The sequence below is a fragment of the Megascapheus bottae genome, chromosome 1 (genome assembly GCF_031878675.1).
Source record: "Megascapheus bottae isolate mThoBot1 chromosome 1, mThoBot2.hap1, whole genome shotgun sequence".
Taxonomy (NCBI): domain Eukaryota; kingdom Metazoa; phylum Chordata; class Mammalia; order Rodentia; family Geomyidae; genus Megascapheus; species Megascapheus bottae.
Window position 1 is genome coordinate 27767477 of NC_143509.1, and position 275220 is coordinate 28042696.

Below are 275220 nucleotides of genomic sequence, written 5' to 3' on the forward strand. Positions count from 1 at the left end.
CACATGGAATCACCTGGAGGTGGGGGAGTGTGTCCGGACCTAAGATCTCTAGCCAGGATTGGGATCTATCCATTCCTTTCCTTCTTTCCCTCCTTACCTTCCCTCTTTCCTTCCCTGTCTCCCCCCTCCCCCACCTCCTTGTTGTATTTGGCAGTACTGGAGTTTGAATTCAAGGCCTTGCACCTATTAGGCAGGCATTCTGTCATTTGTCATGCCTCTAGCCTTTAAAAAATATACATATTAAAGGAGTTGACATTCAACAATGTCTCTTGATCAATGTCACTTTTTTTTTTTTTTTTTTTGCTTGCCAGTCCTGGGGCTTGAATTCAAGGGCCTGAGCATTGTCCTTGGGCTTTTTCCTCAAGGCTAGTGGTCTGCCATTTGAGCCACAGCACCACTTGCAGCTTTTTCTATGTATGTGGGTACTGAGGAATTGAACCCGGATCTTTGCGCACAATAAGCAAGTACTCTACCACTAGGCCAAACTTCTGGCCCAATGTTACCTCTTTTAATATCCTCACTCACATCCCTCCCCCTTACCTCACTTTTCTTAATTTTTAGGTTATGAAAAATATGGAACCCTTCATAAATTTTCATGTCATCCTTGTGCAGGGGTAGTCTTTTTGTTATTTGTTTTGCTTTTAGTTTCTTTTCTTTCTTTCTTTCTTTTTTTTTTGGCAGTCCTGGGGCTTGAACTCAGGATCTGAGCTTCTTTTGTTCAAGGCCAGCATTCTACCCACAGTGCCACTTCTGTTTTCATCTGTTTATGTGGAATTGAGGAATCCATCCCAGGGCTTCGTGCATGCTAGGCAAGCACACTCTATCACTAAGCCACATTCCCAGACCCCTGCTTTTCATTTCTTTTTGGATAAAACTCTCATGTCTTTGCCTAAGATCTATGTCTTTATTTAGTTGACGCTATAGGTGTGAACCCCCACACCCACTCGTTGGTTAAGATGGGATTTTTGTTATTGTTGTTTAAGCCAATCTCAAACTATGATCCTTCTCATCTCTACGTCCAGAGAGGCAGAGATGTGGGATTACAGATGTGGGCCAGCCCGAACTGACTCTGAAATCTTTCATCTTATCACGTGGGGCCTTCTCCTGACCTCCCTCGATTCTACACTCAGCCCAGGCCTTTCTGCAACTAATCCTAGATGCTATTTCCTTTTTTAACCTTGCCAGGCTTTGGCACCTTCACCAGCCCTCTGGGGTTCACGGAGACCCTGTCTTCGTTTGATAGAGAGCCCTTGCATGTACCTGGGGGCTCCTGAGCTCACCTGGGCTGTGGGGTTACCCTCCTCCGTCCCCGAGACCCTCCCTCCCCAGCCAGCTGAATCACTGTCCCACAGGTCCAAGTTCGTCCGCCTGGTCATTGTCACCACAGTGATCAGTTCCTTCCTGTCTTTGGTGAGGCCTGCGGTCAACGCGTACGCCCTCAACAGCATCGCCCTGCACATCCTCTACCTGGTGTACCAGGAATACAAGAAGTGAGCAGGGCTGGGGTGTGTGTGTCTGCGCGCGTGCGCGCGCTTGTGAGTGCGCACGCGCACACGGCGGGGGGAGGGGGGGAGGGAGGGGGAGGGGGTGGATGCTCCCTTCTCCCTGCTATTTCCCCTGCTGGCCTGACGGTGGGTTTCTAGAATGGCTGGTGCTCCCTGAGACCACACAGCAATGAGCTCAGGGCCAGATCCTGAACTTTTCTGTCTCACTGCAGCTTGGTCTATTGTGGATAGAACCCCTATCCACAAAAGTAGTGAAAATAACTCCCCTCCCCAAACTTCCATGCCAGCCACAGCAGCATAGCCAGACCCAATCTCAAGGGTAAGGGCTGTGGGATAGAGATGAGGGTTTTTTGTTTTGTTTTGCCAGTTGTGGGGCTTGAACTCAGGGCCTGAGCACTGTCCCTGGATTTTTTCTCAAGGCTAGAGCTCTACCTACTTCCAGCTTTTTCTATGAATGTGGTACTGAGGAATCAAACCTCGGTCTTTGTGCATGCTAGGCAAGCGCTCTACCACTAGGCCAAACTCCTGGCTGGTCCCTTCTCCCTTGGCCTTCCTTCCTTCCTTCCTTCCTTCCTTCCTTCCTTCCTTCCTTCCTTCCTGCCTGCCTGCCTTCCTTTCTTCTTCTTCTTCTTCTTCTTCTTCTTCTTCTTCTTCTTCTTCTTCTTCTTCTTCTTCTTCTTCTTCTCTTCTTCTTCTTCTTCTTCTTCTTCTTCTTCTTCTTCTTCTTCTTCTTCTTCTCTCTCTCTCTCTCTCTCTCTCTCTCTCTCTCTCTCTCTCTCTCTCTCTCTCTCTCTCTCTCTCTCCCTCTCTCTCTCTCTCCCTCTCCCCTCTCTCTTTCTCTGTCTCTCTCTTCTGTGCCACTCCTGGGTATTGAATTCAGGGTCTAGGCTCTGTCTCTGAACATTTTTTTTTTTGTTTGTCAGACCTGGGCTTGAGCTCAGAGCCTGAGCACAGTCCTTGGGCTTTCTCAAGGCTAGAGCTCTACCACTTGAGCCACAGCACCACTTCTGGCTTTTTTTCTATGTATGTGGTACCGAAGAATTGAACCCGGGTCTTCATGCATGCTAGGCAAGCACTCTACCATTAGGCTAAACTCCTGGTCTCTCTGAACTTTTTTGCTCAAGGCTAGCATTCTACACTTGAACCACAGCTCTGCCTCCAACTTTTTGGTGATTAATGGAGATAAAATTCCCATGCATTTTTTGTCTGGACTGACTTTGAACCATGATCCTCAGATCTCAGCCTCCTGACCTTCTGAGTAATTAGAGCTTCTGGGTCGTGGCTTTTTTTTTCCCCCCTTGCTAATGCTCTGAGCCTCTCTGTGCTCAAGGTTAGCATGTTACACTTGAGCCACAGTACCACTCTGGCTTTTTGTTTGTTTAGGTGTATGGAACTGAAGGGACCAGGGATTCTTTCGTGTTAGGCAAGCACTCTACCACTGAGCTACATTTCCAGCCAGCCTGGCCTGTGTGTGTGTGTGTGTGTGTGTGTGTGTGTGTGTGTGTGTGTGTGTGTTCTGGGGCTTGAATTCTGGGCCTGAGCTCTGTCTCTGAGCTCTTCTTGCTCAAGGCAAGGCTCTACCGCTTGAGCCAGTGCCACTTCTGCTTTTTCTGCCATTAATTGGACATAAGAACCTCATGAACTTTCCTATCCAGGCTGTTTTCAAACAGAGATCCTTTGATCTTAGCCTCCTGAGTGGCTAGGATTGCAAGCATGGGCTATTGGCACTTGATTCAAATGCCAGTAAGCACCAGTGCATTTGTGCCCTTTATCTCTTCTCTTTTCCTTTGAACCTATTCTCCTTGGGTGTTGGAATTTCCCATAAGCCCCTTGGGGTGCTGAAATCTGACCACCATCCTCTCCTCAGGACCAAAAACAAAGAACTAAGGCACGTGATTGAGATATGTGTGGTTTTATGGATCTTTGCCATGACCTGCTGGATCAGTGACCGTGCTCTTTGTAGCTTCTGGCAACGGATTCATTTCTCTTACCTCCACAGCATGTGGTAAGCACTTACCCCAGGAGGGGCTGGGGAACCCCAGCGTTAGAGAGGCTTCCATGCCAGAGCTTGGAGCAAGGTGTGGGTAAGGAGAGAGACCTAGATCCTGGGACATGATAGGTGTGTGGGGGGTGGGGGAAGTGACCTTGGCAAGACTGGAGGGGTCTAGGTGGTTTCTGGGGCATGTGGCACCTCACTGTGCTCTTCTCACCCCAACAGGCATTTGTTTATCAGCGCCACATTCCCCTATGGCCTGGTCATCCTGGTAATGGTAGATACACACTACGAGATGCCAGAGAAAACTATTAAACTGCGCTACTGGCCACGTGACACCTGGCCTGTGGGGGTTCCCTATGTGGAACTCCATGACAATGACAAAGGCTGCTGAACCCTGCTCGACTGTTCTCCTGGGTGGTGAGGACACTGCACAGGCCCAGAACTTCAACCCGAGGGAGCCTCGCAGTTCTGTACTGCCCCTTTTCCTTTTTCTTTCCCTTTTTCTTTTTGTTGGTCCACAATGGTGCTTGAACCATAATGGTGGTTGTTGTTCAAGCCTAGCTCTAATATTCGAGCCACAGGGACCACTTCCAGTTTTCTGGTACTTCATTGAGCTAAGAGTCTCCCAGACTTTCCTGCTTGGGCTGGCTTTGAACCACAATCCTCAGATCTCAGCCTCTTGTGTAGCTAGGATGACAGGTGTGAGCCACCACCAGTACCTGGCTAGCGACCCCTCCCCCCTTTTTTTTGGTGGGTCATAGGGCTTGATCTTTGGGCCTGGGCACTGTCCTTGAGCTCTTTAGCTCAAGGCTACTGCCCTACCCCTTGAGCCAAGCCCCACTTCCAGTTTTCCAGTGATTAACTGGAGATAAGAGCCTCATGTTCTTCAGTGCCTGGGCTGGCTTTGAACCTCAGTCCTCAGATCTCAGCCTCCTGAGTAGCTAGGAATACAGGTGTGAGCCATCGTGCCCAGCTCCCCCCTCCTTTTTCTAAGATCCTTGTGCTTCCCCAGAGGAAGGGACAGACTCTTGGTGACTCTGATGGCCTGGGTGATGACAGATTCCTTCGTGGCCTAGTCCTTTCTTCTCTCACTCTCTCCTGTGTCCACAGTCCCCATATCCTTGGCACAGGTTCTGGAGTGACCATGTTACCACTGTGAGCGGTCTGAAGCTGGGTCTATTTTCAGAGGCCCTGGGTCTGTCTTCAGACAATCCCCCAAGGACTTGGAAGGACATCCCAGGGGATAAACATGACATTGGGGGACCTCATCCCACACTCATACACATGTGGAGAGACCTGGCATGCTCCGCCCTGTGTGCCTGGGGACTGGGAAGAAACAAGTCACCCTCGTGGAGCCACTGAGAACCATGGAGGCCCACATGGGCATTCTGGGTGCTGTGGGGCACCGGGCGTCCAGAAGCATGGGGGTGGGGGGCTGGTTCAGACCCTCAGAGCAGTGGAGGGGGGAGGAAGTAGGGATGGCATTTATGTTGGTGAGAGTATGGGGTACACGCTTGGCAGACCTAAGTGTGAACTCTTGCTCAACCCTTTTCTATGTGCGTGATCATGCCAATGCTTCTGCTCCTTGTCTGAAAATAATCTTCACTGCTGTGAGTCTGTGTGAATAAACAAGCTGATGTGTGGGATATGCTGGCACAGAGCTGGGGAGACACCTGCCCACCCGTGGATAGTCCATCCCTCCACGGACTTACCCATGCATGACCCCATCATCCATCCATCCATCTATCCATCTATCCATCCAGCCATCCCTAGCCACTCATCCACCTGCCACCATGTGCCCAACCCATTCACCATTCATCCATCTATTCTTTGCCCATCCATTAATTTATCTATTTATTTATTTTTATTTTTATTTTTTTGCCAGTCCTGGGCTTGAGCTCAGGGCCTGAGCCCAGTCCTGAGCACTGTCCTTGGACTTTCTCAAGGCTGGAGCTCTACCACTTGAGCCTCAGAACCACTTCCAGCTTTTTTTCTATGTATGTGGTACCAAGGAATTGAACCCTGGTCTTTGTGCATGCTAGGCAAGCACTCTACCACTAGGCCAAACTCCTGGCCCTCATTTATCTATTTTTTTTTGTGGGGGTGATGTGGCTTGACATCGGTCTGGGCACTGTCCCTGAGCTCTTCAGCTCAAGGTTACTGCCCTACCCTTGAGCCAAGCTCCACTTCCCATTTTTCTTTCTTTCTTTTTTTTTTTTTTGCCAGTCCTGGGCTTGAGCTCAGGGCCTGAGCACTGTCCTTGGACTTTCTCAAGGCTAGAGCTCTACCACTTGAGCCTCAGCACCACTTCTGGCTTTTTTCTAGGTATGTGGTACTGAGGAATCAAACCCGGGTCTTCGTGCATGCTAGGCAAGCACTTTAACCACTAGGCCAAACTCCCGGCCCTACTTCCCATTTTTCTAGAGGTTAATTGGAGGTAAGAGTCTCAGGTCCTTTTGTGCCTGGGCTGGCTTTGAATCTTGATCCTCAGATCTCAACCTCCTGAGAAACCAGGATTACAGGTGTGAGCCACCACAGCCCAGCTTCATTTATCTATTTTTCTATGTTTTTCAAACCCTATTCAGTTGTCAATGTGTCCATCTATTCATTGAAGCATTCTCCCATTCATTCACTCAGTGATATATTTATTATTCATTCACTGTCCACTCAGCCACACCTCCATCCATCTATGTCTGTTTCCATATATCCACCCCATTAACCTCCATCCATCCATCCATCCATCCCTCACATTTGACTCTCCATTTCCTATAATAATGTATCCAAACAAATCATTCAACCAGTTTGCCATTCATCTATTTCCCACCATTAACCCATTCTTCCATATGTCCATCAACACATGGGGTGGGGGAGGGGGAATGAGGGCCTAGAGGAACACCTTTCAAATCCATGGAAGAACTGTCTCATGAAAAGAGAGAGTCTGGGGGCCAGGAGTGTGGCCTAGTGCTAGAGTGCTTGCCTAGCATGCACAAAGCCCTGGGTTTGATTCCTGGATACCACATAGAAAAAGCCAGAGGTGGCACTGTGGCTCAAGTGGCAGAGCACTAGCCCTCCGCAAAAGTGTCTAAAGACAGGGCCCAGATCCTGAGTTCAAGCACCACAACTGGAAAAGAAAAACAGAAGAGAGAGAGCTTAGGGTGGGAAGGTGGCTTAGTGGTAGAGTGCTTGCCTAGCCTGCATGAAGTCCTGGGTTTGATTCCTCAGCACTACATAAACAGAAAAAGGCAGACGTGGTAATGTGACTCAAATGGTAGAGTGCAAGCCTTGAGTAAAAGAAGCTGAGACAGTGCCCATGCCCTGAGTTCAAGCTACAGAACTGACAAAAGAGAGGAGAGAGAGGGAGAGGGAAGAGGAGTGGGAGTGAGGGGGAAAGAGAGAGAGGTGGGGAGAGCGAGAGACCGCCATCCATTCCAGGAGTCAAGGAGGGCATGGCAGGTCTGTGCTGAGCAGAAAGAATGGAAGTGTGATCCCAGGAATTGGAAGAACCTTGCCTCTGTGTGTAATGGAAAGAAAGCAAGATGATACCAGCCTCGAGCATGAAAGGTCAGAAGCAGTGCCCAGGCCTTGAGTTCAAGACCCATGACCCCCACAAAAAGCACAAAAAAAAAAAAACAAAACAAGAAACAACCTATCCTGTTGGTAAGCAAGACCAGTTACAATGATAGTAGGGTATCAATGTCAAGTAGTCCCTGTGGTGCAAACAACAAAGACCACTAGAGGGCAGTAGAGGCTTAACATCCCAGACACCCAGCTACAGCCCCAAGGCCAAAGCCTGGGCACACAGTAGTTACTATTGTAACTCTGGGAGCCTTAGCCTTTTATTTGCCTCTAGACTGTCTCAAGTTTATTGCTTGTAGCAATTGGAACAGCATGGTAAACAGATGCTCAATAGGACTCAGCAAGATTTAGTCTGCATTCTGCTGAATCTTCAAATGATCATTTCTAGTCTGGTTGTCCTGAAGCCTTGCTTCCATGGATGTGTTGAGACAGAAAACATCATGTCTCTCTCTTAAGAATTCATTAGGGCCAGAAGCATGGCCTAATGGTAGAGTGCTTGCCTAGCATGCATAAAGGCCTGGGTTTTATTTCTCGGTACCACATACACAGAAAAGCCGGAAGTGGTGCTGTGGCTTAAGTGGCAGAGCGCTAGCCTTGAGCAAAAATGGTTTAAGTGCCCAGGCCCTGAGTTCAAACCCCATGTCTGGCAAAAAAAATGTCATCAGTCATAGGCCCCAAACTGAGGCCATAAGTTGGGGTGGCCCTCCCCGGGAACCCTGCTTCCCCCCTCCCTTCCCCACAGTAGAGGCTCAGACAATGGGTGGTTAAGTTTGAAGCCAGCCTTGATTACATAGAGAAACATTATCTCAAAAAAAAAAAAAAAACATTGAAAACTGGGCACCAGTAGTTCAAGCCTGTAATCTTCGCTATTCAGGAGGTTGAGATCTGAGGATCCAGGGTTGAAGCCAGTCCAGACAGGAAATTCCACAAGTAGATCTATGGCTCAAGTGGTAGAGTGCTAGCCTTGATGTTCACACCCCAGGACCTGTACACACACAAACACACACACACAAATAATATAAATATTTTTATATATACATAAATAATACAAAAATGGCTGGAAGTGTGGTTTAAGTGGTAAAACGTCTCCCTAGCAAGCAGAAGAACCTGAATTTGAACTGCAAAACAAAACAAAACAAAAAAACCCATAAAACCTCCAAAGCTCAACCAAACCAAAACCAAAACAAACATAAAACCAAAATAGCCAGCTGGTGGCTCATGCCTATAATCCTAGCTACTCAAGAGGCTGAGATCTGAGGATCTTGGGTCCAAGCCAGGCCAGGCTTGAAAGTCCATGAGACTCTAATCTCCCATGAACCACCAGAAAACAGCAAGTGGTGCTGTGGCTCAAAGTAATAGAGCACTAGCCTTGAGCTGAGAAGCTTAGGGACAATGCCCAGGCCCAGAGTTCAAGCCCCACCACTAACCAAATAAAACAAAACAGAACAAAAAAGAGAGGGGAGAGAAGGTTGTCTTGGACCTATTCCTAATAAAACCAGAATCTTTGAAGGTGGATCCTAGGCCTGGTATGTGAGTGTGTGTGTGTGAGTGTGTGTGTTTGATCTCTAGTCCTAGGCATGTCCCTGAGCTGCTTTTGCTCAAGCCTAGCACTCTAACACTTGAGCTACAGCTCTAACTTCAGCTTTTAGCTTTTCCTGTGATTAATTGGAGATAAGAGCCTCAGAGAGTTTCTTGCCCTTGGTTGGCTTTAAACCAGTCTTCAGATCTCAGCCTCCTGATAGCTAGGATTACAGGCATGAGCCACCAGCACCTGGCTCAGGCATGATTTATTATTTTTATTTTTTGCCAGTCCTGGGGCTTGAGCACTGTCTTTGGACTTTCTACAGGCTAGCACGCCACCATTTGAGCCAAAGCACCACTTCTGGCTTTTTCTATGTATGTGGCACCAAAAAATCAAACCCAGGGCTTTGTGCATGTGAGGCAAGCACTCTTACCACTCGTCTATGCTCCCAGCTCCAGCCCTGGTTTATTTGGAAGCTTCTGTGAGATTTCTGTCTCCAGGTAAGGCTGGAAACTTATACTTACTCCAGACTCTTGGCTCAAGTTTGAGGTAATTTTCCTACCATTTGCCTTCCTTCCTTTCTTTCCTCTTCCTCTCTTCCCCCTTTCCTTCCTCCCTCCCTTCCTTCCTTCCTTCCTTCCTTCCTTCCTTCCTTCCTTCCTTCCTTCCTTCCTCTCTTCCTTCTTTCTTTCCTACGAGACCTGGGCATTAAACTCTGGGCTTGAGTACTATCCTTGGGCTTTCTCAAGGCTAGCACTCTATCACTAGAGCCACAGCATTACTTCTGGCTTTTTCTGTAAATGTGGTACCAAGGAATCGAATCCATGGTTTCAAGTGTGCTAGGCAGGCATTCTACCAGGAGGCCATGCTCCTGGGCCCTGCATTTCTTTAAAGTTTCTAGACAGAGGTTAAAATGATCAAACACCAAGCAGATAATTAGAAAGGAATCAGATAGACCACAAAAAGAGCTGGGCACTGACAACACACACGGCACACACTCATAATCTTAGCTACTTAAGAGGCAGAACTTGCCCAGTGCAGTGGCTCACGCTTGTCATCTTAGGTACTCAGGAGCCTGACATCTGAGGATCAAGGTTCAAACTCAGCCTGGGCACTAAAGTCTGTGAGACTCTTATCTCCAATTAAACACTAGAAAACCAGAAAGTGGTGCTGTGGCTCAAGGGGTAGGGAGGTAGCCTTGAGCTGAAGAGCTAAGGGACAGTGCCCAGGCCCCATGATGACAAGAAAAATAAAAATGAGGCAGAACTAACCCACCAGAAAAATGGACAAGATTCCACTTCCAAAATCATCAACAGGCCGGGCAGCCTGTAATCCTAGCCACTCAGAAGGCTGACATCTGAGGATCAAGGTTTAAAGCCAGTCCAGGCACAAAAAGACCTGGGACTCTTATCTCCAACTAACCTCTGGAAAAGGAGAAATGGGACTTGGCTCAAGGGTAGGGAGGTAGCCTTGAGCTAAAGAGCTCAGGGACAATGCCCAGGCCAAGTTCAAGCCCCATGACCCCCCCCCAACAAAAAACCCAGCAAAAAGTCAGGCTGGAGGAATGGTTCAAGTGGTAGAGAAATCAAGCTCAATGAGAGAATTTATCTTTTTTTTTTTTTTGCCAGTCCTGGGGCTTGAACTATCTGAGTTTAATTCCCAGTACCTCATACACACACACACACACACACACACACACACACACACACACATTCCACTATATATGTAGAATACATTTTTATCAATTCAACTCTTGCCCCAAGTAGGTACTTGGGAAAGTAACAGAATCTAACTGAAAGAAGCTTACCAAGCTGAGTGAGGAGAAAGGCTGGGCTCTTTAGACTCATCATGTAACATTGTAATCATTATAACATTGTATCTTTACAAAGGGGCACTTAACTAAAGGACACTTGCCAGCTGAGTGAAGAGGAGGATTGGATTCTTTGTACTCATCTTGTAACTGTGTCTTTGCAATATTGTATATTTGCAAAGTTGTATCTCTGCAACAATGTATCTTTGCAACTGTTGTATCTTTGCAACATTGTAAAGGAAAGGCCTTCCGGGCAAATTTCCTTCCCAAACAGGTTATACTGAGGACCCTGGCTTTCAAAAGGTTAGCCAGTCTCTCTGTCATCTTTCCAGACTGGTTAAACTGTTCATTGACAGCTTAAAAAAAATGTATTGTTCTCTTCAAGTAGTTATACCAAGGGTCTGAATTCAACATGCCAACTTATGTGTGGAATACATCTTGACCAATGTCACTTTCCTTTTAAAAAGTGTTTTTTGATTGATTTTTTTTTTAAAGCGGCCTTGAGGTTTGAACTCAGGGGCTTCTGCTTCCTTAGCTGGCACTGTGGCACTCGAGCCACACCTCCAGCCCATTGTGTGTGTGTGTGTGTGTGTGTGTGTGTGTGTGTGTGTGTGTGTGTGTGTGTGTGATTTTTGGTCGTTAATTGGAAATGGCTGTGGGGTTAGCTTCCAATGTCTATCCTCAGATCTCAGCCTCCCGAGCAGCTAGGATGACAGGCGTGGCGCCCATCCCCTTTATTAATTGCCTCAGTGGACAACTGAGACCCTTCCCTCCTTTTACCGTGGCCCGATTTCCAACTGGCATGAAGTGGCGCTCTCGTCCCGAGTGGTGCCCATGCACGGATTTCAGGACCCGGGTGTGGGGGGTACGGGGCTGCCTCACGCTGGCCCCGGTGCGGGAAAACCTGGCACTCCCGTTCTGGAGTGCATTCCATCACAATAGCAGCCACACGTGCGGAGCCCGAGCGGCCCCCGGGGCCCCGCTTCCCCGGAGGGTCCGGCCGGCCACGCTCCGCAATCCGCCCGGGGAGATGCTCCGCTCGGGCCGCAGCGCGCAGGCGCGGCGCGCCCGTCCCGCCCCCGCCCCCCTCCACGTGCGGCGCACACCTCGCGCTCCCCTCGGCGGGACTCGCCTCGCGCCTCCCTCCCTCCCTTCTCCCGCCCCTCCGCTCCCGGCCTTCCCATTGGCTGGAGGCTTCGTCCCTCCGACCGCAGCCAGGCAGGCCCCCTCCAGGCAGGAAGTCCCACCTTGCGAGCGGTGGATCGTGGCTCGGATTGGTCCGAGGGGCTGTCAGTTAGAGGCGGTGGGCCCAAGTAGTCGGCGGGGCCCCGCGGTCGGTGAGCGACCCGAACTGGCGGTGGTTTCCGGTTCCGCGGGGCTGGCGGGCGGGCGGGCAGCCGGGAGCAGCGGCGGAGACGGAGTCTGACAGACAATGAGGAGGGCGGCGGGGCGGCCCTGAGTGGCGTTGGCGGCGGCGGAGAGCGACGCGGGACCCGGGGGCGGGGCGGGACGCCAGCCATGGACAATCAGGTGAGGAGCGGCCGCGCTGCCGGGGCGCTGCCCGCCCGGCCCCCTCCCTCCTTCCCTCCGCCTTCCCGCCCGCCCGGCCCTCCTCGGTCCCGGCCCTCCTGGGTCCCGGCCTCCCCGCCCCGCTCCACTCCCGCCCGCCTCGCTTTGTGCGCGCCCGCCGCTCCCCAGGCCTTTATGTGGGGCAGGGGCGCCCCTCCCCCATCCGCGACCCGAGCGTCTTAGACCTCCGTGGGGACCCCAGCCTGACCCAGAGATCCTCCTCTTGGGATGACCCTCGGAACCCCTGGGCGATGCAGAGTCCCCTGGGGCCATCCTCGGATTCCCCCCCACTGCGACCCAGTGACCCTCCCTCCCCTGGAGACCCCAGTCCGGCCCGGGACCTTTTGAGATGCTCCTGTGGAGTTCCAGTCTGACACAGATCCTTGTGAGACTCCACTGGAGACCCTAGCTCTGCCCAGACTCCCTCTCCTCCCCACAGCTCTTCGGGATCCCAGCCTGGCCCCAGAGGCCACTTAGGCCCCCGTGGGACTCTCCAGATTTGACCTGGGTTTTCTTTCCCCTTTGGATCCACGGACAGGCCGTGACTTTTTTTCCCCCTCTGGGTCCTTGGCCCCGAGGTTTCCCAAACACCCTGAACCCTCCAGTCTGGGCTCCTGTTCCCACTTAAGCTTTAAGTTCTTCCAGAACCCTCCCACCATCCTTCCTGGAACCCAGGCCCCTGCTTAGGCCATCTTTCCCCGAGTTGCCAGCCTGCCCTGAGCCTATTCACCCTGCGATCCTGCACCTGCCGTGCTTGAACATCCCTTTCACCTCCCCTTCTGGTGGGATTCCCAACTTTCAGGATTCAGGCCTGTGTACTGTCCTTGCCCTCTTGGATTTGAGCTTGACTCCTCTATGTCTGTCCCATCCTGCCATTTCTGTCTTTGTCTTTTTTTGAGCCCTGATCATTTCTCCTTTGGACCCCAGGGCCCGAGGGACTTCTTTTAGTTTCAGACCCCATAGTGATCAGGAGGTAGAGTTAGCTTGTGCTCTGACCCGGTAATCCTGAAGCCTTCAGACCCCTACCATTGCCCTGGTCTTTGGCCATCTTTGCGATGAGCTTTCTGCCATTCATGCTCCTTTGACCTTAGCTGGCTTTGCTTTACTCCCACCCCCTATGGCACCCCCTTACCCTCAAGGTGTCCTATTCTATCTCAAGCACTCCCAGGTCTGACTTCATCTTCTAGACACTACCCTCTTCTTCCCCCTCATTTTCCCTTTCCCAGCATCTGAGAGTCTCAACTCTAACCTTGGGGGATTCCCCAACTCCCCAAACTCTCTTGTGGGCCCCTCCCACAGAAGGAGAAACTATTCTGGTGCCGGTCCTGTTGGTTCTTGTAAAAACCAATGCCTTCTGGCTCTGAATTTCCATCACCTAGCTAAGCTCCTTCTCTTCCTCACATGGGTATTGCTTCCCCCAACTCTGGTCACTTTTCCATCCTCCTCTGCTACCCTGGCTTCTGCAAGGCCAGTGTTGTGGGGCTGTGGGACTGGCAGCTGTAATCTCTGTTGTTAGCCAGGACAGGTTGGGGCGTCCCTGGCTGCTGGTGCCATGAAGGCTCCTCTGTCTGGTAAGATGCCATGTGGCTGTGTGGCTGGCCCAGCGTCATTGAGCCCCATGGCTGGAGCTTCTGGCACCTACTCACTGTGGCTTCCCTGTCTCCTTGGTGTGAGCAGAGGGGAAGGGGAATGGGGGTAGCACTTGGCTGGTCCACATGACTTGCTGCTAGCTGATATCTGTCAAAGCCAGCTCTGGCTGCTGTGATCCATGTTGTTAGCCCATCAAAATGTCCCTTCAGCGGACACCATCATGGGCATCCACCAGGGAACATGGAGTATGGCCCCTGTCCCGACTCCTATACCCAAAGAGATCATTGGCCATTCCCCCTTGTCATGTGCATCTAGGCCTGAAAATCTGGCAGGCTGTCACTTCTGTGAGTAGCTGGTGGGAAGGGGTAGCATTTTTCATCTGTGACAGAAAGAAAGAGAAGGGACTGCTCAGGTGACACTGACCCTGAACAGCTGGCTCTGTCTGCCTCCATCAGCACCTGTGACTGTTTTAAGTTTCAGTCAAGCAGTATATAAAATATTCAGTCTGTCAGTCACAGCAGCCACCTTTTCAGTGCTCCATATCTGAGCCCTGGTCTGGGGCTGTGCAGACAAGATATGTCCACCAGTGCAGACACTTCTACCCAGCAGCCCCAGCTGACGTCCCAGGAGGAGTGTTGGTGAGCAAAGTGTGTTCCAGAGGGAAGGATGTGCCCAACAGAGGCCTGACTACATGGGGACACTAGCAGCTCTGTCTCTTGCTAAAAAGACCCTTGGGGAAACAGGAGAATGGCCAGCTGTTTACACAAATAGGTGGGTTGACTTGGTGGCCCAGAGATGCTTTGAATCTGCCAGTCTTGGCCCCCTCAATTCCTCTTCCTTCACTCTCCTCAGGAATGTTGCAAGCGGTAAATTCCTCCTTATAGCAGGCCTGGCCTGGCTTCTTGGGTGCTGGCTGGGGGTTTTGCCTCTCTTTGTGCGTTCTCCTACCTCTGGGACTGAGGACCAGCCAAAAAACAGGGATTCCCATCTTCCTCAGCTCCCAACCTCCCCATGTTACCTTTTCTTCATGGCTAGGTTCTCTTTGACCCAACCCTAACCCAATGTCTGGATCTCCCTCTTTGCTATTCATACATTTGTGGCATTTTGGGGGATGAGTTGTGTGCAGGGGATTGAGACTTGAACTTGGGGCCTTGGGCTCTTGGTCATTTTTCAAGGCTGGCATTCTATCACTTGAGCCATGCCTCCAGTTCCCCTTTTAATTGCATGTCAGAGACTAATACTGTCCTGCCTGGATTGGTTCTGAACTGAGATCCTTCAATCTCAGCCTCCTGAGTAGCTAGGGAGTGCATGAGCCACCAGTGAGTGCATGTCCATATGTTTGGCCTGCACATGAGTGAGACCTTTAGTCACTTAGCACCTGTGTTTCTGGGAGGAGTGTGGTTTATCTCCAAGGCTGGGTGAGGAAAGGACCACAGAGTGGATGCTGGGAAGAAGATCAGGAAGCATCTGGGAGCCAGTTTCTGGGCACAGTGGGTACCCAGGGAACTGGGAAGGGTGTCAGCAGCTGGACAGTGCTGTCCTTAAGGACCAGGGAACTCGCTTCACAGTGGGCTGGGACTGGTCCTGCCTCAGAGGTGGGTGGCAGTGTGGCTGTGCAGGTGGAGTTGCACTTTCTTCTTCTCCCCTGCGCCCTGTTGGGACTGGAATACAGCCATGCTGGAGCTCTTCCCGGGGTATTTGCTGCTGGTGCTGGGGGTTGGGGCCATTTCACAGGAGTGCAAGTACAGGCCCAGGCCGGTCCTGGAAAGGCTTCTAGCCAGTTCACATTCTTTCTGTGGTATCTCTGCTTTTCCTTAGACTTTACATGGAAAAGTCTGATTTGTCCCCCTTCTATCATCTCTAAAAGCACTTCCTGGAAGGTGGATAGCTTTGTCCTACAGTTAAAGTACTGCAAAGCAGGAGAGGGCAGGGTCCCTGCTCCTCTTCCCATTTCTGTGCATCATCATCATCATCATCCCTATCCCCATCCCCCCTAATGCAAGGATTCACATTCTGCTAGTTCTGGATGAGTAAAAGTGGCCAAGGAATCAAGTCTCCTTGCAGGCAAGTTCCATGGTCCTGGTCACAGATGCCTTGATTGGGATTGTGTCTGGGGCTGGGGGTGTGACTCAGTGACAGCACTTGCTTGGCATGTTTAAGGTCCTGGGTTTGATCCTTAGCATGAAGACATGACATACACAAATACATAGAAAATGAGGGAACGGGAGACCCCAAAACTGTTCCCTTTGCTCCTGGGGTGACATGATGCCCCATTTAACTATATCGGTGGATAGCTCTGTGTGTGTGTGTACATGTGTACACTGCCCTAGGCATTTCCTAACAAGTGATGGTTAGGCTTCCCAGTAACTTGAAAACAAAGATTGTGAGAAAAGGAACGGAGGTGCCAGTGTCCGATGCTTAGTGATACCCACCTTCTGGGCAAGTAGCCTTCCACTAAGGGACTGGTGTTCTTCAGTTTCCCCTTCTTTCTGACCATTCCAAGTCAGCCACTGGCTGCCTGAGAGCCCCCAGCTGGGCCTAGAGAGGGAGAGTTCCGCAAAGCACATTTGTTTGGTCTGGTGTTGCCATCTCTCTGCAGGGCTGCCCAAGCCCCATTACCTTTTCCCATTACTGTGTATGGAGTTCACCAGCAGCAGCCAAGCATGGCCCAGTTAGACCTCAGGACCTGCTGAGGCTGGCGAGGGAGGGGACCCAGTGCTCCAGCCTCTAAGCGGGAGGGCATCCGAGCATTTACCACCCTAATCACAAGGCAGGGTGAGGGTGAGGTGAGAAGGCCTGGAGGAGAGGGCCTTTGGTAGAAAGGATCCCTACCAGAAAATGCAGGGAAATTTTACAAATTAATTGTCAAAGACCTGCCTCTAGGCTTGCGGTCCCAGCCGAGGGCCAGATTCAGGGCTGGATGACTGAACTGATCAGATGAGAAAAAAAGAGGGGAGAGGACAGGCGTCAGAGTTTTGTGAACAGCTTGAGTAGTAAGGATCTCTTCTGTTAGCCAGGTAAGGGCCATTTCCATCTGCACCCTGTTCTCTCCAGGGCAGGGGCCTGGGTGCCCACCCTCTAATATGTTTGCCTAGCTTGCTGGACGTAGGGCTCTGGCTGTGGTTCTAAGTGTCCTCTGGTAGCACAGAGGGCCTTATCTCAGGTCAGGTTCCCTGCTTAAGCTTAGCTGTCCCCACATGGCTCTTGTAGCTCTGGTGCTGCCCGGTCCATCAGATGGTCTTCTAGAAGTAAAATGATAAACATTTTCTGGGCCAGGACCAGAATGCCACCTTGCTTAGGGCTTTTGTTGAGGAGGTGGCAGTCACCACCTGTGGGGGTTCTGCAAAGGGGCCTCCAAGCAACAGGCAGCGTGGGACCTGAGGATCTGCTCTAGGTCCCCTCAAGTTGGGGGAGGGACAGCTACTGCCAAGCATTCATTCATCCTGGAGGCTCCCACTTAGGTTAGGGCCACTCTGTGCCCCCAGCAGCCAGGTGCTTCTCCCAGAGGATCGGCTGACTGGTTTGTTTCAAGCCATGGGTTCTGGTGGCTGTGGACAGAGTCCAGGTGGAGTAGAGGAAGGAGGGGCCGTATCCCAGGGCTCTGGAACAGGCTCAGCTGTGCTAGTAAATTCTGACATGACACGTAGAGCTGTTGGCCAGAGCTCAGCTATTGCTGGCCTCCAGTTAGTGTAGTTCCCTTTGGAGGGTCCCACAGTGTCTGTGTTCTTAGATGATTCTAGCATCTAGGGATGTGTGTAGGGGCAGGAGACTGGGCCTCAGAGCCTTGGCACTGGTGGCTGAGATTGTGGCACACCCTCAGCTGGGGGTGTTGTGGCTGCAGTTGGCGCCAGCCTCTGGGGCATAGATGTCTCAGGGCAGGCCATGGTGCTTTGGGCCAGCATGCTGGCTGGGGAGATCACCGCTCCCCCTGCCTTGGAACCTTCCTGTTTACTTTGGCCTCCCCAGCGCAGTTTTGGCACCAGCATTCTCCCCTCTCTGATGGAACTGTGGTCTTCTATTCTTTCACAATAACTGCTCTGCCGCCTGTGTGCCCAGGGTTGGAGCTCTTGTCATGAAAACTGCTGGAAAGCAGCTGGATTGGGTCAGAGGAGAGCCTCATGATGCAGGAATTAACTCCAAAGAAGCAGCTGTGGGGCTGAGCTCTGTCTGTGTTTTGGTGCTGTGTACCTGCTGTTCACCTGGAACCATCCCAGCCATTCTAGGATCATCTTCCAGTCTCCAAGTGTGAAAGCGGGTCAGAGAGACACACGGAGCCGTTCTAGCTCTTTAGGGATGATGTGAATACTGAGGCTCATTCTCCGTACACATCACTGTTCAAAGAGATGCTATGTTCCAGCTAATGATAATAATTCATGTATCCACAGGGTATTCCTCGCCTACTGTTTATTTTGCATGAGTGTGTGTGTGTGTATGTGTGTCCATTCAGAGGCTTGAACTCAGGGCCTAGGAGCTTTATTTGCTCAAGGCTGGTATTTTACAGCTCCACTTCTGGCTCTTTGGTGGAGTTAAGAGTCTCATAGATTTTTATTACCAGGGCTAGCTTTGAACCTTGATCCTCATATTTCAGCCTCCTGAGTAGTTAAGATTACAGGAGAGAGCCACCAGCACTTGGCCTGTTCTTTGTTTTTCGAGATCAAGTCTTGTTATATAGCCTTGGCATCCTGGATTTATGATCCTTCTGCCTCAGCTTCCTCCGTGTTGGGATTACAAGCATGCACCCAGCTTCATGTAGCTTTTGGTGGGAGTGGGGGGTTGGGGCAAGTATTTCTACTTGAATGTTTTCTTGTCATTGGGACATGTGAGCATTGACCTGTCCTCCCTCCCCACCATCCCTGGCAGAGCTGCCAGTCCTTCCACCTGGATCTTGGCATTTCTGGATCTTCTCCATCCTTGGATCTGGCCAAGTCCCCTCTTCCAGGCTCCGTTTACCTCTCTTCTAGGGCTCCCAAGCTGGAGCTCGTCACCTGTCCCCGTGACTCACAGATCTTTTCCTCAGAGATCCACAGGGGCTATCATTCTGAGCAAGAGCTCCATCAGCCCATTTCCTTTTTAAACTGATGAAAGCATGATGAAATTTATCATGAACCTTTTTTTTTTCTTTTTCTTTTTTGGCAGCCCTAGGGATTGAACTCAAGGTTTTGCACTTGCCAGGCAAGCATGTTACTACTTGAACCATGTCCCCATAACATGTTTGTGTTTATGGACGTGTGGACATGTGGATGTGTGTGTGTGTATGCGTATGTGTGTGCATGCATGTGTGCGTACATGCCTGTGCCAGTCTGGGGCTTGAACTCAGGGCCTGGGTGCTGTCCCTAAGCAATTTTTTTTTGCTTCAGTTTAGTGCTCTCCCACTTGAGCCATAGCTTCACTTCCAGCTTTATTGGTAGTAACTGGATAAGAATTTCATGGACTTTCCTGCCTGCCTAGTCTGGCACAAATATAAGTCACTGGTGCATAGCTTAAATTATATTTATTTATTTATTTATTTGCCAGTTCTGGGACTTGAACTCAGGGCCTGGGCACTGTCCTTGGACACTTTTTGCTCAGTGGTAGCACTCTGGCACCTGAGTCATAGCACCACTTCTGGCTTTTTTTGTGTATGTGGTACCAAGGAATCGAACTTAGGGCTTCATGCATGTTAGGTGAGCAATCTGCCACTAGGCTATGCTCACAGCCCAAATTATTTTTATTTTTGTTAGTCATGGGGCTTAAACTCAGGATCTGGATGCTGGCCCCAAGTTTTTTTCATCAAATCAAATGCTCTACCACTATGAGCCACAGCTTGGTTTTCTATTGGTCAATAAAAGTCTCACACTTTCCTGACTGGGTTTGAATGGAGATCCTCAGGTCTTAGCCTCTTGAGTAGGTAGGATTATATAAGTGTGAGTCACCAGTGCCTGGGTTAAATTAATTTTTATTTATTTATTCATTTTTTGATTGGTCTTAGGGCTTGAGCTCTGGGCCTAGGAGCTGTCCCTGAGCTAGTGGTAGAGGCTAGCCCTCTACCACTTGAGCCACAGCACCACTTCTGGTTTCCTGGCCATTTAATTGGAGAGAAGAGTCTCATAGACTCTTTCATGCTGGAGCTGGCTTTGAACTATGATCCTCAGATCTCAGCCTCCTGAGTAGGATTACAGGTGTGAGCCACCAGTGCCTGGCTTAAATTAATTTTTTTGTGTGTGTGTGTGTGAGTCCTGGGGATTGAATTCAGGGTCTGTCCTTGGGCTTTCTCAAGGCTAGAGTTCTACCACTTGAGCCACAGCATCATTTCCAGCTTGTTTCTATGTATGTGGTACCTAGGAATTTCTGAACCCAGGTCTTAGTGCATGCTAGGCAAGCACTCTACCATTAAGCCTCATTCCTAACCCCACATGTTTTTTTGTTTTATTTTGTTTTATTTTGCCAGTCCTGGGCTTAAGCTCAGGGCCTAAGCACTGTCCTTGGACCTTCTCAAGACTAGTGCTCTACCTGAGCCACAGCACCACTTCTGGCTTTTTTCTATGTATGTGGTACTGAGAAATTGAACCTGGGTCTTCGTGCATGGTAGGCAAGCACTCTACCACTAGGCCAAACTCCTGGCCCGCCCCACATGTTTTTAACTGACAAATAGAGCCTGTCTGTTTCTCTCACCTGTTTGGATGAGTGTCTGTAGTCCCAAGCTTCATCCTCTATTATTATTATTATTAGTAGTAGTAGTAGTAGTAGCAGTAGTAATAGCAGTAGTAGTATCATCATCATTATCTACCACTTGGCCCTTCCCGCTTGGAAAGTTCTCCACACCATTATGTGGTCCAGAGGTTTTCTGAAGAAGGTAACCCAGCATTTCCAATAGACAGGGAGCAGGGGTGTCTCCTTTCTCTCAGAGACTGCCGGGGCAGGGTAGGGGCCCAGCAGGCTCCAGTCCAGCAGCAGGTACCCAGGGAAGGGGTGCTGCAGCTTCCCCAGCTTCCATGACAGTGGAATCTTGGCCAGCAGAGTATAGCAGGCTGGGGCAATGGAAGATACAGGGCATGGGAACGGGGGGGGGGGGGGCTGAATGAGCTGGACAGAGGGCTTGAAGGTCCTGTGTTTTCTTAGTGTGCAGTTCAGACAAGCCAGCACCTTCCACATGTGTGCCTCTGTGGGCTGAGGACTCTCAAGTGTGACATTTACACATGGACTGCTAGGTGGTGGGTAGGTTTCCAGACTCCTGCAAGTGTATAGGGGCAGGGCAGGCTGAGAGGTGTGTTCTGGGGCTACGGGAAGGACTGGGAGGGGGGGAGGCAGGCAGACAGGGTGGGTGGAAGAGATTGGGAATGGAATAGTCTTGGAGAAAAAAGGAAGGTTGGAGGAGGGCTGGGCACTCTGGGGCAGAGGCTGGCAGCCAGGAGCACCTCGCTGCCTTCTTATCTCGGCACATAGCAGCAAATGCTCTCTTGGCCTCCACTCCTGGGGCACTGGTGTTTGCCGCTGGTGTCAGACTGTAGCTGCGGGAGTCTGGGGGAGGTCCCCTGAGGGTTTGTGTTCAGTGGCTGGGAACTGGCTGCTGCCGCTGAGTTTTGGGATGCAGTGTCAGACTGGTGCCTGATGGCTTGTGCTTGCTGTGCCTGCTGCTGGCTTTCTTGGGGGAGAGTGAGAGGATTCTGTACTCTGGTGTGTGAGAAAAAAGGTGTTTCAGGGGCTTCCCCAGGGAGGCAGGGTGGCAGTGGCTAGGGAGTGGTTGTGTGGAGTACCCAGACCTGGGCTTCAGCTGAGCTCTGTTCCCAACTGGTTGGGGAGCCTCAGTTTCTCTATGTATAGAATTGCAGTGTATGGTTGTATCCAGGGAGAGCCAGGTGGGACAGCTCTCCTCATCAGGGAACCTCAGGGGAGCAGGTAGCCAGCTGCCAGCAGCTTGTTCCTTTAGTGGTATGCAGAGAAGTTGGGGGAGGCTTCTGATGGGGGGGAGCATAGGGAGGAGGGTAAAGGCAGAGGTGCTACAAGGGTGCTACAGAGACAACGCTGAGCTAGGCACTAGAAGGGTGTGAGGTGGATGGAGTAGCTGCAGGCAGATCAGGGAGATTGGCCAAGGGCTTTGCATAGGGCTGGGGCCCAGAAGTGGCCCCAGTCCCCTCACTTTACTGGTCTGGAAGTACATGTCCCTCTGGGGACTTGGATATAACTTGGCTGGAAGTGCTCGCCGGGCGTGGGAGTGGGCCAGCCTGGCTGTGCCGTGCTTACACTGCCCTGCCTCTCTCTCCCCAGTGCACCGTCCAAGTCAAGTTAGAGCTGGGGCACCGTGCCCAGCTGCGCAAAAAGCCCACCACAGAGGGTTTTACCCACGACTGGATGGTGTTTGTCCGTGGCCCTGAACAATGTGAGATCCAGCACTTCGTGGAGAAGGTGATCTTCTGGCTGCATGACAGCTTCCCCAAGCCCAGGCGAGGTGAGTGGACCTGGGCTCACCCCTGAGATGGGAAGGCGGGTGCCGGGGAGTGAGCAGGGAAGGCCAGAGAGGATGGGGCAGCCACAGTGTCTTGTCCAGGTGACTCAAGTGATCACTGTGCTGTAATCAGAATTAACGAGGCGGGTGGAGACAGTACGGCAGCATCACTCATCCTGTCAACTATCTGTGGGTCCTCTTCTCACTGCACCCTTTCCCTGGGCTGTCACTCTTGCATGTGGGACCATTTGCTCCAGCAGTTGGTGGTCTTGGGCAACTTCTTGGGGCAGGACCTCCTCCTACCTCCAGAAAGACTTCCCCTGGGCATCTGAAGGCAATGGTGGTAATCTCCTGAGCTCCTTGGGGGCTGAGGCAGGGTCTGTTTTTTCACTGTTGAGTCCCAGGGCCACGTACATCACAGAGGTCCAGTATTCCTTTCTGTTCATTTATTCATTCATTTGCCATGCTAGTCATGAGCTCTAGCCTAAGCTCCCAGTAAATAATTTTCCCCTAGTCCTGGGGCTTGAACTTGGGGCCTGGGCACTGTCCCTGAGCTTCTTGGGCTCAAGGCTAGCACTCTACCCCTTGAACAACAGCACCACTTCTGGCTTTTTCTGTTACATAGTACTAAGGAATTGAATCCAGGGCTTCATATGTGCTAAACAAGCCCTCTACCACTAAGCCACATTCCCAGCCCAAGTAAACAATTCTTTTTTGCCAGTCCTGGGCTTGAGCTCAGGCCCTGAGCACTGTCCTTGGACTTTCTCAAGGCTAGAGCTCTACCACTTGAGCCTCAGCAGCACTTCCGGCTTTTTCTATGTATGTGGTACTGAGGAATCAAACCCAGGTCTTCGTGCATGCTAAGCAAGCACTCTACCACTAGGCCAAACTCTCGGCCCCTCTTTTTTAGTTCACATTAGTTATCCAGGAAAAGATTTCATTGTGATATTTCCATACATGTGTACAATATATTCTAGTCTTCTCCCTCTGCCCTTTCCTCCCTCCTAAAACAATTCAGCATGTTTTGTAGTTCATTTTTCTTTCTTTCTTTCCTTTCTTCCATCCATCTATCCTTGTTCCTTCCTTCTTTCTTTTTCCTTCTCCTTTTTTCTTTTTTTGCCAGTCCTAGGCTTGAATTCAGGGCTTGAGTGTCTTTTGCTCAGAGCCAGCACTCTACCACTGGAGCCACAGAGCCACTTCTGGCCTTTTCTGTTTTTGTTTTTGTTTTTTCTTTTTGTCAGTCATGGGGCTTGAACTCTGGGCCTGTGTACTGTCCCTGAGCTCTTCAGCTCAAAGCTAGTCCTGTGCTCCTTGAGCTACAGTACCACTTCCTGGTTTTCTGCTGGTGGTTAATTGGAGATGAGTCTTACAGACTTTCATGCCTAGACTGGCTTTGGACTGTGATTCTCAGATCTCAGCCTCCTGAGTATCTAGGATTACAGGTGTGAGCCACTGGCACCCAGCTTTTCTTTCTTTCTTTTTTTTTTTTTTTTTGGCCAGTCCTGGGCCTTTGAACTCAGGGCCTGAACACTCTCCTTGAGCTTTTTCAAGGAGAGTGTTCTGCCATTTGAACCACAGGACCACTTCCAGCTTTTTCTTTTTTTCTTTTTGTCAGTCCTGCGGCTTGAACTCAGGGCCTGAGCACTGTCCTTGGACACTTTTTGCTCAAGGCTAGCACTCTGCCACTTGAGCCACAGTACCACTTCGGCTTTTTCTGTGTATGTGGTTCTGTGGAAGCCAACCCAGGGCTTTATGCTTCCTAGGCAAACACACTCCCACTAGGCCATTCTTCTGGCCCACTTCTGTTGTTTTCTTTGTATGTATGTGGTACTGAGGAATCAAACCCAGGGCTTCATGCATGTTAGGCAAGCACCACTAGGCCACATTCTCAGCCCTTTTTCTGTTTATGTGGTACTGACAACTCAAACCCAGGGCTTCATGCACGCTCTAGGCAAGCACTCTACCACTATAATAGCCACATTCCTGGTCCCTGTAGTTCTTTTTTCAAACATGCAAACCATCTTCCCAGTACCCAGATCTGAGTCAGCGTTGATAAGATAAGGGATGCCTGTGTCGCTCACAAACACTTCTGCCATGACCTGGGGAATGACAGATGTCAAATTTGCCAGGAGAAAGTGGCACCTCCAAAGATTCCTTGTGTCAGTGACCATTTTTTGCTTGCTTGCTTGCTTGCTTTTTTTTGGGGGGGGGGCGCTAGTCCTGGGACTTGAAACCAGGGCCTGAGCACTGTCCTTGGTCTTTCTCAAAGCTGGACCTCTACCACTTGAACCACATGCTAGGCAAGCATTCTACTACTAGGCCAAATTCCTGGGCCTTTTTTTTTTTTTTTTTCTGTTTTGGGGCTTGAACTCTGGACCTGGGTGATATCCCTGAGCTCTTCAGCTCAAGGCTACTCCCTACCCCTTGAGCCACAGCTCTATTTCCAGTTTTCTAATAGTTAATTGGAGATGAATCTCACAGGCCTTAGTCCTGGCTTTGAACCACAATCCTCAGATCTCAGCCTCTTGAGTAATTAGGATTACAGGTGTGACCCACCACGCTCAGCCAAGCCCCGCCCCCCCTTCTCTCTCCCCACTTCTTTCCACTTCTTTCCTTCTTTCTTTTATCATTCCTGGAGCTTGAACTCAGGGCCTGAGTACTGTCCTTATGCTTTTTCCTCAAGGCTACCTGCGCTCTGTCACTTGAGCCACAGCATCACTTCTGGCTTTTCTATGTATGTAGTACTGAGGAATCAAACTCCGGTCTTTGTGCATGCTAGGCAAACACTCTACCACTAGGCCAAACTCCCATCACTCATCTCTATTCTTACAATCTTTGCCCTCAGTATTCAGCAGTTTCTCTCCTGTTCTCTCTCCCCCTTTTCCCATCCTTCCTTCACTCCTCCCCTCATCCCCTCCCTCTGTCACTGACCAGTACTGATACTCATAAAGCCAGCACACTTGCTGTCTTGGCAGCTCTGTCCCATGAGCCTCAAGCAACGATGTCTGTTTTCATCCTTGCCGGCAGGCATAGGGTCAGTGTGAATACACAGTACTCTTAGAGGAGCACTCTGGCGTCCAGTGCTGTTGTCACAGAGTAGAGGATGTCACAGTAGAAGCACATGACCGAGGTGGCCTGACAGGAAGGAACCAGGGGCAGTGAGGAGGCTGTTCCCTCAGTGTGCCTCTCTGCACTTCCGATCTTACCTTTGCTGCCTTGTCCCCATGGCAGAGGTGGCGGTCTGTCTGGTACTGTGCTGTAGCTTTGGTGCCTGGGAAGATGCTCTCACTACAAATTCTTTGTGAATGAAAGGGTCCTGAGTTCTGACTCCCTACTGAGGAAGCCTCTATCTCCTGGAGCCTTCTCTGTGGACCAGAGCTGTGCTTGACTGGGTCAAGTTAGTTGACCTAAAGCCAAGACTGCTCTGGGCGGGCTGGAAGGCTGGAAGCAGCGCTGACTTTGTGTAGTTGGCTGGCCAGCAGGCTGGCTGGCTGCCAGGGCTTCATTCTTCCTCTCTGTCCCACGGCCCAACTTTGGGCTATTCAAAGCAGACTAGTCAAGGTCAAATTGAGGTCAGATGGGCTGTCCTCCATCATTTTGTATGTGTATAAAATTCAGCCCTATTGTATTTTCCTTGTATTTGGGCTGGGATTCCTTGGTGTGGGTGGAGGAATTGAGAGTCTTGCTTCTCTGTAGTGTGAGGGCCTGAGCCACTGCTTCTTTTGCCCTGGTGTCCCGAGTGCTGATTACAACCACATGATACCGTGCACGTGCTGCTGGAGTTTGAACTCAGGGACATGCTCTTGCTACACAGTTGCTCCTAGCCTTTTTTTGCTTTTTAGGTTTTTTTTTTTGGGTGGGGGGTTAGTCACTGGGCTTGAACTTAGAACCTTAGACACTGGCCCTAAGCTTTTGTGCTCAATGCTAGCACTCTACCATTTGAATCACAGCACCACTTCCAGCTTTTCTATGCATGTGGTATCAAGGAATCAAACCCGTGCGTGCTAGGCAAGCACTCTACCACTAGTCCAAACTCCTTCCCCGGCTAGTTATTTTTTAAATGGGCTCTTGCATTTTTGCCTGGGGTCAATGTTGGACTGCAGTGCCCCTCCTGAGAGTGTCACCCACCTAGCTTGGCTGAGATCAGGGCCTCACTAACTTGCCAGGGCTGGCCTGGAGTTGTGACCCTCCAGATTTCAGTCTCCTGAGTAGCCAGAGTGATAGATGTGTAACCACTGTGCCTGGGCAGTGAGTTTTGAATGACCTTTGTTTCTCCTTTTGTTTGTGTTTTCATCCCGTCTTCATCATTTCTTCTGTGAGGTGTGTGCGTGTGTGTGCGTGCGTGCGTGCGCGTGTGTGTGTGTGTGTGTGTGTGTGTGTGTGTGTGTGTGTGTAATGAGGCTTGGACTCAGCCTGGTGCTGTCCCTGAGCTCTTCCACTCAAGGCTACCTCCTTACCCTTGAGCCCAGCCCCACTTCCTGTTTTCTTGAGATACGAGTCTCAGATCCTTTTATGCCCAGGCTGGCTTTGAACCTTGATCCTCAGATCTCAGCCTTCTGAGTAGCTAAGATTACTGGTGAGAGCTACCATGCCTGGCTTGAAGTATGTTTTTCTTCACCTTTTTAGTCCAATGTTTTCCCATCTTCCCTCTAATCATCCTGAGTCCTCTGGGACCCCCTCCCTAGCCATTGCCTGGGCCTTTTCTTCACTGTTCTCCACTGGGAAGGATTTATCTACTCCCCTTTGTTTTGCATTATTTCCTCCTTTACTAGAGTGATTTCTTCAGTGCCACCCCCAAGAGGTTAATTACTAAGGAAATTTCCCAAGGGGGTTGTGGGCAAGGCTGCACATGGGAAGATGCCATTATTCTCACTCATGGTGTGCAGTGCTTGGCTTGTGTATCATTTAGAACTTTGTTTTGGTTGCTCTTTTATGTGAGTCCTGGGACTGGGTACTGTCCCTGATCTTTTTTTTTTTTTTTGCTTAAGGCTAATGCTCTACACTAGAGCCACAGCTCCACTTTCAGCTTCTTTTTGGTAGTTAATTAGGGAAAAGCATCTCAGGGACTTTCTTGTCTGGCCTGAGATTATAGGCATGAGCCACCAGGGTCCAGTTCACCTGGAGCTTTGACAGTACCACTTCTGAGGCAGCAGCCTTGCCCAGTGGGTCCTGTGTCTCCAGGAGCATAGGGGGTGTTCCAGGGGCATTTGCCGCTTCTGGGGCTTTGGTTCCGCTGCTGTGTTTCCTGACTATCCTTCTAGCTCCTGTGTATCTGTTTTTTCTTCCCAGGGTACTTTGTTCCCTAACTTTCTCATGCTGCTGTCTGCCTGTGTGCAAATGTGAGCAGTTGTGTCTGGATGTAAAATGGGTGTAGGGAGAGAGGTTACTACATGAGCCCCACATGCCAGCTTCTGTCAGCCATCTGCTGGGTCATTTTTTCCCATCTCATGGTTGAACTGAAAAAGTCATAATCTTTAAAAGCGTATTCCTGGTTTATGTTTTTTGTGCCTGTACTGTGGCTTGATCTCAGATCCTTGAGCTCACTGAGCTTTCTTACCTACAGCTGGCACTTTGCCATTTGAGCACACCTCCAGTTTTTGTTTGTTTATTTGTTTGTTTGTTTCCCTGGTAGGTTGGGAATAAGTGTCTCAGATAGGTCTGCCTGGGCTGGTCTCTACCTAGGATCCTCAGTTATCAGCCTCTTGAGTAGGATTATATGTATGAGCTACCAATGCCCAACCTGTTTTTGTGGTTGTTGGTTCTGTCCCCATGGATCTGAGAGTCTTGATTTTCTGCTTTTTCTTTTGCCAGTACCGGGGCTTGTACTCTGGGCCTGGGCACTGTCCCTGAGCTCTTCAGCCCAAGGCTACTGCCCTACCCCTTGAGCCACAGCCCCACTTCCTGTTTTCTGGTGGGTAATTGGAGATAAGAGCCTCATGACTTTAGTGCCCAGGCTGGCTTTGAACCACGACCCTCAGATTTCATTCTTCTGAGTAGCTAGAATTATAGGTGTGAGCCACTGTGCCCATTCCTAAGCGTATTTGCTCAAGGGCTATTTCACTTGAGCCACAATACAGTACTGAGGAATCAAACTCAGGTCTTCATGCACTCTTACCACTAAGCCACACTAATAAGCTCCTTTTTTTTTTTTATGCACAGATTCACTCAGACTGATTTTGTGATTTTCTCCTCTTCAAGTTGAAGTCTTTCCTCTGTCCTCCACTGTCTTCCCAGAGGGAGCTTTCTTCCATTCTTCCTGCAGTATATGGGAGGGGTCTCAGTGACCCAGCACAGCCTCCAGTTAGTACAGAGGACCACTTCTTGTACTTTATGCTTTCTCTCCCTCCAGACAGCTACCTTCCTTTCTCAAGACATGGAGCCATCCAGCTTTCCCCACACTGGCTGGCGTGGGGTAGGTGGAGGCTGGAGCCTTGGGGTTGTTTCTTTAAGCACAGCCTTTTACAAGGTGATGATCAGTAAGCCTTTGAGCTCACCTTTTGTTCTGCATGGCTAGTGCCTGGCATAGGCATGAGGCTGTGCAGCCAGCACCACTATTCTGTTGGCGTCATCCAGCCCCTTGCCTGCCTTTTGGTCACTCCCGTGGTGTGACCTGCTCTGCCCTCAGGAGCTTCACCACCCAGGCCTGACCTCTGAGTTCCATTGCCCAGTGGACCTTGGTGCGGGTGGCCTGCTGGAGCTCGCTGGGCCCGGCCTCTCCCCCCTTAGCTCTCCACATCTGTTCTGTGGCTCGGCTCAGCTGTCCCTGCAGGTGGGCCTGTGGGCCTGTGTGCTTCTGGCCTTCCTGCTGCTCTGGAAGTCTGCCCATCCCTTAGCTATCCCTGGAGGGTTCCATGCTCTCCAGTCTTGGAGTGCCAGGCCTCGTGGGAAGAGCTGGAGAAACAGGTAGGCCCAATCTTGAGAGGGATAAGATAAGGGGTGACCGATTGGTTTGCAAAAATGACTGCACTCAGCAGAAGCAGGTGACCTGGAGGTCAGAGGTCAAAGAACCTGGGCCTGACCCTGCTGGGAGGTGGCACTTTTTTTTTTTTTTGTCCATCATGGGAGTTGAAATCTGGGCTTGGTCGCTGTGCCTGAGCTCTTTAGCTCAGGGCTAGAGCTCTAGCACTTAAGCTAAGTACCATCTCCAATTAACCACCATTTTCTGGTGGTTAATTGGAGATGTGTCTCATGGACTTTTGTGTTTGGACTGACTTTGAACCACTGTCCTCAGATCTCAGCGTCCAATAGCTAGGATGAACTACCAGTGCCCACCTCTGATGGAATCTTAATGGCCAGGTGGGGTGAGGTGGATATGGCTTGGGATGTGGATGCCACCCCAGGCTCTTGCCTTCCTAGCTCTACTCTGGGGACCACAGTGTGAGCAAGGGGCCGCCCCTCCTGCCTGCGCCACTCTGTTTTCCTCTATATAGGCTGAACTGTCTAGATGGGGGCCAGGAGGCATCCAGTCCTGTGCCAGGTTTTATTCACCAAGAGCAGTTGGCAGATGTCTTTGGCTGGTAGACTTGGGCCATGGTCAGGTAGCTGGAGAGATTGTGGCCACAGCCTGGACCACCTGACAGGGGCGTGGCCTGTAGTCCCTGCTGTGGCACTATAGGTTTTCTGTTAAATGCTTCTAAGAGGAGGCAAGTCTTATGTCCAGGTCTAAGAAAGACAGACTTGCAGCCAGTGGAGACGGAGAAGCAGGGATAGTGAGCAGGCTCTGAGGATACTAGGACTCTGAGGGAGAGTGCCAGATGGAGGGGGCTCTGAGGCTGCGCCTGTGGAAAAATGAGGTTTCTGGAGGTGGGGCACAGGGGATAGTCACTCTGGCCATTTCAGTCATCTGTTGAGCTGCCTAGGAGTGAGAAGTGGCCTAAGTGCCCAGCAAGATGCTGGAGAAGGCATCAGGCTGCGAACTGTGTTTCTCTGGCCTGCGGGATGCTGCCATGATAGTATGTACTTGGTGACAGATGAGCTCAGGATAGGAGTGAGGTGGCTGTAGGTCCTTGAGAGAGTGGACATCCTGGAATGCTGAGGATGTGCAGATCTTGGGGGTGCATTAGTCTGCTGGAGATGGCCACATCTGAGTTCCTCACCAACCCACAAGAGGCCTTCAAGGAGGGGAAGGGATGGCTGGGAGGGAGGCAGGCCTGCACTCCTTGGACTGTAATCCCTGCCATTGGCCCACGGTTGGCCCAAGGCAGGGCTCTTCCTCACTTCCCTCAGTAAGTCCAAGGAGCTAGAGCTGTCCTCTTGGGCCTCTGTGCCAGCCCTGCTGCTGTATGAGCAGTAGTATGGATGGTGGGCAGGTGGGTGATGTCACTGTGCCTCCCAGACAAATCCTGCTCTCTTGTGAGACTCCTGCAGGCTTATGCGTGGCAGGGTAGTGGCTGGAGCCAGTGATGCTGGTCCAGAGCTGGTCTTTGAGGGAAGGTGGTGGTCCAGGGGGAGGACAGTGAGAGAGAGGGTGGGGGAGAACCAGAGGGACATTCCTCCCCTAGTAGGAGGGACATCGCCTGGTCACTCCAGCCCAGCCCCCTTGCAAAGCTTCAGAGATGTAAAATACACAAGTCGATATCAGAGTCTCCTCACCCCTTTACAGAAGGCTTTAACAAATTGTGTTTTCTTATGTTCCAGTGAACTTTTGCAGCAGTTTCTGGACCCCCTGAAGAAGTACCTTCCTAAGAGGGACATTGTACAAGGGAAATATTCTCACTCCCTGACTTACCAGAGGGTAGCCCCTCTGTACATCACCTGTTTCATAACAACAAGACATTTCGAAGAGAGAATTGGCCTCTTAGCAATTGACATTCTGTTGGAGGAAACAAGGCAGGCACAGGAGGGCAAGTGCTATGTGATCTCAATTGTCAGTGAAATAGTCCATCTCAGAAGCAGGTGGGACAGTGGCTGGGTGGTGATGACACGAAGCAGTGGTGTGGGGTGACTGAGGTGTGGAGCTTGAGTGCAGCATGGTTGTTTCTGATGCTGGGTGTGCTTCCCGCAGACCCAGGAATCAAAGGGCGGGAGGAAACTGGGAGGTGCCAGACTTCAGTGCTAGTCCCTTAGCTCTGCACCTGTTCCAGAGTCTTGTAAGGTGTTCGGACCTTCTCGAGCAAGCAGGGAGCTTCCTTTCCCTGGTGGTTCCTGCTCTGGAGAGGGAGGGACAGGATCCAGCACCTGCTCTTTACTGCTTACATTTTTTTTCCCTTCTAAGCTGAGAACCATATTTTCATGGCATTTGCATAGTGACAGCAGACTTGCCAAAGTGTGTGGTTTATTTTGGATGAGATGATGGACATATTTTATGTGTACTTTACTCTTGTTCAGATTTCTGTTGTTGTTTTCTTAAGTGTTTGGGGTAGTACTGCTCTTTCATAGCAACATGGGCATGCGCTTGTTAGGTGCTAAAGTAGGAGCTGGGTAGAGAACGCTGGAACCCAGCTCCTGTGTCAGGTATGCCCAGCCATGCACAGAGCCAGGTGTTATGTGAAGGCTAGAGTCAGGTATACTGCGCAGCTGTAGCCTGTACCTATACTGGCTTGCCTGGTAGGCCGGCCGGGGCTCCAGCTTCCTTCCCACCCCTTCCTACTCTGCTCACTGAAGGCTCAGGTGGCAGCAGATCACTTTTCTCTTGCCATTCTCCCTGAGGATCTTGGCTCAGGGGAGGTGGGGCAGTGGGGGCAGGAAGCCTCATGGATGGTTTTCCCTTTCTTTTCAGTGTGCAAGGAACCCCCTTACAAAGTGGAGGAGTCGGGTTATGCTGGCTTCATCATGCCCATCGAGGTGCACTTCAGAAACAAGGTAGGACCCTGTATTAGCAGTGGGCAGTACATGGGACATGAGTTCTAGGCCAGCCGGGCCTGCATTGCCTCTAAAGATCAAGAACCCATCAGCCAATGAATCTGTCAGTAGAAGGTCAATGGAGCTACCTAAGAATGATGGACAAAGCTGTTTCCCAGGAATGCCGGCTGGGGATTGAGTTTCACCAGAAAGGCCAGGCTGGAAGCAGGCAGCAGCTCCTGACAGGCTGCACCAGGCCACAGCCCCTTCCCTACAAGCCAGCAGGATTCTGTCACTCCTGCCTATAATTGCAGCTATTCAGAAGGCTGAGATCTGAGGATCCATGATGGAAGCTAGCCTGGGCAGGAAACTCAGTGAGATTCTCATTTCCAATTTGCCACCAAAAAAAGCCAGAAGTAGTGCTGGTGATTCAAGTGGTGAAGTGTAAGCTTGCACTGAGAAAAGCTAAGGCACAGCACCCAGGACCTAAATTCAAGCCCTCCAGGTAGCACCAAAATAATGATTGACTGACTGAATGAATGGGTAAACATCTGTGTGTCCCAGGGCAGGCTCTGCTAGGACCCTGGACAGTTGTTGCTGCTGCTGTGTCAAGGACAGGCCCTGTCCTTGGACACTTTTGGCTCAAGGCTAATGCTGTGCCACTTGAGCCACAGTACCACCTCCTGGCTTTTTCTGAATATGTGGTACAGAGGAATTGAACCCAGGGCTTTGTGCATGTTAGGCAAGCACTCTACCACTAGGCTATGTTCCCAGCTCTCATTTTTTTTTGAGTGGAAGAATCAAATTTGGTGTGATAGAGGGAAGGAATTAAACACAGCAGCATAGTTAGCTGGGGGCAAGAGGATTCTTTTCCTCATATTGAAATGGTGTATGTATGCGTGTGGTAAAATGCCTGTCTAGCAAGCACCAGCCTGGAGTTCAAACCCCAGAAAGTTTTTTTGTTTTTCTTTTGTGAAGTATTAGAATTACAGATGTGTACCTCCTGGCTCAACATGTTTCTGTGATTGAGTTACTTGTGCCCGGTGGTATAACTGAAACCAGCAATTTGAGTGACATGGGCTTTTCTGCTTTTCTGCATGCTGAGAACTGGAGAGTTCGGTTATTCTGACTTGTGTAATACAGTGCAGACCACTGTCACCCTGTGAGGTGACACAATAGTAAAGTCTTCTCCTGAGTCTACTTTCTGGCATCTCTTAAATGGCCTATAGTTAAAAAGTGTTCCTGCTCATGGGTGTCCCGGAGTGGCTTATCTGGAGATCTCCCTTGGGTCCTGGTGCCACCTTCCTTGCTGGAAAGAGACCTTTGTTTATATTCAGCCCTGTCCTAGATGCAGCAGGAGCCATGCTGTTACATAAACTACACAGCCACAGGAACCTCGGAGATGCCCCCGCTTCCCCCGGAAGGGAGCCCAGTGGGGTCCCTAGCAGGCTTGCCAGGGGCTGCTCACAGACTCTTGGGCTTTCTGAGGTGTTTGTGAGTAGAGGCCCAGAGGCTTGGAGCACAGATAAGCTCATTTGCCCCATGTCCCTGCTCTTGTCCCTGTGGTCCTAACCCTCTAGAAGTGTGCACGTGGCCTCTGGAGCGCCCCTCGATGGGCGATGGCAAGGAAGTGGCAGCAGTCCTTCAGGGTGGGCAGGGCTCCGTGTGAGCCATCTGCTCAGTGCATGCTGGAGTTCTCAGTGGTGAGGGGCTGGGACTCCGAGGCTGCTTATTTCAGTTGACTTAGACTAAGTGCTTTTGAGACTCAAGCAGTGTGGGGTCCACGGGACCTGGAGGCTCTGGGTTTTTTTTTGTTGTTGTTCGTTTGTTTGTTTGTTTGGTCAGTTATGGGGCTTGAACTCTGGGCCTGGGTGTTGTCCCTGAGCTCTTTTGGTTTTCTGATGGTTAATTGAAGACAAGAGTCTCATGGACTTTAGTGCCTGGGCTGGCTTTGAACTGTGATCCTCAGAGCTCAGCCTCCTGAGTAGATAGGTTTATAGGTGTGGGCCACCATGCCCAGCTAGCTCTGGGGGCTTTTGAGGCCCCTGCCCAGGGCCCAGCATGCAGGCCAGATAGTGTACTGGGCAGGCAGTTACAGAGCCTTGCTCCTGGCCTTGGAGACCCTGCAGGGTGGAGGGGTCCTGATTCAGTCTTTTTTTTTTTTTTTTGGCCAGTCCTAGGCCTTGAACTCAGGGCCTTGCCACTGTCCTTGGGCTTTCTCAAGGCTAGAGCCACAGTACCATTTCTGGCTTTTTTCTATGTATGTGGCACCAAGGAATAGAACCCAGGTCCTCATGCATGCTAGGCAAGTACTCTACCACTAGGCCAAACTCCTGGGCCCTGATTCAGTCTTTTACCAGAGGTGGGGTGCTTGTTGCTTGGGCCTTGGCTGGACCTTGGCCCTTAGAGTGGGCAAGCCCAGTGTCACCACTTTGTGGTGAGCCACAAAGTGAGCCAAACAGAGCCTGTTCTGGGGGAGGGGAGCACTCTGTGGCCATGAGGGTCTCAGCTGCACCTGCCAGATAGACCTTCCTGCCTAGACTGGTCTTCAACTAAAATCCTCTTATCTCAGCCTCCTGAGATTATGAGTGTGAGCCATCAGTGTCTGGCTTTTTTGTCTTTTTGATTCTGAGGCTGTTGTTAGACTACTGTGTTCATGAACCCCTTGATACCATTGAGGGAGCAGTACAGTAGTGCAGAGCTGAGGTGGGCACTGATGCCCTTGTCCTGCTGTCTTCTGCCCTGTGGCATACCCCATACAGCAGTAGCATGAAACTCATGTCTGGATGTGGGAGATGATTTTAGAGTCTGGACACTTGGCCCCTGGAAGGATTCAGACTCCCTCCTTTCCTCCCTCCCTCCCTCCCTCCGTCCCTCCCTCCCTCTGATCTATGCCAGAGCTTGTAAGTGTCCTGGGGGTGTCATCCATGTTTACACACCTCTTGTTCAGACCTTACATCTCAGGGTGGCCAAGAAGCTGGTTGGTGTTCCGGGCCTCCTTTACTTTCCCTGGATAAACCCATACTGAGCTTGTGCATGACAAGCTGTCATCAGCACCCAGCAGTAGGGACGTCAGGCCCCTCCCACAGCAGCAGGACAGGGCAGGACACAGCGCCACTTCCTATCGTCACTTAGAGCAGGAATCTTGGGCAGCCAGCAGCACCAGTTTTGGACTAAGCAGGTGTCATTAGCCCACTAGCCACATCTGTGCCCTGCTCACCAAACGCATGTCCAGTTGAGGGCTATATGTCCCCATCCTGCCTCTGCCTCTGGGAGAGGGACTGAGCCATGAGCCTGTCCATGCTGGACTCACTTGTGCTGGGCTTCAGAAAAGCCCTCACCCCAGGGGTCTTTTCTCCACCCTTGTCCATTCTGGAGCCCCTGGGCCTTGTTTGAGGTGCTGGTCGCATGCTTGCCATTTGTATTGCCCCAGGGCACTCTGCTGCTGCCCACAGCATCCCTAGAATTGGCTTTAGGTCCAGTTTATCCAGGTACCACTAAACTTGTTTTAGGTATAGTTGTTTTTCTGAATCCTAGCTTGGGTTTTCTTTCAAGTCCTGTCAGAGACAGTAGAGCCAGTGTCTGATTGCAAGAAAGAGAGAATGGCTAAGTTCCCATGCCAGCTGCTTGCGTCTGTGGATCCCTGTTCAAGCTGTGTGGCTGGCAGGTTTCCTGCAGCCCTGTTTGACAGCTTTTCCAGGGCTGGGCTGGCTGATCCCTCCAGCTCTGTGCCCCGTTTGTTCTCCAGGATCTTCTTTATGGCTGTGGATTCTTCAGGGCTCTAGAGGGCCCTGCTCAGTGGCCCAGGTGAGCCCATCTGCCCATACAGGAGCAGTCCCTGGTAATGGTGGGATGTAGATGCCAGGCGCTGGGCAGAAGGCATGCACTTGGTAGCCTCCACCCAACCCCAAAGGAAGCTCTTAGGTGCAGTGGTCGGGACCACAGTGGCAGAGAGGCTGGGTTGGAATTCATAGACATACCTCTTGTTCCCACACTGCAGCAGATATGACCTAGAACCCTTGGCTCTTGAACTTGGCTTTTTACTCACTGCTAGGTAGAGTGTTCTGTGTACTTCTGGGTCCTTATGTAGAAGTTTAGTGTAAAACACAGCTGTTAGAGTGGCTAGTGAAAGCAGTGGTGAATGATCCGCATGCACTGGGCAGCCTGACCCGCAGCTGCTAGGGTTCCAGCACAGGAAAGAATGCTAAGTGGGTGGCAGGACATAGTCCTGCCTTGGGGTATACAGAGTGCTAGGTGTCATGCCAGAAGTGGCATTGATGCATTGGCTGTATTGCCCTCGGTGCACACTTGCTAGGGTAAGTGCTTTACTTTTCAGTTCCAGCTGCAGCCCTCATCCTGGTCATCTTTTTGTAAGCTTTAGTTTTTAGTTTCTTGGGGTTGAACCTGGGGCCTTGCACTTGCTAAGTAATTTTGGAATTGTAAAGTATGAGTGTTCCAACTCTGAGTTTTGTGAGGCGTTTGTTTCTCCAGTATGCTTTGGCTATTCTGGGATCCCTTATGTTTGTCTGGGTCCATTTTCTGGGCTCTCACAAAATGTCCAAGATGGGACATTATAAAGGAAGTTCTAGGGCCAATAGAGTGCCTAGCATGGCACAAAGCCCTGGGTTCAATTCCTTGGTACCATATATACAGGGGAAAAAAAGCTGTAAGTGGTGCTGTGGCTCAAGTGGTAGAGTGCTAGCCTTGAGAAAGCCCAAGGACAGTGCTCAAGCTTAGGCCCTGAGTTCAAGCACAGGACTGGCCAAAAAAAAAAAAAAAAGTACTGATTGCAGCCCAACCTTGCATCCCTGGAATGCAGTCCACTTGGTTGTGGGAGCTGACCTGTTTTGTTGCATTGGTACTTGCTTAGTAAGTATTTTATTGAGGAGTTCTCTGTTATTGTTGTGTCCTTGGGCCCCTTTGGGCTGCGTGGGGTACTGGCTTCGTGGGAGGTCTGGTAGCCCCTTCTTCCCTTTCTGTCTTGTGAGTCTATCGAATGCTAGGCCTCTCTTCAGTCTCATACTGAGTTGTGTTTGGCCTTGTCCCCTATGACCAGACCAAACTAGCTTCAGTGGGGTTTTGAGCATCATGTTCCTTTCCAGATTTGAGACATTGATTGTCTTGCTTCACTGCTCTGGTGAGGCCTCTGAGCCCAGGTCTTCCCCCATTCTCATGAACTGGGGTGTCCACTGTGGTTGTCACAGATGCCCTACTTTGGATTAAGAAAGTGTACTTCCTGGGACCAGGTGCGCGCCCTAGTGGTAGAGTGCCTGCCTAGCATGCATGAAGCCCTGGGTTCAATTTCGTGGAACCACATACACTTCTTATTGTAAAGGAGCAAAACCTGCCCAGGACATTTCCAGCACCAAATGCATAAGTTTCTGCACATTTCCAGCTGGCTCCAAGTGTCTCTGGATCTCTGTCTGTGCTGTCGTCTTAATGGCAGGTTTCATAGGCCCAGTGTGTTTTTCATGGCATGCCCTATGTGGAGACCATCATGTTCATGTTGGCCTTTTGCCTTCTTCCAGTGATTGCTGGCTGTGTTATTGATGGACATTTGCATTCCTGGTATACAGTCCATATGTGATCATTTGGGGGGCTGCTGGATTCATTTGCTAGTGTTTCATTGGTTTGCATCTTAGTTTTGTGGTGTCTTCCAACACTTGATTTGGTAATGTTGACATCATGAAGTGCCAGCACATGTCTCTGCTTCTTTCATCTCTGAGGCCCTGTTTTGTTTCTTTTCTTTTTTTTAAAATATTTTTTATTGTAATTAATAAAAGGATTACATGATATTTGCCAGATAGAAGGTGCATTAATTCACATACATTGAAACCCTTTCACATGTCTTGATCCCCATTATCCTCTCCCCCACCCTCACCCGTCATCTTGGTTTCCCCCCTTCCCTATCCAATTTCAAATAACCAAACACAAATATATCCAATATATCAGATAACAAAGTGAGATACTGTAACAATATGATATAACCAAGGGACAGCAAAAGAGATGAGAGGTAACGTAGTATATTAAGGACAACAATCATTCATTATAATGCTTTTGTTTTCTTGTGCTAGGTCCTGGGGCTTGAACTCAGAGCCAGTTCACAATCCCTGAGCATTTTGGCTCAAGGCTACTACTCTACTATCTCAGCCAAAGTTCTATTTCTGTGGCTTTTTGGTGGTTAATTAGGGATAAAAATCTCAAGCCACAAATGTGGCCTAGCGGTAGAGTGCCTGCCTAGCATGCACAAAGCCCTGGGTTTCAGTCCTCAGTACCACAAACACAGAAAAAGCTGGAAGCAGTGCTGTGGCTCAAGTGGTAGAGTGCCAGATTTGAGAAAGCTCAAGGACAGTGCCTAGGCCCTGAGTTCAAGCCCCAGGACTGGCAAGAACAGCAACAAAAAAAGATTTAAAAGAAATAGGCTTTCTTGCCTAGGGTGGCTTTGAACCATGAGCCTCAGATCTTAACCATCTCAAGAGCTAGGATCACAGGCATGAGCCGCCAGCACCCAGCTTTTTGGGGGAATTTTTGATGGTTGTCTCTTTTAGAGCTGCCAGGAATTTCTCTCTTTTGAGTAGTTTTGGTTATGTTTCTAGGCCTGTGCTATTTTCGGTAGCTAGCAAGGTATACCCTCTTAGACCTCTCATTATGTGAGGTTGGTAGTTCCCACTTGTATTTTGACTCTGGGTACTTCCTGTGAGGTTTTTTTTTCCTAAAGGTTGTTACAGACTTGTCCATGTAGCTGATCTCTTGGAAGAGGCAAATTGTGATTTAATCAAGTCAGCAGGTTTGTTCCATTTCACTTACTCTCTTACCTTGTGCAGGTGTCACATGTGTGGCCCAAGCTTTGCACATGGGCTTTTGTTTTCTTTGCCTCAGTGTTCTCTAATTTTTCTCGTCACTTCTTGTTTGGCCAAGTGGCTATTGAATTTCAGTGTATTCTTCAGGTGTTCTGCATCTCTTGTGGTTTTTCATGAGGTGTGGTTTTCTGTGGGTTCTAAGGGGACTGGTATCTGGGTATTTGATACCAAGGAATTGAACCCAGGTCTTCATGTGTGCTAGGCAAGCTCTCCACTACTAGGCCAAACTCCCCTTACTCCTCCCCCGCTTTTTTTTTTTTTTTAGCCAGGGTCTCAGTCTGTAGCCCAGGCTGGCCTAAAGCTCTAACCTGAGCCTTCAGAACGCTGGGCTCCCCCTGGCTACCATGCTGGCTCTTTCCAGTATGGTTCTTGCTGCTATACTGTGTACTGGCATAGTTGAGATCTTTCCATGGGCTTGTTTTCAAGTCACATATAACTTTAGTGAGGTGTCAAAGTGTGTTCTCCCCCCCTCTCTCGTTCTCTCTGTGTCATGGGACTTGAACTCTGGGCCTGGGCACTGTCCCTGAGCTCTTCAGCTCAAGGCTACCACCCTACCCATTGAGCCACAGCTCCACTTCTGGTTTTCTGGTGGTTAATTGGAGATAAGAGTCTCATGGACTTTAGTGCTAGGGCTGGCTTTGAATCTCAATCCTCAGATCTCAGCCTCCTGAGTAGCTAGGATTACAGGTGTGAGCCACCTTGCCCAGCTTTCTGTGTTGTTTTATGGCAATGCTGGGATTTGAGCTCAGGGCCTTATACTTGCTGGACAGGTGCTTTACCACTTACATTGTGCCACCAGCCCTTTTGCTTTGAGTGGTTGTGTTCTTTAAGTGAGGTCTCATACTTTTGTCCAGACTGCCTCGGGAGGAGCTAGCACCACAGGTGGACATCACCACACTGAAATTGTTTCCTTACTGTTGAATTTTGAGAGTTCTTTACATATTTTAGATACAAATCTTTGGTCTGATGTGTTGTTTTTTTTTCCCCCCTCTCTAAATCCTTTTTAGTCTTTCAAAATACATCTTTCTGAACAAGTTTTAAATTTAGTAGTTTATTTTTTCTTTCTTGTATGGATTGTGCTTTTGGAATTATATGTAAAACCTCTTTGCCAGTCAGGGGCTAGCGACTCACACCTATAATCCCTAGCTATTCAAGAGTTTGAGGGGCCATTCAGTTGCTTCTGTCTTACAGAAAGAGAGGCTTAGACTCATGGTGAGGGAAAAGGTAACAGAAAATTAAACCTTTTATTTATGAAAGTGGCTTTCAGAAAAGGAAAAAAAAATCAAAAGTCTTAACTAGAGGAGAAAAGATAGTTAAAATAGTATTATTTAATCTGGTCAGTATTTATAATGAATGGCGATTTTAATTAGTCGTAATATGTTTCTTGCAGTGTAAATCTCGAATGCTACTTAAATAAATCAGAATTCAGACTGCAAGCCCATTGGGCTTTCATTATTTCAATTTTTTTTGTTGTTTTTTTGTTTTTTGTTTTTGTTTATTTCCGCCAGGGCTTTGAGGAGCCAGGGTGTGGATAATTGGATTGATTTCAGTCTGGCCCTGTTTAGACCATCTGTGTCATCCTCCCCATAGAACCTGTATTTAACCACTTAAAGAATAGCGAAATAAATGCCCCTTGAAACCCCTAAAAAAAAAAAAAAAAAAAGTAGAGCGCTACCCTTGAGAAAGCTCGAGGACAGAGTCCAGGTCCTCAGTTCAAGCTCCAGAACTGGGGGGGTAGAGTGGGTTTGGGATCTGAGAATTGCAGTTTGGAGCAAATCTTGGCACAAAAATCTGAGAGAGTTGGGCTGGGAGTTTGGCCTAATGGGTAGAGTGCTTAACTAGCATGCACGTAGACTGGGGTTCAATTCCTTGGTTCCGCATACATAGAAAAAGCCGGAAGTGGTACTGTGGCTCAAGGGGTAGAGCTATAACTTTGAGAAAATCCCAAAGACAGTGCTCAGGCCCTGAGTTCCCAGGACTGGCAAAAAAAAACTGAGAAACTTATCTCCAGTGAGCCAGCAAAAAGCCAAAAATAAAGACAGGACTTGCCCGGGTGGCTCATGCCTGTAATCCTAGCTACTCTGGAGGCTGAGATCTGAGGATCAAGGATCAAAGCCAGCCTGGGCACACAAGGACCTGAGACTCTTATCTCCAATTAATCTCTGGAAAAGGGGAAGTGGGGCTTGGCTCAAGGGTAGGGAGATAGCCTTGAGCTAAAGAGCTCGGGGACAGCGTCCAGGCTGAGTGCAAGCCCCATGACCCCCCCCCCCAAAAAGACATGGCCCAAGTGATAGCACACCAGTCATGAGGCCTTGAGTTTAAATACTGACACCAAAAACCTCCCTGGAAACAAGAAAATTAAAACCCATTGCTAGTCCCTAGTTCCTTCTGGCTACCTCCTGGCAGCATATGCCAGAACCATGTGAAGAGACCAAGAGAACCACACGAGAGGGCAAAGTTGTGGGCCACCCTGCTTCATTTGCAGTGAGAGGAGGGTCTGCTTGTCTTGGCCCATTGCCGGGGTTTCCCTGCCCATAGTAACGTTAAGTCTAGGCTCTGAAGAGGACCTGAGTCCTGGCCCCATTTCTTGTGGGTTTCAAAGAGTATTGCCACACACCGCCATGGATGTGTGAACGTCAGTAGCAGATACCACTCTCTGAATCTCCAGACTGAACCTCTGGATGCCACCCCTGCCCTGGGGTTCTGGCAGGAAAGTCTTGGGAGAGTCTCCCTCAGGGGGAACAGAATGGGCCATGTGGAAGGACGGGCACCTTCTAGAAAAAGCAGCAGCTACATAAGGGCAGTCAGGGTGCCTGAACACACCACAAAGCCCCTGGAGTGGCTTGGGTACGCTCATCTCTAGTGACTGGTGGCTTCCTCCAAGTCCCCCATTCAGCTGCCCTTCTACGCCCTAGGTCCAGCTGTGTTTTGTGTCACCCTGCAGACCTGTCATATCATATACCAGATCAGTTAGCAGCTGCCAGACGGAATGTGCTTGACCCTGTCCCCGCTCTCACAGTGCCAGGGAGGGCAAGGCTTCTTCCTTTCTGCTATGACTCTCCTCGACAGCTGTGTCCTCTGCTTGTGGCACATTTGGGAGGAGAAGCACTGACCTGTGAACAACTTTACCTCGATGATTTTCAGCTCCCTAAGCAAGCCATCCATGCCCAGTGGGCCTGGACAGCCCAGTTTTTGTTTTAGTTTTATTCTGCCATGATTCTGGGGCTGCAGCCTGGGGCCCTGTGTGTGCCAGGCAGGTGCTTACCGCAGAGCTGCACCCCAGAAAAGGTTTTGAAAGTAAGTTGGGCAGCGCTACTTCAGAGCTGAGAACCCCTGGAGGAACTTCTCCACACCCTAGCCACCCAGCGTGGAGGTCATGGGCAGCTGCCCAGGGATTTGAACTGCCCCCCTCCCTCTCCGTCCTCTGGAAGCAGCTTGCAGCTCCACCCTGGGCCTGGCCAGCCAGCTCTTCTCTTGCCCGTGATTTGAACGGAGGATCACTGCTGTGGAAGCTACCTGCACCTTCTTGCAGGCTCCTGGGACTCTACAAGTTCAGGGGTGGGCACCCCTCAGTCAGCCCACTAAGTTCCCCAGGGGCAGCCATCCATCCAATGCCACCAAGCAAGAAGGACTTGGGTGGTTTACAGAGAGCCAGAACAGGAGGGGTGTGCAGCTGACAGGAGGTCAGAGAGGGCTGCTGAGGTACAAGGCCATGGGCGCACGTGCCTGCCCTTCCTAAGCATGTGCTCGTCCAGGAGGGCTTGTGTGTGTCTGTATCTGTGTCTGTCTGTCCCAGGGGGCAGGTCCAGTGGAGAAAGCTGGGGACTGGCCTGGAGCTGAAAACCCTCATCGTGTCCCCAGGTTTTCCAACCTGGCCATGGGCCTGGTGGTCAGTTCTCCAGTACCCCTGATGAACACATGGGAATTGACATGAAGTTGTCTACTCTGCTGCTCCAGAGTAGTGAGGCGCTGGGGGAAGCAGCTGCCACTGCTGACAGGCCCTGGCCCTGGCGCTGTGGTGAGTGCCACAGTCTCTGGTGTCACCCTGCAGTGTGGACTGGGGACTGGGCCACTCATCCTGGCTCTACTGGGCAGCCAGTCCACCAGGGTTGCAGAGAAGAACAGCCAACACCAAGCCATGTTGCCATCCTTGTCTTTGTGGAGTTGTGGAATCGTTGTCGAGCGTGGGGTACGTCCAGGCCTGGGCCTCAGAGTTGGCCCAGGTATGAAGAGAGGAACCCGGGACCAACTGGCTTGCTGTGCGGGGAGGTTAGCCACTGACTGCCCAGCTCTAGACTGATCCTGCATACTGGATGAGCTGCGCTGGCACTCACCTTCTCCCATTCACCTCTGAGCTGGGGGGAGCTGCGGCCAAGCCCCTGAGGGCCCAGGGCATCTGCCCCATCCCTTCCTGTCGCCGTCCAGGTCTTAGACAGATGAGAGCACACCCTTCCTCTGCTGCAGGGATGCCCTGGCTGCCATGATTCCCTTTGTCTGCTGCCATTTCCATGCATGGGGGGGGGGGATCTGCACCACCCCTGGTCTTGGCAGGGCCCTGCACAGCTGCAGCCAGGCCTTTCTGTCCTGTTCCCTTGCTCACTGAGGCTCAGAGGCGCTGCTGTGCCCTGGGTCATGCAAGTCAGCGGCAGAGCTGCTTCCTCACCAGGAGATCTCTGCCGTCAGATCACACACAGCTTTCCTCCATTCCTTCCAAGTTTCTCTTCTGATTACGATGTGCTGAGTGTGGGTTACAGGACTTGATCCTCTCCAGCCCTCTGCCTGGAGGCACTGACTGCCGCCTACTGCCTGCTGCCTGCTGCCTGGCTGCCTACAGGCTGGGCCTGGTCTTTTGGCACCACTATGGTCTGCCCGAACATCTGCTTCTGGCTGCTGGATGACACGGCAGCAACCCCCCCCCCCCCCCCGGCAGCAGTATCCAGGCATGTCACCCCCAGCCTGGCTTGCAGGACTTCAGAACTGTGTCCAGATTCCTTCCCGTGCTCTCCTAGTGGACATGCCCGTGTTCCTGAGCCACTGGGCCCTGCAGGTGCAGGGGGCTTTCGACACAGACCTGCCGTGTTTGGCTTTTTTTTTTTTTTCCCCTCCATGTGGCTTTGGCATATAAATGGCCAAAAGCCATCAAACCTCAGTTTCCTGTGCTGGCTCCTGCTGTGAGCAGTGACTGCGTTCTTGTGGTCAGGAAGGGGCGTTGTTCAAGCCCATGACACAGTGGGAAGCGAGGCACTTGCCAACACCCATGGGAACCCTGGAGAAGGGCACAGGCCCATGTTTACCAGGCGCCCAGCATCAGGACAGAGCAAGCCAGACAGAACAGGGTACAGATGGTGCTGTGTTTGATTCTCAGCTCTGAGGGGGGCTGGGACAGAGCCAAGCACATGTACTCAGTGTTGTTTTTTTAATCCAGAAAACTTAAAAATATGCTTAGAAGTAGGGCTAGGGGTGTGGCTCAGCTGGTAAAGGGCCAGCTGTGAACAAGCAAGCCAAGCCAAGTGTGAAACCCTGAGTTCAAGGGGACGGCAGAGCATTCAGCTCAGCTGCTCCTATGCTGCAACCCTGTCTCCTCTCACCAGCACAGTCCACACACTGCCAGACATCTTACTTTATACTTTGTAACTATCTTACCTCCTACTTTGTAGCTATTTCTTGCTATCTGCTCCAGGAAACCTCCTTAAGGACACTGTGCAGGATCCTCCCACCTAGAAACCACTTACCAACTTAGCTTTCCTCCCTTGCTCACAAGCACAAGCTTCAATTTCTCCTGACATTTTATCTTATGTCATTTGTTTGTTTGTTTGTTTGTTTATTCATGCCAGTCCTGGCTTGAGCTCAGGGCCTGAGCACTGTCCTTGGGCTTTCTCAAGGCTAGAGCTTTACCACTTGAATCATAGCACTACTTCCGGCTTTTTCTATGTATGTGGAACCAAGGAATCGAACCCCAGTCTTTTTTTTTTTTTTGGTGGGTCATAGGGCTTGAACTCAGCCTGGGCGCTGTCCTTGAGAGCCCTTCAGCTCAAGGCTACCGCACTACCCTTGAGCCAAACCTCACTTCCTGTTTTTAGAGGCCAACTGGAGGTAAGAGTTTCAGGTCCCTTTGTGCCCAGGCTGGCTTTGAACCTTGATAATCAGATCTCAGCCTCCTGAGTAGCTAGGATTACAGGTCTTTGTGCATGCTAGCCAAGCACTCTGCCACTAAGCCAAACTCCTGGCCCATGTCTTCTTTTGTGTGGGGGGGGAGGGGGGAAGAATTGAACCCGGAACATTACACTTGCTAGGCAAAAGCTTTGCCAATAGCTTATTGTAGGGAGCTACATTCCAGCCCCCTAACATCTTTATTTATTTGCTTGCCAGTCCTGGGGCTTAAACTCAGGGCATGGGCAACAGTCCCCTTTTTTTTTTTTTTTGGCCAGTCCTGGGCTTCGGCTCAGGGCCTGAGCACTGTCCCTGGATTTTCTCAAGGCTAGGGCTCTACTACTTGAGCCACAGCACCACTTCTGGCTTTTTGCTACATATGTGGTACCGAGGAATCGAACCCGGGTCTTCGTGCATGCTAGGCAAGCACTCCACCTCTAGGCCAAACTCCCGGCCCACAACTGTCCCTTTTGCTCACGGTTAACATTCTACCTACCATCTGAGCTACAGCACCACTTCCAGCCTTTTCTGGGTCTGTGGTCCTGAGGAATGGAACCCAGGGCTTCATGCATGTTAGACAAGCACTCAATACTAAACCACATTCTCAGCCCCCTGTGTCAGATTTTTTTTATTATTATTATTATTTTATTTTGTGTTCTGGGGATGGATCTGGGTCCTTGCATTGCGGTGTTACAGCCCCTGAAGGCATCCCTTACCCCACCCTTCAAGCCCTACATTTTGGTTTGTTGGCCATGGCACTTGAACTGGGGGCCTGGGTGCTGTTCTTGAGCTCTTTTGCTCAAGGCTAGTGCTCTGTCACTTTGAGCTACAGCTCCACTTCTGGTTTTCTGGTGGTCTGTTGGAGTCTCAGGGACTTTCTTGCCCAGGCTGGCTTTGAACTGTGATCTTCAGGTCTCAGCCTCCTGAGTAGTTAGGATTTACAAGTATAAGCCACCCATACCTAGCTTGTTTTTATATTGTTTTAATAATTTCAATCAGGACCATGTGGTGTTCTTGGATGTGTATCATGCCATCTCCCTGTCCTCCCTCCCTGTCCCCCTCCTTCCTGGGGCCTCCTTAGGGGAGCCCTGTCACTTTGTCCTGTCTGGATGATGCTGAAGACAACACGATAATCCTTTAGGCCATGATTGGGCTGGGAGTTTGGCCTAGTGGTTAAAGTGCTTGCCTACCATGCACGAAGACCCAGGTTCGATTCCTTGGTATCACATATATAGAAAAAAGCTGGAAGTGGTGCTGAGGCACAAGTGGTAGAGCTCTAGCCTTGAGAAAGCCCAAGGACAGTGCTCAGGCCCTGAGCTCAAGCCCAGGCCTGGCCAAAACAAAACAAAAAAAAGAAATATACTCCTTTAGGCCACAACCACATTATGGCTCTGAGAGCCTGGGGCCCGTGGAGGGACGTTTCTGGGTGGGTGGGGCAGGGGTGGCTAGGAGACCCTGGGGATTGAAGACATTCCATCCCTGAGGTGTTCCCTCCCCTGTTGCAGCAGTCTGGCCTCCTGGGGCCCAGTGAGGCTCCTCCTTAGCAAGGACTTGCCAGATCAGCCGGGCCCAGGCTGTACTGGAACTCAATCACCAGTTTGGCCAGTTCCCCAGGGTCTGAGGGATGCTGGCATGTGTCCAGGCCAGGGGGCTGGTCCCCAAGGAGCACCTCTGACGAGCTGTGACTCAAGTCATCCTAGCTGTAGGTGGTGCTGCCACCTGTGCCGCCCCACCCCAGTATTCCATGAGGAATACTGACGCTGGGTGTGGTGGCACAGGCCTGTCATCCCAGCCCACCTGGAGGAGACCCTGCTTGAAGAACTAAACGAAAGGCTGGGTGCCTGGTGTAAATAAAGAGCCAATTGACAAGCCAGAGGCCTTAGTGTCACCAGGTCTCCTCACTGTCCTTGCCCTCCCCAGATGGGCTTGTGTGCTTCCAGGGGGTCCTGCTCCACCTGTGCCCTCTCTGTGTGTGGAGAGGTCAAGACACTGCCCAGGTCAGGCTCTAGGCTTCACCTGACCTGGTCCTGGGCAGCATCCACCCTCCTCCTGCCCCTCCTCAGTCGTGGCCATGGCTGGAACCTACTGGAGCATGAGAGGGTGGGGGTCCTTCACCAGACAGGCGCAGCTCAGGGCCAAGCTGACCGCCGCCGGGGTGCTCACGGTCTAGCATGGTGCCCGCGACCCCCTTTTAATTCTATTTTCCTGTAGTTACTAAGTGACCCTAATTTACCACTAGTGATCCTTAGTCCCTTAATAAAGTCATTGTTTCCTTTTGTTTCTTTGTCTTGGAGTCAGGATGTCAGTGTGGTCTTAGAGCCCTTTTCATCTCTAGGTTGCCCCTCCCTTCCCTTCCTCTCTGTTCCTTCCCCTTCCCTCCTCTCTTCCTTTTCTCTTCATGGGCCTCCTGTCCTGCAGTTGCCCACAGAGCCACCCCCCCCCCCCGGGCCCTCTTCTGCGCTGCATTTTCCTGTGTGTCGGGAGCTCTGTCCCGAGAGTCGCTCTTCCCGTGCACAGGGAGGTGGGGTCTGTAATGCTGGCAAGTGCCCAGTCAGTGATGGCCAGCGGTACACCCTCCTCCTGCTCCAGGCTTCTCTGGCCCACGCCCACCTGCCCTGCCCTTCCTTCCTGGCCTGCCAACCAGGTCCCTCTCAAAGAGCTGAGGCCCCTCTCCACCCTCCTCCTGCAGACCTGGCCACGAGGAAGCCCTGGGTGCTCCTGACATGGACACTGTGTTCACCACCCCCCTGCTGTGCTCCTTGCTGGCTGCTGTCCCACCTTGGCTGGCGCCACCTCCGGGAGAGTCCTCTCCTTTCCTCCCGCTGAGCTCGCGTGTACACTCACGCTCTCCAGTCCTGAATCCCTCCACAGTGCCTTTGAACAGACTGGGATGTAGTTCACACACCTATTTCCCTCTCTAGTGTGCACATCCACACCCACACTGAGCTGCAGCCATCAGCTTTATCTCCAATACTTCCAACCATTCATTACCCCAGAAGGAAACCTGGTCCCCGTCCTCAGTCACTTCCTGTGTCCCCTCCCGGCATCCAGAGACCACTTCCTGTCCATGGTGCTGTTTGTGCTGGACAATCTGTGTGAAGAATCCTGCTGCATCCGACCTCTTACCTTCCCTGTGTTCTCACACCCTGCCATACAATGGTTGTGCAAATGGGCACATGTATACGTGTGTGCATGTGTGTGGTGGTCTTGGGATTCAGTTCCTCCCCTGGGGGGGCGCTCTACTCACTTGCCCCATCGAGTACCTGGTCCTACTCTGTGCCGGTGACTGGAATGGTCGCATGGCTTGTGGGTAGCACCAACATGGAGACCTGCCGCAGGCTCAGTGTCACCCAAGTGTAGGCCAGGCTCATACCACCTCTGAGGGGCCAGGTATCTGTGAACCTCAACTTGCCATTTGCCCATGCCATGGGGACTGACAAGGAAGCGGGCAGGCTCTGTACACTGTGGCAGGATGATGGTGGTGAGCATCTGGGCATTGTGACAAATGACATCTTGTAGGGACACCGCTGCGGGTAGTAAGTTCATGTGGACCTGGGGACAGGTGGAGGCAGGGGCAGGAGCAGCACGGCCCGGCCTCCGCCCACCTCCAGCGCTGATTTCCTTGTCTTTGCTCAAGGAGGAGCCCAGGAAGGTTTGCTTCACCTACGACCTGTTCCTGAACCTGGAGGGCAATCCGCCCGTGAACCATCTGCGCTGTGAGAAGCTCACCTTCAATAATCCCACCACCGAGTTCCGGTACAAGCTCCTGATGGCTGGCGGGGTGAGTGTGGCGCCAGCCGCAGGCTGGTGGCTGTGTACCCCGCCGCTCCGCGCATGGCAGGGAGTCTGGGCCCCATGCTCTGCATGGCCAGGCCCGGGCAGCCCCTAACTGTCTCGGCAGGGCTGCTGCTGGGCACTGGGCCACCTGGGAGGAGGCAGGGCTCCCCGAGCTGCCTGCTACTCCTGTCCTGCCTCGTGGCTGTCCTGTGCTGGCTGAGGTCACCGGGCATGCTGTGGCACCCACTGTACTGGGAGTTCAGCCAGGGTCACGCATGAAGTGTGGTCTGGGGTGTCCTGACTCAGGGTACAGTGCTGCAGTCATCTTTTAGCAGTTTTCTGTATTTCAATAAAAGTGCCACTCATGGCAGAGTTGAGGGTGGAGCCTCGTCCTGCGTGCTCACGCTCGTCCTGCGTGCTCACGCCTGCTGTGGGAATCTGTGGTGGCACTGGGCTCAGCCTCACATGAGAATGCCACGCTGGCTCTGTATTGCCCTGGAGTAGGATGGGGGACCTCCCACAGGGCTCCTCTGTTTCTGCTCTATGCCTTCTTTTTGTGGCCCCGGGTTATCCTCTCCGTCTCTGCCTGCAGGTGTTTGTGGGTACTCCCAAGGGCCTCATGGGCAGAGTCCTTTGGGGCACAGGGGGTGTCTCCAGGTCTTCCCAGTGCTTCTGGCTCTAGTGGGTGGCATCTTCTGTGCCCTAAAGATGAAGCGGCGTGGGCACCACCTCGTCCATGAACTGGGGTTGGGCAGGAGGGAAAGGAGGGGCCTGAAGGACTGTAGGGACAGGCTGGCCAGGAACGCCCCGCCTCCACCCCCACCTTCCCAGAAAGCGCACTGGGGATCCTTAGGAGCAGCCTGGTGCCTCTCCCAGGTGACTGGTAACTGTGTCCCCCCTGCTGGGAGAACTGGACGAGGGCACTGAGCTCTGGGCCCTCGGAGTCCCTCTTGGTTTCCTGAGGTCTCTTGGAGTTGTGGAACACGTGGCCCTCTAGAGCCGGCAGAGCGGGACTTCCCGCTGCTCTACGCCCATAGCTAGGTGCTGTCCTTCGTTGTGGGCGGGCGCCCGCCTTTCTATTAGACATAGGCAGCTTGCCTTGCTACAGCCTCTCCCTGCTTTGGGCATCTCTCCTAGCAAAAGGATGCCCTCTCTGGAAGGCTTGGGCTGGCTACTGAGGTTGCAGGGAGGTGAGTCAAAGCAGCAACTGCAGCAACTGGCCTACCTGCCCCAGCCCCCTCCCTGGGAGCCAGCCCGGTCCTTGGCTGGGCTTCTATCCTGCTCCATAAAGCCGAGTGGGTGCGTGGCGTCGGCAGCCCTGAGGCAGCACAGAGGCACTCGGGAGCTGATTTCAGGAACTGGCGTGAGCCAGGCGGGGCTCAGCCAGTGGCATGCCTCGGTGTTGTGGTCAAACAGGCTCCAGTGAGCAGGTCACAGCTAGGACAGCCCAGTATGACTGGTGACATCAGTGCTCTCAGATGAAAATTTAGGCTTGGTGGGGAATCCCGGGTGCTCGAGGTTATTCGTGGCCTGCTTCCGCTGAGTTAAGTCCTGTCCTGAGGAGCCGCAGTGCCTTTGCTTGTCTTGCTCTGTGTGAAGCCCTCTGCGCGCTGTGTGCCCGTGAACTACGATGCCCTGGAGACCTGGCCCCAGCCTGGTCCCTGCCCAGCAGGTGTTTCCATCTGCAGCCTTCTCTTCTCCCTCCACGGCTGCCCCTCCCCAGCAGAGCTCCTGCTGCTACGTCCTAGCCTTGGTCCTGGCCTCAGCCTTTGCTGCGCGTGCTCCATTCCAGTTGGCTTCAGCTGTCTGCAGGTGCAGGGATTCAGCCCCCCTTGGCATGTGGGACCCGCCGGCGTGGCCTTCTGTGGACTCTCAGCTGCTCCATCTGCCGCATGGCCACCTGCCACCCTGGCTGGCTGGATCCTGCTTTCCCCAGCTGTGCCTCGGCGCGCTCGGCCTGGGTGCTCAGCTGCTTTCTTGTGTTGCTCCACACGCTCCTCCGCGGGTCTTCCTGGCCTTCTTCCCCTCCGCTGGCCAGCGGCCATCCTAGGCCCAGCCATCCTGGGACCCCGGGCTTCTTCACTCTCAACCACCGAGCCCGCTTCAGTGCAGCACTTGGCACTCGGTCCACGGAGAAATACCTGCAATTTCTTTGAGGAACGGGGCTCTAGCTCCCCTCCTTCCCTTCCCCCAGGAAGCCAGCTCCAAGGCGTTTCTTGGCAGCCGCTCCTTGCTCGTTGATAACGTCTGTCTCTTCTTTATCACTAGGTGATGGTAATGCCCGAAGGAGCAGAAACGGTGTCCAGGCCCAGCCCCGACTACCCCATGTTACCCACAATTCCACTCTCTGCCTTCTCTGACCCCAAGAAGACCAAACCATCCCACGGCTCCAAGGTTAGTGAGCTGGAGGGCCAGTCACAAGGGGGCGCTGGCCCAGCTGCAGCGTCACGGGCAACGCCCGCCTCTGCTGACTGGGCCTCGTGCAGCTGGCCCTCGCCTCCCGCATCTGCTCTGGAGCACGCTGCTCGTCTTATTGCCACTGTCGCTTCCTTAGCATCGCAGGAGTAGGACATGGGACCCTGAGCTCTTCACCCCCTTCCTCTTGAGGCCAGGAGCCCCCAGGCGTTCCTTCTCAATCTCTGCTGCTGAGCCCACGCCATTGCACATCGCATTCTCATCGCCCACGTGGCCCACCATCTCGGCCTCCAGGGCCAGCGCCGGAGCCAGGCCACTTGTGGTTGGGGCAGGGTGTCGGGCTGAAGAAGACACGCTTTCTCATCTTCGCGGCCCTCCTGTGGCCTCTTGCTGGCTGTTGGTAGTGAGACAGCTCAGAGAGCCTGTGCCCCACTGCAGACCTTGCACGGGTCCACCTGCATCCATACACTCTTCTACTCTGGCCTGTGAGGTGCTATTGGTCTGAGCACCCCATAAGGATGGGCCGAGCTGTCAGCCAGCCCCCAGGCTTGCCCAGGAACGATGCCAGGGGAGCAGCCCATTGCCAGGCCAGTCTTTCGGGCTCTTTCCCTGTGACAGGCTTCATCAGGGCTCTTGGTGGACTTCCCTCCCAGCTCCCCTTGCTCTTTATGAAGAAGCATTTCTATTTGTTTGTTTTGTTGGTCACAGGGCTTGAACTCAGGGCCTAGGTGCTGTCCTTGGGCTCTTTCACTCAAGACTAGTGTTCTACCAGCCACAGCTCCACTTCTGGTTTTCTGGTGGTTCATTGAAGATAAAAGTCTCACAGACTTTCCTGCCCTGGCTGGCTTTGAATGTAGTCCCCACGTCTCAGCCTCCTGAGTAGCCAAGATAAGCATGAGTCACCAGCGCCCAGCTGTGTTTGTGTTTCTTATGTACGGGTGCCAGGAAGGTCACCTGAAGCCTCTTGGGTGCCTGGAGGGCTGTGTCTTCAGGCTGTTCCTCTTGTGTCTCAGATCTGCAGTTCCATGAGATATCTGCCATGCTCAGGAGGGTTGTAGGTCCCTTGGACCTGCCTTCTGCCTCTCAGTGAGGTCCCTGGCAGCATGGGGTCCTGTCCAGATGCTTCTCTGTGGACAGCCTTGCTGCAGAGCCAGGCCTATGAGCTGTCAGCGTCACCATGCCATCTGTGGACCTGAGCCCATATGCGGCCTCACAGCCTCTTGCTTGAATGCCAACTGCTTCCTGGCCAGGCCTGGGGAGCCAAGTGACCAGCCACATGCAGGGGCAGAGGGGTTCCCTGAGGCCTGGGCAGGAGAACCCACAGGCCTACAGCTCCTGCATCTATAGCAGATGCCGTAGCATCTACAGTCTGACAGCATGCCTGCCTGCTGGGGTGGGTTATGCTAGGCCCGCCTGTCAGCCTGAGCTAATACAGCACTTCACACTCACCAGCTTGCCTGAAGCTGCAGGTGTTAAGCTGGAAAAAATCTGTTCTTAACCCCCTCAGGCCATGGGTACCTTGAGAACGTGATGGCATGAACCCTACCTCTCCGAATTCTCTCTGAATCAGTGGATTGCAAAGAGCTCATAGTTCCAGGCCCCATGCAGAGGCCTCTCCTCTGGGCAGGGTGACGCCCCCCTCCCAAGGGCAACACGTGGGAGGCCAGTGCCCAGCTCTTGGGGCTTACTCTCCGTTTATCTGTGCAGCCTGGTGGGCCCATCCATTGCTCAAAGGGCCAGAGTGGCCTGTGGTAATCTCTGACCCCCTTCTCACTTGCTAGAGCATGGAGCCCCTCCTTGTGTCAGCACTGGGGACAGCCAGTGGGCACATGCCTGGCCCTTCTCTAGGGACACTGGCCTGACCTTTGACACCAAAGGTGGTATAAGAAGACAGCAGCCTGGGCAGCCTGAGAGCAGGCAGCTCTGGTGCTGGGGTCTCTGAGTCTGCCTCCTTCCATGGCGCTGTCTGTCAGTGCTGGCGGTGCCCCTGGCTCTGGCTGCTATAGTCTCTCCCAGAGAACTCTTGTCTGGCAAGCTTGGGGCCTGTGGGCTCCTGGCCAATGGAAGTATTCTCCAAGTGAGGGCTGGCACCCGGCAGTTTGCAGCAGAGCACCCATGGGTGTGTGGAGTGGCTGTGGGTTGTTGGTATGAGAGAAGGATGCCAGTCTGAAAGGAGCAGTGTGGGGCACCGGACAGTGCCAAGGCAGATGGTATAGGTAGAGGACCATGGACTCTGGACCATGCTGGCTGCTGTTACAACATGGGCCTCAGAGTTTCTGACCGAACCTCCCCAGGCTCCAGAACACCCCCTCCCTGCATCCAGAAGACACAGGTGCTGTCAGCTGGGGCCTTGCGCCTGGGAGACTGTCCCCAGGTCGGGACAGGGCCTCTCTCTGCCTATATTCCTCCTCCATTCCTCCACCCTCAGCCTTTCCTAGGCAGACACATGGACTGCCCAGCATGTTGTGAGAGAGCCTCTGGGCTCACGACTGCCCTCTGCACCCCCTCCCCCTGCCCCCGCCAGCCAGGGAGCTGTTGGCTCTGTATGAGAGCTCGGACTGCAGTAGCTGCTCACTTGCTCGCTTGATGGGACACATCTGGATGAGACAACCAGCTCTTCTGGGCTGTGCCTGGAGGCAGGGCCAGGGCGAGGCTGTGCGGCCAGGATGGGGAGGCCTGAAGGTCAGCAGGGTCCAGAGAAGAAGGCAGGCAGAGAACACTGAGGACTAGAGACAGAGACAGGTGAAGGGTACAGGCTGTGCCAGGCCCCCAGCCGAGGCAGCTGCATGCCTTGCTGGGGCGTCCCCTCGGCCCTGGCTCTCTCTCTGCCTGGCTCCATGTGCTCATGCACGCCTTGGGGCAGTCACCTCAGTCCTGCAGCTGCCCAGGACCTGTGGTCACTAGTTCAGAGGGACAGCTGCCTTCCTTATCCACTTGGTGAAGATTGTCTCTAGCCAACTGTCAGTCGGATGGATCACACTTTGCAGGGCCGGGGGTGGCAGAGCCAGGCAATCCTGAGCTGGTGGCCCTGAGCTGGTGGCCCCGAGCTGGCGGCTGACTGTCTTTCCCTCGCCCTCCCCGCCCTTGGCCCTGCAGGACGCCAACAAGGAGAGCAGCAAGGCCTCCAAGCCACACAAGGTGGCCAAGGAGCACCGAGAGAGGCCGCGCAAGGACTCGGAGAGCAAGAGCTCCTCCAAAGAGCCAGATCGTGAGCAGGCCAAGAGCTCCAAGGACGCAGCCCGCAAGCTGGGCGAGGGCCGGCTGCCCAAGGAGGAGAAGGCTGCACCACCCAAAGCCGCGTTCAAGGAGCCCAAGATGGCCCTGAAGGAGACCAAGCTGGAGAGCATGTCCCCCAAGGGGGCACCTCAGCCCACTGCCCTGCCCAAGGCCTCCAGCAAGCGGCCAGCCACCGCAGACTCACCGAAGCCCAGCGCCAAAAAGCAGAAGAGCAGCTCGAAGGGGTCACGGAGTGCCCCAAGCACCTCGCCGCGGGCTGCGTCCTCCTCCTTCCCAGACAAAAAGCCTGCCAAGGACAAGAGCAGCCGGGGGGAGAAGGTGAAGGCAGAGAGTGAGCCCCGAGAGCCCAGAAAAGCGCTGGAGGCAGAGGAGTCCAACTCTGAGGACGAGGCCTCCTTCAAGTCAGAGGTGAGTGCACCCTCACAGCTGGGGACCCAGGGCCGGGAGGGTAGGCCGCCAGGCAATGGAGGAAGGCCTTTCCCGTCTTAGCTGAGCTCCTGAAGCCAGGCCGGGTGAAATGCAGGAGGTGGGGCTGGCACCAGAGTGCAAGGCCAGGGATTTGGCCTAGTCTTCTGATGCCCATTTGTCATGTCGTCTACCACTGCACACTTTGCTGAGCCTGTTTCCTCACCCTCTGGTGAGGGAGGCCATTGGTAAAGAGTCCCTGCTTCTTGTATGTGTGTGCTGGTGCCATGGCTTGTACTAGGCTTGGAGGCTGAGTTCTTTCACTCTACCACTTGAGCCACAGTTCTGCTTCTGGCTTTTTGCTGGTTAGTTGAAGATTTAAAAAAAAAAGAAAAAATGTTGCAGACTTTCCTGCCTGGGTAGACTTTGAACTGGGATCCTCAGATCTCAGCCTCCTGGCAAGCTAGGCTTACAGGCATGAGCCACCAGTGCCTGGCTAAGGCCTTGCTTCTTACTGGTCAGGCAGCTGTGTCATTGTCAGCAGGGCACCTTCCCTGGCCCATACGTGGTCCCACAGAGCCACCTCTCTTAACTGGGTGGTGCCAGGCAGGTGCACCCTACTGTCACTGTCCGGGAACTTGCTGGTGATGACAGGTGCACCCACTTCCCAGGAAACTGGTGGGTTGACATCCAGCCAACCCATGCCTGCCACACAGCAGGACATGCAGTCGGTGAGCAGCCCACCCCGGCTCTGTACCTATCCTGCACCAGTGCAGCCAGGCGTCTCTGAAGATGCCCATGACCTAGAGCTGGGCCTCCTCTGAGGCCCCAGAGGGAGGCAGAGCTGGGCCCTCAGCTCCTCTGCCAGCTGCTTCTCACAAAGCAGTGGTGACTATCCGGGTGAATGGCCCTCAGGCAGAGCCGCCCCTGGAGGTCTCCCAGGTGGAGCAAGGTGCTTACCTCACTGCTGACTGCCCCCCGCCCTGGGAAGCTCCCAGCCCACCGTGGGGTATGTCCCCTGCTCTCAGGCACCTGGGTCTGGCAAGGCCAACTGGGTAGCTCCTCACGCCCCATGCCCCTGGAGACTCACCTGTCAGTAGCGCCCCATGGCCTAGAGGTTCTTTGGGCCTCTCCTTGGCACAGCATGTGCTGGTCGCAGCTCTGGGCAGGTGTGGCTGCCCTCATAACTCGAGAGCACCAGGCCAGGGAGAGGCGATGGCTATTTCCAGGTGTGTGGCTGGGACATGGCATGCGTGACAGCTGCGCCCAGTTTCTATACTGCCATCAGGGAACACCTGAGACATACGGGGGTGGATGTCCTGGTCCCAAGGAGGCCAGGATGCGGGTGTGGGCTTACTTCCTGGCTGACAAGCACCCCAGGTGTTCCCTGTGTACTGCATAGCTTCTGAATGAAAAATGGGAGCCCCCGGTGGCCAGCAGCAGCCAGGCTGGGCTCAGGCTTCCCCAGGCATGGGCTTCGATGATGCAGACTCCCCTGGAGGGTCCCAGCTGTGTGGTCGCTCTCTGGCCCCTCCAGCCTGGCCTGCACTGATGCTGCTGAGCCATTTTGCCCTCCTCGCAATCTCTGGGAGCTGCTTTGGTGTTTCCTTGGCCTTGGGGGTCCTCAGCCCATGGGTCCCATTCCCTGGCCACAGGTTTGGGAGCACACCTCTAGGCCTTTCCAGCAGACAGTATTGTAGGTTCCCATGTCTCCTGCTGCGAACTGCACAGAAGTGGCTGTGGGCTTTTCTGCGTTCACCTGGTGCAGGGCACACTGGGGAGGGGGCTTGCTTCTGGCCTTCCCTGCCTCTTGGGGTGTCCTGAGCCAAGCAAGAAGTAGGCCTTGCTGCTCCCAGCCAGCCACCCAGCAGCTCCATGCAGGCACTGCCTTGTCTTGTTGGGAGTGTGGCTAAGACTGATGCATTGCTCAGAGATGCCAAGTGCTCTTCTGGATGCATGGGGAAACTGAGGCTTGAAGGTGAGAGCTGCCCTGACCTGGGTAGCTAGATCATTTGGGAAGGAGGATGAACACTCTTTATTTACCACTGTCCCATAAAAAAAACTTAAAAGATGGGGGCGAGGCTGGGAGTTTGGCCTAGTTGGTAGAGTGCTTGTCTAGCATACATGAAGACCCAGGTTCAATACCTCGATACCATATACATTGAAAAAGCTGGAAGCAGTGCTGTGGCTCAAGTGGTAGAGCAATAGCCTTGAAAAAGCCCGAGGACAGTGCTCAGGCCCTGAGTTCAAGTCCCAGGATTGGCAAAAAAAAAAAAAAAAAGCTAGGTGCATGTAATCCTAGCTACTTAGGAGACTGAGATCTGAGGATTGTGATTCAAAGCTAGCTTGGGCACTAAAGTCTGTGAAACTCTTATCTCCAATTAACCACCAGAAAACCAGAAGTGACACTGTGGGTAGGGGTAGGGCAGTAGCCTTGAGCTGAAGAGCTCAGGGACAGCGCCTAGGCCCAGAGTTCAAGCCACATGACCCACAGGGGGAAAAAAAAAAAAGGATGGGGGTAGGGTATACAAAAGAAAGGACTCCACAGCTCATTGCTGGGTGTTGACACCTGCTGCTTCTCCTTGCTTGAGGAGAGGCTGGGCAGAGCCTAGAGAGTTTCTTTGCTCTACATATTCAAAATGAACCTTCAGGAGTCTGTGCAGACCTTGCCTGCTGTTTCCTTTGCCATCTACACCTTTGACTCCGAGGTGGCAGAAACCCAGGTCTGGGGCAGGTGCCACCCCTGTGGCCAGCCTAGATGGAGATGAGCCCTTCCCTTGCAGTCTCCCCTCCCCCACCGTGTGCTTATTTGAGCTTGCACTGCCCCCTGGTGGCACATGGCCTCAGGAAGAAGCCACACAGGTTGGCTCAGTGCCCACCCACTCCTGATAAGCCAGGTGGAATCCCACCCTGGTGAGATCTGAGGCTTTTGCAATTGTCCTTCAGCCCCAGGCTAGGGTATGGGTCTGAATAAGAAACAACCTCTGTGCCGACTTCCCTGCTGGGCCTCCCTGTGCCCTGGTTTGTGCCAGCTCCTGCTTCCTGGGGAAGGCTGGTCCTGTGCTCTTGCTGGGCAGTTGGGAAGCTCAGTGCACTTGCGCGCAAACCTGCCACATGCCGGGGTCAGCATCTTCACTGCCATCGCAACCGTGTGCCTGGCTCCTCGCCTGGCCGGAAAGATGACAGTCCCTTCCTCTTCCTCTCTTGCCTGCCCTGTCATGGGGTGAAGTCTGCCCAGTCGAGCCCGTCCAACTCCAGCTCCAGCTCAGACTCCAGCTCTGACTCGGATTTCGAGCCATCTCAGAACCACAGCCAAGGTGTGTAAGGAGAGGCGAGGCCGCTGCTGGGGTGGGAATGGCCCCCAGGGGCCACCAGGCCAGTGCGTCCAGTCACAGCCCACTCTGTGCCTGTAGGCTGAGAGCCTGAACCCAGGTGGCTGTGTTACAAGCCAGGCAGACCTTCACCAGGGTGCCAGTGTCACTTCTCCCCGGGAACCACGCCCCAGGCCCTGCACCTCCCCCAGGGCCAGGGCCTGTGCAGCCAGTGCTTGGCTTCTGTCCAAGGTGCCTGTGCTCTGTGGGCTGGGCCCAGAATGTTCTGTTCTGCCACCTGAGTGGCTGAGCATTTGGCTGGCATAAAAGCCAGGCCGTGCACCTGCTCAGCTGCCCTGTCCTGCAGGCCACCCAGGGGGCTTTGTAGAGACAGGGCATAGGTCCAGCTGGCTGTTCCAGCCCACCCTGGGAGCGAGCCTGGGGGCTGGGCAGCCTGCCGGACACAGCTCAAGAGCAGCAGGCAGACCCCTCAGCCACCCATCCCCCACGGCAAGAATCTTTTAGGGGGGCTGGGGTAGTGAGTATGTAGAGATCTGGCCTGGGGGAGGGGGTCCTCAAAACCCACTCAGCCTTGTGGCTGGTGAGGGAGGGAGGCCACTGAAGCGGCATCATGTGACCAAGGTAATTGAGGGCTTTGTGTCCCTCTGTTGCCTTGGCAACTAGAATATAAACCAAGATGCCGTCTGTAGGGGACTGGAACCGGGTGCCTCGGGAGAAAGACGAGGACGGTAGGCTGGGAGCAGCAGACGGAGGACAGAGGGGCCGAGTCGGCCCAAGGAGCAGGGCAGGCAGGACAGGGGGGCCTGAGATCCCCAGGTGGAGCCTCGATCCCCCACTCTGGCTCCGGCACCTTTCCCGGCAAGCACTGGGGTGGCTTCAGCTCTGGAGCCTCTGCTCTGTGATCCTTCGGCTTCCAAGATGGAGGGGCCCTGTTTGCTCCCTGCGGGTCAGGGACCTGCAACCTGCGAGGAGGGCCAGGAAGGTAGGGAGGGGTGGGAGAGCCAGAGAGCCCTTGGGAAGGGGAGGCCAAGGGCATGGGTGGATTGGGGGGTGTCAGTGCTCCTGGGGGCAGTGGGCCTGGAGGCCTGAGCCCCCTACCTTCCCCAGGGCCCCTGCGCTCCATGGTGGAAGACCTGCAGTCCGAGGAGTCAGACGAGGATGACTCTTCATCCGGAGAGGAGGCCCCCGTCAAGGCCAACCCAGGCCGGGACTCCAGGTGACTGCAGGGCTGGACGAGGGCCATGCCTCATGGGGTCAGGTCCCGGGCGGAATGCCTGAGCCCTGGGCAGCAGCCGTCTCCTGCCTGTCCCTGAGGGCGGCCCTCCCTGTGGCTTTCCTTCGGGCATGAGTGGCCATGTCCAGGGAGAAGGTGGAAACCTGAGGGCGTGGTACTGCCCTGGGCAGAACTGTTGTGGGATCTGCAGCCTTGCGGCGTGGGGAGCAGCAGGCCTTCCCTCTGAATGGGGCACCCCAGTGCACTTGGGGCCTGGCCCCGAGGCAGGCACCCCGCACCATGCTGAGGCAAGTGGGAGCTGGCGGCTGGGCCAGAGGAGCCTGCAGAGCGGGTCACGGGGCGCTTCATGGATGCCAGAGCCAGCCATGTGCTCACCCATGGAAAGCTGTGCCATGTGCCAGGCCTCCTTTGGCCTTGAGGAGGAGTGGGCGCAGTTGTGGGAGACTGCCCTGTTGTGGGATGGGCAGGGGTGACGTTGCACTGAGGACTGAGCAGAGGTTAGAGGCCTATAGGGAGCTGGCTTGCTGACTGAGGGGGCAGCACCTGGGTTGGGGGAGCCCCGTGCTCGGAGCTTTAGCATCCAGCGTCAGCCACACTGTGTTTGCTTCCTGCTCTGCAGCCGATGGCTTCTCTGTGGGAATTAGGCCTCACGTCCGCATCCCCAAGACCCCAGGCTCAGCCTGCGGGAGCACCAGAACCCCAGGACAATGCATGGCTTCTGCTAGTGACCTCGCTGTGTTAGAGGGGGGTGAGGAAGGGGGGGTTCTAGAGAGCAGGGAGGAGCTGCTCCTGTCCCCACCCCATCACCCCACCAGGGGACCATCCACCACTGCCGGCTCCCTCAAGTCCTGCTAGCTCTCATGGCCTCGCCACTGCCGCATGCACCCCTATTTGGGGGCTGTCCCTGAGACCTAAGTGCTGGTGTGACTGACGAGCCTGGCAGCTGTGAGCCTCACACAGCTCAAGCAGCAGAGCTGCGTTCACTGTGCGTGGGCCAGCAGGCGGGATTCCACACCTGAGTGCGTGGAGCCAGCCAGACTTGCGGCTGGGGGCCTGGGGTGCCGTGGGGCTTCTCCACCCCCACTGGCCACTGGACTCGCTGTCCTCTGCCGGCCTGGGGCTGAGCCAGTTGTCTGGAGCACGCGCAGGCCCAGCCACAGGCTCTGTGCGGCCTGACCCCACCCTGTCTGCACAGGCTGAGCTTCAGCGACAGCGAGAGCGACAACAGTGCCGACTCCTGCCTGCCGGGCCGGGAGCCCCCACCTCCCCAGAAGCCACCCCCGCCCCACAGCAAGGTGAGCCGTGCGGGCCTCGTGCAGACTCGGGAGGCCGGGAGCAAGCGTGTGGCCCAGGGAGGCCCGGCCACCCCGGAGAGGGCTGGGGAGCTGCTGGGTGCTGCAGAGGACATGCACAAGAGCTCAGAGCCACCTGGGGCCCCACAGGCACCAGGCCGGAGGAGCCCTGAGCCATGCGGCAAGCCGGAGAAGATCCTGAAGAAGGGGACCTACGACAAGGTACAGCGGGCGATGGCTGCGGGAGATCCATTGGTCCCCAGGCACTTCAGTGGGTGTCTGTCCTGTGCCATCATGGGCCACAGAAGGATGGGAGGTGGGCCTGGCCAGGGGCAGCCTGCTGACCCCTCTCCCCCGCCCCCCCAGGCCTACACGGATGAGTTGGTGGAGCTGCACCGGAGGCTGATGGCGCTGCGGGAGCGCAATGTGCTGCAGCAGGTACAGCGCATCCTGCGGTGGCAGGTTCCGGGGACACTGTGCCAGGCTGGGCTTGGGATGGGGGCCGGGGGAGACACGCTGCAGTAGGCATAGAGTAACAACGTGCTGTGTGAGTTTGGGGGGCCTGGCAGGTGCCCAGCTGAGGCCCAGCCCGGCCCTCCTGTCCACCTTGCAGATCGTGAACCTGATTGAGGAGACTGGGCACTTCAACGTCACCAACACCACCTTTGACTTCGACCTCTTCTCCCTGGACGAGACAACCGTGCGCAAGCTGCAGAGCTACCTGGAGGCCGTGGCCACATGACCCTGGCCCGGATGCCGGGCCCTGCCACCCGGGTCCCCAGAGGCCGCGTTCAGGCCCCACCTGCCTTCCTCTCCACTCACCTGCCTGCAGCACTGCCTTAGTGACCGCCACCCTTGGCCCTCACGGCCAGCTGCACTTTCTGGGGTGGTTCCCTTCCGACTGGCCCCCCATTTGCCAGGAGACCGGGAGTGCCCGGGTCAGATGGCCCGGGCCTGGGCCATGGCTCAGCTGTGCGCACCGTGGCCCGGGCCCTCCTTGAAAGGCGGTTTGTGTTGAAGGCAGCGTTGGGCCTGGTTCTGGGGAGGGGAGCTCACCCCGCCCTGGGCCCAGTCCCCCAGGCTGTCCCCTGCCCCCATGCCAGGCTATGTGGCGCCATGTCACTGCCCAGGCCTCCCTCAGCAGCCGGGGCATCTACCACCCAAACGGTTCACATGAGCCCCACGGCCCAGCGCCGTGGGACTCCAGGAGGCTTCGTCTGTCTCGGCCCGGCCAGCCTGGGCCCTCAGTGCCAGCCCCGTGCCACGCGCCTCCCACTGTACAGCTCTGTGTAGATGATTATATGTGTGCATCCGGGTCCCGAGCGGTTCCGTGTGCGTGTCTGTGGCCGGTGCCCGTGGGGGTGGGGGGCGTGGGCTTGTAGGTTAATGTGTCTGAGCTTGTGTGCTGGGCTCCTCCCTCAGCGTCCTCTTCCTTCCCTTCTGTTGATCAAGTCTTCAAACTCGGAAAAAAAATGAGCTTTTGCCAAATAAGATGGGATCGCTCGCGGCCAAGGCGGCGGGGGGAATTGGCTTGGCCCCGTCATGGCCACGGGCCCTGGTGGCCTCACCCTCCCCCGGCCTCGGCCTCCACCTCCACTGCTGCGGTCCTGACTGGCCTCCCAGAGACTTCACTCCCGTTCCCCCCAGACTGCCCAGGGCCAAGCCCCCCCCACCTTCCAGGGCACTGAGCCCTTATGCCGTTAGCTCCCCGGGGTGCCCCCGGCCCCTACTCAAGGCTCCTCAGCCCCTCCTGACTTCAGAGTCGTCTCAAGCGTTCACACTCTGCCCGAGGTGTTCCACAGAGGACCCCGCACCGCTCCGGGTAGGTAAGGAGGCCCCGCCCTGCCCTGCTGCCTGCAGGCCCCCCGCACTCCTGGGGACGTCCGCCTCCAAGGCGCCTCCGGGCCCCCAGCACTGCCTCAGCGCCAGCGCCCGGCCCGGCCCGGCCATCCTCCACAGCTGGCACTCCGCAAACTCCAAGACAGAGGACTGAAGAACTCAGCATCATGGCAGCTGTGGCTCCAAGGCCGCCGGGGCCCCGGGCGGGCCTGGGCCATGGAGCTGGTCTTCCTCTTCCCAGGATGGCCAGGGATGCGGGGCGACCTGGCCGCCCCACCACCCCCCCCAGGCCTCCGGAAGCACCGTGTCTTCTCCGTTACCTCCACCGCCCTGCGCGCCAAGCCGGGCCCTGCCACTCCCCGGGGACCGGCACTGCCTCTGCGGCGTGTGAAGCTGCCAGCTCCCAGCGCGACCCCGAGCCGTGGGCACGCACCATACGATGCCCACGCCCACTCAGGGCTGAGGAGGAGCTTGTGCGACGAGTCACAGGATTGTTTCCGTCCTGGATTTTAAACTTTTTTTTTTTGTTAAATTGTGAATTGATGGAGGAGTTTTATAGGGAAAACAAAGTGAAATAAAGTCCAATAAGAAAGCAAGCCTCTGTGTCCTTGGCTCCCAGCTCCAGCCCAGCCTCAAGCACGGACGAGAAGTGTCGCTGTGCTTGTGGGGACAGAAGCAGCTTCCATCCCTGTCCCCTCCCCAGCGCCCCTCCATGTCTCTTTCTAAGGTATTTCCCCAGGGGACTCACTCAGGGCTCTTCAGGTGAATCCTTGCCTACTCGCCCTGTGCCCTGCTTTTCCCTTGCAGAATGGGGCCCTTGGCACCATGGGCACGGGCCCGGGGACCGCAGTGGTCCCAGACACCATGCAGGGACGTCCCTTCCACCCCCACAATGAGCACATCTCCATTAGAAAAACAAGATTTTTGTGTTTTTTTTTTTTTTTTTTTTTTTTTTTTTGTCAGTCCTGGGCTTGAGCTCAGGGCCTGAGCACTGTCCTTGGACTTTCTCAAGGCTAGAGCTCTACCACTTGCGCCTCAGCACCACTTCCGGCTCTTTTTCTATGTATGTGGTAGCGAGGAATCGAACCCCAGTCTTCATGCATGCTAGGCAAGCACTTTAACCACTAGGCCACACTCCCGGCCCCAGTTTTTTTTTTTTAATTTTTAAAATTTTTACAATTCAAAGTCCTGTGGCTTGGCCTGGGCTGTGCCCGCTGCGGCCCCACTCTGGGGCTGGCTCCCTTCATAGACCCACAGGGAGAATGGAGGAGTCACCACTGCTTGGCCGGAGAATGAAGTACGGGGTTCCTTCCTGGCTGTTCACTACTCGTAGAGTTTCTGGATTTCCTCCCGGTACATTCTGGTCACAGCCGCCCTCTTCAACTTGGTGGTAACCCCTGTAACAGGAGCAAGACCGAGGAAGGCTGTTTCTGTGCTGATTCGGAGTCTCCAGCCCACTGCAGCCTGAAGTTTCAGGGTAGCCAGTGGGGTGAAGGTGGAGGAGACCCGGGCAGTCTTGGCATCCTAAGTGAGATGCAGGGGCTCAGAACACATGGGGCGAGCTGCACACTGGTGGCTCAACACCTGAGGATCAGGGTTCAAAGCCAGCCCAAGCAGGGAAACCCATGGGACCCCTCTCCAGCGGACCACCAAAAAGCCACAAGCTTTCAAGTGGTGGAACATTAGCCTGTGGAGGCCCTCGCCCTTCGGGTGCTCACCGAGCTCTCCCCCACACACGGAGAAGTCCGAGTCCAGGATGACCCACTTGAGCACCCTGTGGCTGGGGGAGGACGCCTTGGCATTGACGGCCTCCATCCGCACCCTGATGTAGTTGTCCACGAGGGGATCACGGCCGAACGACACGTCCGTCAGCCAGGTGGACTGGCTCTTCAGGCTCCGGCACAGAGCCACCACCTCGCTGGTCATTGCACTCCGCGGCTCCCCTGTCTCCCAGTTGATCTGGCACTGTGGGGGGAATGGAGTCAGGCCATTCGGGGTCACCACACCCCACACTGGCAGCTCAGGGGGCATATTCCCCTTGCCTGGACCCCAGCTTTCTCTCACACATATTTTATTTGTACCAGTGCTGAGATTTGAACTCAAGGCCTGACCACTGTCCCGAAGCTTTGGTGCTCAAGGCGCATGCTCTACCGCTTGAGCCAGTGCTCCACTGCTGTGATGGCTTTATGATGATTCATTGGAGAAAAGAGTGTCTGGACTTTTCCTTCCCCGGGCTAACATCCATAATCCTCAGATCTCAGCCTCCTGAGTTGCTGGAATTACAGGCGTGAACTATCGGGACTCCCCCCCATACATGTGAGAGAGCAGAGAGCCCCTTTCCTGGGAGGGGTAGGATGCCAGTAACGGGGTCCCTGTGTGGGGTGGCCTCTCAGCACCACCTCCGGGGTGCTGCTCTTGGAGAGGGGATCCCCTCCCCCCAGGGACCACATCCTTGGCACACACTCCTGCATGTGGCACTGTGGGAGCCAATGGCTTTCCCACACTTTCAGAAACCTTGGTCTGGATTAAAACACACACGCACACACACACACACACCTGTGACTGCACCTCCCAAAGCTGGGGGTCAGACCAGGCGCCAGTGGCTCACGCGTGTAATCCCAACAACTCAGGAGGCTGAGATCTGAGGAATCATGGATTGAAGTCAGCCAGGGAAAAAAAATGACCAGGAGACTTATCTCCAACCACCCCACATTCCAGAAGTGGCTCTGTAGTTCTTGATAGAGCACCAGGGACAATGTCTTGGCCCTGAATTCAAACCCCAGGACAGGCATCAAAACAAAAACAGAAGCCAGAAGCCCAGCACAGTGACTCACCCCTGTAATCCTAGCTACTCAGGTGGCTGATATCTGAGGATCAGTGTTCAAAGCCAGTCCTGGAACAAAAGGATCTGAGACTCTAACCTCCAATTAACCTCTAGAAAATGGGAAACAGAGCTTGGCTCAAGGGTAGGGTGGGAGCCTTGAGCTGAAGAGCTCAGGGACAGCGCCCAGGCAGAGTTCAAGCCCCATGACCTCCCCCCCAACCAAAAAAAAAAAAAAAACAGGCCAGGAGCGTGGCCTAGTGCTAGAGTGTTTGCCGAAAGACACGTAGGTTCCATTTTTTGGTACCACATACACAGAGAAAGCCAGAAGTGGTGTTGTGGTCCAAGTGGTAGAGCTCTAGCCTTGAGAAAGTCCAAGGACAGCGCTCAGGCCCTGAGCCCAAGCCCAGGACTGGCAAAACAAAAAAGCAAGCAAGCAAGAAACCAAGAAACCCAGAGCTGGAAGGTGGAGCTGGGGATCCAGTAGCCCCTCCTCGCTGGGCCTCTGCACCCTTATCTTGCAACAGCTCCCACGCCACCTGCCATGCAGGGACGTGGTGGGAGGTACCTTCAGCGTGAGGAGGGCGCCCAGGTGCGGGAAGTCCTGGCCCACCACCACTACGTAGTTGATGATGGGGATGTGGTTCTTCACCCGCTCCTCGATGGGGTTCGGGTTGATGACCTCTCCTGAGCTCAGTGTGATCATATCTGTATGCGGGAAGAGCAGGTGTTGGACTCCCCAAAACCTACAGAGTGCCGGGGAGGACTGTGTCCCAGAGCGGCCCAGACGTGCAGGGGCAGACCCCGGGGTTCACAAGACACCCCTGCAGCAGTGCAGTGCGTCGTGTATATAATCCCAGTTATGTGAGAGGCAGAAACCAAGAGGATTTGGTTCAAAAGGGCCAGCCTGGATGAGAAAAAGAGAGAGAGAGAGAGAGAGAGAGAGAGAGAGAGAGAGAGAGAGAAGGGTGGGGGCTGGGAATGTGGCCTAGTGGTTGAGTGCTTGCCTAGCATGCACGAAGTCCTGGGTTCCATTCCTCGGTACCACATACATAGAAAAAGCCAGAAGTGGTGCTGTGGCTCAAGTGGTAGAGTGCTAGCTTGAGCAAAAGAAGCTCAGGGGCAGTGCCTGGGCCCTCAGTTCAAACCCCAGGATGGGGGGGGGAATAAGCAAAATCTCCATCTCAATCAATAGGCTAGCTATGGTGGCATGCACCTGCTAGCCATGGAGTGGGGGGGGGAGGGGAGGGGGAGTCACCATGCCAGGCTGACTCTGGACAACACATAGGACTCAAGCTCAAAACGGCAGTGAGCCTGACTCAGCAGCAGAGCACCAGCCTGGCAAGTGCAATGTCTCTGAGTTCAAAATGCACCATGGAGCCCACCTGGCTCACGCCTTGTAACCCTAGATACTCAACAGGCTGAGATCTGAGGATTGTAGTTCAAAGCCAGGTCCAGGCAGGAGGACCTGGAGAGCTGTAGCCTTGAGCGGAAACCAAAGACTTGAACTCAGGCCCCCAGGTCAAACCCCAGTAGGAGCCACACATACACAAAACCAATCCAGGCAAAAAGATCAACAACAAGAACCCACTCCAGACTTTACACTTTCTGCCCAGCCCAGCTGCGTGGTCCTCACCCTTGCGGGAGCCCATGATGTAGAGGAAGTTGTCAGAATCCAGAAAGCCCAGGTCTCCTGTGTTCAGCCAGCCCTGGCCGTCCATCTTACGACGCGTTTGATCGTAGTCGTTGAGGTAGCCCATGAAGACATTCCGGCCCCACACGCAGACATTGCCGATTCCCTCCTCGTTTTCCTCCTCCACCTTTGTGCTGCTGTTCAAGAGCTCCTTCCCACAGCTGGGGGCGGCAGGGTGGGGGGTGGGGAGGTGTGCGAGACACATCCCCCACCAGAGACCCTCGGGCTTTCCCCCTAGACTGGCTTCGAACTGCAGTCCTCAGAGCTCAGCTGCCTGAGTAGCTAGGATGACAGGCACCAGTCACCAGTGCCCAGAACCAGCAGAAGGGACTGGGAGTTTGGCCTACCATGCATGAAGACCTGGGTTCGAGTCCCCGATACCACATACATAGAAAAGAAGTCAGAAGTGGTGCTGAAGCTCAAGTGGTAGAGACTAGCCCTGAGGAAAGCCCAAGGACAGTGCTCAGGCCCTGAGCTCAGTCTCTAGGACTGAATGACACTCCAGCATCTCTGTGGAGAAGTCTAAGTCCCTTCAGCCTTGCCAGGGAGGCGTTCTGGAAGGTGCCCTTTCTCCCCTGCCCAGCCTTCAAATGAGAACGCGGGCCCTAGCCCAACCAGGAGGCAGGCCGCCAAGCTCGGAAGCAGCTCTCAATCCCGTCCATAGAAACCCGCTGCTGTGCTAAGCTGCTCAGTCTTGGACAATTTTTATTTTGTGTGCCAGGCCTGGGGCTTGAACTCAGAACCTGTGAACTATCCCTGAGCTTTGTGCTCAAAGCTAGCATACTACCACTTAATCCACAGCTCCATTTCTGGCTACTTATTTATTGTGGGTGGTTCACTGGAGATAAGAGTCTCATGGACTTGACTGCCTGGGCTGGCTTCGAACCGCGATCCTCACATCCCAGCCTCCTGCGTAGCTAGGAAGACAAGTGTGAGCCATGTGCGCCCGACTCTTGTTACCTTTTCTACAGCATCAGAGACACGAGTGGGAGATAAATGCATGCAGGCGAGGCCGAATGATTTTGCCCACAGCAAATCCTGTCTGTCCATCCTCCCAGCCCGACCCACCTGAACAGCCGGAAGGCCTGGTGGCTGGAGACCGCGTGGACGCCCGTGCACTCGGGCATGCTGTAGACCTCAAAGATAGGGATGTTGAGGCTCAGGAAGAAATCCAGGGTGGCTCTGGGGAGCCCCAGGCCGACGTTGAAGAACTGCTGACAGTGGTGGAGGCCCAAGAACTTCCTGACTGGTTCGAAGATCAGTTTCTTGGCCACTTTGAAGCACAATGGGGGGTGGAGCTGCCTTGAAAAGCAGGCGAGAGCCACGTGAGGGTCTGGTGACCTGGCCACGGCCGCCTGCCCCGCCACCCCTCGGCCCCCCCATGGCTCACCCAAACATGCGTCTCTGGTTGGTTCTGAGCCCCAGCTTCATGGCCCAGGCGTTGACCTTCCTGCGGAACGGGCTGTACTCCAGCTGGCAGGTCTTCAGGTTGTCCAGAATTCGGTCCCAGATCCAGGGGACGCCATAGAAGGTGGTGGGCTTCACCTCTCGCAGCAGGTCAAACAGGAAGCCCTGAGGGACAGGGATAGGAACATGGGGCTAGTCGCTCTCCTGGTTGAGGCTCTGTTGAGTCCAGGACCCACCAAGAGCCTGAGGGAAGCAGAACTGGGGTCATGATAGTGGTGGCTGCTAAGTAGCGACTCCCACAGCTGAGCACAGCACTAGCTGGGGGCGTCGGGAGGCAGCGTCTACACCCTATGCCCGAACTCTGAGTGACGCACGGAGGAGACACCCCAGGGGTAAGGGAGCTAGAAGGAGGGAGGAAAATAAGGAGGGAGGGGCTGGCATGGTTGTGCCTATCTGTAAGCCCAGCTATTCCAAAGGTGGATGTAAGGAGGATCGCAGTTCAAAGCTGGCCCTGAGTAAAAGTGCAGAACTCAAGAGATGGGTGTCAGTGGCTCTCACCTGTCATCCCAGCTACTCGGGGGCTGGATTCTAAGGATGGGATTTGAAGCCAGTCTGGACAGGAAAGCCTGTGACATTCATGGTCAGAGTTGACCAGCAAAAAGGTGCTATGCTTGTTGACAAAGGCTTAATAACGGGAGCACTATTGGGGGTAGAGTGCTTGCCTCGCACGCGTGAAATCCTAAGTTTGATTTCTCAGGACCACAGAAACAGAAAAATCCAGAAGTGGTGCTGGGGCTCAAGTGGTAGAACACTAGCCTTGAACAAACACAGAGAGGCTCAGAGACAGTGTCCAGACCCTAGTTCAAGCCCCAGGATGAGCAATATATATATATATATATATATATGTATGTATTTCAATATAGTGATATAGTGCTATATATAAATATATATATAGCACTTATATATAGTAAATAAAATCTTCTTATAGTAAAATAAAATGTATCTTATTCACCTGTTTTGTGGCTGTTGTTATGGAGCTGTGTTTGCTTCTGTTTTATTTTGAGACAGGATCTCACCATGTTAGCCAGGCTAGCCTTGAACTTGAGATCCTCCTGCTTCAGCCTCCAGAGGGCTGGGGTTACTGGTGTGAATCACTACACCTGGCTATCTCATCTTAATCTTTTCTTTTCTTTTGTGCCAGTCCTGGGCTTGAGCTCAGGGCCTGAGTACTGTCCTTGGACTTTCTCAAGGCTAGAGCTCTACCACTTGAGCCTCAGCACCACTTCCAGCTTTTTTCTATATATGTGGAACCAAGGAATCAAACCTGGGCCTTCATGCATGCTAGGCAAGCACTCTACCACTAGGCCAAACTCCCGGCCCACCATCTTAACCATTTCTAAGGACATGGTGCAGGGGCATGGGGCACAGTCACATGGTCATCACCTTCAGAACTGCCCTTCTCCCTCAATTAAGCTCTCAGCATTGAACACAACTCTCCTCGCAGCCAAGCACCCCCACCCTAATTCTTGTTTCTGTGGCTCTGACAGCTCTAGGGAGGTCCTCCTGTGTCAGCTCTGTCACTGAGCACCCTGCCCTCAAGTTCTTCCATGTTGGAGCAGGTGACACAATCTCCTTCCTTTTTCCTGACCGAGTAATATTCCAGTGTGTGTGGCTGGGCCGCAGAGGTGCTTCAGTCTAGCTTCCTGCCTTTGCCACCTTGGCTCTCATGGGTGGTCTGCATGCCTCCCACCCTCTGTAATACTAGCCTTTACCTGCTCCATCCCCATGCACTTCACAAGTGGGGAAACTGAGGCCTAGAGACCAGAAAGGACCACAGGATCTGCAAGGGATAGGACACTAGAAGCGACCCTTCAAGCACTCACAGTACCAGGGGGTTGTGGAGATCCAGTCGCCTTCCCAGCTTCTGGCGGGGCAAAATAGAGCGCCCCGGCCACACAGATGGCTACCCACATGTCAAAGATCTGGGCGCTGATGGAGCTGAGCGGCAGGTAGCTCACCAGAATCTCCTGTTCCTCGGGGGGAGACTTGTAACCCAGGCTCTGCACGGTCGCCGCCGTGGTCCAGGTGATCTGAAAACCCAGGGACTGGTCACCTACCTCCCCAGCCCCTCCCCGGTCCCAGGGGCCCCTGGGGGGGGGGGGCTGGGTCCCCTCCCAGGAGCTCACGTTGTCATGGCTTAGCAGCATGGCTCTGGGCGGGCCCATGACAGCCAGGCTGTAGACCAAGGCGCAGCACTGGTTGGGTTTCTGGGAGTCAATGACCTTATCCAGCCTGTCCTCTGAGATCTGGTCGGCCAAGTCCAGAAACCCACGCCACTGTGGAAAGACCAGTGGTGGTGGTGAGCTTTGCGGGGGGGGGCACAGGAAGTCCCTGGAAGGGTTCACCCACACACACACACATACACACACACACTCCTGGCTGGGAACCATACCGAATACAGATTGGGCTGTGTGCTTTGCAGTTCCTCCTTGTACTGGATGATAGCCTTGAGGTTGGATAGGGAGTCCTGGATCTGCGACACACGGTGGATGGGAACGTCATCCCCTCATCCCTTCCCAGCCCTTTACTCCCCCCCCCCCCAAGGCCTATCTCTGAGGGTCCAAGCTGCGTTCCTCTTCATGGCTGTGTAATGTTGCAGTGTGTGGATGGAGTCTGCGTGGACTCAGCTGGGAACGTGGTCATTCCTATCTCTTCGCTCCTGGGCATCCTGGCTGTGAGTTTCTAATCTTCAACACTCATGTCTCTTGGGTTTGCACCCACAGGGGAAAGCAGGTCTTACTGAGAGCCAAGGACACCCACAAGCCCCAGAGGGGACTGTAGCACATGGTACCACATTGATAGAACTCTAGAGTTGGCAAACCTATAGAGACAAGGGGAAGGGGCCACTCAGGCTGAAGGATCAGGACGCTTTAGCTGGCGGCCCTGACACAATGCCTCTCATCCCAGCTACTAATGAGGCTGAACTGGGAGATCAGAGTTCCAGGATAGTCCCAGAAGGAAAAAGAAATCAAGGCACAGCTGGTGGGGTTGGCAGATGGGCAGAGTACCCACATCTGTCTCTGATTACCTACAGGACCTTGGGCAGATGGCAGCTGCCTTAGAGCCAAAGAAAACTCACCTTTAGAAAAGCAGGGAGGGGCAGGTGCGTGGCTCACATCTGTCATCCTAGCTACTCAGGAGGCTGAGAGCTGAGGATCAAGGTTCAAAGCCAGCCTGGGCACTAAAGACCAGGAGACTCTTATTTCCAATTAAACACTAGAAAACTGGAAGTGGGGCTGTGGCTCCAGGGGTAGGACGGGAGCCTTGAACTGAAGAGCTCAGGGACAGCGCCCAGGCCCAGAGTTCAAGCCCTATGACCGACCAAAATAAATAACTAAGGGTTGCAGAGCTTGGTGGGGCCGGGCCAGGCTGTGGGGGGCCAGGCAGGGGCCGGGTGAGAACAGTGGGCTCGGGGCACTCCCAGTCCCCTACACCTGCTTGATCTTCTGCAGCTGGTGGTCATTATCCACCACAAAGATGTCAATCTTTGAGTTCTCTGCGATCACTTGACAGACTTTGGAGGAGCTGGAAGGCACCATGGCCACAGAGATGCCCCTAGAAGAAAAAGGGGTACAGGTGGCACTGCTGCGGGGTTCTTGAGAGTCACTGGTAACCCACACTATGGTAACTCACTGATAATCCCAGTATGTTCTATCGAAAATTAAGGCTTAGGGGACACCCCCCTGCTTCCTTTAGGGCACCCCTCAGTGTTCTGGATGGATGCAGGGTGCGGTCAGTGCCGGCAGAATCTTAATCTTAAGGAATACAGAAGGGAGGGATGTTAGGGTTGGGTTTCACTGGCTATATATGAGTTGGCTGGGAGAATATTCTGGAACGAAATGCTGATCAATCCCACTAATCCCAGTCAGTCTACATTGGAGCAGGGGTCAGCTGGCTCCTTGGTCTGGAGCCTGGGAGCAGGACCGTGACTGTCACAGGGGCCCTCTTACCCCGCCAGGATGGCGCCGATGCTGGCAATGACCCACTCGGCAGAGTTGAAGCCCATGATACCCACGCCGTGGAAGCGGTGCAGGCCCAGCTGGGGGAGGACGACGCCATGGTGAGCCTCGGGCTCAGCTCCGCCATGCCACCCCACCAGCCCGACCTGGAGCCTATGGCCAAGGCCTGGGCCCGGGTCATGGCATGAACTGTGAGTTGTGGGGCTTGAACTCAGGGCCTGAGCACTGTCCTTGGGCTTCTTCCTCAAAGCTAGCCCTCTGCCACTTGAGCCACAGCACCACTTCTGGCTTTTTCTGTCTACATGGTAGTGAAGACTCGAACCTGGGACTTTGTGTGTGCTAGGCACGCACTCTACCACTAGGCCAAACTCCCGCCCCACCCCTCTCTGAGCTGTTTTCTGCTCAAAGCTAGCCCGCTACCACCTTGAGCCAAATGGCCACTTCTATTATTTTTTTTCTTCCAGTCTCATGCCTGTGATCCTAAGCCATTGTGGAGGCCGGGATCTGAGGATCACAGCTCAAAGCCAGCCACAGCAGGAAAGATGGTGAGACTCTTATTGCCTATCCACCAGAAAACCAGAAGTGGTGCTGTGGCTTAAAGTGGTAGAGTGTTAATCTTGAGTTAAAAAAAAAATTCAGGGACAGCGCCCAGCCCTAAGTTCAAGCCCTACAACCAAAGGGGGGGAAAAATATCTCATGGACTTTCCTTCCCAGGCTGGCTTTGAACTGCAATCCTCAGATCTCAGCCTCCTGAGTTGATGGGATGTATATGTGTATGTTTTACACATTTCATATATTACATATAAAACATTGTCTATGTAATATACAAAGCATATAAGAAACTATTTCATATGCATCCTATATATAAAGTATGTATCAGGCAACTGTAATGTGGTAGAGAAAAATAATTCTTGTAAGGGCAGAGTTGGGATTTGAACCCAGACCCACAGCTCCACTTCTAAATCTCAGGCTCTTAGACGGCTTCAGAGGGTTGGAAGTGTGGCTCAAGTGGTAGAACACCCGCTGAGGAAGCACTAGGCCCTGAGTTCAAACACCAGTATCGGAAATTAAAAATAAAAAGCCTGGCCTACTGGAAGAGTGCTTGCCTAGCGTGCACAAAGGCCTGGGCTCTGATTCCTCAGTTGCACATATATAGAAAAAGGCAGAAGCGGTGCTGTGGCCAAGTGGCAGAGCGCTAGCCTTGAGGAACAAGTATCCAAGGCCAGTGCCCAAGCCCTGAGTACAAGTACCAGGACTGGCAAAAATAAATAAATACACACACACACACACACACACACACACACACACACACACACACACACACACACACACACACACACACACACACACACACACACACACACACACACACACACACACACACTCTAAAAAGCCTTTAGAAACCTATCAGGCCAGGGAGAAAATAACACTGCGCGTGCGCAGAAAACAAGCCGGCGTGGGAAACCAGTGCGCGCGTGCGCAGAGGAAACAGAGGCGGGTCTGCGCAGGCGCAGTGCGGCCTGGGCGGGAGCCCGTCGGCGTGTTCGCGTCCCGTACCTGGAGGAAGGCCTTGGCGGCGCGCCGGCACTCCTCATAGTACTCGATGTAGGTGAACAGACGCCAGTGCTTCTTGTACTTGGAGCAGAGCGCAATGTGGTTGCCGAACCTAATGGCGGTGCCCAGGACCATGTCGTGCACGGTGATGGGGGACTGTTCCTCCTGCGAGGACTTGTTCATCCGCAGCCGCACCTCGCCGTCGCACTGCGTGGTCCAGAAGGCGCGGCCTGCGGGCGGGCAGGCGGGCGCGGGGTCACCGGGAGGGGGCACCGGGAGGGGCGCCACGGGGTGCGCAGGGCACAGCCTGGCGGCTGGGGTGGCCCGAGGGCTCGCTGGAGAGCCAGGCTGGTCCCTGGGGTTCTAGGGAACCATAGTGGGTATGGCGACCCGATCACAGATGACAACGCTGATGCCAACGCCGAGACAGAAGGACACCAGGACAGGTGGGCAGACCCGGTACCCGGAAAGGAGGCCGCACACCACTCACCCCCCCCACACACACCCCGCAGCCAGGCAGGCGGAAACACAGTCTCCCCAAGAATGCGCACATCTTAGGGTCTCCCCCCACCTCGGTTACCCTCACCTCTGACTCTCTTTTCTACATTGCTGGATTTGGACGATTTCAGGATCTTGGTCCAGTTTGTGCGGTGCTCCAAAAGCCTTTTGGTCCCCTGTGGGGTGGAGTCCTGGCTGTCCCCTTTGGACATCCCGCCTGACAGCAGGAACAGAAGGCTGAGGGGGGCGGGAGGATAGGGAGGACACAGAGGTGAGGACCCTCAGGACGGAGCAGGGTCATGAGGCCCTGTGGCTGGTGTGGGAAGACAAGGAGTGATCTAAGAAGGAACAGTGCTCCCAGGCCCTAAGTTCAAACCCCATGACAGACCAAAAAAAACAAAAAAGAAAATGGAACAAAACAAACTAGTAAGGAAAAGTGTTTTCTAGTACCTTCTATGGCCAGTTTGTTGCCAGAGGAGTGGGGGAATGGGGGTCTATACACATATATATGCCCTCAGGTCCAAACACACTTCACCCCTCTGTCTGACCAACTTTGTCACCCTCCCAGCTTTATCTGTAGGTGACTAGCAGTGTCCAGAATATTCCAGCCTTTGTGATATCACTGGATTCCGTGACCTAGCATGCCATGATGACAGTGTGACCCACTACCCACCACTGAGGATTGTGGTTCAAAGCCAGTCTGGGCATAAAAGTCCATGAGACTCTTCAATTAAACCTGTTTGTTTTTCCAGTCCTAGAGCTTGAGCTCAGGGGGCCTGGGCTCTGTCCCTGAGTCTCTTCCTGCTCAAAGTTAGTCCTCTACCACTTAAGCCACAGCACCACTTCTAGGTTTTTGAGTAGTTTATTGGAGGTAATAATCTATTGGTGACTTTTCTGCCCAGGCTGGTTTTGAACCTTTTTTTTTTTTTTTTTCCAGTCCTGGGCTTGAGCTCAGGGCCTGAGCACTGTCCTTGGACTTTCTCAAGGCTAGAGCTCTGCCACTTGAGCCTCAGCACCACTTCTGACTTTTTTCTATGTATGTGGTACCGAGGAATCGAACCCGGGTCTTCATGCATACTAGGCAAGCACTTTAACCACTAGGCCAAACTCCCGGCCCCTGGTTTTGAACCTTGATCCTCAGATCTCAGCCTCCTGAATAGCTAGGTTTACAGGTGTGAGCCACTGGCACCTGGCTAGGTGGAATTCTGAATATCCTCAAAATGTTATGTTTGCAGGTGGTGAGGTCATTGGGGACATGTTCTCCAGGGGCTGGCAAGATACAGCCTCTCTCTTGCATTTTTGTTTTTTGCCATTTGGGGAGCTTGAACTCAGGGCCTGAGCTCTATCCCTGTGCTTCTTTTGCTCAGTGTTCTACCACTTGAGCGACAGCACTACTTTTCTGTGTATGTGGTATTGAGGGATTGAACCCAGGAGTTCACGTATGCTAGGCAAGCACTCTACCACTTAGCCATATTCTCAGCTTCTCCTCTTGCATTTTGTCCCATGGCCTCTCTGGAATGAGCTGCTCCTGCTGTGATGCTGTGCCTTGCCAAGTAGGCCAGCTCCCATGGACTGAAACCAGAGCAAACCTTCCTCTTCCTCCCCCATCTCTCTGCCTGAGCACTGTCCATGGGCTTTCTCAAGTCTAGAACTTTACCACTTGAGCCACAGCACCACATCTGGCTCTTTCTATATATGTGGTACTGAGGAATGGAACCCTGGTCTTTATGCATGCTAGGCAAGCACTCTACCGCGAGGCGACACTCCTGGCCCACCATTCTTCTTTCTCTTCCTCCTGCTTCCTCTTCTTGTTCTTTTTTTTTTTTTTTTTTTTTTTGCCAGTCCTGGGCTTGAGCTCAGGGCCTGAGCACTGTCCTTGGACTTTCTCAAGGCTAGAGCTCTACCACTTGAGCCTCAGCACCATTTCCAGCTTTTTTCTATGTAGGTGGTATCAAGGAATCTAACCCAGATCTTTGTGCTTGCAAGGCAAGCACTCTACCACTAGGCAAAACTCCCAGTCCCTTCTTCTTTTATGTGGATCATGGGGCTTGTGTTAGGGCTGGGTGTTGTCCCAGAGCTCTTCAGCTCAAGGCTACCACCCCACCTTGAGCTAAGCCCCACTTCACATTTTCTAGAGATTAATTGGAGATGAGTCTCAGGTCCTTTTGTGCCATGGTTGGCCTTGAACCTTGATCCTCAACTATCAGCCTTCAGAGTAGCTAGGATTACAGGCATTAGCCACCACACCCGACCCACCTTTCCTCCTCCTCCTCTCCTCTTCTTTTTCTTCTTCTTCTTCTTCTTCTTCTTCTTCTTCTTCTTCTTCTTCTTCTTCCTCTTCCTCTTCCTCTTCCTCCTCTTCCTCTTCCTCTTCCTCTTCTTCTTTTTTTGCCAGTCCTGGGGCTTGAACTCAGGGTCTGAGGACTGTCCTTGGGTTTTTCTCAAGGCTAGCGCTCTACCACTTGAGCCGCAGCACCACTCCTGGCTTTTTTTTCTATGTATGTGGTACCATGGAATAGAACCTGGGTCTTTGTGCATGCTAGGCAAGCACTCTACCACTAGGCCAAACTCCCGGCCCCCACCTTTCTTCTTTTTAAAGTTGGTTGTCTCAGGGATTTTGTCATAGCAGTAGAGAATAACTCACCCTGACACTGCTTTGGCCAGATGCTCATCATGAATTTCTTGTATGACAGGGGAATAAAATCTCTCTTGTCCATGTTATTTTGTCATTTTATTTCTTGTCAGTCATGTGGCTTGTACTAAGGGCCTGGGCACTGCCCCTCAGCTTAGGGTTAGTGTTCTAACACTTTGAACCATAGCACCACTTCCAGTTTTCTGGTGGTGAATTAGAGAAGAGTCTTAGGGACTTTGCTGCCAGGGCTGGCTCTGAATGGATATCCTCCTCCGATCTCAGCCTCCTGAGTAGCTAGGATTACAGGCCTGAGCCACTGGTACCAGGGTATTTGTTTGTTTGCTAACCCTGGGTCTTGAACTCAGGACTAGGCACTGTCCCTGCGCTTCTTTTACTCAAGGCTAGAGGTCTACCACTTGAACCTCCAAGCCAATTTGAGCTTTTTTCTGTTTATGCAGTACTGAAGAATCCGACACATGCTAGGCAAGCATTCTACCACTAAGCCACATTCCCCACCCCTGCCCGGCTATTTTGTTATTTGAGACCTTGTTGCAACAGTGAAACTCAGTCCTAATAATGAAACTAAGCAAGACTCAGTCTTGTTCCCAATGACAGAGGATAGTGACAGCCCTTGGGCCCCTTTCAGGGCTCTTGGGTCTCAGTGGCCAAGATCTTTGCACGGCCAGCCTATGAGCTGGGAGCCGAGTTTTCCAGACTAAAACTCGTGTCACACAGCTGGGCAGAATTTGAACCCACCACTGACTCAGATTCCCCAGCCTGATCTTTGCCACCCCAGACACGGCAGAGTTTCACACCCCACTGAAAAATGGCAGAATATCAGAGATGCCTTATTGAAATTTATTGAAAAGGTTTCCAGGTTGCTTCTAGGCAGGGAAGTGAGTTTTGGGGTCTGGTTCTTCAAACTTGTGAAGGCCTTTTTCTTTCTAATGTCTCACGGGGTCTTCTGTGGAGGAGAGAACAAAAATCCACCATGGTGCACTGGCCTCACCCCCAGGGCCCCAACACAGAAATAGCTGAGAGAGGTCACCTGAGCACAACACCTTAACTCATAATGTCCTAGTGGCCACTTAAAAAGGGACCTGACAAGCAGAGGAAGGGGTGACATTGTCCAAAAGGAAACAGTGGTTCATGCCTGTAATCTTAGCCACTCAGGAGGATTGTGGTTGGAAGCCAGTCCAAGCTGGAAAGTCCCTGTGAGACTCTTTATCTCCAGTGAACCACCAGAAAGCTGGAAGAGGCTCAAATAATAGTGTGTTAGCCTTGAGGGAAAAAAAAGGCTCAGGGTCAGCACCTAGGCCCTGAGTTCAAGCCCTAGGACTGACAAAAAAAGAAAAGAAAGAACTAGACTTATTACCTGACATGGCACTATAAGCATCACCTTTATAGTAACAATAAAAAAATTAAAATAACTGAGAAAATCTGTCTTAACATTTTAGGTATTCCAGTATGTCCAAAATAGCATTGCAGCATGTAACCAGTGTTGTAAATCTGGGCATGGTGGTGCATGCCTGTAATCCTAGCTGACAGAGGGGGTGGGTGAGGAGGTGCAAGCTGACTTGCACCTCAGCAGAACCCTGTCTCCAACCCATCCCTTCCCCTCAGTTAACTTTTTTTCCTTGTGCCAGTCTTGGGGCTTGAGCTTACAACCTGGCACTGTCCCTGAACATTTTTTGTTGTTGTTGTTCAAAGCAGGCACTCTATCCCTTGAAGCCAAACCTCAACTTGTGGCTTTTTGCTGATTAATTGGACAGGAAGGCGAGTCTTTTGGTGTTTTCTAACTGGACTGGGCTTTGAACCACAGTCCTGTGGATCTTAGCCTCCAGAGTAGATGGAGTTATAGGTGTGTAAGCCACTGGCACCCAGCTTAAAAATTAATTTATTGTGCTGGGTGCAGTGGCTTACGCCTGTAATCCTAGATACTTAGGAGGCTCAGATCTGAGGATCACAGTTCAAAGCCAGCCCAGGCACTAAAGAACCAGAGACTCTTATTTCCAATTAACCACTAGAAAACCAGAAGTGGAGCTGGGGTTCAAGGGGTAGGGTGGTAGCCTTGAGCTGGAGAGCTCAGGGACAACACCCAGACCCAGAGTTCAAGCTTGAAAAAAAAATTATTGGGCCAGAAGTGTGGCCTAGTGGTAGAGTGCTTGCCTAGCATGCACAAAGACCTGGGTTTAATTCCTTGGTACCACATACTTAGAAAAAAGCCAGAAGTGGTGCTGTGGCTCAAGTGATAGAGCTCTAGCCTTGGAGAAAAATCCCAAGTACAGTGCTCAGGCCCTGAGCTCAAGCTCCAGGATTGGCAGAAAAAAAAAAGAAAAGAAAAGAAAACCAGAAGTGGAGCTTTGGCTCAAAGTAATAGACTGGGAGTCTTGAGCACAAAAGCTCAGGCCCTGAATTCAAGGCTCCTCCTCACCCCCAAGAAAACCAATCCACCTGAGCCCACTGCAGCCAGATGTGTGTGCATTCATGCATGCGTGGTGTGTGTGTGTGTGTGTGTGTGTGTGCATGTCCTGTGCCAGCTCTGCTGCCATGCACAGTGGCCCTCTGTCCTCTCTCCACCGAGCCTCACCTCCTCCAGGTGTCCTCGGGCATGTGTGCAGCAGCCTCAGCGGTACAGAGTGTCGATTTGCTGTTTGTATTTCTGGAGTATGAAATGTCTCCTCATTTTGGTCGTGGGACCTGTAGAGAATGAGAGAGAGTGGCCAGGTTGTGGGGAGATGCAGGACTCGTCCCCACTTGGGGTGTGTGTGTGTGTGTGTGTGTGTGTGTGTGTGTGTGTGGTGGTTGTGGGAATGGAACTCAGGGCATGGGCCCTGTCCCCAAGCTCTTTCACTCAAGGCTAGCACTCTATCCCTTTGACCCACTTCTGGTTTTCTGCTGATTCACTGGAGATAAGAGTCTCGTGAGCTTTCGTGCCTGGGCTAGCTTTGAACCACCATCCTCAGATGTCAGCCTCCTGAGATCTGGCTAGGAGTCTGGATCTTATTCACACCATGTGAGGTACCTGCTCTAGCAAGCAGAGTCTGAAGTGGCTCAGGAAGGGGGAGAGAGGGTTGACATGACAGGCCCTGTGTCTGGTCATTCAGATCTTCTGCCCCAGGGAAAGGACCCCAGTGCACCGCGCGTGATGGGCTGTGTGGCGCTCACCCAGCTCCCCGCCTTGGATGGAGAAATCCTTGTCCAGGATGAGCCACTTCTGAATCCTCTGGGCATGGGAGGTGGCCTCCTGGTTCACAGTGTTGATGCCCTCCTGGATGGCCTCGTAGACCAGTGGGTCATGCAGGGTCACAATGTCCTGCACCGTGGACGCCTGGCTGCCAATGCTCCGGCAGAATTGGATGGCATCCCTGCTCAGGTTGTCCAGGGGCTCCCCACTCTTCTGATCCATCTGACACTGCCCCCGGGGAAGGCCCATGTCACCCCCACAGCCTCCACAGCCAGCTGCACCCCTCCCCACACCTCTAGAAAGCCAGGGTGCCTGGAGATTGCAGGGAGGGGTTCACCTTGAGTGTCAGCAGCAAGCTCAGGAACTTAGCTCCGTCACCCACCAGCATGGCGTTGCTGATGATGGGAATCTTCTCTTTCACTAGGGTCTCGATGGGGATGGGGGGCACGTTCTCACCGCCAGCCGTGATGAGGATCTCTACAAGCACCCCAGGCTTGTCTGGGGCCTGCTGTGGGGTGCCATGACCCCCCATCCCTGCCCTATGTCACCCACAGCCATGCTCCCATGAAAGACCCCAGCAAGGGGCAGCTTTCCACTGAGATTCAGCACTGTGCACTCCCCCTCCCCCTGCCCCCCCAACCCAGCCTCTCCGTGTGTGGCTGGAACCACCAGGGAACCATCTTGATACCCTCTCTTGTCTCTTGTTGCATCTTCTACCCCTTGGTGCCCAAGTATCCCTAATTTGGGGCAAGCTTTAAAAGAGCCTCCTCACACAGGCCTGGGAATGGTAGAACCCTTGCCTAGCATGCATGAAGAAGCCCTGGGTTCGATTCCTCAGTACCCCATTCACAGAAAAAGCCAGAAGTGGTGCTGCTATGGCTCAGGTGGCAGAGTGCTAGCCTTGAGCAAAAGAAGCTCAGGGACAGTGCCCAGGCCCTCCCTGAGTTTAAGCCCCATGACAGGCAAAACAAACAAACAAAAAAACCCCCCCAGCCTCCCCAAGGCCCTCCCCCCTGCCAGGTGAACACTGGGTGCTGAAGAATCAAGGGGTGACTGCTTGCTGTGCCTGAAGCCTCAGGTTGAGTTGCACTATCTGGCGGGGGGGGGGGGGGCAGTGTCTGGGGATTCCGTGTATGCAGAGCCCGGCTCTGGAGACCCCTGGGGACCCCTGTACCTTTGATGCGGCCGGTGATGTACAGGAAGCCCTGGGCGTCGACGCGGCCCAGGTCCCCAGAGTGCAGCCAGCCCTCCTCATCGATGACCTCGGCCGTGGCCTCCTCACGCTCCAGGTAGCCCATGAACACGTGGCGGCCCCACACGCACACCTCCCCCACACCGTCCTTGTTGGGCTGGAGCAGCATGTTCTTGCACCCGCTCAGGATCTTGCCACAGCTGTCGGCAAAGCAGGGGACACTGAGGCCCAAGGGAGATGCCATCCACTCAGGCGTCCTTCCCAGGAGCCAGTGCTCAGTGCTCATCTATATCATGATTGTTGTTTGGTGCTGGTCCTGGGGCTTAAACTCAGAGCCTGGGCACTGTCCCTGAGCTCCTTTTGCTCAAGACTGGTGCTCTGCCACTTGAGCCATGGCACCACTTCTGGCTTTTTCGGTGATTAATTGGAGACCTGAGTTTCAACCTCTAGCCTTTGGCCTGGTGGTAGAATGCTTGCCTAGCACGCACGAAGACCCAGGTTCCATTCTTCAGTACCACATACATAGAAAAAAGCTGGACGTGATGCTGTGGCTCAAGTGGTAGAGCTCTGGCTTGAGAAAGTCCATAGGCCGTGCTCAGGTTCTGAATTCAAGCCCCAGGACTAGCAAAAAAAAAAGTTTCAACCTCCATCCTCAGATCTCAGCCTCCTGAGTTGCTAGGATGACAGGTGTGAGCCACCGTGCCCGGCCCACTTCTGGCTTTTACTTGGTATGCTTACTCATAGTTGGCACTGTCCTATTTAAGCAAATGCACTAGCCAGCCTTTTCACTCAAGGTTAGCACTCTACAATTAAGCCACACCTCCACTTCCCACTTTTTTTTTTTTTGGTGGCTCTTCAGAAATCAGTGTCATGGACTTTCCTTCCCAGGTTGGCTCTGAACTGTGATCCTCAGATCTCAGCCTCCTGAGTAGCTGGGATGACGGGGCGTGAGCCACTAGCACCACGCCTGGTCCAGTAATTTGTATCAGCAGCACATTGTGAATTGGGAAAGCAGGCAGTATAGGGAAAGAAAAAGTTAAAAAGCTTGGGTTGCTGGGCACTGGTGGCTCACATCTGTCATGCTAGCTACTCAAGAGTATGAGATCTATGGATCACAGTTCAAAGCCAACCCGGGCAGGAAAGTCCATTAGTAATATAGACAGACTGACACTGGCAGTGATGATTTTGTACTACATGGTTTTGTGAGATCTCATATAACAGGATGCTGTACACCCACGCAGGGAGGAGTTACCTCGCCCCACCCCCACTCCATCTCTGTCCATTCCTGGGCTCCCTCCCTGGGGGTCAGAGAGTGTCTGGAGAGCCAGCACTCCCCCAGGCTGGTACCTGAACACCTTGTAGTTGCTGCTGTTGGAGAAGGTGTGGGGCCCTGAGGTCTCACTCATGCCGTAGAACTCGCAGATGGGGATGTCCATGCTGAGGAAGAACTCGCAGGTCTCCTGGGTGAGGGGCGCTGCCCCGCTGACGAAGGAGTGGCAGCGGTCCAGGCCCAGGGAATGCTTGACTTTGCTGAACACCAGGGCCTTGGCCATGCGGTAGTTCACGGGGACATCCCGCTTCCTGCAAGTTGTGACAAATCCAGGGGAGATCCCAACTGCATCCCGTCCCAGGCAGAAAGGAGAGCAGGGACTCCCCTGCAATGGGGAAGGCCAGCCTTTCCCTCCCACCCCGCCCCCCTCCACCTACCCCAGCATCTTTTGAGTGTTGACCTTCAAACCAATCAGTTTCGCCCAAGCAAATGCCTTCTTCTTCAAGCCTGAGGACTTGGAGATGTTTTCTTTGATTGTGTCGTGTATCTTCTCCCAGATTCGGGGAACCCCCAGAAAGGCAGTCGGCTTGACCTCCTGCAAGGTGCTCACCAAGGTTCCCTGCAAGGAACAGAGCTGGAGATGGGCTAATCTCATCCCCCCCACTCCCACTGGAAGCCTCCTCTTTGCTGATTGGACCAGCCCTGGGGGAGGGTGGATCCCCAATCTAAGACAGCCAATCCACATTCTGTATTATCTCAGTAGGAATTTGATGGGGCAGGGTTTATTGACATTTTTTTTTTGTCAGTCCTGGGCCCTTGAACTCAGGGCCTGGGCACTGTCCTTGGGCTTTCTCAAGGCTTGAACTCTACCACTTGAGCCACAGCCTTTTCTATGTATTTGGTATAAGGAATTGAACCTGAGTCTTTGTGCATGCTAGGCAAGCACTAGGCTAAACTCCCAGCCCAACTATTGACATTTTTGGGGTGAGACAAAGGAATTTAACTGAATGAAAGATTGATGTATATAGAGAAGTACAAACAAGATTTTTTTTCTTTTTTTGGTATAGGATGGAAATGATTTATATGCTCAATGACTGGTGATTGACAAAAGAAATTGTCCAAACATGTGACTACTCAGGAGGCTGAGATCTGATGATTGTGGGGTTTGAAGCCCACCCGAACAGAAAAGCCCATGAGACTCTTGTCTCTAATTAGTCACAGGAAAAGCCAGAAGTGATAGAGTGCTAGTGCTGAGCACAGAAGCTTGAGGATAGCTTCCAGACCCTGAGTTCAAGCACCATTAAAAACAATTAAAATTAAAGGTGACACACCTTGATTTTAGCCATGTCAGGTCCATTTTGGGCTTAGGAAGTATCTATTGTGTTAACTCCCTTACATTTGCCAGGCACTGGTGGCTCACAAGTAATCCTAGCTATTAGAAGGCTGAGATTCGAGGACAGGTTCAAAACCAGCTCAGGCAGAAAAGTCCCCAAGAGATTGTTATCTCCAATTAACCACTCAAAAATCAGAAGTGGAGCTGTGGCTCCAAGTGGTAGAGTGCTAGCCTTGAGCAAAAGAAGCTCAAGGACAGTGTCCAGGCCTTGAGATCAAGCCCCATGACCAGCAAAAATAAAAAGTAAAATCTCCCTCACATTTGTGGCCACTCAATCAAAATGATAGCAAGTTCTACAGATGGTAGCTCTCAGGGGAGGGGACAGTGAAATTTCAGTTTTCTTGTTTTGTTAAATTTGCAAAGTCTAGACATAAATAAAATAGAAATTTCTTTCCCATAATTATTCTGGGGTTTTGTGGTGGTGGTATTGGTTTGTTTTGCTTTGTCAGTCATGGATTTGGCCTGGACGTTGCCTCTGAGCTCTTTAGTTCAAGGTTAGCACTCTACCACTTTGAGCCATCACTTCACTTCTGGTAGAAAAGACTCATGCAGACTTTCCTGCCAGGGTTGGCTTTGAATCAGATCTCAGCCTTCCGAGTAGCTAGGATTACAGGTGTGAGCCACCAGTACCAGCTAATGATTCTGAGAAAATTACCAAAGGACTACCAGCTAAATGGAAGGGATGACCCAGAAAAAGGACAAAGGCCCCTGAAAATCAGGAGTCAGCCCAGGAGACAGGGAAAGGAGTACAAATCTCTGGATGGTTGTTGTTGTTGTTGTTTTGTTTTTTTACCCAAATCCCCATGACCTAGTTTCATCTCTTTCAAGAAACTCTCTGACTTGGAAGTTATGTCATTCTCCCAGCCCCCCAATAGGGACCTGACCTTGTCACCCTATCTTTGAACCCAAAGGCCCAACCAAATTTCCTCAAGAAGGCACAACTCTGGTGCTGGATCTGTTTCAGAGCCTCTTGTGGGTATAAGAAGTTATAGCTCTGCTGAAGTTGAATTTGTTCTTAGCTTCTTGATTTTTTTTTACTACTTCTCTCACATCCTCACTGCTTGCAATATAGAGTCTCTTCTCTCCTCAATCAATTACAGAAGTTCTTATCTCAGGTTCATAACCATAAACAGTAGCTACTGCTTTATCAGAGTAAAACGGACATTTTGGAAACCGTGACATTTTGGCAAACATGTGACAGATTGATTGGAACAATTGGATAGATGAGCAAAAAGCAAAACAAAAACCAAAACCTCCAGGACTGCGCAGAAAACAGACACCTATGAACTCAATAAGACCAAAAAGTTGTGCCAGACAGAGTAATCATAGAATAAGCTATTTGTTTCAGTTAATAAGAGTGATTTACTTGGAGGAGATGGAAAAGGGAAAATGTTTTGTTTTGCCAGTCCTAGGGCTTGTTTTCAGGGGCTGAGCACTGCCCTTGGACTTTATTCTACCACTAGGCCAAACTCTCAGCCTGGAAAAGGGAAAATGTAACAGGCAATGTTTAAAAACCTGATACATTAAATAAAGGTGGTTTTACAAATTCCAAAGATTAGAAATGAAAACCAAGTGATTTCTCAATTATCTGAAAGATTTAGAAAGAATTATGTTGACTTGGTGGGGAGGGAGATAAGAGTGTCACAGATTTTCCTGCTTGAGCTGCCTCTGAACCATGATCAGATCTCAGCTTCCTGAGTAGCTAGATGACAGGTATGAAACACCAGCACCTGACACATCTTGGTTTCAATACCATTTCCATTCTAATTGTGTACTGTTCACTGTACAATGGCTAAAACTCTATGTTGGGATAAACCTAAAAACTACAGGGCCGGGAGTTTGGCCTAGTGGTAGAGTACATTTCTAATCCTAGCATGCATGAACACTCAGGTTCCATTCCTCAGTACCACACATAGAAAAAGCCAGAAGTGGTGCTATGGCTTAAGTGGTAGAGCTCTAGCTCAAGGACAGTGATCAGGCCCTGAGTTCAAGCCCCAGGACTGGCAAAAAATATATTAATGTAATAAAATAGAGAAACAGTAACGTGGTCAGCCATTCTCAATACCATTCAATGCGTGGAAGAGAACAGAGGTCTTTGGGTTTTCCAAACACCTGTCCACTGAATGCCAGTGGAGGAGCAGGCTTCACCCCCCGAGGCAGGGAAAGACTAGCTTGGGAGACAGAGTGGCCTGGGCCCTCCCCAGACTCACCTTGAGCGCATCTGGTTGAGCAAAGAAAGTGAGTGCCCCGATCTTGATGGGAATCCAAATGTCCATCATCTGGGCAGCAATGTGGCTGAGGGGCAGGTAGCTGACCACCATCTCCTGCTTCCCCGTCATCTCGTTGAGCCCCAAGTCCCTGACCATGGCCCCAGCCATCCATGTAATCTAGAACACAGCACAACACAAACAGCCTCGACCTTGCCCAATGACCTTTTGTGTTTGCTTGAACTCTGGGCCTGGGCACTGTCCCTGAGCTCTTCAGCTCAAGGCTACCACCCTATCCCTTGAGCCACAGCCCCACTTCCGGTTTTCTAGTGATTCATTGGAGATATGAATCTCATGTTCTTTAGTGCCCAGGCTGGCTTTGAACCTTGATCCTCAGATCTCAGCCTCCTGAGTAGCTAGATTGACAGGCATGAGCCACCATGCCTGGCTGTGTTTGCTTATTTTTGTGTTCCCTTAAATGCTTTGTCCTGGGACTTGAACTCAGGGCTTGGACACTGTACCTTAGCTTTTCCACTCAAGGCTAGCTCTCTACCACTTGAGCCACAGTTCCATTTCTGGTTTGTTTGATGGTTAATTGGAGACTTTCCTGCCCTGGCTGGCTTTGAACCTGCTCAGATCTGTCAAAGAGTTCCAGGCAAACACAGTGCCATTCTCTATAAGGGACTTGGTTCCCCTGTGGGTTTGAGTATCTGAAGGGAGTCCAGGGACGGGTCCACCGTGGACGCCACTGGAGGCATTTCTCCCCCACAGCATCCTTCATGGAGCACCAACTGGTGTGTAGTCTGGGCAAAAAAACCCTGCAAGACCCAGTTGGAATAATCAAAGCAAAAAGGGATGGGGGCGTGGCTCAAGTGTAAGGGGCTGGACACGAGGTAGGGGGAGTGGCTTGTGCTGATGCGCTTGACTGGAGTGGTGGGGCGTGGCTTGCATGCGAGGGGCGTGGCCCGAGCTCTGGGGGCGTGGCTCCGTGGGCCAGCACCTGCCTAGCAAGTGGGAAACCCGGAGTTCTAAATGTCAGTACTAAAAGGAAAAGCTGCTTTGCCCCTCTAGACTGAGAACACACTCGCTGTGCCCCTCACCGCGCCCCAGGAGATTATACTGTCCCTTTCATCTTCAGGGCCACCACCGGCCAGGAGATGCGTCACCCACCTCACAGAGCCAGGTTTAGATCCCCCCCTCAGGTCAACCCCCCCCTCCCCAAGCCCCACATTCAACCTTGACCCCCGCTGCTCCCTAAATTTAGCACCATCCACAAGTTCTGTGACCCTCCCCGCCCCACCGTGTGGTGGCTCACGTTGTCGTGGCTGAGCATCACGCCCTTGGGCTTGCCCGTGGTCCCCGAGGTGTAGATGAGCACAGCGCACTCATTGGCCCTCTGGCTCAAGATGATGCGGTCCAGCTGGAGGTCAGAAACGTTGTTGCCCAGATCCATGAAGTCACCCCACTGCGGGGGAGAGGGGAGGGCAGGAGATGGAGACCCGGCCTGCTGCCCAGTCCCCCAGCTCTCTATCTCTTAAAGACCAATTGGATGGGCTGACACTATGCCTGTCTCCCTCCCCCTCCTCCTTCCCTCCCTCCCCCCTCCCTCCTTCCCTCCCAATGCTGAAGCCAAAGGAGCTTATCAGCCTGGGGACCCAGTGATTAGATAAGGCTCTGCATATGTGACTTCAAGTAGACCAATCAGAATGAAGATGAAGCATTGAGTTGAGAATGCTGGGATCATGGTTCAAAGCCAGTTTGGGCAGGAAAGTCCATGAGATTCTTTTTATCTCCAATTAACCAGCAAAAAGCCAGAGGTGGAGCTGTGGCTCAAGTGGTAAAGTACCAATCTTGAGTGAAAAAAAGCTAAGGGACTGAGTTCAAGCTCCAGTACCCGCACACACAACACACAACACACACACACACACACACACACACACACACACACACACACACACACACACAGGAAAAAAGTGTGAGAGCAAAATAAAGGTCATAGTCCTTGACCTCCTGATTGCAACTCTGCCTGAAATCCACCCACTGAGCTGTAATGACATGAGTCATCATATTATCTTTTGCTTAAGTGTAAGTGTTATCTCTTTGGTAGACAGGGAAACTGAGGCTCAGGAGTGGACATATATATTGGTCCACATTCACACAGCAAGCAACCACAAGCCAGTGTGTGGCAAATGATGACAGGAAGGCAGAGCCTTGTGCTTTTACCACCATACAAGCTGGTGAATACTGCCACGTGCAGAAATTCCATGGCTTATGCCTGTGATTCGAGCTGCTTGAGAGGTAGGGACCAGGAGGATGGGAGTTTGAGATCAGATCAAGCAGAAAAGTTATAGAGAGACTCCATCTTAGAGAATGGCCAGGTGTGCTAGCACACGCCGGCCACCCAGGAGAAGCACAAATGGGAAGACTGAAGTCCAGGCTGGCCTACCTCAAAAATAACTAACACCAAAGGGGGCTGGAGGTGTGGTTCAAGTGATAGAGCACCTGTCTGGCAAGCAAGAAGCCTTGAATTCACTTTTCAGTACAGACAAATAAGAGGAGGGGAGGAGGAGGAGGAGGAGGAGGAGGAGGAGGAGGAGGAGGAGGAGGAGGAGGAGAAGGAGAAGGAGAAGGGGAAAAAGGAAGAGGAAGAGGAGGAGGAGGCAGGGAAGGAGGAGGAGGAAGAGGAGGGGGAAGAGGAGGAAGGGGAGGAGGAGGGGGAGGAAAAAGAAGGATTTTACCACTGATTCTCAACAAGGCCCTGGGAGTATGTAGTGATGTCACTTGCAGGAACTGCCCCCCCCCCCCCACCAACTGGCCAGCAGTATAAATCTCTGGCCAGGCACTCAGTCCTCATGTGCAGGAGTCCCCAGTGGATGGGGACATGGAAAGTCCTCTGTGGGCATGCCTGCACTTTCTCTGAGAGACATGCGAAGCCTCTGGCACTGGAGTGTCTCCTAGCAGCTTGCTATTGTGGCAGCCACAATTAGACAAGCTGGCTGCAGGTGGTGCTATCCTGACCTAGTTTTTTCCCACCTGTTGGGCCATACCTAGCACACACCCAGGAATTGTCTTATTCTACTCTTCTTATTCCCAGCTTCCATGCTGAGTTTCTTGGGCTTTTGCGTCTAATGAATGTGTATCTAAATGATTTTTTTTTTAACCAGTCCTGGGGCTTGAACTCAGGACCTGGACCCTGTCAACTTTCTCAAGACTAGCACGCTACTACTTGAGCCACAGCTACCTCCATTTTTTTTTCCTGTGTATGTGGCACTGGCCTGGGACGTGATTCTCTACCTCTGCCTCTGTGTACCTGGGATGATAAGGGTGAACAACTATTTTTGAGTTGTTAGTTGGCATGAGTCTCCTGAATTCTTCCTGCCCATGCTGGCCTCTGACTCTTAGCCACCTGATCTCTGCCTCCTGAAAGCTGGGATTGTGGACATGAGCTACTGGCATGTAACTTTTATTTATTTATTTATTTATTTATTTTTTTTTTTGCCAGTCCTGGGCTTGAGCTCAGGGTCTGAGCACTGTCCTTGGACTTTCTCAAGGCTAGAGCTCTACCACTTGAGCCTCAGCACCACTTCCGGCTTTTTTCTATGTATGTGGTACCGAGGAATCGAACCTGGGTCTTCATGCATGCTAGGCAAACACTTTAACCACTAGGCCAAACTCCCGGCCGCCAACTTTTATTTTTTGTCAGTCGTGGGACTTGAACTCTGGGCCTGGGTACTATCCCTGAGCTCTTCAGCTCAAGGCTACCACCCTACTCCTTGAGCCACAGCCCCATTTCCAGTTTTCTGGTGGTTAACTGGAGATAAGTCTCACCTGACTTTAGTGCCCAGGCTGGCTTTGAACGGAGATCCTCAGATCTCAGCCTCCTGAGTAGCTAGGATTACAGGCGTGAGCCATCGCACTGGCTTGGCATATAACTCAAACTAAAACTATAGGGTCTATCATGTATTGTAAATAAGTACTGTCCTATAAATTAGTGTCCTCAAACAGAATAATCCAGCCTCCCAGTGATACTGTGCAATCGTTGGAGACTTTTTAAATTAAAATGCTGGTCTTGGGGTTTGAACTCAGGGCCTAGGCACTGTCCCTGAGCCTATGTTCTCAAGGCTAGTGCTCTATCACTTCAGTCTGGCCAGAAGTGGTGCTGTGGCTCAAGTGGTAGAGCTCTAGCCTTGAGAAAGTCCAAGGACAGTGCTTGGGCCCTGAGTTCAAGCCCCAGGACTGGCAAAACAAACAAGCAGAGAAAAAAGAATCATCTCCCCCAGATGCAAAGCCAAGAAATCTCATAGTCAGGGTCCCTTCTAATGAAAGAAATTTCTAGGTGACTCACTCTTAGGAGAGTGAAAATGGGGTCTCTCCTGGGTCATGTCCAGTGCCTGCCAATATTCATTGGCAAATGTCTAGTCATTGTTCAGTAGGCACAGATTTCTAAGATATAACAACAAAAGCACCAATGGATGGGGGGGGGTGGAATCAATGCTAACTCTAACTACTAAGGAGGCTGAGATCCAGAGGATCATAAGTTGGAAGTTTGCAAGTTTCCATCTGCAACTAGCCAGCAAAAAGCAGAACTGGAGGCACAGTTCAAGTGGAAGAGCACCAGCAAGACCCTAACTTCAAATCCTGGCATTGGCACACACAAAACAATCGACAGAGTGAAGCAAAATCAAAACACTTCTCAGTTTTCCAAAGGTCATGAAGAAAAAAAAAAGACAAGGCAGAGAAGTGGGCATCCCTGCCCCCATCACCCCCGCTTACACAGTACAGGTTGTCATGGCTGGTCATGGGCTCTTTGTACTGGATAATTGCTTTCAGGGTCTCCAGTATGTTCTCTGGGATCTGAAAGACAGTGCTCTCTGGGTTTACCCGTCCTGCCTCCCCACCCCCCACCACCGTGGCAAGTCCAGCTTTTCTTTCACCATCTCAGCACTGCTCTGTCTGACGACACCACCAGTTTGGTGTGGGGGACCCCCCTGGGATTCTCCCTGGTGGCTCATATCAGCTCAGGGAGATAAAGGCAGCTTTTAGGCCACAAGGCAGTATTACCAGGGAAACTGGCCCTGTTCCTGGGGTACAGCCCACCACCCCACTTCACCATCATCAGCAGGGGGGGCCTTGTCCTGGCTGGGTGGCAGGCAGGCAAGGCCTCACCGAGAGGATTTTCTGTAACTGGAGGTCGTTCTCCACCAGCAGGACGTCCACCTTGGCGTGCGTGATGACGTACTGACAAGCTTCCGAAGAGTTGGTGGCATAAATGCCAACGCAGAGGCCCCTGGGGAAGAACACAGGCTCGTGTATGTGACTTAGTACCACCTGCCATAAACAGTGGGAGGGAGGGGGTGGGGTTTGTTTTGTCTCAAGGCCTCCTGTTGTGGTTTGAGCCTGTTTTTCTTTTTTATCTTTTCTTGATTAAGCTTGCCAGGGGTCTGTCACTTTTGTTGAATCTTTCAAAGAACTGACTTTTTGATTTATGAATAGTTGATCTTATTTTTATTTATCTTTTCTTTTCTTCTTATTATTTTTTTTCCAGTCCTGGGGCTTGAACTCAGGGCCTGATCACTCTCCTTGAACACTTTTTTTTTTTGGTCAGTCATGGGACTTGAACTCTGGGCCTGCGTCCTGTACCTGAGCACTTCACCTCACCCTACCCCTTGAGCTACAGCGCCATTTCCAGTTTTCTAGTGGTTAATTGGTGATAAGAGTCTCATGGACTTTATTGCCCAGGCTGGCTTTGAACGGGGATCCTCAGATTTAGGTTTCCTGAGTAGCTAGGATTACAGGGGTGGGCTACCGTGCACAGCTAAATAGTTTGTCTTTCTATTTCTAAGTTATAGGGTTTCTTTCTTTACACATTCTTGGTACCAGACTACTGGCAGCTTCCAGTTTGATAACTTTTGGCATTCATATTCTTGTTGGTGTCTTTCTTTTGTTCACAATATTCATGAACTCCTAATTTTGTCCATGTGGGGCTTGAACTCAGGCCTGGGTGCTGTCCCTGAGCTCTTTTGCTCAAGGCTAGTACCCTAACACTTTGAGTCAGAGCTCTTCTCCACTTCCAGTTTTCTCATGGTTCATTGGAGATAAATTCTGCCTGGGCTGGCTTTGAGCTGTGATCTTCAACTCTCAGCCTCCTGAGGAGCTGGGATTCCAGGCCTGCGCCATCAATGCCCAGCCTAATTTTTCACTTTTCCTCTCATGTTTTCTTGTTTTCTGTGTCTTGTGGATACCCCAAACTGTGAAGGGTACTCTGTGTTGGCTTTTCCTAGAAGTTTTAGAGTCTCGTGTCCGTGATTCAGTCAGTAGTCCATCTTAACTTGTTTTCTGAATATGGCATGAGGTAGGGATCAATATGGATTTGTTTTCCCCTAGGGGAGACACTGGTCCAAAAGCACTGGACTATTTCTGGTCTCTCGCTTGAGCTTGTTGTGATTTTACTACAAGAGGGAGTTATTACAGATTATCAGTGTGTGCTAGAGGGAAGAATTGTTGTGTGTGAACACATACTACCATCTAGATGCTGGCTCATTCTCGCTGAGTCTCCCTACGATCCTATGAGATGATCATTCTTGATTTCATAGGCGACAGGATAGCTGAGTGCCCAGGCTCTGAACCTAGGTGAGCTCTGATGTCCGAGCTCATGCTGCACCATGCTATGCCAGTGTTCATCCTGAACTTAACGCCCGCTTAACATTTGGGGGATGAGAGGGATGCATGCTCAGAAGAAATTTGGAAACCAGAAGACAGATAAGCCTTGACATCCACAGATCTCTCCCCTACTAGCCTTAAGCCAGTACTAGGGCTTGAATTCAGGATTTGGGCACTGTCCTTTAGCTTTCTTACTCAAGGCTGAGGCTTTACCACTTGAGCCACAGCTCCTCTTCCGGCTTTTGGTGGTTTATTGGTCTCATGGACTTTCCTGCCCAGACTGGCCTGGGATTTCAATCCTCAGATCATACCTCCTGCGTAGCTGGGATGATAGGCAGAAGCCTGGCTCATGTTATTTGCTCAGCTCCACCCTCTCTCCTACAGTTACTGCTACTACTGTTGTTGCTGTTATCATTTACCATCTGGGGTAGACAAACTTTAGTAGGTTCCATGGTATTCATTCAATCACTCACTACAGGAGTTTGAGAAAGCCATTAACCTCTTTCATTGTCTACATGTGCATGCATGTACACATGCACGCGCACACTCACACATCAGATATGCTCTAGTAGAGGCCAGGCACTGATGACTGGAGGAGAATGGAGGTCCAGGCTAGCCCTCCCATAAACAAGATTATATTCAAAGCAACCAACTGGGCTAGGGGTGTGGCCTAGAAGTAGAGTGCTTGCCTAGCATGCATGAAACTCTGGGTTCAATTCCTTGGTACCACATACACAGAAAAAACCAGAAATGGTGCTGTGGCTCAAGTGGTAGAATGCTACCTTTGAGAAAGCTCAAGGACAGTGCCCAGGCCCTGAGTTCGAGACCCAGGACTGATAAAAACAAACAAACAAACAACAACAAAAACTCACTGCCAGATGCCAATGGCTCATACCTGTCATCCTAGCTACTCGGGAAGCTGAGATCCAGTGGTCATGGTTCAAAGCCAGCCTAAGCAGGAAATCCATGACTCTTATCTCCAATGAACCACCAAGATGTTGGAAGTGCATCTGTAGCTCAAGTGGTAGAGTGCCAACTTTGAGCAAAAAAGCTCAGGGATAATGTCCCGGATTGGTTATATATATACATACACAAAAGTATCTATCTAGTCAAAAATCCCGGACTAAAGAAAGGTAGACACAAGGGTCAAGTGTGCCCCCTCCTGGCCAGCCTTGGCTACTGCACCTCAAGTGTCCAGTCCCTTTAACCACAGCTTGTCAAAGCAACGTAGTATCAAGTTTCTGTTGCAATATGGAGGGGAGGGAGTTGACCTAGCTGAAATTCTGTATATGTGTGTGTGCTGTGTTCCAGTCTTAGGGCATTGTCTCTGAGCTTTTGTGCTCAAGGATGGCACTTCACCACTTGAGTCATAGCTCCACTTTGGGATTTTTGTGTGTGTGTGTGTGTGTGTGTGTGTGTGTGTGTGTGTGTGTGTGTGTGTGTGTATGTTTTGATTGGCAATAAGAGTCTCACCAATTTTTCTGCCTGGGCTTGCTTCAACCATGATCCTCAGATCTCAGCCTCCTGAGTAGCTGGGATAACAGGTGTGAGCCACCTGTGCCCAGGCTGATTGAATATTTCAAAATTAGAATATAAATGGAATTTTAAAAGGTTACATTATGACATATGTATGCATACATTTCTGCCTCTACCTGTGTGCACATCTGTGGTTATTTCTTAGAAAGTGGATTAGGAGAAGGGCAAGGTGGGAGGTTGGGAGAGAAAGGGGAGAATGATGGAGGGATACAGGAACTGGGAGAGTAGCCAAAGTGATTGAGTGCTTGTCTAGCATACACAAAGCCCTGGGGTGGATTCCTTGGTACCGCATACACAGCAGCCGCTGTGGCTCAAGTTGCAGAGTGCTAGCTTTGAACAAAAAGTGTCCAACGACTGCCAAGGCCCTGAGTTCAAGCCAAGAAGGGATACAGACAAAGATACATTGTATTCATAAATTGATAAATTCAATTGAAACCCCTTTATACAGTAACTTAAAGATAAAAATTGAAAACATTAGCCAGGTACCAGTAACTCATACCCCTAATCCTAGCTACTCAGGAGGCTGAAATCTGAGGATCATGGTTCAAAGCCAGCATAGGCAGGAATATTCCTGAGAAACTTATCACCAATTAACCACCAGAAAACTGGAAGTGGTGCTGTGGCTCAGAATGGTAGAGAGTTAGCCTTGAGCTGAAGAGCTTACAGACAGCGCCCATGCCTAGAGTTCAAATCCCATGACAGACAAAAACAAAAATAAAATCTATTTTAAAGAAAATGGAGTCAGGCACGGGGGAGGGGGGGTTCACGCCTATAATCCTAGCTACTCAGGAGGTTGAGATCTGAGGATCAAGATTCAAAGCCAGACCAGGCACAAAAGGACCTGAGACTCTTTTTTTTTTTTTTTGCCAGTCCTGGGCTTGAGCTCAGGGCCTGAGCACTGTCCTTGGACTTTCTCAAGGCTAGAGCTCTACCACTTGAGCCTCAGCACCACTTCCGGCTTTTTTCTATGTATGTGGTACCGAGGAATCGAACGCGGGTCTTCAGGCATGCTAGGCAAGCACTTTAACCACTACGCCAAACTCCCGGTCCCGGACCTGAGACTCTTATTTCCAATTAACCTCTAGAAAATGGGAAGTGGGGCTTGGCTCAAGGGGAGGGCAGTAGCCTTGAGCTGAAGAGCTCAAGGACAGTGCCCAGGCCAAGTTCAAGCCACATGACCCACAAAAAAAAAAAAAAAAAAAGAAAGAAAGAAAGAAAGAAAAAGGATTAGGTACACAGGAAAAAATAAACTTCATTGTCTGCTTTTCTATCATGAATGTGTTATATTTGTGTTTGTCCTCTGGGCTGGCTCTGTCTTTTCCCCCCCTGTGTATGTGGTACTGAGGAACAGCCCATTCTAGGCAAGCGCTCTATCACAGAGCCACATTCCCAGACCTTGCTCTATCTTTAAGGGACCCTGGGCCAAGTCTGGGGATGTCATGGCTTGGATGGTCCTGACATGGGGTGAACAGGGATTCAGGGAGACTCCTCAGTCCCCTGTAGGATCCAGGACACTCACTGAGACCAGTCCTTTCAATTCCCATGGACTTTCTTCCCTTTCATGCCTGAGTGATATTCAAGTGCGAGAGTAGACCACATTTTGTTTTATTGCCAAGAGGAAGAGTCCCTAAAGGGAACAAAACAACTTTTTTTCTTTTTTCTTTTCCTTCTTCCTTCCTTCCTTCCATCATTATTCTTCTTCTTCTTCTTCTTCTTCTTCTTCTTCTTCTTCTTCTTCTTCTTGGTCAATTTATCATGGGGCTTGAACTCTGGTCCTAGGTTCTGTCCCTAAGCTCTTCAGTTCAAGGCTAGCCTTCTACTGAGCCACAATGCCACTTCTGGTTTTCTGGTGGTTAATTGGAGTCTCACCAACTTTTGTGAGCTGGCTTTCTCAGTCTCCTGAGAAGCTATGATTACAGGCATGAGCCACCAGCACTTAGCTCCTTCTTTCCTTCCTTCTCCTCCTCCTCTTTCTTTTCCTTGCTTGTACTGTGGCTTAAACTCAGGACCTAGTTCAGGCTTTGACTTTCTTGCTCACAGTTGGTGCTGTGCCATCAGTGCCATGCCCCCCAGTCCAGCTTTTTGCTGTTGGAGATAAGACTCTCTCAGACATTCCTGCTTCAGCTGGCTTTATATCTCTATCCTCTAGATCTCAGCCTCCTAAACAGCTAGGATTATGCGTATCACTGACTTTTGGCTGCTGTTTTTTAATTTGAGGGTCCATTTTCAGGCCTGAACCTTCATGGTGACGTGACACAGAACATGCAACCTCAAAGCAGTGAGGATAAGAAAATCTACCCCAATCCCTGTCGTTGTTTGGTTTGGGGTGCAGGCACGGTTTCCCGAGCCTCAGTTTCCTCATCGGTGAGCAGCATGGCCATTCCCTGCTCAGAGCTCTTAGAGGACGGGGCGCACGCAACTCGATGTTTAGCACACAAGGTAGTCTCTGTGACCATTATTTCAGAGCCCTGCAGCAGAACTAAAGCCACATCCACTGTAGACCACCACGGTAAAACAGAACAGAACGCTCTGCCCGGACCCACAATCGGAAGCAAGGACGGCAGACACTGGCCTGGAGACCCCAGAGCTGCATCTGAAATCCCTGCTGTGTCTGCGGACGGCCCAGCCCAGCCCAGCCCAGCCCAGCCGGCTGCTCTCAGCAGCTCCTCTCCCACAGTGCACCTCGTCCCCCACAGTGCACCTCGTCGCCCAAGCCCAGGGCAGAGGCTCATCCCCCACAATGCATCTCGTCCCCCACAGTGCACCTCGTCTCCCACAGTGCACCTCGACCTCACCCGACTTACCCTGCCATGATGGCCCCCAGGGCCGCCGTGAACCATTCGGCCGAGTTGAAACCCAGGATGCCGACGCCGTGGAAGCGCTCCAAGCCCAGCTGGAGGGGACAGAAGAGGACAGCCATGAAGGAGCCGCCCCAGGTGTGTCACCTGTCTTTTCCATCTCATCCTTAGCATGGGACACGACTGACTGGAAACGTGGGTCCACTGGGGCCGAGCAGCTTTGAACCTAAAACCTAGAGGATCGCTTGTCACTGCGGGTGCTCGTCTGTCTCCTCTACATGACACTCGTCTCCAGTTAACCACCCTAAAGCCAGACGTGGAGCTGTGGCTCACGTGGTGAAACTCAGGGATGGGTGCCGGTGGCTCGTGTCTAGAATCCTAGCTAGGATGACCTATCATCTGAGGACCACGGTTCAAAAGCTGGCCCCGGAGAAAAGTCCTCAAGACTCTTACCTCAAGTCTCTCTGAGACTCACTCAAAGTGGGGGAGCGCTAAGCTTGAGCAAAAGGAGCTCAGGGACAACGCCCAGGCCCTGAGTTCAAGACCCATCACACACACACACACACACACACACACACACACACGACAAAGGTTGCTTCCTCCCTGGAGAGTAATTGGATAACTGATGACTGAAGATTAGAGGGAAAATATTTACCAAATAACATTTGTGCCTTGTGGGTTTTGTACTAGACATGTATATGTTTGTGTGTGTGTGTGTGTGTGTGTGTATACACATGTGTAGGTATGACTTATCCTGGATGGTGATATATACACATGCCTACCTTGATCAAGGCTTTGGCGGCCTTCCGGCAGGCTTCATAATACTGATTGAAATTCAGAGTGTCCCAGTTTTTGCTATTTTTTGTTGCCAGGGCCGGATAAGTACCAAAGCGGTCGACTGACTCTTGAAATAGTGCGGGAATGGTCACTGGCATCTCGTGGCCTGGCCCGTGTTTTGACAGCCTGAGAAGGACGGATCCATCGCGGTGGGTGGTCCACAGTTTAGAGGTACCTGCTAGGGATCCCATGGAACAGGGGCATGGGGTTTTAGTTAGTCAGTTGGGGTCTTTTGGGTCTTAAGGTAAAGAGTGCTGAATCATTGCCATAATGCTCTTGAACAAAGGGATCTTTGTTACCCAGCAGTATCTGGCTATTACACAGAGATACTTATGTAAAGACAACCCCAAGAGGCAGACATAGGGTGATATCTGATGCACGGTCAACACTAGTCCACTCAGACTTCTACTTTTTATTTTTTCATGATCCCTTCCAACAACTTATTCTGAGACCTTGCAAGCATGTAAGAAAGTTGAAGGGTGGTTGCGATGGCTCACACCTGTAATCCCAGTTACCAGCATGGGAGAGATGGGGAGAATCACAGTTTCAGGTCAACCGAGGCAAAACTCAGTGTGGCTCCCACTCCCTTCTCTGACACTAAGTTGAGCTTGGTGGTGGTGAGCACCTCCACTTCCGTCCACAGGGAGTTGGAGATTGGGAGGATCCTGGTTTGAGGGCACCTGGCCAGTTACTGTGAGGTGGGTTGTTACAAAATGAGGCTCTGCCCATGTGGTTTGCAAGTGCCCTCTTGTCACTGGTCACCCACGTTAAACTTCTAGAACCTTTTTCTTTGTTTGGGGGGGGTTGTTTTAAATCATTTAGCTGCTGGGCACCGGTGGCTTAGGCCTGTCATCCTAGCTACTCAGGAGGCTGAGATCTGAGGATCGTGAGCAGGAAGGGCCGTGACACTCTTATCTCCAATTAATCACCAGAAAGCTGGAAGTGGTGCTGTGGCTCAAGTGGTAGAGCACTGCTAACCTTGAGCTGAAGAGCTCAGGACAGTACCCAGGCCCAGAGTTCAAGCCCCATGACTTTTTCTTTTCTTTTCTTTTCTTTTCTTTTTGTGGGTCATGGGGCTTGAACTCAGCCTAGGCACTGCCCCTGAGCTCTTCAGCTCAAGGCTATTGCCCTACCCCTGGGCCTGGGTGTTGTCCTTGAGCTCTTCAACTCAAGCCTACTGCTATACCCTTGAGCCAAGTCCTACTTTCTGTTTTCTAGAGGTTAATTGGAGTCTTAGGTCCTTTTGTGCCAGGGCTGGCTTTGAACTTTGATCCTTAGATATCAGCCTCCTGAGTAACTGGGATTACAGGCCTGAGCCACCACGCCCAGCTTGATAGCCACACTTTCATATTGGGACATTAGAGCGTTGTTGTTTATGCATGCAAAAGAAATTTTTATATAAATACCACTTATGCAAATAAGGGAGTATATGCCAATTGATCTCATATGCAAATAAGGCATTCAGAGAGCTCCAACAAGGTCTGGGCAGGGAAGTTGTTGGATCCTTTTGAGAAATATGTGCTTCTCGCTCCTTTATGTTGTGGGCCACACATACCTTGAGCTAAATTCATGTCCATTTTGAGGGTCTGGGGCTGCTGTTCTTGAGTTCCTGGTGCCTCTGTCCTTCCAGGTTTGTAAGGATCACTCTTCATTATTCTGCAAGGTAGAAGAGCAGGGAACTTAACAAGACAGAGAAACTGCCATCCATTGGTCGTGTATGTGATCCATTAGTCATGTCTATCCTGGGCCTAGGAGAAAGGGATATGATATGTATGCCAGATAGAGAGAGCTGGGAGCATAGGGGGCATTTACCTCTGAAATGGTTAGACTATGTGGACTAGGTCATGTAGGAAAAACATTTTGAAGCCTCTGAAGAGGGATGGTATTCCCACAGGGCTGCTTTTATTCAGCCTGTCAATTTATCCTGAAGACAGGAAATCTCTTGGTATTCTTTTTTTTTTTTTTTGCCAGTCCTGGGCTTGAGCTCAGGGCCTGAGCACTGTCCTTGGACTTTCTCAAGGCTAGAGCTCTACCACTTGAGCCTCAGTACCACTTCTGGCTTTTTTCTATGTATGTGGTACCGAGGAATCGAACCCGGGTCTTCATGCATGCTAGGCAAGCACTTTAACCACTAGGCCAAACTCCCGGTCCCATCTCTTGGTATTCTTTTTTTTTTTTTTTTTGGCCCCTTTCTCTTTCTGGCCCCGCTCGCTCCGGCCCTGCTCGCTCCGGCCTGGCCCTGCTCCTGGCTTGCTCTGGCCCCGCTCGCTCCGGCCCGGCCAGCTCTCGCTAGTTCCTGGCTCTGCTCGCTCCGGCCCCTTCTCGCTCTGGCCCCGCTCGCTCCGGCCTCGCTGGCTCTGGCTCGGCTCGCTCCCGCACGCTCCGGTCCTGCCTTTTTTGGGGGGGCTTTTTTTGTTCACTTCAGCTCAGCTCGCTTCTTTCGCTCTCTGTCGCCGTCGCAGTCTCGTCTCTGCCACTTTTCCGGTTTGGTTGTGTCTCGTCTCTGCCACTTCCGGCTTGGTTGTGTATGTGGGATACCGAGGAATCGAACCCGGGTCTTTGTGCATGCTAGTCAAGCACTTTAACCGCTAGGCCAAACTCCCGGCCCCTCTTGGTATTCTTAAAGGACATAGTTCCAAGGCCTGCTCTACACAGGAAGCTCTTCACATGGCCACGCCCCTTCCTTACACCAGATGATTTAGTGTTTAGACATGACCTATGTACATCCTGCCACATAGTTTCTTTCTTTACTAATTTTGAGCCTTCCTGGGATTTTGAACTCAGTGACTTGCACACTACCACTTAGATTGCATTTCCAGTCCTTTTGTTGTTGTTGTTTTTATTTTTCAGGTGAGATCTTCTGCTTCTGCCCAGGGCTGGTCCTGGAATGCAAAACTTCCTATCTCCACCTTCTGACTAGCTGGGATTACAGAAATTAGCCACTATGCCTGCTTTACCCCTGTCATCATAGCTACTTGCAAGGCTGAGATCAAGAGGATTATGGTTTGAGGCCAAGCTGGGCAGCAAAATATGACAGACCCCCATCTCCAGTTAACCAGCGCCAACCCAGTCAGCAGTAGACAGTAACAGACAAAGTAACAACTGTAATATAAATGGCATCGTGGGCCAGGTGCCCTGTGGCTCACGCCTGTAATCCTACTACTCAGGTGGCTGAGATCTGAGGATCATAGTTCAAAGCCAGCCTGGGCAGGAAAGTTCGTGAGTCTCTATCTCCAATGAACCAGAAAGTAGAGCTGTGGTTTAGAGTGGTAGAGTGCTAAACATGAGCGAAAGAGCTCAGGAACAGCCCCCAGGACCTGGATTCAAGTCCCACAACAAAAAAGGAAAAAAAAATGTCACAGCTGCTCTCCCCTAAGTGCCACACCTGGGTCTGAGAGAGTCTCACGCACCTGTTTTCCTGGTGGGCACAGGGACACTACAGTGTGCCAGCCTTCACAGGGCACGGCTCTGGCCATCCTGGCATGGCTTCAGGGGCTGAGACATGTGGCCACTAAGGTGTTTCTCCTGCAAAGATGACATACAGGTAACTGGCTAGAAGCCCTCGTCACCTTTCTGGTGACAAGGGAGGCCAGAAAGGGGAGCCCGTTCCCTCCACAAACCCTCCCCAAGCAACCTTCTGGAACCTTCTGGAACCTTGCCCTTGTGACATCACTGGATGTACTGTCTATCCTCCCCCACCCCCACACTGCTACAGGAAAGTACTTCCAGAATGGGGCATTGTAGGTTCCTCTCCACTCACCACTCACTCATTCACTCACTCATTCATTTATTCATCTTGGCAATTTTTGCTTTTTGCTTTCTCTTTCTTTCTTTTTTTCTTTCCCCAGTCCTGGGGCTTGAACTCAGGGCCTGCGTACTGTTCCTGAGCTTCTTTTGCTCAAGGCTAGCTCTGTACCACTTGAGCCATAATGCCACTTCCAGCTTTTTCTGTGTATGTGGTACTGAGGAATCAAACCCAGGGCTTCGTGCATGCTAGGCAAGCACTCTACTACTAAGTCACACTCCCAGCACCCCACCCTTTTTTTTTTTTTTTAAATTTTTAAGGGGCTTCAGCCTTCATAGCCCAAGGCTAACCACAGTTTGTCAAATGAAAGGCTCTATGTCCCAGAGAAATATGATAACAGAAAAGGAGAAGGCAATTTGTAAAACAAACAAATGAATAAACAGACTAAAAGATCTCCATAGTGCTCAGGTGTTTTGTACATATCCCTTCTCCTGGCGGGAACCATGAGGCTTCTCTTTTCTCTTCTTCTCCCAGGAGGATAGGGACCTGAGAGCCAAAATGCAATGTCTTCCTGACAGCCTTCCTTGCCTGCTAATTGTCAGAAGAAACAGCTGTGTGTGTGTGTGTGTGTGTGTGTGTGTGTGTGTGTGTGTGTGTGTGTGGCGGGGGGGGGGGAGGGGGGGAGAGGGATGTTCCAGCCACTGAGACAGATTCTCTTTAGTATCCAGAAAGTTCTCAGGGGCCAAGTTTTCTTAAACTTCTGGCCTCATCTCATTTTCTTAAGTTCTGTGGTTTTTCTGTCTCCCCCTTCTCTTTTTCTCTCCCCCCACTCTCTCCCCTGTGTTGGTCCTGGAGCTTGAACTCAAGGCCTGGGCACTGTCCCTGAGCTTATTTTGCTCAAGGCTAGCACTCTTCCACTTGAACCATAGAGCCACTTTTTGGCTTTTTCTGTATATGTTGTACTGAGGAATCCAACCCAGGGCTTCATGCATGCTAGGCAAGCACTGTACCACAAAGCCATATTCCTAGCCCTTGCTTAGCTTTTATTTTGTTCAATGCTGGTGCTCTATTGCTTGAGCCACAGCTCCACTCCTGGAGTTTTGGGGGTTCATTGGAGATAAGAGTCTCATAGGCTGACTTCAAACTATGGTCCACAGATCTAAGCCTTCTGAGTAATTAGGATGACAGAGGTGAGCCACAGACATGAGACAGTATTTTTTAAAAAATTCACATACTGGCTGGGAGTTTGGCCTAGTAGTAGAGTGCTTGCTTAGCATGCTCAAAGACCCAGGTTCGATTCCCTGGTACCGTATACATAGAAAAAGTGGTGTGGTGGCTCAAGTGGTAGAGTGCTAACCTTGAGAAAGCCTAAGGACAGTGCCCAGGCCCTGAGTTCAAGCCCCAGGACTGGCAAAAAAAAAAAAATCACATACTAACAGGTAATGGCTGTATGCGATGCCTGGGGTGGGGTGGGGGGCGGCGGGGCTCTTGGGCTGGGAGCATGCAGGGAGGCAGCCTTCCAAGCATTGCCTTTCGCCTGAGGCTCAGACACTTTCTGCAGCATGGGCCATTCAGTGGCGAGACTGGGCATCTTTGGACAGGTTCCATTCCATGTCCCTTTCCTCATCACTCATAGCAAGAGGGAAGATGGCTCTCCTCACTGGAGGCTGGGACATGGTGGTAGGTGGAAAGTCTACGAGAGTCTTTTTTTTTTTTTTTTTTTTGCCAGTCCTGGGCTTGAGCTCAGGGCCTGAGCACTGTCCTTGGACTTTCTCAAGGCTAGAGCTCTACCACTTAAGCCTCAGCACCACTTCTGGCTTTTTTCTATGTATGTGGTACCGAGGAATCGAACCCGGATCTTCATGCATGATAGGCAAGCACTTTAACCACTAGGCCAAACTCCCGGCCCAGTCTGTGAGAGTCTTATCTCCAGCTAACCACTAAAAAGCCAGAAGTGGAGCTGTGGCTCAAGTGGTAAAGTGATATCCCTGAGCACAAAAAGGTCAAGAGACATTGAGGAGCAGGCCCAGCATAAACACACACACACACAGGAGTTTCATACCCTCAATGAAAACATGGGAAAGTCACCCATTCGAAAGGGAGTGAAATCAATTTAGCATACCATTATTTATATTTTAAAGAAAATGGAATAGATCAGAGAAAAGATCAGAGCATATGGCTGTATTGGTGTTCGACACTATATCAAAGCAAGCAGTTCGCAGCTGAGGCTAAAATTCAAGATGCATGTCTTTACCCCTGTGATGTCCTATCACATGGTCATGGGATTACCATGTCAGGGAAAAGTCATTTTCTGTGGGACAGGGAGGCAGTCATAGCCATATACCAGTGGCTCACACTTGTCATCCTAGCTACTCAGGAGGCTGAGATCTGAGGATCAGGGTTCAAAGCCAGTGTGGGCAACAAAGTCTGTGAGATTCTTATCTCCAATTAATCACCAAAAAGACCAAAGTGGAAATCTGTGTGTGTGTTTCTCTGTCCCTTGCTCTCTGTCACACACACACACACACACACACCAGTATTTGGACTTGAACTCAGGACCTGGGCACTGTCCCTGAGCTTTTTCACGCAAGGGTGGCACTCTACCATTTGAGCCATAACCTCACTTCTGGCTTTTTGGTGGTTCTAATGCCTAGCGTTTCCACAGTGTAGCATCCAGAGTTCACATAGAGGAAAGCCCTGGGCAAGCATTTTCCTCCAGGGTCAGGCAGTATTTTAGGTTTTATGTCTGTCCCCTCCCCCTCCCGGCTCCCCTTCACCGCCCCCTAGCTGTGTCTGTTCAAAAGCAGGCTGGGCCGCCTTCCAATAAAACTTTATTTACAAACCTAAGACGGCAGAAATGGGACCGCAGGTTGCAAAGCTGCCAACCTTAAAAACTTGAGAATGCAAATTCAACAAAATAGAAAAAAAATAGTTGCCTATGGGTTTCACGTGGTGCAAGAGACGGTGATGATTGATCAGGTTTCTGTTTTTTTAGAAACACAAACCTCAAAATTCATCTTGTGTGGGCTAATCCCAAACCCACAGCGGCATGCGGGAAAACCGACTTCCTCGAGTCCCCGCCTCAGCCCGCGGTCGGCGCGCGCCCGCCGCGGCCGCCAACCTCCTCCGAGCCGCGCGCGCCTCCAGCTAGGCCCCGCCCTCCTTCTCAGCGATTGGCTGGGCTTCGCCCTCTTCCCGGCTGCGGCACGCCCCCTCATAACAGACACCTCGCACAGCCAGTGGAACTCCGCGAGGCCGCGCGCCCCACCCACCCCGCGCCCGTTGGAGGCGGGGCGTGGGCGGGCCGTTAGGGTGCGCGCCCCGCCCCTTGTCGCGGCGGGTGGACTGGCGGGCGACGAGAGGCCGGCGGCCGGGCGGGCGGCGGGAGCCGGAGGAGGAGCCGCCGCCGCCAGCGCCGCCATAGAGACTGTAGCCGTGGAGACTGTTACTTACCAACGGGGACCAACACGCAGCTGCCGCCGCGGGAGCCGCTGCCCGAACTCCCGGCCCGAACTCCAGGTGACCGACGCCATCCGGCCCGGCCGGGGCAGTGCGGGGTGCGGCTGGGGGGGGGGACCCCGTCCGGAGGGGGGGGGCGTCGCGGGTCGGGGAGCACGCCCAGCCGGGCACCCCAAACCTCCGGGGTATCGCGTCCTGTGGAGAGGGGAGCCCCGCCTCTTGGTCCGACTGAGTTTGGGGGGACCCCCCTCTGGCGGCGCCCCCTTCTTCTTGTGAACCCCGCTTGCGAACGGGCGCGTCGCCTCACTTGTGAGAAAACTTCCCGGGGCGGGGGGCATCGCGGCGCCCCTCTTGGCGCTCACGCTCACACCAGCCGAAATGGGGGCGCTTAGGAGCCCCGCTCACACTCTCCAAAGTCTCCCAAAGTGGGGGTTCGCGAATTGCCCCTCTCACACCTGAAACGCCGACCCCGGGGTGGCGGGGGAAGGTCTCCCGGAATCGACTTCTACGCCCGTCTTGAATTGGGGGAGCGCCTGGAGATCTCCTCTCATAGAGCTCCCACAATGTCAGAGACGGGCACCCCAGCGGGATGGCCCCAAGCGCCCCGAGCGGGGTCGGGGGGACTCCAAGTCGCTCTTCTCCGTTTTTTTTATCGCCCATTCTTAGATTTGGGGTGTCCTATTGACTGCGGGGCATACTCTGTTTTAGGGGGGTTCCTGGAGCCCCCTTTCTCTTTGACCAAAAGAGATTTGGAGTGTCCCAGAAAACCACTTTTTCCTTTTGGCCCTGGGGCATACGCAGGGATTTTTTTTCTTTTGGCAGGGTGGGGGGGGTCCTCCCTGGAGCCCCTTTTCTCACTCTCTGACCAAGAAAACGGTGCCTTCGTTCTGGAGAGTTCCCCTCCCCTTCTCAGCCTCAAGTTCCGCGAAAATCGGGCTTTCCGGGACCCCTTTCTCACCATTTCACCCCGACCCTCTGCACCCCCTTTCTCGCTCTTCACCCCATACCCCTGAGTCTGGGGGACCCCGGCCCCCCAGAGCTTCCCACGCCCCTCCTTGGAAGCGCCCTGGGGCTCCCGCAGCTCCCGGATTTGCCTGATCTGGAAGCCAGAAAAGTTTCTCCGAGGGGCTTAAAAAGCTCCCCGAACTATTAAGTGTTATGCTCAACCTCTTAGTGAAGTGCCGGGTTAAAGAGCCCGCCTGGGGGCGGGGGCCGGGGGCCCTCCCCCTCCCTCCCCCGGGTGCGCGCGCCCGGGCCGCGCCCCCACCCGCCCCCACCCCGCGCCTCACCCCGCGCCCCACGCGGCACCCCGAGCCCTGTTTATCCCGCGGCTGCGGGCGGGCGGGGCGCAGCCTCCCGCTCGGTGCGCCCAGCCGGCTTTTCCCATCCCAGCAGCTATTTCCAGCCCCCCTGCCGACCCCCGGCAGCCACCTCGGCACCACGGCGAGGGGCAGTCCACCTTCTTATTTTAACCTCCGGGTCGCCGGGTGGGAAAGGAGGGAACGGGGTGTGCAGAACACTGTCCTGATGGCATTCCTACTTGGGTGTTTTTAGTTTGGTCTCTCCCCCTCCCCCTCCCCCTTTTATTTTTGTCCTTTGGCCACCAAGCAGGGAGCACAGGGACTTGATGGCAGTTCTTTCCTGTCGGCTTCCCCCCAACCCCCTTCAGTGACCCTGCAGCATTCTGGGTCAACTGACACCCCGCAAAATGTAATAGTAACAGCAGGAATAAAGCACATTATATGATGTGACTAAAATGATCACATATAATATATAACAGATATTACATAATTATGTGGTACAGTATGTTGTGATAGTTTATATGTGCTTATACATGTAAGATGCAATTATATATAATATGTAATTGTATGTAAATATAATAATGGCAAATATGTACCTTATACATTCGTAGACTATATGTCAAATATGTGTGTGTGCGCCAGAACTGGGGCTTGAACTCAGGGCATGGGCACTGTCCCTGAGCTTTTTTTTCTCAAGAATAGCACTCTCCCACTTGAGCCACAGCTCCACTTCTGGATTTGGTAGTTAATTGGAGATAAGAATTTCATAGACTTTCCTGCCTGAGCTGGTTTCAAACCAAGATCCTCAGATTTTAGCTTCCCAAAGAGCTAGAATTGCAGCATGAGCTGCTAGCCCCTGACACCTAATACACTTTTAAAAATGAAATCAAGGGGGTAAGGAGTGTGGCCTAGCATACACAAAGCTCTGGGTTTGATTCCTTGGTACCACAAGCACAGAAAAAGCTGGAAGTGGTGGTGTGGCTCAAGTAGTAGAGCTCTAGCCTTGAGGAAAGCCTGAGGACAGTACCCAGGCCCTGAGTTCAAGCTCGAGAACTGGCAAAAAAAAAAAAAAAGCGAGGGCTGGAAATGTGGCTTAGTGGTGGAATGCCTGCATGCATGAAGCCCTGGGTTCCATTCCTGAGTACCACATAAGCAGAGAAAACCAGACATGGTGCTGTGGCTCAGGTGGTAGAGTGTTAGCCTTGAGCAAGAGAAGTGTAGGGACTGGCCAAAAAAAAAAAAAAAAGGCATTCATTCACAAAACAATGATAATAGTAATGACCCAACACAAACTTAAAAGAAAATCTTTTGCTCCCTGCTCTACACCAGCATTTGCCCCCATCCTCAACAATGAGAGTTGGATTCCTTGTCCCATACAAGTTTGAAGATGTAAGTTGACTCTAAAAATCTCAGTGGCTACTCACCCCCAGGAGTCAGACCCCAGGGAAAGGACTTTGATTTCTTCACTTAAAGCAGCAGCACCCTTACATCCACATCCTGCTTCTCAGGCAGGCTGGGAGGGGCCTTACACGAGGGCAGTGCTGCCTGGTATCCAAGGGTATGTGCCTGCCAGTCATGAGATTTGAACTCAGAGCCTGGCTGCTGTCCTTGAATTTTGTTTTCACTCAAGTCTAGCACTCTACCACTTGAACTTTAGCTCTCTTTTTGGTTTTTGGTGATTCACTGGAGATGAGTCTCATAGTCTTTTCTGCTTGGGCTAGCTTTGAACAGTGACCCTCAGATCTCAGCCTACTGGGCCCTGGCTGGAGCTTCTTTATTTCCAGATTTGGATGGGGAAGGGAAATCATTCATCCTACAAAAAGACGGTGCTGAGTTGTGGTGTTTGTTCCTTGGAATGGTGGTTCCACAGGACGGGCAGAGCTGTTTCATGGCCTCAGGAGACAGGCAAGTCCTGGGGAATGATGGCCATTTGCTTTCTGGGCAGGGCTCAGGGAACCTGGATGTGCTGTAGAGGAGTTCCCCATCTTTTAGCAGTGTTTATCTTCTTAGTGGGCTGACAGGAGGAGGCTGTGATCCGCATGCATGTTCTGGCCATAGCTGGAGTATATGTCCTTACCAGATCTCATCTCAGGTTTCTCATGAGTTACAGTTAATAGCTACAAGAATTTAAGTTTAATTAATACTACACAGTAGAAGTGTGATCTCTTGGGATGCTAAACTACTAATAGTTTTACTTATAAACTACATTTTATACATACTAACACTGGGTTTGAACTCATGACCTCCTGCTTATAGCAGGTCTCCCAACCATTTCTGCTCCTTTCTGCCATAGGGTCTTGAATATTTACTAAGGGCTTGTTTCAGATTTCATTCCCTTACCTGTCACCTTCTTTGTACCTGAGACCACAGGCAGGTCAACTCAGGAGTCTGTCCCCAAATACAAAAAAAAAAAAAAAATTCCCAGTGTTCAGTTTTCTGTTCAAAGAGTGAGTATTTACATACTGTTTAAAAAGAACTTGACCCCATCTCTGGAATGTAAATGATGACATGCCCCCTCCAAGGCCATGTTTGGCATTCATGTATGTACTTGTTGGATGGATCGTTGGGAGGATGGATAGGTGGAATGATATGGATGGTGGATGGATGGACAGATGGATGAACATATAGGAGGGTGGATAAATAGACAGGTGAATGGATAGTTGGATGGGTGGGTGGATGGATAAGTAGATGGACAAATGGGGGTTGGATGGACCATGGATGAATGGGTAGATAGATGGATGGATGAGTGGATGGACCATGGATGAATGGGTGGGTAGATGGATGGATGAGTAGATAGATAAGTGGGTATAGATGGGTGGATGAATGGATGGATAGTGGATGAACAGGGGATGGTGGATGGATGGATAGATGGGTGGATAAGCAGGTGGTTAGATAAGTGGCTGGATGATTGAGTGGCTGGATAGATGATGGATGGACAGTTGGGTGGATGGCATATATGTTGGGAGTTAGGAAATTAAGAACACAAATCAGGCACTAGTGGGTTACCAGCTACTCAGGAGGCTGAGATCTGAAGATCACTGTTCAAAGCTAGCTTGGGCAGGAAAGTCTGTGAGACTCTTATCTCCAATAAACTTCTCAAAAAAAGCAGAAATAGCACTGTTGCTCAAGTGGTAAAGTGTTCGCCTTGAGCAAAAGAAGCTCAGAAGACAGTGCCCAGGCTGAGTTCAAGCCCTGGAACCGGCAAAGAAAAAAAAAAAGAAAAGAAAAAGAAAACGAACACTTCCATGTTTCTTATTACCCTCCAATTCAGCAAGTGGATTTTTGTTTCCTGGCTATGCTGGGTTTTGTCCTCATGTCTTGTGCTTGCCTCAACACTTGAGCGCTGCCTCCAGCCCATTAAAGTATTGTTACAAGAAGAAAAAAAAAAGATAGTAGCCCTTAGGAGAGGAAGAGCAGAATGAGAGGAGCTGGGGAGTGGGGGAGGAGAAGTCTGGGCAGCTTGCCTGGCCTTGGGATTGAAGATCTGTCCATTCCACAGCCTGCTGGTCCTATCCAGCTACATTCTTCTTGGCACTTGAAATGGGAGGTGGTTTGGCTGAGCTAGGCACGATGCTTGATGCCTGGGTGGACTGTTGTAGGCACACTATGTTTATCTATTTATCTTATCACCTCTGTGCCTTCCATTTGAATGTTGGCCTGGCGAGGGGAGGAGGTCTTTGTTTTCATTAGTTTGTACATCTTCAGAGCTCAGGATAGTTCTGGCACTGAGCAGGCCCTTCATAAATGTTTGCTTAGTAAACAGATGAATGGAGTTCTCCATGCCCTGGCAAGTATAGGTAGAACTTAAAAGTAGCTTGTAGGCCAGGCGTGGTGCCTCATGCCTGTCCTCTCAGATTCTTGGGGAGTGGACATGGGGAGGATTCTGGCCCCAGGCCACAATCCTCAAAGCAAAGACTGAACAAGGCCTCATATTGACACAAAAGCTGGGCATGGTGGTATATACCTATAATCCAAGCTATGTGGAAAATATAGATAGGATTGGTGTTGAAACTGGTCCTGGTGAAAAATGTGAGACTCTAATCTGAAAAATAAATCAAGAAAAATTAAAAAATAGTTTTGGGAATGTGGTTCAAGTCATAAGCACCTTCATAGCAAGCACACAGCCCTAAGTTCAAACCCCAGTACCACCTAAAGAGATCATTTCTAAAACCTTTTTACACTGGTTATGGCATCTAGTAGGTGCTCATTAAACACTGATTGCTTCTCTTCTTGGGCCCAAGCAAAGGTGCAGCGAGTGGCCTGCAATTTGCAGGGCTTGATTTCCTGACTGGTCCCAAATACAGGTGTTGTGCGAGCGTGGTCTTCCTGGCTCCATGGCAGATTGTGGCAGGCTGGAGGGTGGCATCCCATCCGAGGTGGAGACAGGTCATCATGTGTTGGGAGGGGCCTGCACGAGCAGCCCTGCATTCTGAGCCCTGCCTCCATTTCCCCACCAGAACGCCTCAAACTAGTTTCACTTTTCTGTTAGCCCTGGCCCTTGCATGCCAGCTGACACCTAGAAGTCAGCTATTTGGAGGCTGAGACTGGCCCGGTCTTCCAGGCGTGCCAGGACCTGAGCTGGTCCTGCTGCGGGAAACACACATCAGGCTGTGTGCACCTCTTTGCCTCCCTTTGGGAAGTGTATCCTGTTCCAGGGTGCACAGACTTGTGGAGGTGAGGATAGCTTGGTACATTTTGCTTTCTTCTGCTTTTTTTCTCCCCCTAAATAGTGCTGGGGTTTGAACTCAGGATTAGGCACATACTTAGCTGGTATTCTGCCATTTAAACCACAGCTTTTTGCTGGTTATTTTGGAGATGGAGTCTTTTCTCAACTTTTCTGCCCATGCTTATCTGGAACCAATGACCTCCAGATCTCAGCCTCTTGAGTAGCTAGGATTATAGGCATGAGTCACTGACGCCAGCTGTTACTGTGTGTGTGAGTGCTTGTGTGTGCGTGCTTGACTGGGCTTGAACTCAGGGTCTGGGCTTTATCCCTAAGCTTCTATGCTCAAGGCTTGTGCTCTACCACTTGAGCCACTGCACCACCTCTAGATTTTTGGGTAGTTAATTGTAGTTAAGAGTCTCAGGAAGCTGGGTGCAGTGACTCATACCTATCATCTTATCTACTCAAGAGGCTGAGATCTATCTGAGGATTGCAGTTCAAAGCTAGCCTGGGCACTAAACAATGTGATTCTCTTATCTCCAATTAATCACTAGAAAATGGGAAGTGGGGCTGTGGCTCAAGGGTAGGGCAGTAGCCTTGAGCTGAAGAGCTCAGGGACAGTGCCCAGGCCCAGAGTTCAAGCCCCATGATCCCCCCACATACACAAAAAAGAAAAGTCTCATGAACTTCCTTCCCTTGCTGGTTTTGAAGTGTGAGCCAGTGCGTCAGCTTACTGTTTTATGATTGTGAATTCTGTGACCTCCCGGTGAAGGTGATTGACTTAAATTTTGGTTGTTGGTAATCACTTTACACCTGCCAGAGCTTGTGGGTTAAGATGCAAAAGATTAAACGCCAGGAAAGATAAGGGAGAACTGATGTGTAAAGGCTCAGTGGAGGGCTGGGAGTATGGCCTAGTGGTAGTGTGCCTGCCTAGCATGCATGAAGACCTGGGTTTGATTCCTTAGTATCACATATATGGAAAAAGTCAGAATTGGTGCTATGTCTCAAGTCTCTAGCCTTGAAGAAACCTAAGGACAGTGTCCTGGCCCTGAGTTCAAGCCCAGGACTGGCAAAATAAAAAAGCTCAGTGGTTCAGTGGAGTGAGTAAGTGCTGTTTATGATGAAGGAAGTCAGATGTGAGATATATGTATATATATATGTATATATGAATAATTTCATACTAGGAGACTGCAAACGTGAACGGAACCCAAACTTGAGGGGGTAGAAGCAACAAAACAGAGCAGTATGGCGCTAGAGAGGCTTTTGGCATTTACCAAAACTCTTAAGGGTTCAGAGGGAAAAGCTCTTTCAGAGTTCAGGAAAAGTAGAGGAGGGAGGTCACACAGCATGTAGCACACAGCCCAGCCATGTTGAGCAGGTCACATGACCCTGGAGCCTCTCAGCCTCCACCTCCAGAGCCTGAAACTGTCCTCTTTCAATGCTAGCCCCTCTTCCCCTGCTCCACAGCCTACTTTCTGACCCAGGGCCCTTGGCCTGTAGAAGGTATCAGAATTTCCTTTCTTTTCACAACTGAATCGTATTCTGTTCTGTGGATGGACCATCATATGTATCTATCCACTCACCCATCCATCCATCTGTCCATCTATCCATCCATCCATCCATGCATGAACACTGGACTGTTCCACAGCTTAGCTGTTGTGACTTGGGCTGAGGAGAGAAGGTTTGGAGGGGGCTTAGGTGGAGGAGCCCCTGGAAGGAGGCTGAGAAGACAGAGGCGGAAACCTGGAAGACAAGGTCTGGTAGAGATCACAAGGCTGAGACTTGGACAAGTGGCAGAAAAAAGGCCCCAGCCCTCCCCTCAAAAACAGAGTTTGGCTCATTAAGGGTCTGTATTTCCAGAAAAATGTCACAGTCAAGCCGTGACACCAGAGGCCGTTCCTACAGTCACACTGACACTTAATTATATATATTTTAATGAAGGCTTTTATGTTTCAGAAACATTGCCATGTTTCCCCAAATCCTTTTCTGTTCAAGAGGAGGTGCGGCAAAGGCCTGGAGTGGCTTACAGGACTGCCATGAGCCTGAGGAGGGCCATCTTTCCTCCCCACTCAGTAGGGACCCCAGGAAAATGGGGTGCGTGGCCCCTGCCTCCTTTGTTCCTCTCCCAGTCCCGCAGGCAGCTTAGAGGAAATGGAATCCCAGACCCACAGAACACACATCATGAACTTCCAATTTTAAAAACAGTGCTTGGTTTTCCAAAAGAAGTCACCCAAGTCAGAACTCTGTTCTATGAGGTGCTTTTTGTAGAGCCTCTGAATATTTGTGGGCTCAAAGCACCCTGCATCTTGTGGAGCTTAAATGAAGTATATTACCCTTTTGCCACATGAAAAGCTAAATAAGTTAAGAAGATTCTGGAGACATCAAAAATTGTTAACAAGAATACTCAGCCCCACAACAGCTGTACCAGGTGGCTGTATTTCCATGAGCAAGGAGTGTGTCAGGTAGTGTCCTAGAACTCGGGGCTCAATGGGGAGACACCACGTGCAACTAAAGGTTCCATCGCAGGGAGCGATGGATCGTCAGGGACTGCCCAAGGCTGGGGCAGCAGTGGCAGCCATGCCCGCCATACTGGGGTGGGATCTTCCGACCGGCCGTGTGTCCTGTGCAGGCCCCAGCCCATGGCCTTCTGCTGGGGCTCAGCCTGAGACTCCACTCCTGAGTTACTCTCTGCAGCTCCGGCCGGGCCCAGCCCTGCCTCTGGAACTCGCAGCTTTCTCTTCATAGCTTTCCCCGCCTGGCCAACGTGACAAGGGCCATCGCTTCCTGCTTCTCAGCGGGCCTGTCCCTGTGTCACATGAGCCCAGAGCTCAAGGCTTGCCTCAGAGCAGCCCTGCACCTTTCTCATTTCCGGATGGAGAGACGGGGTCACATCAGCACACTGTTGTGTGTCGAGCAGCACCTCAGCCTCCACCTGCTGACCCAACATGGAGCCCAGCCAGCCACCACAGATGCATCCAGAGATGCAGTCAGGCAAGACAGGAAACAGTGATCACAGGTTTGTTAGGAAAGGCAAGCCAGGGGCCGGGAGTGTGGCCTAGTGGTAGAGTGCTCGACTAGCATGCACGAAGACCCGGGTTTGATTCCTCGGTACCACATACATAGAAAAAAAAGCCAGAAGTGGTGCTGTGGTTCAAGTGGTAGAGCCCTAGCCTTGAGAAAATCCAGGGTCAGTGCTTAGGCCCTGAGCTCATGTCTAGGACTGGCAAAAAAATAAATAAATAAAGCAAAAAGTGGTGCTGTGGATCAAGAGAAAGCCCAAGAACAGTGCCCAGTGTTCAAGCCCCAGGATTGGCAAAGAAAAAATGAAAGGCAGGCCAGGTCTGGACACTCTGTGCCAAATAGAGACACCATGATAGAAGAGGAGGAGCCTTACCACATGGCACGATGCCATGTGAAGATGGCAGACAGGAGCATTCTGTGAGGCAGAGGAAGTAGTGGACATCGTTTAAGTCCCGGGTAGAGGCACAGCCCGGCTGGTCAGTAGCTCACCCCTGGTTCTTAAGGCTCTGCTGTTCCTTCAGCCCCTTATTATGAAGATGATGTTGAGCAGGCCTGCTTTCCTGGGGCGTGAGGTAATACAGAGAAGATAGGTGCGCAAAACAAAGGCAGGGGTGCAAGCGTTTCTCCTGTTTCTCATTGATTTGTGGGTCCAAGTCAGGAGTTGGTGTTTTTCAATACGAACAGTTTTAAATGCACATTACAAATACACTCTTGATAATGGAAAGTGGGCCATGGCAGGTGAGCAGATGTCCTCCAGTTCAGCCTGATGGGGGCACGCACACGCGCACAAATACACACACACACACACACACACACACACACACACACACACACACACACCAGTCCTGGGGCTTGAACTCAGGGCCTGGACACTGTCCCTGAGCTTTTTCCGCTCATGGCTAACATGCTACCCCTTTGAGCCGCAGCGCCACTACCAGTTTCTGTGGGTTAATGGGACGTAAGAGTCTCACAGACTTTCCTGCCCAGGATGGCATTGAACTGTAATCCTCAGATCTCACCCGCCTGAGGAGTTAGGATTGCAGGCGTGAGCCACGGCACCTGGTTGTCCTTGAGCTTTTTGCTAAGGCTAGCACTCTAACATTTGAGCTACAGTTCCACTTCTGGCTTTTTGCTGGTTAACTGGAAGTAAGAGTCTCACTGACTTTCCCGCTTGGGCTGGCTTTGAACCATAATCCTTAGATCTTAGCCACCTAAAAAGCTGGGATTGCAGGTACCAGTCACTGGCACCCAGCAGGGGAATTTTTATTACAGAACAGTGTTTTCTCTCAAAGCCCAGCAATTTCTTCCTCCGAGGTCACTGATATTTAGCCCTGTAAAGACAGGAGGCCTGGGAAAACTTTCCATTTAGGCTTTCTTTGCATTGCCCTAGTGCTCATAGCTAGTTGCTACCAACTACCCAGACAGACAGCCTTGCCCCACACTGCCTGACGCCCCTCGGGGCCCGGGAGACAATTCGCAGGTAGAGGATGGTTCAACAGGAGTGACAAGACTGCAGGAAGTGTCCCCAGCACTGGAACTGAGTCCTGCAAGGCTGCTTAGGCAGGTAGTGGTGACATAGCCACCTATTTCCTCTTCTTGGTTGTCACAAGTCCTGAGAGTATGGCACGCACTGTCCCTGTCCCTTCCTGTATTTTCGTCACCTCTACCCCCACTGTTCTTGCCCCTTCCCACAGGCCTGAGACTTAACCTACTTGGGCAGCCCAGCTCTAACTAACCCTGCAATCCTGAAACCTGCCTCACATCTGCCTGGTTCCAGAGGATGTTCCAGCCTCCAATGTGGTTTCCCTTCCCAGATTCCCGCTGGTGACCCGAAGTCACCACACTCATACAGTGGTTGACGTCCCTTTACTCAGCCAGCATTGCAGGTCAAGGTCTCATCTAGAAAGTTTCAGTGAGTAGACCCCTGTAAAGGACGCGCTACCCGTCCATTGCTGGGAGCAGAGTACACTGGAAAATCCTATGTGCTGCATTCTCCCAGTCAATTGCTGTGGTTTCACTGGCCACTTGTTTTACTTGGGGGCTTTGGGAAGATTGCACTCTGTTCAAACATGGTTTTGAGGAGGGCACAGTGACTGAGAGGCTTGTGGTCCTAGGTAAGATCAGGAGATTGAGGTTGGCGGCCAGCTGCAGCATAAACTCACAAGACGCCATCTCAACCAGTGTCTGGGAGCAGTGGCTCAAGCCTGTCATCCCCAGCAACAGTGGGAAGCAAAGTAGGAAGATGGCAGTCCAGTTTGGGCCAAGACATAAAGTGAGACCCCCCACATTGAAAATAACCAAGAGGGAACTGGAGGCATGGCTCAAGTGGCAGAGCACCTGCCTAGCTAGTGCAAAGCCCTGAGTTCATATGTCCACAAATAACAAATAGAGCCATGTCATCCACGCACTGAAGGAATTCTCCCAAGGAAAAGTGAGGTGACAAGATATGGGTTGTGGCTTTTGGGGAGATCTGAGAGCTCCAGAAGCTGCTGGGCCACTCAGCCAAGTTAGTCCAAAGGAGCCAGCCAGGCCTTGGTGGAAGCAGCTGACAGAATGAACAGAGCTCAATCAGATGTGCTTGTTCTAAGGGCAGACATTTCCAGCCTGGCTCTCTGCCTTCAAGGTCAGTGTCCCCCGCCTTACTCTTGCAGCAGGGACAGGGCCACCCATGGGGTTCTTCTCCCTGCCTCCCATAGGCTGCTGGGGTTGTGCCAGGGGTGTCTTCCCTGCATAAGGAAGAGGATCGTGGGCTCTGGCAACCAGGCAGGGCTATTCCCAGTGGCTCCCCTGGTTGGAAGAGTCAGGCCAGGGGGGCTGCAATCTGTGGAGGTGCCATCAACAGGCAGTCACATACTGTGGGGCCATAGCAGGCAGCACCCTCTCCATTTCTTAAGTTTCTGAAACCGATACCCCAACTGATTCTTACTGGGAAAGGTGCTAGAGTTTGAACTCGGGATCTTGAAGCCTGCCAGGCAGGAACTCCTCCCCTGAAAAGAGCCACTTGGCTCTTTTCAGTGCTGGGGATGGAAGCCAGGGCTGCCTGGGTACCAAACATGGCTTACCACAGAGCCACACCAGCCTCACGGCCATCTTTAATGCAATCAAAGTAAACCAGTGAGAGAGGCAGAGGCATGGGGGTGGGGGAGGGCTCAGTGCTGGGCTTTGGCCTGGAGTTTGTTCATAGCACATGCACACACGCATGCACACGTGCACGCACACACACACACATTCACCCACACACATTCACCCACATAAATTCTTACACAGCAGAATCCCCTGGTTTATTTCTCAGTGGAAGTTTGGAAATGAATTGTGTCTTTGGTTGTCTGGTTACACAGCTCCTAACTAAAATCACATATTCAGTCTGTGACTGGGCCATTTGCTTGGCCCTCTGGCCCAGTGCTGTGGTTGACAACACCAGTTCTTGTACCAAGCATTGCAGCCACCTGGCCCTGCTTCCTACCACCCTCCTCCCCTGGGCTTCACACCGGATCGGAGGATTCTTCCAGAAGGGCAAGGAGCAGTTTGTCAGCCATGGAGTTCAGCAGGTGGGCAGAGGCAGCTCAGCCAGACTTTAAAAATAGTGACTATCAGATCCCCAAGGTCAGGTTTTGGAAATACAGGGTTGTCATGACGACGATGCCACATACTCACCCATGCACTCCTTCCCAAGGTTGGCTTTTCCACGCTTCCAGATTCTGTGGTCTAGCTGTAGTCAACGGAACATTCCAGAAATAAACATTGTATAAGGGTTTCATCATTTTTAGTAGTATGATTGTACTCACTGTTCTATTTATGATGGTGGTTGTTCCTAATTCATAAATCAAACTTTGTTAAGGTGTTCATGGAAAGGAAAATCCATAGAACAGATAGGGATGAGTACTACCCGTGGTTTGAGAAATTCGGAGGGGGGGGTCTCAGAATGTGTCCCCCGACAACCATGTTACTTCTAAGCCTTGCAAAAAGACCAGCATGGGGCCAGGAGTTTGGCCTAGTGGTAGAGTGCTTGCCTAGCATGCACAAAGACCCAGGTTCGATTACTCGGTACCACATACATAGAAAAGCTGGAGGTGGTACTGTGGCTCCAGTGGTAGGGTTCTAGCCTTGAGAAAGTCCAAGGACAGTGCTCAGGCCTTGAGTTCATGCCCAGGACTGGCCAAAAAAAAAAAAGAAAAGACCAGCATTCCCTTAATATTGGGTCAGCATAGTGGCTCGCACTTGTGATCCCAGCTACTCAGGAGGCTTAAGGTTCAAGGCCAGTCTGGAGTTAGTAAGACTCTATCTCAACCAAGAAGCTGGGCATGATGGTGCACTCCTGTGATCCCAGCTACACAAGAGGCATAGGAAAGGGGATCTCAGTCTGAGGATGGCCAAACTATAACTAGAGCAAGAAAGGGCTGGAGGCATGGCTCAAGTGGTAAGAGTTCCTGCCTAGCAAACACAAGGTCCTGAGTTCAAATCCCAGTACCACCAAAGAAAAGAAAGGTGAAAATGCTTAGTGTGGGTCTTGGTCAGTCCCTTGCTCTGGTGCCAAGGAGTCTGGCCCATTGTCCAGCACAGCTACCTGGACCCAACAGTGAGTACAAAGGATGGCCGCCCATAAAGGAGACTGGAGATTCTGGGCCGCATGTGGATGCCATCCTGTCCTAGGAACCCTGAGTAGCTCACACTCAGCTCATCCTGACCTCCCCCTGTTCTGTCCATGGAGTCTCCTTCCATGCCTGAGTGATCTGTCAGATGCTACCCTTGCTCAGGACTGTTGGGGTGACCTGACTTCTCCTGGGCCTCTTGTGCCCAGTCTCCCCACCCCCCTGGTCATTGAAGGATCTGTTTGGCCTCCAAAGATAAGTTTTAAGCTGACCAGGCTGAGAATGGGTGGGGAGCAGGGTAGGCCCCATGGAATGCTATGAGGACATTCTGCCATGTCATGAGAGCTTGTGGTATTTATTAATAAAATGGGTCAGGTCATAACACATTATGGTGGTGTGCAATAGTGACTAAGAGCTAATTCCTAACTGCTCGGGGCTGGGGGCAGGGCTGAGCCCGTGTGTCCAGGTATGCAGAGAAGGTGTTTGATCACTGAGTGACCTTCCCACAGATCGAGGACAATCTGAAGAAAACTTGGTAGACATAGCGTTTTAAATCTGAGGAGCCTGTCTGCCCCAACCTTCTTGCAAATTGCCTTAATCTGAGCAGAGAAAGCCACGGAATGGCAGGGTTCTGAGTGAGCAGGGGGAATAGACTCTCTAAACTCTGGATCGGGGTGGAAGTGTGATGAGGTCTGGGGGCCAGATGGGCGCCATGGTGACTGGAGCCTCTGGGTCATAGCCGAATGCCACAGTAACACGTGAATGCACGGGCTAGGGCTGTGTGCCAATAAAACTTTATTCATGGATGCTGAAATGCAAATTCCTATCATTTGCCTGGGTCACAAAATATTTGGACTTGGATTTCTTCCAACCACATAAAAATGGCAACACCATTCTTCAGTTGTGAGCAATAAGAAAATCAGGCATGTGGCTGGGCTGGGTGCTGCTTGTGAAGGCGGGTCCTGGCCTGTATCCCCGTTCTCTTCTTCCCTACATAACTGCTGCCCCCATTTTGTGCTGGGTGACCCCAGCCTCTCCCACCCTGCATCCCTCTGGACCAGGACAGGCTGCTCCCACAATCCACCTTGAGGATACACTCGGGGCCATTCATGGTCAGCATCGCCTTTGCTGCCTCACCCGTGTCAAACACTGGAGGAAAGGCACTTGGCTAATGATCTTTGTGGGACACCACAAAGCCATTATTTGTTGACTGGACTTGGTTCTTAGAAAGGGGGTGTCATGTGGGAATCACCCGTCGGTCACTATGCCAGGTGCCTTGTGATGCTTGTGCTTTCTTCATCAGCTCGTCTAGGTCAGCACAGGCCCTCGGGACACTGGGGCACACAAGTGCAATTTTATTTAGCTTATTTTTATGTTGGGAGGGATTTGAACTCAGGACCTTGCACTTGCTAGGCAGAGCTCTATCACCAGAGGTGGGCCCCAGTCCACCTATGTAGTTTCAAACTTCATAGCTGATCTTCCCCAACACTTTTTTTTTTGGTGCTGGTCCCAGGGTGTGAACTCAGGAACTCAGGACCTATAGCACTGTCCCTTATCTTCTTTGCTCTAGGCTGGCACTTACTATTTGACCCACTGCTCCACATCTGACTTTCTGGTGGTTAGTTGGAGGTAAGAGTCTCATGGTTTTTCCTACCCACGGTGGCTTTTGAAGCTCTAACCACCCAGCTGCACCCAGCCTCTCCTTGGTACTTCCCATCTTCACTTGTCATCTGAGCTCTGTTCCCACAGGAAATCCCTTCCTGCCCCGTCCTCTCCTGAGCCGGGCCTGGCATCCTCTCAATCCCTGACATCCTCTTTGTAGCCATGGCCTCTAGTCCAGCGAGCCCTGGCCTTCCAAGCAGGTCAGATTGCCTGCTCGTGGCCTCTTGTAAGCTGGTGAGAGGCCGCGAGCGCTCACGCCATTCTGCAGCTCTGGATGGGCTGCCATCCAGAATTCCTTCTTGACAGGTCTGTTTTGCCCAACTCTGCCTGTGTGCCTGACTCAACCTCTGTTTCCACCATGCCTGGGCCCCTGGGAAGGCCCGGCCTCTGGACTGGTTTGTGCCAGCAGCTGCAAGTTTATGCTTGCTGCTAGAGTCTGTGTGGAGCTTCAACTAGCAACTGCTTTTCCCACCTTCCAGCCCTCCTGTTCCAAGCCAGGCCATCAAGTCACTGTCCTGCAGTGTGGCAGCACTGGGCTGACGGCCTGTGACGCCCAGTGCCACTCTACTGAATGCCCTAAGTCTTAGGGTCAGGAAGACGGCATGTCAGTCCACGCTGGCTGCTACAACAGCAATGCCTTGGAAGGGGTGGCCTGTGACACTGGAAGTGTATTACTCAGGGCCCAGGAGTACAGGACACCTGCCATCCAGGAGCTGGGGAAGCGCTCTGTGCCATTCCCAGGCGTGGCCAATGCCTGGCAGAGGGGACAGGTCTCTACCCTTCTGAAGAGCCCAGTTCCTAACAGCCCTACTGTGAGGTGGGGCTCTCTGTCCTCCATCCAATGCCAGGACCAGGGACAGTGGCCTTGTGACATCACTGCTCTCAGCGGTCATATGCCCTTTGCAGGCTCTGCCCACCTTCCAGTCTGTGGTCCACCTCCTGGACATGGCTAGTACAATATCTGAAATGATATGACCTGTGGAATTGGCCAGTCCAGTGTGGATGGCATAGCCCCAGAGCTGTGGTTCAGTGTTCATAACAGCCGGTGAGGAGGCCTGCAGACACACACACACACACACACACACACACGGACGATCACTGTGCGTGGTGTTGCTCCTTTCTCCGCCAGCACAGCCAGCCCGTTCCATGGGTGAGGTCCCTGCTCCCCAGCAGTGAGGCCAGCCCTTCTTTTCTACCACGCCTGGAAAGACATGATAGATGACATACGCCGAGCCTATGGGCTCTCACAGCGGTAGCTGTAATCCAGCTATGAGAGGCCAGGAGGATTATAATTCAAGGCCAGTCTAGGAAAAATGTTAACAGGAGTGCCACGGTGGCTCAGGCCTATAATCCTAGCTACTCAGGAGGCTGAGATCTGAGGATCACAGTTTAAAGCCAGCCTGAGCAAGAAAGTCTGTGAAACTTTTGTCAAATAAAATAATCAGAAAAAGCTTTATATGCAGCTGTAGCTCAGGTGGTAGTATGTTAGCCTTGAGCACAAGGAAGGTCCAGGGACAGTTCCAGGCCCACGGTTCAAGCCCTAGGCTTCCTGGGAAGCATAAGGCCCCGAGTTCAAACTCCCAGCACTGCTATAACGACAAAAGGAACTCCTGCATATTCAAAATGGACAGGATATAGGAGATATAGAAATGGGGCATAGAGGCTTTCTGTGTGGAGGCAGTGGGTGGTGGGCACAGAAGGGGGTGTGGTCACTGTGGAAAGCGGTGTGGTAGTCCTGCCAGATCCTGCAGGCCCACTCCTGGCTTATAGCGGGCACGTGAACACGTAATATGTATGCCCCAATCCATGGTGGCGCCACCCACCAGAGCCTGATGGCGGAAGACATCCGAGGGTCTAGCAACAGATGCCTGTCAGCCCACCACACCCCGAGTCTGCCCACCTCTGTGTTTGGGCATACTTGAGCAAGAGGAGCCTGTGGCTCAGGCTTGGAATCCTAGTTACTTCAAAGACTGAGAATGGAGGATCCTGGCATGAGGCCAGCCCAGACAGAAAAATTCTCAAGACCCCCTCTGGCCTCAGAGCAGGGTATGGCGGTGCCTGCCATGGACCCCGAGTGAATGTGTATGCACTGAGGTTTTACAATTACCTGCATAGAGCATACGTGGAAGCCACCATTGACCATCCCCTGAGTGGCTGGATCAGCAGTTGGTTAGTGGGTCCAGTGTCACTTGGCTTATTTATACAAACATACGATGCCTGTAGCAAGGTCTTACGCCCATAATCCTTATGAAAAAATAGAAAGTCAGAGATGTCTGGGGGCACCTGGCTTTGGGTTTGCTTTCCCGCTGTAAGATGAAGAGTGATCCTTTATGAACCAGAGCCACACCGAGTTGTGTGTGTGTGGGGTCAGCCTTCCTAAGCTTCTCTTGGCCTCTGGAATAAAACCTAAATGTCTGACCAGGCCCCAAGCAGGGCCCTGCTGACTTCTCCAGCTCCTTCCCTGTGCTGCCCCAGGGACTTTGCACTTGCCATTTCCCCTTCTCTTCCACATCTTCCCTGGCCAGTCCTTCCTGGCTAGGTCTCTACCCACTGCCATGGTCAGCTTCACCCCCAGGCGGCTTGTTGAGAGGTCTCGAGTCCCTCTGTTCATCACGATGAGTCCCCTCACTCGTCTTTCCATGAGGGCTTGGAGAAGGGGTCCCAGAGGCCACTGGTCCACTCTATAGACCCAGATACAGCCACAAAGCAGGATAGAAGGCTCTCCTGGGGTGACTTTACTTTTGGACAGAGTCTCGCTACGTAGCTGAGGCTGGGCTTGAACTGGCAGTCTTCTGGCCTCAGCTGCCCCAGTGCAGCGGGGGAGGGATTACAGGTGTGTCAACACCACTCTGCTCCAAACCACTCTGAGGGTCTCCCCCCACCCCTGCCTGTCACCAACCTTCCTCTCACCATCCCCTGTAGGTGGAGATGCGGCAGCCGTGGGAGGGCTGGCTAGACATGCTGGGGACTTAAGGATGAAGTATTTGATAAGATGATGAACCCCACTTAGGTCCAGAAATGCGAACAGCCCGACAGGAGGCGCTCCCGGAGGGCCGCATCCAGATCACTGGGCTTTGAAGCACAAGTGCTTTTCAGAGGTGTATTGAGTTCATTCATTTGGGGGCCATGGCTGGGGTTTGGACTCAGACATAGCCCAGGCCTTTCTCCCCCACCATGCCCGATGCTGGTCATTTTTCCAGATGGCATCTGGGCTTCTTTCCCAGGGCCTGCCTGGACAGGCACCTCTCCCTGTACCTCTCCAATAGTGACAGACATGAAGTGCCACAGCAGACTTGCTGGTTGAGATGGGGTTTCTATCACATGTGGTGTTGAACCTCACAACTCCCAATCTCTGCCTCCTGAACTGCTGGGATTGCAGGCATGAGCCACTGAAGCTGGAGAGTTTCTGACATTTAGGTAAAATTCAGCAGATGGAGCTTGGGCAGTGACTGGTACCGGGGGACGTGTACTGGTCTTTGTGCAGGCTCCGTGACCCCCATGCCGGGCTCTGCTTAGCACACCCTCTCCATCCCTCGTGAAGAAATGAAGTGCGGAGCTGACACAAAGTGTGGAGGGAAGGGGGTTCTGGTGTGAGAAGGCCAGAGGACAGGCAGAAGAAGGGACACTTCCGTGACCCCACATCCCCAGCACCAGATGTCTGGTACCCCACGTTGCCCCATGTCATCCCATCCCCTGTGACTGATTCATGGCTCTCTGTGATGGGCTGCTTCTCACTCGGGTTTGGTGTCAGGCTTTTGTGACCAGGTCCCAGGCCTGGCTGGAGGGTAAAGGGACCACTGCCTAGAGCCCAGGCTGTGGCAGAAGTTGCTCTGTGGTGGGCCACAGCTGCTCACGGAGAAAGGTGGGTGAAAGCCACATTCTTGAGTTCTCTTTTTGTTGTTGTTGATCATGGGGCTTGAACTCTAAACCTGGGCACTGTCCCTGAACTCTTCAGCTTAAGACTATGGCCCTGTCCCTTGAGCTACAGCAGCCCTTCTGGTTTTCTAGTCATTAAATAGAGATAGAAGTCTCACGGACTTCCTTTCCAGACTGACTGAACCAAGATCCTCAGATGTCAGCCTACTGAGTAGTTAGGCATGATCCACTGGTGCCCACCCACATGTGTTCTCTAGTGAAGAAGGGGTGACTGGCCCCCCTGGGTGTGCGGCTTCCCAGACTCCCTGACAATGTGCCTTCCGGGAGCTCAGACCCTCCCAGAATGCAGCCAACCCACGTTACTGCCATTATCTGTGGCCCAGGCTGGCCTTTTGCATTGAATCCTCCTGCCTCTGTCTCCCTTGAGTTAGAATTAGTCATTCACCCTGACACCCAGCTTTAACCTGGGGTGTGTGTGTGTGTGTGTGTGTGTGTGTATGTGTGTGTCTGTGTCTGTGTCTGTGTCTGTGTCTGTGTCTGTGTCCTGGGGCTTGATTTCAAAAGCCTAGCCACTGTCCCTGAACTTTATTGCTCAAGGGTGCCATTTGAGCCATAACTTCACTTTAGGGGTGTGTGTGTGTGTGTGTGTGTGTGTGTGTGTGGTTAATTGGAGAGGAGAATCTCACAAACTTTTCTACCTGACCTTGCTTCCAATTATGATGCTCAGATTTCAGCCTCTTGAGTTGCTAGGATTACAGGTGTGAGCCCCTGGCGCATGGTTGAACTCAAGCATGATATTTTCATGGTAAAAAACAAAATAGAAGGGCCGGGAGTTTGGCCTAGTGGTAAGAGTGCCTGCCTAGCATGCATGAAGACCCGGGTTCAATTCCTCGGTACCACATATACATAGAAAAAGCCAGAAGTGGTGCAGTGGCTCAGGGTAGAACACTAGACTTGAGGGAAGCCCAAGGACAGTGCTCAGGCCCTGAGCCCAAGCCCAGGACTGGAAAAAAAAAATAGAATTTGATGACACAGAAATGTGGCCCCTCCCTAACGCCGGTGAGCAGTGAGCCTCAAAGGACTTCATCCACCCGCCTTGCTCCTCTTGTCTGGATCTTTCCAAAGTCCATTTGATGGGAATCTCGGGGTTATCTTCTGAAATGTCAATAAGTGGTTTAAGAGTCGTGGCGCCTGGAGCAGTGGCCAGGCCAGCTAGAAGCTTCTAGAAGCTAGAAAAGAAAGTGGCTACTGGAGAGTTTGAATGACAGGACCATAGCTCATGACTCTTCTGGTTACATTGGGGAAAAAAAATTCTTTCTTCTTTCCAGCACCTTTTCACACTGTTTACTCTCCTTTTTCTAGAATTACCTTTTGCTCTGTGGAGACTAGAAACTGGAGGCCCCTGGGGGCTCAAATGCCCTACCCAGCTCTGCGCGGAGCAAAGGGGTGGGCTGGGCAAAGTCACAGCTCACACCAGATTTGACATGACTGGAAAGCCACTTAAGCTAGTTTAAAGCTTTCCCCACCCCTGGGGTGCTGGGGATTGAATTCGGGGTCTCCCACTCACTAGGCAGATGCTCTAGTCCAGTTTGTTGGCTGGTTAATTGGAAGTGAAGGATCTTGAACCTTTCCAACTGGGTAGCTCCACCTCAGTCTTCAGATCTCAGCCTCCTGACCTGAACCCAGCACGGCCCTCCACCGGTTATTTTGGGTAGATTCTCATTTTAATCTTGCTCTTGTGTTTCCCTGGGACCCTGGGGATGGCTGGTGTGTGCCCTGTAGCTGGGATGGCAGGCGCTCACTGCCACTTAGGCTGAGACCTGAGGATCGAAGTTCAAAGCCAGCCTGGGCAGGAAAGTCCATCCAAAATGAAACTATAACAAGACAAAAAACCTAAAGCACAGCAGGGCATCCTAGCTACTCATGAGGCTGAGATTTGAGAATCACAACTGAAAGTCAGCCAGAACAGGAAAGTCCGTGAGACTCTTATCTCCAGTGAACCACCAAAAACAAAACAAAACAAAACAAAACAAAACAAAAAAAAACAGAAGTAGAGCTGAGTGCTAGCTTTGAGCCACAGAACTCAGGGCCCAGGGGGCCAGGAGTTTGGCCTAGTGGTAGAGTGCGTGCCTAGCATGCATGAAGACCTGGGTTCGATTCCTTGGTACCACATACATAGAAAAACAGCCAGAAGTGGTGCTGAGGTTCAAGTGGTAGAGCTCTAGCCTTGAGAAAGTCCAAGGACAGTGCTCAGGCCCTGAGCTCAAGCCCAGGACTGGCAAAAAAAAAAAAAAAAAAAGACTCAGTGCCCAGGCCGTGAGTTCAAGCCCTATGACCAACAAAAACAAAAACCTTAAAGCTCATCCAATAATTCTTTCATTGGGTTGGATTAGAATGAGTTTAACAAAAACACTGTTTTTGTTTGTTTTGTTGTTTCCCCATTTCCTGGGCATTCACTGAGGCTTGGCTCTGGGGCTCAATGTCCTCCTGTTGTCCCCAGTGAATTGGACAGCGGGGTCTGAGGTGTGGGGATAGTGACAGGTGGGATCCACGTTTCCTGTTTTGTCTTTGTGGCATCTGAGACCCCTGGGTCCTGAGGCAGGGATCCTTGGTCCCATTTTCATTTCCGGTCTCGGTACATCTGTACCTTGGAAACTGATGACCACAAAAGGGCCAGACTGTGTGGCTGAGTGATGGAACACCTGCCTAGCCCATGTGAGGTCCTGAGTTCAAACCCCAGTATGGCCAAAAAAAAAGAAAGGGAAAAACCAACAAAAAAGGAAGCAGGTCAGTGGGACATGAATGGAAGGATGGCAGAGCGTGCAGTGGTCTCTGGGCTGAGATGGGGTTCCGGCCCCAACTTGGGGCCCATGGAGGCTGAGGCTGAGCCGAGGGTCCACTGGCAGCAGGCCCAATCCTGTGCTCCAAGCCCTCAGTGGGGCTGTCCACTGAGCGTCTCAGGGCCACGCTGAGGCTGTCAGGGCTAGCCTGCATGGGGAGGCTCCAGGCTGACCCCTGAGGGGAATGCCACTCTGTGCCACTACCTCCTTATATCTGGTACTGTCCCTCCTCTGTCCTGTGCCAGGGGACAAACGTGTGTCCTCAGAGCTGGCCAGCCTTTCCTCTCTCCTGGAAGTTTGATACCTGTGTCATCTATGGGAGAACCTGGCCCTGGCCGGTGCCCCAGCCCTCTGCAGTGCTGCCCAAAAGGGCACCGTTCACTGCCTCTGCTTCCATTTCCCCACGGCACGCACCACATCCCACAGGCACACTGGTATTGTTTATTATTATTATTATTATTATTATTATTATTATTATTATTTTGTTCCCTCTTGTGACAGTCATGGATTGTCAGCTCCAAAGGCTGGAGGGTGTTGACTTTGACGGTTAGGCCATGTCTGGTCTGTGTAACAGGTATCAGGAAATGTGTATTTGTTTGTTGTGGGGGTTTTTTTTGTTTTTTTGTTTTTGTTTTTTTTTTTTGCCAGTCCTGGGCTTGAGCTCAGGGCCTGAGCACTGTCCTTGGACTTTCTCAAGGCTAGAGCTCTACCACTTGAGCCTCAGCACCACTTCCGGCTTTTCTCTTTTCTATGTATGTGTTACCGAGGAATTGTACCCAGGTCTTCGTGCATGCTAGGCAAGCACTCTACCACTAGGCCAAACTCCCGGCCCCTGTTGTGGGTTTTTTTTACATTTGTTATTGTTATTATAGAAATGATATGCAGGGGGTTACAGTTACATAAGTCAGGTCAAGGGTTCATTTCTTTTTGGACAATGTTGCCCCTTCCCTCTCTCTTTCTCCTGGTTTCCTTCTCTCGTCCCTACTCACAAGTTATGGAGTTCATTTTCCATGTCCAGTGAGGACTACTATTGAATTTGTTCATCCTTTGTCTCTTCATTTCTGTGCCCCCCTTGCCTTCCCAAAGATAAGATAAACAAGACAAAAAAGAAAAGAAAGCAACAAAGGAAAAAAAAAACTCCTGTTTCCATTTCCTGGAGTTCATTTTGCTATTATTTCATAAGATCAGTTGAGGAACTATGTCTTGTTTGGCACAATGACACCCCCAGCTCAGGTGCCTGAGCTGAATGTCCCCAGGTACAGGAGGCTGCAAGTGGAAGCCTCCCCAGGCCAGTCCTAGGTCGTAAACTCTGGCCATGAATGCTATCCCTGACCCTCTTTGCTCAAGGCTAGCACTCTACCATTTGAGCCACAGTGCCACTTTTGGAGAAGTCTCATGGATTTTCCTGCTCAGACTGGTTTCAAACCACAATCTTCAGTTCTCAGCCTCCTAAGTAGCTAGGGTTACAGGCGTGAGCCATCAGCACCCAGCAGGTTTAGCTCAAGACTGCCCATGTGTCCAGCCATAGAGGGCATTGCTATGACCTGGTAATTTTCTCTCCCATCCCCAGGCAGGGAGTGAGACCTGGTGATAGGAGACACCCAGCATCCTGGATGTAGAACTGGGGCCCCATGTGCATCCCAGCCAGTGGCATGAGTCTGTTTTTGTTTTTGTTTTTCTTTTTAATTTTCAGACCCATTATGTAGGTTTATTTTCTTTTTTCTCTATTAACTAAACATGTGAGATGAAGCAGAATGCAATGACAAAGAAGTGTCCTATACTTTTTTTTTGCTTTCCTGAGGCTTGAACTCAAGGCCTGAGCACTGTCCTTGCACTTTCTTAAGGCAAGAGCTCTACTACTTGAGCCACAGCACCACTTCCAGCTTTTTCTATGTATGTGGTACAGAGGAATCAAACCTAGGTCTTGGTGCATGCTAGGCAAGCACTCTACTACTAGGCCAAATTCCCAGCCTGTTCTATACTTTTTTTAAAATATATTTTTATTGTAATTAATAGAAGGGTTACATGATATTTGCCAGATAAATGATGCATTAATTCCCATACATTGATACCCTTTCACAAGTCTTGGTCTCCATTTCCCTTCCCCCCTACCCCACCCGTATGAGTCTGTTTTTTGAAAGTCTTCTGATCTGGGCATTTTCTGCTCTAATGTTACACTTCTTTTCCCAATAGTTAACCACGATTCCTTCTAGTTTGTCTAGAAAACACTTGTCACTATGAACTGTTCTGCTCAGGGTGGTAATAAACACATTCTTTCCTCTTGGGGAAAATAGCACTTTCTCCTCCCCAGCCCAGGGGGACTTGAAATCCTTCCTGGGGTGCCCTCTCGCTGCTCTGCCCTGAGCAAGAGCGGGTCCTTCTTGGGTCTTGCTATATCAGGACAAATATGGTAAACTGTTTTCCCTCAGTTACTATAGAGAAGAGATTATTTGCCTTTCTCTTCAGGCTCCTGAAAATAATAGATTACATATTTGGGAGAGGTTGTTTTTTTTTTTTTTTGTTTTTTTTTTTTAGATCTGGTTAATATGAGATGGAGGGGTTGCTTTGGGGATGACATTGTTTGGTTTGGGAGGTATTCTCTCCGTTGCTCAGCAACGGGCGCTTGGAAACGGGAGTGGACTGCGTTGTCCCTGGCAACCGTTGTTACTCAGCAAACAATGAGGGCCGGGCAAACAGTGCCAGGACTGCGGACTCCAGATTTTAATTGCACATCTGCATACATTTTCAGGGATCAGATTATGAGTGTGTTTGAATGGCCTTGGCAGATGGAGGAGTCCACTGGGGGTCCACACGGAAGACAGCCTGGCCGATGGTGCCAGCTCACTCCCCACACAGCCCAGGAGGTGCTGTCGAAAGAAACTTGTGCCCATTCACTCAGCTCTACACCACTCCCAACGGGGGATTTATTTTCGTCTTAAGTGGAATTTCTTTCCTGATCTAATTCCTCGTGTTTATAAAGTCATTACTTGGCCAGTCCCCTGCTGTCCATCACTGATGAATCTGCAGTTTCCCCAGTGTTTTTCAGCACCCTGCTTCATTCTTTTGGCTCAAAACCATGAGAAAGGCAAACCTGAAAACTGGATGGCTAGATCGTGGAGGCACGAGAATGTGCATGAATGTGTGCACGCACACACACACACATACATGCACACACACACACACATGCACGCACACACACACACACACACACAGTGGACCTGAACCTAGAATCTTCAGGTTCTGAGCCCTGGCTATTCCTGTTTAGCAGCTGGGACCTGTTGTGACAGCTGCATGTGTGGATTATGCATAGGAAGAGAAGGCGTGTGTGCCCACGAACCGGGCAGTGCCCTGGGCCGGCCACTTGACTGCCCCAGGTCTCCTCTTCCCAACCTCAGGCACCAGTTGTTTACCCGGGCTGGTTGCTTAGGTAAACACGTCCCAGAGCTCCATTTGGGCGAGCTGACGCCCTGCTCTCCCTCTTCCCCCACGCCAGGGCTATAAATTGACAACTGTCCGCAGTACAGCCTGGGTGGGGACTTCACCCTCCTGTCTCACCCCAAGTGCAACCCCAGTAGGTGTCCAGGCAAGCACAAGGTCACATTGACCCTCACCAGCCCCGCCGACCGTGCCACCTTAGCGCCGTGCCTTTGCCTGGCAGCCTACTTTCCTTCGGGGATCCAGGCCCATTTGTGGCAAAGCAGCCAATGACGTCTTGAAAAGTTTTTGCACACATTCATCGTATCATGGAGCCCCAGTGCACAACACAAGATCCAACAGCAGCTGAGTCCCAGGACTCAGGCTGCAGCCTGTGACAGAACCAGTAGCTTCAGACATTGCACTTAAAAATAATCCTTCCCAGAGAAATGCTCCCCGAAACTATGTTATGGCCAGCTGTGGGTGTGAGCACATCCTTCCCCAGAAAAAAAACAACCCCCCATCACTTTCCTTCTCACTTGATCCCTGACACTTTTCCCATGGGTGTACTTTCCGTGGGGGGGGGGCTGACCCACTTGTCACGTGACTGAGGTAGGCCTGATGTCTTTGCTGTGGGTTTTTTGTTTGTTTTTGTTTTTTCAGTACTAATGTTTGAACTCAGGGCTTTGAGATTTACTAGGCAGGTGTTCTACCGCTTGAGCCACACCTCCAGCCATTTGTTGTTGGTTCTCTTGATGGCCCCCACTCTTGATTGGAGTAAGATGGAATCTTAGTGTGATTTGGATTGTTGTTTCCTTTATGGTTGAAGAGGTCAAACATTTCTTCATGTATTCAATCGCCATTTCTCCCGAGAACTGCCTATTTTGTTGGCTCACCCATTTGTTAATTGACTTATTTGTTCTATAGCTATTTAGTTTGTGCTCTTTGTATAACCTGGATATTAACCCTTTATCTACTGAATAGCTGGTGGAGACTTCATTTCAAGAGATGCCTCTTGGTTCTAGTGATTGTTTCTTTTGCTATACAGAAACTTTTGAATTTCATGCAGTCCCTTTGCTCTTCTTTCTAGACTGCGGATGCTGCCAACAAGATGGATATGAATATAAAGGGGGGCTGGGTAGACTGGGGTCTTGGAGGGGGAGGATCATCTGTGTACAGATAGACGGGAGTACAGCCTAACACAAGCGGGGATGGGGAAGAGATGGGGGATATGGAGAGGTGAGTTTGTGCACCGCCCACTGGGCATGCGTGGAAACAGCACCATGGATTCCCCCAGACTGCACATGTACCTGAACTTACAAACTGAAAACATAACAGCAGCCTTGTAAAATGTGAGATCAGGGAGCAAGCAGAGGGATCAGCATTGAAGCCCAGCTTACCCCCATGTTACAGCCGGGTCCTGTGGCTGGCTGAGGGTGGAGGGGGAGGCCACTGGCTGACCTGGGCCTGCTGGAGGGGGAAGGCTGGGGAGCCAGCTGGGCCCTGGCTCCTCAGAGGGGACTTACCAGTCAGGAAGCCATAAGAGGGGACAGCCTGTGATAGTAGCCTGGGAAGGGTCTGGGCACATGGCTTGAGAATGGTGAGAGCTCGAGTGCAGTGCGGCGGGGTTAGTATTGGAGGTATTGACCTGTACCAGCAAAGGACCGGAAACCCTCACCCCAAATGTCTCAGGGCCCCATCTGAGCCAGACCCCCTGGTGCCCTCTGTACTGGCGCAGAGCTGTGCTTGTTTGTGTTTCATTTTAAGCTGGGGGAGTGGTAGACAATGCTATCTTCAAATCACAGGAAGGGAAGGGAAGCTGGCTGGCAGAGGCGGGAGCTGGGAGCAGATTGCTGCCCCAGGTGTAGGCAGGGGCTCCCCAAATAGTTCCATGTGGGTCTGTCAGGTGAAAACAGCAGGGTGACTCACCGTGCCTGTGGTCCAGACTCCCAGCAGCCCAGAGGCCTGTGGAAGGGCCAGAGTTATGGGATATGTGGGATACCCTAAGGGCACACAGTTCTGAGAGCAGCAGGAAAGGGGCCTAGCTGGGCCATTTGAGGGTGAAGTGATTGGTCACCACACCAAGAGGGGCAGGGGATTAGGAGAGGGACCAGTGCAGGGACCAGGAAAATGCCACCCCAGGGGCTGCCATGCACAGGTTTGTAACTCTGACAGAGGTCAAGTTCAGATGACTTGAAAGTGCCCTGTGGAGACATGGGGTGAGCAGTGAACCAAGGACGGGTGAAGTCCCCAGAGAGGGTGTAAAGAAGCTGGAGGAGTCCAGCCCCACCTGAGACTGTGGGCACAGATGGAGAAGACTTGGCATGTTGACAGAGGGCACCATGCAGACCTACTTGCAACCCTGGCCTCATTGCCCAGCCTGAAAAGGTGTGCTCTAAACACCGGTGCCATCCTGCTGCTGCCAGGGACAGCGGGCAGCGCCGCCTGGTGGGAGCAAGGCAGTGAACAGAAGAGAGACTGCTGGAGGTGGCAGTGAGTCAGGCAGGGCCAAGAATGGGGCCCAGAAGTGCTCCCCACAGCTGTACTTCCTGTCCAGACCTTGCTGGTTGCCAGGCAACGGGAGTGTTTTTCTGAAAACAACAGGCTCTTCCCTTTGTGCCCAGGGCAGTCAGTCATTCCAGAGGCCCCGGCCCCGCCCAACCACCCTCGCCTCTCATTGAAGTATGCACTAGTGACTCCAAAAGGGTCAAGTTCAAGGTCAAATGCAGTTTCTAAGATTACAAAGGCTGGTGCAGCCCTGCTGAGGAAATCGAATGCTGATTCTGTGTTTGCTGCTTTATTTCTGCCCAACCTCAGCTTCAGCCAGCTGACAGCTAGCATGCTTGGTTTATAGCCAGCACTCCTGGCCTGTGAGCAGACTGGCTAGGCATAGGGCAGGTCGTGTCCACAGCCCCTCTCCTTCTCGCTAGCAGTGCTGGGTACCCTAGACGCCCATCTGAGGGGATGAATGTGAGAACAGGAGAGGAAGACTACCTCTGTTCTCATCAAGGGCACAGGTCCTGCCTAAGATCCCTGGCTCCGGGCAGGCTCAGGTTCAAGGCCAAGGCATGGCTACTCGGTGCTCCTCGTCATTCCTGAACCATCAGTGCCACCAGCCTTGCGCTGTGTTGGCGCAGTGAGCAGAGCTGTGCCCCACCGCCCACCTGATAGTCACAACTGATGGGCCGGGGCCTATATAGGACGGACATGCTGGCAGAGAGCGGGGGGCCACAAAGAGCTGTGGTGTGACTTTGCTTAGCTTTCTCTCACATACCTGTGCATACACACATGCGGTGAACACCGTGTGACATCACCCTCCCTTTGTCACCTCTCTCCACCACCCCCATCCTCCACACTGCTACTGGACTTTCAACAGGTTTTTAGTTGCTAAAAGGTAGACCCAGCAAATGGCTTTGACGAATGGATAGTCTGTGTGACCCACACCCCAATACTATCTCCCCAGAAAACCAGTACCCGTGGTGACAGCTGTGCCCACCCGGCGTCCTGCAATGCCATCCCAGAGCATTAAGGAGCTGGTCCTATTCCGGTTCCAGATGGCCTCCCTGGGCCAGTTTCCTTGTTGGGGGTTGACTTAGGGATTAAAGTGTCTTGGGCTATGCTCCACGCACACTCATGCCTGTCTGTGGGCATGTCATCCAGTCTGGAGAGGTTCCTGGGAGGAGAGCCGTGGGCAGGACTGTGGGGGCATCACCCCGACAACTAGGTGTCGGCAGGGCTGCATGGTGCGAATTCCCAACTTTGTGCTTTAGCGATGTTTATTATGGACTCTAGGCAGATGTGGGGGTCACCCCTGTGACGCTCTTTCCCTTCCAGGGACCCCCAGCACCCTGAACTCTGTCCCCTGACTGCTCAGGGCCCCCAGGCTGCCCTGTGTGCATAGGGCCATAAAATGAGCGCCCTGCAGAGAGTTCAGGGAGGGTAGGTGTCAGCCGACCGAGATCCACAGTGCTGGAAAGCAGGCTCTCCCCATCCTCCCCACACTCCACTACTCACCTAAGACTCCAGCTGGAGCCCCATCATTTCCACCTGCAGCATAAGACCTGGCATCTGTCAAGCCAGCTTCCCCTGCCTCCCACTCCCCAGCTCTCTGACCCTCTGTGGACTCTGTTTCTGTTGGAGACATGCATCTGACTGCCGCTCCCTTTTGATGGTGCTCTACTACCTGAGCCTCGCCTCTAACCTGCCTCCATGGTCCTGGTCCAGTGAAGCCTCTCCCCCACTCTCCCCCACCCCTGGCTGCCATGACCCCTTCGTGGCAGTAAGAGCTATGAAGTGACCATGCAAGCATGGGAGAGGGGAGGAGACCCCGGCCCCACTGCAGGAGAGCACAGGCGCTGCATGGAGCATGCAGATCTTGGAGATGGGAAGATGCATCTCAGCCAGAACAGGACAGGGGACTCCCCCACCTCCCACCCCCCCACACACTCAAGGCCCGGGGAAACCGTACCCTCCCCTTCAAACACTCCCCTTTCTAATCTCCTTAGAAAAATTAGTATTTTCCCTCTTAGCAGCTTCATGTCAAATAAAGGCCAGGAGCGTGGCCTAGCGGTAGAGTGCTTGCCTCGCATGCATGAAACCCTGGGTTTGATTCTTCAGTACCACATACACAGAAAAGGCTGGATGTGGCTCTGTGGTTCAAGTGATAGAGTGCTACCACTTGAAGAAGCTCAGGGGCAGTATCTGAGCCCAGGGTTCAAGACCCAGGACTGGCAAAAACAGAAAAAGAAAAAAGGCTTTTGCTAGATGCTGCTGGGTCACACCTGTCATTCCAGCTACTTCAGGAGGCTGAGAATAGGAGGATTGCAGTTTGAGGCCGGACAGGATTAAAAAAAACACTCACAAAACTCCCTTCTCGGGAGTTTGATGTGCTTGGCTAGCATGCACGAAAACCCAGGTTCAGTTTCTCGGTACCACATACAGTGTAAAGAAGCCAGAAGTGGTGCTGTGGCTCAAGAGGTAGAGCTCCAGCCTGGAGAAAGCCCAACAACAGTGCTCAGGCCTTGAGTTCAAGGCCCAGGACTGGCAAAACAAAACAAAAAAACAAAAAAATTTCCCTTCTCAACCTATACCTCTGTCCAGTGGTGAGCCCCTGGCACCCCAGCTATGGGAGAAGCTGCAATTGGAGGATCCTGCCCTGGGGAGAGGAGGGTGATAGCCCAGAGCCAGGACCAGGACAAATGACCACAAAGACCACAGGCCTGGCCACAAAGCTGCCTCTCCCTTAGGTGTACATGTAGATTTCTCTCATGCTTACCACAACTGCAGGTTTATCAAGTTCCACTCTTAGGTGAGGCTGGGCACCTTTGCAGTTCCCTGCTGCTCTGACATTAAATGACAGCAACCCTTCACCTGCCCTATTGTTGTGTTCTGCTTTTGAGACAGTCTTGCTGTTTGCCTGGCTGGCAAACCCCTCCCCCTTCCTGCCTCTGCCTTAATGACAGGCTTCCTGCCCAAGGTGCTTTTTAGTATAGGAATTGTTTTTTGTTTTGGGGGGGGGTTTCCCCCTTCCCAAGTACTGAACCTTGAACTCAGGACCTCAGCCCTGCACCACTTGAACAATGCCTCCAGCCTAGCGTTTTGCTAATTAATTGGAAATAGGGGAGGAGAGTGTCTCAAAGACTTGGCTACTTTGAGAGGCTTTGGACCACAGCCTCAGTTCTCAGCCTCTTGGGTAGTTAGGATTGCAGGCATGCGTCCAGCTTGGTCTAGAATAGTTAGCTTTGTTTTGAAGGTGTCTGTCCCTACAGCAGAAAAATCCATGCTTGTCCTGCCAGGAGACTGCCGATTTCTTCCTACGGGAGGTTCTTGTTACTTACTGCCCTGTTTCTGTGCCCTCCTGCCTAGCCCAGAGAGAGCATCTCATTTCCTGGTGCCCTTTCCAGGCCAGTATTGGTGCTTAGGCCAGCAGGCCAGCTGAGGCCGTGTGTGGGGACATTCACAGTTGTTATAGGTTGGACCAAATGCCAGTGGACCAAAGCCCAAAGGTGGGGAGACCTAGCCTCCAGGGCTTTCCTAGGTGTATCTTGGGTATAAATAGCAAGCATGCCTTGAGTCTTCCATATGCCTGGTAAATGCGTGAACAGTTTGCCGGAGCCCCTCAACAGCTGCTCAGGGGTTGTGGGTGCCTTGTGGGTTCTATATTTGTAAATGCACTCCTCCCTGTTTCCTAATAGGGGACAGTTTGCAATCTGCCCCCCTACTCCCCCCACCTGGGGTCACCATGTCTTTGCCCTTGGACTTTAACGGGTGAGGTCATTGTGGCTGCCCCATCTGGAGACCCTTGGCAGTGTCTCCACGCTTCTGGCTTCAGCCGCGGCCTCGCCCTCCCTCCCTCCCTCTCTCCTCTAGACCTGAGCATGCAGAGCTCCGAGGGTGGATCCGATTCGCCAGCATCCGTAGCCCTGCGCCCAGCGGCAGCCGCCCAGCCTGTGCCAGCGTCCCCGCAGGTAACCCTGCCCTCCCCGGAGCCTCAGGGTGCTTTGGGGGAGAGGGTCTGGAAACGTTCCCCGGGAAGGACATGCATCCACTGGTGAGCGCACTCCGGGACACCCTGCTCTCGACGCCTCCGCCCCGAGGGGCACGCGGTCCCTCGCCAGAGCGCATGGGCGTGCCGGCCTGGGCCGATCGCGCAGGCGCAGTACATGCTCGGGAGGGCGGGGGGGCGGCAGGTGTCCTGGCCCGGCCAGCCAGGTGTGCCGCGCGCGCGCATGCGCGCGCATGTGTCCATCTGTCCCTCTGTCGGTGGTCCGGGTCTTGCGGTGCAGGTGGAGTGCGCCTGGCGCGCTGCCCACCTCCGCAGGTCTCACTGCGCGTCCTTCCTTGCAGAGGGTGCTGGTCCAGGCCGTGGGCTCGGCGCCCAAGGGGGCCCAGATGCAGCCGCTCGCCCTGCCCAGAGTGCAGCTCGTGCCGCAGCAGGTAACCAGCCGCCCTCCGCCCCAAAGGCCGGGCTGCGCCATGGGGGCTCACCCCCGGGGGTCAGCAGGCTCGGCCAGGGCCCCCCAGCCCACAGCTGGCCTCCTTTCTAGCAAAAGCCAGGCGTGGCGTCGTGGGCCTCAATGGTGGGCGCCGACACTCAGCCCCGTGCCCTAGAGCCAGAGCAGCCGTGGTAGTGGATGACACGCAGGAACGGGCATGGCTGTGCCAGTAAAACTTCACGTAGAAAACACAGCGGGAGCGGGATTCCGGCCTCGGTGGGTTGTCATTGGCGGGCCATTGGAGTTTCCAGGCTTGCAGTCCCTGGAGGCCCTCTCATCCCAGCTCCCACCGTCCTGCCCCTGCGCAGAGAAAGGGTGCCAGCCTCGCCTTCCTAGGCACGACAGCAGAAGCCAGCCAGGGCTCATCCCAGCAAAACTGGGGGTTCAGACAGCTGGAAGGGGTCTCCCTGATTTCTTTTCCTGGCGGTGCTAGAACCTAAGTCCTTCTGCTGTCTGCTTTTTGTGGGACGACGGGCGTGAGCCACCACCCCTGGTGGGAAATGGCCTCCAGCCATGGCTGCCTTCCCCGGGTCTTCTTCAGTGGGCAGGGGAAGGGGCAGGGAGGGGGGAGGGGGCGCTGAGCTGGCAGCTTGGTGTTCACAAAAGTGAGCAGGAGGGATTGCGGCCTGAGCATGCGGACTGACAAGCAGGCCCTCCTGTGCCGCCATGTCCTTGCAGGTCCAGCATGTGTACCCGGCACAGGTGCAGTACGTGGAAGGGGGTGATGCCGTCTACACCAATGGAGCCATGTACGTGTCCCTGGGGCCTCCCTCCCCACAGAGCCTTCCCCTGCCCACGTGGTGGGTCTGCCGCCTTCCCACCTCCCTCTTCTAGTCCAGAGTCCCTCCCCACTCCTCTTCCCCCTCACCTCTGCCCCGGCTGCTGGAACCCACCTTCTACAGGATTTCAAGAATGTTCTGTTCAAGAATGTGTTGTTTTTAGACAGAGTCCCACTATGTAGCCCAGGCTGAGCCTAGAACTTGCAATCGTGCTTCAGCCATCAGTGGCTAGAATTCTATCCCCTCGCCTAGCCTAAGGACTTCTAGAACTTTCTACCCTGGAGAAAACTATGCATACCTAGGCAGCTTTTGTGGCTTGAGACCTAAGACCCTTGGCTCACTCACAGGCTTGCATTGGATTTTGATGACTGGATCATCAGTGTAGGAACTGGTGCGTGTGTGTCCGTCCAGTTCTGTGCACTTCTTCCCTCGTGTAGATTGGTGTCATCCTAACAGACCTGTGGCACAGCCCTGTCATCTCCGCATGCTCCCTCACCCCTCCCCCCCCACACGCATGCAGCTGCTTGGAACTCTTCTCCTGTTGCTTTCTGCTGGTCAGCCTGTGACCCCAGATGTCTGCAGGCAGCTGGCATTGACTTGGCCCAGGTCCAGGGCAGAGATCCATGGTGATGTCTCTCCTTCCTGTAGACGAACAGCCTACACCTACAACCCCGAGCCTCAGATGTACGCCCCCAGCAGTGCAGCTTCTTACTTTGAAGCTCCAGGTGGCGCCCAGGTGACGGTGGCAGCTTCGTCCCCACCCGCCGTCCCCTCCCACAGCATGGTGGGCATCACCATGGATGTTGGGGGGAGCCCCATTGTGTCCAGCGCAGGAGCCTACCTCATCCACGGGGGGATGGACGGCACAAGACACTCCCTGGCCCACACTGCCCGGTCCTCGCCAGCCACGGTATGTACAAAGGCCCTGGGGTCAGCAGGGTAGAACCATGCTAGCCTTTCAGCAGCAGCTGGCTGGTAAGTAGGTGGCTGCCTTGATTTGAAGTCCTGCCAGGCACAGCAGGCTCGGGGACCCACAGCACAAGCACTGGACTGCTGGTCTCAGTTTGCCTTTGGTGAGAAGATGACCTTAGTGAATTCCAGATACTGTGGTGTCATCACCATCACCATTGCTGTCCTGGATGGAAGACTGGCCTGAGTCAGACCAGAGGGCTGGGTCCCCCACAACAAGCTGCAGCAGTGCTGATCTGCCCTGTTTGTGTTGAGCCCTGAGGGAACTTGACCTCAGGTGTAACCCCTGCAAGCCTCCCCTCCCCCAGCCCCAGGCTGCGGATGGTTCACCTTGTTGTGGGACTGGAGCCTCACAGCGCAGACTCCACCCTCGTGTGAGGGCCCTGGCTCCAAGTTGTGTTTGCATTTTATAGATGTGCTGTGCTGATGGGCAGAATAGGTTAAGTGCCCATCTTTAACTAGATTGGTCATTTTCTTACTGTTGGATTTTAACAAGCCGTGTGTGTGTGTGTGTGTGTGCGTGCGCGTGCGTGCACGCGCGCGCGCACACGTGTGTGCCTGGCCTAGGGTTTGAATTCAGGGCCAGGGTAGTAGTAGTAGTTGTTTGGTCAAGACTAGAAAGAACTCTACTACTTGAGCCACAGCTCTATTTCTGTATTTTTTTTTGACCAGTTTATTGGAGATAGGAGTCTCATAAGTTTTCCTTCCCCAGCTGGTTTTGAGCCACTAACCTCAGATCTCAGCCTCCTGAGTGGCTGGGATTACAGGTGTGAGCCACGGTTGCTCGGACTGAGAAGTCTTTCTCCTATGTAGCACACCCCAACAGATACAAGATCTGCAGACAGTTGGGTCTCGGCATTCTCTGAAGTCTTTTGCTGTGATGTCACAAACTTTGGCATCTGATGTTGTAAGGATTTCCTGCTGTTGTCTTTGAAAAGTTTGAAGCTCTACATTTCATACTTTTTTCTTTTTGTATGATAAACAGTAAACATTATTACTATTATTATTCTTTTACTATGGAACACCAGTTGTTGGGTCTCATTTGCTTAAGCACAAGCAAGAAGGCCGTCTTGTCTCTTGGATGGCTTTTACAGCTTTGTCAGCATAATTGGGCCTGGGGTGAGGATGTTATGTGACCCGTTTCTGTTTTTTTGTTTTGTTTTGTTTTGTTTTTTCTGTGGCATGTTGTGTAAAACTCAAACTTTACAGAAGAACTTCAGATAGGATCAAATGCATCCTCCAGTTTATTCTTCAGAATTGTACAGGCTGTTCTCACAAATGTAAAGTTTCCATATGAACGTCTATCAACGTGTATGTCAAACAAAAACAAAGGCATGCTGGGATTTTGGCTGAGTTGCATTCACTCTCCAGGTCAGTCTGTGGAGAACTGACTCCATCCATGCCATGGTATGCTTTCTTGGAGTGTTGGCCTCATTTTGGTTGGTTTGTCAGGAGGTTGTCCCTTTTCACAGGTGTCCCGAGTGTGTGTGCGTGTATTTATTTCTGAGCATCTCGTAGTTTTTGCACTGTGGTAACGGTCCTGGGTTTTTACTTCAGTCTAGGAGGTAAAAGGACTGTGGCGGGGTCAACCGCACATCTTGCGGCCTTGCTGATGGTACTTTTTACAGCTCATGTTTTCACCATCTGCAGGGGGAGCAGCTGAGCCCTTCCCTTGCCTTTTCCTTGTCCTCGTGGAGGTGGGCTTCCAGCATGGTGGTGAATAGGTGCTGAGGGGGTGAGTGTCCTGGCCTCACCCAGAGTCCTTGGTCAAGGAGGCCCCTCTGTCTCTGTTCTCATTTTTTTTTCAGTCCTGGGGCTTGAACTCGGGGTCTGGGCATTGTCAAGGGCTTTCTCAAGGCTAGTGCTCTACCACTTGAGCCTCAGCACCACTTCTGGCTTTTTCTGTGTGGTCCTGAGGAATCGGCCCCAGGGCTTCCTGCATGCTAGGCGAGCACTCTGCCACTGGGCCACGCTCCCGGCCCTCATGGCTTTTTCATGACAGATGTTTCAGTTGTTGAGAAATGCGAGGCGTGTGAACAGGGTGATCTCCACCAGCCGCCTCCCTTCCTCCCTTCGATGACCTTGTCCCATGTGGGCCGAGGCTAATCTGAACCAGGGGGGACAGTGCAGCTTCACCTCTGTCCTTTGGTCATTAGAAGAGTTCGTCCACAGTCCCCTGGGCACCGGCTCTGGGGAGAAGTGCCTTGCTTCCCAGGGCTGGGGTGTGTGCCACCCCCACTGCACAGCCACTGAGAGCTCGATGCCACCTCCCAGGCTGACTTCACTTTCATGCAAAGGGCAGGCTGGGTTCTGCCCAGGGCAATGACTTTGCCTGGGCAGGCACATAGGATTGACTGAGGAGCAGCCCTGGGTCCCCGCCCACCTGCCGATGAGCTGCCATCCATTGTACTGGAAACCAAGACTACCGCGTGCCCCCACCCCGAGCTCACTGGGCAGCTGAGGCAGGACAGAGCCCCATTCTGACTTCCACGGCCTCCGAGAGTGTTCATTTCTGCTTAAATTTCATCACCAGTTTTGTTTTTGTTTTTTTTTTTTGCCAGTCCTGGGGCTTGAACTCAGGGCCTAAGCACTGTCCCTGAGCTCCTTGTGCTCAAACCAACCATGTGAGTCACAGTGCACTTCCAGCTGTTTTGGACGTCCTTGCCTGAGCTGGCTTTGAACAGTGCTCCTCAGATCTCAGCCTCCCGAGTAGCTAGGATGACAGGTGTGAGCCACCAGAACCCAGCTCAAGCAAGCATTTGTTGTTGTTTTCTTTTGACAGCACTTGGATTTGAACTCATGGCCTCACACTTGTTAGGCAAGCACTGCCAGTTGAGCCACACCTTGGCAGCTTACTGGGAGCACTGTGTTAGGAGATCCAGCACCTCCCTCCTTCCCAGTGTGAAAGTTCCCTGAGGCTAAGGACGGAGAAGAGAGCTTGTTATTCCATGGCACACTTGGCTCAGGACTGCTGGATTCCAGCTCTGCTGACACAGAGATGCACCCTGTGATATGGTGCACGCTTGCCTGGGTGATGAGAAACATCCCCGTGCTAGAAGCAGCTGAGTGCTGGACAGGGTACAGGGGTCCGCGTCACCATGCCTGGAAGGTGTACAGCAGATACCACCGTGTGTATGTGTATATATGCACGTGCAGTCATATGCATGTATGCATGGGGGTGGAAGTCTGTTTTTAGGGAACTTAGTGCATTTTTTTTCATGTAGCTACCATAAGGGCTTAAGTTCCATCCCCTGAACTACAAGAAAAGAGAAAAAAGTAACAGAATGGGCACTAAATGGCCCATTGAAAGAATCCACTGTTGTCCGCGCTAGTGGCTCACACCTGTGATCCTACCCACGTAGGAGGCTGAGATCTAAGGAACACGGTTCAGAGCCATCCAGGGAAGGAAAGTCTGTGAGACTCTCACCTCCAATTAACTACCAAAAAGCTGAGCTATGGCTCAAGTGCTAATCTTGAGCCAAAAAGTTCAGGGACAATACCCACGCCCCGAGTTCAAGCCCCAGGATTAGAAAGAATGGAAGGAAGGAAGGAAGGAAGGAAGGAAGGAAGGAAGGAAGGAAGGAAGGAAGAAAGAAAGAGACTCCATTGTTGCGTAAGATGAATAGGAAATTCTAAGCAATCCATAAGACAAGTAATAAATGCAAAGATACTTGTGTAAGGCTGAGGTGTGGGAGAGGCCACCCAAGATGGAAACAGGGCAGGTATCATTGTGCAGACCACCAATTGGAAATAAAAAATGTAACTCCAGCCAAAAAGACAAACTCAAATGTGAGGCATCTTTAAATGTGAAGCACTAACTGAAAGGATGAAAGCCTTTTGCTTTGTAACACAGGAGAATCTAGTTGGGCGACTGGCCCCAGGCTGGAGGTGGCCTGCAGCGCCCTCTGCTGGACATGCCTGTGCACTGTGTCTCCAGCCAGACTCCAGGGCTGGGGAAGAGTGGGGGGAGAGAACCTTGGTGCTTTCCATACCCTCTATACCCTCTGGTCCATCAGGAATAGTGAAAAGACTGGAGGTGTGGCTCAAATGGCAGAGCGCTTTCCTAGCAAGCAAATGACCCTCAATTCACCGTGGATCAAATTCACTTTCCGCACCAGTGAACTTGGCCAGCCTCGCTGGGTCCATTAACCATGGGTTCCTGAAGAGGATACAGAGGCTAACCAACAGAGCGTGTGTTCTTCTGTTTGAGACCTCATTCAGTGCCCCTTCCAGTGCTCCACAGGACCAAGAACATTTTCCAAACAGCTCTGAGCCAATGTTGGCGACTGAAGGTGGGGAGAGCCTCGCCTCCGCCCAGACCACGCAGAGGAGCCACGGGCCCCAGGACAACACCCGGCATTCACTGAGAACTCTCCCAGCCAGGAACCTGCCCCCCCAGCCCTCGGAAGCCGAGGCAGGAAGATCAGGAGTGCCATACCCCCCAGAGTTACAGGAGGAGACCCAGCAGGAAAGTCATGAGACTCTTTATCTCCACTTAGCCACCAAAAAGCTGGAAATGGAACTATGGTTCAAGTGGTAGAGCACCAGCTTTGAGTGAGAAAGCTTAGGTACAGCACCCAAGCCCTGAGTTCAAGCCTCAGGACCCAAACAGATAAAAAGAGAAGAGGACAGGGAGGGAAAGAGGCTGCCGGGCACAAAAGCAATGTCACATCTCAAATAACTAGAGCAAAAGGAACTGGTGGTGTAGCTTAAGTGCTGGAATACGTCCTTAGCAAGCGTGAGGCCCTGAGTTTAAACACCAGTACTACTGGAGAGGTGGGGGAGAGGACTGGACAGAGAAAAGAAATAGAAGTTACTGTTTAAACCATGTCAAGTACGTTGACCTCTGGCATAAGGGCATTGTTTTGGAGGCTAAATTATTGCCCCTGTGTGGGTGAGCAGAATTGACATGTTGGCTGACAGGTGGGGTTCCCCCGGCGCTCAGACCTGCAGGGGTTCTGATGAGAAATTAGCTGTTAGTTGTGTTGGGATCCTGTGCCCATGATAAGCCCCCTCCCCTGAGGCCTTCACAACTCTCTCTGTCTCTCTCACGCTTATTTCACGCTTGCTTTGTTGAGATTTGGGGATGTGTGCTTTCATGTCTTTCATCCCATCTGGCAGTTTTCATCCTTTCCGTGTCTTCAGGCAGACACTGAGTTGTAGAATTTGAATCTGGACTCTGCCTCCATGTCTGCCATGGTGACTTCCTTCCTGTGAGCATATTTATCCAGTTGATTTCTTTTTTCTTTTTTTTTTTTCCTTTTCTTTTTTGCCAGTCTTGGGGCTTGAGCTCGGGGCCTGAGCACTGTCCTTGGACTTTCTCAAGGCTAGAGCTCTACCACTTGAGCCTCAGCACCACTTCCAGCTTTTTTCTATGTATGTGGTACCAAGGAATTGAACCTGGGTCTTTTTGCACGCTAGGCAAGCACTTTAACCACTAGGCCAAACTCCCGGCCCTTTAACCAGTTGATTTCATCTCTACACCACAAGTTCAATGTCAGCTTCCTCTGCTGCACTTGCTTAACTCCTTTGTGTCTGCATGGGCCGTGTTTGTGTATTTGCTTGGTCCCTGGGCATTCCTCTGTGGAAAACCACCTGTCCTCAGAACTGGAAATGTCCCTGCCCTCCCTGCCAGGTCCCCACCTTCCCTGGGTTACTGCCATGCCTCCACTTCCCACTAGCTATGTGTTGCTAGCTTTGGGGGCTCCATTTCTCACCGTGGCTCTGCAGGCTGCAGGCTGGGCTGCTGCCTGGCTGTCAGGTGGGGTGGTGGCTGGTTCCCCCCCCTGAGGGGGGGCCCTTGCTGCCCAGACACCTGCTGAGGCATTGCTCTGGGCCGGTGCCTTCTACCTTGCAGCATCTTCATGGGGGGGGGGGGTCGGTAGTGCTGGGTCTCTCCTTGAGAGGCAGGTGCTTCACCACCTCGGTCAGTCCTCCAGCCCTTTTTGCTTGGTTATTTTGTGGAGGGTCTCACTGCCCAGGCTAGCCTGGGCTGCAGCAGCTCCCATGTGCCTCCCTGTCTCACTGTGGGTGACAGGCTGCATCCCACACTGGTCAAGATGGAGTTTAGGAACCCCTGTGCCTGGGCTGGCCTCGAACCAGGATCCCCTGCTTCCTGCCCCCAGAAGCCAGCAGTGCCCACATGAGCCTCTCACCCAGCTCAGCTGAGCTGTAAGGTGCTAACGGCCATGGAGTGAGTGCATCAAGCGAAAATGTCCACAGGGGCCTGAGCCAGACCCTGACATTGTCCAATGCCTCCATGAGTCAGTGGGGTTTTCCCAGAACAGATACAAAGAAGCCACTCTGGCTGCCAGCCTCTGAGCAGCCGAGGCCCCGGAAGAGGCCGGGAGGGGCTGTCCCACCCCGCTCCCAGCTAGTCTCCACCTGTGACGGCCTTGACTGGTGGGTTATGATCCCTGCCCCAGTGCAGGAGATACTGGAGATCTGTCTCTCCCCCTCCCTCTCTTACTCTCTGCCAGTCTTGGAACTTGAACTTAGGACTCAGGGCCTGAGTTCTATCCCTGAACTTCTTTTGCTCAAGGCTAGCACTCTACCACTTGAGCCACAGCATCATTTCTGGCTTCTTCTGTGTATGTGGTACTGAGAAATCAAACCGGGGCTTCAAGCATGCTAGGCAAGCACTCTGCCACTAAGCCACATTTCTAATCCCAGATCTAACTCTTAAAAAACACAAGCCCTGTAGAAGCCTGTTGTAAGCTAATTTAAAAAAGAAAAACAAACAAAAAAACCCAGACCTCCCCTTTTTTGGGGAACGGTGTTAAAAAAAAAACAAAACAAAAACTTGTAGTAGTATGAAGGAGTCATTAGAGGAGGCTTGGAGAAGGTTGTGGGGGAGAGGCAGGGCTTCCGTGCCTCTTCTGTGTCTCTGCCCCTCGAAGGCACCCACGTGTGCCCCCAGGGTGACCCACGTGACGGAAGCTCCAGTCCCACCTGCCTGCCCTGGGGCGGATGCCTTGGCATCCTCTCCTTCACTGCCAGCTGCTCCCCCTGGCCTAGCCCACAAGCCTCTCACGCCCCACCCAGCTCCAGGAACAGCTCCTAACCCTCGTGCTGTTGCTGAGGCCTGTTTTCCTCATTTTCTGAGGCTGGCTATGTAGCCTGAGCTGGCCCGAGACTCCCACCTCTGCCTCCGGTGTGCTGGGGTCACCGGCTCACGTCTTGAAACCTTCGCCCTCCTGTGAGTCTTCGGGGAGACTTGCATGGCTGCCTCTGCCTGTTACGAGTCTGGGTGAACACTGGCACCTGGTACTAGGACTGGGCACTCCTCTCCTGTGCCTCGACCTGCTGCCACCTCCCCTCCTCCCTGCCCCCACTGCCTCTTCCCAGGCTCCCCCGTTCATAGTTCACAAGTGGCCCGGCTGGGTCCTCAGCCTCCTGTGGAAGCAGAGTCTGTGTCTCTGGCCTTACTGGCATTTCCTGAAGCATCTGCCCAGAGTTTTGCCCAGGAGCAGACTGGCAGGGACCCCCCTGGCCACCATTCTCAGCCTCAGGCCCCTGCTCCCCTGCGCGTCACCTGGGATAGGAGGATGCAGGGTGCCCGGGGCTCTGGCTTTGCAGATGCTAGGGGTTTCCGTAGCAACCACAGGTTGGTCCGATTCTCACACATCCACCTGCATGCCCGCTAATCCCTCAGGATGCCACATCAGTCCTGGGGGGGGACTCCCTTCTACTGCCGTGTCCCCAGGGGCTGCTGGTGCTCCTGCACGTGACACAGCCACCCACTGTGCCCTGCCTCCTCACACTTACGTACCCTCCGCGCTCAAATCGTTACGTGGCTGGTGCTAACCATCTGATTTCCTTTTTTCCTCTTCCACTTTCTGTTTTGTTGCTGCACACATGTTCTTTAGCTTGAAATGGCGATTGAAAACCTCCAAAAAAGCGAAGGAATCACACCACACAAAAGCGGCTTACTCAACAGCCATGTAAGTGCCCATCTGAACTCTGCCCCGCCCCGCCGCATCAGAGACAGCCAATGAGGGCTGAAGGCGGGGCTCAGGGTAGTGAAGGACAGGGAGAATGCTCCAATCAGCTCCAACAGGAAAGAGAAGAAAAAAAAACAAAAACTGGAGGGGCCGGGAGTGTGGCCTAGTGGTTAAAGTGCTTGCCTAGCATGCACGAAGACCCGGGTTCAATTCCTTGGTACCACATACATAGAAAAAAGCCAGAAGTGGTGCTGAGGCTCAAGTGGTAGAGCTCTAGCCTTGAGAAAGTCCAGGGACAGTGCTCAGGCCCTGAGCCCAAGCCCAGGACTGGCAAAAACAAACAAACAAACTAGAAAAACTGATGCTAGCTGTGGGAGATTTCATTCCTCCGCCTTGCCCACCTCTAGTGGGAACCGGGAGGTGGTGACTGTCCAGGCACTGACAGCCCCTACACACCCCACATCCTTCTCCAGGCACTGTGGGTCCAGCCCCGCACACACCTGCAGTGTGGTGAGCATTTCTCTTGTCCTTTTGCACTACCATGTGGTCCAGGCCCACTGCCCTCACAGGTAGCAGCAGCCATGCCCAGCTTGAGTGGGACATTTGAACTACAGATGCCAGCGTGTGCCGTAGCAATTGAGAGGGCTCCCGGGTCGGGCACTCTGCTGAGAATTCCATCAGAGAAAAGCACCCATCTGGTTGCACTCCATACCTAACTGACCCCAAGATCTTCTTGCTGGTCAAGGCTCAAAGCAGGCCATTCTTCAAAAGCCTGTAATTCTTGGAACAGAAGCCCCGATGTAGGGAAAGTTCTAGATATTTGGGCTGGGCAGAGATGTGGCCAGCTGCTTGAGCTGGCACCCCAGGAAGCAAAGGAGAAATATTCCTTCCTGTGAGGGTTCAAAGCAAGAGGAAAATGAACTCCGCCTCCCCTTGTGCCCCACTCTGGCAGAGTGGGGCATATCCTGGAGAGATGGGAGTCAGTGTGGGAATGGGGGGGGAAAGGCCCCCCCCATTCCCATGGTCCCCTGAGTCTTTCCCGCAGGCTGCGGCTATCTGTGCACAGCACTGAGCTGCTGCCGCCACTGCCTTGCTGTGACTTTCTAACGTGTCGCTGTCTCCAGCCTGCCTCACCCCCCCCCCACATCCGCTCTCTCCAGAATGGGGGAACCTCACCTCATTCTCACCGTGGTAGATCATGGCTCCTGGGATTGGTGACTCAGAAGCAAAGGAAGTATAGATCTTTCTAGAAAGCCCCCCCCACACACATGGGACAAAATCTAACGTGGATTTGGTGTTGGCATATGTGAGGCAGAGATTGGCCAGTTGTTGGCAGGTGGGCAGGGCCCCTCCCTGGCCCGCTCGATGGCCCCATCAACTTGCTATTTGTGTGGGACCGGCTGGCACTGCCTGGGCCGTGGACAGGGAAGCTGCTGCTGTCCACTCGAGGATGGGGGATGGAATGCACAGTCCTCGGATTAGATCCCATTTGTCTTTCCAATGGAGGCAGAAATGGTTCACCATCGCCCAGCCGCTGGCTGGTGGCCTGCTGCGGAAGGCCGGGTGATGCCCCAAGGATCTCAACTGGTACTTGCACATGCTGAGCCCTGTTCTCCGTGGCTCCCCACCTTCCCACTTCTTTCACCACCAGCTTCTCAGAGATGAGTGTCCATCCCGCTTTGAGCCCTTAGCTCCACCTCCCATTCTGTGCAATTCATGTTGAACCTGGGTTCTCGGCCACGACAGCGGTCAATTCTGGAAAGCAGAGTTTGTCTGTTTTACAGTTGCCACTACCCATCACCTGCTTGGGGAGCTGTCATGAGCCGGCTCTCATTGAGTGAGGGAGGGATTGATGGATGGATGGGCGGATGGACGGAGGAGTGCGTGGAGGGAAAGTGAAGTATCCAAAGTGGGATTGTCAATCCAGAGCAAGCACTGGGGCTCAGAAGAGCTATAGAAGCCACCGGTGTGTGTCCCAGCAAGGCGCAAGCCCGCCACCAGCCAATCAGGGCAGGCCGGTGTCAGACAGATGGGCCTCAGATGCAGCAGGAGCTCTGTGGTGATGCCAGGCAGGTGGCATTTTGGCCATGTGGCCTTGGGGGTGGCAGGACACCAGAGCTGCACCTGTGAGTCACTTGCTGCAGTGCTTACACTGCCCATATGGCATCCATTATTAGCCAATGCTGGCTGGCTAAGAAGGAAAGGTAGTTGGCTTGAGATGTGCCCACAGGCTGTGCCCACCAGCCAGGACCCCCAGGGTTACCCCTTAAAAAGGAAGAAATTGAGCCATCCCATGAAGAAGTATACTGTGTCGATCAAGACCACAGACTCTTGGAAACAGCACAGATCAGCCCAGCCCCCGTGGCTCAGGCCTGTAACCCCAGCTGCGCAGGAGGCTGAGATCTGAGAATGGCAGTTCAAAGCCAGCCCAAGCAGGACAGTCCTTAAGACTATATTTCTAACCACCAAAAAGCTGAAATTAAAGGTGTGGCTCAAGTGGTAGAGTACCAGCCTTGAGTGAAAAAGCCAAGTGAAAGCATGAAGCCTTCAGTTCAAGCCCTAGTATGGAAGGGAGGGAAGGACAAATCCAAGCAGACATCCCCCAGCCTTCTCACACCTTCCATGCTACGGGCATGCACGCAGGTGCATGTCTGCAAGAGACACACCACAGTGAAGGTCAGGGTCCAGAACAGAGGGGTTCTCTCCCTCATGCTGTGGAGTGGGTCTGGGCCAGAGGAGTACACGAGTTCTCGTAGGCAGTCCCCAGGCAGAACGGGTATCCCCGGGGGGCAAGGGCCATACGAGGTGTCCTGACCCCCAGTGGCCACCGACTTGTCTGCACAGCTCCAGTGGCTGCTGGACAACTACGAGACAGCGGAGGGTGTGAGCCTGCCACGGAGCTCCCTGTACAACCACTACCTGCGCCACTGCCAGGAGCACAAGTTGGACCCAGTCAACGCCGCCTCCTTCGGGAAGCTCATCCGCTCCGTCTTCATGGGGCTGCGTACACGCCGCCTGGGCACTAGGTGGGTGTTTGCCCCTGCTCCACCCAGGCCTCCCCTGTGGGCCTGCAGCTGTCCTGATGGGGTGGGCAGGGGTTCCGGAGCCCCATCCTGGCCTCCAGAATCAGGGGTGGGACCTGGGGTCCCTTCCCGTCATTCTTATAAATACCCCTGCCTTGTGGCAAAGCCAGAATTGACTACTTGAAATAGGAAAAGCTTGACACTGGTGGCTCCCGCCTGCCATCCCAGCTACGCAGGAGCCTGAGCTCTGAGGATCGCAGCTCAAAGCCAGCCTGGGCACTAAAGTCTGTGAGACTCTTATCTCCAATTAACCACCAGAAAACTGGAAGTGGTGCTGTGTGGCTCAAGTGGTAGAGCACTAGCCTTGAGCTGAAGAGCTCAGGGATAGCACCTAGGCCCAGAGTTCAAGCCCCATGACCAACAATAAGAGAAAAATTAATTGTGCTGGCACTAGGTCTTGAACTCAGGGGCTTGTAGTCTTTCTTGGCTTTTTTTTTTTTTTCTGGTTAATTGGAGTGAAGAGCTCAGGGACAATGCCCAGGCCCAGAGTTCACCCCATGACCCACCAAAAAAAAAAAAAAAAAAAAAAAAAAGCTGGCGTAGACAATGTCCCCTGAATTTCTCTCTGTGGGACTTTGCAAGGTTTTATTTGGAGTGTGGGGATACACATGTTCACACAAAGACTAGGGCTTGAACTCATGGCCTTGCACTGCTGCTTGCCACTCTTCTTGTTGTTCAAGGCTGGTGCCACATGAGCCACAGCTCTGCTTCCAGTACCCTCAGCAGACTCAAAGGCGACACAGGGCTTTGCACGAGGGGCTTTGTGGGTAAAATTCTCCCATACACGTTTCTCAATGCTCGGGAAGTGCCAAAACACCAAGCCACCACACAGAGTTAAGCCAGGTGGCCTATCTTGTCCAGGATGCCTGCAGGGGGCCAACCGGCCGTGTTTGCCTTGCAGGGGCAACTCCAAGTACCACTACTGCGGGATCCGGCTAAAGCCCGACTCCCCGCTCAACCGACTACAGGAGGACACACAGTACATGGCCATGCGACAGCAGCCTGTGCACCAGAAGCCCAGGTGGGTGCCAAGCCCAGAGCTCCCAGGGGCCTTTGGTCAGGTGTCTAGGCCCCATCTTAAAAAAATTCTACAGGCTGGTGGCTCATGCCTGAAATCCTAGCCACTCCAGAGGCTGAGATCTGAGGATTGTGGCCGAGAGCCATTTGGGGCAGGGAAGTCCATAAGACTTATCCCCAATAAACCAGCAAAAAGCCAGAAGTGGAGCCATGCCTCAAGTGGTAGAGCACCAGCCTTGGGCAAAATAAAAAAAGCTCAGGGACAGTGCCCAGGCCCGGAGTTTGAGCCCCAGGACCACCCTTAAAGTAACTCTACATACTGCATCCTGCTTGGCCTCAGCAAGGTGCATGCATTCCGTGCCCAGGTACCGGCCAGCCCAGAAGACAGACAGCCTTGGGGACAGCAGCGCCCACAGCAGCCTGCACAGCACGCCAGAGCAGGCCGTGGCCACCCAGAGCCAGCACCACCAGCAGTACATAGGTGAGCCTGGACTTCTGGTCAGACACACAGCAGCTTCCAGGTGAACCTTCTAGTTCAGCTACAGGAACCTCCTTCAGGCATCCCTGAGACTCTAGAACAGCTGTGCCAAGAACCATGCATGTCTGACTTGAGCACTGGCATAGTGCATACTTGCAGTGAGAGAGCCGGGGTTCCACGTGTTCTGATGCTGCCGGGTGGGAGCGGGGGTCGAGGGTTTCCTGCTTGATCATCCACAGCACCTGGAGGCTTTGCCCTGTTTCCTGGGAATGCTCAGAACAAGGTCTGGGGTCAGAGCCTTCCCCTGGGGCCTGCATAGGAAGGAGCTACCGCTTGAGTCACCACTGCCCTTCCAGCTGTTTGGTAGTTAACTGGAGATAAGCGTTTCCCAGACATTTTGTGCCCCGGCTAGCTTTGAACTGTGATCCTCCTAAGTAGCCAGGGTTATAGGTGTGAGCCACCAGCACTCGACTATGCTCTGGTTTTTGAGCCAGAATCCTCCTCGGTCTGGCTTTCTGGAGAGCTAGGGACATGCCAGGCCTGTCCCCAGCATGCTGTCCTGGGCCAGCTCTGCCACACAGGGCCAGGGCCAGGGAGTCAGGAGGGCCTGGGTCTGTATCCATGTGCTTACCATCCCTGGAAGGTGGGGACATTGCGCTTTTTATGGAAAATTTGCCCATGTGCCTGTTGGGGCCAGGGCTGCCCAGCGCTCCCTGCGTCCCCAGGACCCTGTGTCCCTCCACAGATGTATCCCACGTGTTCCCGGAGTTCCCGGTGCCTGACCTGGACGGCCAGCCGCTCCAGGGGAGTGTCACGCCACGCGACATCAAGGCCCTGCAGCTGGTGTACAGACGGCATTGTGAGGTGACTGGGAGCCCCTCCCGCGTCTCTGCTGTCCCCAGGCCCAGGCAGGGCCCCCATACCCACCACTGCACCCAGCCCCTTCCTGCTGTCACCAGCTATTCTGGGAGACACATCACTCCTCGCCCCCCTGGGGACTTGGGAGGATGAACTTTTGTGCACAGACATCACGTGACCCCGCCTTTCCTCCCAGGCCACCCTGGATGTTGTCATGAACCTCCAGTTCCACTACATAGAGAAGCTGTGGCTGTCTTTCTGGAACTCCAAGGCGTCCTCCAGCGATGGCCCCTCGGCCCTCCCTGCCAGGTGATGGTCCAGTGTGCCACACAGGCCTGCGTGGGTCCTGACCCACATGGGAACTCCTCACTCGGGAGCCACGATGCCGTCTGCCCCTCTTCCTGTCACCCTGATTTTGTTTCATCTGCCTGGCTTGTGAGTGGGTTTTGACGGTGTCTCAATATATGGCTCAGGCTTAGAACTCAAATTCCTCAGCCTCCTGAGCGCTAGGAGTGACGGGAGCGACCATACCTGGCTCAAAATTCACTTCTTATTTACTTTTTTTTTTTTTTTTGCCAATCCTGGGCCTTGAACTCAGGGCCTGAGCACTCACTGTCTTTGGGCTTTCTCAAAGCTAAAGCTCTATCATTTGAGCCACAGCATCACTTCTGGCTTTTCTATGTATGTGGTACCAAGGAATGGAACCCAGTGCTTCGTGCATGCTAGGCAAGCACGCTACCACTAGGCCAAACTCCCAGCCAGCTTTCTCCACTTCTTGTGGAAGTGGAATTCAAGTTCAGTGCCTGGTATTGGATAAGCTGGTACTCTACCACTTGAGCCATTTTCCAGCCCTTTTTGGTTTACTTTTTTTCAGACTGGATCTTACACTTTTTCCCCCAGAGCTGTCTTTGATTTTGATTCTCCTGCTTATACCTCTCACATATCTTGGATGGCAGATATGCCTCATCATGCCCAGCTTATCAGTTGAAATGAGTCCCTTTTTGCTGGTCTCAAACTGTCACCCTCCTGATCTTCCTACCTGCCCACGTAGCTAGGATTATAGGTGTGTGTTTCCAACATGTGTGAGTGCGACTGGGTGCTTGAACTCAGGTCCTGGGAGCTGTCCCTTAGCTTTTCCCCCTTAAGGCTAGTGCTCTACCACTTGAGCCACAACCTGCTTTCTACTTTGTGGTACTTAGTTGGCTATAAGAGCCTCAGGGACTTTCCTGCCCTGGCAAGCTTCCAACCACCATCCTCAGATCTCAGCCTTCTGAGGAGCTCGGATCACAGGCGTGTGCCACCACTGGCGCCCAGCTCAAACCAGACTTTGAATGGAGAGTTTTAGAAGGTGGCTGTGATGTCATGCTCCTGCCTAGTCACCCTGGCCTCAGCAGCGGTCTGGGGCAGCACAGCGTAAAGGAGGGATGGCAGGGCTGGGAGCCAGAAGCCCCAGCTCATGGCAACCCTGTCTCCCTTCCGTCCTCAGCGATGATGAGGCCGATGGCACTGCTGTGCTCCCTAAGGACAAGCTCATCTCACTGTGCAAGTGTGACCCCATCCTCAAGTGGATGAGGGGTTGCGACCACATCCTCTACCAGGCGCTAGTGGAGGTCCTCATCCCCGACGTGCTACGGCCGGTCCCCAGTAAGAGCTCTCAGCCACCCTGCCTTCCCTTCCCAGTCCCCACCTGGCTGTGCGCCCTCCCCAGACCCCAAGGCCTCAGGCTGCCGTGCAAGCTGCGTTCAGGAGCCCCTGGCATCCCCATGTCAGTCCAAGGTAGTGAGCTCGTCCTCCTGCCTGGGTCTCTCGATGCCTGTTTACACCCTTGCATCCCCTGAACTACCTCGTTTACTTCAGTCAATGCATTTTTGTGTATGTAGTTGGGTCAGGGCCCCAGGGGCTGTGGATTTGCTACCAGGCAAACGCTGGCCGCCAAGCCATGCCCCCAGCCTTCCTTATAGTAAGCCATCATAAAATAAAGTTGCCTACAGGTACCCTGACCCAGGCCATCCGCAACTTTGCCAAGAGCTTGGAAGGCTGGTTGACAAATGCCATGAGTGACTTCCCGCAGCAGGTCATCCAGACCAAGGTATATAGGGTGGGGGGTCTGCGTGGGGGGTGGGCAGCATGGTGGGAGGTGGGGCCCTTCCTGTGTGTGGAGGCTGGCTGGGTGGTTCGGGACAGAACCCAGCAGATGTCACTGGATGTGAACCAGAACAGGTGTGGCTGTGGTTGTCCCATGATCTTCCTCCCTTCACTCAGTTCCTTGATCTTGGAGACACATGAAGAATATAAATGGGAAAATGTGGCGTTTGTGGGAACAAAAATGAAGCCTGGCATTTTGGCCCAGGCCAGGTGTGTGTGTTCCTGGCCTTTCCTTTTAGTATCCTGACTAGACCCACCAAGGTGGGGTGAGCCCGTTCCCAGGCCACGCCCCGGGGACGGCACGGTGGGCGGGACGATCCATCCTCCAGGCCACGCCCCGGACCCTGAGAGGAACACCGGGCGCCAGGGCTGACCACGCCCCCGGCCCACAGGTGGGCGTGGTCAGCGCCTTTGCACAGACACTGAGGCGCTACACGTCGCTCAACCATCTGGCACAGGCGGCGCGCGCCGTGCTGCAGAACACTTCCCAGATCAACCAGATGCTCAGCGACCTCAACCGAGTCGACTTCGCCAATGTGCAGGTGACCCCTCCCGCCCGGGCACCCACGGTGGAGCCCCCACCCCAGCAAGCCCAGGTCACATGGAGGAGGCAGGAAGCCTGAGCCATCACTGTCCCCAGGGCGCCTGCTCCCTGGACCTCAGGCCACATTCCTCGACCTACTGCCACGTTTGTGACTCTTCCCTGGGCTTAAAAATGTAGCAGGAACAGGCCTGGCCAGGTGGTTCACACCTGTAAACCCAGAACTGGGAGACAGACATTGGGAGGATAGTGGTATGAGGCGAAACCTGTGCAGAAAGCTAAGAGAACCTTTCAGCCAATAAAACCACTAACCCTGGTGGCTGTGCCTGACATCCGGCTACTCAGGACCCCAGTCCAAAATGCTCCAGGTGTTAAGACCTACTCTTACATTAAAAAAAAAACCTAAGAAGATTAAAATTAAACAAAAGGCTTGGAAGTGAAGTGTAGCTTATTAGGAAGAGCATCTGCCTGGAAAGACAAAACTCTGAATTCAAACCCCAGTACCCACCATAAAAAATAAAAAAATAAAGGAAAAAAGAAGATCAAGTACATGGCAGGTAGTTAGCCTTGCCTGGGCCTCCTTCCAGCCCTGAGTTGCTCATCCATTAAGGCATAGTAGTTCACACTTATAATCCCAGCTACTTGGAAGCAGAGTTAGCACTCTACGCCAGTCTGGACAGGAAAAAAAAACAAAACACAATAACAAGACCTTCTCTTGTCTCAATAAAGAAAATACATGCCAGGTGCCAGGGGCTTATGTGTATAATCCCAGCTGTTTAAAGGCAATCCAGGCAGGAGACTCATATCTCCAATGAATCACCAGCAAACCAGTAGTGAGTGGCTCAATGTAGCAGAGAGCCAGCCTTGAGCCATAACAGCCCAGCAACAGTGCCCAGGTCCCAATTCCCATCCTCAGAATGGAGATGGAGGATGGGGGTGAGGGGGATGATACAGAAGGCAGGAACACAGCAGGAGCTGCCTGAGCCAAGCTGAGGGCTGGATCCATGGGGCTCGGTGCTGGGCTAGCCCAGGTCTCACAGACCATCCCCCGTCCCGCAGGAGCAGGCCTCGTGGGTGTGCCAGTGCGAGGAGAGCGTGGTGCAGCGGCTGGAGCAGGACTTCAAGCTGACCCTGCAGCAGCAGAGCTCGCTGGAGCAGTGGGCCAGCTGGCTGGACAATGTGGTCACACAGGTGCTCAAGCAACATGTGGGTAGCCCCAGCTTCCCCAAAGCGGCCCGCCAGTTCCTGCTGAAGTGGTCCTTCTACAGGTGAGTCCCCCTCCCTCCCCCCCCCCACCGGAAGCAGCCCTGCCAAGGTGACAGGAGAGAAGTTTCTCAGTAGGGCCTGGGCAACTCGGTAGCCTGTGCTGGCCCAGTACACAGGGGCCCCCAGGTTCCATCCCAGGCACCAAAGGAAATGATAGCATTAAACATTGTAAACATGAGATATCCTGGCTGGAGGGGTAGGTCAGTGGTAGACCATTAGCCTAGTGAGTTCAAACCCCCAGAACCGCCAAAAACAACAACTAAACATGATTTGCCAGGCACCAATGGCTCACACCTGTAACCCTAGCTATTTAGGAGGCCATCCATGTTCAATACCAGCCTGGATAGAAAAGTTGTCAAGATTCTGAGTTGATGTCCTGGTACCAGTACATACACAGAAAAAAAAATAATCAAAAGGCATGAAACAAGAGCAGCAGATAAACAGAAGACAGACAATAATAAGAGTCTGGAAAATGGTGGCACTTGGAGGCCACAGGTTAGTGCCCTGCTGGCCCCATGAGCCAGTGTACATCTGTAAAATTCTATGCAAACACGGTGTAAGTACAGAGAGGTTTTTTTCAGGAAGCAAGTTCATGAGGCTGTGGGGCCTGCACATGTGAGAGCCATTCGGTTGGATAGGCAGGAATCAGGCAGGAGACAACACTGTAGCCCGGAGAGAAATGTCGATGCTTCTCTCTAAGGCCTCTCACCTGATGGGGCAGAGCTACCCACACCACTGCATCCCACCTACCCAGGGGGCTGAGACCTGGACGATAACTGCTCAAAGCCAGCCCGACTCAAGTGGTAGAGTGCCGGGCTGTAAGAATACAAGATTCCAAGTTCAAGCCCTGGTACAGGCACCAAAAAAGGAAAAAAAAAGGGGGGGGGGTCCACCATGTCACAACCACACCTGACCAGTCCATGGACTGGAAATCTACCTAACTGAAAATTTAAAGGCTAGGCATGGTGGCACACCTATGGTCCCAGTTACTCTAGGAGGCTGTGGGAAGGAGCGTGGTGCAAGGTCCAAGGCTAGCCCTGGGCAAAGGTCAAGGCTCTACCTGAAATACAACAAAAGTGAACCAGGGCTGTGAGGCCCCCACCCCACTGGGAATGCAGCTGAGGGTCTGGAGCTCGGCTCCAGCAGCGCCAGCCTGAAGGTCTTGCTTCCATCCCCAACACGGCAAAACAAAATCTATACGGTTTGCCAACCCCTCCAGGAAAGGCCCAATTGGTCCCTGGCTGGGTGCCTCTGGACCTTTGTACCGCCCCCCCCCACACTCCCACCTCATAGCCAGCTTGGGTACCTGGTGCTCCCCTGAGTCTCCTAGGCTCTGTAACCTCCCCTTCCTCCCCTCGCCCCCAGTTCCATGGTGATTCGAGACCTGACGCTGCGCAGCGCGGCCAGCTTTGGCTCGTTCCACCTCATCCGGCTGCTGTATGATGAGTACATGTTCTACCTGGTGGAGAACCGGGTTGCCGAGGCCACCGGGGAGACGCCCATCGCTGTCATGGGAGAGGTGAGGGAGTCCCGCAGGGGTGTGGCTCCATGCCTCTCCTCCTCTGATCCAGGGTGCTGACCCCTCCCGATGCCCTCCCATGAGCAGTGTGGAGCAGTGGTTAGCGCCCTCACCCCTGTTCCACACACCCCTCCCTGGACCCACACACTGCAGGGCCTTGTGTGTCTGGTGCTCCCAGCCTCCTCCCGTCCCTGCTGTGTGGACCAGCAGTCACGGCTGCGGGGCGCAGGTCAGCCTCCGTGGCCCTTTTCAGCACTTTCGGGGGGCATCCCTCAGGGCGTCATGGCTGCACTGCCTGGGGCTGCTTCCAGAAAGAAATGAGGCAACGCCTGTTGAGCTGTGGGCACAATGCGCCCGCTGTGGACCCATGGCGGCTGGTGCTCGTGGGCAGAACACAGCGAGGCGGCACTTGGCCCAGAAGCCCAGGGCAGCCGTGTGATCTCCAGGGGGCCAAGACCACAGGTGGCTTGTCCCCCACCATGGCAAGGCCAGGCCACCCACCACCTCCAAGGGCCCCTGGGTGAGCCAGCACCCCCAGGCTGGCCCAGGGCCAGGCCAGCCTCTGCGAAAGGCGCTGTGGGCTAACATCCCAGACCCGAAGACGACGGCTGCCCTCCCAGCGCCTGACCCCGGCTTCTCTTGCAGTTCAGCGACCTCGCCTCCCTGTCGCTGACGCTGCTGGACAAAGGTGCGTGTGTCCTAGCCTCCCCCACCCTGGCTACCATCCTGTGAGCAGCAGGTGGGAGCTGGGGCGGCCCCTGCTGGGTTCAGAACCCCAGGAGCAGGCAGGCAGATGGCAGTTGGCCTGGGGAGTTGCTTGGGGTAGGCTAGGCAGTGAGGCGCAGGCCGGTGGGTGCCAGTCCCGGAGGGTCAGAGGTCAGAAGCCTTCGGAGGCAGGCCCAGCCTGGGGGCCTCTGTGTGCGAAGCAGGGCAGGTGGTGGGAGCTGAGGTCAGGTGGCACCCAGGCCACTGCAGGTCCCAGGCCATCTGTGCTGCCCCCGGTCTGAACATGGGCTTCTCTGTCCCTCCATGCGGGCCCCACAGAGGACATGAGTGACAGACACAGCAGCGAGGCCGACACAGACGCCCATGGCCGGGGTGAGCCCATGGTGAAGCGGGAGCGCGGCGACCCCAGCCACCCGCTGCAGGGCATCTAGCACCTCCCAGAGCTTCCAGAAGGTGTGGCCGGCCTCTGGGAAGCAGGACTCCAGCGGCAGCATTCGTGCCTCTAGATGATGTGATGTTTACGCTGACTGAAGGGGCCCCAGCCCGAGGCCTAGGAAGCACAGTGGGCAGCCCCTGGGTGCCAACATCCCTTAGCAGCTGGGAGGGGCACGCCCAGGCAGAGGCTGGAGGGAGGATAGCCTCTCCCCACGCCCTGCCCCGTGGGCAGCTGCAGAGTGCATTGGGCTGCCTGTGGGTCCCCTCAGGGTGGTACGTGGAGTCCTGGCTGAGGCAGGAGCCCCCCCTCTCCACATGCCAAAGGCCGGGACACCGGACAGATCCACAGCCTGAGAGCCGAGAAGCCACAAAACCCGGCCCACTCATGACTCAACAGTCAAAACCAGAAGCCATCAGCAGCAGTGAGCTCCAGGCTTCTGTCCAAGTTCATTGCCAAACTTCTGGGTCTGGAATGGCCTCATTCCCGGGACCAGCAGGGGTCAGGGCCACTGGCCATCTCCCGTCACAGCCGTGCTGGGCCCATGAAATCTTCCAGAATGCCTCGCTCTAATAAGCCATTCTGAAGGGCTGACCCCAGCAAGTCCCAGCTTGAGCCTCTTCCAAGTCAAAGCTCTTCTCTAGGGATACACACACACACACACACACACACACACACACACACACTGAGGACCCGCTCAGCCTGAGCCATGGGCTCTCTGGAACCGCAGCTGTGGCAGGCGAGCCACGGACTTCCATCCCCATGCAGAGCAGGCCTCAAGGCTCGGAGGCGCCACCTAATGAAATGCAATAGTTTCTCTTTTTTGGAAAAATGTTTTGCTGATAGTTTTGTGCTGTAATTGTTCTAGAAGGTTTCCTAGGAACGTGTTCACTGCAGCATACCGCGTGCCCAAGGTTTTGTTCTCATTCACGCACAAGGTACGAATGTAACTCACGCGGCCTTTGAGACCTCCGCTCACACTCGGAGGATAGGGGGTGAAGGGAGGGAAAGATGCACACTTGTTTTCCAACAAAACGTCCATAATGATGTGTGTGTGTGTCTGGTCTGATAGTTCAAGGCGGGAAGAAGGGGCTCCAGAACGCCCCCCTCCTGCCGGCTGAGTGGACGAAATGGCAAAGCAGCCACCAAATTTGCTCCCCGTGGGGGCCCACAGACAGGCTCCTCCTCTCCTCCGGGTGCTCCCCATGCTGTTCTCGATAGCCTTCCACAGGAGCAGGGAACGTGGGGCCTTCTGGAACACCCACAGTCCAGGAGTCCTGAGCAAGGCTGGCCTGGCTCGAAAGGAGGCCGGGGCCGCAACTCCAACTGCAGATAGACCACCCCACCACACGGCAGAGGCCCCAGGGCCCTCCACGAAACTCAAGACTCCCTCACAAAAGTGGCTCAGCCACAGAGAGCCTGTTGGGGGTGGGTGGGAGCAGGAACCCTACTGAGGGGCTGTCCTCATGGGGGACTGTGAGCAGACACTCCCACAGATGAACCAGAGGGGCAGGTGCATGTCCAGAGCCACGCCCAGTGCCCCACCTGACCCTCTGCCAGGCTCGGAGCCACGCTCCACCCTTCCTGGAGCATAGGCTCAGACTGTCCTCTGGCTATGACCCCAAGCCAAGGCCAGCAGGTGTCAGGGCAGCCCATTAAATGTCCACTGTCCCCCCAACCTCCCTCTCTGCAGCCCTGCCTGGGGTTCTGAGGGCTGGGAGGGAGCAAGGAGGGGGAGGAGGAGGAGGAGGAGAGAGAGAAAGCCAGCAGGTCCCTGGCACTGGGAGAGCCTCTGTCTGAGCCTCCTACCCCAGGGTAGGTTGTAAACCTGCCTTGGTCCCCAAGTGAAAGAGCTGCCTGTCACTCTGCCACAGTCACTCTGCCTCAGGAAGCTGCTGCGGGCGTGATGGCACACCAGTGGGGCAGCACCCCACCCGTCCCCATCCTCCCCCTCTCTGGTGGCTGCCCCTCTCTCCAGGTCCTGCTGCAGGGCCTGGACAGCTCATGCCTCCTGCATATTGCCAGCTGGGGATCATGGGCACCACAGAGAGGAGACATTCTCTCCTCCATCCCAGGCACACCCCACCACGCCAGCCCCAAGGCTGTGGTGTCAGTTTTCCCAAATGGAAGACCCCTGCTCCTATGGGGGCTAGGCCCTACTCCACTGAGCACTGTCTGTACCATCACCACTGCATGCTCCCTGTGACTGCATACACATCCCCAGCCATGTTCAGAGTGCAGGAGCTCACTGGGACCTTTTCCCATTGGCACGCAATGCATCTGCATCCACCTTACCCATCTCTTTCCATGTCCCCTCAAAACAATTTTGACAGCCAGGCGTGGGGGCTCACGCCCCTAATCCTAGCTGCTCAGGAGGATGAGATCTGAGGATTGTGGTTCAAAGCCAGTCTAGGCACTAAAGTTGATGAGACTCTTATCTCCAGTGAACCACCAGGAAACCGGAAGTTGCACTGTGCTCAAGGGTAGGGCAGTAGCTTTGAGCTGAAGGGCTCAGGGACAGCACCCAGGCCCAGAGTTCAAGTTCCATGATTCTATTTGTATACATGCAAATCAGCGACCCGGCCCATAATCTCCCTTGAGAACCCTCAGCCTTCTCCACGACGTGCCCAGCCCCCAGACAACCCTGTTTTGCTTGCCTGATGCACGTGTACGCATGTGCACATGTGTGTGTTTATTGCACTGGTTTTCGCCAGGGTACTTCAAATGTGCAAATATTATGGCTTTATTAGAATATTCTCTCTACTGCCTTTTCTTTCTGCCCCCCCTTTATTAATCATCAGATTTCATTTATATACAGCTACACTGAATCTGGGAATCAGCCAGTCCCTGTCTTTTTCCCTCTCCCCTTCCCGCCCCCCCCCCCCTGCCCCGCTCACAACCAGGTTCTCTCTTACGTGTATATATGTGTCCATGCCCGTGTATACAGCTGTCTTTGAAGTCTAGTTTCCACATACGAGCAAAAATGTGATGATATTCAGCTTTCTGAGCATGCCTTATCTCAACATGACATTCTCGGGCCGGGAGTTTGTCCTAGCGGTAGTGTGCTTGTCTAGCATGCCCGAAGACCAAGGTTCGATTCCTCAGTACTACATACATAGAAAAAAGCCAGAAGAGGTGCTGTGGCTCAAGTGGTAGAGCCACTTGACAGTGCTCAGGCCCGGAGGTCAAGCCCAGGATTACTGTCACAAGCTGTGACATTCTCCAGTTCCATCCATGATCTCATTTTTCTTCACAAGCTGTGTAACATTCCATAAGATGTAATGTACCACATCTTCTTTAGCCATTTCTAGTAATAGGGTTAAATGCACACCGTAATCGGTACTGTCCTGGAATCTTCCAGGAGCCCCCCAACCCCATCACTAGCATTTATATCCCACCCCTCACCACCACAGATGGTAATTGTGAGTCCATTTTTCCCCAGCTGTACAGGTGAGTGGCTGCCACCCTTTGCTCTGTAACCCAGGCCAGTGTGCTCAGCCAGCATGGAGCTGGGGAGGAAGGTGAGGGAGGGAGAGCTTTGCACTTGCTAGGCAGGCACTCCATTGCTTGAGCCACACGCCCAGCCCCTTGTGACAAGTTACTTTTGAGACTGGGTCTCACGTTTTTGCCTAGGCTGGCTTGGTCTGTGGTCTCAATCACACTCCCACCTGCCCTCAGCTGTGTGACAAGTATGCCCCACCACATCCAGCTTTGAGATGGGTTCTCAGAAACTTTCTTCCTGGCCTGGAATCATAATCCTCTGAACCTTAGCCTCCAGAGCAGCTGGGATGAAAGGCTACCATGCCCAGCTTTTTAAAAATTGGTTGAGACGGGGGTCTCCTGAATTGATTTTTCACTTCAGCTGGCCTTGAATTGCTCTCCTCTGAGATCTGCCTCCCAAATAGCCAGGATCACAGACATCAGCCACCGTTGCCTAACTGCCTTTTTATCAGCGGATCATCACAGGTATTTTGGTTGTGTTTATTTTTGCCAGTCTTGGGGCTTGAACTCAGGGACTGGGCACTGTCCTTGGGCTTTCTCAAGGCTAGAGCTCTACCACTTGAGCCACAGCACCGCTTCCAGCTTTTGTCTATGTACGTGGTACCAAGGGATTGAACCCAGGTCTTCATGCATGCTAGGCAAGCACTCTACCGCTAGGCCAAACTCCTGGTCCTTGGTTGTATTTTGTGAGAGCTCAGCTAGAGGGAAAGAGACCAGGGCAGGAGAGGAGAAGAGGCCTCTGTACCAAGTAGAAGGTGGGGCAGAATGGACTGGGGGTGCAGGGTGGGAACTGGGCCACAGTGGATGCCTCTGCACAGACACCCCTGACAACCAGGGGCCCTGCAATGAGGGGCCTGCTCAGTAAGTGCATGGGGGGCACGTGGTCAGCATCCAGAGCCCACCTGGCCCCTTGGTGGCCCTACCCCACAGCTGCTCTCCAAACCCCAGCTGTGAGCTGAGCAGAAGCTCTGAAAAAGGAAGCTCAGCCTGGCTCCTTCGTCTCCATCTCTTCCTTTCCATCTCCCGAGCCAGCTTCCTATCTGCCCAGTAAATTCTCCTTCACAGGTGTTTTTGAAGGGTGGCAACCAATCTCCACACTAGCACCCCCCTCAAGCACCCATGAACTCTGTGGTCAGATCCACAGGGGGTGGAGGTGGGGTGTGTCTCCAGCCCCCCAACCCCTGACTCCTGACTGCCAGGGAACTGGGAGTCCCTGTGAAGGGGTGCATCTGGGGCCTGGGAAATCAGGTACCTGCGTCCTCAGCCCAGAAGTCAGACATGGTCAGAAACCTTGGGAATTTAGTTTCTTAGGCCCATGGGCCTGGGGCAAGCTTTTGAATTTATCTAGTGCTCTGCTGCCCCCTGGTGCACTCAGTGTGACAAAGCAATCAACATGTTGCAAGCTTGAATTTTTGTATAGTTTTGTTTCCTTACTTGCAACAAAGTAATGAAAAAGCTTTTGACAAAGAAGATGGCCGACACCACAGGGGAGAACCCGCTCCTTTCCTTTCCCCTCTTCAAACCTCCCCTGTTTGCTTGCTAAGGAAGAAATTGCCCAGTTGACAGCTTCCACAGGCCAACTCACATGGCTTCCCCGGAGATTGCATGCACTCCAGCGTATACTTCACCTCCATGAAACCCTGCCAGCACTGCACAACCCAAGGAAACACACACAGCTAGCAGGCTCCTCACACATGGCAGTGCCTTGGGTCAAGGAAAAAGAATGGGGAACTTGTCCACACTAGAGATGACCAGTGCAGCCCAAGAAAGGCCAGAGGGTGCTGAGATGCAAGTATTTTTTTCTTGGTTGTTTTGGAGATGAAGTCTCCTAAACTTTACTTCCTTAGAATGCTTGAGCCTTCCCGATCACAGCTTCTACGTAGCTAGGATAACACAATCTATTGGCACCTGGCGCACATCTGTCATCCTAGCAATAAGGGGAAGTCTAACATAGGCAGGTCACGTTCAGGCCCAGGGAAAGCAGTGAGACTCCATCTCAAAAAAACAAACCAGCAAAAAACAGGACTGCAGGCATGGCTCAATAGTGAGAGCACCTGCCTAATACAAAGCCCAGCACTAACAAACCAACAAGGCACTCTTCCAGCATAGTCTTCCAGCCAATGCAGAGCACTCTGCCCCTGTGGTCCTGATGGGCACTCAGTGCCCAGCTGACTGCGGGCCAGGCATCCACTTTCAGAAGGACCAGTGCCAAAGTCCTGGGGACATGCTTTAAAGCCAGCACAGAAAGTGGCCAGCAATTCTGTGCTTACATGAACAGACGAGAAAGCCAAGGTCTAAGGGACAGAGGAGGCCACAGCCACCCTGCTGCAGCAGCAATGACTAAGCCATCCTTTGTACAGAACCTTAATATAACCAAGTTCTATTTCAGAGACACTGCCACACCAACCAGGCTCCAGTGGCTCGTACCTGTCATCCTACCTACTCAGGAAGCTGAGATTTGAGGATCAGGATTTGAAGCCAGCCTAAGCAGGAAAATCCGTGAGACTCTTACCTCCAATGAACCAGCAGACAAACAGAAGTGGAACTGTGGATCAAGTGGCAGAGCACTAGCCTTGAGCTAAAGAGCTCTGGGACAGCACCCAGACCCAGAATTCAAGCCCCACAACCAACAACAAAAGACAGATTTTCCTACCCAGGCTGGCTTTAAACTGCCATCCTCAGATCTCAGCCTCCTGAGTAGCTAGGATACAGGCATGAGCCACTGGCATCCAGCTGAGTCCTCCCATTTTTAATCTTTTGCTCTTTCATATGGGATCACAGAGAAAGTCTGTGCTGAAGGAACACATGCTCTCTCCTCTCCCTTGTCTGGAAGGAAAGGTGGCCTTAAGTCTGAGTCCAGGCCTGGCACCCATGTAGCACTCACCAGCGTGATTTTGCTCTCATATTTGTTTTACCTGAACTCCTAAACATGGGTTTTCTGTATTAAACGAAGTATCTATGTAGTCTAAATCTAAAAAGCATTAAAAGCCTGGCAGTTTTAAGATACACAGAAACTGAGATGACTCACCCATGGGAAGTTCTGAAAGCCTGAGCATAATGAAACCAATAAGGGTGGGTACGGAGGTACAAGCATGTCATCCCAGCTACACAGGAGGCATAAGGAAGAGGATTCTAGTGCGAGGCTGGGGGTGTGACTCAAGTAGTGGAGTGCCTGCCTAGCAAACGTGAGGCCCTGAGTTCAAACTCCACTACTACCAAAAGAGAATCCAACAAGGTGGGAATGAGAAGGATCCACACATGGCAGGTGACCAGATGGAATGGTGACTATGCCCCTTCTAGATCACAATGAGGACAGAGGCAGAGCTGGGACTCACACTAGATACATGGGACACAGAGCCCAGAGGCAGAGGGATCAGAACACTGACATTGTAGCGCTTCCTGGCGTGGGAGTTTCCCACATAAGGCCCATGGCTTGGGCCTTTACCTTGCTGGCAGAATGAAGATGACCTAGCCACAATTTTAATGGTATTTAAATCCACAATAGGCTCCAGCAAAAAGAAAGCAAAGTTCTACAGAAGAGACTGCAAGGCAGGCTCAGTGGTGCCTGCCTGTAATATCAGCTCTCAATAGGCTGAGGGAATGGCTAGTCCCAGGATGTAAAATGAGTCCAGAAGTCACTACAGCAGCAGGCTTGGGACAGTGAGTCTCAGGAGCTCATGTTGTGATCTGGGCCTGCAGTAGCCGGGGGCACCATATCCTACCACTTCCAAGGTAACGAGATGCTGCTCGTCTCAGGGACACCGTGAGAAGGAAAAAGGAAATCTGGTGGGTAGCTGTGTATCTCATTTCAATAGCTTCACACAGGCCTTGAGCCAGGCACCTTTCATGTATACCTGTGACCCTAACTCCCAAGGAGTCTTAGACCTGGAGGATCAGGGATTGAAGCCAGCCCACATAGAAAAGCCTCCTGTAATTGGAGACTCTACCTCCAATTACACAGCAAAATGCTGAACTTTCGATGTAGATCAAGTGGTAGAACACTGTCTGAGAGAGGAAAAAACAGAGCAAAAGTATGTGAGGTCCTGAGTTCAAGCCCTACTACTAATACAAACAAAACTCCGGGCCATCGCCAGCCAGCAGTGGCTCACACCTATAATCCTAGTGACTTTGGATGTTATAGAGATCTGAGAATCAAGGCTGAAAACAGCACAGGCAGGAAAATCCGTGAGACTCTTATCTGTAATTCACCACAAAAAGCAAGATTTGGAGCTGTGATTCAAGTGGTAGAGTACTAGCATTGAACACAAAACCTCAGGGACAGTCAGCTGGGCACCAGTGGCTCACATCTGTAACTCAGGTGGCTAAGACCTGAGGATCAAAGTTCGGGGCTAGCCCAGACAGGAAAGCCCATGAGACTCTGATTTCCAGTTAACTACCAAAAAAGTAGAGTTGTGGTCCAAGTGGTGGAGCAGTAGCCCAGAGTAAAAGAAGGTCAGGGACAGCTGGACACTGTGGCTCATGCCTGTAATCCTAGCTACTCAGGAGGCCGATATCTGAGGATCAAGGGTCAAAGCCAGCCCAGGCACTAAAGTCCATGAGATTCTTGCCATGAGAAAAATTGGAAGGGGTAGGGTGGTAGCTTTGAGCTCAAGAGCCCAGAGTTCAAGTCCCATGACAAAAAAAAAAAAAAAAAAGCAGCAGCAGCAGCTCAGGGACAGGCCCTGAATGCAGGCTCCAAGACTAACACACACACACACCCTATAGATGAAATATTTACATCAAGGGAATCAGCAGATGCTACAAACTAGGGCTCATCTCTTTAAAACACGATGGAACTACCAGTAAAATTTACAAGACAGACAGGAGATAAACACATATACATATTCTTTCTACCAATGCAGAAACAATTCATAAACACTGACCCTACCCAATGGGTTGAAGAATAAGACATAGAAGAGGTGTGAAGGATTTAGATATAGAACTGTCCACAGACACACGTGTTCTAGCTGGGCATGGATACACATACCTGTAGTCTTGGCTGCCTAGAAAGCAGAGGAAAGAGGACTTCAAAGTTCCAGAGTAGCTCAGAGAAAGTTGTCAACACATTGTCTCAAAAAACAAGCTAGCAGCAGACAGGATAAGGGTGTAGCTCAAGTGGCAGGTTGGTTGTTATAGCATGTGTGAGGCCCTGGGTTCTATCCTCAGTACACACATACATACATACACACACACACACACGCACGCACGCACGCAATAATAATACACTTATTCTAGATCAGGTGTTGGCAACTGTCTTGTCAAGAGCCAAATTAAACATAACAACAACAACAAAAAACATTAAAAAGCCTTACCGTGGGGACGGGAGTTTGGCTTAGCAGTAGAGTACTTGCCTAGCATGCACAAAGACCAGCGCTGGATTCTTTGGCACCACATATATAGAAAAAAGCCAGAAGTGGTGCTGAGGCTCACGTGGTAGAGCTCTAGTCTTGAGAAAGTCCAAGGACAGTGCTGAACTCAAGCCCAGGACTGGGGAAAAAAAAAGTCTTAGCTTTTCTACTGAAGTCAATGATATGCATATAAATGAGTCACTATTTTTTAATTAAACTTTATTTACAGACACTAAAATTTAAGTTTGTACATACCAGTTAATTGTATTATTTGTTCCATTTTTCCTTCCTAACCAAGAAAGCATATTTAAAATAACTATTTTGGAAGCTAGACATGGGTTAGTGACTTTTTTTTTCTTTTTTCTTTTTTTGGCCAGTCCTAGGGCTTAACCTCAGGGCCTGGGCACTGTCCTTGAGCATTTTTGCTCAAGTCTAGCACTCTGCCACTTAAGGCACAACAGCACTTCTGGCTTTTCCTGTGTATGTGATAAGGAGGAATCAAACCCAGGGTTTCATGCATGCAAGGTAAGCACTCTACCACTAGGCCACACTTCTGGCCTGAGACCTCAATTCTTCTAGACCACACTGGAGAAACAGGCAACGATGAGGCTCACACTTCAGCAAGAGCCTGCAACATGAAGCAGACACCAAGCAGAGGGATGAGCAGGTGCAAAGATCCTGAGGTTGGTGAGTGTGGTGAGCTCCCAGTACAGACACACAAACTACGAGAGCAGTAAGCCTCAATGAGAGGCGCAAAATTGATTCCAAATTCAGACAAATACTCCTGAGGAGTCTAGAAGGAATCTCCATGAGTAACATTCTCAATTTTTTTTTTAAGATGTCTTTCAAGCCAGGTGCAGTGGCTCATGCCTGTAATCCTAGCTACTCAGGAGGCTGAGATTTGAGGATCAAGGTTCAAAGCCAGCCCAGGCACAAAAGGATCTGAGACTCTTATCTCCAATTAACCTCTAGAAAATGGGAAGTGGGGCTTGGCTCAAGGGTAGGGTGGTAGCCTTGGGCTGAAGAGCTCAGGGACAACTCTCAGGCCCAGGGCTAGGGCAGTAGCCTTGAGCTGAAGAACTCAGAGACAGCACTCAGGCCCAGTTCAAGCCCCATGACCCACCAAAAAAAAAAAAAAAAAAAAAAAAAAGTCTTCAAGCCAATGCCAGTGGTTCACACCTACAATCTTAGCTACTCAAGAGGCTGAGTTCTGAAAATGGAGATTTGAAGCCAGGCGAGGCAGTAAAAGCCAGTGAGGTTCTTTTCCCCCAATTAACTGGGGGGTGGGAGGGAGCTGGAAGTTGAACTGTAAGTTGTGCACTAGACAGCTAGCCTGGGGCACGGTGAGGGGGGGGGGTGGCAAGAGTTTAATCTCAGGGACAACAACAAAAAGATTCATTCATAAGGGTGCAGGAGCTCTCACACTTAATTCCCAGCTACCCTGGGGGGAGGGGGTGAAATTGAAATGACAGAGACCATCACAACTAACAGACCCGGTTGGGTGGGGAGGGAATAGCTTATAAAATGCAAGACAAGGGGCTGGGAGTTTGGCCTAGTGGTAGAGTGCTTGCCTAGCATGCATGAAGACCTGGGTTCGATTCCTCGGTACCACATACATAGAAAAAAAGCCAGAAGTGGTGCTGAGGCTCAAGTGGTAGAGCTCTAGCCTTGAGAAAGTCCAAGGACAGTGCTCAGGCCCTGAGCTCAAGCCCAGGACTGGCAAAAGAAAAAAAAAAAAAAGGCAAGACAAAAGCCAGGTACTGGTGGCTCTGGCCTTGTCATCTCAGTTACCCAGGAGACTGAGATCTGAGGGGTGGGGGGATGGGGAGGAGAATCCCTATCTTCAAAGAACCACCAAAAAGCCAGAAGTGGAGCTGTGGCTCAGGTGGTAGAGCAATTGCCTGGCCCAGAAAAACAAAATAATAATAATAATAATAATAATAATAATAATAATAATAAATGAATGAACAAAAAGCCCTCAGGGGACAGCGCCCAGACTAGAGTTCTAGGCCCCAGGACTGGAGAACCAGGAGGGGGGGTCTGGGGGCGTGGCTCAAGCGGGAGCACCTCCCCAGCCCGCAGTCCTGGGTTCAAATCCTAGACCTGCCTCCCTCTCCGACGCCATCCATTTTCCAGACAGGAGCCTCGAGGCCCGGCTCGGAGGCCCAGGACTGCACCCCGTGTCCTCGTGCCCGGCCGCCCCCCACCTCCTCGTCCACATACGCACCGCTTCTCTGTCCTTCCCTCCCCCCAGGACTCAGGAACGCGGGGACCGTGGATTAGTCAGGCGCCGGCTCCTGAATGGAGGACACGGAGGTCCGCGGTGCAGGCCGCTCCTCTGCAGATGTAGGGAGTTCCCGCGACACCCACAGGCTTACCTGGAGGAAGACCTGGGGCTGCGGCGGCCCGCCGCGTCCGTGCCGCTCCCGCCGTCGGAACCCCGGCTCGCCGACGCGGTCAGCTGGGACGTCAAGCCTCAGGACAGCGCCTCGGGCTGCGGCCTCCGTGAAGCGAGCGGCGGCGGCGCAGGCGCGAGGCAGCGATGACCACGCCCTCCTCCGCCGGCGGGAAAAGAAGGCGGAGGAAGACGGTTAGTACGCAAGCGCGCGAGGAGAGCGCGAGTCCGGGGCTCCGCGCGGCGCGCGGCCCATTGCGCAAGCGCAAGCTGTCCGTCTCCCCGGGAGTCGAACGGGTTCAAATGCGCACGCGCGGGAGTCTCTGGCAGAAAGCTGTGGAGCCCGGGCCGGCGCGGGGCCTTGTGGGAGGGCTTAAGGAAGTAAAATGGCGGACCTAGCGAACGAAGGTAGGGGAGTCGCCGATGGGGGGCCAGCTGGCAGCAGGAGGTCTGGCGGTGGGCGGCTCAGGGGCTCCAGGCCCGAGGGGTGGGCGCCCCGGAGCGCGGGAGTCCCGTCCGCTCCGCCGTTGAGGCCCGGTGGACCCCGCGGCCACCCCCCACCGCGTCCCTTCAGGCGGGACTCGGCGTCTCGGCCCCTCGCTCGCCGCAGCCGCGGCTCCTGCCACGGCCGGGCTCCCGGGCGCCGGGCGACCGCAGGGGTCGCGTCCCGGAGTCCCTCCCGCCTCGCAGACCGGCCCCGGGGCTGCGGCGGGCGGGCGGCGCGGCCTCGCCGCCTCGGCCTCGGATGTAAATAGACCTCGGGGCCTGGTCTTGGGCCTGAGCGCGCCACGCTGCCCTCCCCGCCCTCTCGCTTCAGGGAACCCCCTCCGTCCTGCCAAGAACCCATCCTCCCAGGGCCCGTGGCCTCCTCACCGAAGACCCGGGAGGCCCCGGAGCTGCTCCCTCCCACCCCCGCCCCGAACTCAGCACCGTCCCCCCTCCGGGCGCCCCCCCCCCCGTTCCCGCCAGTTCCTCCTCTTCTGGGTCCTGCGGGACTCCACATGTCGCCGCTCCCCCTCCCCCATTGAGGCTTGGCCACCGATTCTGGCTGTCCCAAAGCCCTGGCTGCTTTCGCTCGCTCGCTCGCCCGCCCTCCCCCTCCCCCTTCGCCGGGGGGTGGGGGGGGGAGACCGGGCCTTCCCCGCCTGGCGAGCGCTGACACCCTATCCAAGCGTCCCCCGACGAGGCTGCACTTGTCGGACCCTTCCCCCTCCCCCAGGGAGGTGCCCCGGGCCCGCCGGTGCCCGGCTGTAGCCTGGGTCGGTCGCGGGGACTTCGGAGACCTATTTTTAGTCACCTCCCTTCTCGCAGTACACAACCGCAGGGAAGCGCTCTACCTGCGGGTCTTGGCTCTCCGCTGCTGGAGTGAGGACCCGAGGGCTCCCGGCAGACCGCGCTGATGCACGATTGGTTTGGGATGGTATCAGGTACCACCCACCCCAGCCATCAGCTAAAGCTCCATTAGGCCCCCTTCTCTGAACGGAGGAAACCGAGTCCGAGCGCTTAAGTTTACTTCCTCAAGGCAGCTCATGGTTATTAAGGATTGGGGATGTAAACCGGGGGTGCTGCCTTGAGAGCCTCCCATCCTTGGCCATCTCTTACCCTGTGTGCGTTTTAGAGGATAAAGTAGACCTGTGGAGGGCCCTTGTCGTCCTACTTGGAAATCAGTTGAGAAAACGGAAGACTGAATCATGAGGAATCTGTATGTCTACTGACGTCTGTATGTTTACATCTGACTCCAGGGCTTTCTTGAACTCAAAAACAGTATGGCTGACATCTCCCTTGAGTTGTCTGCTTGGCACATCAAGCCAAGCTTGTGCTTCTTTCCCCACCCCCTCAGACTTTATTGTGGTACATGACAAGTCCACTCTGGATGGCTCTGCTTGAACCTTTGCAGTCACCTCTGGTTCCTCCCTTTCATACCCCACAGCAAATATTGGCACATGGCTGTAGCTTGCATTTCTAGAGACTGATCACGACCACCCTTGTCTCTGCATGGCCTCCTTTCTGTTCATCCCTACCCACCTCACAGCTTCAGGATCCTTAGCCTGAGGATCATCATGATGCAGGGCTCCCTACCTTTCTCTCCTGCCAGTTTCTCTGCTCTTAACACCACTCTTTTTCCAGTGGGGCCTCTCTGCTCACACATCCCAGCACCCCTGGTGTGTCCTTCAGTGCAAAAGTCACTGCCAGGCCAAAGTCGTGAGGACTTTGAAATCTTGTTCACATTTCTTGTCCCCCCTCCTCTGCTCTTTTCCCCACAGTACTTCCCACCACCCAGTAGGTTAGATTTTACTTCTCTAGACCATAAGCTGTGCAGGGGCAGGAATGTCTGTCAGCATTGCTGAGAGCTCCTGCTTCTAGAACAGTGTCTGGCACAGAGGAATTTGTTGAGTGAATGAATGTGTCAATAAGCATCCTTGTGAGGGATACATTTGAACACAGAATTATGCTTTGATGTTTTGCAGTGGGTGTTCCTTGCATAGCATTTATGATATAAGTGGTAAATTGCATAGTGCATTGGGTTAGTGTAGAGAAGCGAACTATTTAAAGGTTTTTAACTAATAAATTCCACCCTCACCCAGTTGTCTCTGACACTGTTTCTGTGTCTTGAGAGATCAAGCCTTATATCCCTGTTCTTTAAAAAAAAAAAAAGTGTCCCCATTTTAGGGCTTGAACCTCAGACCTATGCTCTTGCTCAGCTTTTCTTGCTCTTCAGCAGTCTTCCAGTCCAGCATCTTTCTGATTAATGGGAGATGTTTCCCAGACTTTTCTGTCTTAGCTGCCTTCCAATGATGATCCTTAAGCTCTCAGCCTCCTGAGTAGCCAGGATTGTAGGTATGAGCCACTGGTACCCAGCCATTGCCATCCTTTAATCATTCCATCTGTTTTATGCAGCTACAGCCTTGTAGAATGTATACTAGCTTATCTTCTACATAAAGTAGGGCTTCCTTATCTGTGTGTTCTGAAGCTTTGGGGAATGAGCCATAATTATACTTTCCTTCCTGCTGTTCAAGCCACAAACATCCTTCAAGCTCCTTTGCCATGCTTTCTCTGCCTCTCTCTTCTGGGCTCATCTGTCTCTGCAGTCCTCTCAGTATGGGTGTCGGCCCTGGCATGGCCCCAGAATCACCTTGGGAACCTTTGTTAAAGTTACAGACGCTCCAGGCCCTCACCCTACAAATTGTGGTCCTATAAGATATTTATTGGCCCTGGGCAGCAGAACATACAGAGACCAGCACAGATGCTGCTGGTCTTCAGTTGGGATTGAGAAGTACTGTTCTGCGTAGGACAGGTGAGGTGTGCTGTACTAATGTGCAAGGAGCCATCTTCAGTTACATGTTGGGGACTGTATCCTGTTTGTGCTTATTGCCATGGTGATCTCCTAGATGGGGGCTCTTACTCCTCTCCCCTTTTATTTATTTGCGTGTGCGTGCGTGTGTGTGTGTGTGTGTGTGTGTGTGTGTGTGTGTGTGTGTGTGTTGGTTGATTCTGGGGCTTGAATTCAGAGTCTGGGAGCTGTCACTGAGCTTTTTTGCTTATGGCTAACACTATTGCTTGAGCCACAGCTCCACTTCTGGCCTTTTGGTGGTTAAGTGGGCATGAGTCTCACAGACTATCCTGCCTGGGCTGGCTTCAAACCAGGATTCTTGGATTCCATTGTAAGATCACAGGTGTGAGCCACCAATGCTTACCTTACTGCCCTTTGGTAGTCTATGACTCAAACTCCAGCGGAAATGGATCTCAAGAGAGAGAGACTGGCTTGAGTGAAGAGATGTTCTCCCCTGCATGGCATTTCACTGTTGATGCTCCCAAACTCATTCTGTTTGTGGAATTATTCCATGCTGTAGACAGACTCAGAATTGAAAGCAGAGTTTTGTCTCTGGTAAAGGGAGAGGAGACTGGGAATATGGTAAGCCAAGCATTTCAGAACCATTGGAAATCATCTTTCCACATTGAAAGATAACAGATTCTCTGCTGGCCTGCAGACAGCCTGGTGGGAGGCCAGAAGACAGTCTGAAGCAGGGCTCTCAACTACAGCATGTTGACAGCTGGAGAGGGCCGTTCTCTGCATTGTGGTATGCTTAGAGTGTCATGCTAGAACTTACTAAATACCCTAGCCCCAGGGACCCTAACCACCAAAAATGCCTCTCACATAGCCAACTATTGGGGGTGGAGGAAGCAAAATTGAGCCCTAGGTGAGACTTGCTGGTATAAAATAGTGGTGGCCCAGCTTTATCCTATAGAGAACTGGGGTGTGTTTTACCTACTGTGGATTCCCGTGTGATAAATGGAAATAGGAGTCATTACCCCACCATTGTGGTTACTGTAAGCAATAGGGGGATGAATATATTCACCTCAGCCTTCAGTAATACATGCTCATTAAATGGTAGTGGTTTAAGCTGGGTACTGGAGGTTCATGTCTGCAATTCCAGCTACTCAGGAGGCTGAGATCTAAGGATCATGGTTCAAAAGAAAGTCCATGAGACTTATTCAGTAAAAGAACAGAAACTAGGGACTGGGAGTTTGCCTAGTTGGTAGATTACTTGCCTAGTGTGCCCAAAGACCCGGGTTTGATTCCTTCGATTCCATACATATAGAAAAAGCCAGAAGTGGTGCTGTGGCTCAAGGGCTAGAGCTCTAGCCTTAAGAAAGCCCAAGGACAGAGCTCAGGCCCAAAGTTCAAGCCCCAGGACTAGCAAAAAGGAAAGTAAAGAAAAATAGAAACTACTTAAGAAAAGCCTAAAATAGAACTGTGGCTTAAGTGGTATAACACTACTCCACAGCAAAAGACACTCAGGGACAGCTCCAGCCGTGAATTTGAGCCATATGACTGGCACAAGGCAGTGGGGCTGGGATTCCCTGCCACCTAAGAGCCTGATCGTGGAGGGTTACATGCTGAGGTCTGCCTGGACCGCTTAGTGGGACATTTTTCAAAAGGGCTGGGGGTGTAGCTCACTGAGTCCTCCTGTGTCTTTTCACATAGCCTTTCCTAGCCTCCTTTCTCACCTCAACACAGGGGTCAGTTATCCTGTGCACCAGGCTCTAGTCAGAATCCCAGCAGCTCCATTCTACATCCAAGTAGTATATACCCTTCCAGTCCCCAGTTGTGACAGCAGAAGTATTAGCAGATATGGCCTAGTGTCCACAGGGGACAGGATTTCCCCAGGCAGAGAAATGGCTGGTGTAGTCTGACCCAAGATTTCAAGGGGTGGGCTGGGAATATGGCTTAGTGGTAGAGTGCTTGCTTAGCATGTATGAAACCCTCGGTTTGATTTCTTGGTGCCACATAAACAGAAAAAGCTGGAAATGGCTCTGTGGCTCAAGTGATGGAGTGGCTAACCTTGAGCACAGAGAAGCTCATGGACAGAGCCCAGGCCCTGAGTTCAGAGCCATAAGAGATCCTGTGTTTAGACAGATCCTATGTATAAGGCTGCCTCTCGGGGAACTAGAGACTGTAGTTGCCACATGTGGGTCCCCTGGGGAGCTGTGGTGGAGGCCTTAGGGCTGCTAGAGCTCTGAGGACTTTGGTGAGTATAGGCAGAGAGAACTGAGTAAGCTTCTGCAGGGTGAGCTTAGCATGGCACTTGAAAGAGGGCTGGGATGCAGAGGGCACAGATTGAATTCAGCCTAGAACATTTAGATCCAGCAGAAGCTGGTGGGAGGTAAGGCAGGTTGCAATCACCAGTGTGAGGGGAGAACCCAGCCAGCCAGACTTAAGTGCCTGGTGTTTGGCTGGGCAGCGCCTCGGCAGCTCTCCATGGTACTTAAGCTGCCATAGGGTGATGGATTTGATGGATTTACATGGCTGTCTTGGCAGATCTGGCAGTGCTGGTGGTCATAGCAGGACTCTTTGCTTCTGCTGGGAGGGCCTATCGTTGCCCCTCTGTACTGTCGGTGACAGGTAAGGCCCCACCCCACTCCACCAGTCTCAGGCTGCATGCTCAGCACTGGCTGAGTCCCCACTGTGCTTCTGTTCCTTCCCCCCTTCAGTGGTTGGCTGCATCATCTGTGATGGTTACTGGAGGTCTCGGGCAGCTGTAGATTGTTGTATAACACCTAGCCAGAGTGGAGAGCCACAGACAGGCTTGAGTGGTACTCTTGCCTGAGGGACAAACAGATGGTTTTAACCTGACCCAGTTAGGTTTCTGTTGGGTTTGTTCTTCACTGGGAGCCAACATGGTGAAATTTCTGGTAGCCAGATTCCTGGTTTCTCTTATAAAACAGGAACTGCTCTTGGCTAGTCTCTTGCACAGTCATAATTTGCTAGGGCCAATGAGTAGCTGCTGCCCTGAGAGAGACTGCCTCCTCATGGACACCTGTCCCCACCATATACTAATTTTCTATTGCCACCTTCGCTTGAGTTATGGAGTTTCTAACCCTGGTACATAGCCTTTCTGGCCTGCCTTTCTCAACAATTCTATGCCAGATAACAGATCCACATAGAAAATAGAACATACACAAGAGCCTAATGTGTCCTAGGTTCCATGTCCTTGCTTCAGGGTACAACCTGACAGCTGTTTTGAAAGGCAGTACAGTAGCCTATGAGAGCCCCCAAGACCTTGTCAGGGTCTGGAAGTTAAAATTATTGTTTTGTTGTTGTTGTTGTTTTGTTTTATTTTGGTCATTCGTAGGGCTTGAATTCTGGGCCTGGGTGCTGTCCCTGAGCTCTTCAGCTCAAGACTAATGCTCTACCACCTTGAGCCACAGCACCACTTCTTGTTTCCTGGTGGTTAATTGGAGATAATAGTCATGGACTTTCATGCCCCGGCTGGCTTTGAACTTCAGTCCTCAAATCTTAGTATCCTGAGTAGCTAGGATTACAGGAATAAGCAACCCATACCTGGCTGCTTATTATTATTATTATTATTATTATTATTATTATTATTATTTCTGGTCTGTTGTGGGGCTTGAACTGAGAACCTGGGCACTATCATTTTGAGACATAGTGCCACCTCCTGTTTTCTGGTAGTTAATTGAAGATAAGAGTCTCATGGACTTCTCCTGCCTAGGCTGGCTTTGGACCCTGATTCTCAGATCTTAGCTTCCTGAGTAGCTAAGATACAGGTGTGAACCACACACATTTCATTTTGGGGGGGTGGTCATGGGGCTTGAACTCTGGGCCTGGGTGCTGTCCCTGAGCTCTTCAGCTCAAGGCTTAGTGCCCTGCCCTTTGAATCACAGCCCTACTTCCCATTTTCTAGTGGTTAATTGGAGATACGAGTCTGATTCTTTAGTGCCTGGGCTGACTCTGAACCATGATCCTCAGATCTCATCCTCCTGAGTAACTAGGATTATAGGCGAGAGCCACTGTGCCCGGCTCCTTTTTTTTTTTTTTTTTTTTTGCCAGTCCTGGGCTTGGGCTCAGGGCCTGAGCACTGTCCCTGGATTTTCTCAAGGCTAGGGCTCTACCACTTGAGCCACAGCACCACTTCTGGCTTTTTGCTACATAAGTGGTACCGAGGAATCCAACCCAGGTCTTCATGCATGCTAGGCAAGCACTCTACCACTAGGCCAAACTCCTGGCCTCCCATTACTTTTATAATAAGACAGCATCCTTATTTGCTTTTCTTTACTGTCTTTACATTGGTGGGCTGCCCCCTGGTGGTCTTTCCAGAGGTTCTTTACAGTGCAATCCAGCCACTTGTAGATTTTTCCTTAAGTTAGAGTCCTCCAATTTAAGCTCACCTTATATTGAGTATCTTAGTAGCTCTGCCACATTTCCAAAAGCTCTTGGCCTTTCGTTCATTCACAAGCATGGAAAGGGATCCTGAGTCCCCATACCTGAAGGATATTGGGGCAGGTGGTAACAGAGCCTCAGGGCCTGCTTGAAACCTCTAAGGAGATAGGATGGGTTTCTCTGTCTCTCCAACCTTGGGAGTTTTGATCCGGTCCTGGCCAAGAGGCAACAGTTGGCTTATGCTGCATTTGGAAGCCTGATTGTGGTTAGGGTCTTGCTCTGAACCTACTTGCCCCAGAAGGAGAGACACACTCCTGTTCTGTGAAATAGAAGGAGGAATAAATCTGAGGTTATTAGAAGAGAGAGCACGTGAGGTAATTGACTTATTAATATGTCTGTTACTATTAGCTATGTTTTTTTTTAATGGTACCAGGAATGGAACTATAAGCCTATGCATACTAGGCAAGTGCTCTGCCGATTGAACCATACTCCTACTGCTTTTGTTTATTTTGTAATTAAGACTTTGTCTTCCTACCAGTCGTGGGGCTTAAACTCAGGGCTTGAGTACTATCTTTGGACTTTTTTTCTTGAGGCTAGAGCTCTACCACTTGAGCCAAAGCGCCGCTTCTAATTTTTTTTCTATATATGTGGTACTGAGGAATTGAACCCGGTCCTTTGTGCATGCTGGGCAAGCACTCTTCCACTAGGCCAAACTCCTGGTCCCTACCTTTGACTTTTTGACCTTGAACTTATGATCTTCCTGCTTCAGGCTTCCCAGAAGCTGGGATTGCAGACAGGGACTAATGTGCCTATCTGGAGCTGTCATTCCTGGGTTAAATCACTGGAGCTAACAAGGACCACCCTGCACAATGTGTAGCACGTTTAGCATCATCTAGAATCACTACCTACTTGATGCCAGTACCTCTACACCCTCAGTTATGACAAGGAGACAAGGTCTCCAGACATAGCTAGATGTTCCCTTGGGAACACAGTCACCCCTGGTTGAGAACGGTTAGGTAGGAGGAGTTAAAGAACACCTAAGAGATGTTTTTTGACCTGCTAAGCTTTTAGGATGTTGCTTACATTGAAACCCACATGCAGAGTGAAGAAGAGGGAGAGGAGGTCTGTCATTGAAGCTGGGAGATGCCACCTGCCCCATTGTGGGGTAGGTATCTACCCTGGCAGAAATCTAATTTGAGATTTTGCCTCCTCCCCCCCCCCCTGCTGGTCCTGGAACTTGAACTCTGGGCTTCGGTACTGTCCTTTGAGCTTTCTCAAGGCTAGCGCTCTTATCACTTGAGGCACAGTACTTCCAGCTTTTTCTGTGTATATGGTACCAAGGAATGGAACTCAGGGCTTTGTGCATGCTAGGCAAGCACTTTACCACTAGGTCACACTCCTGGCCCCTTTGCCAAATTTTTTTTTTTTTTTTTTTTTTTTTTTTGCCAGTCCTGGGCTTGAGTTCAGGGCCTGAGCACTGTCCTTGGACTTTCTCAAGGCTAGAGCTCTACCACTTGAGCCTCCGCACCATTTCTGGCTTTTTTCTGTGTATGTGGTACCAAGGAATCGAACTCGGGTCTTCATGCATGCTAGGCAAGCACTCTACCACTAGGCCAAACTCCCAGCCCCCTTTGCCAAATTTTTAATGCGAAGTTTCTGCCTTTTGACACAGTTGACATTGGGGTAGGGTCATTCTTTGGAGCCAGGGGACTGTTTTGTGCATCCAAGATGTTGTTATAAATATGCTATCCAAGAACCATTGGAATCACAATAAATAGGAAAATAAAGAATTGTCTCAGCAAGACAAAATTTACTTTTGCAAAAGGGTGCTCCATCAGCCAAAAATCTAGCAAGCACCAGGCACCAGTGGCTCACACCTGTAATGTAATCCTAGCTACTCAGGAAGCTGAGATCTCAGGATCGTGGTTCAAAGCCAACCTGGGCAGAAAAGTCTGTGAGATTCTTATCTCCATTTAACCACCAGAAAACAGAAGTGGAAATGGCCCTGTGGTTCAAAATGGTAGAGTGTTAATCTTGAACAAAAGAGCTCAAGAACAGCACGCAGACCCCCCCCCCCAAAAAAAAAAAAAACACCTGGCAAGCAAGCACACCGGGCAGACTGGCTGCTCCCTCATTTATCCCTAATGAAGCAGGCCCGCCCCTTTCCTCCTTTGCTCGATGTTGGCTAGTTTGAATAGGGTAAATGTATTTATATAAGGTGACTCTGAAGTAAGATTAACACAAGTAATCTCAAAATACATTCTTACCCTGAGCTATTTCTGGAACAATTTGAGGTGTGTTTTTATTCTTTCTGATAAAGAAACCAGTTTAAGACTGACCTTACTTTTCAAAAACTTTATCCCAAAGCAGTTCCTCTTCCTTAACAAGAGCCAAGCTACCAGACCAGAGCTAGAACTTTTAAGCAGCACACTTTGATTGAAAAGACAGTTTTCTCACAGTGTTGACCAGCATCCTTGTTCTCTACTTGCTGTGTCTACTAGATGCCATCACCAGGGTCCTTTCCCCCATTGCAATTTCAAGTGTGCCTAAACATTGGCAGCACTGAAAAGGAAGATTGGTACAGTGACTCTGGGTGAGGAGTGAATAGAACTGCCCAGTAATAGATATTTGACCCCTAGAGCAGAAGACTTATCCTCCTGGCTTTCTTTTCAAGGCCTTTTAGCAGCTAAGTAGGCCTTGGGGGGGGGGGGTGGCCTGCCCTTGTGAAGGAGGGACAGTATCCCTTCACTGCAGTGAGGGCCTGACCAAATGACAGATGTTCTGAGTTCCAGAGGGCTAGGCGAGGCTCCGGGAGCCCACTTCCAGGAGTCTGTACTTGCTTTTGCCAGTTAAGGCGCATATGTTCTCCCAGAAACTAATCCATGTGGGCAGAGCCTTTCCTGCCACTGTGGTACAGTATACCATTGGAATCTCTCCAGGCATAGTGCAGACCCCGGCTTTGCCTTTCACAGAATTCATTCTGACTTATGGTGGCAGCTGTGGCTATAGGAGCTAAGTGTAAGGAAAACTGCTTCCCAGCAGGTGATGGGTGAGACTGGTCACCTCTTGCAGCATGGACAGTTGTGGCTGCCGGAACCTGAGGGGCCAGAGCTTAGGTCTGTCACCAGCACTATTTTAGGGGCCAGCTGTACTTGTAGGTCTTGTTAGAGTAGCAAGAGTTATTTTAGCAGTAGCCTGTGCCATCAAAGGAACCAGGTATCCACACAGCCTCACTGTGGCTATCTCTGTCTTCCCATAATGAACATACTTGCATTGCTGTGGCCTCCAAGGTACCCAAGTTCCATCTGCCTTGCTTCATCTCCAAACCTCCAGACTAGCCTAAGCCACAATTTCCACCCACCCACCCACCTGAGTGCCCTCCCAAAGGCTCACTCCAGTCACTTCAGTCTCCCTGCTGTGCATAGTACAGAATAGGCCGAGTAGCCCTTACCTGATAGCCTGAAATCCAGAGTACACAGTAGAGGCGGTTGTTTGCTATAATTGTAAAACAGCAAGAGGCTGCTTTCAGCCTCTGCTATATCTGAAATATGGTGGACTAACGTGCTTAGATTTGGGGACATGAGTATGGGCTCAATGGTAGACGTGTGCTTGGTGGGTGCTAGGAGTTGGGTTCATAACCAACACATTACAAACAACAGAGATTTGGATCCTTCTCCCAAAATAATCTCATGTGTATGTAAGATGTAACATGACATTCCCCCATTCCAAAATCCCTACCACCTCTATTTCCAAGCGCTCAGTCTAACATAAGAACAGGGAAAAATGTACTGGGACCATTTAAGTCCAGAAATCTGCGCAGCTCACTCCATTACTTGGACCATTAGAGGCTCTGCCTTCCTTCACCATCCAGGCCCCTCACTATGACTTCCAGCATGGCTTCCGCCCAGACTGGCTTCAAATTGTCAGCCTTCTGAGTTGCTTAGATTATGGGTGGGTGGATGGATGGATGGATGGATGGATGGATGGATGGATGGATGGATAGATAGATGGTCAGTCTTGGAGTCTTCTGAGTATAATTGCTGCACAAGCTCCCACTGTGTGCCAGCCTTCCTAAGGTGCAAATCCACCTCTTAATCTTCCCTAGGGTGAAGTCCCTCCTGATAGCTGTACAAATGTGGATATGACTCAGCAAGGCCAGCTAATAATTCCCCAGGATCGCAACCAAGGCAGCCCACATGCCTCCTTCCAAATTGGTTTTGGAGGGGGTTCATACTCTTTGCTGGGACTTTTCCAGTGGTGCTGTGGTGGTGTTTTCCCAGTCCTCAGCTATGTCCCACTGAGCCACCTAGTGGCGGACTGGGAAAGCACCACCAACTGCATTGCTGGATTTCTCCCCACAACTCTGGATAGGTACTGATTTGGTCATGTCCACTACCTAAATTACAGGGCTTCTGTGGACAGGAAGGTGTCCACAGTCTTCCAGTTCATGTGGGGTAGGAGAGGTATTAGAGAGTTCCTACAACCAGTAAGGACAGAAATAAAAGCAGAATGTGTTTCCATACTCCTGGAGTCTCAGGATATGGGACTCCCAGCTTAGAAGTGAGCCAGCTGCCTGGGTGTCCAAGGCCTCTCAGGCTTTCCTGATTCATCCTGGCCAGTGATACGATGACATCCCTTGAGGCCATGCCCAGCAGAGGCCACTGAGCAGACTTGAGTGGCCTCGTGTCTATAGTTAGAAGTCAGCACTCTGGCAGGAGGACTAGAACACTGGTGCTTGGCTTGGGGTTCACTAGGTAAATGTAATGGTAGAGTGAACAGCCTTCTAAAATGAATGGTGTGATGTGTGAAAACCACCTCCAAAACCTGTGCTCCTGAGACCTTCTTGAGACCCCCATACACAAGGCCAGTGAGCTTTGAGTGTGCAGCCCACAGAGAGCAGTGTGGCAGCCACATGTCTGAGGCCGGGCCATTCTTCGTGAGAGAATAGTGCTGACATGCCTTCACTCTACAGCCAACAACGGTTGATAAATTTGAGAAAATCAGCCAACTTGATGGGTTGATAAAGTGAGTGTCATCAGGGAGAAGCAGTCGCCTCAGATGGATAAACTTGTTTGCATTGGCCAGAAGCTGTCCATATTTCCTTCACAGATAAGAAGATTAAGCCACATCAGCCTAGGATTAAAGCTAATTTTACACAAATACTATGCCGACATTTTGATTAATTCTAAGTGGCTTTCCAACAGAGCAGCTTCCTGGGAGATATAGGAGTCACCTACTAGTTAAGTTGGTGACAACCTAGAGGGCAAAAGTGGCCCATGTTCTCTACTGTGGGGTATTCACTGGAGGCCTTCCACAATGGGCTGTGGACAGCCACAGGCAGAGGTGGGGTGTGGAGAGGGGGCTTATTGCAGAACAGGTGCTGTGCCTGAGCCCCTGCAAATCAGAGCAGAGAGGAAGTGGGTTATGGAGAAGGCAGAGAAGAGGGGGGATGTTGTCAGCATCCATTCTGAATGCCAAGCCAGAACACACGTGGCTCATCTCACTGGCTATGGAGTGTACACCTTGCAGCATGTCACATTCTTCCATGATGGCCATGGAGGATTTCCCTGTGTGGGGATCTGTCGCAGGCATAATTGCATACCCGGTCTCCAGAGGCTGCCTGTTCTGGGCAGGCAGAAGCAGCCTCTCTCCAACCCCACAGCTCACTACCAGCCTCCACTTTACTCTTCCACAGGTGTTTCTGTGTAGCATTAACTGACAGCTGCTTCATGCCTGGTGTCATGAGAAGTGTGTAATGCTCAGCTGAGGCCTGCTAGCAGGACAGGTGGGAGAAAGCAGCCCAGTATGGGGTGGGGGCTTCAGAGCTACCCTTCCTCTCTAGCTTTGAGGCTCAGCCCCAACTAGGGCAGATCACTCACCTTCCTTGAAGATGTTCCCTTCCTGTCAGAGAAGGCCCTTCTGTGTGCCACTTCTCAGGGGTGACAGGACTCAGGGAGGGGATGCAAGTAAAATCTGGCACTGGAAGCACTTTGGGAGTGCTGACCACTCAGAAATAGATGCAAGACATAGACCCAGGGAAACAAGTTGGAGGACAGCATGATGGAGGCCCATGGAGTCGGAAGGCAGGACCCTAATATGGCCATGTCTTGGAAAGTTGGGGACAGGCTTCCACACCAGAGCCCCTTGAGACGCAGGCCTTGCTATCCTTTCCATAGAGGATGGGGTCAGGAGTTGAATCCATTGGCATGTGACAGGGCATTGGTGAGGCCAGAAAGGACGTGCAAGATAGACAGAAGTTCCTGCCTCTTCCTTGTTCCGGACAGTAGAGAACCTGGGCTCTGGTCGATATAGGGAGGAGAGAAGGCCCAGCCCACATTACAGACCAGTGCCAGCCTCCTGATGTCCTGCTGCCTGGTGTGCCAGGAGCTAGAGCTCCCCAAACAGTAACATGATCTCTGTTTAGTCACTCTTTTTTCTTTTTTCTTTGCCAGGACCATGGCTTGAATGCTAGGGCTTCGCATTCACATATATGGCTTACTGGCTTGACTGGCTTGGTTGGCTTGGTGGCTATATGAGCCACACCTCCAGCTGGGCTTTTTGCTGTGTATGTTTCTATAAAGTTTTAACAAGGATTTCTTTTAATACAACAGAGTTAAAAGTAGGAATAAATAAAAAAGAAACATATCTTGCTCCCCATATAAGGAATGGAAGCTAAAGACTTCACTGGTTATTTTTTGAGGTGGAACCTGGTAGGCTCTTCTGCCAAGCCTGGCTTCAAACCATCATCCTCTGAATCTCAGCCTCCTGAGTAGCCAGGATTGCATGTATAGGCCACCAGTTCCTGATCTGTCAATCTTCTAACATTAGATATGCTACTGTGAACTGCTCTCCAGACTGGCTTCTCACAAGATGATTCAATTGGAGAGTGTTGTCCAAGACCAGAAGAAACAAATAACAAGAAAAGATTTGGTGGACGGGTTAGTGGGACTGCTATTTTGTAGTTCCCTACATGATGTCTACCTGGTGGCCTGGGCCTTTTGTAGTCTGGTGCTCTGGCAGTGATTGACCGCTTCCCCTTATGAGAAGGCAAAGTTGGGCAAGGTATAGAACAGCTTCCAGAGCCCAGTGCCATTTCCTCACAGGTAGTGTGTGACAGGCCTCTTGTCAGGACAGAGCTGCAGCTTTGCATCTTAGTACTGTGTTGGAGTAGTCACAAATACCAAACCCACTGTCAGCCAGGGACCCTCGTGTGACATTCATTTGCTCACAACTGCTGGTCCAGCTACATGTGGAACTGTTTGGCCCTGAGGGTACAGAGGGAGGAAGCAAGCCAGGCCAGGCTTGCTACTCTGCTGTAGCATTCTTCCCAGGGGTGGGTGCTATCTGCCAGCAGATGGAACATCCTGGGCCCAGCACCAAGCATAGAAACCCATCCCTTGTAGTTGCCCTCAGCTTCCTGCACTCCATTTCTCCTGTGGTGCCTTGCACAATTGGGGATTGGTATATTTTTATTTGGCTTCATAGATTATGCTGGAACACAGAGCTCCTTGGAGGCTGTATGGTCTCCCAGTCTCCTGGAACATGCCCAGGTGGGGCACAGCAGGGCAAGAAAACTGAGCAGCATCTGGGGTAGGGACCAGGATCAGGCCTGGCTGGGGAATTATAGAGGATGAAATTGGATGTCACCTGCCTAGCTGCTTTACAGGGCTTCCCCTAGTCTGCCTTCCCCTACCTTGTGTCCATCTTGTCCCTGTCCCTTTTCCACCCCTCCACTCTAGGCAGGACCTTTGCGTCATGACAGCCAGGTCTCACGGCTGCCCCTGTGTGGCACACCTACACATCACGTGCGTACTAGGTCAGCCAGTGCTTCCTCATTCCAAGGAATGCCTTTTCCTGGCTGGCCTGACACTGTCCATACCTCGAATTCCGTTTCCCTGTACTCTCTACTCAACCTTTCTCCCACATCATGCCACAGGCAGCTCAGATCCAAGAAAAGTTGTGAAGTTCATCTCAGAGGGAAGGCAGGCCGTAAATCTGTATCAGAGGTTGGGTCAATGTTTGCTTTGAGGAACAGTAAGGCATTTTGCTTCACTTCGTGGCTAGCCTGAGGTTTCTTCCACAGGGCATTCATGGAGCATAGACCACGTGGTTAATTATGTCTGCAACTTCTAGACCACATTCATCGGGCTTTAGTCTGCTAGTGATCAGGGGCAGGCCTCTCATGCAAATTGGCTTTGGCAGCAGCCGGCATCTCTGGATTTGGCCTTGGTCTGGGTAGCCTTTTCTAGACCAGCTTGGTTCTGCTTCCATCTGGATTAGCCCTGGTTTAGGGCCCCCTCTGTGACTCATTGCTGGCTGTAGCAGCCCAGCACAGAGAGCATTCCTCTTCCCTGTAGCTCCATTTCAGGGCCTAGCTATGTTTATGTGCTACTATCCCCTGGGCCTGCAGCAGTATTGTCCTTGTCAGAGCCAGGGGTGTGATGGCTCCATAAAGAAGATGAAGAGTGAGGAGATATCAAGGTGGCTGGAACCCTGGCTCTATCCTTGGCATTAGAATTGAGGAGTCAAATGCAGGAATGGGACTGGGGCCTATGGGATACAGAAGCAGTGGCAGAAGGTGTCTAGGACACTGGATAAGCTGCTGCTCGGTGCCCAGAGTCCTGGCGTTTGCCTGGGGTCCTTTCCTGTGTAGCAGAAACATGTTCTTTCTGTCTTACATTCGTGTTTGTCTAGGAAGGCAGTAGTTAGGGGAGCATAGAAGCCACTTGGAGACACCTCCTCCTTGGGTGCCACCTGGGTCTTGTGCATGTGGTTGATTGAGTGGGGGCTGTGCATGCTGAACCATACCCACTCAGTCAGGTGTGGTGAGACCCTTCCCAACCATGGTGGCAGAAAGGTCTCCACCACTTGCCTGTCAAGATCATTATCTCCTACTCCTCCAGCAGTGGATTTGGGAAGCAGAGTACCATCCCTTTGATTGCTTTTGTGCTGCACCTTTCTTCAAACCTGCTGCTGGAACCAGCCATCCATCTTCTCAGGGATGACAGCCTCCCCTCACCTGGTCTTCCTGCAGCCACCCTCATTCTTCCTTCCCTGGCTTCTCTTTCCATCTGATTGGTGATTTCCATCCTTCCTTTCCAATCCCCCAGATCTTGAGTGTGGCCCTGCCCCATCCCCGCCCAGCCTGTGCTGGCATCCTTGCACTGTGGCTGCAGGCTTGGACCCAGGGCACAGCATGTGGCACATGACCATCAGACTTCAGTGCTTTGGTATCTTGCATGGTGGAGAGGACTCAGGCCTGCAACTGGAGGCAAAGCATTGTGGCATGTCCCCTACCCGTGCCAGTGCCTCTAGGAAAAGGACTGCAGATCTGGGTAGAAAATGAATGGTTGCAGGGAAGCGCAGGCTACTCTGGCCTTGCCTGTCAGGTGGCAGAGCATTCAGAGTAATTCCCTTTCCACCAGCGCTAGGTGTTCAGGAGGTGCCAGGCTTTTAGCAACTCTACCAGCTTGTCTTTCTTGTATGCTCCTCCCAGTGACCTCTCTGGAGAACATGAGCCATGTGCCCAAAGGCTGCAAATTAAAGCAATTAAATAAAACTAAATTAGCGCACCACCTTTGGAGTTCAGGAGCTGGCACTTAGAGATCTGGTGTCTAGCCAGCACTGAGCAGCTGCCCATACCTGCTCTTCTCTATGCACCTGTCCCTAGAGAATCCTGAAAGCATTTTTTGATGTTGACTTGACAGAGAAAAGGACATGCTGCACACCATCAAGGGTTGAGTGTCCACCAGCCTGGCACACTCACACATCAGGCATCCTCAGGAAGAAGTCGTTCTGAATCATTTCATGTTCTGTGCAGTTACTAGTTCTATTTATATGTGCACATATTTTTGTAATTTATTGCAAATGGACGTAGCTTTGTTTACTGTATGAGTATAGTATTGGGGGAAAAAAAACTTTTTTTCTTTTTTTCTTTTTTTTTCTTTTTTTCTTTTTTTTCCAGAAAAGCCTGCCATTGCTCCACCTGTCTTTGTGTTTCAGAAGGATAAAGGACAAAAGGTAAGGGGCCGGTATGTCTCCCTCCACTCTACCACTCTTAAGTCTCTTGAACTTGCTGTCTTCCAGAGAACCTGTTGTCCAGCTCGCTGACCCACACAGGGCTCTCAGTGAGGGCCTTTGAACCTTCAGTGTGAGCTGGGAGGAAAAGGCCCAGTGGCTTTGGGTTCTGGGGAAAGGACTTAAGAGAGCAGGTTGTGTAAATTGGTGCTTAGCCCCTTCCTAATTCCAGATGCCTCCTTTTAGAAATGCTGTGTCAAGCCAGCGGCAGAGGGCTGGGTAGGAGGAACAAAGAAGAACTGGGGAGATGGCAGAGATGGTTAGGGTTTGAGGAGGTGTCTGGGTGCAGCTCAGTAGTAGAGAGAACTCATTTTACAAGAAATACAAAGATTTTAGGTAGATTGTGCCCCCAGCAGCTTGGCATAGACACATAATCTTTACTGGTTTGCTTATATTGTCTCTAATATCTATCTTTGGGGGGGGGGGCTGTTCCCCCTATTCACCCGCCCTGTTTCTGGATCTAGCATGTGCTGTTGATGGAAATGTCTTGCTTGGTGCTGAGGGCAGGGCTGGTAGCCTTTGGGGCTCCATTGGTGCTGGTTTAGCCATGCCATTTCTACCTTCCTGGACATTGAAGGTGGAAAGCCAGGCCCTCCAGTGGGTGCTGTGTGCCATCCTGTATGAAGACAGTACTGCAGGCCTCATGTTCCAGCGGTTGCCACGGGTGTCCCCTGGCCTGGTGACAGTAGTGGTGTTTCATAGCGACCAGTCAATGTGTTTTAGTGTGTTTGTTTCTTACTGAGAGTGCTAAGTGGCATTTAGCAGCCTCCTGCACACAGTGCTCTGGGTCCCAGGTGTGGAGCCTGCTGCTGATCTTGTGACGGGGACTCATGGAAGTCCAGCTGGTGCTCCTGTGCCCTCTCCCTCCCTTGTTTTGAGAAGAGAAGCCAAAACTTCTCGTGTGACCCAGTTTTTCTGGCCAGTCCTTCCTGGGGTTGTCTGCCAGGAAGGGAGAGGCTTGGGTATGACAGAGGGGCGTGGGAAAAGAAAGAGAGACAAAGGTAGAGCCCATGTAGGGTTAGAAGTGGCTGCCCCATCCCGCACCCAGGTACCTGTATTTGCCTGGGCTTACATCTACTACTTCATGGAGTCACTTCATTTAACCCACTTTTTGCTGCTCATTCTTTTGCTAAAGAAAGACTGAGGCACCTCTAAGACTTGTGTTTTGGTCTGCCATGTGTTGTTTTCCAGGTCACTGCACTGCCCTCTGCTGCCCAAGCAGCACGACCTAATTCGTTCCTATATGTTTGTCCTTTCAATGGTCAGTCATATGAACGGGCTCTAAGTTTTGGAAATAATATTCAAATCTTAGGAGTTGGCAGAGTTAGAAATACAAGTACCTATGTTAAATTTTCAGATTATTTAACAGGATTTTTCTAGAATTAGAAGTTTTTGATGTCATCTTTTGGACCACTTTTAGTTTAAAACAAGTTAATAATCAGAAACTAAGGCCTACCACCATAGCCTATATTCATCTCAGCTCTTTGTGACCCATGGATTGTAGTGTGATAGAGACCAGATTGTGGGAGGCACTTAGTATCAGGGTGTCACCCACCCAGGGAGGGTGCATGCTTATTATTAGCACAAACAATGTTGGGGTTTCATCCCCCATACACAATAAGGAGAACATGACCGGGAGTTTGGCCTAGTGATAAGAGTGCTTGCCTAGTATGCATGAAGACCTGGGTTCGATTCCTCAATACCACATATACAGAAAAAAGCCAGAATTGGTGCTGTTGCTCAAGTGGTAGAGCCCTAGCCTTGAGAAAGCCCAAGGACAGTGCTCATGCCCTGAGTTCAAGCACCAGGACTGGCGCAAAAAAAAGGAGAACACACCAGGCGTCAGTGGCTCACACCTAGCTACTATAATCCTAGCTACTCAGGAGGCTGAGATCTGAGGATATGGTTTGAAGCCTGCTCAGGGAAGAAAGTCTGTAAGACTCTTATCTCCAGTTAACCACCAGAAGACCAGAAATTGAGGCTGTGGCTCAAAGTGGTAGAGTTCTAGCCTTGAACAGAAAAAGTTCAGGGATATCAGACAGACCCTGAGTTTAAGCCCCATGAGTGAAGGGGAAAAAAGCAAATAAACACACAAAAATCATATTTACTAAAGCCTTCTGACCTTTGCAGAAAGTTTGTCAACCTCTCATTTAAAACAATAGGAATTGATGATTCATTAAACCTGAAGGCTTTTGGACACCTAGCAAGATGAAATATTTAAGTATTGTGCAGATGAATTTAAAGTGCTTTTAAAGTCTCTTCATGCAGGGCTAGGATGTAGTTCAGTGGTGAGTCCTAGCACAGCCTTTGTAAAGCGCTGGGTTCTATCCCCAGCACCTAAGAAATTAAGAAATCACTAGTTCTGTCTCAGTTTAGTTTTCATAACTAGGGGGTTTTGGCTGCTTTCCAACCTGAGGTCTGACTTGCATGGAGGTCCTTGGAAGAGGTCTACACAAATTCCCTTAAAGGGTTGGCCTTAAACCTGAACCAGAAGACTATCTGCAAAAAAGACCCCTGAGTCATTTAGAGATAGGCAGATGTTCTTATTAAAATGTTGACTTAGAGCCAATTCTAAATGGGCTTCTAAAAACAACTGCCCTTCAGCTCTTGGTAGTTAAACGTCCCTCTGCCATGACTCTTCTGTGGCAGAGCCACTGAAGTATTCTAAAAGGCAGAGATGGGGAGCCCTTAATGGGCCTGCAAGGCCAAATGGACACAGCCTTTCTTCTTCTCTCTGCAGTGTGCAGTCTCTGGAGTAAGACAGCAGGTGGACACCGAGTGGCAGTTGTCTGTCTTATTGTCTCTGGGCTTCCTACTGCAGAGGTTATGGGAAGGCAAGCCTGGAAGGAGAAGCCATAATATTTCTGTCACAACTGAAAATTTGAAACCTAGTGCAATAGCTCACACCTGTCATCCCAGCTGTGTGAAAGGAAGATGGCAGTCCAGAAACACAAGGTAGACCCTATTCTCAAAATAAAGCAAAAATATATAGGACATGGCAAAACTTCCTGTCCCCTCTAGCACTCAGCAGGCAGAGGCAGGGAGGCAAGAGTTCTAGGGCAGCATAGGCAAAGTCAGAGAAACCTTGGCTCAAAAACAATACAAAGGATGAGGCTGTTATCTCAGTGGTAAGCTGTTTTTGAGCATGTGTGAGGCCCTGGGTTCCATTACCAGCACTGAAAACAAAGAGCCTGTGTCCCCATGAAGGGGGCCCTTGCAGCATTGCTGAATCATGACTGAGATGAAAAGCTAGACGTGGAACAGAAAGGAGAGCTGCCAGTCTAGGAGCTTCTGGTTTTGCTCAGTGGCAGAAATCACACTGCAGGCATATCACATTTGCTGTGGGTGCCAGTGACAGAACCTTGGCTGAGGACAAGTTGCCAGGTCCCTCTGTTGTTTCCTGTTCAAAGAATTGTCCCAAGGTTTTTGTTGTTTGTTTTCTGAGTCAGGGCTCCCTTGTGATCTGTGCTAGCCTGGAACTTGCTACCCTCCTGCCGAGGCCTCCTGAGTGCCCACCTGGCACTTGTGAAGCCCCCCTCACATTCCATGGGCAGAGGACACTGCCCTGAATAGAGATGGGATGGAAAGGGAATTCAGGTCTCTCCCATGGGTGACTCTGTATGGAAAAGGCGCTCTTTGTCCTTTCTCTCCTTTCAAGCACTAGTAAATGCAAGGAGCCCTTTCCACGGTACCCTGACAAGCAGACACAGTACAGTGTCACTGGAAAAACTGTTTCCATATGTTTAAGACTTGGTTTTGACACTAGGTATCAGCTCACCCCTGTACCTGTGTCTTGTGTCACCCACACATGTTTTAGAATGACTTCAAAGACTATCCTGTCTTAATGCCAAGTGCTTCCTTCATGCCCTAGACCCATACCCCTATCCATGGGGAGACAGGGTGACCACAGAGGTTAAGGTCATCAGGTGGAACAGAGCTCCCCATCATTGGACAATGGCATACAGGAGATTGGGGGTTGGAGCCCTCAGTCACGATACCAGGTGTATCCCCTACTTCTAGGAGAGAGTCTTGGAGGAGTTGTAGCCCAGAGTATTCAGCCTGGGGAAGGCCTCTGAGTCCCAGGCCCCATAGAAGGATGCTGGGTTTGATAGGAGGTGCAGACTTCCAAACCAGCCTTCTCTTACTCTGAGCCCCATAATTGTGCCAGGATCTACTGCCCAGAGATACCAAAATGTTTGCCCCACACCTGCACCCATGAAGGCCAGAAGCCTTTTGTCATACAGTGCATAAGCAAGACAAGAGGATGGGTGCTGGGAAAAAGACAGAGGCAGAACTTGGGACCCAGGCACATCCCCATGACCTTGAGCTCCCCTGATCAGCATGGTTAAGAAGAGACACTAAGGATTCATAGCACAATTGTGTCCTTTTTTGGTTTTCAAGAGGACTTTCCATTCCTTGAGGCAGAGAAGCAGAGTAGCTCTGTGCTGGGCCACCTTGTAGTTTTGAAAACAAGGGTCCTTGGGCCAGGAGTTTGGTCTAGTGGTAGAGTGCTTGCCTAGCATGTACAAAGACCCAGGTTCGATTCTTCAGTACCATATGCATAGAAAAAGCTGGAAGTGGTGCTGTGGCTCAAGTGGTAGAGTTCTAGTTTTGAGAAAATCCAAGGACAGTGCTCAGGCCCTGAGCTCATGCCCAGAACTGGGAGAGAGAGAACACAAGCCAGGCACGGTGGCTCACACCGGTAATCCTAGCTACTCAGGAGGCTGTGATCTGAGGATCGTGGGTCAAAGCCAGCCTGGGCACTAAAGACCATGAGACTTAGTTCCAGTTAACCACTGGAAAACCAGAAGTGGCTCAAGAGGTAGGGCAGTAGCCTGGAGCTGAAGAGCTCAGGAACAGTGCCCAGACCCAGAGCCCAAGCTCCACGACCGACCAAAAAAATAAAAACGGAAACAAAAGTCCAGACTTTGGTCATAGCTGAGAGAGTACCCCTAGCATAATCAGACAATAGCAGCCTACTTCCATCTCTCCTGTGGTGCTGGGAGGGCTGCCTTGGCACAAACACATGCTCCTGGCTTCTCTGACCCCACATGCTCCCCCATCCCCAGTGCCCCACCTTGCCCTGCCCCACCACGTAGCCTCCATGTACATTGAAGGAAAATTGTCTTTTTTGCTCCCAGTCCTCTGCAGAGCAAAAAGACTTGTCGGATTCAGGAGAGGAGCCTCGGGGGGAGGCTGAGGCCCCCCACCATGGCACAGGTCACCCCGAGTCAGCTGGCGAGCATGCCCTAGAACCTCCTGCCCCCGCTAGCACTTCCACCAGCACTCCTCCGCCTCCTGCTCCACGAGACCTGGCAGGGGTAAGTCCACAGTACCAGGGGGCCTCCAGACCCACCCTTCCCCTGGGGCCCTCTGTCCAGACCCTAGGGCAGCATAACCAACTGATGTTAAGATACAAGGTTTTCACCAACGCCCTTTAATTTGTGCTGCCAAAAAATTAAAAGTTGTCCCCTTCCACAGCAGGTCTTTGTTAATGGGCCTCTATACACACAGCAAGAGACCAGTCCTGCTCTGCTTTCTGAGAGAAATGAGGGGCCCAAAGATTTTAAGTAGGGGATGGAACCTTCCAAATTTCCTCCACCCTGTCCTCCCAACTTCTCATTTTCTTTCCTCTCCCCTGATTTAAGCATTCAGGCTCAGCATCTTAGGACCCCAGGAGCTGTGGCTTGCTTGACTATGCAGAAACAGGATCTTCTGGTCCAGGGTGTGTGGTGACGCTAGGGGTGCTTGGACTGTGAGTAGGCTCTGAACTACCTTCAGTCAGAGCAGGAAGAAGAAAAGCCCCTTGTGTCCTCTGTGTCACAGTACAGTGGCTTTGAAGATCACAGATGGAGCCAGCACTGGTAATCCTAGCCACTCAGGAGGCTGAGATCTGAGGGTTGCGATTTGAAGCCAGCCTAGGCAGGAAAGTCTATGAGCCTCTTACCTCCAGTTAACCACCAGAAAACCAGAAGTGGGAAAGTAGTAGAGTGCTAGCTTTGAAAAAGAAAGCTCAGAGATAGCACCCAGGCCCTGAGTTCAAACCACACAACCAGCCCCCCTCCCCCCAAAAAAAAGATAACAGGTGGAGATTGTAACTTTTGAGAGCAAAAAGCCTCTTGGGCTTAACACATTGGATAAAATGGGAAAAGTAATTACCGTGCTGCAATCAGGATTGAAAACTCCCAACTGTGGATGTCAAGTGACAGGGAGAAGCCTGTTAACAAGGCTCTGTTCGGCACTGGGAGGCAAAAACCTAAGCAGTTTACCTAGCACATGCTGAATGGAGTTCAGTCTCAGCCACCAAGCCCAGGACTCACAGGGACGGTGATCACCCCGGTGGGCTCAGAGTCCTATTGTAACTCTCCAGAGAATTCAGTGTGGAAAGAAAAAGAAGAAACAGGCCTCCCCATGTGTGGAGTCCTTCATGGTGCAGAGGAAGGTTTGGGGTAGAAACCATGAGAAAGATTGCCATTTGGTGCCCAGGAGCGTGGCCCCCACACAGAAAAAGAATCAGGAGGTGCAGTTGTGGTTCTGACAGCAGCTCCATAGCTTCCCTGCCAGGCACTTGAGTTAGCACAGCCTTGAAGAACGGACGAGCTTCCTCAGCCCTCCACAGAAGCAGCGGCTTTCGGAGCAAGAGCAAAGGTCAGTCTGGGTCAGTAAACCCAGTCAAACCACACAGGCACATGTACCTCAGATAGTCCTGGAGGGTGTGTGCCTATGTCCACTCCTGGCCTCTGGGGGTAGCCTGTGTCCATGGAACTTAGCTTCTCAATCCTTGTGGACAGCTGTCAGAGGCTCTAATCCTGAGAAATGCAAGCAGTCTCCAGCCTGGCAGGGAGCCTCCAGCTGAGTTCAGCCACCATGGGACTAGCCAGGACTGTGGGGCAGAGAGTACAGCTTGTAAATAAGCACTGGCATAGTGCTGTGGGCCAGGCAGACAGCAGACATGCACACACTGGTTTCACCATAACTTCAGAGACCTGGGAACAGCACTGTCACACCACTTGGTGACAGCTCTGAGCCAGGCAGGGCCTGCTGCCATGGGCTTTCTGCAGACAGCTTAGGCTAATTGCTAATGGTTCCCATTAATTGCCTCTCTCCACTGATTGTACATGCTCAAGGCAAACTAAACTTTATTTGAGGTCATTGAGCCATAAATTAAGTCAGATGGAACCCAATCCTGCTTCCTGGGCTGGGATTTTCCACCCGTAAACCCTGTTCATCAGAATCAGAACAAACTTGGATCTTACTGCGCCCCATGTTGGCACTCAGAAAATGGTGCACATTACCTAGCAGGTCTCATTCATCATGTCTGGGCTGCGCTCTGTCCCGTGGTCCCTGGGGGTATGTAACCCTGAGAGTTCACTGTAATCAGTAGTGGCTTGCTTAGAAAGGGCCCTTATCATCTTTCAGCCTCATCAGAGCCCTGGCCACTGAGGACTCGGTACCAGGAAAAGGTCTCTATATATCAGACTTCTGGCTCTCAGAAGACAGCTTGAAGAAGACCAGACCACATGCAGATTAAGTTCTCTGATCTGGAGAAAGCAAGCGGCCATCTGTGCAGACGGGAGCCTGCTGGAATCATGCTGGAGTGGAGCTCCAGGCCAGAGCACTGCTGAGAGCTTGGTGTGTTTATTAGACCCACCAGGGAGCTTTGGAAGGGCCAAGAATGAACCCTCTGGCTGGACAGCTTCCTGCATGGGCCTGACCCTCGACACCCTTGACGTCCTGGCTTTTGAGGACAACCCATCTGTGCATTTTCAGCGTCTGCCTCTGATAGGCCTCCAAGCCACTATTATGGTTCAAAACTCACAGCCCTGGCATAGCTCACGTGGGTCTGTTGTCGTCCTTGCCTTACCACAAGCAGCAGCCAGTCCATACAAACCACTCAGGCCCCCGCAAGCCAAATGGGAGCCACTGTTTCTGAGAAAGGATTCTCGGCTCTGACCTTCTTAGGAGCCCTTCCCCCTGGTTAGGAAGACAGTGCCTTTCACAGCTCCCAACCACCTGTCCATAGAGTTGGCTTCTGAAAGCAGCCTCCTGCTCCATCTCTTTTCTTATCTCATTCTCAGGCCCCATTGTCCTGTCAAGGTCATATAGACAGCCTCACTGCCTTCTAAATAAACTTGCCTGCCATGGAGTGTGCAAACAGATGCCCCATATCTATGGTCCCATCCTAGTTGGATGCAATCCTCCTGCCATCTTGTACCTAACAAGGGGCATCTGCACACTTAACAGACCTGAGCTCCTCCTCCAGCATCACAGGTCATCCAGCAGGGGACTGTGGGTGATGCTGTATCCACTCCAGCAGCTAGCCGGCAGCTGGGGACTTTTCATCCTTTAAAACATAGTTTCACAATTAGGGTTTGATCTCAGAGCCTTGCTCTTGCTAAGCAGGTGTGAGATGGTGTCTTACTTCTGGACTGGGACTGGCACATTTTAGGCTTCCTTAGCTGGGTTGGTAGGTGATTGAGTCCTGCTATTTGTTGAGAAAGTGCCTTCAAACTGCAGTCCTCTGGACCTCAGCTTCCCACATAGCTAAGATTACAGCCATGAGCCACTGGTGCCTGGCCTTCTTCATCGTTGCTATCCTGCTTCTTGCATTCCTCCTGGTTCCAGAGAAATAGTCGAAGTGCTGCTTTGGTCAGCCTCCCACATGCTGCTGACCCAGAGCTCCGCTGTGTTGCTTCAGAGCCCTTGTTCTTGCACGGCACGGGGCAGGGGGAGACGGGAGCTACAGGAAGAAATGGGGTACATGCACATGTGTGCTGCACACCTCTGAGGCCAGCTATTTTGCATCCTGGTTTTGTTCTAGACAGGGCCCTAAGAAGCTGTTCCCTGGGTTGGGGTGAGTGTTGGAGCTTGGCAGGCCCAGGTGACTGATAGAAGCTGCACCCCAAACCTTTTCTTGCCTTGGAGAGGACAAACTCAGCTTTCCAAGAGACTCCTAGCTGCAGGGTGAGGGTCTAGGGAGCCCGGGGCTAGAAGCAGCAGGTGAGGCCTGGCTTTGTGTCCTCCTCCCACTTCCCCCAAAGTCCTGAGAGAAATCCCTGCAAACAGCAGTCTTCTTAGCAGCAGTGTCTGGAAGGTTCCCCAGGAGAGCCTTCTGTGTTCTCCTACCTAGCACAGAGAGGCCCGCACATTCCTGGTGTGTTCTTGGAAGAACTGGGGCTTGAATTTGAGGAGCATCTGAGTCTTTCCTGCTAGGCCCCCTTTCTCCATCCATCCTTCACTATGTGTCATTTGTGCTCTGGCCTAGATGATGGGGGTCTGGGCTGTGATGTAGAGGGGCTGAGGACTGGGGTGCATAGGAAGGGCAGTGCCCCCGCCTTGAGAGGAACACACAAAAGGAACAGTTCAAGAAACTGGATTGGAGCACATGGACTTGGGTTTGGAGGTGGTATGAAAAGGAACCTCACACAGTGGGGAAGTGGCTGGTTTCCAAGCCATCTGAGAGCTGCAGCATCCTCAGCAGTGCAGGAAGAAACTGTTGCACCTAGCAGACTCTTCCTGAGGCATTAGAAGCTATGGAGTGTTGTGGAAAGACCCTTCAAATGCAGAGCAGGAAGCAACAGACTGCAGCAAGAACCAGTGAATTCAGGGAACCTCACACTCAGGAAGCAATAAAGTAGGGAAGGAAGTGGAGGACAGCTGGAAGCAGCCACAGCCAGCAGCAGGTGCACACTCTGTGCCAAAGGACCTGGGCCATGCAGGCATGTTCTCCCATCATAAGGGAGTGCATGTAGACACCTGTCAAGGTCATGATGATGGTGGGAACGTGGGTAGGTGGCACTCCTGTGACACCACAACACAAGCCTTCTCTGTCTCCATGATGGCAATGTCTGGTACAGTGTACTGAGGACTTGTAGTATGTGGTTACATCCGAGAGAGGATAGTCATCTCCAAGTCTCAGAAGTCATTCAGGAAGGACAAGCCTAACACCAGGAGTCCAGCTTGGAAGGCTTTGGGTACATTCCAAGTGTTTATTGAGATAAGAGAGGAAAAGCCTAGAACCAGGTGTTGGGGCATGGGCTGGAAGGTGTTGGGATAACCTGCAGGTCCCAGGTGGCACCGGAGACGTGTCCTTGCAGCTGACATAGAGATGGCTTGGGGATCAGGGGAGGTGACGACTCTCCAGTATAGGGCCTGGCTTTGAGCCACATTGACAAACCAAGGTTTCTGTAGCCCGGGTAGACAATCAATGCCTCTGTTCATCCTATCTTTGCCAGTGTTAGGGCTGTAGTACCTGGGGCCTGTGCCCTGTGGACATTGTCCAAGAAAGGGATGAACTTAAAGATGACAAGCTGATAATAGTTCTGGGTGATCAGACATAACCCCAGGCTTCTGGCCTCAAAGTGTTGTGAGAGTGTCTGCGACCCTTTTCACCCCGCCCCTCCCCCTAGTCCTCCAGACCAGATCCATGGGCAAGCCCAGGGCCACTTTACAAGCCTGCCTCCTATTAGCCTGGGCATCCTGACGCCCGGGGCCAGGAGTGCTGTCCTCACCTGCAGGGTCTCCCTGAACGCCAGCACTACCCATCCATCCCACTGTCCCAGTGAAGGACCCAGAGCCTCGCCAGGGTCCCTCCCAGGAAATGGTAAGCCAGGACCCGTACTGGCTGTGTTCTTTCCTGGCCTCAGAGCTGGCTTCTGGATGCAAGCAAGGGCTTTTGTTTTGGCCTGCAGCGCTAGCTGTTCACTTCTCTCCACACATGAGGATAGCATTAACACCCTTTCCTCACAGCAGCAGGCCTCTAGAACTTTCCAGATGGCACATAGGACACAGACCTCAGGCACAAAGCCCAGGTTAGGCCCCTTTCCTGTCTTAGATGGGCTGTGTGACTTTGAGTAGACCTCCTACCTTCTCGGAGCTCTCACTGCTGTGCGTCCACCCCACTGCCTATTTTTGTGCAGCCTGTGAGCTAAGATTGTTTACATTTTTTAAAGGATTATAAAAACAAAAGCAAAGAATATATGCAGAGACCAAATGTGGCCTGCCAATCCAAAACCACAGCTCTGGCCCTTTATGGGAAAAACGTGCCAGCAGGCTGCTGCAGGAGGCCTCCTGGCTCCCATCAGCCTTGGCTTTATTTATTCACCTCTTGCAGTTTGCAAAACACATGTGCAGCATCTCATTCAATCCCCAGTAACTTACAGAAGCACGTGGTCCTACATTTGGCTAAATTTGATCCTTGAGAGCTTTTTGGCAGCTAGTGTCAATGACCCACGCCAGTAATACTATTTAGGAGGCAGAAGTCAAGAGAATTGCAATTTGAGGCCAACCCTGACACTGAGACTCCTCAAGCAATAGCTGGATACAGTGGCACACTCCTGTCATGTCAGCTGCAATGAGAAGTGTGGTCTAATACTGGGATTGTGGTCTAGAAAGTGAGGCTCTAGCTCAAAATACCTCTGCAAAAGGGCTCAGCAGTAGAGCACCTTTAGATTGGTGGGCAGGGTTGGCGGGGTCCTGGTCCCCAAGCTTCTAAGTTCTCACTTGGAAAGAACAGCCTGCCTTGTAACAGGAGGCTCCGTAAAACATGCCGGGGTGAGGGATGGAGGCTGTTGTGAGCTGTGGATACTGGGCAGCGTCCCTCTTCAGCTGTGAGCCAGCTTCACTGTGGCCTGGATCAGCAGCACTGATGCTGGGTGGCGTGCTGGTCAGTGGGATCCCTGGAGAAATGACCAGTCCATTCAGAGAGCACTTCCTCAGCCAGAGCGGGATCACAGGTGTGTGGTTCTAGGGACAGATTGGAGGAGGGGTTCCACAGAGATTTCTAGGCCATAAGATGAGGTTCCAGGGGACAGAGCATAGGCTGGGGGCTCATGGGGCCTAGGCCAAGAGTCTGGGTTCCTGGTGCTTGGCAACCTCTTACCACCCTACTGTGTGCTCTTGTTGCAGAGGTCAGCTGGAGGCTCCAGTCCTGAAGCAGGAGAAGGTAAGGAAGTCTCTAGAAGTTGCAGCCCCCGTGGTGCTAAGAACAGAAACAGCCTGATGCTTCTCTTCCTGTTTCTAGATTCTGACCGAGAAGATGGGAATTACTGCCCTCCTGTCAAGCGGGAGAGAACGTCCTCTTTAACACAGTTCCCTGCTTCACAGTCAGGTAAGTGCGCATAGCTAGGCATTCGTGGACTTGCTTGGATCTCAGCCATTACCCCTGGGGAACTCACTCCTGCCAGGTTCACAGTAAACATCTTAAACTTGTGAACGTGAAAGATGTAGCTTGTGAAGTTGTACATGTGATAGGGTATGCAGAGCACGAATCCCCCAGCACCCTGGAGTTCTCACAGCTGCACACTGCTGCCATCAGCTCACCAGATTCAGGAGCCTCTGCCTGAGTGTTTATAGTCCAGTTTGCAGTGACTCCCTTCATTTGAAGGCTCTACCCATGCAGTCAGGTGAGTGGCATGGTACTACCTGTCCTCCTGCTTGTTGTAGGCCTCGTCCCTTCTACTCTTGGCCACTGGCTGAGTGCCAGAAGGCGTGAAGAGAGGGGAGGAGAGGGTATGGCAAAGCGCCAGGGTCCCTTCCCTGATCCCATTGGAATTACCTCCCGTGGGAGGTTCCTAGGAGAGCCTCAGCTCTCAGTCACCAGCAGTGGGGGACAGAAGTGGCCCCAGCAGTTGGAAATCTTGCTCTGCCACTGCACTTAGCTGGGTTATGTCTCATGTGTTCAGAGTGACTACTCAGTGAGCTCTGCTTGTGGTAGGGCCTGTGGGTGTCCCATCCTAAGACCCACATGCTGTTACAAGGAAAATGCTTCCACACTCAAGTGGGGGTCACCTGGCTGGTGAAAAAGAGCAGGAGCTAAGACAGCCTACAAGGAGGTTTGGGGCGCTCTGACTCCCTGCTGCCGCCTTACCATGGGCACCCAGTGTGTCAGACTCATGGTGGGTGCTAGGCTGGAGACCAGTCTCATCTGCTTCTGTCTGGAGAGTTCAGACATCTTACCTATGTGCTGGGGCTAAATATACCACCCTTCCCTGAGAGAAGTGCCCCTGCCCGGCCACCCACCCACACTGCCTGTTCTTCCTTATCCATAGTATTGAGCATGGTCAGCTCTGTGCTTTGGGTTGGCTTTCTACCCAGAGCCCCGTATCAGCCTAGAGCAGGTTTGGTCTTTCCTGCTACACAGCAGAGCCACTGGAAAGATGATTTTCAGCAGGATGGGTACTAGTGGTGAGGATTTATTCTCAGGTCCTAGAGGCTGGGCTTTACTGTCTGCAGCTCTGAGGATTGGACTCCAGTATTAGATGAGACTCCTGAAAGCTCTGGAGTGTCTCTTCTCCCAGTGGCTGTTCCCAAATTTATTATTCTTTTTCGTAGTTATGATGGTAGTGATACTAGGGATTGAACTCAAGGCCTTGCATGCTAGGCAGGCCTCTCACCCTTTTGCATTGGTTAATTTCAAATAGGCTCTCCCTTTGTGCTCCTGTTGTGCTTCACTGTGTCACTGGGGTGGCAGGCACATGCCACTGTGCCCGGCCATTTTGCTTCCTCCATAGCCGGGATAATAGGCACATGCTACTGTGGGTTTCCCTGGGTGACCCTGAACCACAATCTACCAAATACCTAGGATTATAAGCATGAGTTACTGCACCTAGCTGGAGTTTCTAACTTTAAAAAAAAAAAAAAAAAAAAAATGCCTTACTACTTTTTTTTTTTTTTTTTTTAACTGAGATCTGAGGATCAGTTTTCTGCCTGAGCGGAAAACTCTGTTAAGACTGATCTTGAGGCCGGGAGTTTGGCCTAGTAGTAGAGTGCTTGCCTAGCATGCAAGAACACCTGGGTTTGATTCTTTGGTACCGCATACAAAGAAAAAAGCGGAAGTGGTGCTGAGGCTCAAATGGTAGAGCTCTAGCCTTGAGAAGGTCCAAGGACAGTGCTCAGACCTGAGCTCAAACGCAGGACTGGGGGGGGGGGGAGACTGATCTCCAATTAACCAACAGAAATCTAGAAGTGGAAGTCTGGCTTAAGTGGTAGAATACTGGCCTTGAGCAAAAAAGCCAAGTGAGATTATGAGGCCCTGAATTCAAGCCCAGTTACCAGCACACATACAAAAGGGATGGAGGGAGGGCAGGCCAGAAAAGCTAAGTACACTGACTTAAACCTATAATTTCAATGACTTAGAAAGCAGCAATCCAACAAGGTTATAGTCCAAGACAAGTCTTTTAGGCAAGAAGTTAGTGAGACCTCATCTCATGCAGTAAGTTGGCTATGATCATGTACATCTGTAGTCACAGCTATGTGGAGATATAGGTAGGAGTACCTCTATATGAGGCCAGTCTAGGCAAAATGCAAGACTGACCTTTTTGAAAAATAACTTGAGCAAAATCTGGCTAGAGGTGTGGTTCAAATGTGAAAAGTACCTGCCTGGCAAGTACAATGCCATGAGTTCAAGCCCTAGTACCACCAAATTACCTAACTAAATATTAAAAAAGAAAGGACCTCCCACCCTTGCACCTTCTAGTTCCCAAGGAAACTCCTCTCCAAACCCCTTTGCTCTGTATTAACTCTCATGCCAGTTAATATTGCCCAGATCCGTTAACATAAACGTAATAATCCCAGCTTTACAACACTGGGGAAACAGCTTGTGGGACTGGACAGAATGGAACCTGCCTTTTTTGGTCTCTCACTGGAGAACTTCAAGGCTTCCTGAAGTTTCTCCCACGTGGCTGAAATTCCCCATAAAAGATTTAATGAGCCAATTTAACAACCCGAATTCTGTAACCCAGCCTGCCTTGTATAAATTCACTGCTAACTTCAAAAGCGTTTCAAGATAAGTCATTGCCTGCGTGGTATCCACCGCAAGGGGAGAAGCCTAGTGGATTTTTACAACTGGAGGATTGATGTAGTGGCACTATTTCATACAGTCCAGTTAATTCCACCTCCACAGGAGTCTGCTTTGTGGCATTCCCTGACCTCGTCCTGGCAAGCTCATGTTTGCAAGGCCTCAGCCAGAGCTAGGGCATGTCCGGCTGTGTTGTCATGGCCAGCTGAGTCGTGCACAATGGCCCTGCTCCTCATTTAGCACTAGGAGCAGGGCAGCTCAGGACCTTTTTGTGGCTGGACTCAACGTTGGCTTGGAGGCCCCAGGGCCCTAGCAAAAGTAAACATCCCATCATGTCATGCCTACCTTGCCTTTCATTTAGAAAACCCAGAGGATCTGGGTCCACCAAGTCCTTTCTTTTTTGTTGGTCATGGGGCTTGAACTACCCACAGCATCACTTCTGGCTTCTGTTGGTTAGTTGGAGATAAAAGTCTCACAGACTTTTTCTTCCGGGGCTGGTTTTGAATTGAGATCTTCAAGCCTCAGCCTCCTAAGTAGCTAGGATGACAGGCGTGAGCCAATAGTGTGCAGGTCCACTGAGTTGCAGAGGATTGGCCTGGCCACAGCTGGAGAGCTCCCCTTGCTCATCAGCCGCCCTGCTCCCTCTGCGTCTGTTGTCCTGTGTAAATTCTTCCGTGGGTGTACCTTGATGGGAGCTCAAGGGGGAATACTGCCTGGCCTGGGAGCTGGGAACCTTCAGTCACATTTTTTTTTTCCGGGGAGCCTGGGTAGGGGTTACTACTACTCTGCCTTTGATTATAGTTGGAGACATCAAGAAATGGCATTTACACCCCTGTAGGTCCTCCCATCCCCTCCCTTCTTTTTCTTTCCCCCTCTTTGTGTATTGCTGGACTCCCCTCCCCACTGGAAGCACGCCGATTACAGAAGTGTGCATGTAGACTTGTTAAGGCTGATGATCCATTACTAGTTTACTGCTCACATGGGTCGAGGTAATGCCAGCAAGAACTCTTCTTTCCTGCCCCACAGGGGTCTTCAGGTTCGAATTCCCTGAATCTCCATCTCTCCTGGGGCCTGGCTCTTTGTAGAGACCACTATGGAGAACCATGTTCTGCCCCCATGGACTGTCTAGGTCCCTTGGGGAGCCTCATGCCGGGCCTCCTCCACCAGTAAGCACTGTCTCTACTGTCCCATCACTCGTTCCTGGGCAGGCCACTCATGCCCACCAAGCCCCGCAGACAACGCCGCACTCCACCAGGCTGCCTGCTTTCCCATCCTTTGCAGGCCGGGTTCAGTTCCAGGGCATGTTCTTGTCCTGCAGCTCTCTCCAGGTGGGCAGCCAGCCGCCTGCTACTCAGATGTACTTCCCAGACAGGCAGAAGCTGCCCCTGGTGCTCTTCCTTTTTTTGTTTTGTTTTATTGTGTTTTGCAAGTCCTGGGGCTTGAACTCAGGGCCTGAGTACTCTCCTTGGGTTTTCTTAAGGATAGCGCTTTCCACTTGAGCCACAGCACCACTTCTGTCTTTTCTGTATATGTGGTACCTAGGAAACGAACCCAGATCTTCATGCATGCTTGGCAAGCACTCTACTGATAGGCCAAACTCCCATCCCACCTTGGGGCTCTTTATTTCCATCAGTCCATGCCCTCAGTACAGCAGCCTGTGCCCCCAGGCCCTGGGCTATGTTTATTTGCTCAAGAGATAGCCGTGTTATGTTAGCCCAAGTTGCAGGAAAAGTGTGTTTCTGGAAGGAGTGATAAGAGACTTCATTAGTTTCCATAAAGCAGGGCAAGGACATGGGGCCTCAGGATTTGCTGGCCACCAATCCTGCCACCTTATGTGTTTTGGAAAGAAATGTGAGTTAGTGTGCTCCTGCACGCTGGTGTCTGCCTCCTTGCAGCCTGTATAGCCTCTTGTCACACCACAGGTGCCACCCAGCACCTCCCTCAGGGGCAGAAGGGTTCTCGCAACCCTGAGCACCAGCCCCTGGCCCAGTCCACATCGTGTCTCCCGATTTGCCCGTTTTTGTAGGTGTTTCCTTCACTGTGTGGGACCTTTGGGGTACCGTCACATTTATTTATGTTCTGTAAGTTATTATACATGTATCCCTGGCTAGCTTGGAACTTGAGACCCTCTTGCCTCAGCCTCCTGAGTGCTGGGGCGACAAGTGTGCCCCTCTGACCCCAGCCTAATGGAATTCTTTCCTTCATTTCAGTTTTGGAGTGTTTGTAGCATGTATAGAAATATGATTGGGTTTTGTATGCAGCCTCTGCAGCCCTCCTGCAGTGATAGCATAAAAACAAGGCAGCCTCCAGCAGCTGTACTCTCTGCTGCTGGGGTCCTGGGCCAGATGGCACTTGTGCCTGTGCCTGTATATCTCTTCACTGTCCTGTTCCTTGATGTCAGCACTTTACCCCAGAGCCGTCACTTGCAGCCATTTTCCCTGCTCCTCTGGACCCACAGTCCTCCCAACCCTGCCCCAGCCTGCTTGGCCAAGCACCCCTGGCAGGCCTGCTTTTCATGTTTGTCTTCTGCTTGTAGAGGAAAAAAGCAGTGGGTTCCGGTTGAAGCCACCAACGCTGATCCATGGCCAGGCACCCAGTGCAGGTAGGTGGCACCTGCAAGCAGAGCACTATGGCTTTACAACACCTTTCCTGAGCTCTGCCTGGGGAAGCACATGGGGGCCCAGCATTCCCCCTTACAACCCGAGTGGCTGCTTCTGCCCGCTGCCTGTGAGGGCCACGGGATGGGGAGGACTGGGCATACTGCTCCATGTGGCTTTGGGAAGTGCCTAGAGTGAGTGCCCAGGCCCCCACTGCCCAGCTTGACTCTTGAGCCCTGTCCCTCAACCATTGACAGTGCACAACAGATAGCCTGAACCTGGGTGTGTAGCTGCAGAGAAAGATTTGGCCTGTGGACACGGGCACAGGTCCTGGGTGGGGGTGCTGTGTTCCAGCCGGCGCCCAGCACCCCAGGAAAGCGACTCCATTCCAGGTCTGCCGAGCCAGAAGCCTAAGGAGCAGCAGCGCAGCGTGCTCCGCCCAGCCGTGCTACAGGCCCCGCAGCCGAAGGTGCTGCCACAGGCAGGTGAGACAGGAGCCAGCCCAGCAGTGCCCCTGCAGCCCTCTAGCCCGGTAGAAGCAGCTTCCGCACCCTATGTGACTGTCCAGTCCTGTCTTCTAGGAAGTGGCCCTCCAGCCACCTTGCAGCTCTGCCCTACCCAGGGCCACACAGATTTCCGCTTTGTGCTGCAGACTGCTGGTGGCCTTGAGAGCCATTCTTTTTTATGTTAACTTGTATTAGTTACGCTAATATATATTGTCCTACATACTAGTGATGTTAATCGCCAGTTATACCATTGTAGGATCTTAGATATAGACACACACATACACTCCCATGCCACAGGCATTTGCTACACGTTCCCGTTGACCTCACACCTCTGTTGCTGCCCTGAGCATCATGTTGAGGAGATGGGCCTTTCCACCCATGTGCAGACTCCTGCGGCTGTTTCCCTAGGTGCACAGTGGTGGCTTCCCCACCCCCTGCCCTTTACCTCTGAGGGCTCCAGGTCTTTAAGTCAACATGGGAACTACCTGATATCTTTGAAGTGGTTTTGATTACCTGAGGAGCTATTTTGTTCTAATGCTAACCAGTCCAGGCCAGGTTTGCATATGTGTATATATCATATACTTCCATGATTAAGAAAATGAATTAACATTAGTTTCACAAAACTCAAAGAGTCTGTACCTTGATATTGTTTTTCCTTAACTAGCAATCATGCTTCTGAACACACTGAAAATTCAGTTATTTTTTTTTAATTATTATTTTTTGCTTTGGCTTTTTGTTCTTTCAGGGAGGGGGCTGTCTCATATGCTAAGCATCTTTTTCTCTTGAGCTGCCTCCATAGCCCATACAGTTCTTTTTGATAAAGATAGGAATAAAAGGCTGGGCACTAGTGGCTGACCCCTGTAATCGTTCCTACTCAGGAGCCTGAGCTCTGAGGATTGCAGTTCAAAGCCAGCCTGAGTGTGAAAGTCCTTGAGACTTATCTCTAATTAACCACCAGAAAACCAGAAGTGGTTGGACTCAAGTGGTAGAGCCCTAGCCTTGAGCTGAAGAGCTCAAGGACGGCGTCCAGGCCCCAGAGTTCAAACCCCAGAACCGACCAAAAAAAAGAGGATTAGAATAAAAGCCTTGTTTCTGTGTGAGTTCGGTAGGTTAGGATTATTTGTTTTTGTTTTTAATTGAAGCATGTGTGGCTTTTAGCAGATCCATTGTAAATAAAGCAGGTCCCTTCTTTATAAAAGTAACTTTACACCATAGGCCACACAATAGGAGGGGTCCCAGCCAGGGTCCAGTGGCAGGCATACTGCAGGAGGCTTGCCCAGCTGCTCTCCTGTCTTTCCTTCAGTCCCCAGCAGCGGCACCAATGGGGTCAGCATCTCGGCAGACTGCATGGGACCAGCACTGTCATCACCGGAACACCCTGCACAGAGAAGTCCGTCCCAACCCACAGAGGAAGTGCATGCACTTGAGGTCGGTGGGTTCTGGGCTGGGGGGGGTGGCGCATGCCCTCTGGGCACTAGAGTGCCATTTTGGTAGGATTTTGTGATTAGGGCCTCTTGGGATCCAGGAGGATCCTGATTGGTATTAGGACTTGAATTTGAGGCCTTGCATGTAGCTTGGCTTTCTTGCTCGTGGCAGATGCTATACCATTTAAGCCATACCTCCAGCCTCGCATGTTAATTGGAGCTAATAAGAATGTTGTGGAGGGGCCGGGAGTCTGGCCTAGTGGTTAAAGTGCTTGCCTAGCATGCACGAAGACCCGGGTTCGATTCCTCGGTACCACATACATAGAAAAAAGCCAGAAGTGGTGCTGTGGCTCAAGTGGTAGAGCTCTAGCCTTGAGAAAGTCCAAGGACAGTGCTCAGGCCCTGAGCTCAAGCCCAGGACTGGCAAAAAAAAAAAAAAAAAAAAAAGAATGTTGTGGACTTTCCTTCCTGGGCTGGCTTTGAACTTCGATCCTCAGCCCCCTGAGTAGCTAGGATTGTGGGTATGAATCACTTGCAGCAGGATACCTGGGAGTTCTTCTAAGGTACGTTTCCCTGAAGAAGGGGATCATCCCTGCATGCCCTCCAGCCTTCTGGCTTGGCATGGAATCCATGCCACCATGGAACTCATCAATTCCTCAGCCTCGGCAATCGACTATAGCAACAGATTATGGGTTCTGCGCAAACAGCTGCTCACGATGCTAAGGGTCTGTCAGTTCTGTGAACTGAGGCCTCTCTGCAGGCTTCCACCCCTCCCACATCACACAGGACCTAGCAGCCAGGGCATCTGCCCCACAGCACTGACAGCCAGGCTGCAAGGCTGCTGCAGGCTTCGTCCATCATCAGAGGACAGGACCCCAGCCCAGCACTTGACCTGTGTCCCCACAGAAGCCCTTGAGTCATGGAATGGAGTCATGCTACATTTTACATGGAGATATACCTCCCTGGCCCCTCAGGGCCCTGTGGTGCCCTTTCCCCCTGTAAAGAGGTCACCAGTGGAATCTCCTTCCACATGGTACTGGCCCTGGACAGCCCAGGTTGTCCTTGGGCCTGTATTTCCCAGCAGTCCTAGAAGGAACATTTGGCAAAGCCTGCTTTCAAGCAGGCACAGATGGAACTGAGCTCAGCACTGCAGTAGCCATGTGGTATCCTCATGCAGGATACCACACCAGGTTGGGGTGTTTATCTTCCCCTCTGCATCCACTGGTGCAGACTACCGTTGCCTGTGGCTCTATATTCTGCACCCACTCTTCTGGGCTCTCAGCTCAGCCCTGCAGGGAGCCAGCAGTGTAGGTACTCTGTGAGATGGCCCCGGCCTCACCTCCCTATCTGTTTGCCCTGTGAGAAATGTGGGGAGATAAGCACTTCTACAGCCTGCTTCTGGGGAGCCCGTGCCAAGGTCAGGGGGGTGTCCAGCCAGATGACAGTTCAGAATTAGAGCCCACAGCCCTGATCTCTTCTGTCAGCCTCCAGGGGCCTGAGTTCACTCTCCTCTACGGTCCCTACTGGCACTGTGGCCAGTCGGCTGGACCAGCTCAGGAGCCAGGGTCCTTCTCCCACGTCTTGGCCCTCTGGCTCCATGCAGGGATCATATCCCAGGTACCACATACCTCTTTGTCCCAGGCCTGCCCTCTGTGCTCACCACACTCCCTTGGGGGCTGGGTGAGGCACAGAGCCACCCACACTGAGGCCAGCTCTTGGGGACTTTCCTGACAGAAGGACTGCCTGTCCCCCTCTGAGGCCAGTTACAGGAGTAGGGATTACAGATGAGAGCAATTGAATAAAGCCTCTGGAAGGAGCCCGCTCGGTCCATAGACGGGCAGAAACATTCTGCTGCGTTCTGGTCTTCACAGCACCGCACTGCCTGGGTCCCAACCTCAGGTTATAGGCATAGGCAGGACGGGAGCTCTAGCAGCAGCATAGGAAGTGCAGTAGGTAGGCAGACTCCAGCCCTGTGCTCTCTGCCAGTCATCTCTGCCCTGCCCCTCCCCGTGCTTCTACACCCCAACTTCATTGCTTTTTAGTCTCTACAGTGTTCATTTTTCAGTGTGAGAAGAACATGACTTACTAGCGAGTTCACATTTCACTATCTCAAAATAAATGAATGAGCTGCTTGAAGCCTTAGGGAAGTCCTAAGTGTTTGGAGGTTCATGGAGTAAAATGTGGACACCGATGTCCAGTGAGGAAGTCCTCTAGATGACCTCTGGCCATCCTTGCCTGTTTTCTTTTTCCTGTGCTTTTCAGTGCTTGGGGAGGAGCCCAGGGCAGGCATGCGCTTGGCTGGCCATGAGCCATGGTGGTGACTAGTATTTCTCACACAGTGTCTACCTAGACAGAAAGGGCCTTCACTAGGGGCCAGAAATTTGTGATTGAAGAGATGAAGGCCACAGCCTTAGGGGTCTCCAAGGCGGTCACTGTGGAAAAGGGCATTGACTAAGCTTCCTGGGGTGGGTAGAAGCTTCTAGTGCTACCTGTGCTGAGGGGCCAGCACTGCTGCTCATGCTGCAGCCATCTTTCTGGTGCCAGTCCCTCCATCTGCCCTGCGGGCAGGAGCACTTGAGCAGCATGGCAGAAGCTCTCCCGTCACCATGCTTTCTCACCATGCTCCACTTTGTTAGCAGGAGCAGGAGCCCCAGGAAAACGAGTGTGGCGGTGCTTGTGGGGAGGAGAGCTGTGAGGGGAGAGAGCGGGCCTCGCAGCAAGCTTTTGTGTTCGGGCAAAACCTGAGGGACAGGGTGAAGGTAGGTGCCTGCCCCGATTCAGCTGGCTCCTGGGTGGACTTACCGCACATCCCTCTCTAGCATTATTAGGACCCCAACACATCTGGCTCTATGTGTTCTGACGAAGGGCTGGGGAGGGCCTGGGGCTCTGAGCATGTGAGCCCCAGAGAACTACTCTCCCAGCCCAGTATGGGAGATGGCCTGGCCTTGACGCCTTGTGCCCAGCTTCCACACGGGGCTGTTATTTCCCCTGCTGTGCAGGGTACCTTCATCTCTCCACAGAGCCCTGTCATCCTGACAGCCACATGTGTCCCCCCCCCCCCCAAACATTGCTCGGGGTCTCCTGGGGCAAAATTGCACCCCCTGTAAGAACTCATCACCTTTGTGTGTGTGTTTATTTTAAGATAAGGTCTTACAGTGTCGCTCAGGCTGGGCTCCAAGTCTTGGCAACCTTATTTTTCTAAAGGCGTAGTGGGCAGAGTCACTGCCTCCCATCCTGGACTTGAGTCCTGGCAGGGTACTGAGACAGCTTCTCCGTCCTGGGCTCTGGATCAGAGATGCTCCAGCCGACTGAGCTCTCCAGGCTTCTCCCCAGCTCATGCAGTCTGAGCCTGGCTGCAGCAGCATTGCGTCTCTCAGTGGCTGTCACAGCAGTAGGTCCCCTGGCATGGAGTTGGGGGGTGGGGCACCCTGCAGTGCCCAGGATGCCTGCCCCAGAGAACAACCCAGCCCCAATGTTCATGGGGTGCAGGAGACATTGAAATAGGACGTCAGACACGTTTGCAGCTGGGTGTGGCGGTGCCCACCTGTGGTTCCGTGCTCTGCGGCCTGGGGCAGGAGGAAGTGCACGTTGAGCCCTGTCTCAGAAAACCTGAAGTCTTATCTACCCGGTGCACAGTTCTGCATGGGGTAGCCCAATCTCCTGGCCATCCAACAGCAGCACCTGTCCTGAGAAACGGTGTTGGTCATGCTGTGACTCCTGGCAGAACAGCGAATCCCTCACGAGCCCTGACGAGACCAGCGTGGTAGCTCCACACCCCAGGGCCTGAGGCATACAGCCCATGTCTGTGTCTTGCCCAGTTAAAGCCCAGCATGGAGGCAGTGGCAGACCCAGGCTCCTTTTGTGAGCAGCCACACTTCCTCTGTCCCCAGCTGATTAATGAGAACACTGACACGGGTGGCATGGACAGCGCCACGCAGCCCAGCTCAGAAACGCCAGCTGCCACCAACTACTTCCTCCAGTACATCAGCTCCAGGTATGCTCCGGGCCCCACTGGAGCAGCTGCCTCGGGAGGGCATAGCAGGGCGGTGGGCTCATCAAGGCCTCCTGACCTGAGAGGACAGGGCTTGAGTGGGCTGTCCATGATACGTGGAGGACACGGCTGGCCCTCGGTGATGCCTGTCACACTGAGCTTACACCCACAGCAGAGCTGCCCAGGCTGGGCATGTGGGCCTCTTGAGATGTCCTCGCAGCCCTCCTTGAAGAGGCGTGGAGAGCACCTGGCGCTGTGTGCACACGTGGCCTGTGTGGGCAGGGGTGTCCAACAGCTCCGGGAGCTCTGCATTTGTCAGGAGTAATGCTCGCCATGTCTCCTCTTCAGTTTAGAGAACTCGACCAGCAGTGCTGACGCCTCCAGCAACAAGTTTGTGTTTGGCCAAAACATGAGCGAGCGCGTTTTGGTGAGTGGGGAGGGGAGGGCGGGGACGAGTGCAGCTGCAGCCCCTGGGGACACGTGGCACATGGATGCTATGTGTCACCTGTACATCAGAACCAGCTTAGACAGGGCAGGGGCCTTGGCTTTGCTCCTGGGGAGGCTCCCAGTTCTATGGGGAACTCCCCAGCCCCACACCAACTTCCCTGGGTACCTTATTTCTCTAGAGCCCCCCTAAGTTAAATGAAGTCTGCTCCGATGCCAGCAGGGAGAACGCAACCGCAGAGTCCGGGTCCGAGTCGTCCTCCCAGGAGGCCACCCCTGAGAAAGGTATGGCATAGATCATAGCAGTGTGGGCGTCCTGTCTGGCCCATGGGAACCTGTGATGGGGACCAGGGGCGTTAGAGCCCTCCCAGCGGGGGTGGCCAAGTGGGAACCTCGGGGCTCCATGTTTCCGCGGTGGGGGGGTTGGCTCCTTTGGTGTGAGGGCACTTGGCTGGTGGTGCATTCCTCCAGCAGGAGGTCTGGGACATTCCTTTCATTCGCCTTCTGTCCCCTGTGTCTCCTCGCTGGACAGGAAAGCAGGGGGTCCCAGAGGTCTCCCGGAGACCTAGGCTAGGTGTCGAGTTTCCTTCCCTGGGTCTAGCCTGCCAGGGACAGGGGACCCGTGGAGCCCTTAAACCATATAAACCATACCTCTCGCCAAGTGAAAGCGTCCGTCTTGTTCAGCTCATGACATTTCAGAGTCCCTGGCTGAGTCGGCGGCTGCCTACACCAAGGCCACAGCCCGGAAGTGCTTGCTGGAGAAGGTGGAGGTCATCACCGGGGAGGAGGCGGAGAGCAACGTATTACAGGTGCGCTTGCCTGGCCCAGCATGGAAGGTGCTGCCTCACGGATCTGCCCTTCTTTTTTTTCCTAGGCTGGTCATGGGGCTTGAACTAAGGGCCTGGGTACTAGAGTTTTTCCACTCAAGGTTGGCACTCTACCACCTTGAGACCTTGAGCCACTTTCAGTTTTCTGATGGTTTGTTGAAGATAAAAATCTCACAGACTTGACTGCCCCAGTGTGATTCGAACTGCGATCCATAGATCTCAGCCTCCTGAGTAGCTAGGATTACAGGCGTGAGCCACCAGTACCCAGCTCTTACTGATTTCTGTCTGGACAGTTAACATAAAGGACACAAAGAGAAGCCAGCTGAAGCCCAGCTGGGCACCCAGGCTGCACTTGGTCGTGTGGCCGGGGCACATTCCCTGCAGCCACACAGCCCAGCATGCTGGAGCCCCGAGGTCCCTGCCGCCCACAGGCTGCCGTGTGTGTTGCAGATCCAGTGTAAGCTGTTCGTCTTTGATAAGACATCACAGTCATGGGTGGAGCGAGGCCGGGGGCTACTCAGACTCAATGACATGGCGTCGACTGACGATGGGACGCTACAGTCCCGCCTAGGTAAGCTGCGACGGGAGACCCTGCTGGCCTGTGTCCACTCCATGTTCGCTTGGTGCTGGGGGCCCAGCTCTGCTTTTGTGTCCACTTGTGCTGCTGTTGGGGTAGCTTGGCAAAGGAGGGGTGGTAAGCCATCTGACCTGGTCCTAGTGCCGTGGCAGCTGAGTGTGGTGAGCCACCGCTGATGGCATGTCCCGGCCGTCTGCACAGAACCCCTCCCCCAGAGGACTCACCACGGAGCTCCGCACAGCCACACGTGCGTGTGCCCTGCTCCCCCATGGGCACCAGATACATCCTGTCACTTTTTTTTGTGGGGCTGGGTAGTGGTGGGGGCTGCACCCGCAGCCTCTGAGTTTTCCTGTGGTCAACACAAGACCTAACCCTTGGGCCTTTGACTGGGTTCCTGTTCTCTGACTTCCCCACGCCTGCCCTGGTAGGGAGAGCTGGACCCCAGAGCAGCCATGCCCCGCCTCTAGCTGTGCTCCACCGACTGCCAGCTTTGAATGTCTGCATGCCTCCCATCTGCTCTCCCAGCCCCAGCGGTTGTCCCACTGCTAGGAGTTCACCCGGGGCTTGCCGTGGGGCGTGGACCCCCCACCTGTGTGGGGACAGGAGTGTGGTGTGCCCAGGCTGAGCGCCTCATTGGTTACAGTGATGCGGACCCAGGGCAGCCTGCGGCTGATCCTCAACACCAAGCTGTGGGCGCAGATGCAGATGGACAAGGCCAGCGAGAAGAGCATCCGCATCACGGCCATGGACACAGAGGACCAGGGCGTCAAGGTCTTCCTGATCTCGGTGAGCTGACCCTCAGTGCTGAGCTGGCCCAGATCCCCTCGGAATGGCCTCCAGCTGCCTCCTTGCTGGATCTGACACCTATGCTCCAGGCCCTCTGCCCTAAGTCTTCCCCATTGGCTGGTGGCTCCTCCCCCAGCCAGCACCGACTTCCCTGATCCCGAGTCCCTCCCCACATGCCCGAGTGGCCCTTGGAGGAGAGCTCAGCCCTGCAGATGTGATCCAGATGGCAGGCGGCCCTGCCCTCACCACCTGCCTCCCCAGGCCAGCTCCAAGGACACGGGTCAGCTGTATGCCGCGCTGCACCATCGCATCCTGGCCCTACGCAGCCGTGTGGAGCAGGAGCAGGAGGCCAAGGTGCCTGCCCCTGAGCCCAGGGCCGCCCCGTCCAATGAGGACGACAGTGATGACGACGTGCTAGCTCCCTCGGGGGCCGCCGCAGCTGGTGAGCTGGGCAGGGCCTGCGGGAGGGAGAGCCTAGCGCTGACCTCGGCCCTGCAGCCCCCTCACGACCTGACGGGACCCGCTCTCATCTACAGGTGCAGGGGACGAAGCGGACGGGCAGACACCCGGGAGCACATAGCGGCCGGAGCCGGCACATGAGCTGCTGCTTTGTCCGTCTGTCCGCCGCCCGCCCCTCCCCGCAGGCTGCGTCCACAGGCCGGAACCGGAACCACACCTACCGGGGTGGCCACTGTGTGGATCAGCTCATCCCGTTCACAGCAGACCCGGGAGCTGCCTGGATGTGGTTCTGGGACACGAGTCTCATCATATTGATGAGCCAAAAGAGTGTTCCCCGCCCCTCCTTGATTGAAATGGCACATTAAGACTTGTCACAGCCTCTCACTGGGACTCAGAGACCTGCTTTCTTCACCGGATGGTGCAGCTGGGCGCCCGGGCTGCCACCCCTTCCTCAGTGGGTCCTGCTGCATGGCAGCAGCCCAGGGCCGGGTTGGGGTCCGTTGGTTCACAGGAAGGCAAATGCTGGGCCCGCGGACATTCTGTTTACTACTTTCTATTTCCCGGTCCCCAAGCTCTGATTTGGGGTTTCTATTTTACACTTTTTTTTTTTTTTTTTTTTTTTAACTTCAAAGGCTTTGGTCTGGGTGTCTTGGATTAAGATGCTCCTGAGCGCCGAGCAGGCCTGGCCTGCCGCCCTGGTGCTGGGCCTGTGCTGCACACTGGCCCCCTGGGCGCAGCGTTGGGCTCTGGTCTGGCCTTCACCAGAATGCCTGTCTGGAAGGTCACAGGCCTAGGAGGCTCCCAGGGGCCTCCTCACCCACTCCCACCCAGACCACATGGTTCACACCGTCAGGCACCCGGCGAGGACCCCTCCCTGCCCTAGACCATTCCTTGCCCAGCCTCAGATGTCGTGACCAGCCGGGGCCTCGAGCGGCAAGGGGCGGGCATCAACCAGGCACCGCCAAGGGCAGGGCCCTGTTCCACACACAGCACGCACAGCCCAGGGCCTGCACACCCTGCTGCCCTTCTAGACTTGAGAGGAAATCGCCACCCCACCTCAGGGCAGAGGCGACCATCCCTCTGCAGGTGGGGCATCTGCCTGGGCCAGCGCAGACACCGGAGGCCCATCCGAGAGCTCAGTCCCACTGCTTCAAGCCGTAGCCAGCTAGGGACAAGTAAAAGCAGACCATGCCCGTGTGTTCTGGAACATTTATGTGAGATTGTCATATGAAATGTATTTGGGAACTACATTAAAACTTTTAACTAAAGTCCTGGCTTCTGTGCATGCCAGGGGCCTCAGGAGGTCCAGCCCCTCCTCTGGGTCTGCGCCCATCCCAGCAGCCTTCTTCGCCCAGGGACCTGACGGGAGAGGGCCCGGAGGCCTGTGACCCCCGGGACCTGGCCACACTGGTGTTTGGATCCGCTGCCCTCTCCAGTGGAATTGGGCCGCTCACAGCCGCCAGGCGCTGGTCATCATGGCCACGAACTCCTCGTCCGTGTCCACGGAGGCGCTGAGGCTGCTGTAGTAATCCTGGAACTCTGCCAGTGTGACCTGTGGGGGTGCGGGCTGTGAGGGGCAGCGGGGGTGCCGGAGGACGGGGCCTGCCCGGGAACCCACCTGCCCATCCTTGTCGGAGGCCTCGAAGGTGTCCAGGAAGCGCCGGAGAGCCTCCTCCTCTGTCCACTCCCCGCTCCGCACCTTGGGGTGAGCCCGGCCACTGTACACCCCACGGAGGTCCTCCACCGTCACCACGCCGTCCCCGCTGCGGTCCAGCTTGGCGAAGGCGGCGGCAATGACCGCTGTCCGGGCCTGGGACATGGGGGGCTGGGGAGAGCCAGTGACCCCACCCTAAGCCAGAGATAGGGGTCCCATCTCCTGGGCCAGCACCCAACACCCCAAGGCCACCTTACCCGCAGCGCACGCAGGAACTCCTCCAGGTCCAGGGTCCCGCTGCCATCACGGTCCCAGCGCCGGCACACAGCGTCCGCCTCAGCCGCGTCCAGCACCAGCCCCAGCTCAGCCAGGCCTCGCCGGAGCTCCCCCGCGTCCAGGGACCGGCTCCCGTCCCGGTCCAAGCGGCGGAAAAACCTAGGGACACAGGAGGCTATGGAGGCTGCGGCAGTGGGGGCTAGGAGGGACAGAAGGAGCCCCCCTCACCTGGCCAGGCCCTGGATGCCTGAGGCCCCTCGGGACAGGCACTGCGCCCGTAGCCTCTCCATCACGCTGTCCACCGTGTCCATGTCGAGGCAGCTGGGGTAAGAGGTCTCAGTGGGTCTCCACGTTCCTGGGGCAGCCAGGCTCAGCGTGAGGCCACGCTGCAGCAGCCCCCCTGCCACTCACCTGGCTTGTGTCTGTCCCTGAGTCGTGCTGGCTCTGCCCAGTGTTCGTTTTGGTTCTGCCTAGAGAAGCTGTTGCTAGGGGACCGGGCCCTGGGGACTGGGAGGGACCCGGCTAAGCAGCCCTGTGCTTGAGAAATGGCTGCTGAAAGTGGCAGCTCGCCCTTCCCCAACCCCGCTGGGCCCATGAGGCCTGAGCTGCAGCCCAGCACAGGTCCAGGTGGGCCTCTGTAGCAGGGCAGAGCCAGGGCCTGCTTGGACCCTGAGATGCCATCACATCTCACCAGGGTCATCAGAAAGTAACAGAGCTGAGACTGAGCTTTTTTTACTGTTGGGGCTTGAACTCAGGGCCTGGGTACTGTCCCTGAGATTTTATACTTGAGGCGAGTGGTCTACCACTTGAGCCACAGCAGCTCCACTTCCAGCTTTTTCTGTGTATATAGTCCTGAGGAACTGAAGCCAGGACTCCAGGCATGCTAGTTACTAAACCACACTCTCAGCCCCCACTTCCAGCTTTTTACTGATTAACTGGAGTTAAAAGAGTCTCGGATTTACCTCCCAGGGCTAACGTTGAACCACCATCCTCAGATCTTAGCCTCCTTTCTGAATAGTTTGGAGTGAGCCCCTGGCACCCAGCCTGTTCTCTTTTTGCTGTATTGAATATGGAACCCAGAGACAGGAAGCCAGACACACACTCGAGCACTGTTACTCTTCTAAAAATTAGGGCTGGGTGGGTCAAGAGTTTGGCCTAGTGGTTAAAGTGCTTGCCTAGCATGCACGAAGACCCGGGTCCGATTCCTTGGTACCACATACATAGAAAAAAGCCAGAAGTGGTGCTGAGGCTCAAGTGGTAGAGCTCTAGTTTTGAGAAAGTCCAAGGACAGTGCTCAGGCCCTGAGCTCAAGCCCAGGATTGGCAAAAAAAAAAAAAAAAAAAAAAAAAAAATCAGGGCTGGGGTCATGGCTCAAAGTAGGTTCAATCCCCAGTACTCCTCACCAATCTGAGTGTGAATATAGTTTAGTGGCTGAGTACTTACCTGGCATATGCGAGCTCCTGAGCTAAATTTCCAACACAGAAGGCAGGGGTTGGGGGAAGATACATTTTCATCAGATTAGAAGTTTCTTAAGGTTAAAGAGAAACAGGAAAAGTCTGATGTCCTTGCCTGGACCCCACTCAGGAGGATGAAAATCTGAAGATCTTAGCTCAAAACCAGCAGGGGTAGCAAAGTCCATGAGACTATTATCTCCAATTAACCCCCAAAAGCCAGAAGCAGAGCTATGGCTCAAGTGGTAGAACACCTAACCTTAATCAAAACAAGCTGGGGGACAGTGCCTAGGCCTTACAAGGTTCAAGCCCCAGCACCAACACAAAACACAACAAAGATGCCAGGCTGGGGTGTAGCTCAATGCTGAGTGCCTGCCTGGCCTGTGTGAGGCCCTGGGTTCAACCCTGGTTGGCAGGGGTTGACGGTGAAAGAGGATGGAGGGGTGGCTCAAGCGGTGGGGGGAGGGGTTGTCCAAGCACCAGGGGGTGTGACTCAAGTGGTACCAGCCCGATCCAGCCAGACATCCCCAGAGCCACCTCTCCAGCTCTCCTGCCAGGAAGAAAGGATAAGCAAGGACCCAGGCTAAGAATCATGGATTTTATTTCTGAGGACATCCAGCCCAACCTGCCGGCCCCCCCCACCTATTCACAGGGAAGAGGAAATGCACCCTGGCCACTGCAGGGAGGGTAGGGGTCAGATGGCAGGCGGGAAGAGGGATGGCAACATGTCCTTTCCAGCCACAACAGACCCTGCCAGCTCCTCAAAGGTTCCCGCACACACTTCCCTGAGTACAAGGGCCAGGGTGTGGCTGGACTTGGGCTGGGTATAAGAAGGCACAGGAGGGGCCGGGAGTTTGGCCTAGTGGTAGAGTGCTTGCCTAGCATGCACGAAGACCCGGGTCCGATTCCTCGACACCACATACATAGAAAAAAGCCGGAAGTGGTGCTGAGGCTCAAGTGGTAAAGCTCTAGCCTTGAGAAAGTCCAAGGACAGTGCTCAGGCCCTGAGCTCGAGCTTAAGCCCAAGACCCGCAAAAAAAAAAAAAAAAAAAAAGGAAGGCACAGGAATCTCGATTCAAAGCTGCAACTATTATTTCCCTTTCTTGACCTGGGAAGGACAGTGAGGAAATGCAGAAGTGAAAAACAGAGATTTTAGCCAGGTGCCTCTGGTGGATCTCACCTGTAACCCTAGCTACGCAAGAGGCTGAGATCTGAGGATCGCAATTGGAAGCCAGCCTTGGCTATAAAGTCCCTGGGAGATTCTTGTCTCCAATGAACCACCAGAAAACTGGAAGTGACGCTGTGGCTCAAGTGGTGGAGCTCTAGCCTTGAGAAAGTCCAAGGACAGTGCTCAGGCCCTGAGCCCAAGCCCAGGATTGGCAAAAAAAAAAAAAAAAAGTCAGGGACAGTGCCCAGGCCCAGAGTTCAAGCCCCACAACCACCACCACCACCACAGCAAAAGTTCTCTAACCAGGTATTTAAAGAGAGTTATTTCCTATAAAACTACACGGGGGGGGGGCAGGAATGTGGCCTAGTGGTAGAGTGTTTGCCTAGCAAAGCCCTGGGTTCGATTCTTCACTACACATACACAGAAAAAGCTGGAAGTGGTACTGTGGCTCAAGTGGCAGAGCTCTAGCCTTGAGCAAAAGAAGCTCAGGGACGGTGCCCAGGCCCTGAGTGCAAACCCCAAGACTAGCAAAAAATAAAATAAAATAAAAAATCACTGGCCTCAAGGTGAAGGGTTTAGGGTTTTTTTTGTTTGTTATTTTGGTTTTTTCCCTACTGTTCCAGAGACCCCAGATTTCCTTTACAGCCTGTGGGGCCACTTGGAGTTTGTCAGGCACTTATATTTCCCACTATGGTAACATGGATAGCAGTTCCATTTCTTTTTTTTTTTTTAAGGGGAATCATGGTAAAGGCAGGAGTGGGTTGGAAGACAGAATTATTACTTCAGGCAAGAGGGTCAGGTAAGGCCTGTCTGAGCAAAGACCTGAATAAATAGGACCAAACAGGAAAAGAATGTTCTAGGCAGAGCCAGCCAGTGCAAAGGCCCTGAGGCAAGATGCCATCAGGAAAAGGCTGCAGAATGCATACAAGTGCCTGGGCAGTCTGGATACCTCACTTGTCATCTCCACTTTTGGGATTAAAGGCTGAGGGAAGGCTTGGTGCTGGTGATTCAGGACTGTAACCCTAACCACTCAAGAGGCTGGCATTTGAGGATCACAATTTGAGGCCACCTCAGGCAGAATAGTCCATGAGACTCCATGGCCAATTAGTGAGCAAGAAGCCAGGCTGAATGCACAGCTCAAGTGGCAGAGCTCCAGCAGTGCACATGGCCCCAAACCACAGTACCACCAAAAAGAAAGTTGGGGACAAATTGAGTGAAGGATGGAATTTTGGAAAATAGATCTAGGATTAAAAAATTACCCCCAGGGCCAGGCTTGGTGGCTCACGCCTGTCATCCTAGCTACTCGGGAGGCTGAGATCTGAGGATCAAGGTTCAAAGCCAGCCTAGGCACTAAAGTCTGTGAGACTCCTATCTCTAATTAACAACCAGAAGTTGGAAGTGGGGCTGTGGCTCAAGGGGTAGGGCAGTAGCCTTGAACTGAAGAGCTCAGGCACAATGCCCAGGCCCAGAGTTCAGGCCCCACAACCAACAACAACAAAAAATTACCCTCAGGGGGGGCTGGGGGTGCAGCCTAGCAGTAGAGTTCTTGTCTAGCATTCACAATGCACTGTGGCTCAAGTGAGCACAATGCTAACCTTAAGGGGGGAAAAAAAAAAGTGTCCAATGACAATGCCCAGGCCCTGAGTTCAAACCCCAGGACTGGGAAAAAAAATAATTATTCCCAAATAACCAATGGAAAATGGCATAGGCATGAGACCTTTTTTTCCCCCCTTGGTCCTGGGGATTGAACTCAATGCCTGGGTGCTATTCCTGAGCCTCTTTGTGCTCAAAGTTAGAGCTCTACCACTTGAGCCACAACACCACTTTTGGCTTTTTCTAATTAGTTGATTGGAGATAATCTCATGCCTCAGCCAGCTTCGAACTGTGATCCTCAGATCTCAGCCTCCTGGTTATTTGGGATCCCAGCTGTGAGCCATGAGTTCCAGGCAAGGCTACCCATTTTTGACTGAGGTAAAAGGTAAAAGCTATAACCTAAGGATGGAGGATGATTTATAAAGAACAAGAAGACAAAGGGATGGTGGGGAGAGGGAGAAGAAAAATTCAAAACACATGGATCTTGGTATCATTCGAGGGGGCTTGCCTCACAGTCTTCCAGGCCCTGTACACAGCCTAAGAAGGGAGGGACAACAGATCTCACAGCCTGACTTTTCCAGGGTTCAGATTCAAACAGGCACTGCCAAGACTCAAGCCAAAAAAAAAAAAAAAAGCAGTGTTCACAGAAGCATTATCAATTTTTCAACAATGAGAGATGCAAAGTTTCACTGTTTTAACTTGTCTAGGCTAAATTGTATTCCACCTGTGGGCTCTGGTGTGTGTGTGTGTGTGTGTGTGCGTGTGTGCGCGTGTGTGTGTGTGTGTGTTAATGTCATCTTTGCCATCCCCAGCACTGCAGAAAAAAAAATTTTAAAAATGAAAACTTGGCTTTGTGTTTCTTTCCATGTTTGGACAGGAACTGTGGCTGAATCCCCAGCACGGCCTCCGAACGCCAGTCCTGCTCAGCACTTCTCTAGGCAGAGACAACTCCCAAAGGCACTTTCTCTCCGTCCATTCTGCAAGCTGCACCCCAGGGTTCACACTGTGGTCCCGAACACGGCAGGCTCGAGGTGACCCTCACCCTCCTCCTCCCCCGTGCTGTTGGTGAGGGGCGGGCCGGGCCCTCCGGGCCCTCCAGGGTACAGATGGCTGGGGTCATTGGCAGGCACAGGTCCCAGCCGCTCAGCCTGGGCCAGGGCGGAAAGCAGTGTGGTCAGGGGCGATCGCTGTCGACAGATGTCCTGCAGCAGGTCAGCACGAGGCCGCAGCTGCCCGATGAGCTCGTCCCGCTGGTGCACAGCGGCTTGGAGGCTCTGGACTGAGGCCTCGCATGCCAGCAGCCGCTCCTGCAGAGCTGAAATCTCCCTGGATGAGAAACAAAAATGGGGTGGTCACAGTACTGGAGGACCCAGAGGGACAGCTCCTCAGGCCTGTCTCCTCCACTGCCTCAAAGCCCACCTCAGCACAGGTCCCCTGTGCTCAGCACGATATGTCCCCTGCTTTCCCACAGGATGGCATTTGGAGATGGGCCCTTTGGGGCCTGGGGGAAATGGGATGGGTCCTCTTTTTTGCCCGTATTGGAGTTTGAAGTCTCAGCCTCACAAGTCTCACTTGGCTTGCTTACCCTGCCCCCATACCTCCAGCCCTATTTTGTTGTTGTTTTGCCTAGGTGCTTAAAACTTGCTTGATGGCCGGGAGTGTGGCCTAGTGGTAGAGTGCCTGCCTAGCGTGCAAGAAGCCCTGGGTTTGATTCCCTGGCACCATATTCACAGAAAAAGCTGGAAATGGTGCTGTGGTTCAAGTCACAGGCCTGGCAAAAAACAAAAACAAAAACAAACCCAAAACTTTCTTGAATCTCCATCCTCCCACTGTCTGGCTCTCAAGTAATCAGAATTAAAGGCATGAGCCACTGCACGCAGCTTCTAGTCGCTCCCTGTCTCTTTGTCTCTGGTTCTGTCTTGCATCACTTCTGGCTTTTTTCTGAATGGTTATTGGAGAGAAGATACTCGGGGACTTTTCCGCCCAGGCTGGCTTGGAGCCCCAGCCCTCAGATCTCAGCCTCCTGAGTAGCTCACAGTTGTGAGCCACAGGTACCCATCTAATGTCTCTTATAAGGCTGCAAATCCTGATGGGTGCCCTTTACCCACTAGGCTTTTGTGTTTCGGTTTCAAGTCCACACGGTCTTCTATGCTTGCCCGGAGCTGACCTCAGACCTCTATCCCCAAATAACCCATGGAAAATGGCATAAGGCATGAGACTGCCTTTTTTGCCTGGGCTGGCCTGGCACGGGGTGAATCTCCCAGTCACCCCCTCCCAAGTATCTGGGAGGACAGGCGTGAGCGGAGACACCCACGGACACAGGCAGCCTTCGCAAAGGCCCAGATTCCTTCATTTCATCGGCAGCCTGCCCAGCACCTGCCACGGCTCCGCGGTCCCGCGTCCGGGCGATCTCAGCTCCGACTTCACTCGACCTTTACCCCTCAACTTTACCAATTTAACTTTCTTGGAGTTGTGCTTTTTTTTCTTTTCCCTAACTCTACTAGCAGTCAGCGTCTGAGTGAACTCACGCCACCTCCCCGTGGCTTCCCTTCCCAGTCTCCGCCGCCGCCCACCTCCTCCGGGAAGTCCGCCCGGGCCGCCCCGGGGCCTCACCGGTCCTTGGCGCGGCCCAGCTCCTCGAGGGCGGCGCGCAGCTGCTGGTCGTGGCGGGACAGGCGCTCGGCCTGGGCGCGCACCGTGCGCTCCGCCGCCTCCAGTCGCGCCTCGAGCTCCGCCGCGCGCCGGTGTACTGCGGCCAGGTGCGCGTTCGCCTCCCGGATCTGCAGGGCGGGCGGTGTAGACATGGCCCCCGCTCAGGCCCCAGGCCCCGCCACGCTCCACCCGCCGCGGCCGTGACAAGCAGGGAGACGCCCCCCGAGGAACGAGCTCGATTGGCTGCAGTCTTCCCCTCGGCCCCGCCCCCGGGTCTGGGTTGTGCCTTCCTCCAGCCAGAGCTCTCTCACTGGTTCTAGGACGGCGAAGCTCCGCCCAGAACCCCGGCCTCACTTCAGAATTGGCTAAGACCTTGACAGACAGGCCACGCCCCCCGAGAATGGCTTTTAGGCTTTTCCGCCGACCAGACCCTGCTCTACAAACTGGGTGGGGCCACACCTTCTAGCCAAGCCAGGATTGGCTCACAGCTGAAGCGAGTACGTCTAGCCACGCCCAGCAGAAACTAAGGCTTTCCTCCCGCAATCGAGTGATTGGCCACCTTTCCGTCCAGGGGAGTCCCAAGAAAGACCACTCCCTACGGGGCGGGGCCTCGTACAGCCATTGAAAGATCGCTTTTAGAAATACCTTGGCTGTGGCCACGCCCCCTCAGTCTAACGCAAACTTTGCCTCGGCCTAGGCCAATGCCCGCTAAAAGTCCCAGCTTTTGGATTGGTGATGCGGCCGGCAGAGCCCTGGATTCTCACCACGCCCCCAAATACGGACACGCGGAGAGTGTGGCCACGCCCCAGAAGGAGTCCGGCTCTACGAGTGGCCACGTCGCCGGTAAGCCCCGCCCCCTCATTACCTCTCCAGCCTATCAGGTGGAGCCCCGCCTAGCGTGGTAGTCGGCTGGGCGGTTTGACCTGGCACCTGTTCACCGTCTCTCCCCTAGGTCAGCCCTTATTTCCAGTGGTCAAACTGTCAACTTGGACTAACAAATCCCGTTCCCGCTGATCATGGCAGACCTCAATTCTCCCTCGGGTAGGTTCATCCCAGGGCCGAAATGCTGCCGCCTCCCGCGAGGCGCTCGCCTCCCTCAGAGCTCGGGCGGGACTCTTGTCCGTCTCCTCGGCACTCAATAAAGTTGCGCGCTTGTTGCTAAATCGGCTCCCGGGAAGTCTCGCGAGATTCTGCTGCGGCCGCCCTTGAGAACGCGGAGCCCGCGGAGCTGGCGGCGGCGGTGCGGGTCTTCGGCTGCCGGCGTCATGGCGAGTAGCTTAATCCGTCAGTACTGGGCCATCCCGGAGGGTACCGAGTGCCACCGCAAAGCCTACATCACCACCCTCCTCGGCGCCGGCATAGGTGAGCGTCGGCCGGGCCCCGCGGGCGGGTGGAGGGTCCCGGAAGTGGGCGCCGAGAGGTCACGGCGGGTCTCCGGGTCACGGGGGTCTGCGCGGGCCCCCCACGCCCTCGGGGAACCCCTCCCCCCAGCCCGGGCGCCACCTGGTCGGGGTGGGGTGGGGCGGCCGCGGTGTGGCTGGTCAGACACCCCGGCGGGGTTGGCAGGCCGGGAAGTCGGGGGCGCCGCCGGGGCCCGGGGGTGCGGAGGTGGCCCGCCCTGGGCGCTGGGGGGCTGTCGGGGGCGTCTCGGGATGAGGCGTCCCGGGCCTCCCCGAGGCTTTGCAGCAGGCACCTTTGAGGGTCCTGGGGGACCCGGGGGGTGCAGAAGTTCGAAGGCTTGGGGGTCGCCCGATGAAGTCGGAGCCTGGGCCCCCCGAGCGTCTTTTGCTCCAGGCCGGCGCTCCGCCACTTCAGTGACAGCTCCACTTTCCTTCTTCTGCTGGCGTCGAACCGCCATCCTCCCGTCTCAGCCTCCTGAGCACCGAGGATTTCAGGCGTGGGCCACGCTGCGTGGCCCCGAGGTCTTTCTAGGGTTCAGATGTGGTGCGTAGGCAGGGATTCTTTCTTTTCTTTCTTTCTTTTCTTTTCTATTTTTTTTTAAGGCCCCCATAGAGCTTGTACTCCTGGCCTGGCCACGGACCCTGAGCTTTTTTACTCAAGGCTTGCGCTCTACCACTGTGAGCCACAGAGTCACTTCCGGTTGTCTGGTGACCATTTGGGGATAAGAATCTCATGGACCTTCCTGCCCTGGCTGGTGTTTGACCTCCCTCTTCCGATCGCAGCCTCCTGAGTTGCTCAGAATACAGGTGTGAGCGAGCCACTGGCATGCCTGGCCAGGGATTCTTGAGGCTTTAATTGGCTCCACCATCGAGGGGAGTCAGGTCCAGGGCTAACAAATGGTAGCACTGGGGAGCATAGCAGGGCAGGCACAGCTCTGGCCTTCCAGGCCTCAGAATCCCAACCCTGTCTACCCTCTGAGCTTCACAAACACCCGCTGCTTTAGTTCCTCGTCCCCTTGCAAAGTAAAAATGCCCAGGTGGGGCTGGCACTGGCTGTCCTGCCCCAGACTCTGAGGGCTGGGATCACAGGTATGGGCCACAACATGTGGCTTTAAAAATGCCTTTACTAGCCGGGCACTGGCTCACTCCTGTCATCCTAGCTACTCAGGAATCTGAGATCTGAGGATCAAGGTTCAAAGCCAGCCCGGGCCCAAAAGGACCTGAGACTCTTACCTCCAATTAACCTCTAGAAAATGGGAAGTGAGGCTTAGCTCAATTGTAGGGCATTACCCTTGAGCTGGAAAGCTCAGGGACAGCACCCAGGCCTAGTTCAAGACCCATTACCTACAAATAAAAATAAAAAAATTTAAAAAGTATGCCTTTACTGTGATCCTTGCTCATGTCACATCTTAGCACATGCACAGCCCATCTACTCACACATTCTTTTTTTTGTGTGTGGGTCAAGGGGCTTGAGCTCGGCGAGTGCTATCCTGTCCCTGAGCTCTCAAGGCTACGTGCCTACCCTTGAGCAAAGCCCCACTTCCATTTTCTCACGCTCTTTTGTGCCTGGGCTGGCTTTGAACCTTGATCCTTAGATCTCAGCCTCCATAGCTAGGATTACAGGCGTGAGCCACCTCACCTGGCTTGATTCCTCCCCTCCCCCAATTTGGGGTTTTTGTTTCTCTTGCTTTGTTTTTCTTGACTTGTTGGTTGGTCTGGTGTGTCAGTACCATCCCTTTCAACTCTTGCTTAGTTTGCTCACTCACAGCTGGTGCTCTACTGCTTGAACTACACCTCCACCCTGTTTTGGGAGCTGGTTAATTGGAGAAAGTGTCTCACAGACTTTTTTTTTTGCCAGTCCTGGGTCTTGAACTCAGGGCCTAGGCACTGTCCTTGAGCTTTCTCAAGGCTAGAGCTCTACCACGGAGCCACAGCACCACTTCCACCTTTCCTGTGTATGCTCCGTGCTTGCTAGGTGAGCCCTCTACCACTAGACCAGGCTTCCAGCCCCTTCCGGACGCTTCTTCCCTGACGGGCCTTGAATTACATAAGCCTGAATAACTAGAAGGATAGAATGGCAGGGGTGGAGCGCCAGTGTGTGTCTTGTTTTGTGTTGTCACATTTCGTGTGGTGCTGAGGGTGGACCAGCGCTCTGCCATGTTGGTACACCCCCAGCCCCTTCAGGGAGATCTTGAGGGATTTCAGAGCAGCAGGCCATGCTGTGTAGGAGCCACTGCACACTGTGGAGAAGCACCGACGCCTCAGCGCGCTGTGTGGGGCACTGCCAGCCAGGTCCTTTCAGCCACTGGGGTGGGAATTGTTCCAGTGGTGCCGTGTGGAGGAGGCCCTGGGAGAGGTTAACTTGGGGTTGGCATGGGCTTCACTGGGCCAGCTCCCTCCCGTCCCACCGCCCTTGTTCCCTGCTGCTTGGGAACAGCTTGTCTTAGATTGGCTCCCCTGGGGTGCCCAAACCTCCACGGCAGGCAGCTGGAGAACCCAGCACCTGGGGTGCACAGTGACTGAGTACCTGAGTGAACGAGTCAGCTCTGTGGGTGCAGAGCTGAGGGAATGAAGGGAGGAGCGCTGGGGTGAGTGAGGCCGGAATATAGATCAGTGCAAAGCTGGGTGAATGAATGCATGCATGCATGAATGAGCACTGGCTCCACAGTAGCTGGGTGAGTGAGGTTTGAATAAGTGAATGCATGCATACCAGGGCTACCTGACGCCGACTGAATGAATGAATGAGCACTAGCTTCACAGTAGCTGGATGGGTGAAGTGGAATGAAGGAATGAATGGATGAGCACTGGCTGCATAGTAGCTGAATGCATAAAGTTGGAATGAAGGAGTGCATGCATACTGTGGGTGCCTACAGCTGAGTGAAGAATGAATGAATGAATGCATACTGTGGTGCGTAGAGCTGGGTGAATAAATGGATTAACACTGGCTGCACAGTAATTGGATGAGTGACATTGAATGAATGAGTGAATGAATGCATGCAGGCCGTGGTGCACAGAGCTGCGTGAAGTGTGAATGAATGCTGCAGGGAGCTCGTGGATGCCCGGCTGCGCGGCAGCTGTGTGGCGGTGATGGGTTTGAGTGCCGTGGACACAGTGGCTGAGTGAGGAATGACTGCAGCGGCACAGGGCTGGCAGGCGGGATGCTGGGAAGTCAGCAGCAGGTGGCACAGGCCGGATGTGAGTGGAGGTCCTGCAAGCCACCAGGGGGGGAGGGGGTGGCAGGGGAGGTGACAGGATGGGCGCTCCCTTGACCTCTGGGGTGATGAGGATGTGGGGCGTCTAGGGGGTGAGGCTGCTCGCTATTGAGCCGGCAGTGGCCATGCTGGCATGGGGTGGGGCCCGTGAGGGCCCCACTGTGACAGAGCTGGGGGACTCGAAGATTCCAGCTGGGGCGGGCGAGCCGGGGAGGAGGATCCAGGTTTGCTGAGCCCCAGCCCCTTCCAGCCCCCAGACCCCGCCGTGGGGACAGCAGCAACTTCCGTATGGAGCACTCTCACGCGAGGCTCTTCTTGCTGCCTCAGTGTCCCCATCTGAACAGTGGGGCGTCGTCTCAGCCCCCCTTGGGGCTGCTGCCAGGTGTTCTGAGCCGCATCTGGGCCCTGGGGATGACAGGCAGAAGGTGGTGGCTGGTAAGCAGAAGGGACACTGGACGGATGCTCTGCCGGCCCCCACTCAGGCTGGTGCAGGGCCCCTCTGGTCCCTGGAATCCAACAGGGCAGGCAAGGGATGGAGCCTTCCTATCCACCCACCCGGCCCTGGGCTCCCGGCCAGCACGGCCCCGGCCCCTTGTACTTACGGAAAAGCCAGTGTCAGGGCCAAGGTGGGGGAGGTGGATGGAAAAGCTGAGCAGTGGCGGCCGGGGACGCGCCTGGGCCTGGCCACTGGGCCGGGGAGGGCCCAAGAGTGGCAGCACAGGTCGCTGGCACCTCGAAGCCTGGACACTGCCAAGGTGGATTGGGTCGCGGCCCCACAGGAGAATGGAGCCTTTGATGGGCACGGCACGCTGCCAGGGCCAGTCGGGGCACCTCGCTCCAGCTCTACAGCGCAGGCCCAGGTTTGAGGCCCGCTCAGCTGCCCGGTGCCACCCAGTCGGGCTCTGACCCACCCCCTCATCTCTTAGGTCTGAGCGCCGGAGGCTACAGCATCACATTCTTTCCCTCCAGCTCCCACATGGAAAACGTGGCCCGGGTCGGCCGCTACACCTTTACCGTAGGTATGTGGGGGTGAGTGGCGGAGCAGCTACACAGGGACCCAGCACGCCTGTCTTGGGGCTCCAGGAAGCCAGGGGCGGGCTGGGCAGGGGCTCAGGTGGGCAATGCACTTCCCAGGGCTTCCCACCAGACCCCCAGGCCCCTGGCTCACCCCCCCCCGCCCCCGATCCCCCACAGCCGCTGTTGGAGCCATGTTCAGCCTCGCCTCCTGCATCAGCAGCCACGTCCGAGAGAAGCCAGACGACCCCTTGAACTACTTCATCGGAGGCTGTGCCGGAGGCCTGACCCTGGGGGCTCGAAGTGAGTGGCCTTGGGACCCCATCCCGGCCAGAGGGGTCTGTCAGCCCCAGCTTCCCCTCAGCATGGTCCGTCACTGTCCTGACCCCGCCCTGTGCCATCCAGCCCTTGCCCCCACTGCTTAGCACCCCTTCAACCTGCCACATCTTGTCACTCCCAGCAGCCCGGCCCAGTGCCCACAGAAAAGCCACCCTCCTCCCCCACTGTGCACACACAGGGACCCAGCGTCCACCAGGGGCGCCGGGCCTTGGAGGGTGACACGCACCCTTCTGGGTACCCAGCATTTCCGAGCTTGGGTTGGGGCAGCGCAGCTCCCTCTCATCCTGGGGTGTGGAAGGACCTCAGTTTCCCCAATCCCCCGAGCCTGTGCCTTCCTGCAGCAGGTGGAGGCCACTGGGTGTGGGGGGCACTCAGTGAGGGCCCACGCCTAACCCTCTCTCCTCAGCCCACAGCTACGGGACGGCTGCCACCGGCTGCATGTGCATGGGCATCGCTGCCGCCCTGCTTAAGATGGGCCAGCTAGAGGGCTGGGAGATGTTCGCAGAACGGAAGATGTGAGCTCGGCCGGCCGTCCTCCAGGACCCAGGGAGGGGTGGGCGGCATGCCCACAAATAAACTCTGTGTGGACCTGTGCGTGTCTGTCCCTGATGTCCAGGCACTGGGCACCACGCACCAGCCGGCCAGGGAGGAAGGGAGAGGGTGGCAGCACGCGCACCCCGGCCTGCTACCCAGCCGGCTCTCCAAGGGAGTGGAGATAAGGCCCACGCGCCTGCCCGGGCCAAGGCCAAGGGCGCCCAGCTTCTGGCACAGAGCAAGAGTCCACGCCTGACGAGAGCTGGCCATGTCACACAGCCACCACGGGGCCTGCCACTGTCCACCCGTGAGTGGAGAGTCACCCACACCCCCACACAGCCCTCCCTGCCTTGGGCCTGCCCCCAAAGCCAACAGCTGCAGGGAACACACCCGAACCCCACTCCCCCCCCCCCGCGCCTCCAAATTCCTATCCACTGGAGCAGGGCACCCCATGGGCCCGGCCCACCCTGCCCCGCCTGGCAGACCACCAGCCCTGCCAGGTGAGCGCACGGGTGACACTGGTGGGGCCTCGTGACCAGTCCTGGCCCACCAGCTGTCAGGCCCGTGATTTAGGGGGCCCAGGAATGTGCTCCTTGGGCAGAGCAAGCTTCCTGGCAGCCGCAGCGGAAGCTGGGCAAGCTGCAACAGGCCGCACACGGCCATAAATCACAGCTTCCCCACCCGGCGGTGTGGCCCAGCCTCCAGCCACGGCCTCCCCGGCCTCCCCCAGGTGCTCCTCACCACAGCCAGCAGGGGGCAGCGTGGAGGGGCCGGGATCCCATGGTACACCCTCTGCCCCCCCAGCCACCCCGCTGAGAGCTGTGGGGGTGACCCTCAGTGCGAGTCCACTGTCCCCACAGGTCCCAGGCTGCCCAAACAGGAGTCCTGCCCCCTCCCCCCCAGACCTTTCCAGGCCGGCTGCCAGTGCCGCAGCGCCTGCCAGACCCCCACGTGGGAGGAGGAGTGGGGACTCCAGGGAGCCCCCACACTCAGGCCCCCTTGTCCATAAACATTTACTAGACTGTGGGAGCTGACGTCAGCCTGTTCCCCACCGTGGCCCCCGGGATGGCCCTGTCCAGAACACGCAGCCCCTCGGCTCCATGCCCCAGGCCTGCATGGGGGGGGGGATCAGGACCCCTGCCAAAGCCCCCGGCTCGCAGCCAGGGAGGGGCTGCTGTCCAGGCCCCGGATACTTGCCCCCCACAGACAAGTCTGTAGCTGGGCCCTGCCATGGTCTGTGACCCCAAAAGACAGGAGTGAGATGGGGTGCAGAGCCAGCCTGGCACACACGGGTCCTGGCTCCGGCTGCAGAGTGGGCCCCCCGCCTCACGAAGCCAGGCTAACTCACAGTGAGGTGCTTGCTTACCTGACCGGGCCAGCACCCAGAGAAAAGGTGGCACTAGTTAGGGCCTGGGGCCCAGGCTGTGCGCAAAGGGCATTGGGAAGGCCTCTTGGTGGTCATTACTGCTGGGGCTGCCCTGCTGCCCCTCACTGGCCTGGCCCACAGCTCTCATGCCCCGTGCCACCCAAGGCCTGCTGGAGCCAGGGACTGTCATCCTGGCCGCTCAGGAGGCTGAGATCTGAGGATCGACGTTTGAAGCCAGCCCAGACAAAGTCCATGAGACCCTTACTTCCATCGACCACCACAAAGCTGAAAGTGGAGGTGTGGCCCGAGTGGTAGAACGCCAGTCTTCAGGGGGAAAAGCTAAGGAACAACACTCAGGGCCTGAGTCGGAGCCCCTGGACCAGCACAAACATCCTCCGACCCCTCTCCTCTTAACTGCACAGGCTTGGTGTCTGCATGAGGCCTTTGCATAAGTGGGGCCCGTGCCTCAAGCGTCTTAACTCCACAGCTTGCGCCTCATCTCCAGCTCTCAGCTGGTGTCCCCTCCACATCCTGCCCTCAGACTGCACTCCACACCCAGACACCTCCGGGTCTGCCCGGTGCCTACCTCCTCATCACAGAACCACGTAGTGGGCAGAGCACCTCCCTGCGGGCTGGGCTGCATCGTAGCTCCATCCAGGGACTCAACAAAGCGAACTGCTTGTATGCGGGCGCGGTGGACCACATCTGTCATCCTAACTACCCAGGAAGCTGAGATCTGAGGATCGTGGTTCAAAGCCAGCCCGGGCACTAAACAAAGGGAAACTTATCCCCAGTGAAGTGGGGCTGTGGCTCCAGGGGTAGGGCGGTAGCCTTGAGCTGAAGAGCAGGGACAGCGCCCAGGCTGAGTTCAAGCTCCATAACCCACCAAAAAAAAAAAAAAAAAAAAAATAGGGGCCGGGAGTTTGGCCTAGTGGTAGAGTACTTGCCTAGCATGCGCGAATCCTCGGTGCCACATACACAGAAAAAGCTGGAAATGCTGAAGTGGCTCAAGTGGCAGAGTGCTAACCTTGAGAAAAGCCCAAGGACAGTGCTCAGGCCCTGAGTCCAAGCCCCGCAACTAGCAAAAAAAAATAAAATAAAAATTATCTATCTATCTATCTATCTATCTATATATATATATATATATATAGAGAGAGAGAGAGAGAGAGAGAGAGAGAGAGAGAGAGAGAGAGAGAGAGACCTACTCAGCCCCATTCCTGGTTCATCTCTCACACTCAGGCTTCACTTCATTTACTCCCCCCCCATTTTTTTTAAGTGTGGGTGGTCCTAGGGTTTGACCTCATTACCTTGAGCTTGCTAGGCAGATGCCCTTAACACTTGAGCCATGCCCCAACCCTTTTTTGCTTTAGTTATTTTTCACTTACGGCCTCTTCTCACCTCCTTAGTCACCATAGGCTAGAGTTTTTACCGTCCAAATAGCTAGAATTACAGGCGTGAGTCACCACCCTAGACTTTAGCAGCTGTTTAATGAGCAGCTATGTGGCTGTGCCAGGTGCCAAGGCCCTGAGGCAGGCTGGAACTGGTTTACCCCAAAACCAAGAAGGCAGGCTGAATGGCTGAGTGACCTTGGAGTCAAGGAGAGGTTAAATCCAGGGCTGTTACTCTGGTGGCGTGGTGAGCCAGTGCAGGGGCCAGCAGGAAATCTGCTCATCACAGCTGAGACTTCAGGGAAAAATCTTACCTGAGGCTGCTCGAAACCCTGATTTAGGAGCCACCTGGGGTGCACTGGGTACCCCAAAGGGCCACAAAATGAGAGGGTCAGGCCATGGCAAAAGGGAAATATGGGAACCAGATGTGAGATCGGGAACCCAAAGTTCTGGCTTCATAGAGGGGTGGGAGACCACGGCGAGGGTCCAGGATTGGCTGACCGGCCCACCTGTTCCCCTCCCCACCTGTCATGGGGCTTGAACTCTGGGCCTGGGCACTGTCCCTGAGCTCTTCAGCTCAAGGCTACTTCTCTATCCCTTGAGCCACAACCCCACTTCCAGTTTTCTAGTGGTTAATTGGAGGTAAGAGTCTCACAGACGTTAGTGCCCTGGCTGGCTTTAAACCACGATCCTCAGATCGCAGCCTCCTGGGTAGTTAGGACGACAGGCGAGACCTACCAGGTCTATCTCTGCTTTTTTTTTTTTTTTTTTTTTTTTTGCCAGTCCTGGGCTTGAGCTCAGGGCCTGAGCACTGTCCTTGGACTTTCTCAAGGCTAGAGCTCTACCACTTGAGCCTCAGCACCACTTCTAGCTTTTTTTTTCTATATATGTGGTACCGAGGAATCGAACCCGGGTCTTCGTGCATGCTAGGCAAGCACTCTACCACTAGACCAAACTCCCGGCCCCGCGTGTATACTTTTTTAAGGGCAGTATAATATTCCATCCAGTGATTGGCCTGTCCTTATTAAAGCACGCGTGCTGTCCCCAGGCTTGCTTTGTGAGGGTTTTTGTTGTTGTTCCCTCAGATAGGGTCACACCCTTTACTGTTCCAGGTGTGAAGGGTGTCCCAGGATGACACAGTGGGCACCAGCAAGCGTTAGGGACTTGTGGGTGTTGTCACTGCCTTTTGCTTTGCCTGAAAGAGATAGAGAAAACTGATTTTCACAGATGAGAGAAAATGAGCTGAGCCAGGCTAGGCGCTGCCCTGAGGTCACATGGCACAGGGAGGGGGAGAGCACAGGCCTGCACGGCCCACTGGTGACACAGTGGTGACTCCAGCAGGCCCAACCCACTGGGGATGACCGAGTGAGGCGGGAGGGAGGATGGAACCATTGAGGGGGAAGCGGCCTGGGCAGGAAGGTCCCGAGATGCTTACCTTCAGTTAATCAGCAAAAAGCCACAAGTGGAGTTGTGGGGCAAGTGGAAGAGCACCAGCTTTGAGGGACAAAGCTCAGGTTGCCAGGCGCTGGTGGCTCACACGGGTCATCCTAGCTGCTCAGGAAACTGAGAACCATGGTTCTAAGCCAGCCTGGACAGGAAAGGCCAGGAGACTCATCTCCAATTCAGAACCTGTAAACCAAGAGTGCGCAGTGGTGCCAAGTGGTAGAGCACTAGCTGAAGAGCCCAGGGACAGCGTCCAGGCCCAGAGTTCAAGCCCCAAGACGGGCACCAACACAAGGGAGGGAAAAAGAGAGGGAAGGAGGGAGGGAGAGAGAGAGTGAAAAGCCAGGGAGAGAGAACAGGATGGCCGCAGTCTCCTGCCCGGACGCACCCCCACTTTCCTGCTGCATTTCCCTGGGAACCTCAGCCTGGCCCTGTCTGGCAGCCACCATGATTATTAGCAGGGGAACTGGGGGCCTGGGCTCCCCTCACCGCTCCCTGGCCCCCTTTCCCAGCACTGCTTCCCTTTGCTAAGCCTCTCCCAGTTCCCAAACACAAATCCAGGCACTGAGTCTGTTTGGATTTCTAGATTTCCTCGGCCGCTTCTTCCATCGCCTGGCTCAAGTTCAGTCTGGGGCAGGCAGGGGTGAGCCTCAATTTCCTCAGGTGCTGAGAACCCCTATTGTCACGTGGCTCCCCCATTCACTTAGTCATCAACTGGGGTTCAGGTATGATGGGGAAATTGAGGCCACATCTTTCAAGCAAGTAGCTAGAGTACAGTGCTCCCCTGCCCCCTCCCAGGACCCCTGGACCTGCCCCTGCCTAGGGGAAGCCATTGGGGGTCCCACACAGGTCACTAGACTAGCAAGTGTTTCTTGGAAATTTTCCCAGAAAGCCCCAACACTTTGGGGGTTTTCTAACCCTTGGTGATGTCACAGCCCCCCAAATTCCAGGGCTAAACCCCTAGCTCTGCTACTCGGGAGGCCATGAGACTCTGAGCCAGACCTCCGGGACTCAGTTTGCCCAGCATGTAGTGTGCAGACTGGGAGCACGGAACCTCGGTGCGGATGTCTGGAAGGGGAAGCACCCTGGTTTGGGGGACCTGGCCTGGCACAGGAGGAACACTTGCGGCTGGGACAGCCAGGCCCCAGCTTCTCCCATGTGGCGAGGAGGGGCTGAGCGGGAAACCAAGGCTAATTTTAGTCCTGATGACACCCCTGGACGCCCGCCCTGTCCAAACATCCCCAAGCCAGGCTGGAGGTTCAAAGCACCCCGCCCCCAGCCCACCATGCAGCGCGGTGTTTATCCATTCCCGCCGCCAAGCATTCCTGGCCTGCCTGTGCCTGCTGCTCCGGGCCCTGTCCACAGCCCACACGGCCCCTGCTGGCCCTGGTCACCCGAGGGAGGACAGCGGCTGGCTCCTGCCCGCAGTCACAATCTGCCTCCATCCCCCACACCATCCTGTGACTCTCACACTCCCGTTTCCTGAGCACCTACTTCATGCAAAGGGAGCCTGGACTTGGGCACACACGCAGTTAAGGCAGGGAACAAACAGGAGAGAACAGGAGAGGTTTCTTTTCTGTGCCCGTCCTGGGGCTTAAACTCAGGACCTGGGTGCTGTCCTCGAGCTTTTTTTTTTTTCTTTTAAACACAAGGCTAGTGCTCTACCACTTGAGTCCCAGCTCTGCTGCTGGCCTCGTAGGTAGTTATTTGTTGTTAAAGACTCTTATGGGCTTCCCTGCCCAGGCTGGATTCAAGCAGTGATTCTTAGAACTCAGCCTCTCGAGTAGCTGGGATTGCAGGCGTGAGCCACCACATTAGACTGAGCATTTTCAGGCGGTCTCTGTACTGTTTATGTATTCCTTTGTCTGTTTGCTTGTTTACTTAGTCATTGCAAGTATAGTCACTGAGCCCCGCAATCTATCTGTCAGGAAATGCTTAAGACATTCCTTGAACACAGAACAAAAGAGAGAAAAAGATCCTTATAGGACAGACCTTGTGGTAGGGAAAGTCACCGTGTATGGCCTTGCTGGAGACTGGTGGTCTCTGTGGAGGGGTGGGGCTGGGGGGGGGGACTTTAAAGCCAGACGTCAGAGGGAGACAGTCGAGGGAAGAGGTTGGGGGCAGCACATGCAAAGGTCCTGGGGTCTGAACAATGAAGGTGCACATACAGAGACACCCAGGCTCTGTGTTTTTGACCCTGAGGCTTTGGGGAAAGTGTGAAGTCTGAGACCTCCCCAAGTCATCCTCTCTCCCAGTCATAAAGTGACATTGGTCTCCATGTCACCATTCACACCAGGGCTGCAGCTGGGCTAGGAGACTGAGTGGCTGCAGGTGGCTGTCCCTTGTCATTGAGAGCTTCCGGAATATTCTGAGCATCTCAGGAGGGGAAATTGCTGCTCTCTAGAGAATGCTAATGGTAGACAGGGCGGGTGGGGACAGATTCCAGTGCATCTCTCCACGTGGCTCCCTCACACGCCTGCTCTCTGCGGGGCCGGGCTGGGCCGGGTGCCCAGGCCGCTGGCACTCAGGGTGCGCTCTCTCTCTCCCCCCTTTCCCTTCCTCCCTCCCCCTTTCTTTTCCTCTTCCTTGATTTTTTCCTGTCTCTATTTGCTAGCAGAAGGATGCACAGGTGTCTCCGAAAGCTCAAAAAAGTCCCTCCCCCCAAGCCAGCCCCCCAAAACTTATGCATCTTAACCTCTTCCTTCCAGCCAGGTGTCCCCCCACGCCAGCGCCCCCAGCCCTCCTGGCCCTCCTCCTGGCGGGGAGAAAGGCTGCTTTGTTTCCGGCCCTCTCCCCTCCGCCTTCACCGCGTGCCATTGTTTCTTCACACCCTGTGTTGCAATGGGCTCCCCGCTCCCCTCAACCCGGGCTGAAACTTAAGCCTGGTGAACGGGTGGGGTGCCAGGGCCCTGGGTGAGGACAGGCCGGGGGCGGGGGGCTAGGGGTGCCAGGTTTCTGTCACCTTCGGCTTCCCCCACCTTCCTCTTGCATGTGGGGCCCCCAGAGTCATCTTGATGAACAGGAGAGAATAGCTGCTTCAATACATTACAGGAGGGGAAACCGAGGCCCTAAGAGGCCCCAGGGCTCAGGCCTGGGGAAGGGGTTTCTAGTTCCTGCCCACAATCCTATTCAATGGAGGTTCTAGAATACAGGGGTGTGGCGGGCTGGGGTGCCTCCCAAGGGGCTCCCATTTTACACATCACAGTGACTGAGACCCCAGGGGACACGAGGGTCAGCCAGGGAGGATTCTCCTAGGCTGCCACCAAGGACTTCTGGGAACGTTCCAGAACATTCTAGACCGGGGAATTCTATTGCTCTGAGGAAGAAAGACAGCCAGGGGTGGGGTGTGTGGAGGGGGGTGGTAGGAGTAGCTGTGAATCCTAATTGCCCAACTCCAGGCCTGGTGATGGACCGGCATGGGGTGGTGAGGAAGTGGGGGGCCTGCGGCACCTCCTCCATGCCCGCTGGTGAACCCCGAGCCTGAGCCACGATCTGTGCTCCCATCACTCCCTGCCACCCACACGGCACACCTGGGCCCCTGGCCCCGACACCTGGCTGCGAGCAGAGGGAGGGCAGGGGGATCCGGAGACCAGGGTGGGGTGGGGGGACAGGTGTGGGGTAGGGTGCTCGGTCCTCCAGCACCTCCCAAGTCCTTCTGACATGGAGTCAGCAGAGCTGGCTGTCCAGCCCAGGCCTCACGGGGCGAAATTTCCAGCAGTTTGTCACCCATGCAGCCCAGGCCAGGGGGAGGCATGGGGCGGGCGTGTGAGGAGCCCCAAGGAACAAGGGCGCTGTCAGCTACTCAGGAGGCTGAGATCTGAGGATCGTGGTTCAAAGCCAGCTCTGGGAAGTGGCGCTGTGGCTCAAATGGTACAGTGCTAGCCTTGAGCAGAAGAGCTCAGGGACAGCGCCCAGGCCCAGAGTTCAAGCCCCACGACTCTCTCTCTCTCTCTCTCTCACACACACACACACACACACACACACACACACACACACACACACACACACGCCAGGCCCAGAGTTCAAGCCCCATGACTCACACACACACACACAAGCCAACCCTGGCAGGAAAATCCCTAAGAGCTTTAATTTCAATTAACCACCAAAAAGCTGGAAAAGGAGCTGTGGCTCAAGAGGCAGAGCACTACCCTCAAGCTCAGCCACAGCGCCCAGGCCCTGTGGAGCAAATAAATAAAGACAGGGATGCAACCAAGAAGCACAGTCATTCTTACCTCTTCTTTTTCTCACCAGTCCGGGACTTGAACTCAGGGCCTGGGCATTGCCCGTGGATACTCTTTGCTCAAGGCTAGCGCTGTGCCACTTGAACCACAGCACCACTTCTGGCATGGGGCAGGGGTTCTCTGGGGATACAGGCTGTCTCCCAAAGGCACTGGCTGGCCACAGGGGGCCCAGGATCAAGTCCTGGTGCCCGCCCTGCCCCATTGTTGGGGACCATCAATCTCCAAAGCAAGGCACCCTTGACCGTGGGCAAAGGCACCATGCCAGGGGTGTCTGAGGGGCAAGGGCCACGGGAAGAGGTGGGCAAGATACTGGCAGCCCTGGCCCCACCCCTGACCCTTCTCCCAAACTAAGATACGAAAGTGGCTTATGCCGGGTGTGGTGGCTCACGCCTGAAATCCTAGCTACTCAAGAGGCTGAGAATTGAGGATCAAGGCTCAAAGCTAGCCCAGGCACAAAATGACCTGAGACTCTTACCTCTAATTAACCTCCAGAAAACGGGAAGTGGGGCTTGGCTCAAGGGTAGGATGGTGGCTTTCTGAAGAGCTCAGGGACAGCGCCCAGGCCAAGTTCAAGCCCCATGACCCACAAAAAAAAAAAGAAAGAAAGGAAGAAAGGAAAGAAGGAAGGAAGGAAGGAAGGAAGGAAGGAAGGAAGGAAGGAAGGAAGGAAGGAAGGAAGAAAGAACAAGAAAGAAAGCAGGGGGCCAGGAGTTTGGCCTAGTGGTAGAGTGCTTGCCTAGCATGCACAAAGACCCGGGTTCGATTCCTTGGTACCACATACTTAGAAAAAGCCGGAAGTGGTGCAAAGGCTCAAGTGGTAGAGCTCTAGCCTCGAGAAAAATCCAAGGACAGTGCTCAGGCCCTGAGCTTGAGCCCAGGACTGGCCAAAAAAAAAAAAAAAAAAAAAGAAAGAAAGAAAAGCAGGGTATTTACTCAGGGTGTTAGTTCAAGTGCATGCTCCGTTTGGGGTGACTTTTCCACCAGGATGATGTCTGTTTTGTGTGTTAGAGGAAAAGAACTTATTTACTCATGGTTGGTTCTGTAAAAGTTTACTGCTTTCCCCACTGCGTCACGCCAGGCAGCGAGAGTCGCCCAAGCCTCCCCACTTTGATTCCACACATTGTCTTTGCACCTTCCTTTCTCAAACCACACCGTCCCCCTTCTAAGCACCTGTTCATCCCGCAGTACTGGACACAGCACCCCACTTCCAAGCTGTGTGAGTGGGAGGGCCCCAGGTGGACAAATAGTAGGGCCATGAGGAAGGCAAGACACCTGGCCGCAGAGCAGGTGGTGGATGGAGGGGTGGCAGCTCCAGGAGGAGGGGGATGGGGGGAGGGTGGGCTGGGAGCAGGGAGAGGAGCCCGGGGGACATCGTGGCCCAGGCCATCTGAAGTGGGTGGGGGGCTGCTAGGTGGCATTGATGGCCAGATCCATGGAGGCCCCCCCGCGGGTGACTGGGGTCAGGTGGGGAGAACTGACCCCAGTCTTTGTTCCGGGCCCTGTCAGAGGGGTATGGGACTCTGGCACACGCTGTGGACAGAATTGTACAGGGGCCTGTCAGCCTCCGTGGGTCTCTGCCGCCAGCTTCCTCCTCCTCTCTGCAGTTGGCATCAAGCAAGAACGGGAGTCAGGTGCTGGGGCTCCTGCCTGTAATCCCAGCTATACAGATGGCTGAGATTGGAGGACTGTGGTTCAAAGCAAACCTGGGAAGGAACGTCTACGAGACTCTTATCTCCAATTAACCACCCAAAAGCCAAAAGTAAAGTGGTTATTCAAGTCATAGAGTGCCAGCCTGAAACAACAACAACAAAAAAGCTAAGGGACAGCACCGAGGCCCAGAGTTCAAACCCCAGGACTAGCACATACACATAAAACCTAGAATTGGAGTTCAGCTAGGATTGGATCGTAGTTTAGGATGGGCTCACTTCAGGGTTAGGGGACTCTGCCAGCTAGAGCCAGAGATTAATATAAGATCAAGGTTCAGGGGTCAGGAGTTTGCCTAGTGTAGAGTGCTTGCCTAGCATGCATGAAGACCTGGGTTTGATTCCTTGTTAACAAATACATGGGAAAAAAGCCCGAAGTGGTGCTGAGGCTCAAGTGGTAGAGCTCTAGCCTTGAGAAAGTCCAAGGACAGTGCTCAGGCCCTGAGCTCAAGCCCAGGACTGGCAACAACAACAACAACAAATTAAGGCTCAGCTTGGGCTCAGGGACTTGCTAAAGATTGGGACTTAGCATCAAAGTCCAGCTGGGATTGAAGCTGGGTCATTATTTGGCCAGATATTGGGCTCCACTTGGTCAAAGGCTCAGGAATCGGTCAAACCAGAGATGAGCCGAGCAACAAGGCTCAATCCTCCATCAGCCATCAGCCGAGGACTAGGGGCTCAGCCAAGGATCAGGGCCCAGTCAGACATGGAGTTCAATCCAGATTAGAACGGAATCCAGAGTCAAGATCAGGATTCAGTTAAAATGGGAACTCAGCCAAGGATCAAGGCTCAGCCTGCTATGGCAGCAGATTGCACAGTCCTGTGGTCTAGTCCTGGGCTTCCCTCGGGCCTGGGGACTGAGGTGGGCCTCTGTGGGCTGTGGGAGGCCGTGACAGGGTTGGGGATTGGTATGGAAAAATCCTGTCAGCCCCTGGGCCTGGCTGCTCCTGCCTCAGCCCACACCCCACTCCAACCTGCTGACAGACAGCTATTGCCCTAGAAAGTCCAGAGGCCTCGAGTTCCACATGCAGGTATGCGGAGACCCCCCAAATACCACGCCACCCCACAATCCAGCTGTCCAGAGGGCTGGGAGGCAGGTGAGAGAAACCAAGCGTTTGAGATCTCCTTGTGATCCTATCAGTCCATCAGGGAATACCAGCCAGGAAACGGTCTTCGGGCCAAGCCCAGGAGAAAACTCAGCCTAGAAGCGGGGTTCAGTAGCAATGTCTTTTTACAGCAGAGCCATTCTCCGTGCACACTCTCTATGAGGGAGGCAGCCCATGTCACAGAGGTGAGAGCAAGGCCACTGAGGAGCAGGCACTGACCCCACTGTCACCAAGTCACTGGCAGCACCTGAGTCTCTACCCGGGCTTGAAACATTCCCATCACTACCTACAAAATGGCCAGGCCAGACTGGGAATTTGGCCTAGTGATAGAGTGCTCGCCTACCAACCATGCATGAAGACCCAGGTTCAATTCCTCAGTACCATATACATAGAAAAAAAGCCAGAAGTGGTGTTATGGCTCCAGTGGTAGAGCTCTAGCCTTGAGTAAGACCCTCTACCACTGGAGCCACAGCACCACTTCTGGCTTTTTCCTATGTATATCCTACCGGGTAGTTGAACCCAGGTCTTCGTGCACGCTAGTCAAGCACTCTACCACTAGGCAAAATTCCCGATATGAGGTTTAAAAAATTTTTTTGTCCTGTGGCTTGAATCCTCAGCCTGGATGTGTCCCTAAGCTCTTTTGCGCAATGCTAGAGCTCTACCATTTTGAGTCACAGCTCCACTTCTGGTTTTTGAATGGTTAATTGGAGATAGAGTCTCATAGGGACTTTTCTGCCCAAGCTGGCTTTAAACCATAAACTCATCCCTGAGTAGCTATGATTATAGGTGTGAGCCACCAGCTTGGGCTTGGGAGATGTGAAAGACCTAATGTTCAGTATATACAAGGAGCTCAAAAAACAAACCCCTCCCAACCTAGTAAATCAATCACTAAACGAGCAAGGCAACTAAGGAGAGGCTTCTCAGAAAAAGAGGGAAGAGTGGCAAGAAACAATAAGGAAATGTTAATCAACCCTGCCCATAAAGGAAGGACAAAGTAAAATAATGCTGAGATACCACCTTATCCCAGGTTCCACTAACCTTGGAACACTGGCAGAGATATAGAGTAAAAGGAGCCCTACTGCACTGCCAGTGGGAATGTAAACTGGCACAACCACTCTGGACAGCAGTCTGAAGGTGTAATCCTAGCTACTCAGGAGGCTGAGATCTGAGGATTGCGGTTCAAAGCCAACCCACACACTATCTCCAATTAATCACCAGAAAAGTTGCGCTGTGGCTCAAGCAATAGGGCGGTCAGCCTTGAGCTGAAGAGCTTAGAGAGAGCACTCAGGCCCAGAGTTCAAGTTCCACAAGAGACCAAAAAAAATGCTAAAGACAGACCTTCCCTACAACCTGCCATACCTGGGCATATATCCTGAGCAATGTGGACCAGGACCAGGATATAAGGATACCTGCGCTGTTCACAAGAGCCAAGATAGGGAAACTCGCCTCCAATCGGCGAGCGGATCTAAACAATGCAGTACCTATACAGCATGGGATTTTACACAAACATTCGAATAAAGAGTAACATCTGTAAGGAAATGGACGGGACAAATTACATTGAGGAAGGTAAGCCAAGCTCAAAAACAAATAGTCCATGTTCTCTCTGCTAGGTGGAAGATTATCTAAAATACACTGGGATTACAGAAGATTCTAGATACTCACACACAGTGAGAGCAAAAGAGGATAAAGTCTTAGGAGAGAAACACAGAGGCGCCATGCCTGAGTGCCTCTTCATATTTATATAAAATAATACACATACTGAAACGAACTCTAACATACGGAAAGGAGACCTCTTGATTTAGTTTACAGTCTTGATATTTTGATGTTTCTACCTTTTCCTCGTGTATGGTGTACTCATGTGTGTATCTCTGGGAGGGAACAGAACTTGAAGGGAAAGGGGTGGAAAGGAGCAGCAGTGGAGCTCTACAGAAACAGAAAAGTGAACTATGCTACTCGTGGGTGAAGACAGGACGGAGGGATCGGGAGAGAATAAAGGAGCTGATGAGACTGTACAAAAGGATATGGAGGGCCGGGAGTTTGGCCTAGTGGTTAAAGTGCTTGCCTAGCATGCACGAAGACCCGGGTTCGATTCTTCAGTACCACATACATAGAAAAAAGCCGGAAGTGGTGCTGAGGCTCAAGTGGTAGAGCTCTAGCCTTGAGAAAGTCCAAGGACAGTGCGCAGGCCCTGAGCTCAAGCCCAGGACTGGCAAAAAAAAAAAAAAAAAAAAAAAAAAAGGATATGGAACAAGCTGGGCACCAGTGGCTCTCACTGTCATCCTAGCTACTCAGGAGGCTGACTTCCGAGGATCTCTGTTCAAAGCCAGCCCCGGGCATGAAAGTCTGTGGCTCAAGTGGTAGAGCACTATCCTTGAGTTGAAGAGCTCAAGGACAGTGCCCAGGCCCAGAGTTCAAGTCCCACAACAGGGGTGGGGGGTATGGGAAGAGGAAACGGACTCCTTATCTGACTCATGGAACCGTAATCCCTCCATACATCAGATTAACATAATAATACCTCTACAGTAACAATAAATTAAGAAGTCATGGCTGACAGCCTGGCTGGAGTAAGTCTTATTCTTGGTGTGGCCCTGCTTCAGTTTCCCTTTATGGCAAACTGCTAAAGATGGGAGGGCAGAGGAAGCATCTCTTGGATTTCTGACTGGGGTGGCATGTCAACACAATCCTAGGACTGACTCTACCCCCAGCCCTGATCACGCGCGGAAGCCCTCATCAGTGAGCTGATAGGAAGGCCTCGGGTAGAGACAGTCTAGAGCCTCTGCTCTGGGTTTGGGGAGCAACAGTGGCAGGCACTGCCTGTTACAGGGCTGTAGAGCCCGGGCTGCCACTCACCACCCAACAACAGCAGAAAGGTCCAGACCAGTGTGGTGCCTGAAGCAGAAATAATTCATAGGACAGGAAGCAATAATGCTACTGGACCTTAGATTGTTGGTCTTGTCCCAAGGACAAAACCAGGGCTGGGATTTTGGCTTAGTGGTAGAGTGCTTACCTAGCACGCACGAAGACCCAGGGTTGGATTCTTTGGTACCACATACATAGGAAAAGCCAGAAGTGGTGCTGTGGCCCAAGGACAATGCTCAGGCCCTGAGTTAAAGCCCTAGGATTTTAGACATATCTAGGACTATAGATATAGAGAGATATAAAATAAACAATAAAAAAACCATTCTTTCTGGGATATCCTGTCATACGTTTTGGTAAATCAGGTTTCTCCCCTGGGGTGTTTTATAGCCACCTGGGAAAGTGGACTGGCGTTTAGCCACCTGTGCCAGCAGCAGGGAGCTCTGAGCCAGAGCTCAGTGGCTAACACCTGTAGTCCTACATCTGAGCATCTCAGTTCACAGCCAGCCCATTCAGGAAAGCCCATGAAACTCTCAGCTGTAACCAGCAAAAAGTGGAAGTGGAGCTGTGGCTCAAGTGGTAGAACACTCATTTTGAGCAGAAAAAAAAAAAAATGCTCAGGCCCTGAGCTCAAGCCCAGGACTGGAAAAAGAAAATGCTCAGGCCATGAGCCCCTGTGCTGGCTTTAAAACAATGACAACCCTGATTGTTGGCCAGTGCCTGGTGTAGGGTACCACGACACATCTCAAACTGTTCACCAACATGCTGACTGTCCTGCTCCAAGCCTTGTACCTCCCACGTGTCCCCTCTCCACCTCTGCCTTATGAAGATCCAGCACACCGGATTTCCTAATTCCAATGGTTTTGTCCCCTGGCTGCCTCAGCGCAGGTCTTTCTCACTGCCGGAGAGGCTTTTCTTCTTGCAACTTAGACAAATGATAGTACAGCCGGGCGCAGTGGCTCACTCCTGTCATCCTAGCTACTCAGGAGGCTGAGATCTGAGGACTGTGGTTCAAAGCCAGCCTGGGCACAGAAGGACCTGAGACTTTTATCTCCAATTAACCCCTAGAAAATGGGAAGTGGGGCTTGGCTCAAGGGTAGGGAAGTAGCCTTGAGTTGAAGAGCTCAGGGACAGTGCTTAGGCTGAGTTCAAGCCCCATGACTAACCAAAAAAAAAAAAAGTATGGCCAGGCACTGGTGGCTCACACCTGTAATTCTAGCTACTCAGGAGGCTGAGATCCTCATGAGGGCAGGAAAGTCAGTGAGACTTTCTTTTTGTGTGTGTGGGGGGGTCATGGGGCTTGAACTTGACCTGAGCACTGTCCCTGAGCTGTTCAGCTCAAGGCTACCGCCCTACCCTTGAGTCAAGCCCCACTTCCCATTTTCTAGAGACTAATTGGAGAGAAGAGTCTCAGGTCCTTTTGTGCCCTGGCTCAGCTTTGAAGCTTGATCCTCAGATCTCAGCTCCTGAGTGTTGGATTACAGGCGGGAGCCACCATGCACAGCTTCAGTGAGACTCTTTATCTCTAATAAACTACTCAGAAAAAGTCAGAAGTAGAGCTGTGGTTCAAGTGATAGAGCACTAGCCTCGAGCATCCAAGCTCAGGCTCTAGGACAGGCAAAAAGAAAAAAAGATTAAAAAAAAGAAGGAGAAGAAATGAGAGGATGGGCTCAATGAGCCCGCTGAGACCCAGTGTCTCTGGTCAACCCACCTTCTCCCTTCCTGCATGTGTGCCCAACAGTATCTAGCCTTTTCCAAGTACACCCATTTTAACAGGGCCTGAACTTTGTCCACCACTGTAATCTAGCAGTTTAGATGAAGTGACTGGATTATTCTCAAAGACAGAATGAGACACACCATTCCTCGTAAGTAGGTCAGATTTCAGGAAAAGAGCACCTGGGTTTGCCTCTTGATATCCACTTCCTTCTTCCTTTACCATTTCGCTTCAGTCCAGCACAGGGAGAACAGTGTCTCTGGGTTTGGCCTCTGCTCATCCGGCTGTCACCAGGTAAGTCCTGCTGGGCAGATGAGACCCTCATACTCCTGTCCGGCACCTGGCCAGTCTTTCCTGGCCAGGCTATGCCCAGGTGACCATGAGAAGGTCTTGGGGAATGGACTCTGAGATCAGCTCACAGCTGGCTGTCAGAGCCCTGAGGGCCAAGGGAGGGGGCATGTGTCTGGGATGGCAGGGTGGAGGGTTTTGTGGGATTTGCCAAGCACGGCTGGTCCCCACCTTGGCCAGGTTGTGTGAGGGATGCACCCTCAAGCCCCTGGACTCCGGGGGGACTTCCTGACCCCATATTCTGTTTGACCTGGCCTGCAAGGATGAAAAGCTGAGGGCCTTGATGTGTTTGGTTTGGGGCTCCCCTGCTCCCCATCCCGAGAGCCCAATGACCAAGGCTGACCTGGTACTCAGTATTTATCCCAGGCAGGTGTAGAACTGTTAACCATTTCTTCTTTGTTCTTGTCAACTGTGGAGCTTGAACTTGGGGCCTGGGCGTTGTCCTTGACCTTTTCTGTTGGAGACATGCTCTACCATGTTGAGCCATAGCTCCACTTCAGGTTTTCTGGCAGTGAACTAAGTCTCATGGGCTTTGCTGCCAGTCTGGTTTCCCACCACAAGTCTCAGCTCTCAGCCTCCTGAGTGCTCTCAATCCTTTCCTGGGATCAGCATGAGTGGTAGGTGACCTTGGCCTTTTGTCAAGAAGGAGGACCTGTCCCCTAAGAGAGGCAAGGGCCTCCCACCCATCTCGGTGGGCACTGCATGACTCTGTGTCACCACACAGTCCTGGACCAAAAGTTCAAGAGAGAAGCCGGAGGTGACTGTCTCCCCCAGCCTATCTTCTCAAAGTCTCCCAAAATGTCACCCTGAGCCCTGCCCCTTTTCTGTCACTCAAGGCCCCTGGTGAATTCTCACCTGCTTCACCCCATAGATGACATGGCCAGAGACGCTGCTCGCATGTGGGTGGGCACAGGTGGAATGCAACCTCACAGACGGCAGGGAGGAGGTGTTCTGAAAGGCCGGTCTACAGCAGGGCGGGAGGAAGGGAAGGAGGGAGTGGGAGGAGGGAGACAGGCAGATGGGTGGACGCATGCATGGGTGGAAAGACTGCCAACTAGTCCCCCAACCCAGCTGACTGTGCTCTCCAGGCCCCAGAGCAAGGAAGCAAGGAAGCAAGAACTTGGAGAAAAGTTCTAGAAGCAGGTCACCTGAGTTCCTAGGAAATTTGCCTGCATTGTACACAGTTAGAGCTACAGTGAAGTTTTCTTGACTTTTGAGCCTTTTTTTTTTGCTAGTCCTGGGCTTGAGCTCAGGGCCTGAGCACTGTCCTTGAGATTTTCTCAAGGTTAGAACCCTACCACTTTGAGCCACAGCACCACTTCCGGCTTCCTGGTGGTTAATTGGAGCAAAGAGACTCACAGACTTTTGTACCCAGGCTGGCTTTGAATCACGGTCCTCAGATCTCAGACTTCTGAGTAGCCAGGATTATAGGCATAAGCCACTGGCTTGAAGCAGAGAAGAGATGAGGTGGGGACTTTTGCCCCAGGATGCCCCAAACTGGCTTAGCAAGCATTTGGCTCAGGGCTTGAGCATGGAGGGAGATGGTGTCCTGGGGAGATGGCTGGGCTCCAGGAGGAGACGCTGGGCAGGGGGCAGGGATTGCTTGGAATAACGCCTTCTGCATGCTCTTGTCCCCCCAGGGTACTTGTAATAATTGCAGTATCCATCTCTGCAGATAGGCAGGGACCCTTCAAGGCAATGGAAATGATTCAAAGGCACATAAAGGCCTATTGTGCCTCAGTTTCCCCCTCTGTAACTGGGGTAACAGGGCTGATCGAAGAGGAGGGTACAGGATACCTGGGAAAGGAGGGACACTGGACAGATCTCGAGAGACTAAATCCCTAGTACATCCCGGGGTGTCCATGAACCCCACCACGGTAGAGGCTGGGACAGCCTGTCCTCTTGCACCTCTGGGGCATCGCGTATGGTCAGGCACACACCAGTGTGTCCTTGGATTAGGAGGAAAAAAACCTTGTCAAAGTTCTAGGGATCTTTCCAAGAGACCTCAGGACATTGTCACAGACTAGCTGACCATGCGATCCTCCATGCTCACCCCTGTCCCCTCCCCTCCTCCTTCAGGGCCAACACTTCAGGACTCTTCAAGCATCTTCAGGTCTCTGTGTCTCCCCCAGCCCCCACCACACAGTGTACTACGCCAGCTCGTCTATTTGCCCCAGCTCCTCCTCCAGCCTCTGCCCGTCCCACAGGCTGGAGCTCCAGCTGTCCCAGGATGGTGCATGGGGCCCCAGTTGCCAGCATGGCTCCTGAGAGGCAGTGTTTTGAATGGGTGTAGGCAGACAGGCAATGTGAATACAAAGTTAGGCCGTGGAGTTCTGTGCTCCATCCCCAGCAGTGGGGGGAAGGGGGCAAACAGGGAGGTCTGTGGCTCACGCCTGTCATCCCAGCTGCTCAGGAGCTGAGATCTGAGGATCTGGTTAGGAGGCAGCAGGGGCCAGAAAGATTTTTTTTTTGACTCTTATCATCTCCAATCAGCCACCAAAAAGCCAGAAGTAAAACTGTGGCTCAAGTGGGAGAGCGCTAGCCTTAGGCACAAAAGCTCAGGGCCAGCATGCAGAGCCAGCACAAAACAAACAAGAAAAATGGTGAGCTCAGGTTGTTGGCCCTACACAAATTCTACATTTCCCTACATACACACAGGCCAGGCATCCTCTCATCTCCCGGCCTTTGGAAGGTAAAACACAGCCAGCACTGGTCTGGTTTCCATTTCTACTCTATCTGACAAGCTCTTATATGACCTTCAAAACCCCTTGCATTGTATTAGGACAATGGAAGACTAGGGCTGTGATGACTGTGAGGTTATGTCCAACTCTGGGATTAGGATGAGAGCTCTTGGAAAGAAGTCTATCCGGTTCCCCCCCCCCCCAAACCCCTGCCTATCTGGGTGGACAGTAACATGGTGAATGACAGTGGTATGGCCCCAGTGGCTAGAAAGAGGTGAGCTGGAGACTGCGTTGCCCTTTGTTCCAACACCAGCACAGCTGTGTTTTTTCCTTCTTTTCTTTTTTTTTTTGTGTCAGTCCTGAGGCTTGAACTCAGGGCCTGGGTGCTGTCCCTGAGCCTCTCTGTGTTCAAGGCTAGTGCTCTACTCCTTGAGCCACAATACCCCTTTCTGCTTTTTCTGAGTAGTTAATTGGAGTTAAGAGCTCCTGGAGTTTCTTACCCAGGCTGGCTTCCCTGGGATCTCAGCTTCCTGAGTAAGCTAGGTTGGCAGGTGTGAGCCGCTGGCTCTGGCTACAGTTGTGTCTTTGCTGTATCACTCGGTCTCAAAGAATCCCTTGGAAGGTAGGGGTGGTGAGTGCTCTCCAGGGCCCGGGAAGGTGAGCGTTGCTAACTGGTGTTTGCTGCTCCCTTTCCCCTCCTCTCAGATCCGGGGGAGCCATGGAGCGGCCGCCCTGGGCCAAGCCACAGTGTCCCTGGCGCTGGTGCCTCTGCCCTGGGATGCTGTTCCTGGTTTTGTACTGCTTCGCCTACTTCGTGTCACAGGATGGCCCTGCTGGCCTCCCTGGGTGGAGGCCCCCCGTCCCCAGGGCCCGCAATGGCTCTGCCCGGCCAGGGTCCCCCCCGGGGCCACCCCTGGTGATCTTGCTGTGGACGTGGCCCTTCCACATCCCCGTGGATGTGCCCCGCTGCTCCGAGCTGCTGCCGGGCACGGCCGATTGCCTCATCACGGCCGACCGCAAGGTCTACCCGCGCGCGGACGGCGTGATCGTGCACCACCGCGAGGTGAGCCACAACCCGCCGGCGCAGCTGCCCCGGAGCCCGCGGCCGGCCGGGCAGCGCTGGGTGTGGTTCAGCCTGGAGTCGCCGAGCCACTGTCTGCGGCTGGGGGCGCTGGACGGCTACTTCAACCTCACCATGTCCTACCGCCGCGACTCGGACATCTTCACGCCCTACGGCTGGCTGGAGCCCTGGCCCGGCCCGCCGCCCGAGGCGCAGGTCAACGTGTCGGCCAAGACCAAGCTGGTGGCCTGGGCCGTGTCCAACTGGCAGCCCGGCTCGGCCCGCGTGCGCTACTTCCAGCGGCTGCAGCCCCACCTGCCCGTGGACGTGTTCGGCGCCGGCCACCAGCCGCTGCCCCGCAGCTCCATGCTGGAGCGCCTCGCCCAGTACAAGTTCTACCTGGCCTTCGAGAACTCGCTGCACCCGGACTACATCACGGAGAAGCTGTGGCGGAACGCCATGCTGTCCTTCGCCGTGCCCGTGGTGCTGGGCCCCAGCCGCAGCAACTACGAGCGCTTCCTGCCGCCCGACGCCTTCATCCACGTGGACGACTTCCCCAGCCCCGAGGCCCTGGCGCGGCATCTGCGCATGCTCGACGCCGACCCCGCCCTCTACCTGCGCTACTTCCGCTGGCGCCAGGAGCTGCGGCCTCGCCATGGCAGCTGGGGCCTGGCCTTCTGCAAGGTCTGCCGGCGGCTGCAGGAAGACCACCACTACCAGACGGTGCCCAGCATCGCCTCCTGGTTCACCTGACCCACCCGGCCTGGGATACGCTTTTGGTGTGTCCTCTGCGTTGGGGGCAAATCTTTTCATTTTTCATTATTATTATTATTATTATTTGTTGTTGTTGTTCCAGTCCTAGGGCTTGAACTCAGGGCCTGGATGCTGTTCCTGAGCTTTTCTGCTCAAGGCCTAGTGCTCTACCACTTCTGGTTTCTTGGCAGGTGGTTGGACATACGCATCTCAAAGACTTTCCTGTCCAGGCTGGCTTCCAACCTCCATCCTCAGATCTCAGCCTCCTGAGTAGCTAGGATGACGGACGTGAGCCACCAGCCCCTGGCTCAGGGAGCAGATGGTTTAGGGCTTTGGATGCTCAGATGCTGGATCACCACCTGGGTCTCTCACCAGGCTGGGGCTCATCTTGGGGGGGTTATGTTTTGTGGCTGTCTTCTGGCGTTCACCTCGAAGAGCTAACATTATGGAGCTCCTCTGCCTTAGGTTTCACCTGCCCAGGCCTCATCTGTCCGGGGACCTGAACTGCCAGGGCTTCTGCCACCGAGACACTGGGCCCCAGAGCCCCACTGAGGGCACTCCTGGTGTTCCTCCCTACTGTGGGACCACATTTTCCAGATGGGGAGGCTGGGAGCAAGGCTCCTGTGTCCCTTTGTTCTCACAGGGGGCGCTCAGCTTCAGCCAGGGACCTTCCTGTCACCATGTAAGGGGACCGACGTCCTCTAGTGGCAGGGCCAGGGACATTGCACAGCCTCCGGCAGCTCAGCAGGTTCTCGCCCTAAAGGTCAACAGATAGGAAACTCACTCTTGACCTCTGCAAGGCCTCAAGGTCAAGTCTCCCTGGGGGTCCCTAGGGCTAGATTCCAGGTGGCAGTTGTCACCCTGGGATATGGCAGGGCCTGGGCCCTTCCTGCTGGGTATAGGGGGTGCTCACCAGGTATTTAGAGTGGGCTGAAGGAGAGTGGCAGTGGGTGTGGTGCTTGGTGTGCTGTCCATGGGGAACTCAGTATGACCATCAAGTGACTCGGGAGTACCAGGATCTGGACACTCTATCTAGAGTGTGTGAGAGAGGGCAAGGCAGGAGTAGGAGCCAGGGTCCTCCTGCCTCAGTCTCCCCAGCACTCACAGGAGAACAACATTGACTGTGGTGGTTCATGCTAGCTAGCTAGCAATCTTACCTATTTGGAAGGCAGAGACCAGGAGGATGGAAGTTCTAGGCTAGGCTGGGCAAAAAGTTATGGAAGCCTCATGTCTTCAAACAAGCTGGCTATGGTGACTCAAACTATATTCCTGGTTACCCAGAAGGTGTGGTAGGAGGCTCACTGTCCAGGTTAGTCCCTGGGAAAAAATGGCTCTAGCTGAAAAGTAATTCAAGCCAACCGGGCCTGGCTTGGGAGTGGGGCACTCAAGTGGCAGAGCACCTGCTCAGCAAGAGACAGATCCTGAGTTCAAAACATTAAAAAGCAAAAAAACAAACCCCGAAGAACTGAGAGGCACGTGTAATTGTCTCCTGAGTCCTCGGGCAGTGTGGGTCACACACACACACACACACACACACAGGCACACACACGTGCGGGTGTACACAAGGCACAAGGAGAGCCAGCCTGAGGGCCTGTGGAGGCGGCTGTTTATGTTTCCAGCTCTCCGGTGGGTGGCACCAGCGCCCTGCGGTTGGGATGTTGGATCTGGGTGGGAGATGGGAGGCCAAGGCCCCAGGAAGCTGGTGTCCCTGTCACTCCACCACCACCACCTCAAGAAAGCAGGGGACTTTGGGGGCCGCACACTGGGGTCCCGGGTCCCCTGTCCTCATCTCTGAGACCCTGGTCAGGCCAGTGGGGAAACTGACTCTTGAGAAAGCATCCTGGGCCTTCCACAGCATCTAGGGGCGCTAGCCTCCCTGCCACCCCCAGGCTGAGTCAGCCCACACCGCCGTGGAAATTCACCACCCCAAACCTCAGCCACGAGGCCGATGGGGGGGGGGACAGGGGACGGACAGGGACCCCAGCCAGCCCGGCTTTCCAAGCAGACCACCCAGGCTGGGCCTGGAAGTCCTGCAGCCTGCTGGGGAGACCCAGCGGGTGGGGGCTGTCCCCCTCCCTGCAGCCCACCAGGCCTGCCGAGCACCAAGGAGACTCGTGGGCAGAGCTTTCCCCTGCCTTCCACCCGGGCTCGTCGTAAATCCCCGGCCCCCCACCTCCCCACAACACTTGGAGACTCGGCCTGGGGTTTTATGGGGCCAGGGTCCCCGGGGACGCAGCTGTACCCCGCCAGGCGCCGCCAGTGTGGGCCCGAGACAGGGCTGGTGGCCCCGTCCAGGCGCCATCCCCACTCGAAAAGCCACGCGGCAGGAAGGCATGGATGGGGCAGGGACGTGGAGGAATGGTCCCCGGGGTGGGGGGGCCTCGACGCCACCCTCACCCCCCCAGGCCCTCGGGACGCGAGGCACCACACAGGCTGGAGTTCGCACACTTTATGGCGGTCCTGTCCATGCCGAGAAAGTGTCGGGGTCCGGACAGCGCCCCAGGCGCAGGCGCAGTCGGTGGCCGTCGGGGCGGGGGGGGGGGGGGCGAGCCGTCTGAGGTAGCGTCACACGCAGGCGCACTCGCGCGCCGACAGCTCGTGCACGGTGTGGTAGCGGCTCTGCACGTCCAGGAAGGAGACCTCGTCCTCGTAGGCCGTCGGGCGGCAGCAGGGCTGCGCGCGCACGCGCTCCCGCCGCACGCGCCGCCGCTGGCGCAGGCGCCGCAGCCCCAGGTCGTAGACGCGCGCGGCCGCCTCGCACGCGCCTGCGCAGTAGCGGAACAGCACCGTCTCGTCCGAGGTGTAGCCCAGGCCCAGCTCGCTCACGCGCACCTCCAGCTCGCGCAGCCCGCACGGCCGCGTCCCCGCGCGGGCACGCGCACGTCGCCGCCGCGGCCCCGCCCGACGGCGCGGCCCCGGAACTCGGCCCGCCCAGGGACTCAGCTCGCGCAGCTCCACGGCGTCCGGGGCGCCCTGCAGCAGCGCGCGGTCTGTCGAGAGAGAACGGAGCGGGGGATCGGAGGAGGGAGGGTCGGGAGGGGCGTCAGCAGGGCGTGTCAGCAGGGAGATCCGGAGGAGGGGCCCTTTCCCGCTGCCCCCCTCCAAGATGAAGGCCACCCGGGCAGGGGCACACCCGCTCAGGGCGGCGGGGGCCCCCCACTCCGTTGCTTGCAAGCAGCCAGTTTGGCGCAGGGTGGCGGCTGGGTCTCCGCTGGGGGAAGAGAGGGGCCGAGAGGAGGCCCCGAGTTTAGTCCTCACCTGCCCAAGGCTAGCACACCTGGGCGGACAAAAGCAGCCTTCTGGGGGGCCCGGGACGGGGGAGGCCCGGGACTGGGGGGGGGTCTGCTCCCTGCAGGGTCTGAAGTCTGTCAGAAGCCAGGCAGATGCTGGCGCTGGGTTGGTGCTGGGTTTGCCTCTCTCCACCACTTTTACCCCTGCAACGTCAAGCCGGTGGCGCTAACCCTACGTCTGTCTCCCCATCTTCTCAGAAAAAAAGCTCCCAGAGCTGGGTTGTTGGAGGGAGGGGTGTTGGTAATCCCAGCTACTGAGGAGGCTGAGATCTGAGGCTCGGGGTTCGAAGCCAGCCTAGGGCAGGGAAAATCCATGAGACAAATCTCCCATCTCCGATGAACCACCATCAAAAAGCTGGATGTGGTGTTGTGGCTTAAGCAGTGGAGTGCTGGCTTTAAGCAAAACAGAGCTCGGGGACAGCACCCCAGGACCGGCACACACACACTTGCACAGCCTGCATCAGACCTGCCTTGCATGGGGCCTTGGGGTGGGAGGGTTCCCCCAGCCATGCACTTTAAGCGGGATGGCAGGAGAGACAGTCTGGAGGAGAGAGCCCCCATGCACCCTCTAAACTGGGTTTCCAGGCTGGCCCCTCCCTTCCAGGGCCAGGATGCAGGGCCCTGCCCAGGGCCTGCCATCAGCCTGTGTGCTCTGCCCCTAGGCCCTGGGGTGCTGGTGTTGGGGGCCGCGCCCAGTCCGGATGACAGGGACTTGGTATCCTAGGAGGGCCTTGCAGGAAGGGGGGGAGTAGAACCCCCCCAGCTGCTGTTGTCCTTTGTGAGGACAAGAAAGGAGGATTGTGTAGGCCGGCGGGGCAGGCGGGTGCCAACGTGCCCAGCGCCTGCACGCCATGCCCTGGGGTGGTCGCTCATGTGCCCCCCCCATGTCTGTCTTCCGAGTCCTGTGCCTCCCAGCCTCCATGTCCCCCCTTGTTCCTGTGCAGGCCGCAGCGGGATCCACATCCCTCTCTCCCTGTCCCCTGCTGGGTCCAGTGCTTCCATCTAATCTCCATCTGTCCCCCACCTCCTGCCAGAAGCCTAATTCCCCTGTGACAGCAGCTAAGCCGGGACCCGGTGCTCAGACCCACCCCAGCCAGGTCCTGGGGGGATTTGCTCCCTCTCCCACCCCCATGGCTCCCAGAGTCAGGGCGTCTGGCGCAACCCGGGCTTACACTGGGCCAGGCGGGCGATGCGGGCATCCAGGGTGCGGGGTGGGCGGCGCAGCGGGGCCAGGGCGGGCCCCAGGCGGTGGCTGAGCAGGGAGCCCTCGCGACACAGCCACACCGACAGTACGGAGCTGCAGATCATGGAGACCAGGGCCGCCGCCTTCCAGCGCTGCATCCTCAGCCTGCACGAAGGGGACGGGACGGGATGGGGCGGTCAGCCGTCCCCGCAACAAGTGGGGTGCGGGGGCCCCGGCTTTGAGCACCACTCCACATGCTTGGTGATCAATAGCAACACAGAAATGATTCATCAGGGAACCGCTGAACATGGTGTGGAGAGCACTGCCAAGGTCCCGTGGGCCCTGTGCCAGGGGATAACTAGTTGGGAGCCGCCCCATCTGGGGGGTCCCCCCACTGTTTTCCTGAGAAGCCAACGGCAGAGTCTGAACTTGAAAAGCAGGAGGGGTTGGACAGGCATCTCAGAAATGGCATTTCAGGCAGAGGGAACAGACAGTGCAAAGGCCCTGGGGCCGCAAGGGGAGGGAGTGGGTTCCGGCAGGTGGCGCTGAGGGACAAGGGCGGGCCAGCTGGCACTGGAGGCAGGAACTGGGGCCTGAGGCTGCTGTTCCCTTCAAGTTTAGGTCTTGCAGCCTGCCCTGCCCAGTGTGGATGGGTGAGTTGATGCTCAGAAGTGGGCAGAGCGACACCATCTGCATGAGCGGGTGCCTCCTCATCTCCCTGGCCTCCCCTTCCCCTCACAAAACGCTGGGTGTCCCCCCTTAGGGGGACACTGCATGATGGCAGTCCTGCATTCTGCACACAGTGGATGCTTTGTAATGGAGGTGCAACCTCACCTAACCCCACTGCTCCCCAAGTGAGGCATTGCATAGAGTGTGATGAATGGTGGATGCCCACTAATCATTACCACATGATTTACATGTCATTTACATGTCATTTGCATAGGCTCCCCCCCCCATCAGCCCCCTGTGGTTGCACCTGGCACGGTGGCCACAGCCACCAATCAGTAACAGGATGCACGTTCCAGACACTTGCTGTGTGCCAGGCCTGCTGCTGAGCCTGGAGGAGGCTCTTGAACCTCCAAGTGACAGCTGAGGAAACTGAGGCACTGCAGGGGTAGAAGCTTGCTGGTATTGGTAGTATTTGGAAGTATGGTTGCTACTACTGTTAGTGTTGATTATTACTTGATTACCATTTATAGTATTTTGTTTTACTTATTGGTTTTTCTTTTTTTTTTTTTTTTTGGTCCGTCCTGAGACTTAAACTCAGGGCCTGGGCCCGGGTGCTGTCTGGGCAGTTTTGCTTAAGGCTAGTGCTCTATCACTTTGAGCCATAGAGCCGCTTCTGGCTGAGTGGTTCACTGGAGAGTCTCAGACTTTCCTATCTGGCATGGCTTCAACCCTTAATCCTCAGATCTCTGCCTCCAAAGTAGCGATGATTACAGGCATTGGTCACCACGAGCTAGGTCTGCTTGGGGGTGGAGGCCATGCCTCCCCACTGAGCCACGTCGCAGGCACAGGAAGGGGACTGAGCGAGCTCCCTGGCCTCCAGGCAGGAAGGCTTCCTGGGCCTTATTAGATGCCTTCAGCACTGGACATGAAATTCTTAGACCCCTGCTGAATGCAGACAGAGAAGCTGGTAGAGTGGCTCAGATGCCTTATTGGAGCGCCAGCCGGACTTTGGTGCCTCTAGTAAAGGCATCTTGTGTGTTAAGCACTGAAGTGTGTGCAGGCCACGCATTCTGTCTTGCCTTCTCCGTGCACGTGTTCACGGCAAGCCCTCACCCACCCAGCGTTCTGAGCCTCTGGGACATGCCAGGCCCGGATGACATACCCCAGGACGGGGAGGCAGCAACGCTTAAAAAGTGTCAAAAAGTATCACAACTGCCAAGCCTGGTGGCTTACGCCTGCAATTCTACCTACTCAGGGGGTGGACGTTGAAGCCACCAGGGCAGGCAAGTCTGTGGGATTCTGGTCTCCAATTAATCATCAACAAAGGCTGCAAGTGGAGTTATGGCTAAAGTGGTAGAGTGCCAGGACTGACACAAACACAAACAAGTGTGTCACATGCACACTCAGGACAGTTATGAGGACAGACACCGGGCAGTCAGAGGGGTAAGAGTATATGCAAAGGTCTTGGGGCAAGACAGAGGCTGGCACGATGGAAGGGCAGTGAAAAGGCCCCTGTGCTTGCTTGGTGCCCACATCCAGCTGCTTTGCCCACAGTGAGCACCCATGTTCTGCCCAGACTTAGCACGGAGGAAGTCTTTTCTGTGTCACCCCATTAGGCCGGGCAGGGAACCCTAGACCTCTCTGGTTCCTCCCCAGCTCCCTGCTTGGAGCAGTGTGCCTCAGTTTCCCCACTGTGCTGCAACAAGCCCCAGGTTCTGTGTCTGCCCAGGGCCTCGGAGAGAGAGCCAGGCTGACCCCCAGGATTGCTGGGGGACCTTGGGAGCGGACCCCCCTCCCTGAACTCTAGAGGGACAGCCAGCAGGGGCCGAGGGGCCCAGGACGGCTGATAGGCCTGGCTAACAATGGCCTTTCTGTTCGGGGGTCACCCAACTGGTTTGTCCCTGGCACAGACCCCACCCGCAGTGGTGACGTAGGGGGTGGCACAGGTGTGGCCAGGTCCCGGGAGGGGGGCTGGGCGTGTGCGATGTGGGGCTGTGTCCTCCAGGCTGGGGCCCAGTTCCCCACCCGCCTGTGGCTGCGGCTACAGCAGCCTGAGTACAGAGAGGAGACCCGGAGCTGTCCCCCTCCACACCTGCAGTGAAGATCCCTGCGAGCTGAGGCCAGGAGAGAGGAGAAACTGAGGCCCAAAGCCATGGATAGGCAGTCAGGGCAAAAGCATGCGAGCCAGAAAACAGTACGGCAGGCCCTGGGGCTCTGACGACCAGGCCTGCCCCGGTTGGGGGGGCAGGGGTGTCAGGAACCTTTCGGACTGAACTCCTGGCCTTGGGAAGGCTTGCGCTCCATTTACATTTGCTTCCAGACAAGAGAGCAAGAAGACAGCGAGCAGGGCCCAAGAAGCCCCCTTCACCTCCTCTAATCTTGAAAAAAGCCAGAATTGGAATCCTGCTCCACTGAGAAAACTCCTGTTCATCCATCCAAGCCCCAGCTCCTACAGCACCAGCACCAAGGAAACCTGTTTCTCAGCTAGCAGCCCTCAGCCTGCCAGCCCGGGTCCATGTGTATTCTCTGGGAAGAAATTTCTAGAGTCCTCTGGAGACTTTGGTTTCCAGAGGCAGACACTAGCAGCAATCCCGCCTGTGCTGTTCCAGTGGGGAACTCCGCAAGCTCTTCTGCTCCCATGACTCAGTTTCCCTATGTTCAATAGGAGCCCTAAGAGAGCCACAGGAGGGATTTAGAGGAGAGCTGCAGTCACCCCAGGGCTAGGGGGGGCGCACATCTCTAGCTGCACCCCTCCCAGTCCCAGCCTCAGTTTCCCTATGTGGGCATGGTCAGCCTAGAATCCCCTTCCTTCATGTGGAGGTTAGTTTCATTCTGGGAGATCCTGGAGCTGCTGGGAAAGGCTCAAGCACGGGTGCCTCAGTTTCCCCACAGATGCTGACAGCCTGGGGAGCTGGTCCTGATGCTAGGGCAGCTTGTTCAGCTGTGTCTCACATAGCCTGTGGGGTTTCTGAGAGTTCTGCTAGTGGGGAAACTGAGGCTTAAGGGGCAGGGGCCACTGGAAACAGACGCCACAACTCTGCCAGAGGAGACCAGGGTTCTCTAGCCCGCAGAAAATGTGGCCCCTCCCCGGGAAGGCCCCGCCATGCTGGGGAAACAGCCGGGCGTCTGGGGCAGCCTAGCCTGCCACACACATCTGGAGGCAAACCAGGAACATGTGGCTCTCACAGCTGGTTCTGATGCAGTGTGCAGGCCGGGGGGGGGGGGCTGCTGTCTGGGAGGGCTACATGGACGCCCTCGGCCCACCCTCCCTCTCCTGACAGGGGCAGGGAGCCCAGCATCACTGCCCCAGCTCCCTGAGAATCTGGTCTTTGCCCATGTGAAATTGAGGGCTGGGCATCTGAGGAGGGGAGGTTTGGGGATACCCCGGGCCTTTGTAGATACTGGCTGTAGCAAGATATGGGAAACTGAGGCCATGAAGGGAAGTGACTTGTTCCTAGATAAGTGTGTCAGGATGTGAGCATGGGGTGTTAATTCACACCGATGCCCACTGGGAAATAGAGGCACAGGGAAGGGACAGGATGGCTCACAGCCACCGAGCCAGTGATAATGCTCGGGGTAGGCTTCTCCACAGTGCCCAGGCGGCAGCCAGCTGTGTCAGGTCCCATGGAAGAGAAGCAAAAGAGCCCACTGCTCCGCAGATGCCCAGAGAGGCACGCTGCTCCTTCAAAGACACACAGCACGGCAGAAACAGCAAGGGAAGGGACCGATGGCAGAGAGCCGGGGTGCCAGCCCACAGTCTGCTCCTGACTCTTAGGGAAAGCACCAGGTGAATGCCAGGGCCAGCCATGCCAAACCAAAAACAACAAAAAAGAGAGACAGCAGGACAATGCCAGCCGAGATGGCTCCAGAGTGGCCCCAAGGGCAAGCGGGGAAGGTGTCCCCGGAGAGGGATCGTAGGCACCGTGGCCTGGAACTAGCACTGCACCTGGACTGGAGCCTTCCTTCCCTGCAGCTGCCACCCAGGTTGGCGAATCTGGCGAGGCTGGGCTGCCCGCCTCCACAGTTGGCCTGTAAAATTCCCACGTTGACCACACGGGGTGGCCGGGCTTGGCTCCGGGCCTGGCCAGCAGGCGGGCAGAGTGACAGGGTCAGCTTAATGAGTCCTGGCGCTGAGCCACTGGCTCTGGGCCTGGTGGGTGGCTCATGGGGGTGCCCCCAGTACCTGGGGAAAGGGGAAAATGAGGCAGGAGCCAGGGAAGACTCCAAACTGCCTCCTCCTTGCCTGGTCTGCACGATGGGACTGAGGCACCTCCCCTCAGGTACCCACGTTCAAATTCTGGTCTGGGGTCCAGGCATTGAGCTTATTGAGGCCTGAATGGCATCCTGCCTGTGTGCCTCCGTTTCTCCTTGTGGGACATATGGGGGGGGTGGGCATGCTGCGAGCTGGAACTCCTGTCAGACTTCTTCCAGGCCTCCTTCAAAGTCTGATTTCATTTGGTTTAAACATGAAGGCGTCTGCAATCCGTTAGCCTCTCCGTGGGACCCTTCTGGAACATTCCTTATAGAAAAGCACCCAGGCAACTCACTCTGGATTCAGACCCCCCTTACGTGCTAGTTTGGGGGTAGGGTCCCCTGGTCACCTTGTCCCATCCTGGCCCTGAGCTGTCCCCTCACCGGAGGTCCAGCCCTTGCCCAAGCTTATTTCTGCTGCAAAATGGGGACAAGCCAGGTGGGCTGGGGTGCTGAGACATCTCAGTAGCCACCTCACCCCCTATGCATCCCCACCTCTGTATCCAGAGGTCCCTCCTCCAGTACCCCAACTTTCTCTTCCTCCTCTGCCAACCTCCCACTCCCCAGAGTGCCCTTGAATATTCCCAAACTACCCTCCTCACTGGCCACACCTGCCCAGATCCTCTCCTTTACGACTTAGCCAACTCTTACTCAGCCATGACAGCCCCAGAGCCAATGCCCCTTCCTCCACCGAGTGTCCCCTGGGAACCCTACACGGAGGTAGGGCCCCGGCTCTGACTTGGGGGGTCCAGCAGCCCTGTGTTCGTGGGTGCGAGGCTGTCTGCCTGGAAGGAGAATGCCGTGACAACGGGCCAACTCCACCGGGATGCTCCAAAAATATAAATTTGAAAAAGCAAATAGATGTCCAAACAATGTCCTGCTTGTTCCTTGCCGGCCGGCGGAGCCGCGGATCGCCAGGCCCCGAGGGAGGAACGCGGCCGGTGGCTTTGAGCCGGTGGCTTTGAGGGGAAAACGGGGCGGGGAGGGGGGCGCTTGAGTCTCGCAGGCTCCGTGCGAGGGGCCGGGGGCGGGGAGGGCAGGCGCCGGGGCCTCGGTCTCGCTGGGATGAAAGGCGAGGGGTCACCCGGGGCCGGGTCCCGCCGACCACGCCCCGGCCCGTCCGGCCCGGGCGGCGCGTCCCCAGCCCGCGGCACCGGGAGACAAAGGACGCGGCGGAACCCAGACGGCGAAGCCGGGCGGGCGGCGGGGAGGGAGGGCCGCCGCGGCCCCCGGGACCCCACGTGCCCGCGCCCCGCGCCCCCTCCCGCGTCCCCGGCCCCCGTCCCCCGGGGCCCGGACCCGAGCCCCAGCCCGCACCTGGGCGAGGCGGGCGGCGGCGCGGGGCCCGCGGGGCTTCCGTCGCCCTCTGGCGGCGGCGCGCGCAGCGGCCTCGGCCGGGCCCCGCCGAGGACGCGGTGTCCCCGCGGCGGCGCCGCGCAGAGCCGGGCGGCCCGAGCGGAGCGGAGCGCGCGGCTGACAGATGTTTACCAACGCGCGCGACTGGGCCGCGACGGCACCCCGCCGGGGTCGGCCGGGGTCCCCGAGCCCCCGCCACGGCCCGCTGGGGACCGCCGGGCACGGGGGGCGTCTCGGAGGCCGGGGAGGGGGCTCTGCGGCCACGGGGCGGCGGGGGGGGTGTTCTCCGGGGGGGGGGGGGCGGAGCGCGACCGCCCCGTCGGGCCGGGCCACCCGGGGCTGGCGGGGGGCGCCTGGCTTGCCGGCCTCCCCTGCGTCCCCTGTGCCAACCTGTCGTCCGGATCCCTAACCCTGGACGAGCTGCCGGTGCCGGCGGGACCCCCGGCGGGGCGCGGGGCGCGGCCACACACACACACACACACACACACACAGCGCAGGTCCCCCTGCTGGGCCCGGCTTACCTGCTCGGGGCTACCCGTCCCCTGGCCCTGCCGCTGCGCCCGCCATTCGGGCCGCCTGGGCCCGCGGAGCCCGGGGGGGCCCGGGCCGGAGGAGGCGGCCACGGGGGGTGCGCGGCGCGGCCCGGCCCATGAGGCCCCCCCGGGCTCGCTAGCGGCGGGCTGCGGCCATCCCGGGCCGGCGTGGGGCTGAGGACGCCCTGGACGGCGTGGGGCTCGGGAGGACGCGGGGCGCGCGGGGCGCACGGACGGCGGCACGGGCCGGTGGCAGCGATCGGGACCCGGGCGCTCGGAGCGGCTCCACGGCGCGCTCTCCCACCGCTCCCGCCGCGGACGGCTCGGTCGGCGAGGCCGGGGGCGGGCCGGGGGCGGGACCGGGGCGGGGCGCGTCCTTCCCGGGCCGGGAGCCGCCCCGCCCCTCCCCGCCCCGGGCCGCGGGGAGCGCAGGTGGCCGCCTCCGAGGTCCCCGTAGACGGCCACCGGCCCCCGGCCAGGGTCCCCGACGGCGCCCCCTCTCCGAGTGCCGCCCCCGACGCCGCTGCCCCTGCTACCCGGCGCAGCCCTCCGAGAATCTGACTACTGCACCCCCGTGCCGTCCTAGGTACCCAAGACAGACCTACAGGGGAAGCCCCCAGAGCAGCAGCGCCCCAAAACAGCTGCTTCCACGCCCTTCTGGGAATCGTATTCGAATTCAGAGCCCGAGACGCCCCTCCATCCCTGGCACCACGTCCTCACCCCCGGAAGGACTGAGGTCCCCCCAGCCCCAGGTCACTTCCCCAGGACGCTGAAGGAGCCTTTGCCCGAGGAAACATCCCAGGAACTGAGTGGCCCCCCAAGCACGCGGAACCCTAAAACAGACGACGTTGCCGCTGGCCACAGCGCCCCCTAACAGCAGCCGCTTCCCCCACTCCGGCTCCAGAGCCCAGTTGGGGTTCCTCGTCCCTTCAGGGATCCCGCAGGCGCCCCCTCCCGGGCACCAGGACCCTATCCATTCCCTATCCATTCGGCAGCCAAACCCGCTGCGCCCCTTGCCCAAGGGGCGCGCGGCCCCACAGCGCCCTCTGGCGGTTCTCCACCGCCAAGGGGCGGGGCTTGTCGAATGGGCGTGATCTGATATTCCCAAGCCCCGCCCCCGAGCTGGTTCTTTAAAGCCCCACTGGGGCCCCGCCCCTCCGAGTGTAGGCCCCGCCCCTGCTTTGAGGGCCTGGTGTTCTGGTTTCCCCTAAGGCCTGGTTTTGGGGGGGGGTCCTTTGATTTCTCAGTTCATCCCAGACCATTTAACATCTCTCGGGGCACAGCAGTTTGGGGGGCGTTCCTGTGGTAGATACGTATTTCCAGGAGCACCCCTAAACCACCTACCTTCCACACACACCCCCCAAGCACCTTACACACCTTGTGTTATGTCTGTCCAGGCTGTGGGAGGAAATGTATGTTTGACAGTTTTGGGGATGGGAGGCCGTGCAAATGAGGGTGGGTCAGAGAAGCAGCAGCTCCTGAGTGGGCTGCTGCTGGTGCTAGTTGAGAAGGAACATGCCTCAGTTTCCCCACAGAGTCTGATGACTAGGTCCACAGGGATTGTAGGTTTACTCGATGCGCAGAGCCCTGACTACATGCTATCCAATGCTAGTGTCCCCAGATGCCTCCTTCCAGGCCCTCAACCCAACTAACAGGCAGGCCTGACCTGGTGAGAGGGAGTGGCAAGCTATTGTGAGGCAAGGGAACCCCATATCTTTGTGCCAGTGAGGTTCCACCTGTCCTATCCCCAGCACAATCAGATACTGAGAGTCACACAGGCTGAAGTGACTTCACCGCCAGCCACACGCTCACTCACACCTGCACACAACCCGACATGCTACATGCCCAGACTGCACACTACACAAGCCCCCTCGCACACATGGCTTGCTTTGCTGGACAGGAGCGTGTGATCACACACTTGTCAGCTAGTCTCTGGGTTCTTTATGGGTGTGCATGCACACACACACACACACACACACACACACACAGTGTTCCCAGTGTGGCTTTAGACATTCTCATGGCCACTGCCAGGCTGAAATCCACTGGGCTTGCACACAAATACAAATGTCACTGGTCACCCTGGGCCGGTGTGCATTCCCAGCCACTCCGTGTCAAGCACACACACATGCAGCTGGCTGCCATTAACCTGTCACCGGCAGCCCTTGGGCCGCCTCTGCTCACCCCACAGCGCCTGAGCCCCGCCTGCCAAGACTGGGGCCGTGGGGGTGGGGCAGGCAGACACACGGGGTGCAGGACAGACACATGTGCCCACCATGTGGACGCTCGTAAAACGGTTGCCCTAGCAACGGTGACTTGAAAGACTCTGGGCTCTTCCTCTGAAGGGACTGGAGGTGGGGCCAAGGTGGAGGGTGAGACAAGGACAGAGGTGGGGACACGAGACCCACCCTCCTCCCCCTCTGTGACCCCATTTAGGGACTGCAGAGGAGACTCCGGCACATTCAGGGAACTTGTGCCATGTGGTCACACCAGAAACACAAGTTCGCTCTACCCCCAGTCACCCACACACCATGTCACCCCCTAGACAGGCGGTGACAGACACCCTGTCACACCAGCTGACTCACACCACAGCTGGGAACTGGGGCGCAAGCAGACACACCTCCCCTTCTAGAACCTTCCACCCCTCCCCAGCTAGGCATGGGGCCCAGGCCTACCGGGAACTAGGGGGGGAACCCTCCACGAAGGCCAGACAGCCCTGAGAATGCACCCCCTTCAGAGACGGAGTCTGAGCCCCACTGTTTGGGAGGGCAGGGACTGGGGGTACAGTATGCAGGGAACAGCTATTTTCAATGCTTTATTTTTAAACTTCTCTGACCCAAACTTTCGCCCCTGGGCGATACCAGGCAGAGGTGTCTGTGCCTGTCAGGAGCTTCGAACCTTTCAACTCCACACAGCAGCCCCAAAGTTTAGATGTGGGGTAACTGAGGCACCAGGAGACACAAGACCACTCCCCCATAAGTGACCGTTTGAATCTGTTAGAACTTGCTGGTGCCAGGGTGAAGTTGGGGGCAGGGTTGGGTCCTGGCAGAGACGGCTGGAACCCAGGCACCCCAAGCCAGACGGTCTGTCCTCCCTGATGTTTGCATCTAAATTAGTTCCACTCAGATGTCTCCTCAGGCTGCTCCTGGAAACGGACACCCCCCCCTACACACACACCAGGCTACTCTGCACCCACTTGGTGACTGTGGAACCAAATCAGAGAGGTCAAGTGGGGGGCCCGGGGTCACACAGCGAAGAAAAATATCCCATGTGGAACTAGATGGGTTTAAAGCATTCTGCCTCTGCTGTCCCACCAGGGGTCTGGTGCCTGCCCTCTCCGGGAGGCCACTGCTCCCAAGGGGAGCGTTCTGTTCTAGGGTGGAGACCCAGTCCCAGGCTCTAGGAGGCCAGTGGCCGCTGGCCAGGGCTTGGACTTGGCTGGTGGAGAAGTTTCCATCTTAGTATTCGGAGTTGGTCCAGGTCCGGGGCCCTGGGGCTGCACCGCGGGACCCCCAGGGACCAGTCCTGCAGGGATGGAGGTGGCTGCGCATGCAACTTAGTCCTCATGGCTGAGTGACCCTGAGCGTCAGCCACCTACCTCTACCCGCGGCTCTGGGTGCAGGCAACGCAGCTACCCAGCCTCATTTTCCCCCTGCGCAATGGGCCACCACCGCCTGTTCGGTGCCCAGCTCAGGGGTGCTGAGGACCGGAGAGCCCCTCTCCCCCCAGCAGCCATCTCCACTGTGGAGCCCAGAATGTCACTGTCACCCCCAGGCAGCGAGCAGAGGCCACAGTCTGGGTGGGGGCCGTCGAGGGGTCAGATTGGGCCAGAGCAGGGCCCAGGATCCCGAGGCGGAGGAGGAGGCGGCGGCGGCCGGGCTGGGACGGGGCTCTGAAGGCCCGGGGGGCGGGGAGAGCGGGGGGCCGGAAGGAGCCGCCGGTCCAAGCGTAGATGGTAAAACCAGGGCTGGTGGCGGTCCCTGCAGGGCCATTTACAGCCTGGGGTCGCAGGTCGAGGCTCCGTCCCTGGGGGATCTTGGGTCAGCAAGGTGGTAAACCCATCAAGGACGGCCACCTGGGCAGGGGGCGGGGCGAGCGGGACCCCGGAGCGGGGGCAGGAGGGGGGGTAACCGCGAGTGGGCGTGGCCGGCAGGGCTGAGCGTGGCCATCCGCGAGGGGCTGGGTTAGCGGGAAGGGGGCGGTGTGCGCTCGCACCTGCGCCGCGGCGCGAGGCGGTGTTCAGTGCTGTAGGGCTTGACAGGGCATGCGCACACCGAGGCGCGAGCACGGGGAGGGGCGCGCGCACAGGGGCGCGCGCACGGGGATATGGGTGCGCGCGCACACACGTGCGCCCCGGGCGCACGGGTGCACAGCGAGGGCGCCGAGGGCGTCAAGCCCCGGATCGCTCCACTGTCACCCCTGCGCGCGCCCGCAGTCTCCGCATCGGTGGCCGCCAAGTTCACACTCGGGGTACGCGCACGTCTGCCTCCGTGCTCCGCGCGCACGCGCACAGGCCCGGGCACACGCGCGCCCGGCCCCGCCCCCCCGCGCACGCGCACGCCGGCCCCGCCCCAGGCCCCCCGCTGCCGCGGTCACCGCCACCACCGTCGGCCCCTTGCCGTCTGGCGTCCTTGGCCCCGGCCTCGCGTCCCCGAGCCAGCAGATAAGGCGCAGCTGCAGCCGCAGATAACGAAGCCGCAGCCCCAAATCCGGGGTGGCAGCGGCGGCCCCCCCCCGGGCACCGAGCCCGGACTGCACCTGCCTGGCTGCTGCCCGGCTGAGAGGGCAGGGAGGGGGGCACGGGGAGGTGGAATCACAGGAAGAGGGGCCACCGAGGGGGGTCTACCTGAGGAGCCCATGTAGGAGGGGGGACGGAGGGGTCAGGCCGGCAGGGAGTGAGGACAGGAGAAGGGGAAGGGGGAGAGAGATGCCAAGGAAAAGGAAGGCAACTATAGAAATGAATGAATGAGGCCGATCGCCCGTGGGTCACGCACACCTGCCATCCAGGCTAACCAGGAGGCTGAGATCTGAGAGGATCCCGGTTCGAAGCCAGCGGGAAAGGAAAGTCCATGAGATTCTTATCTCCGATAAACTAATCAGAAAAGCCTGGAAGTGGCGCTGTGGCTCAAGTGGTAAAACACTTTCTCTTGAAGATAAAGAGGCTCAGGAACATTGCTCAGGCTCCGAGTCCCAGGCCCAGGATTGCACAAGGAAAGGAAAGGAAGTCAGAACAAAAGGAGGGCCAGGGATGAGGCAGGGGCAGCCATGTGGTCCTGGGGTGAGTGGGGGTTCCTCTTGCAGGCCCAGACTACACTCTCCAGGGACATGAATCACCCACTGGGGTTCCTGGGACAGCCTTAAGTAAGGTGAGACCCTTGGGCAGGTTCTTGCCGCCATGCTTTGGTTTCCTCAGCCAGCACAAGATGCGGTGACTGATCCATCTGTCAGGCCTGGAAGAGGGGAGCTAGGGACACAGTAGCCAAGGCAAACTCAGTTCTTACTCGCTCTCAGCTCACTGTCCAATGGCGAAGACGAAGTTATGGCCCAGCCAGCCCCAGAACCCAGAGTAGGAGAGCAGGCCCACCCTCAGTTAGAAAGGGGGGATTTGCCATGGGGATGGTGGAATGCGCAAGGAAGGAGGCTACTGGGAGCAGGGAACAGGGTTATCAAGAGAGGGAACAGAATACGTGCCAAGGCCAGGAGTAGGGATGTATGAATAGGAAGTTGGAAGTGAGTTTGAAGCTTCCAGGCTGGGGTAAAGGCAGCAGTGAGCCCTGTGGTGTTGGGTGTTGGGGTAGATGGGAGAATGGGGTCTGGAAGGGGCAGTGACCATGGAGGGAAGGAAGGAAGGAAGGAAGGAAAGGAAGTGAACTTGAAGCTCTGTAGGTAAACAAAGAGGGGCACAGGGACTGAATGGCCATTGGGAGAAATGGAGAAAGCTGGGCAGAGATGCTGATGCCTGGCACAGCCCAGGAGGAAGGGGAGAGGGGCGCAGGACTCGGAGGTGAAGTTCAAATGTTTGCTTCTACGTTTTTCCTGCAGGGGGCGATGGTGAGCTGGGGTAAAGGAAAAATTGCCGGGGTACTGAAAAGTTCTGGAAGCCTCCTAGGCCTGAGGCAGACCTCTGCCCTCTCCCAAACTCAATTTCCTCCTCTGTCTTCCTCCTCTTTCCTTTGCCTAGGTTTTTGTTGTTGTTGTTGTCAGTTGTGGGACTTGAACTTTGGGCCTGGGCGCTGCCCCTGAGCTCTTTAGCTCAAGGCTACTCCCCTATCACTTGAGCCACAGTGCTACTTCTGGTATTCAGGTAGTTTATTGGAGATAAGAGTTTCTCGGACTTTAATGCCCCGGATGGCTTTGAACTGCAATCCTCAGCTCTCAGTCTCCTGAGTAGATAGGGTTACAGACTTGAGCCACCATGCCCTGGCCCTTGGTCTAGGTTTTTTGTTGTTCTTTTTTCTCTTTTCTCTTCTCTGTCTTTCTCTCTTCAAGGCTAGTGCTCTACCACTTGGGCCACAATACCACTTCAGCTTTTCTATGAATGTGGTACCAAAGAATCAAGCCCAGGTCTTCTCGTGCATTCTAGGCAAGCACTCTACCACTAGGCCAAACTCCTGGCCCCACTTCCAGTTTTTTAAGCAGTTAATTGGAGTCTCAGCCTCCTGAGTAACTAGGATTACAAATGTGAGCCCCAAACCCAGCTGCTTTTTTTTTTTCCCTCAAGGTTGGTGCTCTACCACTTGAGCCATAGCTCCACTTCTGGCTCTTTGGTGGTTTACTTGCAGATTAGCGTCTCATGAACTTTACCACTTGGACTGGCTCTGAACTTCAATCCATAGGACTCTGCCTTCTGAGTAGCTAGAATTTCAGGTGTGAGCCACTGGTGCCCTGCCTTGAGTGACACATGAGGTCTCTCATGGAGCACGGCCCCCACCCATCGTTACCCAGGGGAAACAGAGTTGTTGACATTTATTCACAGCTTCTCTGAAGGAGACCTTCTAAAGGAGAGACTTTGGTCAGGTCCATAGAAGGACCTGGACAAGTTACACCGGGATGTCTGATTGTCCCGGCTGGCAGGTGGAGATGCTGGCATTTCAGTCCAGCTCAGCCCAGGTCCTCAGCTTCCTGTGCACATTAAGCTTACTTCAACAGTAGGGAGCTCTAGGGAGGACCGCAAAGCATTGTGGGGACTGTGGCAAACAGTGAGCGACAACAACCATCTCTTCCCGGAGTCTCCATAGCTCTCATCTCTATCAAGATCAAAACTCTCTCAAAGCCTCTCTCTGTGTGGCCCACAAAACCCTGCGCTGCAGGACTTTCCCTCTCTGCTTCTCTTCTTTGGATCTTCTCACTGCTCTTCCAACACACCAGGGTGGCTCCATTGTACAGGCTGTGCCTGCTGCTTGCAGGATTTTCCCTCGGAGGAAAAAAAAAGAGTTTCAAGGACTTTCCTGCCCAGGCTGGCTTTTGCCATGGGGCTTGAACTCTCAGTCTGGGCATTGTCCCTGAGCTCTTCAGCTTAAGGATACCACCCTATCCCTTGAGTCACAGCGCCACTTCTGGTTTCTTGGTGCTTAATTGGAGATAAGAGTCTCATATTCTTTAGTGCCCAGGCTGGCCTTGAACCTCGGTCCGCACATCTCAGCCTCCTGAATAGCTAGGATCACAGGCATGAGTCACCAAACCCGGCTAAGTCCTTGAAACTCTTATCTCTATTTAACCACCAGAAACCTGGAAGTGGAGCTGTGGCTCAAAGTGGTAGAGCACTAGCTTTGAGTGAAAGAGTACAGGGACAGTGCCAACCCTCAGTTCAAGCCCCATGGCCAACAAAAAAAAGCTCAGGGACAAGGCCCAGGCCCAGGGATAGAGCAGTAGCTTTGAGCTGAAAAGCTCAGGGACAGTGCCCAGGCCAGAGTCCAAGCCCCAAGACTGACCCCTCCCCCCCAAAAAAAAGCTGGTAGTAGAGCTGGTAGAGCTGTGGCTCAAGTGGTACTGTGGTAGCCTTGAGTAAAAAAGATGAAGGATAGCACTCAAGCCCTGAGTTCAAGAACCAGGACAGGTGCATGTATGTGCATGTGTGCCCAGACACACAAACCTCAGCATTGCCAGAGTGGAGGGCGTTTGGAGGCAGTAAAGGACAAGGAAAGGAGATGGATTGCACCACCTTAACATACCACTGAAAGGGTCAAAAGAAACACTTCGCCTGTATTTGATGTGCAGACATGAGTTTAATGCTTTAACGAAGAACTGGGCAGGGTAGAGACACATGCAGTGATTGAGCAGTGTAGGCCATCTTGGCTTGGTTGATTGTTATCTCAGTTCTCATTCTGTGTGGGTTTCTGGAGAACTTGTTATCGCTGCTGTCAATCTAGGGGAGTAGGTTGATTTTGGAAAGTGGATTCCTCCTGGATTTCAGGGTGCAACTTACTTTTGTAGGTAGTTGTTGTCATTTGGGGGTGGCCTGTTCTGTCGGGCTCTGCTGTCCCTGTCCTTGGGGGGAAATTTTGCTCCCTTATCATACATATGCTATACATAGGTTCTATCCTGCCTGGAACCCAAGGTAATTTGAGGACAGAGATGCCAAATAAAAGAGACAAATGTAGAATGGAGGCTGGGAGGCCCAGACTTTCTCTTGCTTTAGTTACTTGTGGGCCCAGATGAACTGGAATCAGTGAATTTGTGGGTGTGTGAGTGTGTACTGGTCCAGAGGTTTGAACCCAGGCCTTGGGTGCTGCCCCTTAGCTTTTGTGCTCCAGGCTATCACTCTGCCATTTGAGCCATAGGTCCACTCCCAGCTTTTTTGGTGGTTCCTTGAAGAAAAGTTTCAGTCTTTCCTGCCTATGCTGACTTCAAACTATGATTCTCAGATCTCAGCTTCCTGAATAGCTAAGATTATAGTTGTGACCCACCAGTACTCAGCTGGCATTTTCTTTTCTTTCTTTCTTTCCTTTTCTTTTCTCCCCTCTCCCTACCCCCACCCCCCCACCCCCAGGGCCTGGAGCTTAAATTCCAGGGTCTCAGCACTGTTCCTTTGGGTGCTTCCCCTTAGCTCCTCCCCACCCCCCGCAGCCCTGGGGGCTTGAACTCAGAGCGTGGGCACTGTTCCTGAACTTCTTTTGCTCAAGGTTAGCACTCCACCACTTGGGCCACAGTGCCACTTCAGCTTTTTCTGCTAATGTGGTACTGAGGAATCAAGCTCACAACTTCATGCATGCTAGGCAAGCACTGTACACTAAGCCACATTCCCAGCCCCGCCCTCTAGCTTTTGAGCTCAAGGCTAGCATTCTAACACTTGAGCTAGGATTACAGGTGTGAGCTACTGGTGCCTATCTTGAAATTTACTTTTTTTTTTTTTTTTTGTCAGTCCTGGGGCTTGAAATCAGGGCTTGGGCACTGTCCTTGGGCTTTCTCAAGGCTAGCATTGTACTACTTCCAGCTTTTTCTGTGTATATGGTACTGAGGAATGGAACCCAGAGCTTCGTGCATGCTAGTCAAGTACTCTACCACTAGGCCATGTTCCTGGACCATGGAATTTACATTTTTAAGAAATAATTTTGATTTTTTTTTTGGAGGGGAAGGGTGGGACAGGGTAATGCTCTGTAGTCCATGCTAGCCTGGAACTCACATTCTGCTTGCTGGGATTACAGGCGTGTGCCACCTTGCAATAATTGTTTCAATTGTATGGACTGATGAAGTACAGTGTGATGATGTGATGCCTGTACACAGCATAGTAATCAAACCAGGGCAGTGTTACCCTCTCCTTAAACATTACAAAGTAATTTTTGTCAACCTGCTATGACTGTGGATGTTTATGGGGAGCCATGAAATTTCAATCCGTGTCCACAATGTGTGCGGATCCACTCAGCGGACAGTTTCCATCTCATCATTACTTTGCTTCTGGAAGCTTCCAGCTACTATAAAATGTAAAACAGGTTGCTGTGAACCATAGCCCCGCCCCCCCACTCCCCCGCCCCAGCAGGAACAACAGAACATTTTTACAAGGCAGTCACAGAACACAAGTAACTGGTTGGTGAGCCCCCGAGGAGGCTAGGACACTTCCGGTTCCCCCTTGAGCTTAAATACAATGCGAGGCCCCGCCCCTCCAAAGTCCCCGCCCAGTGACGTCACGCCCTCCCGTGGCGTTCATTGGAGCAATGTAGGCATGCGCACTCCTTCCGAACAGCCTGGGACTCCACACGCGACCCGGAAGGCCTTCCTGCCACACTACAGAGCCGGCGTGAAGCGCTTCGATGGCGGAGGGAGCGGCTGAGGCCTTAACAGACAGCGGTGGCGACGGTGATTCGGGAGTCAGCGCGTCGGAACGGGGAGTGGCGCCCATTAAAGCTCAGTGAGTCTCCCGAGCAAGGAGGGGTGTGGGGGGGCAAGCCTTATGTGGTCTCCCCGGCACCCGTAGCGCGGCTCGAGTAGTGCATGCCGGGAGGTGTGGCAGCGGCCCGCACTGCGAAGCCCGCCGGCCCCTCAGTCCCCGCCGTTCCCGGTCCGCGGAGCGACGCGCGGGCTGCCGCGGAGACAGTGCACGTTGGCGGCTGTCACACGCACGAGGGATGGACGCGCGCACGCTGGGGGGAGGGGGCGGTGTGTTAGGCAAGGCGCGTGGTGGATGCTGGGAACCGTAGTCCCTGCGCGGGACAGGACGCGCGCACGAGCACCTTCAGTTGTAGTTTCTGGCGGGGACCAGCGTTTGAAGCCTTTTGTCGCGGGGCATTCTGGGCTTTGTAGTTTTCCCTGCCCTTTTGTGGGCGGGGCTTGTTAATGTCTGTTAATCTGTAGGCAGGCAGTGGGGGGGAGGGGCGGGGCGGGGGGAAGCCCAGGGATCCAGGGACAAAATAGAACTTTCTCCTGGCCTTCTGGGGTTCCCTGGCTGAGCGTTGGCCGATTCTAAGGATAGCCCACTGTTTCTCAGTCTCCTTTCTCTGGTGCTCTGAAAAGGGTCTCCCTGAACAAGCCCCTCCATCTTAATCACTCTCTGATGGCAGATACCGAACCACTAAGGAAGAGTTCCACGGATTTCTGGAAGCCAAAGGGAAGGAGAAGGTCCACCAGGAAAGGGAGGCAGGAGACCATGAGGATGGCAGCGACTTGGCTGAGCCTGAGGCCAAGAAGATCCGACTGGAGGACGGGCAAGGGGAGTCCACAGCTGAGTCCCAAAAGAGAGCCCGTGGCCAGAACAAGGCCCGGCCCCACGTGAAGCCCACTCAGTATGACAAGGACAGATTCTGCCCAGCCCTCATCCAGGTGAGCATGGACCTGTGGTCCAGCCCATGGCATCTGCAGCCTGAGTCTCTGTCTGCCCTCAGTCCTGTGATCTCCCTGTTCTACAAGAAGTACAGAAGGTTTGTGGTTTATGGGAAATCAGCCTCTTGTAGCTGGCCTCAGCAGTGCAGAGACAAATGGTAAAATGCAGTACAGTAGTGTGGGTTTTATGTTTTTGTTGTTGTTGAGACTGACTTTGATAACTGAGGTTGGCCTGGAACCTGTGGTTCTCCTGCCTTAGCTTCTCTAGAGCCGGGATTACAGGCATACACTGCTATACCCAGCTTTAGTATGTTCCCCTCCTGTTCCAGGAATCACAAGAGTGATGATGAGCTCTCCACACAGACTCTCTACGTAGTGCTAGTTTTCAGGGAGAGCAGGTGGCAGGTGTGTTAAATGTTTTATTTTTATTTTTTAGTGGTTCTAGATTTCAGATAAGTGCCTTGAGTTTGCTAGGCAAGCATACTAGCATTTGAAATATGCTTCAGACTTTTTTTTTTATGCCATTCCTGGGGCTTGAACTCAGGGCCTGGGCACTGGCACTGAGTTGCTTTTGCTCAAGGCTAGTGCTCTACCCACTTGAGCCACAGTGTTATTTCTAGTTTTTTCTGAGTAGTTTATTTATTTTAATTTTTTATTTTATTATTAATATTATTTACATATTTTTTGCTATTCCTGGGGCTTGAACTCAGGGCCTGAGCACTGTCTTTGGACACTTTTTTTTTTTTTGCTCAAGGCTAGTGTTCTGCCACTTGAGCCACAGCGCCACTTCCAGCTTTTTCTGTGTATGTGGTTCTGGGGAATTGAACCCAGGACTTCGTGCATGCTAGGTGAGCATGCTACCACTGGGCCATGCTCCCAGCCTCTGAGTACATTGAAGATCAGAGTCTCAGACTTTCCTGCTCAGGCTTGCTTTGAACCATGATCTTCACATCTCAGCTTCCTGAGAAGCTAGGATGACAGGTATGAGCCACCAGCTCCCAACTAAGGGCCTAAATATTTTGAGCTTGCTAGGCAGGTGCTCAGGTACTGAACCCTACCCTCCCAACCCTTAAGTGTACTTTGACAGATTTATCACCAAGGGTATCTGTATTGCTTTCATTCCCCTCTTTGAGCAGTTGGGGAAAGGGTGTGGAGTTTCCACATGGCATCCTTTATGTCCCATCACCTCCCTCCCCCCCCAGGACCCAGCTGCTCACTGCTCCTATGGTGACCGCTGTCGCTTCCTGCATGACGTGGCCCGCTACTTGGAGTCCAAACCCGCTGACCTGGGTCCCCGCTGTGTGCTCTTTGAGACCTTTGGCCGCTGTCCCTATGGCGTGACCTGCCGCTTCGCTGGTGCACACCTGGGGCCTGAGGGGCAGAACCTGGTGCGAGAGGAGGGCGTGGCGTGCACGGTGTATGCCCAGCTCGTGCGCAACGGCCTGGACAAGGCCCTGCAGCAGCAGCTGCGCAAGCGCAAGGTCAGCTTTGAGCGTGCCGAGCAGGCCTTGCTGCAGCTCAGTCAGGACCCTGCCCCTGCCCCTGCCCCCTCCATCACCTCTGCCACCAGCGCCCCGGAGAACAACAGCTGCGATGCTCAGCCAGATCCTGCGGGCCTGGGGGCCGGCACCCCACCCAGCAGCCCCGAGCGGACCTGCGGGCCTCTGACGGATGAGGATGTAGTCCGGCTGCGGCCCCGGGAGAAGAAGCGGGTACGGCTCCCTGTGGGGTTCCCGGCCAGTGAGGTGCATTGGGATTGGGGTTTGGGGTTGACACAGAGGTAATGAGGCTGGGCCCGAGAGCCTGAGCTTGGCGGGGCCTCACACTCTCTTTCCCCTGCAGCTGGACATTAGCGGCAAGCTGTACCTGGCGCCACTCACCACGGTAGGATGTGGCTGCGAGGGGGGGGGTGGCCGGGGGCTGCCCGGGAGCCTGTGTCCCATTGCCCACATGTCCTGTCTTGCCCAGTGTGGGAACCTGCCCTTCCGG

The 275220-nt window shown here is 53.5% G+C and overlaps 12 protein-coding genes across 28 annotated transcripts in view; 7 read left to right on the plus strand and 5 right to left on the minus strand.

Moving 5' to 3' along the window:
• The window catches only part of Acer1 (alkaline ceramidase 1), a 13212-nt gene extending 9263 nt beyond the window's left edge, over positions 1-3949 (plus strand). The window contains exons 4-6 of the mRNA XM_090328832.1: positions 1353-1490; positions 3373-3510; positions 3724-3949. Coding sequence (XP_090184958.1) covers positions 1353-1490; positions 3373-3510; positions 3724-3892 — 445 coding nt within the window. The 3' untranslated portion in view covers positions 3893-3949. The remainder of the gene's footprint in view (positions 1-1352; positions 1491-3372; positions 3511-3723) is intronic.
• A 7776-nt stretch (positions 3950-11725) lies between these two features.
• Mllt1 (MLLT1 super elongation complex subunit) lies at positions 11726-62907 on the plus strand. 3 transcript variants are annotated; one of them, XM_090340075.1, is made up of 12 exons: positions 11729-11939; positions 21813-21993; positions 31709-31791; positions 48418-48561; positions 50826-50951; positions 54069-54617; positions 57844-57931; positions 59054-59162; positions 60376-60475; positions 60623-60694; positions 60839-60910; positions 61086-62907. In XM_090340075.1, the coding sequence occupies exons 1-12, from the start codon at positions 11928-11930 to the stop codon at positions 61212-61214; spliced, it is 1665 nt and encodes a 554-aa protein (XP_090196201.1). In that variant the 5' UTR covers positions 11729-11927; the 3' UTR covers positions 61215-62907. The 3 variants fall into 3 exon arrangements, with proteins under 3 accessions (XP_090196209.1, XP_090196201.1, XP_090196219.1); XM_090340083.1 differs by lacking the exon at positions 50826-50951 and having other exon boundaries at positions 11726-11939; XM_090340093.1 differs by lacking the exons at positions 11729-11939; positions 31709-31791 and having other exon boundaries at positions 21876-21993.
• Positions 62908-63520: 613 nt separating this feature from the next.
• Positions 63521-74898, minus strand: LOC150068661 (long-chain-fatty-acid--CoA ligase ACSBG2-like). Of its 5 annotated transcripts, none has more exons than XM_090340136.1 (14): positions 74754-74898; positions 74392-74479; positions 73809-74012; positions 72243-72331; positions 71727-71847; positions 70685-70765; positions 70419-70568; positions 70116-70322; positions 68216-68397; positions 67894-68127; positions 66769-66986; positions 65701-65840; positions 64030-64276; positions 63521-63708 (listed from the first exon to the last, which is right to left on the minus strand). In XM_090340136.1, the coding sequence occupies exons 3-14, from the start codon at positions 73986-73988 to the stop codon at positions 63635-63637; spliced, it is 1923 nt and encodes a 640-aa protein (XP_090196262.1). In that variant the 5' UTR covers positions 73989-74012; positions 74392-74479; positions 74754-74898; the 3' UTR covers positions 63521-63634. The 5 variants fall into 5 exon arrangements, with proteins under 5 accessions (XP_090196262.1, XP_090196255.1, XP_090196238.1 ...); XM_090340129.1 differs by having other exon boundaries at positions 73809-74035; XM_090340112.1 differs by having other exon boundaries at positions 73809-74035; positions 74392-74520.
• Positions 74899-77779: 2881 nt separating this feature from the next.
• On the minus strand, positions 77780-104828 carry LOC150068662 (long-chain-fatty-acid--CoA ligase ACSBG2-like). Of its 6 annotated transcripts, XM_090340159.1 has the most exons (16): positions 104766-104828; positions 101426-101540; positions 99571-99671; positions 97961-98193; positions 97185-97273; positions 91351-91471; positions 90958-91038; positions 87500-87649; positions 86188-86364; positions 83022-83203; positions 82662-82895; positions 81297-81514; positions 80460-80599; positions 80104-80350; positions 79526-79635; positions 77780-77899 (listed from the first exon to the last, which is right to left on the minus strand). In XM_090340159.1, the coding sequence occupies exons 3-15, from the start codon at positions 99665-99667 to the stop codon at positions 79562-79564; spliced, it is 2043 nt and encodes a 680-aa protein (XP_090196285.1). In that variant the 5' UTR covers positions 99668-99671; positions 101426-101540; positions 104766-104828; the 3' UTR covers positions 77780-77899; positions 79526-79561. The 6 variants fall into 6 exon arrangements, with proteins under 6 accessions (XP_090196285.1, XP_090196294.1, XP_090196302.1 ...); XM_090340168.1 differs by lacking the exon at positions 104766-104828 and having other exon boundaries at positions 97961-98190; positions 101426-101643; XM_090340176.1 differs by lacking the exon at positions 104766-104828 and having other exon boundaries at positions 80104-80251; positions 101426-101643.
• Positions 104829-105070: 242 nt separating this feature from the next.
• Positions 105071-160238, plus strand: Rfx2 (regulatory factor X2). 4 transcript variants are annotated; one of them, XM_090340202.1, is made up of 18 exons: positions 105073-105279; positions 136955-137052; positions 137432-137521; positions 138259-138329; positions 139008-139269; positions 147197-147271; positions 150116-150297; positions 151256-151375; positions 151737-151852; positions 152547-152713; positions 152904-153016; positions 154194-154351; positions 154699-154796; positions 155245-155394; positions 156453-156661; positions 158025-158178; positions 158824-158866; positions 159223-160238. In XM_090340202.1, exons 2-18 carry the CDS (start codon positions 136963-136965, stop codon positions 159333-159335), a joined length of 2211 nt encoding a protein of 736 aa, XP_090196328.1. In that variant the 5' UTR covers positions 105073-105279; positions 136955-136962; the 3' UTR covers positions 159336-160238. The 4 variants fall into 4 exon arrangements, with proteins under 4 accessions (XP_090196341.1, XP_090196351.1, XP_090196328.1 ...); XM_090340208.1 differs by having other exon boundaries at positions 152595-152713; XM_090340215.1 differs by lacking the exon at positions 147197-147271 and having other exon boundaries at positions 105071-105279.
• Positions 160239-170880: 10642 nt separating this feature from the next.
• Ranbp3 (RAN binding protein 3) lies at positions 170881-215371 on the plus strand. Its single transcript, XM_090340271.1, has 17 exons — positions 170881-170989; positions 188227-188282; positions 193481-193660; positions 200247-200283; positions 200362-200448; positions 205673-205738; positions 206126-206218; positions 207543-207667; positions 210303-210422; positions 211554-211657; positions 212003-212081; positions 212281-212383; positions 212783-212907; positions 213376-213496; positions 214146-214288; positions 214550-214730; positions 214825-215371. The coding sequence occupies exons 1-17, from the start codon at positions 170968-170970 to the stop codon at positions 214866-214868; spliced, it is 1686 nt and encodes a 561-aa protein (XP_090196397.1). The 5' UTR covers positions 170881-170967; the 3' UTR covers positions 214869-215371.
• A 571-nt stretch (positions 215372-215942) lies between these two features.
• On the minus strand, positions 215943-217223 carry Caps (calcyphosine). Of its 3 annotated transcripts, XM_090340250.1 has the most exons (4): positions 217089-217213; positions 216906-216998; positions 216659-216836; positions 215943-216572 (listed from the first exon to the last, which is right to left on the minus strand). In XM_090340250.1, exons 2-4 carry the CDS (start codon positions 216986-216988, stop codon positions 216198-216200), a joined length of 636 nt encoding a protein of 211 aa, XP_090196376.1. In that variant the 5' UTR covers positions 216989-216998; positions 217089-217213; the 3' UTR covers positions 215943-216197. The 3 variants fall into 3 exon arrangements, with proteins under 3 accessions (XP_090196376.1, XP_090196385.1, XP_090196367.1); XM_090340259.1 differs by having other exon boundaries at positions 215943-216557; positions 216906-217223; XM_090340241.1 differs by having other exon boundaries at positions 216906-217214.
• A 4440-nt stretch (positions 217224-221663) lies between these two features.
• Positions 221664-223693, minus strand: Vmac (vimentin type intermediate filament associated coiled-coil protein). Its single transcript, XM_090340286.1, has 2 exons — positions 223503-223693; positions 221664-222215 (listed from the first exon to the last, which is right to left on the minus strand). The coding sequence occupies exons 1-2, from the start codon at positions 223691-223693 to the stop codon at positions 221888-221890; spliced, it is 519 nt and encodes a 172-aa protein (XP_090196412.1). The 3' UTR covers positions 221664-221887.
• Positions 223694-224692: 999 nt separating this feature from the next.
• On the plus strand, positions 224693-230100 carry Ndufa11 (NADH:ubiquinone oxidoreductase subunit A11). Its single transcript, XM_090328893.1, has 4 exons — positions 224693-224903; positions 229080-229172; positions 229348-229470; positions 229913-230100. Exons 1-4 carry the CDS (start codon positions 224807-224809, stop codon positions 230023-230025), a joined length of 426 nt encoding a protein of 141 aa, XP_090185019.1. The 5' UTR covers positions 224693-224806; the 3' UTR covers positions 230026-230100.
• A 16002-nt stretch (positions 230101-246102) lies between these two features.
• Fut6 (fucosyltransferase 6) lies at positions 246103-250699 on the plus strand. The gene is made up of 2 exons (XM_090328905.1): positions 246103-246151; positions 249592-250699. The coding sequence occupies exon 2, from the start codon at positions 249605-249607 to the stop codon at positions 250697-250699; it is 1095 nt and encodes a 364-aa protein (XP_090185031.1). The 5' UTR covers positions 246103-246151; positions 249592-249604.
• A 2467-nt stretch (positions 250700-253166) lies between these two features.
• On the minus strand, positions 253167-255330 carry Nrtn (neurturin). Its single transcript, XM_090328920.1, has 2 exons — positions 255162-255330; positions 253167-253689 (listed from the first exon to the last, which is right to left on the minus strand). Exons 1-2 carry the CDS (start codon positions 255328-255330, stop codon positions 253265-253267), a joined length of 594 nt encoding a protein of 197 aa, XP_090185046.1. The 3' UTR covers positions 253167-253264.
• Positions 255331-272158: 16828 nt separating this feature from the next.
• Positions 272159-275220, plus strand: part of Dus3l (dihydrouridine synthase 3 like) — a 5060-nt gene continuing 1998 nt past the window's right edge. Inside the window, exons 1-5 of the mRNA XM_090340299.1 lie at positions 272159-272323; positions 272973-273231; positions 274434-274943; positions 275074-275115; positions 275200-275220. The exon at positions 275200-275220 is cut by the window's right edge and continues 132 nt beyond it. Of these exons, the coding sequence (XP_090196425.1) occupies positions 272226-272323; positions 272973-273231; positions 274434-274943; positions 275074-275115; positions 275200-275220 (930 nt within the window). The 5' untranslated portion in view covers positions 272159-272225. The remainder of the gene's footprint in view (positions 272324-272972; positions 273232-274433; positions 274944-275073; positions 275116-275199) is intronic.

Bases quoted from the DNA above. Each gene is read 5' to 3' on its own strand.
- LOC150068661 (XM_090340112.1), bottom strand. From the start codon at position 74,515: ATGTCCAAAGGGGACAGCCAGGACTCCACCCCACAGGGGACCAAAAGG. The intron at 70,766-71,726 runs GTGTAGGGGACT...CGTGTGTCGCAG, and splicing joins AGCTGCAGAAGATCAAGCAG to ATCCAGGACTCCCTATCCAA. The intron at 70,569-70,684 runs GTATGGTTCCCA...GTCTTTCCACAG, and splicing joins CACAGCCCAATCTGTATTCG to TGGCGTGGGTTTCTGGACTT.
- Rfx2 (XM_090340202.1), top strand. From the start codon at position 136,963: ATGCAGAGCTCCGAGGGTGGATCCGATTCGCCAGCATCCGTAGCCCTG. The intron at 155,395-156,452 runs GTGACCCCTCCC...CCCGTCCCGCAG, and splicing joins TCGACTTCGCCAATGTGCAG to GAGCAGGCCTCGTGGGTGTG. The intron at 158,179-158,823 runs GTGAGGGAGTCC...CTTCTCTTGCAG, and splicing joins CCATCGCTGTCATGGGAGAG to TTCAGCGACCTCGCCTCCCT.
- Caps (XM_090340241.1), bottom strand. From the start codon at position 216,988: ATGGACACGGTGGACAGCGTGATGGAGAGGCTACGGGCGCAGTGCCTG. The intron at 216,837-216,905 runs GTGAGGGGGGCT...CTGTGTCCCTAG, and splicing joins GGCATCCAGGGCCTGGCCAG to GTTTTTCCGCCGCTTGGACC. The intron at 216,573-216,658 runs GTAAGGTGGCCT...GGCTCTCCCCAG, and splicing joins AGTTCCTGCGTGCGCTGCGG to CCCCCCATGTCCCAGGCCCG.
- Ranbp3 (XM_090340271.1), top strand. From the start codon at position 170,968: ATGGCGGACCTAGCGAACGAAG. The intron at 170,990-188,226 runs GTAGGGGAGTCG...TTTTTTTTCCAG, and splicing joins GGCGGACCTAGCGAACGAAG to AAAAGCCTGCCATTGCTCCA. The intron at 211,658-212,002 runs GTATGCTCCGGG...TCTCCTCTTCAG, and splicing joins CTCCAGTACATCAGCTCCAG to TTTAGAGAACTCGACCAGCA.
- Nrtn (XM_090328920.1), bottom strand. From the start codon at position 255,330: ATGCAGCGCTGGAAGGCGGCGGCCCTGGTCTCCATGATCTGCAGCTCC. The intron at 253,690-255,161 runs GTAAGCCCGGGT...CTCTCTCGACAG, and splicing joins CATCGCCCGCCTGGCCCAGT to ACCGCGCGCTGCTGCAGGGC.
- Ndufa11 (XM_090328893.1), top strand. From the start codon at position 224,807: ATGGCGAGTAGCTTAATCCGTCAGTACTGGGCCATCCCGGAGGGTACC. The intron at 224,904-229,079 runs GTGAGCGTCGGC...CTCATCTCTTAG, and splicing joins CCTCCTCGGCGCCGGCATAG to GTCTGAGCGCCGGAGGCTAC. The intron at 229,173-229,347 runs GTATGTGGGGGT...GATCCCCCACAG, and splicing joins CCGCTACACCTTTACCGTAG to CCGCTGTTGGAGCCATGTTC.
- Vmac (XM_090340286.1), bottom strand. From the start codon at position 223,693: ATGTCTACACCGCCCGCCCTGCAGATCCGGGAGGCGAACGCGCACCTG. The intron at 222,216-223,502 runs GTGAGGCCCCGG...TTTCTCATCCAG, and splicing joins CTGGGCCGCGCCAAGGACCG to GGAGATTTCAGCTCTGCAGG.
- Mllt1 (XM_090340075.1), top strand. The intron at 48,562-50,825 runs GTGAGTGTGGCG...CTTTATCACTAG, and splicing joins AGCTCCTGATGGCTGGCGGG to GTGATGGTAATGCCCGAAGG. The intron at 57,932-59,053 runs GTGTGTAAGGAG...TACCTTCCCCAG, and splicing joins ATCTCAGAACCACAGCCAAG to GGCCCCTGCGCTCCATGGTG.
- Fut6 (XM_090328905.1), top strand. From the start codon at position 249,605: ATGGAGCGGCCGCCCTGGGCCAAGCCACAGTGTCCCTGGCGCTGGTGC.
- LOC150068662 (XM_090340159.1), bottom strand. From the start codon at position 99,667: ATGAAGAGTGATCCTTACAAACCTGGAAGGACAGAGGCACCAGGAACT. The intron at 91,472-97,184 runs GTAAGTCGGGTG...GTTCTTCCCCAG, and splicing joins CTGGGGGCCATCATGGCAGG to GGGCCTCTGCGTTGGCATTT. The intron at 82,896-83,021 runs GTAGGTGGAGGG...CACAACTTGCAG, and splicing joins AACACTCAAAAGATGCTGGG to GAAGCGGGATGTCCCCGTGA.